This window comes from Chamaea fasciata, unplaced genomic scaffold, assembly GCF_029207755.1.
Source record: "Chamaea fasciata isolate MVZ Bird 193981 ecotype frontalis unplaced genomic scaffold, bChaFas1.0.hap1 SCAF_22, whole genome shotgun sequence".
Classification (NCBI taxonomy): domain Eukaryota; kingdom Metazoa; phylum Chordata; class Aves; order Passeriformes; family Sylviidae; genus Chamaea; species Chamaea fasciata.
This window is the reverse complement of record NW_027094107.1, coordinates 9,094,609-9,382,966: the sequence shown is the minus strand read 5'-3', so window position 1 is coordinate 9,382,966 and position 288,358 is coordinate 9,094,609. Positions and strand designations below refer to the sequence as shown.

The following is a 288,358-nucleotide window of genomic DNA, read 5'->3' as shown; positions in this document are numbered from 1 at the left end:
CTCCAGATCTACCCTCTCCTTCATTTAATGGATCCTGCCTTGCGACTCAGAAAATTGTAATACAAAACTTCATTTGGTGGTGAGTTGTTCATTCTTCGAAGTCCTGTTGATTCCTTCAGGGGTTTCTCCAGGAGTCAGTGGAGGATCTACATTATTTATACAAGCTGAGTCTCCCCATACGTATTTGCTTTGAGAGTTATGTCAGGTTTTGGGAGGTCTAATAACTATTAGTCCTTAGAACTGGAGTTCATAAATTCTTTATCATATTTTACTTCTCAACCATCGTTCTAAAAATGCAGTGTTAGGAGCTGCAGATGAAACAGCTACTGCTATTCCTTGCAATTGTTTTCATCTTGTAGATTTAGTGTCCTACATAACACTATAAACTGCTTTCAATTTCTAGAGATTCAGAAAAGCTTTAAAAACTTACTTCCAGAATTTAGGTGGATGGGCAGCACTCCAGAGCTACTACTGGTCAAATAATACATGCTAACTGTTCCTGATGTTAATAGACCAGAGCCAGAGGGACTCCATTGATTTCAGAGAAGTCATTTAGCTAAAGATGACCTATGTTCATTAAAATAACAGAAAATCACACAATAGATTTTTTTTTTCTTGCCTACAGTCACTTTGTTACTGCGGGGTGGCTCATTCCACAGAACTGGGATCCAGACCCTCAATACCTCACTGCTCAGTGGTATTGAATCCTGACTTTCAGTTCAAGCTGTTTAAAATATACTCCATGAAATCTAGCTCTTAATCGAAGTTTGCATTTCAAACATTTACAGAGTTTGTGTGCATTTCTTAATGTCTTTTAATAAATGAGTGCCAGTGCCTTCATGAATCTTGCACTTGTGCCAAGGAAGAGCAGTTGTTAGTATTCCCTAACTGCACTCAGAAAATAAGAAGGGGTGGCTTGCAGTTTGTGTGTGGAGGTTTAAATGAAGAAGGAGCTCTGTGAATATCAAAGAGAACTGGAAGGGAATAAAAGAATTTGGAGCTGGAAACAACATCTTTTCTCTTGTGTTCTTCTATTTTTATCATCAATACATGCTCACGCTGTTTTTGCAGGTACATAAAAAACAAGTGTAAAAATGTTATTTCAGGGCTGAATTTCTGCATTTGCAGATTTTGAATGATCCTCTTCACTGCAGTGGATACATAAAAAGAGAATTTGGTACAGATGCAATGTGGAGATCGATGTGAATGAGTCTTCTTATCTGGATTTTTTATTTGTATGTGGAGAATGCAGAGCTATTCCTTGAGTTAGTTTTCACAGGAAATGAGGTTTTCCCCAATATGGGAGCAGCTCCAGACGAGGCACACATTTCTGTCTCTTATTCAAGGCTGGCAGAAGCAGCAAAGCTCTCAACGCCCAATCCTTTTGGTCCTGTGCTCCCTAACAACCTGGAAATCTTTGATAGCTCAAGCGCTGGTATTTTGGTGACGCCCAGTGAAAGGTTTTTGTGCTAACATTTGGCCATTCTTGCAAATGTTTCACCTGTAAAGCCACAGGTTTGGGATGGAGCCACACGTTGTTGCAGGCTGGTCCTTACAGAGAGGCTGCTGTGCAGCAAACAGAGGTCTGCACTCATTCTTGCTTTTAATATGAACTCCTTTAGTTTGTACTGAGGTGTGAAAGCACTGAAAGAACTCTGATGAAAGGAGCCTGCTTAATTAAATTTAGTTTAATTTTATCTGTGTAGAACAGGCCCCACAAGAATGTAAACGATGCCTTCTGAAAGGGTGGGTGAAACGTTGTGGTGCTACTTGGTGCAAACAGTGAGCAGTGGGAGAACACATGAGGTAAAACAGCCCTGGCATGAAAAACTCCTGTTCTCTGGTGTGCAGGACTGGAAGCAGGTACCTATGTCTGATCCCATTTCCTGCCTGAACTGGGTGCTGGGCCAAGACTTAGGTGAAAGGACAGATTTTGGCAGCTAAAGTATCCGTGCCCCAGTGGAAACAGAGCAAGCGTTTCTACCCGAGGGTGGAATGCTGTCCTAGCTTGAACCTTTCTAAAGTGCAAGGAATCTTTGCTGGAAAATGTCAAATACTATTTTAAATCGTGCCTTGCATGGAGGAGGCAACTTTCTCTCAGGGGAGAAGAAAACCCTGTTTCACTGAGCACTTGGAAGTATCAGGAGCAGTAATATTCTGTATTTATTGTTACATCTGCCTTGATGTAAATAACCTCGATGTGTGCAACCTGTACGCGATCAATCCTGTGCTGGAGCACTGATCAGAGCAAGCTCTGTTTTCTGGGAAGCAAAGGTGGTTTGTGTTCCTCAGGGCCATGGATGCTCTGGAGGCCTAGGACTGTGTCCTGGTTCTGTCTGGGACACAGTGAATTGTGTTCTCGGTGTCTGGTGAGTGAGGAGTGGTGCCTGGTACCCCTGAGCTGCCGTCTGGGGTTCAGCCCCTGTGCCCTGCAGGTGGGGACGTGTTCTGGTATCACCCCAGCACCCTTTTCCCTGAGCCATTCACAGCGGCTTTAACTGCCCTCGGTGCTGGTGCAGCCCAAGGGGCAGCTGATGAGGCTTCCAACACCTGCTGCAGTGCAGCTCCCGCTGCTCTGTCCTGCCAGGGCAGTTCTGCTGGGGCCCTGCCGGGAGAGCTCTGCCTGCCTGGGGCTGGGAGCTGTGCCCTGCCGGCTCTGTTGCCGCCTCACCCTCCCCGAAACGGAGAATTTCCTCCTGTCTGGGGAAATCTCTATTCTTCCCACGGACGCCCCAGGCCTCTGAAATTGACTTTGGCCCTTTAGAATTTCCCCTGGACACTTTCTGGAGCAGTAATCTCCCTGCTTTTATAGCTGCCACGCAGCGGATAATTTCCCAAGGTGAGAGGCTTGTAAGTCTTGTACTGCCAGGCAGAAACACGGAGCTAATCCCTCCTTTTTAAACACGATGCACCTTGCTGCTAATTCTTCTCTTGATGTGTGGGGTGGTGGTGAACGTAAATCCCACTAGCATGAATAAAACTGAAGTGTGTAAATCCCTGCTCTGCCATTGGGAGCATTGATTTGCCAGTTTCTCTAACCTTCCTGCTTCACTGAAATCTTGAAGTTCCTCTTCAGGTTTCCCACCTGCAACCTCCCAAGCTATACCTTGTGTATTTCTGTGCTGTCCTTTCCCGTGATGTGAAAACCACTGTGAATCATTCCGCCTTCATTTTGCAGACTTTTGTCTTCTCAGGTTTTCGTACTGTTCGAGTAAACTCAGTTTAACTTTACACCTCCATTTGCACATTTAGGCATCTTTTGTGATTGTAATTTTATTAAACTGTGCTTGTAATACGATTCTAAAATACAGCGAAGACACCATCTATCCACTCAGAAATGGGTGGCCCAGTCCTGTGCCAAGCTGTTCTGGCGGGGCCAGCACTCAGCAGTGCCCTGGTTACATCCCCTTGCTCAGGGCTGCTCACCTGGGCCTGCTCCAGGTCTCTCACGTGCAGGAGTTCCTGATGGTTTCTGTTCTTCATCTGCTTGTTTGATCAGTGGTTTTCTCCCTCCCAAGTCTGTTCTCCAGCTCCCTTTTCAACGTACCCTGTCTAGGTTATACGTTAAATACCAACAAAGATGCCATACTGTAAAAATTCTTATTCTTCTTCTTGAATTAACCACACGATTTCAGAGTATATTGTTGCACTATAATTTAAACCGTCATCAGTAGCTAGAAAGAGAAAAACATAGAACTACAATGAATGGGGTTTTTGAGCATCTTGAATTTGAAAATCATCTCCTACAATGATCTTTGCTAATAGTGTTATTTTAGGTGCTAAACAAGGCCTGCAAACCGTCTTCCGAGTAGTTCAGTATCTCAAATTGCTTGAGCTCAAAAGATTTCCCTTCTCACCAGGGCCTGTTTTGCACTTTTGTTTGTTTAAGTCCTGTGTTTGCAAAAGGAGCTGGCTGCCAATTTTGCTAGTCCTGGAAGTCTCAAAATCATGTTTGCACAGTGTGTCACAGCATTTTGTAAGGCTGAGCTAACTGAAAGTTACAATTTGTCTTTTTTTCACAAATAGCGTCTCAGATATTGGAAAATCTGAACTATGCTGTCAGCTCAATATGCAGAGCCTAAAAGCAGCAACGGAAATTTTCCACAGATGCACACTGGTCCTAAAAAGAGACATTTCTGAACTGAGGGTCTGTTTCAGTGACAGGACAGAGAACATCCTGGCTGTATTTGAACTTGGAGCTTCTTTCCATAGGGAAGTACTGAGGAGAGAAAAGAAGGGGGAAACCAGTTTCAGCATTCAGATTTTTAGATCAAGTGCATTATTCTTGATGGCCAGTGTGATGTAAATGTCATAAAAGCCATTTAAGTGGCCATTGCTGAGTTCTCCAAATCTCTTAGAAAATGAGAGAGGAGGGCAGCGAATTACAGTGGTATAAAGCCTTCCTAGCTTTTCTGGTGTTTGTTTTTTGGAAGAAGAGAAACACAACGCCTGTTTTCATTCATTCTGCAGCGCAGTCTCCTTGTGCATGCAGGAACAGCATAGGTGGTGATGTGTGATGATGGCACAACTCCACACGCTGTAAAATGGTGACTAGCCTGGAGAACGGTCAAAGAAATGTGTAAACACCAAGCTCCCCTACCAAGGTGGTATGTCCAAAAGGAGACTTCAAAAAATCTTCAGAATCATATTTTACATATTTTTATAATTCGTATCTCTGTTTTTCTGTTTTGTTTACATTTTATGCCGTGTCTCCTACTTTGCTTTCAGCTTGTCATAATGTCCTTAAACACAGTTGCGTCATGGTTAGATGGAAGGCTGGGACAAGTTTCCCGTTGCAGCCTCTTGTGAGCGTCTGTAGCTGGAAGTCAGCAAAGCTTTCCTCGTTCCGGCAGCACTGACTGATTCCATTTCAGTGCCTCTCTTTCCGTGTGTGAACTGTATCACCAACGTGCAGAGGGTCAGCTCCCTAGAGCGAGGAATATTAAAGGTGCACTTCAATTCTTTCTTGTGTTTTGCATCTGAATGACAAAGTGGCTGTTGATGCATCACTTCACGGCCATATCGAATGTGTTTTCTCTGGGCTACATCTAACCTGCAGGCTCTTTGTCTCTGCTAGCAGGTGATAAACAGTCAATGAAAGATTGCTCTGCCCCCTTTCCCTCCCCAGCTGCGGGTTCACACTAAAATCACCTCATTAACCTCAGCACATAAACCCATTCTTGCTGATCAGTGATATTCACGACAAGTTTGTGACCAAGTGGCAGAAATCCAAACGGAACTTCTGTGGTACGCAAACCCCAGTCCCCTTTGAAGGAGGAAACTTCTCTGAGGAGAGGCCGTGAATTGTCGGAGAGGGAGTGCTGGATGCTCTCTGCCAGCCCAGCACAGCCCTCTTCTCAAAAAAGAATTGAGAGTAGACACACTCTGAGCCAGCTGCAAGAGGGAGTTTTCACTGCCATTCTGCAGCTCTTTGTAAATCAATTAAAAGTAGAAAGCAGTCTAATCTCTCTATTCTGAAATATCCTGAGGTATTTTTGCCACATCTTTTCCTGACTGTTCTATAGAAAACTGGATATGACTGTGCCATACTTAAAAAAAAAAGCCTACAAGTTTTCTCCAGGGGTATTTCAAAGAGCTAATCCTAATATCAGGCTGAAAAAGCTCTGGTCTGCAATTTTTATGTAGTGAAATGTAAATTGAGTTATTGAAATAATTTAACCTTATCTGATTACTAATATAATAATAAGGAATTTGAAAAAATTGACAATTAAATTTCTTTACACCTTTCTTTCAGAATAGCTGTTACTCTCAGAATGTGTTCCTTTCAATATCCTTAATTATCAACAGTAAAAAGTGGCCTGAACAACAGCTGTGAAATAATGGCAGCTGTTGCACTGCTTTGCAATGAAAAAGTGGCTCATCGTTTTATTGCAAGTAGTTCATTTAAAGCAAAACCACTTGCATTACCAAAACTCCTGTTATTTTGTCTCGGCCCTCTATAGATATTTGTATTTCTTCAATCATTTTCATTTACTTCTTTAGCAAAAATACATGTCCCAGTGGCTTAGAACATATTTTTTTGCTCTTCACTTCCCACATTGTAGCTTCTGTCCTTTTGTTTTATCAGTCCGTTGTTCCTGTATCTCACAAATTATTTTTATTGAAAAAGAACACATCTTTGTAATGAGTTATGTCTTCTTGCACTAGCAACTAATATCAGCCTGTGCTCGCTCCAACCTTCACATTTAGAGACAATTAATCTGCTTCACTTTTGTTCTATAAATAGAGAAGCTAAATCTTAATTATCTTTTCTGTCTGTATCCAGCCATGCATATGAATGTTACTGATCACCAAATATGTACTATTGAATGTATTTTTAATCCCAAATTGTGTTCTTCACAATGAATACAACATCTGAAAGAATTAAGTGATTTATGTGGACACATGCCAAGTGCTGAGACACCTGTCTTATAGATCTGGGTTTCCTTCAGTCCAGAATTTCTGATTTATGACACCACATTGGAGCTCTGCAAGTTTAAATTTTCCTTTTATGCCTTCCTTATTCAGGCTGGATTCCCAAAGATAACATGCAAGTGTCAGGCATGAAATTTTACAATCCTCCTGTATTCCTTTCTTCATGAATTTGTAACATGCTATAAAAGCCAAGCTGCTTAAAAGGATTTTATATTTTAGCCAAGCCTTCACCTCCTAAGTGTATAAGCCTTTATAAATATATCCTTAAATTTGCAGTTGAAAACAGTTCATAATAAGAAAACTATCTACATTTTTTTTCCTCCATAGCAATGTTACCACATCCTTTAAAATAAAATAAATTGCTTTGAGGGAATTTTTGAAAACAAAGTCTAGAAGAAATGGCACTACATCGAGCTAAATAATTCTGTCTAGAAATACCTAAAGCAGTCTAATATTAAAGATTCTATTTCACTCCAAACAAGAGCATCTATTGTATCAGTGGAAAGTCTTCCAGAATCCTCTGTAGCAAAGAGAGCACGAGCGCACAAGGTCCTGTGGAATATTTTGTTCACGTGGAGGGAGGAAGGTCGGGTGCGGCAGGTTTCAGCTGGGCAGAGGTGCTGCTCCGGGCGGCAGCGCGGAGTGCGCGCAGCGCAGTCCGTGCACCCTGCCACTACTGGGCTGTCACCGGCAGCTTCTTCTGTTCCTTGATAACCTGGGGAACCGTGGAACGGCCTCAGTCAAACCCTGCCTGTTTGACAGGTCAGGGAAATACACCGTCGGCGTTTCTCTGGAGGGTAAAGGGTGTGGCTGGATTTCCCCTCAGGTGTTTCAGGACGTTCCTGCCATTTCTGAGGGGGCTAAGCCAGGGCTGAGCCGCGCCGGCCTTTCGCTGTGCTGGGACAGCACTGGTGTCCTCGGGACTGCTCAGGTCACGCAGAAAACAGGATTGCGCTTGAACTGCCTACGAACAGTGGGCAGAGGTTTAAAAAGCCTCACCTGGGTGAGTCTGTGTAGTTCTACAGGTTTTCACTCCAGCAGGTTCAATGATGTGCCTGTTTGTATTAGCTATAGATAAGAACTTTCTGGAGAAATTCTGATCCTCCCTACTTAATCCTCCTCCGACTTCTGCCTTCAGAGCTTTTTTTACTATTCCCTTCTCCTGGAAAAGAAATACTTGCTACTTCATACTTCTCATTACCTCCAATAAAACATTCTTTTTTCAGTCTTCCCTGCAGAGTTTCCTTGCCAGTGGGTACTGTACTACACCCACCTTTGCCTGAACTGCTGGCACCAGCTTCTGCAGAACTTGAGGACAGATGGTATATTTTATCTGGTTTTTGTGTGTTCTCAGAAGCATTTATGGGCCTCTGTCAAGTTAATTAAATGATTATTAATACTGCACTGGTTCTACCCCCTTTACAACCACAAGAATATTGCAAAAGGTATTTTTCTTGGTTTGGTGCTATTGGAATCAGGGGATTACAGAAAAATCAAAATGATTTGATGAGAATTATTTAGGTTTTCACCTTTTTCATAATTTTCTTCATTTCTTGGCTTTTGCTCCTGCTCAGGCAGATTTCTCATTTTAATCGGATTGCTCTTCCCATCCCAATTATATTCTGTGCTTCACATTGTGTGTCTTAGCAGCTCCTCATTCCAGGAGGGGATAACTGGGAACCAGATTTCTGAAAATGGAAAAGCTGAACAATAAGCAGCTGATGTATTGGGTCTGGATGCTTCCTGGGGCCCCAGGGAAAGCGGGCACAGCTCAGGTCCAGCAGAAGTTGAATACATCATTTTGTGTCCCAGGGTAAGGTCCCCAGGAAGCTTAAGTCGTTCTTCGACTGTGTATAGCTTTTATCCTGTGGCAGAGGGGATTATTTCTGCACAGACCTCTCTTGCCTTGCGTGGAGGGAGGAAAAACTGCTCACTGTGGTCAGAACAGTATTCTGCTTTTACATGGGAAGCAAGCTATTTACCTTTTCTGGCAGGATTTCCTTTTCCCGTGAGGAGCCAGAGTGATCCGGGGGCTGTGCTGCTCCCCAGCCTGCGGCCATGGACAGAACCTGGGGCAGCAATGGTGCAGAGCCTCTGCACAGGCGGCCCCTCACTCCTGCAATCCAGGGGAGCCGTGGAAGCAGAGTCCAGCCAGTCTCCATGGAGAAGGATGGCAAGTTGTGTATTCCTGCACAGCATTTGTTTAGGGATTCCTTTTTCCTTTGTCCATCGGGGCTTTTCGTTCCATCTCCGGCCTCAAGCAGGCTGCTCCTTTGTCTCAAACACCGTTTGGCTGCATCCTCCCTGTCCTCCCTGTCCTCCCTTCAAAGCTCTGCTTTGATGTCCCTCACCAGAGCGCCAGCAGGGCTCACAGGGGCAGAGGTTTGTCTTTTCATCTGCTTGCGAGGTGGTCAGTCAGGAGCAGCGGAGAAACACTGTGCAGCCTGTCCATGCAATTTAAAACCCCGATTGTCCTGGGTGGCCGCAGAGGGCTTGTTCAGGGGAGCACACGCCCTCCAAGAGCCAGTTCTCTGAGGCTCTTCCCCTCTCGTGTCAGAGGCTTCCCCCACAAATGTGGCGGGGTATGAAGTTACCCTGCTGATCTTAGGAAAACTGCTCAAAATGAAGCAGTTATTGCCAGTTTGATGAAGTTCCACTCCATTTAACTTATCGCAAAAATATCAGTTTTCATATTTGACCATTTCTGCGAGGACGAATTCTTTACTGAGGGCCACCTCTTGCTCTTGCAGTCCAGCTCACCCCTCTCAGCACCTTCTGCCAAACTGAAGAAGGCCAAGAGTCAGCCACCTCTTCATATTAATATTCTTCAGCATAACATCTGCCCCTCTTGGTTTTCACTCTGCGATCAAAATTCCTTCAGTTCTGAGTAAAAGCTGAGTAAGGACCTTGGGGTATTGCCTGTGGGTGCCTGGAGACTGTGCTGGCATCAGGCGTGGAACGAGAGCTCCGAGATGAGCTCGTTCCCTGGTATTTCCCCCTGTCAGAGCCACAGATGTGTTTCATTTCATTAGGTGTAGCTGTGGGCATGCTGCCATCCAGCTCTGCTGCTGACTTATCCCACTGCTGCTGAAGGCCAAATAATCATCATCATTTCAAGTTGATAGCACAGTATATTTCCCTGGGGAATGCTATTCAAATTAAATCAGTCATACCAACAATAATTTTATAATTATATAAAGGGAGCCCTCTACTTCAGTAATTTTTCTGAAAAAGCTGTGCATTCTATCAAATGGTTATTGCTTCTTCCAGAGTTTTTTCTCCCCATAAATCTTGACACTCTCTGTCTTCTTTTACGTGAAAAAAAAATCATTTTTCTGATAATTAACATGCTTAAGTGCAATCAGTGTCAAAATAAAAACAAATGTAAATTTCAGAATTTATCTCTGACGTAGGCACTGGCTGCCACAAGATGATTTTCTGTTGTTGATGGCAATAAGTCATTGATTAGCCTCAGTTTGAAAGCACTGAAGGCCAGATTAATTATTCCAGTCACACTCAATGGAGAATGAAATTTCCTTATGAATCCACCATGATTGATATTTATTGGCCAGGCTCTGCAGCTCCAAGTTCAGCAAGGAGCTCCCTTTTGAATGTCCAGAGTGATTTCCAGGTGTCGCCTAAAAGCCTGTAGGAGCAGCTGGGAGAAAGCTGCAGTGAGCCGGGACACAGACCCCTGGAATCCTGGAATTGTTTGGGTTGGAGGGGACCCTGAGGCCCATCGGTTCCAGGGGTGGGGAGTGAGGAGTGACAGCTGATCTCTTTGCAAGTGGATTATTCAAATATAATGCTGCTCCTGCCTTTCTGTATTAATTCTCCCATTTTCTACAGCAGGGCGATAATTAGAGTAGAAAAATAACCCCATTTCTTCTGCTGCAAGCAGATTGCTGAACGTTTATGATGCTCTGAGTTCGATAAGGAAAGCCAGTTTAAGAGCAGGACGAGGCCTCTTTTTTAGGCTAGATCAAATTGATTGTGAAAGAAGCAGAGCTAAAAGTGCTCCACCTTTTTAGAATGGGATGATTTATATCTCCTTTATGAACAGGAGATAAAATGTTCTGCTTCTTTTACTCTCCACAGAAATAAAACAGAACTAAAAATAATCCTAATGCAGACAAGTTTAAAATAGAGCTCACAGCAGAGAAGTATTCATGAGCAAAGAGTTAATGATTTCTGACTGGTTGGGGCATATACTGAAATATTAAACATAACCTTTCCTAAGTGTGTGGGGTTTTATTCCATTACTAGCAATGAACAGCATCAAATGGCAGGAAGTGTGAAATCCTTCCCTGGCTGAGGCTGAATCAGGGTTTGAGACATGACTTCAGTAGTGTGAAGGTGAACTCTGCATGTCCCTTCATCACTCATTTCCCTGCACTCTGGACTACTTAAATTCATATGTATGCAATGAGTGATTACTTTGAGGTGGTCAGGACAGTGTTCCCAGGAGAAGTGAACTCTGAACAGTCAAAATCTAGTCATGAACCGGATTTTCAGTCACAGGAGACCTCCAGATTTTATGTTTGTCTTAGTTTATCACAAGTGCTCCTGTTACCATCAAGGTCCAGTGAAAAGCTCAAGTTCAGGAGATTTCTGGTGGGTTTCATTCTAACAATGAAAGTCTTGATCTAACTGTGGCTGTGGCTTTTGTTCTGGTAGGTGGCTCTTTTTTGTCCATTTTTAGAAAATCATTTAAAACTCAAACACTTCTGCTGTCAGAGAGAGATAAAACTGATGTAAAGTTTCTATCATAGTATCCCAGTCTCAGTTTGGCAGTTCCTGAGAAATAATAAACTAATTTATATTCCCTAATATAATCTCTCCCTGTTCAGTCTTTTCAACTCCCAGTTGCCCCACGTCTACACAATGAATTTGTTCTTTCCTTTCTTTCTCCTTTTCTTCTGGTCTTATTTTTTATCAAATAAGGGATAATAGGAGCAAAAGAAGTTATGTGATCCTGCTTCTAGTGATTCAATTAGGACTGGAATATCTGCTGCTTAGGGCAGCCTTTAACAGCTTGGTAATGTGATAAGCTGGAAACAGACAGACCAGTAAAACCTCCTTTTTTGCCTAAATTCTGTTTTCTGCGAACATTAACTACGTCATTACTATCTTCTGTGCTGGCAGCAATGCTTTGCATTAATCCAGATTAAAGAATTCATGAGACAAAGAAACAGTGACAAGTTTGGACTGGACTATGACCAACATCATATGGATTTATAGGAGAAAGAAATGCAGCTGTGAACAAACAGCCTTTCAGGAGTTAAATTCTGCCTTTAGTACCTTGACTCTGGGCGCTGTTGCCCCAACTTTACTGCTGCTCTTTGAGATCAGCCTTTGAAGTCTGTTCTTCAAGTGGCCGGATTTCTAATTGTTTAAAATGAGTTTTATTGATATTGTTGCTATGGATAAGAGACTTCACGGACAACTCACAGGTAAGAATGCAAAGGCACACGAACCACACCCTCTCTGAGTGGCTGAGGACCAGGGCCCTGGGACGATTAATGTCAGGTGACAGGAAAATGTTATCAAGTGGGAATAGTGTTTTAATTATTCCCTGAGTATTGAACAGTAACTGCAACATTGGCTGGTTCTGGCCACGTGTACTCACCGGGCTCACTGTGGTAAAGCAATGGCAGAGCCAGAATACGCCAGAGCCTGCAGAAAATGAATGAAGCATTGCGGGGTTAGTGTCTGACTGACCTGCACCTGCCTCTGGGGGCTGACATGTTCTGGTTGGAATTTCTGATTTAAGGGAGTTCTGCTTTTAGATCAAGTCTTGGAGGACATTTCCCACCTACACAGGTAATGACAGGGAAACCTTTGCAATTAAAATAGTTCTGCTGTTTTACAGAACTGGGATGTCACCCTACAGGCCTTTGTTCCTGGTCCTAATGAATAAATAAGCAACTAAAATATGTGATTGTCGTGCTCAAAATTATAGGTGAAAAAACCCACTTTGAGAACATTGGAATATGCAGCAGATATTTGAAGTACATCATCAGTGTCAATGAACACAAAAGCCCAGGAGGAAATTTGGCATTTTGTCAAAATCTAAGTTATTAAAATACCATTCTAATGCTGACCTTTTGATTTCTTCATTGGATGCATACAAAGTGAACAGCTCAGTTTCAAAAACACTAATTTGAAATTAAGAATGTCAGCAGTTTAAAATGAAGTGTTTTCACGGGAATTTAGGGAACTTGTTTTGGTATTGTTGACTGGTATTTTTGCATTTTTTTCATTACTTATTCACTCCGTTTTGGACCTCCAGAGTTCACATCCTGAAATTCCTTGCAAGCTAAAAATTTCATTGGCCAAAATCCTGCATTCTGGATATTACATCTGGCACCTCCTGCGGCACTAAAACCTGTTTAAGTATACAGAGAGGTTATTTGTCTTTGGTGTCACATAATTTGAGGTTTTCAATACTCAGACTTCCTGAGGGGCAGTTGATCAGTGCTTGCTGGGCTTTTGGAGGCCCAAACTGCGCTTATGAGCAATAAACTAAGAGAAAAACGTGAGATCTGTAAGCCTACTAAAACCACAGTCAGTTAGGCTGATGCAGAGAGTGTTCCAGAGGGCCAGAAGACAATAAATACCTTTGCCTGTAAAACACAATAGTGGCCCAAGGTCCGGCCTGGTGCTCTGTCCCTGGTTGGAGCAGTGCTCCAGTGCAATCCGTTTGTTTCAGTGCTTCAGTCACAGAGATGCTGCCTTATAGTACATTTCCCAGTACATTTCCACTGCTATCCATCCTAGCATGTTAATAGTAAAAGCATGTAGCCCATTCCAGTATCTCAAAATATTTGTGAAGTGCTGTAGATAAGTACTAGGGGACTAATTTGCAGAGTTTTGCATATATACTCTTTATTACATTTTATTTGTTCAGCTTCCAACGTCAGTCTACAGCTTTATAATAAGAGTGATTAAAATGTGTTATGCATTCCTTGTCATTATTTTTATGATTCAGTATCTTTAAATGCAACTGATATGAGTGAGGAATGAAATTGCAGAGTTGCTCTGAAAAAAAGGCTGCCTGTGTGACTAAATGGCAATTTGGTTATGTGACATCAGGGGACATTTCACATATTTTGTTCCAGCATGTCACATCAAGTCATTAACAACAATTACGATTCCTTTCTAAATCAGTAAAGCCACAATACTTCCAAGCATATGTATCCTTATTCCCCCACCCACCTCTGTTGCTTTTCCCCTGTAATCTCAGCACAAGATTTCTGATCTTTCCCCTTGTGTGCTCCCCACAGGAGCGGGGTGAGCGTCAGAACCCCAGAGTTCTCGTTCAGCTCCTCTCTGGAGCCTGGAGCAGATGGTACAAAGGAGCAAACATCCCCAAGGAGCTGCAGAAAAACTGTGGAGGCTGGGACACAGCAGAGCTGTGCTGCCTAAAACATTTGCATAAATCTTCCTGCAGCTCCATGAAACCATCTCTGTGGCTGGGAGGAAATAAAAGTTTTGGAGTGCTTCTAGCTGGGGGTTTCATTGGGGTTTATTAGAAAATTCAGTGCAATATCCTAAAGAGGTCAGAGAAATGTCCTGCAAGGCTTGCCAGGGTTGTCAGCCAGAGCCAATCAAGAAATTAAATTTGATGAACCTCTTACCTTCTAAATTAATGTTTTCCAGCTCCATTTATGTAATGTCTTTTCATCCCTAGAAAATTGACTTGTCCTGTATTGAAAATAAAATTAATTAAATTAGTTTTCCATCTATTATTTTAAGTTTATTAGAACTACAACATTTAACAGGCTATAGAAAAAACTTCTGCTGAACTACAACATTTAACAGGCTATAGAAAAAACTTCTGCTGAACTACAACATTTAACAGGCTATAGAAAAAAGTTCTGCTGAATTGTAGGCACGTTTTATGTGCTGAAATTAACAAAGCCTTACAAGACCTGTTGAGTGATGCCTAGTTTTAAACTTTGCTCTTAGCAATCCTGCTAAGTAGGAGTAAGACAGGTGCCTTACTCCTAGAGATGGGTGGATTCATGATTCTGGCATAAATAATCAGGAGATATTTGTGGAGTATTGTGTGAAATTCATTACGGACCTGCAGTTTACGATTCCGATGTGTTACCTTTAACTTCCATTGGTTTTCCTCACTAAGGAAAAAAACACTGAGATAATGGGATTAGTAATTAAGAGCATCCTTAAGGAGTTGGTTTTTAATTTCTCTTGAAAAACAAAGATGAGGTTATGTGGGAATTCAGACTTTCTTTAACAAACCACAAATAATAAAAACTTTTTTTTTTTTAATGAAGTACTGCTGTGGCCAGAATTTTTGAGTCTGTTTTGAACCACTTGATTTGTTTTAAGATGGAGATAATCAGTCAGTGAAAATGCATTCATCTGGTCTGCAAACTACTTCCAGTTCTCATTTGCTCCTACTAGATAGATCTGCCTGCCGAGCATCATTCTGGTGTTTTTGAGATGCAGGAATTCTCTGAAAATGATTTCACTGTAGTTGCCACCCAAATGATTCCAATCCATGTATGCACATGAAAGAACTCTGTGACACAATCACTCTGCCTATTCAGCTCTTCTCCAGTTCTCATTCCCCGCAGCACTGACAGTGTCAACACAACAGTGCTTTTGGTCCCAAACTCAGCTTTCTCTACCAGGAATTACTACTGCTGTGTCTGTTAAAGCTTTCTCAGTTGTAAAAAGAAAATCAATATTCATTTGATGTTTGCAGCCGGAACCTACACTAGGTGGAAATCTTAACAATATTGCTGTTGTCAGCAGAAGTCCAGAACTGAGCTGACAAACAGAAATTCAGAGGAATGACTGGAACAGCTTGTTAGTATGCCTGCTCTTAACCCAAGGAAGAAGCGAGCACTTGAACATTATCAAAAATGCTTTTGGAGCAGAAGGTTTGGTTACTCTTGATGGTTACAGCTCTTGATTCAAGGGCATTCTTTAAAGACTAAGATCTATTTGTTAAAGAATTCATTAAATGCGGTCGCTGGAAGGAGGGCCTTAAAAATGTGGAATAATGCTTTTTAACACCTTCCCCCCATTTGCTTCATTAAAGTATTCAGTTTGAGTGAGAGTGTGTTCTGCTCTGCTGTTTCTACTTTTCTCTTCCTGCTTGTCTTCCTAAAGAGAGAGAACCTGGGACTCCTTCAATTCCTGTCTTTGATCTCTTTTTCTGAGAATATCAGAATTCTGGGCCATCAAGTAAAAATTTTCCAGGCTTTGTTTCCTTTTAAATACAAATACATTTCTAACTGAAGAGTCCTGTTTGCAAAAATGCCTAACATCCTTTGAAAGGAGATTTTAGCACATTTGTAAATAGCGTTTGGTCTCTTTTCATGTTGGAAAGTTCAACTTTCCTAAATATAGATATGATATTTCTGTGTCTAATGTAAGCATGGAGTCATGGGACATTAATTCCTTGATAACTAGGAAACATCCAAAAATCATTGGGCAGAGATTGGCGTGGGAAAGGTGCTCCATTCTCAGCCCCCAGAGCCAATCTGCAGGTTCATTTTGCTGTAGAACCCAGGCTGCTCGTGCAGGTATTCCTTCAGTAACATTCGTCTGTCCTTGTATCAAACACTGCATGAAACTGCCATGGCGAAAATGAAAATGTAGTTAAAACAGATCTGCAGTGTCGAATTTGCAAGAATGGAAATCGTCCTAGCGAGGCTGTGCCCTTGAGCCTGGCAGGGACCCTGCCTGAGCCCCCGGAGCTCTTGGGGGGACACAGACACAGCAGGATGGTTTGGGATGGGCACAGACACAGCAGGATGGTTTGGGGCGGGCACAGACACAGCAGGATGGTTTGGGGTGGGCACAGACACAGCAGGATGGTTTGGGGCGGGCACAGACACAGCAGGATGGTTTGGGGCGGGCACAGACACAGCGGGATGGTTTGGGGCGGGCACAGACACAGCAGGATGGTTTGGGGCGGGCACAGACACTGCAGGATGGTTTGGGATGGGCACAGACACAGCAGGATGGTTTGGGGTGGGCACAGACACAGCGGGATGGTTTGGGGATGGGCACAGACACAGCAGGATGGTTTGGGGCGGGCACAGACACAGCAGGATGGTTTGGGGATGGGCACAGACACAGCAGGATGGTTTGGGGGTGGGCACAGACACAGCAGGATGGTTTGGGGTGGGCACAGACACAGCGGGATGGTTTGGGGATGGGCACAGACACAGCGGGATGGTTTGGGGCGGGCACAGACACAGCAGGATGGTTTGGGGATGGGCACAGACACAGCAGGATGGTTTGGGGCGGGCACAGACACAGCAGGATGGTTTGGGATGGGCACAGACACAGCAGGATGGTTTGGGATGGGCACAGACACAGCAGGATGGTTTGGGGATGGGCACAGACACAGCAGGATGGTTTGGGATGGGCACAGACACAGCAGGATGGTTTGGGGTGGGCACAGACACAGCAGGATGGTTCAGAAGAAGCAGCAGGGGCACAGTCCCTAGAGTTCGGCCCTCGAGGGATCAGCGCTGTCCTGGTCCTCAGTGGTCACTGAGCCTGGGAAAGCTGCTCCCACAGCCCGGGGGGAGATCAAAGGACACGCGTGAGAGTCGAAGCAAAGCTCCTTCCAAAATACCTGCAATGTTTCCCTGGTCCTTTGGAAACACAAGCGAGGCAAAAGTTCTTCAGTTCCATGGGTACCACCCAAAGAGCACGGGGAAGGAAGCTCTTAGTCAGGGACTTGTTAAAATCAAAGCCATGTGAATTTTGAATCACGAAGGTGAGGTGAGGGCTGCTGTGTGTGAAATCATTTGTGCTGATTGTAGACACAGTGACCTGATTAATCACACCCAGATGGCCACGTTGCTGAAGTTTTGTTTCGAACTGTAGCTCTGATTTGCAAGATAATGCTTTCATTGCAAAGGTGTGGCTTTTTTGGTCATTTCTTTAATTCTCCAGTTTTAATTTTGTTCAGATCAAGTGCTTTGGATATATTTAGCAGGAATGTTCTTGCAGAGATTTAAAAATATGAGGGTTCTTCAAACAAACTTTATGCAAAGTTGTCAGAAACCCACGCTACTGGCTAAATTGTCAGGTAACTTTATTTCCTGTGAGGAGGAAGTTGGGTATAGATTGTAGTCGTAAGATGATTCATTTATTTCTTGCTCATCTCCCAACTGCTTCCCTCCTACATAAAATACAAGATGCAGTTTCTCCTACAGATAGCTGTGCAAGTCAGTCTCACACACGTTTTATTTCTGTACATGGATAGGTGAACAATCCAGACATAAACAGATTAAAATTGTTTGACAAGGAATACAGTTCGTAGAATTTTAATTGATCAGTAAATCTTCTGCATTTCTGCTCACTTAAACCACAGGACTCAAACAAGATCCTTGAGATTATTTTATTCTAGAGTTTAAAAACATATAGTTTTGTGCCACATTTTGAGGATTAATATATGCCAGTCTCCTAAACATAAACAGAATGTCTTTCTCTTTCAAAGGAGCGTAAGCATTGAAAAAACACAGACGAGTCCTGAATTGATTTACAATGATTAGAAATGCTGTTCATCTAGCCTGCTTCTTGGCAATGTGGAGGTGTAGTATCTGATGTGTAAATACTGTATTCTGAGCACAAGGGGTCCAGCTCTGCCAGCTCTTCCATTCAAACAGTTCCATTAAGATAAATAAAAATTCTCAGGCAGGATTAAACTTCGCTACACTATACATAAATATTTTCTCATACAAAGAAGATGATGACTAGATTTTTTTTTTTAATGTATGAAAAAGAAGGGAGATTTTTGTTCTTTTTCCCATTACAACACAGGTTTTCAGTGCATATATCATTTAGTAACATGTCTGTAAAGATAGGAAGGATAACAATTCTGTAGAAACAGGCCCCCAAATAATATTTTAGTATTCAAGAATGAAATGCATGACACTGAGGTACATTTATCCTATAAATTGGCTTGCACTGAAATTGGAAATCATCTAATATAATGACAAGAAGCTCCTCCAAAGGATAAAGTGATTCAGCTGACAAACTGGCAATTACTCACACAGACTTTTCAAGTATGTCTTTAAATAAAACATTAGTTAAAACATTGTGCTCGTGTCACCCACTGCGAGATGAATGCTGCATTACCTTCTATCAGTTACTTCCAATTAAAAATATTTAAAAGCATGTTGATGTTGCTGGAAGTGCACAGGCTTTAGATCTTTTGAACAGTGAGATTTACTTTTTGGTGATGACTAGCAAAGACTGATGAAATGGGTATATTATTTCATTTGAAGGGTACAGAGTTTTATTCATTCGGAGGAAATCTGCATCCAATTTATACTTCAAAACCACCATTGATCATAACAACACCGTAATGCAGGCCCAAATAAAGCCAGACTGGATTGCCTTTCCTTGCCCCATTGTTTTCTGCCTCATGCACTGGTTAGATATTTACAGCAGTTGTTGATTCTTCGGTTGCACTTCCCAGCACACAGGCTATGGGAGAACAAGGCATCGTGGCCACTGAACATTGCCAGAAGGCGTTAATCCAGTCAGTTTAGCATGGTTTGTTAGGCAGCACACAAACTAATAATCTGTTCCTGTGTTAAATATTACGGCCCTGAAGAAGAGGAAGGTCCCATTTTTTAAGCTGAAAGAACGTTCGAGGCTGGGTTTGTTGAAAGAGGCCGTGTATTTAACTTAGTTAATTGTTATGGTTAGAGATAAGGTTGGGACACAGCTTCTTATACTTGCAACGTGTGTCCCTGCAGAGGAGAGCTGAAGAATGCCAAATGTACCTGAAAACTTAACTTTTTTCTCCCCTCGGGGTCCCACCTGGGCTGATAACAGTCCTATATCAGCCTTTGGTCCTTGCTTTGCTGGTGCCTCACACCGATACAGCAACAACCTCCCTGCCAAAGCTGCGTGTGCGCCCATGTTTTATGTCAATGTCCCCTGGATTTATGAGGTCGGGCAGAGGATTGATAGCAAGCGCCCCATCACCTGCTAAAATCAGTGGATTGCATGCCACTAGACCCTTAGAATAATTTAAAACCTGGGTGTGAATGCCTTGTTTACCAGGGACATTCTGCTAGAAACCAGCCAAAATTATATCTCAAATAAAAAGCAATTAAAGCAAGAAAAATATATCTTAGTCACCACAAATGAAATGGATATGGATTTCTAACCTCTCTAAGGAGCATTGGGCACAATTCTGTGAACAACACCAGGAGTGTGTGGTGTATTTTGAATCTTAAGGCACAGGGAGTGGAAAGTCATCATTAGGACCCAGCAGTCTATGCCATTTCTTTGTGGTACCATATACAGATATATATTTTCAACAGATATATGTTTAAAGTCCCATGTACAGTCTGTATCCTGTTCTCCGTTAGTCTGTGCATGTGGAACTACATCTCGGTCAAAGCTCTTTGCTCTGCTCTCACCCAGAGCTGCATCTCCTGCTCACCTGAACTGCAGGAGGCAGCTGAAAACCAGATGTGGAACAAAGAATTGGCGTATTAAAGACTTGGGACAAAATGAGAATGGAATAAACTCCAGCACACGGAATTTCTAAGGGAACAGAAGCTGGACTTTGGAAGTTTGAGTTTCCTCTAATCCAGAAAACCATTTTCCTGTTTTTAAAGGTCCAGTGTAAACTGAGAAAGGAGTGGTTTTTACAGAGTTATGGCAGAGTTATTGCGGAAGAGCTGAATGACAGCACAAGGAAGAGTGGCTTTAAACTGAAAGAGGGGGTTTGATTAGCTATTGAAATAAAATCCTTTGCTCTGAGCTTGGTGGGGCCCCAGCACAGGGCACCAGTGGAGCTGTGGACCTCCACGCCTGGAGAAATATTCGAGGCCAGGCTGGATGGGGCTTGTGGTGGGTGTCGCTGCCCATGGCAGGGGTTGGAGCTGGTCCCTTCCAACCCCAACCAGCCTGTGACTCTGTCACAGTGAGACAAAGTTACAGCTACACAACATAATTCTCTCTGGATATATTTTTGGGCATAAAACCATGTGCTAGTACCCGGCAAAGATGAGATAAAATTGTGACTTTAGAAACTTAGTCTGTTCTCCCAGTGTTTTATAGAAGTTTTCAAACATTTAAACTACCTGTTCAGAACCTGAGAATTTCCACTTCCTTCATGGTTATTAATTTATAGTAGCTTTAGTTCACCTACAGGGGGTAATTTAGTATTCTTTTAATTTTTAATATCTTTTCAAGATTGATATTTATTATGTGTTTATAACATTCTGTTTGAATGCCATTAAGCAGTGTGGTAACAAAATAACGTAGTATATCTCCTACAGCACGTTCAATAATGTGTCTGATTGTTTCTCTGAGAAAGAAAGAAGCTCTGGGTATTGAGAGGCTCTAAGCAGGAGGCTGTGCTGACAGAAGGGAATTTGGGATAGCAGGGTTCCTTGAAGGTCCTCCAGAACAAGACCAGAATTTATCTGTAACAAGATTACTATAATTGAAGTCAGTAGCTGCCTCGAGATACCATTGCTCCCATTAAAAAAAATTCTCAAGAATAGTTCATAGAAACCCATGAGCAAAATTGAATTGTGAGCTGAGATGGTGAAGTAAACCATCAAAGGTGATAAGAAGACATCAGAGGCATAGAAATATATACATATAAAATCTGCTCTCCCTCTCCTCCTATTTCCCACCTTTCTGTCCCTTTTTGGATGCTGACTGTCATGTCTGCACATCCATCCTAATGTCTATGGGGCTCTGTATGGGTAGTAATAAATAATTGTATCTCCAACTGATGTTCCTAGAAATGACAGCCTCTGAAATACAGTCAGTAATCTGACAAATAAATCTTCCTTTGGAGTCTGAGCAAATTCTACTTCTCTTCTAGGTTTGTCAGCTGCCTTTCAGACTTGTGGTCTCTGTGGTTTGGTTGATGTACCTTTCAAACCACATGGGAAAATCAAAGTTGCCCTTGTTGGATCCCATTAGAATCTTTTTCAGAACCCCCAGGGGCAACAGACTGCACACCCCCAGTGCCTGGTGCTCTTGAGCTGCTCAATATCCCTGCATGGGTTTCAGAAAAGTGACTTTGCAGCTCTCCCGTCTAGGAACCAGTGCTAATCCAGATGAAAATTAGAGGATTCTTGCTTACAAGGTGGCCAAAGCTTAAAAAAATTATGCAAACAATATTGACCCTTCCAACAATTTTTTATTCTTCTTTTTTTACGGGGAGTGGTGGTGGTTTGTGATGGTGTGTATTTGGGGGTTTTTCTTTGTTTCATTTTATTAAGCCACTGTGGCAGATCTGAGTGTGGTTGTTCGTTTTATACTCCTGGTTGTTACCGAAGCAGTGGTTCTGATGGCCCACCTAGCACACTGTCTTCTCTAGAGTGCTCAGGAGACTGCTGCAGCCTGTAAAAACAGACTTTTCCCCTCTGAAATGCCTGATAATTTTAGAGCTGAAAGCAAATCCTTCCAAATAAAAGGTTTTGGCCCTAGTGAATCCAGGACTGAATAGTAAAGTACTAAGAAATGAGAGCAAATAATACATGAAGCTTTGGAATATTGGGCCTGGAGCCAAAATACACAAGAGTGTCCAAGACACAAGGTGGAAGAACAGGAAGTCCTTTGTCATCTGATGTGGCACTCGGGGAAATTTGGAATCATTTTGCGTACTTCTATTGGCCAAGGGGCAAGGGATCCATGTCTTATTGCAGTTCCCTGCATGAACTGTTCCAATTCAGAGTTTTACTGATGTGATCTTGAATAATGTGGAAGGAAGGAAAATGGCTTGTGCTGATGTTCACGAGGTGGCACCAGCACCAGAGGGTGGACAGTGTGGGGACATGTATAATCCCTGGGCATTCAAAGGAGAATATCAGGCCAAAGAATAAATTCAGAAGGCTAAAAGAACTCCAAGCCTGCAAATAGCATACTCAAACAATATGGGAGATAGACTAGTCAGTCTTTTCTAGGAAAATCTGCTTCTGATAGACTGGAATAAGGGAAGAAAAGCCAGGGTTTAGGCTTCTGAGAGTGAGCTACAAATGTGCTGTATAAAATGGGATAGCTGTACGTGATTCTTTGCTGTTGTTGCTGGGCTGAACATGCATTAAATTAAGAATTCTGTGGATTTCTAACACATCACGCTGACAGCTTCTGTATACTGCAATAACCAGGTAAGAATGAAGTTACACATATAAATACATGCTAATTGCTATCAGCAGTCGTGTTTTGAAGATCATGCAATTTTTATGCATAGCAGGCTGCTAAAATATCCTCTCTAGTTATTTCTGAATCACAGCATCCTTACTGGAAAAGCACCAGCAAAAAGGTATTCCATTTTAGGATTTCCACCAAGACTTTGAAAGCTCCTGGTAAAGGTGCAAGAGGGATGTGACAGACATCGCATTAACATAAAGCTCGGAATACTGATTGCCTTCTGCTTCCCCGGGAAGCAGTCACTCAGGTTCCTGTACAGGCAGAAAGCATCAAGAGACTGGGATCTGTTATCAGCCCTCTTGGGCAGAGCTGTGATACAGAGTGCTCTGCTTAATATTGCTTATCACTAATTTTGTGTGATAACTGGTGCATGAACAATATCCAAGTGGGAAGCAAACTAGATCTATAGCTGCACAGTCAAGCCTATCAAAATACATTGCTGAGCTCCTGCAGCCAAACAGTTCTGCAGGATATCAGCTGAAACGGGATGTTCCAGCTCACTGGGCCTCCACTCACCGTGTGCCTGTGCAGCCTTACCTGCAGTAGAAATAGCTGTGCTCGAGGGCAGGATGCATTAAAAATTAGGAAGGGATGCTGGAGTGAACCTGCATGATATTTAAAAGTGATGGGCTTTGTTAGTTGCTGTGTCGTGCTGAGTTGTGAGGCTGTGGTGATGATTTAGTCAGAGTCTTGCTGCAATCACTCACACGGGTGAGGGGGGTACATCACTCTCAGAAATCTGTATTTGCAAAGGCAGGCTGTGGAGGTTACCCTGGGGAAAAGCCACTCTTGTCTGTGTCTTCATTCTGTGAGAGAAGTAAGAGAGAAAATGATGGTGTTGCTCTGTGGCTTGTCTGTTTAAACACGAGATGTTCTCTCTTCTAAGCTTACCCTGTGCAGGAGGAATCATCTGTGTATTTTGACTCATGTGCAGGCAAACATTTTCTCTGAGGACGTGGGATCCAGGGTGGGTGTCCTGGCAGTTCCTGCATCCTCCATGCCCCTGTGTCAGCTGTGGGGGAAGAGCATAAAGGTGCTGTGTGGTTTTAAAGCAGATCCTAAGGATCACTGTCATTTTTTTTCTGTTTCTAGTGTGAGGAAACACTAAGCAAAATGCCAAAAGGAAAATAGTAATGTCTTGGTTTATAATAATGTGTCCAATGCGTGATTTTTTTTTTTTACATGGTCACATGTAACTACAAACTATTTTTTGGGAATTAATGAATGATGAATCATCATTATAAATGATGAATTTGTTCACATTAATTAAACATATCACCTAAATGTTGTGTTGGATTATGAATACTCTTATATCTTCACTGTTTTTCATTTTTGTGTTATGAAAAGGCTTACAGAGCAAGAGATGTGCTGTGAAGGGGAAAGAATTAGAAAATACTTTGAAAATTTTAAAGAAAACATTCCTTATAGTTCCTTTATCCTAAGAGCAAAATTACAATGCACTTAAGAGAAAGAGAAATGTCAGTCAAAATAACAAAAACAATGTTAATAATGACCGCTACAAGATTTGCAAGCAGGCAGGTTAATCTTTTTTTTTTTCAATACACCTATCTGAACTCCAGCACAACGTAATTAATTACAGGTTCTGGTACAGAAATGCCTCACATATCATCTTTGGATGTCTGCCTTTTCATAACATACTAATTAGTCCTTTTTACACTGTGCCTTTGGTAAAACGTGGGGGGCGGTAGAACAATGTTGACATTTGAAAGGGCTGGACTTCTATTCCCTGATAATCCACCGGAGTCACACAAACTGCTTTTCTTAATTACCAGACAAAGGCAGCGCATCTTCCATGCTGCCTTGCTCCATAGAAGTGTGAATAAGGCTTAGCTTGTTCCACTGGCGTGGTTTCCATCTCTGAGCAGTTTGGGGACGTCTATTGACTGGGAAGAGCTGTGGGGTGTGCTGTGCTGACCCTGCCTGTCACAGAGGGACTGCAAAATCCTCCCTGGCTTCGCCCTGCCGCCCCATGGCCTGACTCTCCTGGGGTGGGTAGCCGAGTTTCTGTCCAGATCCTCCAGGAGCAAAATCTTCCAGAAGTAACAGAATCTGGAGACTTGGCCGGCTCGTTCCCCTCCCTTCTCTGACTCCACCTGTGCAGGAGAACATTTCCACTGACATTTTCACTGAAATAAATAAAAATAAAATATTTTTTAAAAGAGAGATCAATGTAACATTTGAAGTAGAGACGTTTCTATGAAAAGGGAAGAGGGAGAATGTGTCGTTTCCAGCTTTTGAGAACATCCACTCCTTAATGCTGGAGAATGTATGTTAACTGTGGAAACCTGATCTGAGACCTCAGTGCATTCTCCAATAGATAAATTATACAGGTGGGGGTTTATTTTTCATACTGTTTCCTGGAGGTGCTAAGATTTGTGGTTCATAAGTCCAATGACTTCCTCTGTACCCAGAGTAAAGGGTGTTTTCTAGAAAGGGTGGGACTTTGCTGAGAGTCTGGTTGATTACATTTTATCCATGCAAGCTGTAAAAAATAAACCATGTTAGATCTGGTGGTGCAGCTACGGCTACATACATCAGGCAAACACAAGATAAAGCTAAGCATGTTATCACTTCCAAAATAAAAAAGCTCAAAGAGCAATCCAGAAATGATATGAAATCTATGAAGGCATTACGTGTTTTTATAATATTAGATTTATTGTTATTAAAGTGTAAATGTTACTTTAATTCTCTAAATTTCTTTAATTTTAATTTATCTCTTAGATATATATACAACACTGAAAAATCCCTTATAAATTGGGTTTTGTTATGGCCTGAAGATGCAGCTTATCACAGGTAAGTAGAATATTGCATTGATCTCTGCTGTAGATAAGGAGGCTGCCAGGGAGCAGCTGCCTTGCCACACGAAAGAAGTGCTGAGCACAATTCAAACATACTGGGGGCTTTCCCATTTGTTTTGAACTGAGCTGTAATAAAAAGGGCAAACGCCGTGTTAGCAGGTCCACGGGCAAGAGGAGTCTGCTGGGGAGCAGGAGAGAGTCTGGAGAAAGCGCTCAGGGTGGACCCCAGGATGAGGATTTGGGTGAGGAGGGGAGGCCCCTGCTGCACTGGCCACCTCCCAAAGTCACCTCCTGGGCCCCTCACTCCGCACGGCAGGCCAGGGCAGGGCAGCCTTGTCCTGGGCCGGGCAGTGAGAGAGATCCTGTGCTCAGCACCCTCAGAGCCGGCCCTGGCCAGCGAGGGTGAGCCTGGCGCTCCTGGCGAGGGACGCTCCTTGCTAGGAATGTTATTTGAAGAGCATCAAGGGGCTGAGCCGGTACACTTGTCTCACTGTGTTAGATGAAGAGCTAGTACCAAAAATAAAGTATCTTGGCACGTTGTGAAATGGTAGCACTTAAAAGATGAGCAGGATTTGCGTTCCAGAGAGTCATCGTCAGGTACAAGTGCATGCATATGGTGTGCCCGAGTGGCTGCTAACCCATTCAGGTGGAAAGTGGAGGAGACGGAGTTACCCGCAGCCAAGGAAGGCTCTGCCCAGCCCTCCTCCCTGCCGGGAGAGGCTGCAGTTCCTGGACAGCCCCTGCTCCTGCCTGGCAGCATGTTTGGTGCTGCGCATCTCCAGCGCTGGGGGTGCTGTATGCAGCTGGGGGTAAGGCGTGGTGGTGGCACTGACCCTTTCCCCAGGAGCAGACACTGCTGGGGAGTGACTTGGGCATTCTAGGAGTTCTTTTGTGATCCATCCTTGCAGCCCACATAATAAGAACAGAATAGAATAGAATAGAATAGAATATATCCCCAATACTTGCTTCTTGCTTCTTCCTGTGTTGATTTTTCCTCTCAGTAAGCTCTCCCTGCCATGATGTTCTGCCCCATGCAGTTAAGGTGTGAGGCTTGTCCAGTGCATGCTTCTTGGCTGGCTGCATGGTACACTTTCAGCAATCTTTTCTTTAAAATGTATTAGTACAAATAGACAAATATCTGTAGGTTCTTGGTCCACAGCAATATGTGAGATTTTTCCTTTAAAACTCCCGGCTCCTCCGTGTTCCCCGCCCTGCTGTTGTTGGTGCTTTCGTCACCCACTGAGTGTGAGCCCAAATCCGGAGACTGTTATGCAAATGGTTCATGTAAAAGTGAATTGGCTGGCTTGTCGTGCTTATTTATGAAACCTCCCGTTGGTGTCTGTGCACTGTGAGCTGCAGGGCAAACAGCCACAGCTCCCACCGTGTCTGAGGAGCTCCTGTTGGCAATAGCAATGGATCCCAAATTACAGGTGTACTCTGCACCCAGGCTGTGCTGGAACAAAGGAACGTGGGTACTGCCTCTGGGAAGGACACAGCAGCTCTGGAAGGATGTACAAAAAAAGCTTTGGTTCAATAAATCCCTGTGGGTTTTTGTAGGGAATCTGGAGATGTTGGGCAAGAGAGAATTTTAGTCTGACCAAACGTGGCCAGTTTTGAGTGATAGTGCAGCCTTAGGAATATACAGTTTTACATTACAGATTTGTGCTTTGAAATTAAAACAAGATGTGTGGAAATACACATTGTCAAGATGTCAGCCAAGCCGACACCTTTCAGCTGGCTATGAATACTGATTACCTTCCCCATGGCAGACAAGTCTTCTAATATCATTTCACTGAAACACAGCTGAAATGGAACTCCATTTGGCTCTAATTTTAAAAGAATTCCTTGGGCAAATCATGCCAGAAACACATGCTTTCCTTAAAAAAAACAAAACCAAATTTTTTTAAAAAGGGAGAAAATCACAGAGGAAAATATTACACAAACTAAAGCAAGTTTTGGAAAGGAATTGTTTCCTGACTGCTGAGAAAACCATAATGCCAGCTTTTGGGGGGACCAGTCAACACCCATCCATATTTACCTCTCTCTATGTGTTTTACATTTATGCTGGGTTGCTCTAAATGTGGTGTATTTGACGCCACAGGTAGAAGTATTAGTCATAAATATTTTGTGACAATTAAAATGTTAGAGGCCTGAGTTACACCAGCAGGCTTTGAACAGATCTGTTCCAGTGAGAATTTCCATTTCACTGGAAGGTTGAGCACACTGAAATGTTTGATTTGGAAACATGACTGTTCTCCTGTTCCTAATTAAAGCAGGGCACCCAGTCCCCTGGCCCTGAGGGTCTCCTTCCCTTGCCCTCTGGGCCTCCTTGCCGAGCCCTGTGCCCACCCAGCCATGGCCAAAGACCGGGACACGTTCAGGGGCTGCGTCCGTGGGCTGTCCCCAGCAGCAGCCTGGGAAGGGCAGCTGTGCCACGGGCAGCAGATGAGCTGCCAGGACATCGGTGGGTTTCTCATGGAAGCTCCCAGGACTTCAGCAGAACTTTGCTAAACCTGAGCTATTTCTGTAAAACATCTAATTGTTCTCGCTGTTCTCATATCAACCGTTGTCATTCAGCTTGTGAAAAATTTTTCTCATCTCCCTGAAGTATTCTGCACTGTCTCTCTGAAGTTCTGTCTGTTTCTGGTACACAAGAAGTCTGATGTTTGTGATATCTGTCTTTAAACACTTACAGCTCGTGAATGAAGGCATTTAAAGCCACGTTTCATCTTCGGAGAGGGGAGTCTTTTACCACTGTGTGAAGCACATGCTTTAAATTGTCCTTATCTCTGGGAACTTTGTCTAAGCGAAGAGTCGGACCTTGAGACTTTGGTCCTTAATCTGACTTAATAAAACCCAGCCATTGTTTATTGGCTTCATTTGTCAGAGAGGTGATGGAAGGGGCATGTCCCAGACTGCTCTCTCTACCCTGACACCTCGTATATTTCCATTATCAGAGCAAAATGGGAAAGAAAATCTTTTGCAGATGCCTCTTTGAGAGCTTCAGAAATAAGATCTCTACAGTGCTGAGATTTTTATGACAACATAATTAGAGCTTCCAGCAGATTGTAAAAACTCAATTTGTTGAAAATTGTGTAAGCTGATTTAGGGTCAAATCCCACACTTCTTATTCAGGCTTTTCTCTGCATTTCCATTGATCTCAATGGCATAACTCAAGTTCTCTATTTCTAGAAAAGTATCTCCGTGCTTCTTTCCTTGCTGTTCCAATGAGCAATCTTCCTTCTTACAAAGTGCGTTTCAGAGACACATATTGAAAAGATGTTACTGATGCAGTTAACAGAGCAAATAGGATCTGCTGTGCTTGTGATGATGACTTTGACATTCACTTGATGCTACAAAGATATGAAGGTTAGCTCCCACTTTGATAATCTCTTGTAATGTAGCCTTGTGTCAACAAAGCCACAGGTGTGGACATAGAGATAAGATGATAATTTTGAGTCTATTTTGTGTTCCCTCTTATTTTTTTCTCACAGTTATGTTTAAAAGTTCAAACCTCTAGTAAATAGGATAGTGAATCTGTGTGTTCTATCTCTTTCCCTTTTTAAAATGGTGTCATGGGGTTGTTTCTCAGCAAGTCCTGATCAAATTGGCTGAATTTACGAACACAAAGATGTGTTTTTCTACCTGGCAGCTTCATCTAACCTCACACTTGCATCTGAAAGCCAGGCTGAATTTGATGTGATGTAGAGGACCACCTATAGAGGCCCACCATGACAATAATGTTATGGATTCAGTTCAGTTAACTGAATTGCTCTTGTGGGGAGGATTATTAGTGTGTGTACCAGATGGAGGAGCAGGTTCTTACTCTGCAATCTTGTTTCTAGGTCAAAAACCATGGGTAGGGCCCAGCAATGATTCCTGAATTATGTTCCCTCTCAAATCCTCTAAAGAGGAAGTAGCATGAAAACTTGCTTTTCAAACATCAGATATTGGATTCCAAACTCATGAAAGTAATGCGCCGTTGAATAAGAATGTTCTGGGCTTTCTTATAATCTTTTTTTAGTCTTGGTAGTGTGTGGGGAGACACATGCTCATTACTATATTATAGTAATCCTATCCAGACTCCACCTGCCCCCGAGTCCCTGTGGGCTGCTGCAAACATGGGTGGAGCAATATTTCCACATAATGGGGTTTGTAATCCTCCCTGCATAAGGTGATCAATCAATGGGTGGAAGAAAGTGAATGAGTCCCTTTTTACTCAGGAAGAGATCTGGAGGACAAAATCCAAACTGGGTTAAGGTCATACTGGTGGACAGAGGAAGATTAGGAAGTGATTTTCTTTGCTGTTGTACAGAGGTTGTGCTGACCAGCAGGCTTCCTGCTAAAAACTGCTAGAGAAGTCCTAGCAGTGCCAGAGCTAATGAGTGCAGTGTTACTCCAGACCTTTGGCGAGGGCATCACCCAGGAAGGGTTCCAGACTGAGGTCTAGAATCAGCCACACCTGACATTCAGGCAGCTTTGATGCAAATCCCCTTGGGAGAACATCTAGGGAGCTTTTCCAAGCTCATTCTGTCTTTTTTCAGGGTGGGCAGCAATCCCAATGTGCTTCTCTGGCAGTTCCCTTCACTGGAAAGGGAAAGGTGACTGACAGGAGTCTCCGTATCCCGTTTTATTCATATCTCACATAACAGAGAGCTCACAGACATATTTTTGAAAGAGACAGGGAGACCATAATTACCACCTTCGAGAATGGGATGCAAAGCCATAATTCTGCATACGAGATACTTTTCTTAGCACACACTGAGTTGTTTCATTACCTGGGAGTTCCCAGCTTTCCAGAACCTGACATTGTAGGGAACAGGGCACTGACATGACAAATAGCTTGTAAGCTTTTAACAGGACAAGCAATCTTTTATACCAGAATTGCTGTACTATCTTCTTAGAATGGACTTTTCCAGTAAATCGCTCTCACCAACCATTTTTAGCAGAGCTGAATTCAGCCCTCCTTCTCTAGGAGACTTCAGAGCTAAATTCTGCAGCTTATTTAAAGCGTTGAGACTTGGCCCTGTAAGATGTGTAAATCTGATGGACCCCTTCGATCTGTGTAAAGTCACTGCCTAAGTCAGTGCTCAGTGTGTCCCACCCCTGGCCCTTGTCACACTGCAGGAGTCTCAGAACTCTCCCAGCATCTCCAGGTTTCCTTTTAACAAAATCCCACTGGAAAGGGCGTAACCCTGTAGGACTAGCACAACATCTGCAGGCAAATCCTACTTTAGCCTCGTGCTCTCCAAGGGGCAAATGGCATCTCCTTATCCACGCTCAGGTGTTTCCCACCCTGCTGGGACCCTCTGACTCCCAGAAACTGCCACAAATCACTGAAATACCAAATGCCAGGGCACGCACTTCTAGAGGTCAGCTCTAGGTAAGATGAACTTTTGGCTGCTATCTCTGCAGAAGCAGGAGGCAGCCTAGGGGCATACTTCCCAATTTATTTTTGAAGAACCATTCTGTTTGAGAGCTGTCAAGAAAAAATTCAAATCCAAGTTTTCTAATTCATTAGTTAGTAATTTTTAAAATTTTTTTTTCCAGCAGACTGCACTGGCAAGGAGGAAAGAAAGCCACTTTGAGACATTTTGTAAGAGTTTTGTTGGGGTTCTTTTGGAGGTGAGGGGCACAGGAAGAAATTCTGCATGTCCATCTACGTGGTACAAGGTGACTTAGGCTGGCAGAACTGTCCGTGGTGTTTTGGTGCTGTGGGAGGTGTAATTATTTATTTCAACGGGCAGTAAGCAAGGGCCACCAGCGCCCCTCGGTGTCTCTGTGGCTCTGCTCTGCTCCCCTGCCTGCCCCGGGGCACGCAGGAGCCACTTCCCAGCAACGACAGAAATTTTAGCATTTCAGGTAAGTGATGAAAGCTTTAATAACTGTAAACCCCAGTAAATGTTTGAAGGAAAATAGTCACCGATTTCTCTCTTTGTGTGAACAGATGAGAATGACATTGTAAACTGCAGAGCCAGGCTGCAGCAATCTTGATGTAATTCCCAACACGGTTGGAAGCTTTTCATCTGATTTTTGGGCCTCTGGCTTCACATGCCCTGTGCCTCTGCTCCTGCTTTGAAATGGGGTAATGATATTCCCTTTTTCTACCTTTTGACCACTGCAATTACAGGGTTGGAGGCCAGTGGCACATTAAGTGTTTCTACGGCACTTAATAGATCTTTGGTGTTGCATAAAAAATCAAGCTGCTTTAAATAAGCACCTTACATAGAAAGAGAGTCTGTAAACCATTACATGGTTTCTGAATAGCTGGTAGAAAATATATGAAATTGTTTTGAATATTTTATAAGTCTAGTTTGTAAACTTCATTTGTAATGATAAATGGGTTTTTTATACACCGCCATTTCTGTGAAGTGAGTGTTTGCTCTGTATGGGATTTCTTTTGAAGGTTCTTCACTATATTAGCTGACGTGTTGTAACCCACGTCACAACCTCATAAAAACACCATCTGAATTTGCTCGATAAACTCAGCTTTTCTTTTTCATTTACATTGCAATCTTTCTCTTTAAGAAAACACTTTACATCATGTTGTCATGACAACAGAATATGGTCTGAGGTTGAAATGCTGACATTTTCCTCAGTGTTCGTAATGCACCCTCTGCTCACTCCTCCCTTCTTGGCCAGTTCTGAGGGTCTCTACAAATAAATGTAAATCTGCAACCGAGAGATGGATTTAGGGGCTGGAAAAAGCTGACTGCTGTGTATTTCTTTTTCTGTGTTTGTGAGTCTGTGTAAGTGGGCAATCATTTTAAAGCTTGGGGACACTATTGTACCAACATCGGTATCATAATTCAAAGACACACAAATACAAGGGCATTTTCTATATCATCAAAACACATCTAAATTGTCTCTCAACCAAAAATGTCTGTGCCAAAACTCACGTTCAAGCAGTCTTGTGTCTGTTCCAAATAACGTTTGGGGAAAAAAAGTAGCCTGTGATGAACTTGAAAATATAGAAGACCTAGAACAGGCTGTAAATAATCAGTAACTTCTCTTTTGTTTTATCCTCTGGAGATGGCCATAAAATTGAATACATGAATATATGAGTCCTGCAGTCCTCAGAGTCTCCAGATGCCATCCAGGTATTTCCTCCCTTACCAAAGAGAACAGGCAATGGTGAATTCCAGCTGAACCAATTCCTAGAGAATTGTGTCCACACTGAGTGGAGGCCGTAGAAGGGGAAACATGGCATCACTGTGAACAGTAACATTCATGAAAACATTTAATTCATGCAGCTTCCCTGATTCACCGAGGAGGGTGGGACCTGAAGATGACCTGTTAGTTCAAGTTTACAGACAGTATTCCCTCCAATAGTGAAAACAATCACACCAATTTGCCTCTCCTTTGCTTTTCCAAATAACATATTAATTTTCATTTGGGGAAATCTCTTATCTTTGAGAAAAGTTAAAGAGAACAGTTTAAAGCTTCTTAAACCTTTTTCGATGCTTGCATATTCTGAATATCTGAAAAGATGCTTTTAGGTAAAGTGAGTCCACATTGGAAAGAGCTGGGAGAAAATGTTAGAAAGAAAGAGACTCACAGGATACGGCTGGTGAGCCAACATGGGAATAAATGCTGATACTGGAAATGTGCCTTTTTTCAAACTGAGAATATAGATGAACTTATGGATAGAGTTCTGCATGTGAGGTAGGCAGAGCAGATTGTTTCACATCTGCTCCCTGTAGGGTCTTTTATCATCTTCTGAAACATCTGGTGCAAGCAACTGTTAGGATAGTGGATGATAACACACTGTGAACATGGTCCACCTTGGCCGTACCTTGTTTCTTCACACAATATTGAAACAGGAAAGTCTAACAGGGACTGCACAAGCATAAAAGAATTATTGTGGCTTGGGGCAGAAGCTGAAATAGCAAAGTAGAAGAGCAAACAATGGACTGATGCAGTCCATGGACAGTATTCTCTGATTCAGCAGCTGGTGAAGTGGTTAATTGGCATTGATCGTGTCGTTAGTTAAACAAGAATATTTGATTTTACATGCAGGATGCAGACAAGGTTAGAACTTCCTTGCTAAACTTTATGGCTTATTCAGACATTGAAGCACCACTTGAAATCTCAGAGATCTCAGAAAAGAAAAGCAGTCATAATAATAATGTATTTTATCTACTTGTTTAGTCCATGAAACTATAACTATAAAAGAAAATGGATGGATAACTCAGAACAAGACTTTGCGCTACATGAAAAAATTCATAGATTTGAAGTTTTTGCCATAGTGCTGAATGAAATCCAGAATATCTAATGAAAATGAGATCACTTGAGTACCTTGCGAGGCTGGCGTTTGTGGACTCAGGGCTGTTCTTATAATCAAATGCAGCATGCTCAGTCCCTCCTCTGTTGCAGATGAGATTTGACCTCTAGGTTGGATTTGTATTAGTTAGTGACTATTCTCTTCTTTTCACCTGAGAAAACTTCAGATTAAAATTTTATTAAACAGGATGCAGGTCTCTGAAAACTTTCAATCCCAGCTAATTGTCTTTTTTGGATAGGAAAAGCTTAAATAAAAAATCCCCAACCAACCAGCTGCAGTTATAAGCCCTCCTATTTCATGACATATGTGGGTCTTTCTTCCTCTCCGCATAAAACTTTCCAATCCAACGCTACATCAGCAGGACGACTGGTGTGCATGTGTGTGTGTGTGAGTTTAAAAGTGAAGATAGATTAGCTCAACTAATGAGTGTAGCTGAGCTTAATTAAAATTAATAGTGAATTTAAAAATGAGAAAATAATTACGGCACAAAGTAAAGGGAAGCTGCCAGAAGACCTGGCTAAATGGATTCATGGATTGTGGAATCATTTAGGTCCAAAAATACTTCCAAAATCTAAGAATAAACAAAGCAGTCAGTTAACCTGTGTCTGATGTCAAGCGTAGAAGAGTTTGTCCACTTAGGAATGGATGTAAGTGACAGGGAATGAGCTCCTGGTGTTTTACATTCTTCTCTGGCGTGGTCGGAAGATGAGCAATGGGAGCAAAGGGGCTCCTGCCCTGCAGTGACTTCCCTGGAAATTCCTGTGTAAGGTCAGAATGCAATCCAGGGGTCCAGTCACAGGAATCCGCATGCAAAGTGTAGGACAGGCAGTTTTCTCCTTGAAACGCTTTCCACAATAAAACTAAAAGAGCTCCCAGGAGGACAGCTTGGGAAACATCCCCGGAGTGTTGCACCCTGATGGAACCCTGCCATGGATTATGGATTTCTGCCTTGGTGCCTCGGGGTTCTACTTCTGCTGAGGCAGCATTCAGACCTCCCACGTATTTCCAGTTTTAGCTGATAATACACCAACAGGATGACAATGAAGAGCTCTTCTCTAAGAGTAAGTTTTATCTTTCTTTCTCTCTAATTCCGGGCCTTAGTCTGGTTGTGACAGGTCATTCCTTTGAAGCACCGTGAGTGACAAGCATTTAGCTGAGGTGCTGGTATCAAAATTCAAGCTGTTAAAAGTCTCTGTCAATCACCAAAAGTGAATCTTGCTCCTTCTGCTTATCTCTCTTTGCAACTTCCTCAGGATCATAATTCTCTCCCAGTAGTTCGTTCCACCAGATTTTCCTAAATATGGACAGTTGTGCAGATGACTCTGTGAAGCCTTTTAAAAGCTCCAACCAAGGCCCTTGAAGAGAGCAGAGCTATTTCACATGCTCTCTGTTCTGGTTTTTGGCTCAGAGAATTCTCCTTGATAATTTCTAACCTAAATCAAAATTCATCAGGAAGATGTGGCATCCCAGGCTAGGTGGGCTGTGAGGAGCCCTTGTGTCCTGAATCTTGTGCACAGCCAGGGAATCTAGGAATTCTCTGAAAACTTTTAATGTGATCTTCTTTCTCTAAACTCGAAGAAGGCTGGGATTTTTCCTGTCCACTGAAGTTCTTTAATAACAGGATTGTAGCATTTCCTGGAAGAAAGAGGAATGAAAACTTTTAATTCTCTTCCATGTGTTGCTGATTTGTTCATCTGGAGGAGATCCACATGGGCTGGTTCACTGTCTCTCCATTCAGCCAAGAGTAACCTCAATGGCATTTCTAGTGGCCAAACTTGCTCTCAGGCTCAGCTTCTCCGTCAGTCAACTCATTTATTTTAGTTTCCATCTTTTGAACAGGCCAGGTCTGAATTAAGTGAGCCAGAGTGATAACTGATAGTGCTTTATTGGAGCACATTGCATGATGGCTACAGATCTTCTTTCTTTGCAGAAAATTATGTGTTACTACAGTGTGGAGGATGTCTGCCCCTTCCAGAAATCATACCCAGGGACTTGGAACTGGTCTAATTTCCCACCAAAGGTGAATGGGACTAACTCCAAGTGAGGCATCAACTGCAGCCCATTCTAAATGACTGCCTCTGATAAAACACCTGAAATACAGCTGTGCTTCACCAGAGACATCACAAAAGTCATTCATTTTATGCTACAGCCTTCTCATTTTAATTTGATATTTAACTTCATTATCCTGTAGTTTAGATGGGCACTTTATTACACTCTCATTAGTGGTGAGCTGTAGGTTGCTGTCTCATTGTCATCTTGCACATCCCACCAAAAAACTGAGTTCTTTTTCCATGCTTTTAAGATTTTACAGAGGTATAAATTTCCTGATTATAACATTTACTCCTCATTGAAAGACAGGAATGATGATAATCTCCTGCTGTGCTATAGCATTCTTAACCAGGTAACGTGGGAGTCACTGTGCAGATTAAAAACCTCGTATCTTCATGTGTTTCAGTACTATAGCCAAGTGAATCCAATGAGGGGAAGGAAAAGAAAACCCTCAGTCACTCCAGCCTGATTTACAGAAGTCTGGACCCAGAGTCATGTTTGTCTGTGTGTTCTGCAGTGGCTGGATGTCAGTGGGCCTGGCTGGGCTTTTGGAACTCAGCAGGAAAACACCTGTGGCTTCTGCAGCCCCTCCACAGATGGGTGTGCAAGGGCAGGGTCACCTTCACATCTCTGATGCTTTTGCAGTTATCAGCCTTAGAAAAAAGCTGCTCTGATGCCAGGGAGGCGGTTACTTCTGAAGCAGTGTCTAACAGCAGAGGAGTCCACAGCCAAACCAACTCAACCTCCAAAGCCTTTGAAGTTTGCCCATCATAATTTTTAGCTGAGTTCCTCACTACTTTGAAATAAAAAGTAATACTGACTAACACAAAATTGCTGAAATTTAAATTGCTTATACACCAACAGAAATGCAGTGGGTTTGGAGTTGGATGCACAAAAAGAAGGAATTCACAGCACTTTTACATAAACATTTTAAATGCCTAAGTTAACTCAGTTTGTGATAAGAAATGAATTTAATACTATGTAACACAGGCAGGACATGATAGGAAATTTTGCTGTTTGCTAAGAGGCACATATATCTAAGGGAGAGCATAAATAAGAACCTGGAGAGCAGATTAAAGGAACCTCAAGAAAGAACTTGGCTTCTGAATCATGTCAGGGTTTTACAAAAAAAAAAAAAAAGAAAAGATACATTTTCTGGATCACAACACATTTGTAAAACTTGCTCTAGAAGAAAATGGAGGCCAGTGCAGAAAGTACAAAAATACTTATTATTGTTCTGGGCTAATGAACAGTTTGAAGATGATAAATTTCTGCTCCATTTGCTTTGCTACCGAGTGATCTTTTTTTCTTAATTGCAAGCAATATTTTAAAAAACCAGAATTGTTCTGATTTCAGTTCACTGCATGCATTTTAAAAAGCTGAAATACAGTTTGGGTTTCATATTTTTGCACATTTTTAAACAGAAGTTTATTTAACTGAAAAGGGAATTTTTGTGTTTCCAGTTAAAACGTAATGAGACTGGAAATCTTGCACCCATACCCCCATTCTCCTTCAAGTTCTATTTGAGGTTTTGTGTGGACTAAATTCTCTTTGAAATAACATATGTATGATACACCGTGAGCAAACCAGCAAAATAACATGATTGCTCTGCAATCAAAGCATGAGGGTGTGAAGCTGCCTTCCCATTGTCTGCAGGTTCTGCTCTGTGTCTTGGAAAATTGGGAACAGTTGCAACTGTAGGTAGAGCTTTTGGGCACCAGATCCAGCAGGATCATTAAATACAACGTGACTCTATATTGCACCTATTGAAATATTTATTTATTTGGACAAGAACCCAAATTATTTGTAAGAAATTGTAATCATAAGTGAATTTGGTGCTGGAACTCTCTTTTGCCTTCAAATCTAATGCAGACTGATGGTTACAGGGCTTTGCCCTGTGGTTCAGTAGTTCCAACAACCATGTGGGTTTTCTGCCGCCTTTTCTCTTTTAAACGAATTCCTGGCTGCTGCTAATGCAATGTCTTTCACAGATCCGTAAGTGAGTGAAAATGTAGTAATTTTTTCCTAATGCTGTGTTTTTCTAGTTTTCTAGTGAGGGGCCTGAGAGGCTCAGCCCATTTTATGGATCTTGCTTTGGTAGCCTGTATAGAATTCAGATATATAGGCTGTCCTACAATCTCAGTTTCTGTCTCAGTGCAGTTTGGTCTCCCTGTGAAGCCTCTGTGTGCTATACAGTTGTCAGGAAGTTATTGATCAGCTTGGAGTTATCTCACTGTTCCATACAGACTCTTCTTTCTACCTTTTTGTCACTTTGTTTGAATTGGTTAAAGCCTTCATAATAGTGGGTATAGTACAGAAATTAGTGGTATTGCCACTGAGAATATTCACATCATCACTGAGAGCGCCTGGTAAGTCAGATGGGGGAGGATGGTGAGTTTACCTGCCTATTTTCAGCAGTGACTTTTTGAAGAGCAGATGGGGTCCCTTTCTGTGACAATCACTTGTGCAGAGCAGCAATCTGGTGAGGTTACCTCTGGTTTTCTCACCTCTACCGTTATGTGCTCAATCAAATAATACATTTTAATTCTGTTCTGTGCATCTCGTTTCTAAAAATCCTGGCTATATCATGGATGTTTTCAGCTGATTGACTAGCTGGCAAAACACATGGTTGGTGGTGTGCTCCATCTGCTTTATGTTCTCCAGGATCCAGTAGCAGTTGGTAGTGAGACGTCCAAGGCAGCAGTCCAGACTTGCTTTGTGTCTGGTGGGCAGGATGGAAGGAAAGACACGGAGGGAGAGTTACATTCCCTCTCAGCCTCTGTACAAACAAGCAGGACACCTAAATACCTTTAGAAGGAATTTCTCCTTGTGAAATTCACTTGTCACTGAAAATACATGAGAGATATTTTCCCAGATAATTGTTCAAGTAGTCCTTTATTGTATGTCTCCAGTCTTGAAAACGAAATAAATCTCATGCAGTTTAGCTTTTTAACAAAATTATCTGAACAGTGAATAAAAATGCGTTTCCATCACTCCTCCCACAATGTCTCTGCCTTTTATGGACATTTAAATGCATTTATTACCCTGTGCTGGATGTGAGCCAGGACAGAAGAGGTGGGAACTGTAACTTGAACAAGCTAATCTAGATAAATTCCCGAGTGTAGGAACATGTTAGTTTTAGATTCAGATCTTGTTTCTCCTCTGAAATTCATCAGCTTCATCCCCTCTCCTTTTTGCAAACACAGTGTAGGCTTTTCTTTCATTTTTGGTTTGCTGGTCATGATGCATAAAGTGTGAGGCCCAGAGATTGAAATCTGAATGTCTCAGGCATCACCTTGGCAGCAGCAACAAAACAAACCTCCTCAAGTCCCAGCCTTGCAGTTGTAAAACGGTGAGAAAATGCTGCCTTCCCAAGAAGGTTTTTAGGCCTTCTGCTGGGTCTTCTAACAAGCGTAGTTGCATGATGGGGATATTTCTTGGACAGATATTAACCCTTGAAAATGAGCTGAAACTGTGAAGTCTCATTTCACATGAACAGTTACTGGGATGATCTTTCAGTTGCCCCCAGCTTGGGCAAAATTTGAACTGGTACCTCCTCCAAATGCAGAGGCCTCCATGTCTTACTGCCACTCCTCTGAATCATCCAGGTATTAAAATAGTAAAATCCAACAGTTTCCATAGTGACTGTTCTCATTTAATATTTTACTTCTCCTGTCCTCTATGTGCCTTTAGAGTTGCTATTGCTACACCGTTTATTTTCTTCCACCAATTACACTGTATGACTGATGGTTAAAATACCAAACTCCAGAGACCTGTTTTCCCTTCTGTATATGCCCATGGTTGCTTTAATGTTAATAGAAATCACATTTGTGGAGAAGCTCCATCAGTTTGTAGTTTACCCCCTTCACACTGGAAATCAGAATGCAGTTTATTGGCATTATAAACAAACCCTCCTACCAGCCTTGGCCCTGTCCAGTCCTTGCTTGCCTCAAAGCATCACACTTTTCCTGGGGCTTGACCTTGTTAGTACAAAACCAGGTCCTAAGACAAGACAGAATTAAACCCCTCCTTTGTGTGGCTGTTTGTACAATTGCTGCCCTGAGAGTGCTCATCTTGTGCACTTTGCTGACCTGGGGTCTGGGGAGGAGCTCCTGGTACGGCAGGAGCATTTTGCAGCAGATTTACCCCTGCTTGAGAGGGTGCACCATCCATTTGATACAACTGTGCAACTCATTTCCAAGGCCTATCTTTGATAACGGGTTCAGTACACAATTCAAATTACTTCCATTAGGATAGAGAAAAATCTTGACACTGCACTGATTCAAAGTGTTGAAAACAGCAATTCCCTTTGTTTGTTTGGAATAAAAGTCTCTTAAAAGGAGATTTCGAACAAGACCCTGGAAAAGAGGTTTGAGAGAACAAGAGGGGAGATGTTTTCCTGACTGTGTGGCATCGACTGAGCCTGAACCACCAGTCCAGAGAAGCAGCACCTTTCACACTGGAGATCAATGCATGCTCAGAACTGTTTGCTACCAGAAAGAACTGATTTGCTCCAATTAGGGAATCTGGAGCAGAAGTTAATCATCAAAATGAAACCAAACAAATTAAGAAAAACCCAAACACTCTAAAATTAAGGCACAGTCCTTGGGGTTTTGGTAAAAATAATTTTCTGTTTTTCAGCTGTCCAGGACTTGAACCCAGCTTGAATTCTGCAGGAGGAATCTGCCACCTTTGAGGTACAGCTCAGTCCCAGTGAAAGAAGAGTCAAAAATCCACTCATTTAGGCCCAGCAGAAATACAGGTAATCACAGAAAACAAGTCTGTCACATTGATCCCTTTGTCAAGTGATCAGGTGAAACCAGATACTCCTACCAACATGGTTTATGTCATACCCTTAGGACTGTGCCCCTCCAATTTTTTGGCAGTTTTCTGTGACCTTAATACAAGGAAAGAAGGATGGATGCGATTCCCAGTCCAGGTACAAATTTCTAAGCATAAATAACCCCAGAAAAAAAAGGTTTTGACTGAGGCATCCCACCCACAGCACAGAAGTGCCAGAAGCTGCTGTTCTTTCCTCGTGGCCTTTTGCTTGACAGATACATGTGTACTGCCCTTTGTGAACAGACACTTCTCCCTCTCAATCTGTTGCCTCAACCCTCTCTATCCTGTGCACCCACTTGTATGAGGCAGGAATTGATATTTTTAACTTTGCATCTGTGTGGGTGCATGTGACTGGCAGGCTGCCACTGTCTGTTGTTTCTGAACTCTTGTCTTCAATCATTTTGGAAGTAAGCCTTGTAGGGAGACACTAAGCAGGGATGAAAAAGGATTTCAGCCTACCTGCTATGTGTGGCAGTAACTAATCACTTAAAAGGAAAACATAGAGATAAAGTTCAGTGTAGAATGGAAGAGAGCAGAAAAATTCAATTTGTTCTTTTAAATCTCAGTTGTGAAACACTTCAAATAGGTGATTATGTATTCAAAAGTGAAAAACTACAGCCAGATTTTCTATGGGGCCAGATAATAGCCTGGCACCCTTCTGCTCTGGCTCCATTTCCATCACCTAGAAAGATTGTGGAAACAGAGCGGCCAACCTGTCCATGTCAAATGACAGCTCAGCCAGGAGAGTGACTTATGTTGAAGTCAAATCACGCTTTCCAGGTGTGATTTTTTAGCCCAGGCAGAGCAAATTATTTCTTTATCTTCTAAACTCGCTTCCAAACTAATAAGGTGCCTGTTTGTGAAGCAGCATTCTAACATCCAGCGTGGGCATTAATGTTATTTACAGAATATAGTGTGAAGACAGTCAATTCACAAGTCACTGAAAGATGTATCTTCTCTCCAGGCAAGTTTGCTATCTAATGGAGATGTGATATGAAGCAAACAGAAAATCCAGGCATTATGGTACGACATTTACCGTGTAGGTAGAAAGGAAAGAGTTCTGCTGTCATTAAAGGTAGAAATACATAGAAACGTGCTCTAACATGGAGGGGATAGTCAGCACGAACCACAAAATTATTCAGATTGGAAAATACCTTTAAGATTATCAAGTTCAGCAGTGAGCCCAGCTCTGACTGAAGCACTCCCTAAGCACCACACCTCCACATCTTTTAAATCCCTGCAGAAATGATGAGTGCACCACTTCCTTGGGCAGCCTTTTCCGATGTTTGATCACCCTTTCAGTGAGGGATTTTTCCTTAATGCCCAATCTAAACCTCCCCTGGCACAGTTTGAGGCCATTTCCTCTTGCCCACCACTTTGCTGGGAGAAGAGACCCACCTTGCTACAACCTGCTCTCAGGGAGGTGTGGAGAGCAATAAAATCCCTTCCCCTTCTCTTCTCCCAGCTTAGGGGGCTAAAATCTTTCCCTAGAAAACCTGTCTTTGCACACAAGCACTTTTTGATAGCAGTGGAAACCCCCCTTTCAGCAGACTTACTGTGGGGTCTGTGGCCACCTTAGGGTATGCTGGAGCTCCCCCTGTTTGCTCTAGTGAGCTTTAAATGGTCACTGTGGCCTCAGAGCATGAGGAACATGAATGGTGGAAGGTAGCTCAGACCTTACTGTGGCTGTAGCTCAGATTCCCTTGGTTATCTTCAGTAACAACTCTTTGTCGCTGTTCTTGTATCGGGAATAACAGGAATATATTGCTGTTTCATAAAACACCAATATAAAAGCACTTGAGAAACAATAATGAATTATTTCAGCTGTTTAACCATGCAGGAAGTCCAGTAGACACAGTATGGCCACTTTGGTTTTAGTCGGAGTAACGGCACAAAGGTGTTAGAAGGGTTAGCAGTGGCTGTGCAACACTCTGGAGCTGTAATATGCTAATTTTTCATACCTGTATATAATTTCTTTGTATTCTTTCACTTCCCATTCTTAATTGTGACCTATTTTTGTCTCAAATCTGTTTTGGAATATTCTATATGGAGTGAAATTTTACAGCTCCTTTGTTTTTTCTGTGCTAAGCCTTCTAGGCTGAGCATATTTCTCTGCTGTGCTCTAATGCTCTCCTTTATCTTCAGGGCATTAGTTGTATTTGTCATAAAATTGAAGAGCATCTGATAGAAGTAAAGTTTCTTTTCCTTTTAAACCATGGGGGAATGTATTGAATATAATGTGTGGTTTTGCAAGTCTTGTATCTCTCCAGTATGTGCTGCCTGCTGCCATCAGGTCTCAGGTGTGTTGTGCTGTATTTAAAAACAAGGCCTCTCTAACTTTGGTTACTTCTAATATTGGAGACATCTTGTTTTATATTGCTTAATCACACGTTTTTACTGTTCAGCTCCGTTCACTTCTCTGTGTGATAAAAGTAACAGATCTGTGTGCTTGTCTAAAATAGTAAACACAATCTTAGTAATTAAACTGGGAAAACAATACTTAATTTTGCTGGTTTACTGTAATAAACTGCCAATACAGAAGGCAAAAGCTGTTCCTTCTGCTGAACACTGTGTGTGGCCAGTAGACTGGCCCAGTAAGTCAGCTGAAATAATTTCATTGGCTTTGGATTAGGCTCAATGTTATTTGTCTGTCACGAGACCAAGATTTAGAGCAATGGCAGGTTTTGTGCTGAATCATCAGTAGGAGGTGTCCAGTTCATTACATTGGGAAGTGAAGCCTCTAGCACAGGGTGTTTGCCCTCTCCCATCACTACCTGCCTTGGCACAATTCCAAATACGCTGCAGAGATGAGGAAGCTTCAGGAAATTGTCATGGTCACTGAGGCAGGTGAGAAGGTGGCCTTTAATCACCTGCTGAAACTGAGGCAAGATGAATGCAGAATTTCACACCCTGTGTTGTATTTCTGAGTATATTATTTCATGCATCCAACTCTTTAATTTAGGTTTGTTGAAGGATCCTGGAACAGATAAAATTGCCTGTGGGAACTCTGAGGTGATGGCAGTGACCTGTGCCCTCACCACATTCCCTGCTGCTGAGAACAGTTCTTGTACATCACTGGCCACCAGAGAGGCTTTTCCCCACTGTGCTCTCTCCTGTCCTACATCCTGCTGTACTCACACAAAACACTTTTGGCTCTGAGGGCTGCTGGCTGTGAAAACTGTAATGTAGCACAGCTGATTTTATGGGGAAAAATTTAAAAGACCAGCGACCATTAAACTTATGGACCTTGAAAGACAAATAAAATAGATTCATATTGTACAAAAGATGGCGAAACTCGAACATTGTTTCCGTTCATTGGGGGTTTATGCATTACTTGTTGAACTGGTTACTGTCACAACAGAAAGCAGATTGAAAATTACAGAGAAAATAAAGGCTGAATGAGAGAGGGCCTCACCTTGGTCCTTGTAAACCAGTAAGCAGCCAGTCCTCGCCCATCTGTCACTGCTCCTGAGGCCCATGCCAGTACAGGTGTGTGAGGCACTTCTTTCTTACCTTTGACGAACTGCATTTCCACTTACAGGGAGGCTAAACTCCTTGAAGAAACACAGATAGCAAAAGATCATGTTAGATTTATCAGTGAGTAGATTTCTTCATTGACAGAGTCTAGTTTCAGGAAGTATTTAACAAAGAACAGATAAATCTAAGATAGATCATAAAAAGTAATTCCCTATTTTTTTTTTCTACGTAGCCTAATTTAGACTAGCTCAGAGGACCTTCTTTAATCGTTTGATATCATAACACAGAAATGTGTTTAGCCTTACAAAAAAAACCCCCTCAGAGATGAATCACTGAAATAATTGATCTATTTAAGTTCTGCTTCAGACACATTTCAAGGGCATAAGTTATTTCTACATGTCATTAAAAAGACTTGGTGCATTGCTACAATTAATTATTTGATTGATATTAAAGTGGAATGAGATTTTTGGCCTCTCAATTGTGTGTGGGTTTTCTTAATGTGGTGTTTAATTCTGTGAGGACTTTGCAGAAATATCTGTTAGCCCTTAGTTTGAAACTGAATCCTGAACCTCTGACTAGTAACGTACTTGAATTTGGAGGCATTACATGAAAACTAATATTTGGAGGTTTGGATGGATAAAAAAGGAAATTGAAAAAGCACACACTAGTTCAAATCGCATGACTTTACAAAAGTTAAAACACTTGTCTTTCACAGGCCAGTAGAGACTGCCATATGCAGGGGGATGAGCAGTTTTCACCATCTATCATTTCTGAAAGTGTCAGCACTGTGTCGTGTCTTGGAGACACAGAAACAACACCTTTCACATAAATCTCAGGGCACCTCTACTTAGAGCTGGGAAAACCAGAGGATGGGGAGCTGAAGTGACATTTGGGACATCACCCAGCAGCCGAGACAGAGGATCCAGACCTTTGGAACATTTCAGTGCTGGAAGGGCACGTCACAAATCCTTTGTCCAGTCCTCCCTGAAAGGTTTCCTGTAGGAGTTTCCTCCTGGCCTGGAGCAGTTTGTGGCAGCAATCAGAGACAGTGCCCTGCTGATTTAACTCACCCTGTTCAGGCGGATTTCTAACTTGTTTTGGAGCCTGATGTCTCTAAAACAGGGAGCTGAGTGTCACCCTCAGTGTGTAAATTCACCTTAGATGGAGAAAAGAACTGGGCCACATTTGTCTAATCTTTTTTGTGAATACTAAGTGCTTGGTCTCTCTGACCTACTGCAGCTCTGACTTGACAGGTTAATTATAAGTTATGTGGGAAAAAAGTATTTATTAACTTTAAACTTTATTGCACTTCAGCTTCACTTGCTTGTTCCCTTATTCTTGTTTTAGTAGAAAGTAGATAGGAGCCCCACATTTATCTTACTATTTCTTCTGTCATGTCCACTATCCCTAAATTAAGTACTGCACATTTTCTGTATTTCTGTCCTACACAACAAAATATACTGAATTCTTGTGAGGGGAAGAAAAGACCTTGCTCTCATTAGACAGATGTCATTTGAAAGGGCCAGGACCATGTTTCAGCATTGTCAATCTGCAGCTGCAGAGAGGCTCAAGTTCTCTGTCTTTCCATGATTATACCTCTGAGGCAAAGGCTGAGCAGGAAGCAGTTGTGTCGGTAGAGAAAACAGATGACACTTTGTCCTATCATCCACAGGCTGTGAAATCTCTTTAGTCCAAACTGAGAACAGAATGCCATCCTGAGAGCAAGGAGCCCATTCAGAACAACCATTTGGAAATTCTTCTAAGCCAGCCAGGTCCAGCCTTTCCCACATACAGAATCCACGTTATGTTCATATTCCCCCTGGCAGGGGCAATGGAGTTGCCATCCTTTGAGATTTCTTTCCCAAGAGGATTGGCAGGCTGGAGCTGTGCAGAGCAGGGGCTGGGGACCAGGAGCAGCCTTGTACCCACACCCTGGATGCCACCCAGGATGTTTGGGGAGCGGCCCCGTGTCCCCAGGGGGAGGGCGGGCACAGAGCTCTCCTGTGCTCAGGAAGGGGAGGTGGCAGGCTTACTGCTCCTAGGGGGTATCAGGGGTGCCCAGCCTGTTCTTCCTGAGAGAGTTAATGGTCTTCATCTTCTTTGGCACTGGCATTTCTAATATTTTCTTCAGGGAGAAGTCCTGCAGGAGAAGGGCTCCGCTACAGCTCTCTGCATGTCCTAATGCACTCTGACTATTGCAGACCAAATCTCTGCCTTTTTTCTGCTGTCAGTATATGAGTGGCCTTTCTTCCAGCACCTGTGATGCCTCCAGCTTTGTAGTTCCAGCCCTTGGTTCCTCTCAGGAATGGCTGATACTTTCATTCTCAAATGCATTCTGAATTTGGCTTGCAGTGAGCATTTAAGCCTATGGTACCTGGCATCCTTTGTTGCCAATTCTGCAAGGAACACTAAGCCTCTGGAATGCAGTGCTGCCTGTTCCATGCTGTGTGGGAGAAGCAGTTTTTGCAGTACCAAAATTCACTGCAGCACCTAAGAGCTGTCTTGGATTCTCCCAAGGCAGATAACCTGCTACAGAATCAGTTGGATCATTCACAATTGCAGCAGACGCATTATTGCAATTAACAGTGTCTCCTTAAAAAGTAATGGATTGTCATTATTAATAGAACTCATCCAGTGCTGTATGATATTTTCTGTGCCATCCTCCATGAAAATGCTTGGAAGAGAAATACTTAGGCTTAATAAAATTGCATCCTCTGGCATAAATAAACAAATGCCTTATGTTACACCAGAGCTCAGATCAATATTTATTTGCCACAGAATTTCATAACCCAGCAGGCACACATGTAGATACAGTTGACTATCCCAGCTGTAGTTGTTCTATTTCATGGGCTGGCTTTGCTGTTCTTTAAAGTCTGCCATAAGGCCAAACCTAGGAGAAATGTTGTGAGGAGGACAAAGAGAGAGAAGAGGCTGGAAGGGGAAATTATTCCGAATGCAGGGGAAAAGTGGGACCGGCACATGTCAGCTGAGTCTGCCGAGTCCTTGAGTTCTTGGAATTGCTGTTAGCTGGGAGGTGGGACTGCACAAGGCTTTGTCTTTCTGGCTACCACAGAGAACAGCAGATAATTCTTCCAGAAACTTGCACGTTTTCTTTCATTTAAAGTGGCGCATAATCAGGTACTATGAGCTTCTGAAGAGTAGTTTAGAAAAAGCTGTCTTCCATTTACTCTTATTCTTGTTTCCCAGTCTTTAATAACTGTGTTATAACAGAAAATGCTGCTTCTCCCTTCTAAAAAATACCAATTTCGAGCATACCATTATGATTTTTAAAAATGTAATTATTTTATTTGTTGTTTGTGCTGCATTTTGAAATCTTGCCAAAGCAGGAAATTATAAAAAATAAAAGGAGTGCTGCTCCCGTGCCATGATGGTTTTGCCTCTATCTACTTCTGTTTAACAGACAAATTCTCAATGTCTTAATTCACAATCATTTGCATTTAATGAAATAGCAAATCCCCAAATCTTGTGCTTGTAGAAGCAAACACTTGCACTTCCTCCATTTCTCTAATTTCTCTGGGTATCTCTGCAGACTCCTGTTCTGCGGCAGGTAGACAAAACCTTCCTTCTCAGCCTGCAATCAAACTGACAGCAATAGATAAAGTGCAGATCCCACATGTTCTTTTCAGTTAGGATGAACGGGAAAATACTGGCACAAAGCCATTCTTTCTGTTTTCACTTGCAGGTCACCTTTGGGGGTAAAAAAATTGTCTGTCTTGGGTGTGTGAAATGACAGGCTTGTCCAACATAATCCTGAGCAGCTGTGAAGATCAGCCTGCAGGCCTGGAGAAGATGGCCTGCCATATGGGATTCCCAAAGCTCTTCCTGCACCTACAGCAGCAAAAATGCACAAAATGCAGATGGGAAGAGTAGGCACTAATTGCTTCTGAACTTCACCGTTTTGTGGCCAAAAGTTTACTTTCCATTTCCAGCCAAGTCATCATTCAGTGAACCTTCACAATGCTTCTGAGCTGAATCCAGCCTTTAGAGAAGTGATAAGCACTATGGAAGAGCTAAGGAAAACAGAAGCAAAGTGATGCATTTTATTTTGCATTGGATTGAACTGTTCTGCTTTTGAAAAAAAAAAAAAAAAAAGCCTGCCTTTTTCTTTTCCTAGGGAAAAAAACCCACTGTGGTTTGCATATTCCAATTATTTTGAAGCCCTTCCATTCATGAGGAGGCAAAGATGAAACTCCACTTAGCTGATCATGGTTTCCCAAAAGTTCCGTTTAGCTCCTATCATCCTTTTTTTCTTTTACTTCTCTTCTCTAAATTTCCCCTCTGGTCTGCCCCTGTGTTGCTCTCATGCTGCCTCTTTCCCAATGCTCTTTTGAAGTAAATTTAGTGAGACAGTAAAGACATCACTAAGGACAAATGCAGAGTGAGGACACTCACTTATTTTAACAATCAGACTCAGATCTCCATCATATTGAGTGATTTCGGAAGGACTGCAAAATCTGACACGGCATGTGCACAGATAGCTCAATTTTAATGTGATGTAAAAGAAAAATCTGCCTAGTGTTCAAAGAGAAATTTGCACTCGGCTTGCAAAAAAAGAAAAAATAATCCTAATGTGGAATCTATCTTGATAGCTCAATTTCATTTTTTCCAGCTGGAGAAGCAGTTGTGTGCTTCCCTTGTTTCCAGTGCCGTGGAAGGAAAGCAGAGTCACCCTCGGTGATGTGAGCTGCAATGAACAGATCCGTGGCCACTTCCCCTCAATAAAAGCCACAGTTCTGTGCTGGGCTGATGCTTTATTCCCTTATTGTTCTCAGCACAATGGACCTCTCTTCAGTCACTGCAGGTGTGTCCTGCCAGGTACAGAGTGGTGTGGCAGAAATCGGTGTGAGCAGGGCCTGGCTGAGCTCCCTGCACAGCCCCAGCAGCCAGGTCCTCCTGCTCACTGTGCAATGGCTCACCTTGTTCCACCCCAGTGCCCTGTGTACATTCCTAATGATTCACCAGATGACTGAACAGAACAAATCTCCAGTGACATAAAATGCAAAACATACATTTTAATCAGTAACGTATTTAGATATCTGCTGAGTGTATGTTTATGAGAAAGTTATTTATTTCTAATCACTGAGAGGTGCTCTAGTGGAACTAATTGTGATAGATTATTTTCTTGGCTCGAACAATTTATCTGATGAATTTAGGCTACATTTTTTCTTTGTCAATGGAGTTTGTCCAGATTCCTCTAAGTACATGTATTATTTGTAACTGTTTGCCAAAGTGCTTTACCAATGGTTTTTGGTTTAGCAATGGTTTACCAATGGTTTTTGGTTTTCAGATCATTTGTGAGCTCTTTGCAGACTAGTAGTTGCCTATTAATAGGAGAGCTATGTAATTCAGTTTGGATTAGTCACATGGTCTTTAACTGGATGAGCAGGAATTCTAATGTGATCTTCAGCCATAATTAATTCAAATTCTGCTTCTTATGGCTACTTATTGATTCACTTGTGTTTCATGGCTGCTTCCTTTTTGTGCCAATATAATAACTAATAAATTTATTTATGGAAAGCAAGCATAAACTGGACATGAATATACAAAGCTTATTCTGAGCTTGGGGATTTTCTAGAGGAAAAAAAATCAGGGGAATTAAAAATAAATGATCAGCAAATATTTATGTTTGAAGAATCCTTCACTCCCACTGAAACACACACAACACAGACATAGGCGTCTCTAAGTAAGCGGACAATGTCCCTGGTGGTTTTACACTCAGAATTCCTCTTGGCTTCCACTGTCTGGAAATTGGCTGAAGGTTAAGTATAAAGATAAAAGGTCACCAGTAGTCACAAAATAAGTCATAACTATTACAATTTGTCATTTAACAACTTGAGAAACATTAAAGTAATGAATTCTCGATTACCCTTTCCTAGTAAATGCGTACTTGGCATGATAAGAGCATCACGTCGGAGTCAAATGTGTGAATGTAACCCAGATAAGGAAAATAGCTGACACCTGGGCACTGCAAAATGAAAAGCTAACTTTTCCTGTAATGTAATTAACTCTTGAAACAGTTAAGGTTTATTTGAATGGAGAATTGTCACAAGATAACTTTATTCTTGTCACTGCGTCATTTTTGCCGTTTGAGAGGTGTCACGCTTGCTAGAAACCAACTGGAGCTGAACTTGGTTTTGCAAATTACTCATTTAATCTTTAGGTCTCATTTATCAGTCTAGAAAATAAGGTAATTGGAATACGTAGTGAGCATGAATTAAGTGATGCATATCATAGGAATGTTTTAGATTTGTGTAGTGATTTTACATATTTCAGCCATCAGGAAGTATCCACAAGGCTGGTGTATGGATTTATGACGCTGTGTTTTTCCACTCAGGAATACTCTTTAGGAATACCTTGCTATTTCTGGGAAGCCCCAGCCAGTGTTAATTATAGCTCTATTATGTGGCAATGGCACCTGGTGGTTACTGGAAGCAGAGTTTATGCATTTCTTAAGGCATCAGGGCACCACCAATGTATTACCAGAGTAGGGGGGTAATAACCAAACTTCCCTCTGAGCCAAGCAACACTGGGACCTACGAGCTTGGTTGATTTTTTATGTCCAGCTGGGAACACTTTTAAAGCACACAGAACAGCTTTGCATTCTGAAGAGCTGTGTTGGTCCCACCAAAGTGGCCCAGGTCCTTCAGCCCCTTCAAATTTTGAAATTAAACATATACTGCATTTTATTATATGGGTATTTATTTCTCGTAGTGCTTCCTTGAATTTTGTTTTTGTATCCTGGAATATCAGTATGCATCTTCTAGTAACTCAGATGTTTTCTGTAATACAAATCATGGAGTCACATCAACAAAGAAAATTCATCTTTCCTCTTATTTGTATTCAGCCCATGAATGGTAAAAATAGGTTTGGGAGATTCACATATAATGTTCATCAGATCTTAATGAATGTGTGAAGTGATTCCATCACAAATGTGTACTTATAACTTCTGCACAAGGTCAGACTTTGTCAGTATTGATTGGGAACAGAATTAAAATGCCAGAAGTTGTCCAGTTTATCATCAAGCTGCTGAAACCATCTCCTCTCTGATATTTCAACAAAGAAGCCTCAGGCAATCACAGTAATTATTCAGAAAAGCAAATCTCAACTACTTTTAAATGCAAAATTCTCTGAGCTAGCCAAATGATTGTTAGCAAGGGATTACAGCATTATAAAACATACTTTGCCCTTCCTTATGCATGAATCAATCTTGTTTACATCTGACCAACAGAGAAAAACAAAGAAAAAAATTCAGTCAAAAAATTCTAGAGATCAGGTTTCAATGCACAGCAGATAATGTCAATAAATACAAAATAACTCAAGAGTGTTCAATACCTAGTTTTTAGCTGGCGCTTCTTGTGAGATAAATCAATACACTCCAATAAGACCAAAGTTTGTTCTATGATAACCTTCAAGTTATTTCAGTTAAAAAAACTAACAAAATATTCTCTCACCTGAAATAATCTTAAACATGGTAAGAGAAGTTTTTTTTTTCAGAGGCATAGGTTTGTAAGCACATGAGCAAACTAGAGAGTTAAATGTGTTAAATCTATTTACTGATAGATCAGTAAATGTGGGACTCTCCCTTCTTTCACTGAAGCAAGTCTTCTTACATGCTAACAGAGTCGCTGAGATAAAATAAATAAATAAAAATAGAATGTCAGGGCAAGGAAAAACCTTGTCAGCCACAGCCTGCTCCTGCTATGAAACAAGGCAAGGGAGGGACAACTACCGCAGAGTAGACCTGGAGGGGCCGGTTCCATGGCAAGCAAGGTTAGCCCCTCCTAATCCTGCTGGTTTTCTAAAGGAAGTCTTCCCTGTTTGTCTCCAAGGAAGGGCCTGGAGGAGGCAAATGGCTGGAATTGAACTGCTAACGCTGCAGTAAGAACAGGCTATGGAGATTTCAGACATATAGCTTGACCTCAGCTGAGGCTGGGCTCTCTGTTCTCATTCAGGGGCTCCTGCAGGCTCCTGTGGGTCATGTTCTGCCCAGAACAAGGTCTGGGCTCTCTGTTCTCATTCAGGGGCTCCTGCATCCTCCTGTGGGTCATGTTCTGCCCAGAACAAGGCCTGGGCTCTCTTTGGCCACACTGCAGTGCAGTACCCAAGTCCTCCATGCCAAGGACAGCCTGCTGTGGAGCATTCCCTTCTAATGAGGGCAGATCTCCTATCTGATAGCTCTGCATCACTCAACTGACTACTTCATTTAGGTCTAAATGGCCCTTCTGCCTGAAGAGAAGTGTTGGCTGCTGTCTTCATCTGTCATGGCCATCTGCTCTACTCTTTTTTTCCTCTCAGCATGACTAAAGTAACTTACATATGAGAACAGATTGCGGACACACATTAACCTCTTTAGAGACCATAAATGATCCCCCAGGAGCAGAGAGTTAACTGCCTAACTCTGATTCCCCTTCTCTTGCAAGCACACGTGCTATCTTATGCCACTGTTCCCACATCTGAGTGTTTCAGGCTTCTCAAGATAACTGTCTATCTGATTTTCTCTTTGGGGCACATTTTGCTTTCAGTTTTTACAGACTTCCCACTGACGTCAGGGAAAGATCTGTGCACATATTAAGGGCAGCATATGTCCCACAGTCAATGCTTTCTTTTTTCTCATGTCTTTTCTATTATTGTTTCTATTATTTAAGAATATCAGCTTAAATCAAAAGTGTGTCATTAAAATGTAATAACATGCTGTGACTTTTGGAACTCTGTCATTGCACTCACTGAATGAACTTATACACAAGATATTTGCTCTACCTGATTAACACATTTATTTATATATTTTTAAATACTATACTTTTTCTATATTGATAAATACCTCCAAAACAATACTTCTGGTATGCAATTTTGTTTAATAGCATAGGCCAACATTTAATTAGTGCCTCATAATCATGTCAAAATCCTGCTAACACAGTAATATAATATGTGCTGAATGTTTTGTTGTTCTTATCCTGGCCTGCTGAAAAGGAAGCCATAATAAACATCTTTTATAATTAATACACTGATGTAAGGAAATTGAACTTGGACCTCTGAATACAGCTTTTGTGGAAGCAGTAAGTGATGGTTATGTAAGTTTTCTAGGCCATCCAAATCCAGTCATCCCTAAGGATGTACTGGAGTATGTGTGTACAAGGTCAGGATTACAACGTCCTTACTGAGCCTCTCTTTAGCTCTATCACATGCAGCTGTGTCTTGAAAATACTTTGGACCAGAGACTGTATTTTTCCATTTGTTTTTGGAGAATCTGTAGGAGCACTGCAAGCAAATGATAACAATTCCCAGTGAATCTCCTGTTTTTAGAATAGTCCCATGGGATTTTCCTACCATCTCATGACAATGATGTTGGCCTATTTATTGGGACTAAGGGGGATGTGCCTTTTGGAAATGGCTGAAAGACCATCCCAGCTGAACTCTAAACAGCAACTGTATATAAACTGCATTATAGGAACTCCTGAAACCAGCATGTTCTCCCTGCACAGATAGTGCAGTGGAGCTGACAGAAACCACTCCAGGATGGGTTGGCTTCGATGTGTGCAACTTAGAGAATATGTCATGTACAGGCACCAAGTCACTTTTTGTGCAGGATCATCCACTTTTTATGGTAATTACTGAAGAAATTCTGGAAATAAGCAAAACAAGTCTAAAAAGAATTGTGTGCTCATATTGCCTTTCTCTTCTCATTTTTGTATTGAGTTTCATTGCCACAAATGATGCAGCACCATCAAGTTAATGGTCTTAATAGTGTAGCACACAGCTCTGCTGGTGAGCAACTTTTCTGGAGCTTCATTCACTGCAGAGCATGGTCAAAGTCTTCTGTGGGTACAGAGGGCACCTGTCCTGTGACAGTCCTCCGTGGGTACAGAGGGCACCTGTCCTGTGACAGTCCTCCGTGGGTACAGAGGGCACCTGTCCTGTGACAGTCCTCCGTGGGTACAGAGGGCACCTGTCCTGTGACTGGAAGGTGCACCAGTGTTTCCAGTTGCTATAATGGTTTGGCTGCAGCGAGTACCCACACGTTGGATGGAGGAGCCCAGGAGTTCCTTTGGGTCTCCTTTTATGCTCATTGTCAGGGCTTTGAAGATTCCTGACACTGCCCTGACAGACCCCACACAGCCACACTCTCCACAGGCATCTCTTAGAAGACCGCTTAAGAAGTAATTGAGCATTGACTACCAAACATCTGAAGGTTTGCAAAACAAGTTTTAAATCTGCTGATTTAGGTGAAATCACAGCCTACTGAGAGCCACCTGTAAGCCCCCTTGGTTTATACATTTGGGGAAAAGATTAAGTAGTGGCTCCATTAAGCCACATGCATATTCATGCAAGATTTGTTATTTGTATACTCATTACTTTTTCTGTCATAAGCATTTAAAAATCAACACCTTTTGTATGCAAATTTCTCCTTAATAATGCTTGCCAGCCTTCAAATTAATGAATTGCAAGCATAATTTTGCACATGACTTTGAATCACGGAACAAATTAAAATTCAGTCACAAAGATGCCATTTATCTTCAGTTTTGCAGTGGATGATTCTCAGTGCCCTGTGCGTCAGCATGTAAATATTCTGGCTGGAGATACACATGCTTGTACAAACAAATTAGTGAAAACTTCATCTACTGATAGTGCTTATTTTATGTTCTTATATGTTTTCAGTGACTGCCAAGTACCCTGAGCATTTTCACCAGCTGTATGTGTATTTATATATACACTGCATTGGTGGGGTATCAGCTTAACACCATGAATAATATATAAAAGGCCTCCTCCTCACAGATCTGTAAGGGTTAGATAGGGTTATATAAAAATTTGTGTGACTTAGCTGAGCCTACAAATGTTGTCCAAATCATAGCAAAACCTAAACCTTACACTTTCCGATATTCTAAGTAAAATATGAAATTTCATCGCAAAATTCTCCAACTGTTCTTTCTGAAACATTGCTGTCTTCAGAGTGCCCAGTAGCAGAACCGGCTGGACACTTCTACAGCATCCTGTCAAAGTTTTCTGTTGTCTAATTGCCAGTTAATGCATCCATCCCATAACCCTGGGGCTCGATGCTAACACTCCTTGAGTCAGAGGAATAAGGGAGACTGGGTATGGAATCCTCGGTGCTGAAAGAGCACAGCAGGTGTGCACACCAGCCGGGTGTGGCAGAGCAGTGTTTTGGTTGAATGAGTGATCCTTCAACCAGGAGAAACAATGTTTAAAAAATGCCATGAAATAGATGCACACTACTGAAAGTTTCTCCTGAATGAAACAACGCTGGTGTCGAGGGCTGCTCATTTCACACTTGAGGACAGGTTTGAGGCAGGCTGTTATTTTGGTTTCATCAGCTTTAGTTACTGCTTGGTTGGTAAAGGGGAAAAAAAATTAATCAACTGCACTACAATTAATCTGTGATATGATATGGCATGAGCAGTTATTACTCATAGTGAAAAGCAATTTACCAATTTATCCAAAAATAGCATAGAAAAAAATCTTATCTGTAAAAATGATCATCTTATGCATTATTTCCATTTACGCATTATCTCACTACAGCTACTTCTGATTAACTTTGGAAACTGTTAAATGTTTCCCTAATGCGCATATCTTACCAGGATTTTTCACCTCTCATGTTTCCAGTTGGTAAAATGGAATTTGTGAAGAAATGGTTCTTACTTGTATCCCATTGCTTTTTCTTGGATTTTCAGTTTTTAAAACCTGCTTCAAACGCATCTTTGATATAATTCAGATTTTCTTATATTTTGGGGGGTGGGATATTTTCACAATATTTTTTTTTCAGGAAAGGTACTCAAATCAGAAACAAGGAGGAAAAAAATTCAAAATGTTTTTCACTTAATCTGCTGGAGATTTAAGAGTTTGGTTGAATCCTCATTTCTCAGAGCTGGTTGAGAGGTGTAGACAGCACCTCGGGATATTTTACTATAAACAAAGACTTCTCTTGCACCTCTGTAGTGTTCTTGTCTTCCTCTCACTGTAATAAACTCCACTCATTTTTTTACTCCACTGCTATTTAAATAGTGAATAGCAGCACCACTGAGTGTTCCCAATAACCGACCAATGCAGCTGTCTGAGCTGTCATCAAACTGGAAGCAACTTATTTTCTATTACAGCTGTGAGTCCGATGAAACATTGTAGTAGAGAGTTAATCAGGAAAACAATCTGCTTTTGTCTATTTGCTGTTTGCCTGGCACACAACTGCCATGGGCATGGGCTGGTTCTCAGCCATTTTGACTGTATTTGGTGACAGCTGAATTGTTCTGCTGTTCAGCCTTGCTCCAGAGCAGTCTGCGGAGCACACGTGTTATGGCAAAGTGTTGTTTGAGCCCTCTGTGTTTCCTGGCACGGGCAGCATCTACACATACCTTGTCACTCCAGTTATTTGCCTTTTCTCATTCGTGCTTCGGTCAGAAAGATCTACTTAAGGTTAATGAGCCAATTGTTGTTGTAAAAAACACCAGTCACAATGACTGTTTTCCTGCTTCTTATTATGTACATAAATTGATGCTGGAGATGGAGAAGTATTGTAGCATTCAGTATTGTTCTGCATACAAGCAGACAAAAAATTGCTTGCTGGAGATAATTACCCACTCATGTACAATTCAGAAGAACAAATGGGTCTTTCATTAAATTCTTGATTCAGTACACACATTTTCTTGCTCTTCGTTCTTAAACGTAGCACATGGAATATGTTTTTTTTAGTTTTGAAACAAATTTAGAGTAAATTATACCAAGGTGAATTCTATTAAGTTCCCTAGGACTTGTTAATCTGTCATTTAGTCATATGCAGGTAAAAATTTGAGTCTCTTAATGTAGCATTCATGCTGAGGCACAGGAAGAAAATAAACATTGTGCTAGGAAATTATCCTTTTAAATGATGTAGTAGTATAGTGGAATACCTGTTTTCCAGACTTTTTCAGTCTTTTATATTGCCGATAACCACTAAATATGCAATTAGTTTTTTACTTAAATTTTGAAATTACGACTTCATTGTTGCTTAGAATACAGGGGTGGAAAATCTTCTGAAAACATCCTCTCTTGGTTAGTATGTCTCCCATCTCAGACTTGGTTTGGCAGTCTCCCATCTCCCAAAGGAGAGGATTTTCAGCACAGTCCTATCATCTGCGTCCACATTCAACCCCTGCTGAGATATGTTTGGTTGCCTGCAGAGTCCACAGTAGACTTAGGTCTAATTATCCATGCATATCCAAAATTATTGCTTTTCAGCACACCTTCTCAGCTCCTTCACTTGTTCTCTTTTATGATCACCTGACAAAGTTTTCACTAGCATAGATTCAGCTCTGCTATTTTTTAGTATCCTCCAACCTTTCGTTGTCTGCCTTGCTGTCTGCAATAGGAGTTTACTAAAAGCAGTTTTCATTTGCTTATAGCAAAATGATTTAAATGTGATAAAAATAAGGAGACTGACACTAATGAGAGGGATTTTTATAGCATTGAGAAAGCTGGGATTGCCACTTGTGATTGATCTGTGCAGAGCTTCACACCACACAGTTCTGCTTTCTTCAATCACCATTATTATACTAAAATGTTAGTGATACAGTCAGCAAGTCATATGCAGCTGCTGATTTCTTAAGTTAGCTAAGAAAATGCAGGTAATTCCAAAAGACTACAATTTTGGAAGATTAATTTTTCACTGCTTGTTGAGAAAAAAAAGAGAAACCACTCAGAGATGCAGAAATAGGCCAATTTTGTAATAGCTGCAGATGTTCATTACAATTTGTATCATGAGAATTTTGTTCAAACTCTGTTCGTATCACAGCTAAAAGACTGTTATGAAAGTGTTATAAGAATTATTCTATTTTCTGTTCTCTTTTAATCTTTGTAGCAGTAATGAGTCATCACAGAATTTCAGCCTTCAGTACATTGCCAGTTTCACAATCACATCAAAATGCTTAACAAAAAGAGAAACTATGCAAGTTCAATCCCTTTTCAAGAAAAAATTTTAAGAGATTGTTGATCTGATACGTTGTGTTTCTAGGGCTCTTCCTGATGCAAGATTTTCTAATCATAGCTATGAGGTAGATTGCTGCAGAATCCCAGACAGAAGACGTGTGAAATATCATTAGGAGTTTTTAATGTGTATAATAAGTCATATCATCCATCAAATGTATGCTTGTTAAAGTATCATGATGGATAATTTACCACCTTATTCATGGTAACTGAAATCACACCTACAGCTTCAACATCAACATTGCTCTGTTTCCATCCTGTAAGGGACAAAATCACACAGAAAATCAACAGTGCCCACCTTTGCTGGGCACAGAGCACCTGGTGATGTGTGAGGAGTCCATGTAAATCCCAGATCCTGGGAGCACCAAGCTGCCTGTTGGAAAAAACTTGGCCAGTCTTATTCCAAGTTTACAAATGAATTCCTGATCTAGCTGAGCAGGGAGGGTGTCAGATAAAGCTGTCCCTAACTGGACAAATCACATCTGCTCACCAGTACGGGGAGGCAATTGGCAGGACAGGGTGTCCATTTCCCTACCAGAGCAATGAAGATTTATTTTTATTCTTGCTAAATGATGTTGACCTCCCAGTAGTGATGTTCAATATGTGCAATTGTATTTGTCTCCTGAAGGATGGGCTAATGGAAAACATCCCTATGGTAAATACGTTCAGTCCAATTTGCCATTCACAGATGATGTGGTGACTTGTCAACTTTGCACAAGGAGCGTAAAATGATGCCCCACTCAAAGCAGCAGTGGGTAAACTCATTTTCCACAGGCGTAGGTGGTAACTCAAAATGCAAGGCAAGGTGAGCTACCATCAGTAACTTCTAGGGATTTGCACATCTTATTTCTGTTTCTCTTGGTTTCTACTTTGCATAGCCCAAAATCTGTTATTTAACTTCATAAATCACTTTATCCACTGTATCGAGTATAAAAGATCATGCAAAATTTTCAGCTTTATAATGTACTAATTTTTTCCTTAATTTTAATCCTTAATTTAACTGGACAATAGGTGCTTAAAGGTGTTTTGACATTAACTTTATTTTAAATGTACACAAATGAAGTTTAGTCATTCTCATTTGAGAATCCTCTCTTTGAATTTGGGTGTCATGAAAAATCACTTTTCTTGGAATTTTTTTAATCTCCATGTTTGAATGGGGAATGCATAACAGAAATTGGAGAACAATAATCCAGTGGATTGTTTCAGGACTGCATTTACCCTGCTCATCAGTTCCATCACATAATCACTTCCACACTTCCCTGAGTAGCTACTCAGGGAAGGCAAAATTAAAGGCAAAAATCCACGTTCCATCACTGCTAATAAGAATTGCTATCATTTTCATTTTCATTTCAAAAACTCATCTGAAGAATGGAGCCTGATGTAGCCAGGCTTAGTACAGATAGACAGACACAGACCTTACTTCATCATGCAGATGATTGTTACTCATACTAAAAAATCATTAAATTATCTGCAAAGGACAGTATTTCACAGCATAAATGAAACTGTAAGAGGATTCTCTCATCTGTCCTTTAAAATAAATTTTTAAAAAGGACAACCCAAGTGATTCTGTATCACAGTACCAGGGCTGGTTATTTCAGGGCAGTGTAGGTTAATGCATGAAGAGAACTGCAGCTTTCACGTTGTTAGTGTTAACTGTTAATGGACACATTTATTTCATTGATAACAGAGTGAAATCCAGTCCCATGCAAGATATAAGGCAGAATTTTCTATCCATATTAAAATGAATTTCAGACCATTGCTCACAGTTACTGTGGAGTATTTAAAGGAAGAGGAGATGTTTTATTCAGTGCTGGCACAGCTTATCAACAGCATGTGTCTGCACTAGCAAGGGGAGCCTGCTGTACTCCATCAAAGGCTGGGGCAGTCTATAAAAACATTCAAGGAACTGGGAGAAGCAGCAGACTCTCTTCCAGCTAAGAGAGACAGCAGCTGTGTGCCAGGATGTCATACTTCCTGCTGTAACAAGTAACAATAGTGAGCATAAATTAAGGAGGTGGAAAGGGAAGCGATGGAGAAAGAGTAACTGAACAATTTAGTGACAGTAATTTGCAAATTGTTTAACTGGTTGGCACATCCCAGAGCCAGCAGGGCTGGATCCAAACTTGAATATCCCTTCCTGAGCATTGCCATAGCTCTGCTGTTAGTTTGGATGGAGAATCTGACAGACAAATAGTCCTGGGAAGCTGAGCCTGTAAAAAAACGGACACAAAGATGCCTCATGCAGACAGTGCTGTGTTCAGGAACAGTGAATTGTTTGTGGATGGCCCTCCATTCACTTGACCCATGGCTGAGAGCAAAGATTCATTTCACACAGGTCAGTTGAGAGCCAGCAGATAGAGGTGACCTTCAGGTACTCAATTTGGTTTGTCCCTCTGGGTTGGAACTGAACAGCCTCACATCATGCTGCCAGTTCTCTGACTCACACAGCTCTCTGTTGGCCTCTTTTCTTTTTTCTTTTTTTTTGTTTGCAAACCTTGTGCTTTGGTTCTGTAAAATCTCTGCAGTGACATAAGGAAAAAAATTCTGCTTCAAGCCTTTTAGACATATATACACAGCAAAGTTCAGAAGGGGAACAATTGTTCCCTAAAGTATCTGTACCTTCCAACCAGAAGTGAGGCCCCCAAGGAACAATGGTCTTAAAAAGCAGCCAGTGATGCTGAGAAAGAAACACAGCCATGGGATGTCACCACACAGATTTACAGATCCCCCAGCAGGATCACCCTCCCAGGGTACTCTGGAGCTTCTATTTAAAGTTACCCTGCCACCTAGAAGAAAACAGGGCAAGCTGCAGCTGTCCACTGTGGAGAGAAATTGCCTTTCCAAATGTGTGGTGAATTCTTTCTTCCTGAACTTGCCAAGAATGATGTATAAAATAAATAATTCTCTCCTTGTATGGAGGAAACAAGAAGATCTCTCACTCAAGACCCAGGTATGGATACTCAAGCTAATTTCCGTGGCCTCCTGTAAAATGCCATAGAGCTTGGGGCTTCACTCCCAAAGGATCTGTGCTCTCGAGGGTCAGCATTTGTTTGCAGAATCATTTCAGGTTTGTCAGGTGACATTTCAGCTCCTTTAATTTCTCCCTCTCTTCTTCAAAGCATTTTTATTGCTGCCTTTCTAGTATAACACTCTATCAGCCTCACAGAGAATATTTTGAAGTATTTGGCCTCCCACAGTTGTACTAAATTCCCTAGCAAATCCCCTACTCTGTTAGAAGAAAGTATAATTGCACTATGTCTCTTTTTCTTTTCCAAAGCTGAGTAGGATTTACAATAATACAAGTAGAGCATCAAAGGAAATAAAACCTATTTGTCAGTTTTCAGCTAGCAAAAGAGAAGCACCCACCCACCTCATCCACGTGGGTGTTCTTGGCCTGTACCAAAAAGGTACATGCTTTAAAATAAGATTGGAACAATAAAGCTTGGGAATCATTCAGCTGAAATCACCAGCCTGCATACACTTGGCAGATTAAAACTCCGGAAAATTTCAGGCTGACATTTAGAATGAAGTGAAATTGTTTAAACTAAATTTAACAGTAACTTTTCTGTAGCCTCCTGTCTTCATCTCCTCAGCACGGAGCCGAGGGGCCGTGCTCGGCCTCTGCCCTGTCTGGTGAGATGGGGCCAGGCTGAGGGGACCATGTCCCTGCACATGCACTGTGTGCTTCAGGAGGCTGCAGAGAGACACCTGGCAGAAACTTCGCTGAGGTCAGGTTGATTAACCTTTTAAAACCGTAGCAGGAAGATATTTTGCTGTATCCTGTGCTGGAAAAGCACCTCTGGCTGCTGGCTGACCGACCTCCGTGTTAACCCCCAGCCTGTGTCAACCCTGAAGGTGTGTCAGTCCCTAGTTTAACATAATGCTGCTGCCCTGAAAACTGCAGTTATGCTGTGCTTAGTAGTACAAAGTGTGGCTAAGGCTCAAGGAGCAATTATGTAATCTTTGCTAGAACTACAAATTGCCTCTTCAGGTTTTTGGAATAGATGTATCAAGCAAATTATTGGTTGTAGCTTGGGGTTGAAAAGCAGCCATAAACACCAAAAACTTGTTTTCCGTGATTCCACAGTACTTTGTGCAGTAGCAGCAAAATTTGCCCAGCTCTGACTAAACCTTCTTTCCCTGTTTTTTGCTAATGCCAAAGTTTATTGTTTCAGTGACATATCCCCTTTGGAAAGGGTAGCAGAGGTTCATTTTCTCATCCAGGCAATTGGCTCCAATCCCCATCTTGAACTGAAGCTTCTGTGGCTGAAAGGTACGGAAATGTAATTTCCTGACATAAGGGTATTTATTTGGGGAGGTTGTGTTGGTACCCTATCAAACCCTATTGTGGGTTTGTTTGAGACCCTTAGTTTGCAGAACAATAAAGTTCAATGAAAAATGTCTTCCTAGACCGTGAAGACAATGCTGGAAGAGACCTCTGGAGATTATTTATTCCAAACTCCTATTCAAAGCAGGGTTCATTTCAAAGTCAGATCAGGGCTTTGTCCACTCAAGTTTTGATAGTTTTTAAGGACAGAGAGAGACAGAGACAGAGATCCTGTGATACTATGGTCTTCCGTCCTTCTTTCCTGTTTCTTTAAAGACAGACAATGTCTGTCTTTAGTGCATGGAGAAAGGTCTCTGTGGGAGATGTTTGTCTCTCACTCCCAGGTAGCCACCTAAGGAAGGGATTTCTGTCTGGGGAGTCTGTTCTCTCTGCCTTGATTAGATGTAGAAAGATGCTTGACTTGGAAACAAGTAATGGCGGTTGAGACAGATTGCAATGAGAGTGGGGGCAAATCTGGGTTCAGTTTACAAAGAATAGCCTTACCAATATGTGGAGAATAGTAGGATTTAGTTTCTTGCCCATTTTGCAGTATCCTACAGGCACTAACTGAGGCTGGAAGCGGCCTGGATGGAACTAGCCCAGCTGCTTTATACAGCGTTAGCTTCCACATAAGGATTCTGTGCCATGAGTGTTTTCCCTTTGGTGGCAGGCAGAACTGAGAGATGGGGTGGGAGGTGAACAGCACCTGGCATTTCAGAGCACAGTCATCACAGAGATGGTGAAACCGACTCAGATGCTAATGCTGTGGCATTAGCATCCTCCTCCCAGACACAAACAGAATTTCCAGGAGCTGAAAGCAGCTCACAGCCTGCTCCTGAATGAGTGTACTGCAGTGACATTTGGGCTGCTCATGCTCTCAGACCCCGGGCAGCTGCAGCACCAGGGACTCGCCCTGCGCTGGGGCACAGCCTGGCTCGCTGCAGAAGGCTTTTGTCATCTCTGTGGGGCACGCAGGTGGCCTTGCTGTCCTGGTAGATACTCGTGCTCTGGCAGGGCAGCTGACCTTCCAGGCCCCATAGCTGTGTTAGCTTGCCTTTAGAAAAGGGAGGCTTTTAGTTATCCAAATGAATCATTCCTGTGTCTCATCCAAAGACCCACTTCAGTGGATATTGGTTGTTTAACAATAAGTCACATGTAACTTCTGTTCACCTCATGAACAATATTGACTTGATTCCACTAAACAGAATGAAGTGAGCCCTCAGATATTAATTGTAATGTGCTGGAGCTTATTTTTAGAAGCTTAGAGTACTTAATGCAGGAGAGGTCTGTTGTTCTAGCAACTGCATGTGTACCTATCCTCAAGAGCAAATCAAACCTCAGTAGTCAAACCTCATCAACTATCAATAATTCATCCTCTTTTCCACGATGATGATATACATAAAATAGTACTTACCTACTTTTGGAAATATAACTATATAATCCCTCATTCAGTCCTTGTTCTTAACAGGCAGAATTTTAGTGAATACCTGTAACTACAGGCAATTTTGCAGCTCAGAGAAAATGTCAGATAAATAAGGGCATAGCTCACACTCCACTAAACCTGTGGAAAGACTCCTATTGACCTCAGTAGGAATTCTACAAGAGTTTGAATGTTTTTTACCCCCCCTGCTTTTACCCCCTTTTTCCTTGTACTCTTATCTGTAATCTCCTTTATTAATTACCTGTATAAGAATCTGTTAATGGATAGAAAAAAGTTGATGACAGAAGCCCATTATGGTTTCATAGGATTATGTGACAAAAAAATCTGTAGACACTCCCAGAAATGAGAATTTTGCAGGGAGATTTCCTTCCACTTTAAACCAGAACACTGTGTTCCTTAAAGATATGAGAAACATTAGGAAACCTCCTGGGCATTGCCTCACTGGGGACTCTATCAGGAGCAAGTTAAGTGAATTTGTTTCTTGAAAAGCTAGCCAAGGTTTTTTTTGTTTTTATCCCCTCTGCTTTCGTTAATATTACACAGGGAAGCATTCAGAAGGTCTTTAGAACCTTTGTTCAGATGAGATACATGAAAGCATCAAAGTAGGTATGAGCTGGAATGCATGCCTGAAATATATATGATATTCATTTGAAAGCGTATGGCAATTTTAAGACATCTGCAAATCTAGAGCTGCCTCTTTCCTAGCAGACTGTGAACAGAAAAAGCAGAAAACCTTCAACATGTCTTAACTTTATAAACAGGAGTTTGGTGCTTTACTCCAATTATCTCTGTTTTCCTTTCTTTTATTTTTCTCTCTAACCATCTGCAGCCTCAGTGAGATCTTTGCCTTCCAAAGCCTGGTGAATTCACATTTGTTACAGAAGTACATAGGCTGAGCACCAAAGCTGCAGCAGGTCTTTGCTGGGCTTTCCCTGGCAGCAAAGCCACGCTAAATGATTCCCATCCTGTCCTGTCCCCTTTTCCATTCTGCTTCTCGCTTTTCCACCTCCTCTAGGTTACTGTCCCATCAGATGTTGTGATTCATCTATTTGTAGGACATTGGCTGTAGGATTTGAAAATTAGGATTAAGAAGAAAATATTGCGGGATTTGGGTTTTTTTTCACAGTCACTGTCAGAGACCTAATTTATAGCTTGTTCCCCGAAAGCTCAAATAGTCTTGCTTAGAGGTCATCCGCACAAGTAGTTGCATCAGCCCAGCAAAGGAGGGCAGAAAGGACAGTGGTGAGCAGCAGTGGCCAAGCCAGGTCAGACACTTCCAGCACTGGCCTTCACAACCAGCAGAACCCTGGTGTTGTGGCACTATGACTAAAGCATGGGGCCCAAGACAGTTAACAGCTAAGTTATGTGTGACCTTGCAGACTGCAGGCTGTGCTGCAGGACCCACCGCATGGTACGGAGGAGTGAGTTTACCCCAGTTTTTTATATCACCTGCACTGCTCACTGCTTAGTCCTGGTTAAGGGCACATGCACCTTCCCGTGGGTAGCTCACATGCTATAAATCAAAATTTGGGCTGAGCTGTTCATCTGCCATATCCTAAGTTCTGTTTAAATCAGTGTAAACCCTGACAAGGATCCACCAACTCATTTTTAAACTTAAATTATTTTTGTCTTTTAAATTAAGTTTTTTTGTATCCTGTTTAAAATCCTCCACACGTTTTCTCCAGTCCTCCATACAGTACAGACTTATCTGCTGCACACACTCTCCAGTGATTGAAAATGCCGTGCTTTTCACTCCCAGTGCAGCCAAGTCAAGCTGATAAACATGCTTCCCTTCTCCCGTGTGTCAGTTTGCAGTGTGCTGAACTTACATTTTCATTAGCTTGACTTTAACAAAACTTTTCTCAATTCTCCGGGGATAACGACTCCCCAGTGTAACTGCTCAGAGCTCCACTGAAGTCAGACAACTTAGGACAATTGCTGCCAGCTGAGGTCTGGCCTGAGAGCACTGGGTTGTGTCTGACACATCAATTCCTCATGAAGCAAGATTCATTCTAGACTGCTGTCCTTTCACTGGGCAGCTTTCTGCATAAGGATTGCATGCTTTCACCGATGTGTTTTTCCTCAGAAGCATCTGCAGCTACTTCTGCAGAAAGTTCTTTGAAAGCAGTTTTCATTGAAAGGGAAAACGGAAAGACAAGCTCATTGTTTTGAAATGTAATTTTGCTGCTGAATTATTTATTGCCCCTTCTGCTTCTGTTGCCTCAGGTGTTCTCTCAAGTGAAATGCCCTTAAAGCTGATCACATCAATGCCACTCTGTCTCTTCCCTCTCACTTTCCCATAGTACTACATTTCCTTTTTTTTTCTTACATGTGCTAAGAGAGCTATGGCATATCAATTGCAGAGCCTACAGCTTTACAAAGTTACCATGCTAGACAGCTTTGAGTTTCAGGAATGCGTCAGAGGTTTTCTACTTCCCTTTTGTCCTTTTGCAGCACAGAATACTGGCAAAGATTCTGTGGTCGTTTCTTCCTTTTACTTACACTACACGATTCTGATTATCAGGTAAATTTCTAATCACATTACACCCCCACCACTATCTCTTTCAGTCTGGTAAATGTCGTGTTGTTTGACCCACGACTTATCAGCATGCTTGCATATCATGTTTAAAAGTCAAGTTCAGAAATCACCACTGTACTTTATACTAAATATTTAACTCATGTCCTTGGCAATAAGACAAAATCCTAACCATAAATTTAAAAACAGCCTTCAAAATCAGAAACCATTATCTACAAATCAGTTTATTCTCAGTTCAGCCATCTATAATTACTGTACAATATCAAGCATCTGTCTATCCTATTTATATTGCCAAGATTAAATTATAACCATGGTTTTATTCACTTTATTTCTATATTGAGAACTAGCATAATCCACATTATTTGCAAAAGTAATCACTCTCAGCCATTTAATGGTATTAGCTTTTCATTTTCACTGAGGCTTCAAAATCTCTTTCCATATTAAATTTATTAAAAATTCTCAAATAAAAATATTTTCTAGGCATAACAATCTGATGTTCTTTATAAATGTAGCAGCAAGAGCAGTACTACTTGATTAACATCAGTAGCATTAACTAGATTTATATACGGAATGAGAAGGGAATAAGGCTCCTGATGCAAGTCTCCTCAGCAGGGTCCTAGTGAACAGTGAGGGCTGCAGTGCCCAGCTCAGCCAGTAACTGCAAACACATTCACTGCATGCTGGCCCAGACTGTACACACAGGCATATATTCCTCATCTGAATAACTCCATTGCCATCAACGAGATAAATTGTATAAACTGAATTCACATAGAACTGCATGTTTTCAGGCTATATAAAATCACATAAGTGCGTCTGCAAAAATGAGAGGGAGTTCTGGGTTTTGGTCATAGATTAACTCTGTTGCTTTTTCCAAAGTCTCCTCTTCCACTCTGGCCATTTTCTTTTGATTGATTTGACATTTGTTCCATGCCTTACATCCATTTCCCAATGTTTTTAATTTCTGAGGCTTAGCCTTGTCCCCCTCTGTCCCATTAGTCTAAGCAGCAGCAAACTGGAAGTAAGCTCTTTGACATCATCTTCATTTTTCCAATCATGTGAAAAACACAAAAGTTGCCTGGCCACTCCTGACCTTCCTTTCCCAGAAAAATCCTTTTTTTAGTACTGAGAATCTGGGTGACAGGTATCTCATAGATTTTGCCACTCGTCAGCCACCTTGCTGAGGGTGGCTGTGGTGGCAGTGAGCTGTTTCAGAATGAGGGAGGTTTTTCCACTCTGTGTGTACAGAATGACACAACACTCCCTGCCAGCACCAGAGCAAAATACCAGTAGCTGAAATATTTCTAATAAGTTGAAGGGGTTAATTTTTCCTTCAGTATTATCAGCTGCTTTTGGTGTGATATTAAAATCCAAACCATATCCACAGCTTATAAATTGAACAGCATCAGAGGAACTGGTGGCAGGAGTTTATTGACTACTGGTATCAGCATCCTCCAAGTGCAATCCATCTAAGGCACTGTAACGTATTCCTTTCTGAGCACAAGTACTCTCAGTGCATTATCTGCTTGTGCCAACCAGCTCTTTGGAGCAGGATTTCAGATAACACAAAATGTATAAGATACACAAGGAAACTAAGCTGCACTGAGATCTACACAGACCCCCTGTAGAACAGATCATAAAGACTAGGAGTTTCCTGAGTTGTGTCTTTTCCTTTTGGTGATGGGAAATAAGGAATCAACATCCACGATTCAAAACTCTACTTTCAGAGTTAGAACTAATTTTTGGGTTAATGCCCAGACTTGAAAAACAATTATTTTTAAAATAATGTAGATGCATTAGTTTTGCTCCTCTACTGACATTTGTGGGAATTTTTTTCAGCACAGAGTAGCTAATCTTAGAATGGAAAAAGTAGAAGTGGATATGCAAAATTCAGGCTAACAATCTTAATAAATTGTTGGCAGTGTGGTTATTTAGTCTCCTCAGTTACAGTAGTCTCAGTACTGGAGACTAGTAATAGCAGCAGAATTTTACTGTGTTTTTATTAAGTTCCAGTCATTTTATCTGTTCTAGTACAAGAGTTTATGTTAAAGTTAAGGAAAATTTTGAAATATAAATATTACAGTGGAGAACAATGACGAAGTAAAGATCAAATTCTGTGTTGAAATATACAGGCCGCTTAGATTTGGGAGGGGGAGAAAGGTTATTCAGCAGCTTATTTGCTTTGGTTAATTTTAGGTTGTCATTTTTTCAGGCATTAGAAGTGAGCAGATGGTACTGATATTTTGCCCACTTTTATCATCGCTAACTTTTTCATTTTGAATATTCATGTAGCCTCATTGTCATGGAAATGCACACACAGGAAACTTTAAATCAGCCCAGCCATGTATGTGCTTTTGTAAACCTCTGTTTTCCTTATTTAGCTACGAAATCAGGCTGTTTATTCATTAATCTACATAAATTTAACATTTAGTGTTTTAAGAAAACCTGGTGAGCAAGTGTTGGCTATATTGAATTAATTTTGGAGTACAAATACAGGGGAACAGAAGCTTTGGCAATGGATGTAGCAAAAGCAATAGAGTGGTCTCAGAAAATGCCATTAGGCCATAAAACATTTACAAAGGTGCTTTTGGCTATTCCTCAGAACCATTAAATATTTATGTAGGGTCAGCATCTCCCTTCAATAAACTGATCAAAGTGAGATCAATGATGACCTTTCCTCTGATCCAAGGATCCCATGATGAAAGCTCCTCTGATCCCTTACCATATCCCAGAATATTCCTAGAGGTGTAAAATGGAGACAAGAACTATAAGGAAGATAAAGAAGGCAAACAAGGGTACCACATACCTTTGGAGACTCTGTCATTGAGGGTGCAGCTGTGTCTGGGGAGGAGCACGTGTGAGAGCTCTGCAGGGCAGGGGCCAGAGCGGGGCCTTGGCAGGGAAACCCAGAGTCCAGAAACGTCCTGAGGGGAGAGGTGCCAGGGCAGAATGCATTAACTCAGTGCCCAGAAACGTCCTGAGGGGAGAGGTGCCAGGGCAGAATGCATTAACTCAGTGCCCAGAAACGTCCTGAGGGGAGAGGTGCCAGGGCAGAATGCATTAACTCAGTGCCCAGAAACGTCCTGAGGGGAGCAGAGAACAGACCTGCATTAACTCAGTGCCCAGAAACGTCCTGAGGGGAGCAGAGAACAGAACTGCACCAATTCAGTGCCCAGAAACGTCCTGAGGGGAGCAGAGAACAGACCTGCATTAACTCAGTGCCCAGAAACGTCCTGAGGGGAGCAGAGAACAGACCTGCATTAACTCAGTGCCCAGAAACGTCCTGAGGGGAGCAGAGAACGGAACTGCACCAACTCAGTACCCAGAAACGTCCTGAGGGGAGCAGAGAACAGACCTGCATTAACTCAGTGCCCAGAAACGTCCTGAGGGGAGCAGAGAACAGACCTGCATTAACTCAGTGCCCAGAAACGTCCTGAGGGGAGCAGAGAACAGACCTGCATTAACTCAGTGCCCAGAAACGTCCTGAGGTGGGCAGAGAACGGAACTGCACCAACTCAGTGCCCAGAAACGTCCTGAGGGGAGCAGAGAACAGAACTGCACCAACTCAGTGCCCAGAAACGTCCTGAGGGGAGCAGAGAACAGAACTGCACCAACTCAGTGCCCAGAAACGTCCTGAGGTGGGCAGAGAAGAGAACTGCACCAACTCAATGCCCAGAAACGTCCTGAGGGGAGCAGAGAACGGAACTGCACCAACTCAGTGCCCAGAAACGTCCTGAGGGGAGCAGAGAACAGAACTGCATTAACTCAGTGCCCAGAAACGTCCTGAGGTGGGCAGAGAACAGACCTGCACCAACTCAGTGCCCAGAAACGTCCTGAGGGGAGCAGAGAACAGACCTGCATTAACTCAGTGCCCAGAAACGTCCTGAGGTGGGCAGAGAACAGACCTGCATTAACTCAGTGCCCAGAAACGTCCTGAGGGGAGCAGAGAACAGAACTGCACCAATTCAGTGCCCAGAAACGTCCAGAGGGGAGCAGAGAACAGAATGCATTAACTCAGTGCCCAGAAACGTCCTGAGGGGAGCAGAGAACAGACCTGCATTAACTCAGTGCCCAGAAACGTCCTGAGGGGAGCAGAGAACAGAACTGCATTAACTCAGTGCCCAGAAACGTCCTGAGGTGGGCAGAGAACAGAACTGCACCAATTCAGTGCCCACAAACGGCCTGAGATGTGGAGTGCCAGGGCAGAACTCCACTCCTGTCCCAACCCGGGCACTGCTCTCCCCTCCCAGCGCACCAGAGCTCTCATCAGCTGAATGAAAATAACACGTTTGGAGAAACCATTCTCCTGATAAAGCCAGGGCAGAAGGAGCCCCACAGAGGTGAGCAGAGATGCTGTAAAGGCCATTCGTTCATTCGGAATAGCCCTAAATTTCAATTTTAGTTGAAATCACATTTCAGGAGTTACAATACTTGAAAAAGTCTGCTTATGTTAACTGTCAAACTTTTCTGCTTCTATAGCAGATGGTAACTGTGACCTTGAAATTAGCAAGGAGATAAATAATTTGAAGGTACAGATTGAGTGACTTGTGGGCTTCCCCTTTTCATTTCAGCGCAGTCTCACTTCATACAGTCTCACTTGAGGTCACTGCTGGAACCTCGCTCAGTGTTACTAAGGTATTTGACATAGCAGAGTATTGACTGCGATTGTATCTTGCCAGTGGCTCTGGAAGAAAGTGTTACTTGCATGAAACTCTAAACCAAAACTATTGGCTGTGAAATTATAAATTAGCTGCTCAGAGCTCACCTGTAAGTAAGCTCAATAATACAAGAATCTCCTTGTTCTTATATTTCTTGTCTCTTGGTAAAATCTCTGAACAAATATCAGTTAATCGAAATGAAATTTGGGGTGTTAAGGTACAGAAGAAATGGGTATGTGTACTTAGGACCCACAGCCCAAGCTCGCTTCAGTCTATTTCCAAATGCACTATAATTTTCTAGTCTGATTATATTAACAATTACAGATTTTTAATATTTCTGGATATTCAGTCTGGCTATCTAATTTTCTTTGATTCATTTTCAAAATGTATACTCTTCTTATTGCAGCCAGAAATACTGCTTTACTTTGTACTCAAGACAGTAATTTCAGTTTTCTCTTCTATTCCTGTGTATCTACATTGTAAATTTTAAAAATATGTTCATACTGCACTTAAAATCTTCTTCTGGACACTTGGGATAGGATTTAAGCAGAAGCTAATAAAATTATTGGAAATCACTTGAGCATGAATTCATGCACACTCCAGTTAGTTCTCTTAAGATCCTCTCTGGTCTCAGCTGAAATTTCAGGCATATTACTGAGTCTGTAGGTTTGGACACATTATCTCTCTTTTGCAGAAATCTCCAATTACTGTGAATGAGCACCAGCATTGTAACATTGCATAACCTCTGTGCTTTGTCACTGGCCTTTCTTAAAAGCTGAATACCTAAGAAAAGAGAAAATTTCAGCGAAATTATCAAATATCCTCCTCAACTCTAAAACATACTTCTGAAAAAGTACTTTTGAGATATGATTTTGAGCCAATACTTTGTTTCAGTACAGTTATAACTTCCAGGTATTTAGTAGCCTAACAATGAGAGGATGAAAAGAGGTCAGCAGCTGAACCTAGGCCAGCTTCATGATAATGGAAATTTCTCCTTTTTTCTACTGCATCTACAGGACAGATTCCCAGATCTGTGGTATTTAGTTCTTTCCTTTCTGCAGCTGAAGTGTGATTACATGTTTTACATGTCTGTGGAGTCATCTTATTTCTAGTATTAAAAGTTCTTTTATACCAACCAGTGCATTGAGAAATCTCTTCTCTATCCCATGTTTTCCTCCTCTTCTCCAAACCCAACTACTTGCAGGTATAATTGGAAGACCTATCCACCTTTCTGTTCCTCTGGAGGAAATTTAGAGTAGGAATAAATCTGTCAAACCTCCCGTTGGATGAAATAATAAATTTACTCATTTACTTTTTGGTACTGTGCACAGACTATATAGAGCAGAGAGTATATTGCATAATATCTTCTTGTCTGGAGACAGGCTGTTGTAATTATATTAGCAATACTATTCCATTGTACTTGGGCTCATCCATACAAATAAAAAATAATTTAAGTAAATTTCACATCTTTTTTCTTTTTTTAAAAGAGACATTAGACTACAATCCTCTAAATGACTTTTTCTCAAACATAAATGTAAAGCTCTCAAGTCTGAATTGAGCCTTAGTCTTGCAAGGCTTCATTATCCGATGATCACTTGACACTTGTACTGCGAGTGGTGTTGTTTCGAAAAGGTTTTCTTGTCATTGTTGGATTACAATTGCAGAGCTTCCACAAGAAGGTAGTTTGGAAAGATTTTTAAAAGAAAGCAAATACACAAAGTTAGTGTGGTGCCTGTGTTTTCCTTCCTGCTTCCCTGCACAGCAAGCAGGGAGTAGGACGGCTCTCTGTAGAGTATGGAGTAGCAAACAGGGCTTGTGAGAAGGATCACAGATGTCTTTTCCTCAAGATGAGAGAGGGTGCCAGGCATCAGCTGGCATGTGTGTTGAGACCATCTGGGATGTGAACAGGGCCCCGGGTTGATCCCCACATCCTTGACACGAGGATGAAGAGGGAAGGTCAGTCACTCTGAGTTTAAGGAAGCCTGTGTCACAGAAGGAGCTGGGGAACTAAGTGCTTCCTCCTCCCCTGCTCAAAGGAGGTCCAGCATGAAGCACAGATGCCTCCCTGTGCCCCACAAAATTAATCACTAAACATGAAGATTTCCCAAAACCTGGAGAAACAGCCTGAAGAAGGAAAGAATTTTCATCTTTCACTGCAGCACAGAAAATGCCGTCTTGGTGTGTGTGAGCCATATGTATCGTGCTGGTGTATGAGGGAAATCGTTTCCCCCTACAGACTAACAAAAGCCGGAACAGCCCTGCCCGACTGGTGTGTTTGTCATGGGTGGAGAGCAAACTGCAGCTGCCTAAAGGGCTGGCAGATCTGACCAGTCAAGAGCAGAGATCCACTCTGGTTGCCCACAAGTGGAAGTGGTTACGTGGCTGCTGCTGAACCGCTGTTGGTTCTGCTCAGGTGCCTTTTGCAAAGTTAATGCAAAGTGAGCGGATCAGGTCGTGCCTGCTGCGCATCCCTGGTGCAGGTGCAGGGCTCTGGGGCTGGCTGCAAGCAGCACAGCCCCTCCTCTGGCCCAGGGCTCCAGAGGGACAGCTGACAGGGCTGGGCAGGCACTGGGGGCTCACCAGCTGGTGCAGCTCTGTCTGTTCATACGGCAAAAGGCGAACTGAAGCATGGAGTTCACCGCTTTCCAGATCCTTGCAAATACTGTTGGGCCAGTGCACGGTAACAACACAGAGGAAAATTTGACAGAAACAACAAGCTATTGTCTTTGTCAAGTGAAAAAAGGAGGATTCTCTTTAAATGTGTCCGTTTGGCTGAACTGCAGAGTTTGCCCGAAGTGCAAGCAGGGAGGAGAAGCCAGTAATGAACTGGGGCATGGTTTTACTCAGCCTGCTGACTTCAGAAGCCAGGGCTCAAAATCAATGAAATCAATAGCAGCCCTTCCTTTGACTGCAGTGTTCTTCACTGTGGAACTCCAGTGATATTTGAAGCATGTCTCGATTATTGAGACACATTTATTTTCATTTGCTGTGCACATTTACTGGACATGTGATCTCCTTGTTAGCCTAAATAAGCTTAGGATGCTCCTCTGAAAGAGAGAAAGAAAGCAAAAAGAAAGACAGAGCAAAGGCAAGGAAACTTGCAACTGCACTCTTACAGGGGATGAGCAATAAACTACACAGTGATATGCAAAGAGTTGGTCAACAAAGGCATTGAAATTTTACCATTGTAATGAAAATATTTTATTTGCAAGTAGAGAGAAGACTTATTTTACTGTAATTCCAAAGATCTTAGTAATGACCCAAAACAAATCACAGCTACACCAAACAGGGAATGTTCAATGGTATCACTGAAGAAAACAAACAGTAATTCAAATGCATTATTGCCCTTAGAGGTCTAAGTGCATTATTACCCATAATAGTTCTCCTAGTAGCCATCAAACTCTTATTTAGTGAAGGAAACAAAGAAATAAAGCAACACGTTAGATGCAGAACGGACAGAGAGGTCCCTCAGTACACAAACTGGAATTCAAAATACACCTGTTCTAATGGCAGTCATTTCAACAGTGTAAGGCATAGAGCAGTGGGGCCATTTTCAGTGAGATCCATCTCCCTCTACCAGTTCTTTATCTTCCTTTTCACATTTATCCAGCACAATAAAACATGGACTGTGAATCCTTAATTAGAGGTACATATGAGCACTGTTTTGAAGATGGTGCACTGTTTAGAGGATAGTGGACTGTATTGATTTTCCCTCCTAGTTACGTCAATGTTTAATAATAAAAAGAAACAGAAAATAATTACATCTGCTGGGATATTAAAACCACTTCACACTCTGCTGTGTTTTGGTCCCAGAATTTCCATTCTCTGCTTTAGAATGACCCCAGTTCATTATGTTGGAGCCAAGGCAAGAGGGAGCTTTTGTTAAGCTTTTTGTCTGAAACTATTCATCTAGATTTAAGAGCATCTTTTTGTAACATGAAATTCATTAGAATTTTTTTGTGTTCTGAGGCAGGTACCTTTCAGGGAGTCTGAAATATAAGTGTCTTGCTGCAATACTTCTATTTCATGTGCTCTGTATGTGCAAATGAAGTCAGACTAGTCATGAAAGAAGTAAAGAGGAAAATTAAGTGAAGTATCCATAGATTACTCCAAGAGAATATGGATATTAATCTACCCAGCGGAACATCCTGAAGGCCAGCCTGAGACAACAAAGCTGCAGCATGTATCTGAGGGGTTGTAAATAAGCTGAAGGGCATTTTCTGCAGAAGCTGCTGTTGGATGGATCAACATTTACGAATGTCATGGCTGGTGGAAGATGTCCCTCATCTTCCCCTCACTGGCCTCTCTCAGTGCTCTGAAATGCAGAAGCAATCTGATGATGGGAAGGTAAAGAGTGCTGTGCACCTGATTCAGCAGGACTTGCTTCTTTGAGGGGTAAATAAAAGCTAATCCCAGTTTGAGCAAGAGCATCAAGGAGATGTGAGCACTGCCCCCAAACAGGTGCAGACTGCACCCCTCCACAGACACCCAAGAACTAACGTGCCATCTAATGACACTACAAGGCCAAGAGAAACCTCCGTGCTATTATTATCTAGTGCGTTAAATATCTATGAACTTACTCTTCTTTGAACTGGAGTTCTAAGAAAAACATCTACTTTTGATTTTCGAATTATCATTGATAGAATTCTTCACAACCTTGATTAAACTGTTGCAAGATCTCCTGCTGTTAAAACTGTGAATCCTATTTTTAGCCTGAATGTATCAGGCATTCATATCTAACCACTGAGCCTTTGTTAAAGCTTTGTTTGCAGATGAAGATACCAGAGCAGGGTTGTGCTCTCCACAATGGTCCTTATATGCAATTGTCTCCTTTCCCCTTCTTCTTTTCCTCAGTAAATGGAACAGAATAAGCCTTCTAAGCATCCCTGCATCTCTCCATAATCAAGCAAAAGCCTTTTTAATTGTACTTTTCCATTACAGGCCTCACCAGTATCAAAGAAAGAAATAATATTTCCTCCTAATCACTATTTCCCTATCTGTATATTCAAAGACTACTAATCCATTTGGTCTCAAGCATCACACTGATGGTTATCTACCAGGATCAGACAGTTTTTTAACAGAGCTTCCATGTTAGTCCTTATCTTATAAATATGGCTAGACTGCATACACAGGTCTTGACTTCTCTTTGTACTATATTGTTTGTGTATCTTTAGATGTCCTCGGATGTGATCTAGTGCACTCAGATAAATAATATATTTAGGCTATATGTATCAGGAATTTTTTTCCACTTCATTTTTAATCACCATTACAATATGTTCAAAAACACTGCCTTAATCCCTGAAGATATTCACTGAAGATAATTGCTAAGGAGTCACAGTGTTCAGAGTTAACAATCAAGAGACAGGAAGGGAGAAGAGAAACCATGAGGAAACTGCCCTGATAATCACAGAAAGTTTATCTAATTTAAATATATCATGTTACATTGATCTTAAATCACCTTATCTCCTAGCTCGTTCTCCTCAAACCACTGTGCTGGATTCTAAAGTCCCTGAGCACCTCTAATTGCCAGACTCTGAAATCAGTAAGTGATCAGGCAAGGCGCAGGGCTGAATGCATATTTTCCACGGCACGTAAAAACCTTTTAATATATAACAAGTGATTCATGCTTTGTGATTTTGTTTTTCTTTTCATTTCAAGAAACAATTCATTATGTGTAGTGATCACCGGTGTCAGTGTGCAGCTCCTTGGTCCACTGCATAACAAAGACTGAAGAAAAGATTTTAATTATAGAGTTTTACTGTGATCCATAACAGCTCTCCTGACACATCAGCTGTTCTCCCCCTAATGTTACCTTGCTTCCTAGTTATTCTCCTGTAAAGGTTGCTTGCTGGCAAATCACCTTCATGTAGACTTTTAAACTTGTGGCTGAAAGTCATTCCTACATAAATATCTGATTTCAAGGCTTCACGTGTTTGCTAAGTTTTCCCTGGCATTGTGTAAACATCATAACATTATCCTGGATAATCTGATGAGTAACACATTTTCTAGGGGCCAAAAAACTAAGAAAAACGTTTTGTGGTGTATTTATCATTTTTAGAAGTTTTCTGGCCACAAATGCTCTTGTCTGTTAACATTTCATGAGGTTAGTTGCTAGAATAGAAGGTCAGCTGGGACAGGAACATAATGTGGAAACAGGAAATCTAAATGAGACGTAGAAGATGAGGCACTGGTCCTGTGCAGGGTCATGTTAAGTATCTTGTTACTTGGTTGACTTTAAAAGCCCTGCTTGGCACAAAGCAGTTAAATAAGCTTTATGTTTAACAGAAATGTGTGTACAGGAGGGTAGGAGCAGGCTTTTATATGGCAGCATGCAATTTAGGGATTTTTAAGGCTGCAGTGTCAGAGATTCTTAAATCATAACAGAGCTTTGTGTTAAATTTCATAGCATTGAGCTCTGTGCTTCTGGGTAGTTTTTCTTAATTGTGCTTTTTAAAATGTACTTTAGATTTACACATCTCAGACCGTGATTTATGGGTCTAGATCTTGCTCCTACTCATAAATGAGAAACTGTGCATGGTCCCTACAGCTGCCTGAGCCCGGGATACCTGCAGAGGTGCACTGTCCCAGCCAGTCCTTTAGCTCATTGCCTGGGGGCCATTACCGGCTCTTCTCAGGCTGCCTGGTTTGGGGCTTTTGTCTGATCTCCTCATTCTGATTATTCACTAAATTAGTTTTACACGAGGAGGCCTTCGGCAGTTTTTCTGGTCACCTTTGCAGGTGTTCTGCCTCGGGCCTGACCCTAACTGCAGTCAATAAAACCCGTACCAGATTGGATTTGAACCTTTTCTTCTGCCCGGATTTATATCCTCCTGAGGCTCCATTCAAAGTTCACCTTCTCCTTGTTGTTACCAAAAGAGCTCAAAATACAAGCCAGCCTTCATAAATTTGGCATATAAAGCCTCATGAACATCAGGCTTTGACACTTTTCCTTCAGCTCAGATGAAAACCAAACACTGTTCTCATTTGCTCTGGAAGAATAGGAACAGGTTGTAAAAGGGTCTATTTTGTATTTCTATCCAAAATTTCTACACAGATATCTAGTTCAGAATTCATTTTCTAGATTTTTTTAGTTTCTTTCCTGTAGAATATTACTTTAGTATGTTACTGCAAGTAGTGTCTAGTGGTTTCTTTTTTTTTCACTGTGTGGAGTGAATTTTGTCTGATACGTCATTTTTCTTAAATGCTCAGAACTCCAGCAGAAGTTTCATAACAGTAAATGTGCTCACTAGGACATTTTGTGAAACCTCTATACACGTTCTTAGTTAAATATGCTACCGATGCAAATTTTATAAGCAACATTTGGCTAGTAAATGTTATATTTTTACCAATAGAGGAGGAGAACTACACCCAGTTGTCCCTTCCTAAGCCTCTGTTTCTCAGATGTTTAACAAATTAAACAAAGAAGCTGTTGCTACTGTGACTCGTTTGTTTGTTTGTTCGTTCATTTGTTTTCTCTGAGATGTTCACGTGCTCTAGCATCTCTCGCTCCTGGTCATGCTCGCACACACCCACGGCAGGCGCTCTGAAGCGCCGCTGCTCCCAGTTTGTGTCCGGAGGGGCAGCAGGACAGGCGGACAGCGCTGAGCAGCCGGGCGCAGGCACTGCCCTGACGGTGCAGCAGTGCAGGCTCCGCTGCAGGAGGCAGGATGCAACGCTGCCCTGCACAGCCAGCAGCGCGTTCTGCAGGACGTGCTCAGTGTCATTCCTCTAAGGCTGCACAGAAGCAAATCCCTGTCTCCTGCCATAACAGTAACCACGGGACCGTCCTTTCTCACGGTTTTTATCTGCTGGGTGGGCAGATCTCGCTGCAGGGACCAAGTGCTCGGAAAGCTTTGCAAGAGTGTAGATGGCAGGGAAATGGAGATACCAACGCTGCAAAACGTGTCAGAGACAGTGGAAGAAAGGACACCACTTACACAACACTGCTGTAACCATTAGACTGTACTGTTTCAAAACGATATTATTCTTTCGTTTGTGTCTATTTATAGTTTTAGCGGCAGAATATGTAAATTCTTGACTTTTAATTTCAAAGATCCATATTCTTCAGTTCTAGTAAATGTCTTTGAAATCTTTCCCTTAAATGAAAACTTACATATAAATATTCAATGAGTTCTGCTGACCAGAATAGATATGCTCATTTATCCTTCAGGCAGACATTTTGGAGAGTCAGGAGCAGTTATGCTTGCACGGGCTTTGGCGCAGGAAGTAGCACAGCAGAGTTTAGGACAGCCTAGGACAAGGCCAGGCAGCAGTGCCCTCCAGGACCCCACAGCCCCGGGGCCTCCTGCTGGCCACTGGACCATTGAAGGACCATGAGCTAGCTGTAAATCCACCATTTGCATCTTCCAGCTTCTGATGATTTGTTGCATGCTAATTAAACCTGAGGATTTTAATCAGCAGCAGTAGCCAGCAGGTCAGGAATGGATAAGAATTCAGTGGTACCTGTTTCAGAATGTTTATTCATTTTTGTGCTTGACTTCAACTGATCACTTCACTTTGAAAGGAGCTCTGAAAATAAATGAAATTAATAAGTACCAGTATTAAGCTCCATACTTGTTTTTATGAAATCCATTGTTTTAAATCAGAATTTCAATGCTCAGACATGCTACAAAGTAGGATTGTTGTAAATTTTAACCCAGCATTCATTTATTGCAGGGTACAGCCATAAAATTTCCAGAGGTTATTAGATGTTTTTACTTGCAGTTTCTTTGTTATTGATTTAAAAGCTGTTCGTGAGAAGGCTTGGTGACATCAAGCTTTTGTTGTTTTATTTTTTTACAGTGAGGAAAGCTGGTCAGGACTGAGCCTTCACACACTGATAATATGTGCAGCCTTTTAATAATACAGCAAAAGATATGCAAATATACCAATTTCATCTAAAGAATTGAAATCTGCTTCAACAATTCTTGTGAGGTAAGAAGAGATAAACTGTATATACTCATTTGCATCAAAAGCCTATTGACAGCCAGCTTTTAAGAATAATTCTGGTGCTTCCTTCGTCCTAAAGTACAAGTTGGAATTTCTGTTTTCTCATAGAAACAGGATATTTGAGTGAAAATGGCATATTATATGGTATAGATACTTATAGATATATAGTGTATAGATCTATATATACTATGGATACTTCCTATAGGCAGCCTGCACTGGTGTCTGGCGGGACATCTATCATGCATCTTCTTCAAGAGCCTAGAGAAATATTTTCCTCACTCGCCATTATCCATGTAGTCCTTCTCCTACATCTATCGGCCAGTTTGGAAGTAGCAGTCAGTGTTATACCTGGAGATTATGACCTGTATCTTTAAAATAAGCAATTCAACTGAGTTTGCTCCGTGATGTTGATCCCAAGTAACAATGAAGTGCAATTTGTACTGAGGTGAGCTGCCCCAATCTCGTGAGATGCTCCTTCAAAATTCTTTGACTTCCTCAAGATGATCCCCTCAAAGGCACACACTTACAAAGCAGACCTGGTATGTAAATTTTCAGAAACTGCAACAAGGATATCTGGCACAAAATGGCCTATAATCAACTCTCTGATACACAAGTTAAATGGCCTCTACTGTTAGCTTTCAAAAGGCTTTTAGCAGTAAAAAGAACAGAGTATTAAGCTTTTTCTGAGTAGCTTGAGGTTGTTCAGGGACACAAGGGGTACTTTTGTTGTAAGAAAGTGATTCAGCCTAACTTTGCTGGCCTAGAGATAACCGGAAAATGTACAGGACACTTTTAGCCAATTTCCTTGAACTGATCTGGTTATTCCCCAAGGTGTGAGTGTACCACCATTCCCATGAAGAGATGTCAGCTTTGCAAGCTGGTGTAAGAGTTCCTGTATGATTAATCCGTTCAGGGTGGTTTGGGGATGTCACCACAGCAGAAATTCAGAGGGCCCACCTGCCATTCCTGTGGTGGGGGCTGAGTCCTGGGTCTCCACTGGGCTGAAGATCAAAGGACAGGCAGTGTTTGCTCCTCCTGTCTGAAACAGCCAAGGTGCATGTGCTCTCTCAGACAGACAAATCTCTCTGGGCTATAAGAAGGCTTGATTTAGTCTTGCAGAGTGTTCTTTATTAACTCTGATCTGTTATTTTTGAAAGCAAAAATCTTTCTCATGTTAAAAATCTGCTAGAAACTGCCTGAACATATTCATGATCGAGGACTAGCAGAGGCCAGGCCACCTATCATTAGTTTCTTTAGATGTCATAATGGTACAATTTGCTCAGGTAGCCAGTCATAGAATTCCTAATGTCACTGGTATTTATCATCCAGCCGCACAGCTGGGCTTTCACTGGATGATACAAATGGCTCTGGCTGTGCTCTTTGTCTGGGGAAGGATCCTGAAAGTGACATTTGCTAGATATTTCCCTGTAAATGTAAGGGAAAGAGGAGGGCAAAAACCCAGTAGATTGCAATGCCTTTGTAGATACTGTCATTTTCATTGTGAAAAAAACAGTGACTGATTTAAGGGAAGCCATGAAGTTTAGCAGATTCTGCCTAGGTTTACTGCTGAAGCTGCATAAAATATTTAAAAGTACTGTAAGAGGCCTAGAGTAAAGTACCTCTAATGCAGCTGTTCAAATCTCAGTTTATGAAGAATTAACACTTGGCAAAACTGCCAAAAGAGGGGGGGTGATTAATAGCAGATAGAAACATAAGATTTTTTCTTGACCTAGTTCTGACTGAAACCTTTAATTCCCATCCCATTAAAGACAAACAGTAGAACAACAGGAGCATAAAGAACAGTGAGTTATCGGGACTTGATCCTGTAGTTAATGTAACAAGAGGAAGATGTTCAAATTAGTGCCCCAGCTTTCTGTGTTCAGCCTGAGACAGAAATGAGCATAAAATGCAGCATTTGCTGAAGATCCTGACTGGCTGAGAGTCACAGTGAATTATCTGGTGAACTGGCTTCCTTTCTCATAGCAAGGATCCTGACTTTGAAGCCTTTAGAACGCAAGTATGCTCTGAATAATGAGAGAACCCTGACACACGTTGCTGTAACAGTTAAAATTACTATTCTTTTGTGTGCCATCACTACAAGTTACCACTTCCTTAGAAAAATCCAGAGGGAGCATTGGCCTTGCCAGTGCCTGACAAAGTGTCTTAGATCGACCTTAACACAAATGGAATGGATCAAGCTGGCCTTGAACTGAAGCAATTGAAACATGTGTCACTGGTTGACCACTGCATCAGCAAAACACCATCAGTGGGCTGCTGGGAAAAAATACTTTCCTCAACTCACTCAGAGAAATTATCCAGAGCTCACGTCATTGCCTGGTTTTAATACTTCATATCTGTCCCAGGGTTACCTAATGCTAAATGTTGAATTATCACATTGATGTTCCATCCTGTACAAAGCAGGAGTCTTTCCCAGACTCCATTAAACAGTGAACCTTCCAGGAAAACTCCAGGATGGATCAAAACGTGAGTTTTCTTTTCACTCTTCTACCCCCCAACATTGGCAGTGATCCTTCAACTGATTCCATAGAGGGACAGTTTCAAGTAAATATATTCTCTCTATATAAACATCTTATTATATGCACATTTTAAATGAATCTTCCCGGCAGGTCTTACTTAAGAATTGAAAATGCACAAATTTGGGCCATATTTAAGCAATAGTGACGGACGGAAAGGCTGTTTCTTTTCAGCTAAATGTGCCAATACTTGGCTTATCTGGTAATTAACTGCTGGGAAAGGCCTCCCTGTCAGTCACTGCTGCTTAAATAAGTATTAGATAGGGGGGAGGGGAGGAAGGCTTGTCATTAATCACCAGGAAATTTCAGACAGCTGCTATTTTGCTGTAATAGAACATGCAAGTATTAAGAAAAATCACCAACAGTTACCTTTCAAGGTATTATAATTATACGTGGGCCGGCAAGTTGTCTTAGATATGGCTCATTTATATAAAGCATTTAGACATCAGCCCAGTAACTGGTAAGAAAATAGGACTATAAAAAATTTTTAATTTGCAGTACACTCTCTGTTGCACTTGATTGCTTTCAGTGTGCTTTCAAGTGAAAAAACAACAGCATTTGCTGGGGACAGCCATGCATCAACTTTCAGAGATTGGAAAGAGCTAAAGTCATCAGCCTTAGGTGCAGGCAATAAACAGCCTGTTCTGAGTAAGGATGATCACTTGGTATTTCTGCGTGGTGTTGTGCTCCATTGCAATATATAAGAAGTATAATAAATAAGAAATGTAGTAATTACAAATTACTAAAAACAAATATACATTTCATATTTTTATATCTTTCTTAAATGTAAAGCAAAATTAAATTGATATAGATAAATGTCACTTTTATATATATGTCAGAATAAAACAAATAAATTTAGTCTACCACATAAACAAAGCATAGTGAAATATCTTCTATTTCCACAGAGGCAAAGAAAGCTCAATTCATAACTGTCTGGTGGTACTTTAGCTGCAACTTGCTCAGAAACAGTTGCATGGAATCACTCCCATGTCTACAGCCCATGCTCTCCTACTGGGCTGTAGAAACTCATCTTTCTCCAGCCCTGAGCTGCTCTGGGGAGATGCTCCTGAGAGCCAAGACCCACATGTTGTCCTGTCCCTGAATTATTTTGGTCCTTCTGTGAAACCAATATTAGCCACTGGCAACTGGCCCCAAGTGAAGCATCCCTAAGAACCCTCCTGCTCTCAGTCAAGTGTCCCTCAGTGGTATTGTGTCATTGCAGGGATTCCACATCCCTCCGCCTGAGAGTAAAAGGGACATTGGCTCCATCAGCTGCTCTGTGTACCTGTGCCTGGCTCGGGAAGGGTAAAACTGCCCCCCATCTTTCCACAAGGCAGCACACTCGGGAGGATTTGGGGCTCTGCCTGGCACACATTAGAGACTTGCATGCAGGTTCAAATACCTTCACATGAGGAACACAAAGGCTTTTCTCCATCTTAGCAAAAGGGTGGTTCATGTTCCTTCCCCTTTACAGCAGAAATATTCAGTACAAAGAGCCTTCACAGCAATACATTCCAGGATGAACAGTCACCTAGCATAGTCTCCCGTGGATGTTATAAATATTACCAGCTTTAAATGCTGGTACCCATATGGACTGAAATCCTAACCTCATCGAAATGGGTGGGAGCTCTGCCAGTCACTACACACACTATCTTAAAATGTAAAATACCACCATATGTGAGGCATGCAAACCCCCACCTATTTCCTCTACCTTTGGCAGGTATTCTAAATAAAAAAAGTTTAAATCATTTCTACACTACTTACTTTCCTGAAATTTCAGTGGACTTATATGTGTTGATGGCACTCAGCTGAGAGTAGCTGCTCTCAGATATACTGCCAAATACACTTCATTTGAATCCTAAGATTTCAGGACAAGAGTTCTAATAAGGCTTATCTGAGACTATAGTAGCATAGCAGGCTGCCCTGGGGCAAGTAACAGCTAATGAAGCCAAAGGATTGATATTTTAGCCCAGACAAAAAGCACAGCTGATAATTTGATACAGATACATTCCCCTCTGCAGTGGAGTTGATGAGCTTGCCCATTTTGCAGCATTTGTACAGAGCACATCACAGAGCTCCCTCCTGAGCAAATCAGCCCAGGTGTGTGCACACTGTAACAGCCACAGCCTGGCTGGAGGGAGCGCACAGAACAGGAACAGGAGGACTCTTCATGGAAAGCCCATGTCACATAAAGGTTCTCCTTTATGTGGGATCAGCGACTCAGAACTTTGTTTTCCAACACTAAAGACTGAACCTAAGTCAGGTAGAACAAAAGAGTACATTTGTTCCCTGCACACCTGGATTGGAAGGTGTGCATTTTTTCTGGTTACACATTGTAACTTAGGCTTAACAGGAAAGGAGGGAATGGAACATTTTCATTGAGGCATTTCATATATTACTTAGTATTTCATGTGATTTTTTAAAATAACTTTAGAAGTTTTCAGGTTTATGCATATTGATATACATAATGCTTCACCCTAGTTTTAGGCTCTGTGGGTGGAAGTGCAGAGCCACACCAGGCACTGCCAGCAGCTGCAGAGGGGATTTGCTGCACTGGCAGAGCTGCTGTCTCTGCTGCAGCTGCTCTATCACCTCTGTCACCTCTGTCACCTCTGCTCCTGTGCCCTAACATCAAAATGCTGCTTTCTCTGGGAGTTCAACCAGGGAGTCAATCAGAGAGGCAGCCACCAGCCCTCCTCCTCCTCTGTGCAGCACCTCCTGCAGCTCAAGTCTGGGTGTAACTTTTGGGCTGTTATTATTTCTGACGCAGCTTCAAATTGCCTGCGAATGTCACAAAAAGCAAATGAAAGACAAATGAACTCAATTAAAGATAAAGGGGGAAGGAGGAGCTGGATTTTCAAAACTGCTTATATGATTTAGAGCCATAACTCCTGTCATAACTCCCAATTCACTGAAAATTTACTGTCTAAATCTTTCAAGCTCTTTTGAAACCACCACCCAATAATTTTTCCCTGGGCAGATATCACTAGCTATAGCTTTTCCCCAGTGAGATAACTGTATCATAAATAACATTCAGCAAAATAACTCCATAATACACAGTTTTTATACACTTTTAATACACTTTCACAAGGGTAAAATACTCTCTGTATAAAAAGTTAAAATGGTTTAGTTCTGCCATGGATTAATACGTATTTAAACTGTAAAATATTGATTCCTTGCCAAATCTCATCTGGGGTAGTGCTTTCCAAGTCAGTCTTCCATTTCACTTTGGTTTAAAGGATCAAAGAAGTTCCACTGCCCAATAAGCCAAGCTTAGATGAAAAATGAAATGCATCGAAAGTCTAAAAAAATTGTGTTATGTCAGAGGTAGGTAAAAGCTGTAAAAATGCATTCACTTCACTGAAATGAAACCCAAGCCCCACCTGTGTGGCCTACAAAGTTAACTTTTCAGTGCACATGAACAAGAGGCTTCTTTAATTCATGCTGAAGTCTTTTGGAGCACAAGTTAGTCCTTAAGTTACCAATAGAAGCAAGAAAGTTGATATTCCCTCAGTAACAACTACATTCTGTGATCTGCCAATGGGTCAGTAATCCACCCAAGATGTCCCATTTTACGTTGCTATTATAAGCATTTTGAAATCAAAATTTGATGTGGAACTAAGTTACATGCCTTGAAGAATTCGGTACCCTACATCAAGAGAGCAGTCATTATCAACCAGGCACACACTTCTGCCAAAATAACAAGATATGCCTTCTAGGAATGCTGACTGGAATTCCTTTTGGTTTTAGGTTCAGGTGCTTTGCTGACACAGCACCTGAATGAACTGGTTAATATTTCAGTCAGTAGTATCAGACTAACCTGTTATTCTCTACATCATCTTTCTCATAGATTGAGATCATGTTTGCAATCATGAGCTGTTTGATAATATCTCAGATTGTCAAAGTGTGTTAGCATCAATATTTTTGGTTTTGAGAGACCTCAGTCAACTTTAAGGCTCCTAGGCTGGAGCTATCTGTGTAGGTTAATCTGAAAACATTTTTGGTTTGAGTATTCAAATGATGTTTCGCAACATTTTAGTTTGTTTTATTTAATCACCTCTCCTGAATACTTCTGCATTTCATGCATATTTCGTGAGCTATTGCTGTCTTACTCAATACTAGAGGATGTATCTTGAGTCCTTCCTTAAGAAATCCTGTAATCCTGTACAGTTTGCCTTTCTCACTGGGATAAATTAATTTCAGTGAAATGGAAGCAGAAATATGAGAAGCATTTGATCAAGACTTCATTGCATTTCCAGAACAAATAGTACCCAGTTAGAAAAGTTAGAAAAGGACATGTTTATCCATGAGCTGTCCCCAGATTATAGATGGATGTACACAGGGCTTTAATCTGATATCAAACACAGTGGTGAGGCCCTGGCACAGGCTGCCCAGAGAAGCTGTGGGTCCCCGCTCAGGGAAGTGCTCAAGGCCAGGCTGGATGGGCTTGGAGCAGCCTGGTCTGGTGGAAAGCAAATTGTGGAATTCCGGGGATGATCAGCAATTTTAGAAAGAGAAATGAATCAAAATTCAATTTCACATTGGGACATATTTGCAGAATAGTCCAATACCTCTGGCCGTAATGCAAAGCAGGTGTTTTGAGGGTGTCAGAATGTTCTCGTGTTCTCAGAGTGGATGCAGATTTCTCATGTGTCATCCCTATTGCTCCCCAGCCTTAGCACAAGACTAAGGGAGAAAGCAGCAGGGTCAGAAATAAGAATATCCCAGTTTGAATGTAACAGTTTCCAAATGGTATGGTAGGATTTACATGTGTACTATGACAAACCAAATAGATTCACTCAGTCATGAGAAAAGAATATTAAAAAGGTTGATATATTGGTTTTATTACAAAATACAGAGTGAAAATACATCTGAAAGTATATTTTTCCCATTTCATTATAGTTTACAATATGCACGCTCAATAGTAGCCATTAGCTCTGTAAACTATGACATAATGACTTCCTACCTGATCCTAAACAGTTCCATTATAAGCAATTTTAGCATATTTTATTGGATCAGTGAAAATTTTATTCTCTGGAAGACTGTAATAGAATGAAGTGCTTTATGAAAAATACCACGTAGTGCCATTTTCCATCTATAGTGCTCAACACAGCAAGAACTTGATTTCAGGTGACAATACTGGAACCCAACAATGAATAGCAATAATGAATGAACACAGTGATTGTCCCCTAGTGTCAGGAAGGATTCCTTCATGGAAGCCAGCAAGCCAGAGACCTGATTACTGTGAGGCAGAGGAGATGAAAGAAGTTTTACTTCCCACTACTGAATCTATCATTTACTTATTTTTGCAACTATTTTATTGATTTTGGGTGTAATGGGCATTTCTTCCTATAGCTATTGTACTAGCCAAAAAGTGCAGTTAGAGTGCTTGAAATGTTGTAACATGTTTGCTCTCTTACAAATGGCTGTCCAGACACCAACACAAATATTGTACCCATGCTGTTCATTCCAGAAAACTGACATTTCTAAAGATGAGGCCAAATGTGTTTACAGATATATTTCTGAGTTTATTCAAGCTGAAAGGTACTTCTCATCTTTGCAAATGTCAGTCTGCTGCTCCAAGAAAAATGAGTGCAAAAGATAGGGCCACTGTTGCACAGCTCCATTTTTAAACGAGCAATATCTGATTGAAGATCCCAGGATTCATACAGTTGAGTGTTTTGCTGTGATGTATTGCCTGCACTGGCAAAATCTAGTTGAGTGCACTGATTATTTGCTTCCATTGAGTGCCCAGAGCAGTCCCCAAATTCCAGTATCCTTTACCACCCTCATATCTGCTTAAACATCACCTGTTTAAACATCACCTGAGGGGCTGTACTTGCTAAATGAGATTTAATAAGCTGCAGGGCACAGGTTCATAAAGAGCTGCCCTGCAGATAGGTGAGGAGAGGCATAAGGGGAGGACAATCCAGTGAAAAGTCTCTCTGTGAATATACAGTGAGCAGGTTCCCTGTGGGTTACAGGAGCAGATGGGGAATGGCAGGGCTGAGAAGGTCAGAAGAATCCTGATGTGTGTCTCCTCTAGTGGAGAGTGTTCAACTCCCACTACCTGCACCTCTCCTAAAACTTCTCTTGACCTCCTCTCTACTTTAGAGCCCACTACTAAAATCAGTGTGTAATACCAGCCCTCATACCATACTGTTCTGCACCTTCCACAGATATGATGGCTGGAGATATTTTTGTGTAAAGCATCTCTTAAGGGTATGGAATGTGCAATTTGCTTTTTATCATAGATGAACTCAATAGTTAATTCTGAGTATTTACCTCAAAATTGATTGGATATGAAGAATGCAGCACACCAGGAAATCAAAGAGGAGAGCAGCACATTAAAAATGGTTAATAAATCATTTGACTGTAACAAAACCCTATTTTTGTTCCTCTGGTAGTATTGGAATTGTGTTAAGAGCTTGCTGCAAGATAGTAATGTGTATTTGCTGCTGAAACCTCGATTAAACCTCTGTGCCAAATTACCCAGTCTACACTTAGCAGTGGAACCACTTTGACCCAACTCTCTGCTAGAGCAAGATGACTTGTTTAGTTTAATATTGTTCAGAACAAATTAAAGGTTAGGTTATCTGTAGCAGCTGCAAGGTTTAAGTGTGGCAAAAGCACACAAAAGTGAAGGATCAGGTCGGCCAGCTTCCATTAAAGAAGTAAAAGATGGAGTGGCTTGGAAAATTTGCCTGCAATTTCTCCATGTTTATCTTTTAGGATTCCCTTTCCCCTAGTGAAGGCATCGGTTGTTGATGCTTATAACAAACCTCTCTGCTTGACACGAGCTAGTTTATTTTCACTGCCTTTTCGTACAATTTCATCACAGTCTCTTCTTTTTTCCCATATGACACCTTTCTATGAGAACAAATATTGACAGATATTTTCTGCTTGTACAGAGAACAGAGGTATAATAATAATTAAATCGTTTTTAAGTAAAACTAGTACTGTTACTTCAGAGAAGGCAAGGGTACACATGGAATGTTTCTTAAAGAATCTATTCTATGGGGAATTTTACCAAATAAGATTTGTATAAACAGTATGCAAATAATATCTGGCTTTAATAATAACAGTCCCTAAATAGCACTTAGAGAAAAAAAAATCACAAGATCAGTCCAAATCAAGGGGAGTAAGATGCATAAGAAATCCCTGGTCATTTCCAGTAGACACAGGACAAGGAACCCAACTTGCTATCACTGTTCTGTCATGGTGCATCTCAATGAAGACTGAATTTTTCCAGCATCTTCTGCATATCTGACTTCAGATGTCTTCCTTCTGGAGACCCCCATGAAAGATGCTGGAAAGTTCAGCTGTGTGGAACATGGTGCTTTAGAGGGATGCTAGAGAAAGCAAAGCCATTGTTCCCTTCTCTGCCTTGACTTTGGAAAGCCATGCAAAGAGGGAGGCTGAAGTCTGTTACAGAGGCAGGAGGTGCTGCCTCTTAGTCCAATAATTTTCTGCCCAAAGCAGCAAACAATATTCTCTTTAATGAACAACTTAAATGACCGTGTGCTGCTCAGTATTTCCAAAAAGGCTCCAGACTCTGGTGTGTGACCTACCACAAACCCAGGCAGGAAAGTTCAAGCCTTCCAGCCTCCCTCCAGGTAATACACCAAGTGTTTAACTGGTTCAGATGATGCTTATTAATGTGTACTTGTGGTCTTATATTGACATAGTTGTAACAATTACAAAATATATTTTAAAAAATTAATTAAGTACAGCATAGAAAGAAGAGGATTAAAGTGCAGAGCTGTCAGTGCAGTATCAATGTCTAGTAAGATTTTTCTAGTGCATTTTTTGTTAAGAGAAACTGTCATAGTTTCATGTAAGTTGGAATAAATTTGCTAAATGCAATAAGTCTGATATCAGATAGGACTTGGACAAACTCTTCCCTACACACAACCTCTCAGAGGAACTCAGTGTCACACATTTATGAAGCTGTGTGTGGTAGACTAAATCTGTATCTTCTGCTGCCGCAAACATTTACACCTAATCGTGACAAGTGTATCCTCTTTATGCCATAAACAATTGATTTTGAAGCAAAGATAAGAGAATTATATATTGTGTATTTCATCTGTAAAATTAATTAACTCCTTTGATTTAGCTGAGAAAGGTGATGTTTTCTGAAGTTCAGCTTTTCTGAAATTGACCTTTCCATCTACAAACATCCCATTTAATTTACAACAGAAACAAAACCTTCGGAATTGTATTTACTCAGTAACTTTAATAAAGGTCAACCCTTTTCAGAAACAATTGTAAATGTGGCATTTAGCCTTCATATTTTGGAAAGTGTTACTTGAATCTTCACATCCAAATAGAACATAGCCTTTGAATTAAAAACAGCTAAATAAATAAGAACAAAGAAATTTCACAAAATTGTCTAGATCTCAGGTGGTGTAATTAGCCTTTAGCCTTTTGTCCTGGTTTGAAGGCGGGAACCTCCCTTGGCATGGAAAATGTGATCCCCTTCCCTCCAGATTGCCACAGCTTTGAAATTTCGGGGCTTTCAGGCAAAGATCTGGGAAAAGGAACAACAGTTCCTCACTAGTGAGTATGTGTAAGACAAGGCAAACAAACAGCAGCAGTGCAGCCCCAGGAACAGAACCTGTGTCTCTTCTAAGTACCATCGCTATCATCTCTCAGACAACTAATGGGACAAAATTCCCTGAGAGAAAGAAAAAAAACCAGGAAGAATCCTATTCCCCAACACCTTTATACTTCTACAGGACTATATTCTTGAGTCTTCTGTGCCTAAGGTCAACTAATGTTCAATACCTACAGTACACATACGAAGAATGAATATAATATGCTTTAAAAGGTTCACCAAGTTCAGGACGAAATAGAACAGGCTTTTTCTTTGACATTTAAGAAGGAGATTTGAAAATTCATCGAAGAAAAGCCCATTCATCTGAGATGCAGAGGCCCCAGCAAAGCCTTTTAGTGTATGGTTGACCTCAAGTGTGAGTAGCCCCACTGCAGTCAATGGGTCAGTCCTGTGCTCGAAGGCTGCAGTAGTTATTGTTTATTGTAGTTGAGCCCTGGGGTGTCAAGCTGGAGCACAGCCCTGCTGTGTAATGAACTGAAAAACAAACAAAACAACACCACCAAAACAAACAAATGAACAAAAAACATACAAAAGCCAACCAACCAAACAAAAGCCAACACACACACACACACACACAAAAAAACCTTACAAAAAAACCTCCAACCAACTAAAAAATAAAACCCAAAAAAACCCCCAATGCAATCGATTATGCTAAAAATCTAAAATTTTCAGGGTGGGTTAATTTTTCATCAAGACCTGTCTGAAATCAAAGAATCTGATTGCCTTGTGTTCAGGTATGGAAAATACCATCCAGAGAGGATTCCCTTGTTCTTTCTGTCTCTCGTCCTTAACTGTATAGCTGGAAGGACTGGATGTTTTAATCTGACAATTCTCAAGTACAAACTAGAACAAGTGGAGGCCATCTGCATGAGAACACCTTGGAGTTTGCACAATCTAAAGAAGAAATAGCCAAATCAGAGACAAGAAAGGATTTAAATCTGGGTTTTTTCACTCCTGGTTTCTCTCTGAAAGAGCGTTTTTTCTTAAGGCTAGACCCAGGTAGAAAGCTTTTTGCCATCTCACATGATGCTCTAATAGGAAAAAGGTTTGGAAGTCTCAGACTTTCTGAAGAAAACCCCATCTCTTACAAGGAATTTGTGATGTGTTTCAATGTGTGGCTCCCATAAGCAACTGCAGAATCCTTCCAACAGCTTCAGTGAAGAAAGGATTTACATAAATCCAATAAAAAAGCTTACATTTGTCATCATATGATAACATTTCAAACTAGCATGTGGAAAATGCAGCCTAATAGAATTAACCAGAGAATTGGATGGCTCAGGACATTTCAGTCAGATTAATACTAATCTTACAATGATTTGTAGTGTGAGGGAACTTTCTCTACAAAATAAACGTACTGGAGTCAGTTCAAAAACGTCATAACTGTTGACTTCAATGCTATTACACCTGGAATGTATTAAAGTTGTCTTCACAAGAGCACTCTTCTACCATTTTGAACCACTGTTAGTCCCACTGCCTTTAAGAGCCTAAAATAGTTGTGAATGAATCCAAAATTTCTGTTTCTTTGATCTTCTTCAGAGGTGAATGCTAGTCCTGTGTTTTGTGGACTGAGCGCTGTGGGCTAAAATTTGAGAGCTGCTGAAGCAAGAAATTGTTTTGCAGTGGCAGCATAAAAAAGCCTCTAAAACAAACTCAGTGTACAACATAAACAGGGCTAAGCCAGAAATATCTTTCTAGATACAAAAACTGCTCTGGACTGTTGAAGTTCCTTGTGGGTTCAGTAATAGATAAATTCAAAAAGCTGCTTGCCTGTAAAACGTTTGACCAAAGGTGAATCAGCTTCCAGCATTATTCATTCAGGACAATCATCATAGTCTTCTACCTTGACATCAGCACCTGACCTAAACCTCTGTATCCCTGAATCTCCTGAAGCATCTCTGCTCAGAGCCAGTTTAAGCCCTGCAAGTCCAGTGCATTACCTTGTGTAAGTGACACTGAGATAACTCTTCACCCCACTACACTGAGCAATCCTGAGGAATGAAACACGTGGGCAGACATGAATCCACTTCAAAGAACTCGGCAAATAAAGCAGCTAAAATTAACACAAGTAAAAATTTTATTATATCCAGATTTAACAAAATGAAACACAGCTAGACTGGCTTCAGGACAATTTCTAGCAGCTTTTCACAGGAAGACCAATTGCATTTTGGTACAAGCATATCTCACTACCAAAAGAACCTGAATTCTTCGTGAAATGGTCCTGATAATATGGGTTAATGATACAAGTCCTCTTGATCTTTCTCATGCTCCCAGTAATGCTTGCTTCACTTTTACAAACTGACTGTATTCTCTCAAATCTTTCAGGGTCCTTTGCAGTGTTGCCACTAAAACTTCAATCTCACTCAACACAGTAATAAATCTCAAAGCTAGCTGGAGAACTCTTTGCAGTGTACTTTAAGTGACACTTCTGTCTTGTCATGTGTCATTTAGACAATAATAGAACGGCAGTGGCTGGCACAAAACTGGAAGGACCAGACTGTATACATTGGATCAGACAATATATACATATATAATATATACTGTAATGCTAGCAAAAAGGAAAACAGCCTGTTCCAGTCAAGTTCCGAAAGGCCTTTAGTATATCCTTTCCCTTTTCCAGAACAAATTCCCTTCTAGGCTCTAAAGGGGAAATGTTGGTGTTTGAAAGCCTCGTTGCTTTGGAGATGAAATACAGTTTAAACATCAGAAGAAAATAAAAAGAAATATGTGCATGTGGAATACGGGTTAATAAAAAATAAATGTTAAGTCAATATATTTGGTTATCTAAAAGAAAGACTAATAAATGCATTGCTACTGTCTTTGAGTCTGAAAACAGCTTTCACTGTTACAAATACAGTTTGGTGCAATTTACGATGTTAAGATAACACATTTAGCAATATGCACTGCCTTGAACCAAGGAGTAAAAGCAATCTGAGAGTGAATACTAAAAAGGTTCTTGTACTAATGAAGAAATCTCCTTAACACAAAATTCCAAGAGACAAATATATCCACTGTCAAGCACCAGCTGTTCTAGAATTTTGTGTTTATCTTATAGAGACTGTAGGTACTAAAAATGTGCCCATCACCTTTTCAGATTGGGCATAAATATTTCAGTAAAGAGAATTTTGAACATACTTATTCTGTATTTTGAAAGAAGAGTAAGGAAAATCCTGTTTGTGTAAATACACTCAAACACTGCAACAGTATTTGTTACTTGTAATGGTATTTTTGAATAGAATTGGTCTTTGAAAACTTAGTCATAAGGGGCTGCAGCTGCTGCACTTGCAAATGTTAACACTTGTGGCTGCAGTTCCAACGTTCCAGCAGCCTGCCAGAGGGGTGACGGGGATGCATTTGGCATGCTGCACTATCTAACTCTGTTCACATTCCCTCATATTCTCCTTCTTCCTTCTCTCCCTCCTTGGTTGACACAATTTTCCACTAGCAGTTTAGAAACTGAAGAGAAAAAATAACAAGTTTCCATTTATTTCTTAATATTCAGAAGTCCCACTGATCCTTCAGTAGGAAGTTTGCATATGAAAGGATGACAAGGTTGGGTTGTAACCAAAATTCATATTCAAAAAATGGCAAAATATGCTCTAAGCTTTAGAGATGATTAGAATGCAGCAACTCCATGTTTCTGTTCACCTGATACTGTAATCCAGGAAAACAGACAGTATAAAGTTATGCAAAATAGACCAAAACCTATTAAAACCACAGCCTTGCTTAAAAAGTATTTATTTTCACAATCCTTCAAGAGAAATAAGCAATAAAGGTACCATCCTACCTAAGAAAAGCATGCAAAAGGCAACAAAAAACTGAAGCCAGTTATTGATATCTCCGTGATGCCATATTTTAGTGCTCAAGTATTTTGTATCCCATTTGTGGTTCCTAGGCTGCCTCAAGCTCCTTGTTAACATTTGATTAAGACATCACATAGTGACTTGAAGGTGATATGGCAGCTGCCTCCAGGCAATTCAAAACAAAAAAATAGAGGTGTGATTGTGCCCACACACATATGGACTGTATTGACTTACACAGAAGTGTCCTCTGAGACTGGTGACAGAAAGCCAATGAGTCTGGGGCATCATCTGTGCCCTGAGAAATGCTGCTCTGGCTGGAGACTCTGCTGCCTTGTTTGGAGCAGTGCATTAACTCTCGCACAAACTGCCTGCACACATTTCTCTATTTTAAATGCAGGTCGTTCTTTCATGGTTTTGTGAGCCTCTGTTTGATGACAAAGTAGCTCTTCGCTTGTCAAAGGCTGAATGCCACTTCTGTACAGTGCTGGAGCTTTTTGTGCCTAGCTATCAGTGCATGCCAGTGTTCAACAGCAGAGTGATGAATTCATAAACTGTACTAGCTGCTCAGCATTAAACATTCTGCACCACCAGGATGTGATAATCATACTGACTTTTGAGAAAATATTTTGGGGTTCGGTATTTCAGAGAGTCTTTGTGTCTTGGAGTTGATGGTCTAACCCTTACTAGTAAGAGGAGACTTCTGCAGCATCCCCTCCACACCCCCCACAGCCCCCCACTAAAGAGTGCCCTTGCTGATGTGCTCAGCTTTTGTCTAGAAGGGCTAGAGAAGGATTCCTTTCCTTTTTTACAGATGCCAGCAATAGAATAAACTTTCTTTCCCTCAAGACTGTTTTTGGAAAACCAGATATCACAAGCATTTGAGCAAACAAGCATTCTCACTGAGAGTACTCACACAGCTGTTTTCTAGGTGTTTGCAAACCGTTCAGGTAGAGATCAGAAACAGTGATGTACGATGGAGGTGACCAGTAACACTTAGAAAACCTGGAGAGCTGTTACTTCATTCATTCACTGTGTAAGGAAGATGAACAGCTCTCTTGCCTTTAATTCCTCTGGAGGGTTTTTCACATGAATATGTATATCCAGGCCCTGTTGTTCTCTTTATATATTAAGCTTTGGAAAACTAGAAGAGTTTCTTATTAATGCTGAAGCTGGAAGGTGAAAGCATAGCCATTTATATGTGGTTACAAAGTATGTATTTTTCTACATGTAGGCATTAACTCGCTCATATCTCTGAATATAGCAGTAAACAGTTGCTCTCAGCAGTTTCTCACGTTTATTTGAGCACCTCATTTAAGAGATGGACTCCTGGAGGTAGAGCATTTTATGTCAGAGAAATGAGAAGAGCTGCCCTGGGTATACAGCAGACAAAATTCTCTAATCTAGACCTGCTTACATACAGGCTCCTGCATCTATATTTCACACAAAGTCACCAAGCTTCTAAGAGCTACAGAGCTTCTGCTGCTTTCACTGATTTATATTGTTTTCAGGTACCTAAATTAGAAACTTGATTTCAGGAGGTATTATTCACAGTTTAAATGTAATGCAAAACGCAGCTATTCAGTGCAGATATTCTGAGTGCTTTAAAACTGTGTTCAGGTGTAGAGTCAGTTGCTTAACCGGGGAATCAGTGTTTGTTTTTCACCTCTCTGTTTCAGTTTCTTTACATCAGTCAGTCACCCCTGGTTGTGCATACACAAAACTGCTAAGCCTTTTTTAAAAAACGTGTATCACATAATGTGCTCTTTTAGTGTTTGAGCCTGGTCCATTGAGGTCAATGACAAAGCTTCTATTGACGTCCATGATACAGAACCAGGCCCCAAGGCTCAAAGAATTGGTGCATTGTTAATCTCTTGGTGCCAGCAGGCAAAAGGGCTTGTCTATGCATACCCACTGCCAGTAAAGGGATGCCAAGCAGTCAGCATTTCTTGCACCCGAAGAATACACACACTTCATGTCCATGTAGGTTTTTAGAAGTCTGCATGAAGTGCAGCCCCTCTCTTGGCTCCCAGAGCTAATTCCTCTACCTTCAGATTAAAGCATCATTAATGAGAAACCCAAATTTTGCTGAATTAATCAGACCAAACACAAATCTAGCATATTTTTGTACGGAAGAGAGGTAGTCTGTTTGTTCTATCATCTCCTGTGCCATTGATCCTGTACAGTACATTTTACAGGGCAAAGTTTTGAAATGAGTAACTGCCCTGTTCCCCCACAGTACTTCACACATTTGATCAATTTCCAGTCATTCCATTCAGCCTTGCTGTGTTAGTCATTTCTATAGCTCCAATCCACTTAATCTGTGCTCAGTGAATTTATAGCCAAACAACCAAAATATTTAAATATTAACTAACCTTTGCTTCTTTCGGAATTCTTTTTGGCTTCCTAAATTGTTACGGTATGATCTCAGTGCTCTTCATGGGAACTGTAGGGACATATCCCGAGGCCTGTAATCCTTCCTTTGGCAAAAAATCCACTGAAGATGGAAGTACACTCCCAAAATCTGCTTAAGGCTACTTACTTCAATCTCCCATTTTTTTCAGGACACAGACTATTTAGAGAATACCTATTGATGCCTTTCAAAAATTGAAAAGCATTAGGCAAGGGGGGGGTAAGGATTGGCAAATAATAATAAAGATCTGGAACTCCACCACTTCAAGGTCACCTCATGTCCCTCCGCTCAGCTGGTGGAATCATGGGCTCTACTGGACAGAAGGAAAAGCCACGGAGCTGAAATACACACTAAGCCCTGTGTGAGCAGCACTGCCCAGAGTGGGAAATGTATTTTTTGTACATAACCGCTTAGCAGCACTGCTCACATTTTTAAGGATCAGTTTTGCTGCCTTTGGTGACAAAAATAGGCTTTCATTTCTCTCTTGCTTCTCTTTCAGAATGAGCTCTGTTTTTCAGAAAGAGCCAACACAGCTTCCACATGCACATCAGATCCTTATAAGCCACTTCAACAGGACTGAAAGTTTCAGAAGTTTCAGTGTGTTACACTTGATAAACCTCACTGGCAGGTTTCAGGCTGCAAGGATGTCACTGGGGGTGCAATTTGAAGGCAGTGGTATCACACAGAAACCATTGAAGGCCTTGTTTAGCCTTTCAAGACTGTGCTTGGTTGTGAGATTGGGAAGGGAGAGAATATGACTTGACTCTCTCAGGGCCCCAGACAAGTTGGCAGAACTAAGAGCTTGAAAGTGCATTTTTAATCTTAAAAGGAATATGTTTGGTACAAGTAATCAAGAGATACACAGGATTCTACAATTCTGTTTTCACAAAGCTGCTGTGAAGTATTTATTTCTGGGTCAGTTGGAACACTCAACCTTCTGAATTAGAAATATATTTCCAGTTGTGGGGAATGTACACATACATGTACTGCATGGGTTTTTGACATGTGAGGATCATGGCCTAATCAAAATAAAATTAGAATAGTATTTCCTCCTTTCTGCATTTCACATCTAATGACTTGGAGTCCAGTCTGATGTCAGTGACAGTTTCTAATTCACTGTACATGGGACCAGAGCTTTTTCTCAAGATTAGAATTTTATATTTCTAGACTTATCAATCAGATCTAGCCTGATGACCTTGAGACAGTCTGTGAACTTCGAAAAATGCTGTTGCTACAAAGAGCTGCCATTCAGCTTCCTGTTGCCTTGAGTAGTCTAAGTGGTCCTGTACGTTCCAAAACCTCACTAATTCAGCAAAAGCCTTTTGATGAACACCAACTAAATTGAGAGAGTAGATCTTCCCTGATGAACCAATTTTGGAAATTTTAGTTATGTTTTGTCATCAAAATGAGGGTTGCTGACGGATGTGAGAAGTGCTGTCAGCTGATGTTTGTGGTTTTAGCTTACAGCTACAGTTCTAACAGAATTATTTTCATGTATCTATTTTAGAAGATCATTACCACCTTATTTGAAATATATCATAATCACGGCATATGTGAGTGCAAAGCTATGGGGACCAATGACCAATGACCAATGTAAATATGAGAACTACAGGAATAATCTGTTATGAAAATCTGGCATCAGTATTTCACCCTGAAAATATGCAGAAATTTGTTGACTTTTGGTTCATTATTGTGCAAAGTATGGAAAATGTATTCACTGGGAACAAGCGAAACAGCTGGATTCTGGTCTGGCTTTAAGTACAAATCTCAGCACTTACTAACTTCCCAATGTCACCTCCAATGTGAAACAGCTCTTTTAGCCTGTGCAGCTCATGCTGCAGCCGAGGCCGTGGCCTGAGCCAAAACAGCAGAACGTACCTGGAGGACATGGTCACACTCACACAGCCTGTGCCTGTGTGGAGATGTCCATCATGGCCCCATGTTTCCTGGGGTTCACAGTACGTCGGCAGGGATTTTCTCAGGCTGTTAATTTTCAGTAGCTGGAGTTTCTTCAAATATTGACACATGGACTGTTCTAGAACAATTTCTGCCTTTCCTGAATTTTTTTCATCCTCTGAATTCCAGTGTCATCCCTGAGCCTCTATTTCCTAGTCAAGCAGGGTCTTCCCCCCAGAAATTGCATGTGAACTGCCCTGTTAGAGAAACATCACTTGGTTGGTAATTATTTGTCCACAGATGTGGCATTGACTGCTGGCTGAACAGGAGCTGAGACAACTCCTGGCACTCTGAGCCATATTTTACAGCTACCCATTGCTGTATTTACAACAATGCAGCTGGCTGAGGTGACACTTCTCAGCATTCTTCTGCAAAGAGGGACAGAGCATGTGGGACCAAGGGTCATCTCCTGAGCAGAGGTATAGAAACTGGCAGTGGCTCCTAGCAAGAGCCAAATGGGAGATAAATCATTCAGAAACTACAGGGCCCAGGAGATGCAAATGGTGAAAAACTGTAGCCATTATGGTCCAATTCACAAAGAATGAGAATGATGCCCTGTCTCTTCCTTACTTAGAACAGATACTTGTTTTTCATGATCTCAACACATCAGTAAATCCATAAGAGAGAATATTTATCCTGCAAGCCAAGTCCATAATCCAGTCAGATGTACACAGCAAACACATGACTTCATGTGTGCCTTAAGGCCAAACCCCTCACTGAAAACTTCTGGAGTGCTGCTCGACTTGAAAGTTGAATTCAGCTGCGAGAGCAAAGCCAGGTTCGAGGTTGATGTATATTTAGGGATAAGGGATTGTGTGATATTGTGCAATGGGGCAGACCTAAAGCTATGAATGAACTTGCACTGAAAACAGACCCTTTGGTGCTGCTGTCATTGGATCCCACCTTTGACAGCAGAATTTTTCCCTAAAGAGTAACAGAAGCAAATGTTTTCCAAAAGACTTCCAGCATGTCACTTTTCATATATGCTTAATACTTCAAAACCTTATAACAGCACTCCAGAAATTTACAGCAGCAAGGGGACCTATTTAGCAATGCCTTTCCAGTAATCTGCAGGGTTTTTTTCCTCAACTGCATAATTGTGTTAAAAATAAGGAAAGCAACTGTGTATTCATGGTCCAATTTAATAGGCCCCAATACTTGGCTAAAGCACTGCAGTGGACCAATTGGACTTAATTATCATACAAGACTACACTGCAAATAACAACAGTATGTCAAAGTAATGCATGAGGACTGCTTTGCAACACAAAAGAGAGACATTTCAAATTTAAGTCTAAAATTATGTCTTTGCATTTCTTCAACTCACTACATAATACTTAGAGTGTTATAGCCCCAAAGAAACCTTGTGTAAGACTGGTCACTTCTTAGCTAAGCCTTATGTGATGACTGCCTACAGCTGATTAAGCAGAAGGTCCTAAGGACAACCCTGAATTGTCTTGCTTTGGGGAATTTAATTAACTGGTTAATCACTGCGAAAGTAATTGTAGAGCTGGATGCTGCTCCAAGTCAGTGTCATAACTTAGGTGCAGGAGGCAGAGCTATTGTTTCTGAAAAGGAGTGATTTTTATGTAAACAGGTTTCAAGGTAGAACTACAAGGTGACCTCTCTGCCACTTTCTTCTTCCAAAAAAAAAAAAAGAAAAAAAAAGAAAAAAAAGAAAAAAACCCCATGCTCTTGTTTTTTATACTTTCCAGTGTATAATGAACAATAGTTTGTGAATTATTTTAAACATAAAAATTCTAGTCCTTACTTTCCTGCTGTTCCCTAGCCTCCCTTGTATCTCAACACTATGGATATGAAGGAACAAAATGGGCTATTAGCTTTATTCAAAGACCATTGAAGTCAATAGAATGCTGCTTAATGAATGTAATGGTTTTTAGATTAAACTCTAGGTTTCTGCATCACAAGTACCAAGGAAATAGCATCTGACTCATGGAAAGGAAGGACTTGACTTGATTTGCATTCATTGTTTTGTATTTGCTAGAAGACATAAATTATTATCTGAGATTGAGCATCCGTTATGGTTTGATGTTCTCAACAGTTCTCTGTAGCACCAGAGGGGCCTCCAGTAGCAAGGGGAGCAATCACATCTGATATCCCTAATATTTAGAATGCAATATATCAGGTAAAATAATAATTGGAAGAAAGAAAAAATGCAGTGCTTCTGTTTTTTAATTTAATTTTTTACTCTTTAAACAGGGTTCTTCATGGGGTACATATGCAAGCAAGCTAAACATTAAAAACAAATGTTGAATTAAAGATTTGGGAATCATTTTTAAATGAAAGGAACTAAAGCCTAAACTTTAGTCTCATGGAAGTTAAATCTGATATATAGATCACTCAAGGGTGTGCAGCCTTGATCAAAATCTTTGTGCCATGAAAAATATATTTACTGCATTTACACTGCAGAAAAGTTGAACAGAGACCATTTGCCCTACTCTACAGGAGAATTTATTTCATTGATCTAAGCTGCTTTACACTGGATTAGGATTTGATCCAGTATATTTTGAAAAGCAACAGAAAGAACTGTGGGGCTGTGAACACCAAATAGATGGGTGCCCCTTCCTTGACTTTGCCTGAGCCAGTCACACTGTGAAATCTGTGTTCAAACTTACTGAAAGTAATGGCTGTATAAACAACAGGGCTTCATCATCAAAAGCAGGGTGCTTTAGCAGCATCGTGAGTTAGACTGAGTTCCTAAAAATAGACATTCAGTGGTACCTTCATGTTAGTGTTCGAGTGCTTAGCTGTGGCTGAGTGTTTATGAGGACCCAGGAGAACTCAGGAGAGGATTCTAGCATTTCACAGGTTCAGGAGCAATTTTGGGTTAAGCTGCCACTAAAACAACATCTAACAGATGATAACAAATAAATATCTATTTTCCTGTCAATCTGTAGACTCCTTGGGACACTACTGGTCTAGTTCTGAAGAAGCCACAAAAGGTAATTAAGGAGACTAAATCTACTGCCAGTCAACCTCAGTTTGCTAAATAAGGGCCACTGCATATCTTCTGGAAAATGCTTCAGACTCTTCAAATAGATGTAAGGTGAGAACTGCTATTACAAAACCCTTCTGCAGTTGTGGGGGTTTTTTGCTTCTTATGCCTTCTGTTGTGCTGAAAGAGCAATCATACAGGCAGTCAGTTCTATGCTGTAATTATCAAGAGGCAGAACAATAGCTACAAGGTGTGACTTACAAAACCAAACAACTTTTAATTAGGGAAGGAAGTTTCCTAAAGCATGAGAACATTTCTGTTAACATTGGCTATAATGTTAATATCAGATCTTTTCAAATAATAAGCCACTGGGTTTCTGCAGGATTTGCTTTTCTCCCAAACACTGCAGATTGCTATTGTTCACAACAACCTAAGTGTACAGCTGTAGCCATCCTGTACTCTCAGTTCACCTCACTGAAATCAATGAAACAGATCATGTTGGATGAAATTCATCCCTGTGCAGATGGACAACGCAAGTCCCTCACAATATGACAAAGTATGACTTAAAGACACTGTATTAGACCCTTCAGTACACAGGGATCAAAATTTCCACCTATGGGTCACGAGACTTTTGATTGGCAAACAGTCATCTGAAGTGATTATTCACTACTTGGATTTAAACTAGATTCTCTTTAAGAAGAATATATTTCAGTAATTATATACAAAAATTTAAATATTCAGTGGTCAGATGTTTCACAATTGAAATGGGTATGAATTGAATATAACTTGCAAGATTTCTTGAAAACTGTATTCATAGGTATAAAATAGAGAGAGTATCCACTTTATTAATAGTATATAGGGGATACCACCACATTTTATTTGATTTACTGCTTTCTGATGTAATAAATATAGATGAGCACAGCAAAGTACAGGTTTAAGTAAGAATTGCAGGGTTATGTTATGCCAGCAGTGCCTGGTGTACAGTTAATTGGAAAGCAGAAGGTAATATAAATTGTTTCTGACATTAGGGGACTATAATAACACTACATTTCCAGCAGCTCCGTAGCTCTTAGAGTTAGAAGGATGTATCCTGAAGATACCACAAACCCAAGAAATATGAAGATATTTGTCCATACTGACTGTTTCCACATTTCTGTCTTAGTTGTGCAATTGTAATAGATATGTTATTACTGTTACAGCCCATGTACAGTTCTGATAAAAGTCGCTGGATTCATTTGCTTCCGCTACCTAAAGTTGAATTAGATTCCAGTAATGGAGTAATGACTTTTATTTATGAACAGGTTTCCTCTTTGACCCTGTTCCTATATAAATCTTGATCATCCTTCCATGTACTAGAACATACTCCTATCTGCCAGACCCAATTATTCTGCCAGGATGCATTGGGTACAATCTTAGCTCCAATGATAGGGGTAATAAACCTACTACACATCTCTGTGGTTCCAGGATTCACCTGTTAACTGTTCTTTGGAAAAATGAATAACAACAAATCAATGATTCAAGTAGTCTCTGAACCTGTCTAAAACTAACCAGCAAAAAGTAACTTTCAGAAAACTTTAGGCATACTGTAAACTCTCATCATGAATAAGAGGAGTAAGTATTTCTTGATGCAGCAGGGAACAGCTTTTTGCAATGAATTCTGAATATTAATCCCTACAGTGTTTTACTAGATAGTCTAATGCATTTACTCTGCTAATTCACATAAAACTTCCAACTTTTAAAAACAATTATTTTTGCCAAGAATATTGTGTAGAAGACAGCTTTATAGATTAGCTGTAAACCGCACAGCAGAATATTTGTTAAACTGTCTCTCGTCTGCAGCTTTCTAATTTCATTTTATGTCTCTGTTATTGCCTGGTAATGAAAGCTAAACAGGAGAGCTTCAATAGTTTGTTCTATGGCCACTTATAATCAGATCTTAACCAGATGTCCTTTTGACCTGTTTTCCAAAATGTATGAAGCTGCAATGTCTCTATTCATTTTCCCTTTTGACACTGTATTTTCCCCTTGACTCCTTCTATCTGTAGTTTCACCTTGTCCCTGAATCCCTTTTTATCTTTGCTTCTGTCTCTCCTCACTATCACTGTGCCTGTTAACTGTGTATTGTAGAATTAATCAGTTTAGCTAATCAAAATGCTGACACTGACATAAAGTTTGGTTACTTATGTGTCCTTTGCTTTTATGAAGAAATAACTGGTTTAAAACAAGCAAACAAACAAAAAAAAAGGTGTAAGACACATTTGATAATACATTTACTAGCAATTATGACATGATTTGGTTGAAACTGGGAGAAACACAATACTTGTTAGAATCTCTCTACTTGAGCTGCTCTTCCAACTAGGAACGGGAATGACAAAAGTAATGAAGTCTGCTTAGTGCAGTTAGGGTGAAGCTCCAGCAACAGAATCCTGCTGTAGATTCTGCCATGACTTTATGCTACCACTCTGGGTTTAGCCTAGTAACATTGGAAAGCACAGTGAGAATGCTGTGTCCCAAATTCCACAGCATTTTTCGAATCCACTTTTAGACGTTACAATGAGAATACATTAGCTAATTATAAATCATTGCCTTCTCCTGCTCAGGTAGTTACTCTGAATGCCCAGTGTCCCAGAACACTATAAATCATCTAAACATGAAGTTTGATTATCCTGCAAAATCTTGGTTGTATTTAGTAAGGGAAGGTTTAGGAAAGCATCTGGTATGACCTCAGTTACCATGGAACTCGTTCATTCAAGTCACTGAGCATCCTTAGCACAGTATATAAAATATTTCCTCGGTATTGATATCCACATAAAGGCAAGTAATCCACCATTTTGTCCCAGGACACACTGGGTTCACTGTAAGAAAGATAAACTGCGATGAGGTCTCTGGATTTCTCCAAAATCCATTTGGAATGGCTGTTGTGCCATTTGTACCTGCTAATCATGCCACAAGGCTAACTGCATAAGCAAAAAGGCAAACTGCATATTCTAAATGCTAATGAGAATCATAACATGTGAGGGGCTTCAGAAGGAAAGTGTGGGTGATAACGAAAATTTGTCTCTCAGTGCAGATATATTTTGGATGACCATAAGACTGTCCATTTGTAGATTAGCCTGTGAGGCACCATTTTATTGTAGGCAAGGTACCCATCCTGCTGGCAGTGTGTGAAACTGAGACTCTGACACATGCCACATTCACTCATGGCTGTTCTATCTCCTCCCTTGTTCTAACGTCTATAGTGTTATCCATAATTTCTTTCATAATTTTTCTCAGGTGACAGTCAGCCTGCAATACTTAGCTGCAGGGATGGAGACAACTTCACAAGAGCAAGTGAACAGGAAGAAAGTAGGGCCACTGCAAAGGACACCAGGAAAAAAAAGGACAGCAGGACTTTGTAGAGAATACATTAGAAATAGGCCAGAGGTGTGTAGAATAGGAAAAGCTAAGTAGTTTGGAACAAGACAGAGAATTTATTTGCTAAGAGGAATGTGCTTCTGACAACTGTCCTTAATGCCTAAACTTCCTGTACCTGTCTGTTGCTTTTAGATCCTTACCAAAAGACATTTGTGAGCAGTGCTGTACAGCAAAGACAGGTTGCTGCTCAAGATGCTAATTCTGGGTCTGAAACTTCCTGGTTAGGTGAGCTGGGCCAGTTGCTCTCCCTGATTTTTAAATTTTTACATCTGTAAAAGAAGAATATAATCATGCCTCATGGGGATGCTTACAGGAATTCATAAGTAATATGTGTTAAGGGCTTTGAGCTTGAGGAGTGCTACAACCATGGACCTTTCCACAGAGATAACCATTTCTTTAAAAAGAGAGATAAAGTGACAACTGCCATCTCCATCTAAATAGGGACATAACCATCCCCCCTGCAGGTTGATCCCTACCCCCACCTGAACTGGAACAGTCTCCATCTTCTGGGAATGATTCTCACAAAGGAACATATAGCAACCAATGCACGCACCTTGGAGTGAGCAGGTGTCACACACATGTCACTAAAAGCATGTGTTACACTCCTGCATCATGATTGTGGTGCCCTGCTCTTCACTTCTACCTCTGGCTTCCTTCAAAAGTAGTGGTTTGAATCTCCAATGTTGTTCATCAGCATTTGTGCAGTAATCTATGGCAATCTTCAATCTTACACCTTGACTACTTACATGATGCTACAAACACTGCCACTGATTGATTATTTCACAAATGCAAAGCCAACTGCATTTAATATTATCCCTAACTGAACTGAACATTGACCCAAACAATGCCACAGTCTAAGATTAAGAAGCAGAGCTGCAGCGAGGTAAAGTGACCTGCTGAAATCGGAGGAAAAGCAAATATCAAGGGAAGAACAGTCTTTGCTGGGCCTATGAGATGGACAACTCCATCTAGTATCAGTTTTCTGCCTCCATTTTGTACAGTTTTGTGAGCCCCCAAAGCAGCAAAAAGAAAAGCACTGCAGGATCCATGCAGCAGAGTGTCAAGGAGATGGGTGAAAGAGCAGCGGGAACCTGACCCAGGCAGACACAGCAGCTGGCTGTGAGCACGAAGGCCAGGGCTGTCTCAGGGCTGGTGTTCAGGACACACGGGATGGACGATGTCCACCACCACCCTCCTGCTCCCCTGCGACCGCCAGGCTGGCCCTGCTGCGTGCTCTGTGCTGGGGCGGCTCATCAGCTGACACACACCTTGCGTCTTTTTCCAGCATCAAGGATGAAACAGGGAGACTTTATTTGAGTGCCTTCCTTTAGGGGAGGTTGGGAAGGACCTAGCATTCCCTCGTGTGGGATTCAACTCTTCATGTTTTTCTTCACTTCACGGCACTGTGGGCGGATGAAGCTTCCCTGCTGAGGCGCCGGCACCGGAGGAGGGATGGGGAGAACTCGGGCGCAGGGCCGGCAGCGCCTTCGGGAGAGCGCGCGGTGCCCCGGCGCCCCGGCCGCGGCCCTGCGGGGCGCTCCCTCGGCACCCCCGCGCTCGCGTCCCCCCGCAGCCCCGTCCCCTCGGGCGGGGCCCAGCGGCACCCGCCCGCCCCGGCCATCACCGGGCCTCCCGGCCCCGAGCCGCCTCCCGGCCCACAGGTTCCGGGCGCCCGCACCGCCCACGGCCCCGGGCAGGGCCCCGGCGGGACCGACCCCGCGCAGGGCCCGGCCCGGCTGGGCTGCCGCCCCTCCTTCCCTTCCCCGCTCCCTCCCCCGCCCGCCCACAGGCGCACGCACCGCGCTCCCACTCTCGCACACGCACACACACACACACACGCAGGCACACACACCGGGCCGATGCGGCTTTAAAGGGGCAGCTGCAGCCCGGGGCCGCCGCACGTGAGGCCGGTGCGCTCCCGCAGCCCCGAGCGCGGAGCCGCGGCCGGAGGCGCCGGGGCCGGGCGGGCGGGCCGAGCGTGCCGCCAGCCCGCCTCACGCCAAGTTTGATCGATAACCCCTCCCGGCCCGGGCGGAGCAGCCTCGGCGGCTCCGCTACCCACCATCTTTGGGGGAAGTCCCTGCGTCGGGGGGGCTGTCGGAGACGGGGGAGAAAGGCAATCTCGCAGCCAATGAGCCCTGCTAGACTGGGGTGAAGACGAGAGCAGAGGGATTTGGGGAAGGAAAGAATAAAAAAAAAAAAGAGAGACGAAAGGAGGGGGACCATCCTCCCCGCCACCTCCGCCAGCATCGCCACCGCGGTTGACATCGCTCCGAGTCTCCAGTTGCGCCCATGCCTGTGCCGCCAGTTTCGCTTTAGGGGCTGAACCACAGGGGCTGAAGAAGATGGGGCAGAGCGCGCCCCGGACCCTGCTGCTGCTGCTGGCGGGGCTGCTGGGGGAGGCTCTGGCGGGGTTCCCCAACACCATCAGTATAGGTAAGCGCCCGCCGCGGCACCGCGACCCGCGCCTTCCCCGGCAGCCGGGGCAACTTGTGCGGAGGGGAGCGGGGGGCGAGCCCGGGCGCCGCGGGGACGGAGCCGGCCCGTGCGGGCGGCGAGAGGCGGCGAGAGGCGGCGAGAGGCGGCGGCGGTGCCCGGGCTGCGCCGGCGGGCGGCGGCGAGCGGCGCCGGGCTGCCCGCGCCCCTCCGGGCGGCGGGGATCGGCTCCGCGCCCCGCGGAGCCGTGCCCTGGAGCGGAGCCGTGCCCTGGAGCGGCGCATCCCGTGGAGCACAGAATGTCACGGAGCCGTGGCGTGAATCCGTAGCGACGTGCCCGCAAGCCGGGGCCGAGCGAGCCGGGAGGCTCAGGGCAGCCGGCGGAGCGGGGGCTGCTCCCTGCCGTCCCTCGGAGCATCATTTCCCTCGGCCGCGCTGGCGCTCCAGCAGACCGTGAAACCGCACGTTTGCCACGCCGCACGCCGCCGTGTCCCCGCGCATTGCTACAGCGGCGAGATTTCGGTAGTCTGCGCAGCATTTAGGAGCCGCGGTTCCCCAAGTTAGACTCGTAAATCTCTGTGTGGGCAGCCGTGTAGAAGTGGCCTGGTTTTCAAGGTGCACCTGCAGCTCCCAGCGACTCATTGCTCAGGGGGCACCTGGATGTGGTGTGTGGCTTCAAAAGCCTAACTTTGGACTTGCAATGTGTATTTCATGTAGGTGCTCTGTCAGAGTTATGTGCTCACGTTCAGGCTGCTCCTGCTCATTCTCTCCTGCAGTGTGCAGCAGGCAAATACAACTTATTGCCGTTGTTTCTCCTCAGAATTAATTCTGAAATGCCTTTTCCATTTTTTCATTTTTTTTTTCTCCTGTCCTAGGTGGACTTTTCATGAGGAACACTGTTCAGGAGCACAGCGCATTTCGATTTGCTGTGCAGCTATACAACACAAACCAAAATACCACAGAAAAGCCCTTCCATTTGAACTATCATGTAGATCACTTGGACTCTTCCAACAGTTTCTCAGTGACAAATGCTTGTAAGTAAATACCTGGTTTTAAAAAATACGTTCATTTATTATCTGTCCTTGCATTCAGTTCCTTCCTGGCAGCCGAGAGGTGGTCATCCAATATCGTGGAACAAATGTGTGCAGTGACTGGAGGTTCAGTAGATTTGCAGCATTATATGGAATACCTTAGGAAAAGTTCTCTTGCCACTTCATCCCCTGAGTTTCGTTTTTCAGGAAAACAGCCGTGTAGTTGATACAGCAGTGCTGTGTAGATGCAATCATCGCTGCTGAAGTAAGGTCCCTTTTCTGTTGAGGCTACAGCCTAGCTGTGTGAAAAGGCATAATTGGCAAAGAATACACTATGTAGGGAAAAAACAGAAACAGCTGTTTGGAAGTGACCTAGAGGGGAGAAGGCTAGAGGGGCTTATTTGCCTCATCTGCCTTGAAATACTGAGTTGTTTTCTTGCAGTGAGTGTCCTGTGAAGAGCTGAGGAGACTGTAAACTGACACATAGTGTTAGAGCTGAGGGGAGAGAAAATGGAATCAGAACGCTTGCCATTAGGAGAAAAAGCTCTGCACTAGCAGGGCACACCTAGAATTTGAGCTTTTGTTAGCAGAAGATGCAAAATAGAACGTTGAGTATTGCTAATGCAGTGTTAAAATGCAAAATCTCTTTCAGAAAGACTTGTGTGTGTTCTGCATTTTAAAAAGCATTCCTTTACCAGTAGCAGTTCCTGGGTATTTGTTTTACTGATGTATCCAAATCCGATTCTATACAAGTTTTATTGTAAATCTTTGAAAATGAAAGGAATCCTCTTCCAAGGTAACAAATGCACTTTGCAATGTGGAGAGACATGTCTGCCCATGGTCTAATGGACCTCTGAATGCCGTGTACTGACTTCACATTATGAGGTTTCCCCTCACTGTTTGCAGGTGTAGACTCACAGTATAAAATGGTCAAAGAGGAAGCATTGTACTGAAATAATGAACTACTAGAGCTCAGAAAACGAGTATTTTTTGCTTTAGAACAATTCTGTGTTTTGAATAGCTTATTTATTTTTTTGTTTGCAAGGGGTAGAATAGTTCTTACATTCCTGGTGCCACTGTATATTCTGAGAAAGTTGATAGTTAAAAAATATACAGTAAGGAAATATTTGGAAAAATTTTGGATTGCTATTCTAACATATCCCCCATGTGACTGCTTCTTGGTAGTGCAGTGGTACACTCTCCAAGGGAGTTTGAAGTAGAACCTTTAAAACTTTTGCAGGGGAGTTAATAATGTAATATACAATAAAAATATTTGGTAAAGTGGGAAAGTATGGTAAATGAAAGCGTCTCGACTTCGCATCTTATTTTACTAATCCTATCCAGCCTCAACAGCTCTTACAACAAACATCAGACTATTAATCCTTAATCAGTGTAATCCCTTCAAGAGGCTGTATCTCAAACACAGTTTCCTAGATATCAATTAGATGGATTTAAACTAAATACATTGAACCCATTGGGTGATTAATTATTAATTGTTTTTTAGAAGTTGTTACCAGCACGTCTCCCACCAACACAAGTAATCCACACACTTGTTTAGGGGCAGTCAGTATATTTAGTCAGTGTTGTACTCATCTTTGGACATCTAATGGTTTTTGCCAGTGCTTATTAAAAGCTGTGGCAATTTTAGTAAAGTGGGATGGTTTTCTGTAGTACAGGGCTGTGTGTTCCAACACCCATATTAGCAGTATAGTAAAATTGGGAAAACCTAAATCCTTGGAGAAACTGTAGGCCAAAGAATATGTACCTACAGTAACCTATTTAAAAGCAGAAGACGTGAAAAAAGAAACAGACGAAAGAAATTGAAAGGTGACCTTGTCTGTACTGTGTCAACCATCTCATAATACTGTTGATAAGAAAAGAATATGGTGAGTCCAAGTCACCAGTCATAGGCTTCAGTGGCTCAAAATATTAAAAAAACCCCATCAGAACAGTTGTTCTTTTGAATCTGGTACCAATTATCTTTGAAAGTCAGAACACTTGTGTGTATCAATGCATTAGGATGAATTAATGGCTCCTCACACTACCTGGCCAAAATTCCAGCCTTTAACCAAATGCTCGTTTCCTAGGGGCCTGGCAGATAATTTCAGTGTGCTGCCACATCCATGAGGGAACTCTTTCCATACCATTGGAGATAGGCATACGTTGTCTCCAGTGCCGTCACACAGCCGTGTGATCAGTGTTTGCAATTGGCAGGGTTCCACTGGGGAGAAACCTGCAGTGACTCTGCCTTCCCCGGGCAGTGGGGCTGGGGCTCAGTCGGTGGTGGCACAGGCACAGGAGCTAAGGAGAAATGAGCATGTGTAGCCCGAGTCTAGTGCCTGTAGCAGTCAGGATCCAGAAAATAATACTTTCCATTCTCTTTTGCGTGATTTGCACGATAGTGACTGTAGTCAGCGTTGTGTGCAGGGATTGAGGGGGGCTCTGCTCAGAAAGCCTTATGTTCTTACTGTGCAGCTGCACATCCTGCTTGATGCAATCTGGTGCATTCCAGAGGAGAAAAAAACCTCTTCTGAAGTGTTCTCATGAGCCTGAGAAAAAGAGCCCACCTCTGCTACGGCAAATTTGGCAATATCCCAACATGGGAACAAACTTGTTTAGAAGCAAAAGAAAATTCCTGCCCTAAGCCCCTCCCTCTCATTCCTTTTTCAGTTAAATGATGCATAATCTGACTTATGTACATGTATTCCCTGCCTCACTGCTAGCACCAAGCCTCTCTCTGTATATTTAATTTACACACCTTCGTACAGTATTTATCCACTCTGTATTTATCTGCCCACTTATTTATTTAGCTGTACGGTATCTTAACAGAGGACAAATGCAAACACAGATGAAAATTCCAGTATATTTAAAGGTGAATTGAAGTTTATCAGTTGGCTCTAGGGAAATTATTACATTTCTTAAAACACACATCTTTTTGCTATCAGTAGAAGCAGAAAGCAAGCTAACTTGACCTATGAAGGTACAAAACCAAAATCAGGTTATATTTTCTTTAAAAATGCTCATGTCCGGAGTGAGCTGAGTTTTTCAGAATAATATGAATATAACAACTCAAGTATTTAAATTTGTCACTGAAGCAGTCTTCCATTTCTCCTAATCTGATGAAGGGTGTTCATGTTAATGTTGAACTGTGTGTTCCGTAGATCACATTCCCTAGAAATAACCCCCGTCTGTCTGTCGTTGTGCTCTGCTCTTGTAGTGCACTATACTAACACTGCTCCAGCCTCTGCAGTGTCAGCTCATTAGCACACAGATCTCATATTCCCTCTCTGCACTGTCATTGCAAAAAATTGCTGTTGTACACCTTTACAGCCAACAAATGTGCACTTGCCTTATGCACAATTCTCAAGACATACTTAGAAAAGTAAACTAAACCTTATGTATAGTGTCCCTTGAATTTCTCAAAAGAAATCATTTTTTAATGAAAAGCATAGTTTTCATTAAAATCTGTTGATCGTGTAATGATAGTGGTGGGATGTGTGCAGATGAAAAGGGGCTGTGATTGTAGAATCTAATTAATCTACAGACAGATTCCATCTCTCAGCTAAACCTAATCTATCAGCTGCAAATTCTTGTCCCATTAATTTTTCTGTGGTTTTTTCTTATGTATCTTCTGAGTCCAGAAGGCTTTTTGTATTTTACCAAATGTAGATGTGTAGTGGGTTTTTTTATTCATGAGCATTCATTTTTCAAGAGACAAAAAAAAGAGGGAAGACGCAAAGACATGCTAACCCTAGGTTGCTAAAATCCTGTAGGTGGTTGTATCAGCATATCAGCACTTTCTTGAAGGGATCTGATTTCAGACTTATAAAAATTTGCTTTAGCATCCTTGCAGTCCTTGTGTTTAAAAATTCAGCTTGGAAGATTGTAATGGAAGAAGTGCATGCTCATTGTTGTGAGAGTGTTGCAGAAAACGACGTCTCAGGGCTAGCAGCAGGCAGTTTCTGCAGTTTACCTGAGCTCTGTTTCCCAGGGCACAGGTGTGGGGCGTGTGCTCACACCACCCCGGGCGCACGTGCACACGCGCACGTTTTCCTGAGGTGCTGCTCAGCATTTCCTTTTGCCAGTGGGCAGATAATTTGCTTCCCTTGCATCTGCGTGCTCTTTGGCCAGCTGGCAAAGACACTGATGCTGCAAGTGGTCAGCTGCCTTCTGCCAGAAGCATAAGCATGTGTTGCTGAAAGCCTTGCCAAGTTTGGGCCGCGTGCTGGTGGCTTTGCGGGGGCAGCGAGCGCAGGGGCCATGTCTGAACTCTCCCAGTACGGAATATACCCCGGTTTCTCCAGGGTTCTCTGGAAAAACACCTGGGAGTGTGCTTTCTGCACAACTCTACTCATTGCAGACCTCTGAAAATGCCTTTTGTGCTGCAAAATGTGCTCAGGTATCGTGTGTAAGTGCTCTGTGACAAGAAAAGCAGCCTGGCTTCAGTTCAGGGGTCAAAGCTTTTGCATTGTTGGGTCTACGTTGAAACACGAAAGATGTGTTCCAGCTAGCATTTGTTTCCACTTCATGGCAGAGCAGATGATTTGTCATTAAACTCAATGTGGTCTCAGTGTTAGCAGAAGGAACCATGCCACTTTCAAACTATGTTTCATTATTTGTTAAATTAATTTCAGAATAAGCTTACTCTTTCTGCTGCGTTGATGTACTGTTTAGATGCTAGGGTTCCATTTAACTCACACAGTAGAGATGGAAAAAATATCTTGCATGGGTGGACACTTTTTTGAGAAACGCTGAGTTCACCAAATGAATACAGAGTAAAGCATGGTAAAGAGTGCCATTTACTTGTTCAGTTTTGGAAAGATTTTGTGCAGATGCAGATGTGAAATTGTTCCGTTTCCCTATATAGCTCTGGGCCTGGAGGACCCATGGGGCTGTTAGGGTGGCTTGGAGAGCTGCTGATTAACTACACCTTCCCATGAAATGTGTTTCATCTCTGGGAAGAGATGGAGATGTGATGATGGGAAACTAGCCTGTGACAGAAGCTTTTCACAGAAAAAGCCCCACAGTTTTGTTGAAGGCTGATTCAGGAACTTGTCCAAGAGCTGCAGAAAACAGTGGGGTTTCTTTCCTCTGGGTTCACTGTGTTCGGTGTCTGGGAGGTGGGAGGCCATCCTACTGCCAGTGTAGGACTGTTATGCAAGAAGGTGTGAAATGAGAGAGCTGATGTATTCTCAGTGTTTCTTTATTGTCACAAACCATCAATTTAACATTTTCCATTTAAAGTACATATTTTCTCATTACCAGTTTTAGATTGCTAATTTTGATTTAGTTCGGCATCCTTAAAATGTTTTAGAATGTGTTATTTTTGAAACAGCAACAGTGTGTTTTCATAGTTCATTTCAAACCAAGCCAACCCATCCAAATGAAAACCTGTGTTCATTTATTGTGAGGAAGGTGTTACGTGGATTGGTGTTGGGCATTTACGTTACAACCTGAGAGGAATACTTGCTGTGCTGCTGGAGAGCAGAGATCACTGGGAGGCCATGGCCCCTTTTCTAAGGGAACTCTCTAGGCAGCCTAAAATCTCTGTACCTGTTGTCAGGAGGTTTGTTGTATGAAGTCTTGTACTTCCACTGGAACAACGTGGGGATCTAAAAACAAAAATTTAGAAATGATTGATCTATATTAAACCACTTTTCTGTGAAGCTGTGATGATCACTGCAGTGAAGCAATTTCCAATTTTCACCCATGGAGATTTTTTTTCTTCTAAATATGTATGTGTTATATTTCCTGTCAGAGCCAGAGGCTTCCCTCTGTTGTTTCTCCTGCTTTATATTACTGTTGATCTTCAGAATATCAGATGCCTCTGAAACATCAAATTTGAGCTCATCTTTGAGTTTTCATGTGCAGTCATCTGGTGGAGACTCCAGAGTAGACACTCCTGTTCTGCTGCTTGCAGTCATTGCGGCTGGACACTAATGCACCCTCTGGCCTGACTCTGTGGGGGAGTTTGGAGATGTGTCTGTATCACCAAATACAGAATGCAGAGATCACTTGATTGGCGCACAGCAATGTGTGAAATATTCAAAGGCGGTGAGTGCCCTTTCCGTTGGTCTCACACAGATGTGACTGTCGGTGGTGAAACTGTGGTGTACGCACAGAGCAAGGGGGAGGCGGGTGGTCGGGTTTCTGTGTAAAGAGCAAGAGTGAGTGTAGGGACGAGTCACGCCAGTGAACCCACTGAGCAGTCACTCCTGCGTGTCCTCGCCATTGTGTCTGGGGCTCTGGATCTGTTCCGTCATCCCAGCTGTTGGTAAAGTGGCGAGTGGCCACGTGCAGCCCTGACACGAACGCCCCACGGGAGGCTCAGAAGCCCTCAGTGCCTGAGGATCAATCTGCAGAGACACGGTGCTGTGCATGACTTGCCCAGGCACTTGTAGAAAGGGTGAATTGCTCTCCTGGAAGGGATAATAGCCCCGGTGAGCACTCTTCTGCTGGAATGGAGCGACCTGTCTGGTCACTTGCATGTAATTATTTGGCAGAATGTTTGGGTGTTTCAGGTACGCTGAAAGTTTTTTTGCTTTGGTTGTTTCAAGTGCAATTTACGTGCTCGCTTTCAGTCCACTTAGAACTTGGGTAATTGGCCTTGAATGCTTGGTCCTGCCCTTGCGTTGGGCTGGCATTTGCTGGAGTTTGTTCAAATGTAATGTTTGAAATTCTGGTCAAGAATTTAAAAAATATGCAGGGCTGTATGGGTGCTTCAGTAGCTTGAGACTTTTAGTGAAAGGACTGTTTTTAAAATTATGCAGCTGTCTGGGTAAGAGATGGCTGGTGTCTGATGGTGTACAGCCTGTGCAGAGTCACTCGTTTTGTTATATTTCCTTATTTTCACACGTCTTTCTTCTGGGCTGATGTGAGGAATGGTGCTTGCCGGTTTCATTATGGGTCGTAGTGTCACATCAATCATTTGGGCCTGGCCTATCTGGTACAGGGACTGAACTTGGGAAATGGAATCCTCTGGTGGCTCATAGCAGAGTTTGGAGTAAGTTGATTTGTCCTTTTGGTAGCGTGGTTTGGCTATCTCTTATGCAAGGGTAGTAAAATTTACCTCTGTCTCAGAGGTACTGCAAGGCTGTTTGCAGTAAAAAACTTGGAGAGCCTAGGCTAACAGCACCTTCTTCAATGTATTGATCACTTCTTCCACTTCCTAAAAAAGCAAACCCAAAACCAAAAAACAACCGACAAAATGAAAAAACAAAAAGAAAAAAAAATCCCCACCAAAATCTAGCCTGCTTTTGATCCTATTGAAAGATGAATTGAAATTGGCAATTACGGGTTTGCTGTCCTTGCTGTAAGAAGATGTTCATTCCCACTGATGGACCTGGGAGAAGGTGTGTCACAGCTGTACAGCAAGCCCATCTATCACTTGGCTAGGGAGGAGTTCTCAGCTCTTCACCTGAAGTGAGCAAAGCTGTTGGAGACAAAAGAAATTGAATACTGAAAAGTTTTTTGTCTCCTATGCCCTTTGGGTCTTTGTAATAGGTATGGTCCTCACCAGTGCAGCACGGCTCATGCCAGATTCTTGCCGTCGGGAGCCCACACTGTGACCGCTTGTTTGAGTGGTGGGAGAAGGAGCTGTCTTTACCAGGAGCGCTGCTGTCCGCTGTTTCTCCCAGTGAGGTGTGTACAGCGTGCTGTAATCAGTGTCTCACAGCTGCTGGCTTCCCCAGGAGATGTGCGGCAGTGCGTGCCAGGGTTGCTGCCTGCCCTGATTTCTGTGCCTCATTTCCATTGCGGAGATCTTAGGCTGATACGGGGCTGCAGCCCGCTTAGTGCGTGTGGATCAGGTCTTGTGGGTCACAGGGCTGCTGCATCCTGACGCGCATCGTGATTTGTCTTTGTACTCTGCTGCGCATGCTGAATTCCCGAAAGCTGTTTGGTGGTTGTCCTTGCTGCCGTTTGTGGTTTTCTGCTGTGGGGAGGATGGCTTGGGGAGAAGCAGTAGTGGGTAGGTTTTTTCAGGTGATGAACTTTTTGTAGCCTTTCTACAGGAGAGCATGGTGAAACACTGATTTTACCAGTCTCAGAGGTTTTGTCTTCTTAGACTTTACCACTTGTGCCACCAAGTTAGAATTCAAATGAAGTCTGCTGGTCAGAAAACTCAAGTTCATGCGTTCTTTTTTTTCCAGCAGTTAGATGAGAGCTAATTAGTGTCTATTGATTTGCAAAGGACTGACCCGAGCTCTAACCTTGGATTGAATCAGAACTGTTTGGGGGATTCTAAATTGTCTAGCAAGTTTAATGTACTCACCCATCTTTCTCTGAAGTGTTTGTGCAGTGGTCAAGTAGCATCTCCAGAGTGGCTTCACTGCTGTTGTGGAATATGTGAAAAGCACTTGGACCTAAGGAAATGCTGAGTGAGCAAACACTCTGCATAATACCTACTATCCAACTCTGCTCTGAATTCCTTTTTTAAAACATTGCTTTTTGTGCCTATTTGCTTATGACTTCTTGATGAATAGAAAATAGGGCTGAAGAGAAAAAAGGTACATGATCATAATGTGCCAGCTAATCCTATTTCTTTCCTATTTCAGCCATGTCAGCAGAGTGATTCTCATGACTAATGGTAGTTTTTATATATTTATATTGAATGCCTTGGCCAGCTCAGACCTACTTCCTCTATAGAACCATTATCCCGCTGTTCTGTGCATCCCAGAAGCTAATTGTATATCCCAGAATATCATGATGGGTAATGATGGGAGCAATGTGACTTGCTAATCTTTTGGTTCAGATGTAGGTTTTAAAGATTTAGATTGGGATCAACCAGCAAATGAGAGAATTAAAAAGAAAAGCTTTTTTTCATAGTTTCAGATCTTTTTTAAAAAAAAAAAATCACTCAGCTTGAGTTGAAGTCAAGTGTTTTGTTTTGGAAATGATGATATCTGTTTGGTGCACTTTTTTTTCCTGGTTGAAACAATTTGGTGAAGCTTGTCCAAGTTAGCAAGATGTTTCTGCAGGCATGGATCTGCCTTTTTCAGGATAAAAGCACCTGTTCTGTCCAATCTTTGTAACAACATGTAGATTACAGATGTGAATATAAAATTGTGTGTGATTTGGAAGAAATTCTGCTTTTTTCAGGGTGTATAGTTCGAACTGCTTGTGATGGATTTTATGGATAGATGACTTTTGTCAGTCAAAGCATGTATAGCGTATCTTTCCACACCATCTACAGGCAATTTACTTCATTACCTGGAGAGGCAGTGAGCTGAGCCCAAAATGGATCAAAATGAGAGAAGTTAACCCTCCTGACGTTTTGCACTGCTCCAGTTTGGCACTCCAGGTGCAGAAGCTGCTTTAAGTCATGGATCAGTGTAGCTTTACTACATGCAAAGGGCAGTGAATGTTGTGAAGGTTTCTACAGCTGCGGTGTCCTGTTTCAGAGATGTGTGTTTGTGTGCATCAGGTGTGTTCTACTGACAGTTACTTTGTTCTGTATAACCCAAAAAGGAATTGGGAGTGGTGATAGCGGGTTATGCATGTCTGCAGTGACCACTGGGACCTGATGTTTAGTGCTTCATTGTTCTGCCCTCGAAAGAAAAGGAAAAGAAAAGCCTCTGTAAATAAATAGGGGCAGTCAGGACACGTGATGGGGTCTTCCTCTGATGTGATTTACACCAGGGTAGGTTTGGAGTAGCTCTGTGGAGTCAGCCAAGGCTGAAAGCCGAGCGGCCCCTCCTGGGGTGTTCGTGGCTCTGAGTAGGGAATGTGGGTCCAGGACAGCCCATGAGTTCTCCAGGGGTGACCCTGAGCATTCATCAGTAGCACACCTTGCCTCCAGGGCTGTGCAGGTTGTCCAGACTCTTGACTTCAGCAACTAACTGAATACACCCTTGTGTTGCGCTGCACGCCGTTTCCTTCTGGAACTTTGGGAAATTTAGCAAAATGATCACGTTCAGCAGTAATAAGTGTCCCTTTATAAATGATGCTGGGTATCTCAGACGTATCTGTAATAGCCTGTGTAGAGCAGAATCTGCCAAGGAAAGATTTCGTTTTTCAATTGAAACAAAATAGTGTAAATCAAATAGTCTCCAATGGAAAGTGCTGACCCTGCTTTTAGCAGAAGTCACTTATACCATGTCTCCTTCCAGATTTCCTTTTTTTCCCCCCTTTCCCAGCTACAGGCCTATTTTTTGTAGCTGTGAAGCTTTCGCTGCTTTTCTCTGCATCAGTTTATGTTTTATTTTGCAATTCTTTTATGAATAGAGGCTGTGTGACATTAAAGGCCGTAGACTCTTCTGTGAAATTTAACTCCTTGTGTCTCTTAGGTGCTCGCATGAATAGTGATAGTCGTGACTGGAAAACGTTGCACCTTTTCCTGAGTCACTCTAGAGAGCAATCAAGAACAGGTCTCTGGTAGAGCAGGGTCTTTTACAGAAGCGTAAAGCTAACAGTTTAATTTCTTTTCGTGTGTAAAAACACGCTGTTGTTTTCATAGATAGGGAACCTATTGTGGGTAGTGGTGCTGCTGACTCCTGCATCCTGGTCAGTTTCCAGCTTGGATCAGCATCAACATAAATCAGTTGCTCTCCTGGAAGCTTTATTTAGATAAATTATCTGCACTTCCTGTCTTAAATTCTTACTGTGTTGTTCTGCAGTGCTAGCCCCTGTCTCACATAAGATGCATCTGAGATTTGAGGCAATCTCTGCAGACGCTGGAGGATACAATTTGGTATTAAAGTATATTTTCCTTGCGGGCTTTTCTGCAAAGATTCTGTGCTTCCTTGGTACTGTCTGGAGATTCTCTGTGTTAATAAGAATTGTTTTGTTAATTGATTCCAGAATCTGCTGCTCTGGAATAGTCTGCCTTAGTCAGAATCTCCACATGAATTTTAAAATGGCATCTTTCTGGACAAAATTCTACTTCCTACTATGTTGTCTCTAAAACTGATTATGTCAGCCCAGTCCATTTCTTGTATATGCTGGGTTGATTTCACCATAGGGGGATTGATTCTCTGTAGGGGGATTAAAATCAAAATTAATTGTGTTTTCAAGAAGCCTGGGTGAAGCTGTGTGTGAGATATGAGTCATTTCAGTTTCTCAGAAATTCACCTCTGTAACTCAATGTGCGTGGAGTACACGTGAAAAAGCGTCTGGAAACTCCAAAGACGGGAGACCTTCTTCTGCAAACTGGGTGTGAGCAGGGCAAAAGTAGTTTGAGTCTCCCCCCTGCCATCCTGCCTGCCTCATTCATGGATGAAAGAAGCTGTAGAAGTGTAGAGCTTTAAGATCAAACCTCCTGGATAATCAGGACTGTGACTTTGTTCTGCATGACAGAGAAGGGCCTGCGGTTCCCGCTGCTGCCTTTTCCACTGAGCCTGCCAGCAAAGGATCAATTAGTGCCAGCTGCAGGAGTGCAGCTCCCTACAAAGGCCTGTGTCCACTGAGAGCTCTTCACTTGAGCTCTCATTATGAACTTCAGGTTAATAACAGGGCGTGCTGCTAGCTCATCATTTACCTGTAACTGAGAGACTATTTTACCAGTTTAGCCATCCTCCTACCCAGTGTGGGTGGTTTTTTGTGACTGAGTCCAACTTTAAATCTCCAGGAGAAGTAGATCATATTGTGCTGTGATGATTACAGTTAGAGTGTGTAGAGATTCATTGGCAATATAGAATAAAAGTAGTAACTTTAAAATATTGATGATCAAAGCAATAAAGATGTGCAGCTTGATAAATTCACCCATTCTTAAAAGCTGGCTTTTCTTTATGAATGTCCTGCAGACAATTTTACTTTAACAATAAAATCAGCTTTCATTTTAAAACAGCCACAGCCTGCCTCATTTCTCAGAGGTGCAGAGGTTGTGAGGTTCCCCTGTTTGTCCGTGGTGAGTGTTCTCTTTTCAGAGAGGTAGGTGCCATTAATCTTTTTGCTGTTGGCAGTTTTGCTGAAAACATCCCACTGCAATGTTGGCTTAGTGTGGCTGGGTGCGCTGATTGTCGTTAAACTAGCAATGAGCTTGTAAATTGGCTAATGCTACAAGTTGAAGATGATTTTAATTGCCAGGATAGAATTTTTCTAAGCAACAGGCTTTAAGACTGGAAAGTGATTTTGGATGTGGATGGAGCAATGTGACTTTGGAAGCTCGGTGCAGCAGCAGCTCCATTACCTGGGTGCACACAGATGTTGCTTCCTGCTCCGGCTGCCTTCAGAGGGCTTGGGCCCTTCTGCAGAGCTCATGTGGTGGAGTTTCTTTGGAGCATTACAGTCCATGTGCAGGAGCTGAGGCGATGGCCTTGGCTCCCATTCATGACAAAGAACTGCTGCAGTCCCGTGGTGAATCGAGCTCTCTGCAGCGGTGGCTCATGGCACCACAAATCCTGCCTGGAAGCCAAGCAGTGCCAGCCTCTGGGAGAACTGATCGTTCCTCTTGTTTTCCCTACAGCACACACCAGGTGTCTTGTAATTCTTACAGTGAAATAGGGTAGAAAGCCTCGTAAGAATTCCCGGTGCTTAGGAGATTTTCCTGCAGGAGCAGGAGATCCGTGCCTCAGCCCAGGGCTGGTGACCCACCAACGTGCAGGGTCCCATGCTGGGCTGCAGTGGCTGCAGCACTTGCCCCAGCCCCGCAAGGCTGCCAGGGAGGGGCTCCCCACAACCACAGCAGCTGGGTCCTTTTCACTTCAGGGCTTTGGAAGCTTTCTTTGGGATCCGTACTCCGCAGGGATGTGGTTTTTCCCTTTAGTCAGCTGTCTTTATTCCTTTTCCTCCGTTCTCTGTTCCTGCTTTGCTTTTAGAGAAGGAGGATAATTTTTTAAAAAGAGCTATTTCACTTTGCAGCCAGTGAACAGGGCTGTGAATGGCGCCTTCTGTTCCCCGTCTGCCTGGGTTCACCTCGCGCCCATCAGCCTTGGCTTCAGTCTCGCTCACATGGAGCCGTTTGTGGGCAACTTTCACACTGCAGTGGGTAAAAACCCCGGGCCTGCTCGCGTTTCCTTTGAAGTGCCATCGGTGTAAGTCACTACCCGGGCTGGGTTTGCTCAGATCACCGGAGCTTTCTGTGAATCCACTTTGGCTGTTGAGGTATTTACCAGTCCTGGAGATGGTGTGAGTTCCCTGCAAAGCTGGAGCTGCTGAAGCACTGGAGGGATCCTGTATGGAAATACAGTGACTGTGTGAATGAAAACCCAGCAGTAAAATTCATCAGCATTTCTTCAGCTTCTTGAAGGCTGCCATGCCTCCTGCACTGATATGAGACTTGTGCAGCTCCCAGTGATGAACCCTCTGAAACAAATGACTGAGATTAGTATTATTTATAGATAGCCACAGAGATCATTCATCCTTCTCAAGCTGTTTATTTTTGGGCAGCCCAGTGAAACTGATGAAATTGCCAGTTGTCTGAAATGCTGCTGCCAGTTGTTTGAATGAACGGTATTGATTATAGTTACAGGACTATTCATCTCATACTGGCACGCATACAATACATGGATTATAGAAATGTTGTCTCTGTTGACAGCTGGGTTATGAAATGATACACTGAATTATATGTCCTTGCAGGCAGCGTCTGCATTGACTTTTCTTACCCTAATTCAAAAGTGTTAAAAGTTACTTGAAGGAATTCAGAATGGAGCATCAGACTCTGAAAATTAATTAAAGTACCTTTGTTAGAAACAACCAGCTGACAAATTAATATTGAAATGAGATGACACAGCAAAACTGCAGTGAGTACTAACTGGTTTAAACAATCTTCTGCTGTGGAGGTGAAGAACATTTTGTTTTATTTAAAGAGTAAAGGACTTCTTGGAAGTTACAGATAGAAAAGAGACTATTTCAGTGTACTCTATTACCACAGTTTTGTTTTAAAAGTGAAGAAAACTTTGAGACAAGCCCTGTTTGCAAGGCATACGGTAGTAATCTTCTGGCTTCAGAATAAATATCTTCATCTTTCTCTTTTTTTTTATTTAAAAAAAATGCATTGATGCAGTGATTGTGTTTGTCTGCAGTTACCCTCAGAAGTTTTCCATTCTTCATTCTGTCGCTTACTTAATGGTGTGTATCCCAGTTGCCTGGGTCATTCCATCACAATGTCTTCTGCTGTGGATTCACTGGGTACAAGGTCAGCGCATGGCCTGTGGGCTCTGGAACAATCTGTTCTTCTAACTTGAATGAGTCAGAACCCCAAAAGTTGAAATAAAGCCCCTCTCACATTTTAGGTGATGTGCTCTCCCATTGATACGTTGCGGTATATTTGAAGGATTCATATTCTGAAGAAGTGTGGTCATTAAGAGAAGATTAGATAAATTTTTAAGTACGGTGTTTGAAAATTGTCTTACTCTGTAGCCATGAGTGACTGAAAATAGATTTAAGTGCTTCGAGAATTTTTATTTTAGTTCTACTTATGCGTACTTGTTTATTTCTGAAATCACACCACTGCTGTCCTGAGAGCAGACTTTCCCTGTATTTACCCGAACTAATTGGTACAATGGACATAACTTCTGTGGTGCACAGTGGTGACAGAGTAACTGTAGAATGCTGGGGTGTGCTTTAAATTGTGTTTGCAATTGTAGCCAATTTATTAAATAATTGCACTTAAAGTTTCATTGAATACCTCAGTCCAAGTCACTCCAGCTGGACTAGATTGACTTATCATGCCTCATGGAAACAGATCTGTGGCACGATGATTCTTAAAATGATATTTAGCAGTTGTTTTTGGCAGTATAGTGTTTTCAGATTTGCTGTGAATTTGTCTGTTGTTCGGTTGCCAAAGGGTCGTATTCTTCCTCAGCTTGCATTACTTGTGATAGCTTTCAAGTGGAATACTTTTTACCATAATTCCAGGTTTTTCACAGCATGAACTACCAATTTCCTGAATAGGAAAATAATTTTTTCTCTTGTTCTTTCTTTTCCTTCACAGCCTGAGATTTATTTTTAATCTGTAAAATTTGTAGCAGAGAAGAAGCTTCATTTGAGCATCTCCTGTCAGTGGTTTTTCAGATCCTAGCAAGCCACTTTTTATCTGTCCGCATCCTCCTGCTTGCTCTTCCTTTGTCTCGGCCTCTGCAGTGAAGCTGTTCTAATACCACCACTTTAATTGACGATGTTTTATTCTGAGATCCTTTCTCCTCCTATGAGACGGGATATGCTCAGTGTCTATGTAAGTGGATGAGTTAGCAGAATAAATATCCTCGGTGTTCCTGGGAGAGCAGACACCCCCATGCCCACGCTGTCACAGAGAGATGGATTCTGTTGATAATTTGTGTGGTGCAGTGGCTGACAAGATACAGTAGCGGGGATAAAACACCAGCGACTGCACTTGGCGAAATTTAGTGGTCTCTTCAGCTGTGAATGGCTCTGCTTAATTGTTCCCCTGCTGAAACGATGCATCAGAGCAGCACAAGCTGAGCAGTTGTGGTGGCTGGACTTGCTCCTGCTGCTCATGAGCCAGACAGACTGCAAATGCGAACAGTAGGTGCTCCCCTTACCTCTAATTACAGCATGGATGGGAGTTCCACTGTTCAGCTGCAGTGTCGAGTTACTCACAAAGCCGACTTGGGAGGTGATAAGCAGGTATTTTTGCTAGGTACCTCGGCCTTTCTGGCTTCCTCGGCAGAAAGGACAGCTTGAGCGTGAAGAAATGGACAGTGATGGATCTCTCCTTCTTTTCTTTTTCTTTCTTAATTATGGAACGCTGTGGCATTTCTACAGTTCACTTCAAGGAGGAAAATTTCCTGTGAATCCTAAGGAAGGGTGTCCTTCCCTAAGCAGACTTGCCTCATTCCTCTGTGGAGGTGCAACATGACTGCTTCTGTCCTGCTTGTGTTTTAAAGCCACGAGATCAGTTGTGGTGATAGAGATTACCTGCGATGGTTATCTGGGCTCTTGACAAGAGAATGGCGGAGGAAGAAATAAGAAAGGGTGATAATGTCATTTGAGAGGTGCTTGTATAGGGCTTGTAGCTAACCCACCTTGTTTATTGTTCCTCAGTGTTCTGTGCTCTTGCCCATGAGGGCATTAACACCTTGTTGGAGAGCTTGGATGTTGAAACTGAGCACCCCGATGTCCAAACTTGCCTTTCAGCGGTCTGCTCAGCTGTATAAAATGCCGTGTGGGGATCGAAGTCAGGCTGCAGCTTTGTTCTGTGTGAGTAGCAGTGTCCCTTGCAAGAGGCAGTCTGTGTAATCCCTGTTAGATGTCGGCTGGGGTGAGTTGTGTTGTCTTTCAGGAGAATGAGAACATGCTTAGTTAACTAAGTGGTTATTTTTCAGATCTAGTTAATCACAAGCCCAAGTTTTTCACCTGAACTGTCCTTCCAGAGTCATCCATTCAGTGTTGGGGGAGAGGAAGAATGGGACCAAGAATGTGAAGGGAAGCCACAATTTGGGGAAGGATCTGGAGCCAAGAGTTAAATTGCACTTCTTTCTAAGATGTGAAATGGCTTGAAAATGCTTCTAGGGGATAACACTGCTGTGTTTGCTGGTGCTGTCTACAAAGATTTTCAGTTTCAGATTCAGTTCTATCATGGGTAGGTTTTGTGGAAGGGAAAGGTTTTTTCTAAAGAACAGAAATTCAATCATTTGGAGCTAGTGTTTAGCCCATGTATTTATGGCTACTAAATTACCTGTTTCTGTCAGTCTCTCTTTCTGTTCCTACAGTGCCTCAACAAAGTAAGAGGAAAGGTTCAGTGTAGTTTTGTTTTGATTCCTCCAGAGTGAAGAGGAGGCTCCTATCAGCTGGCTACCACTGAATCCTTCCATGACCCAATAATTTTGATGGAATGAAATATTACTGTCCAACATAGATTAAAACAATAAAATCCCAAAGGTTCTGTGCTTAAAGAGAGTGGGTAAATTTTTGAATTATATGTACTATGTGTAAAATTATTTCCTGCTGTCCTTAGTCATAGCACCAACACGACAGTCAACCAGAGGGGAAAAGACATTTCTTCTTTTTTTTCCTCTCATTTTTGTAAGTGGCAGCAATTGCTGACTTGTTACAGGATTACATTCCTGTGTTTGTTAGTCCAATCACTTTGTCTTCTTTCTGTTTATCCAAGAACAAGAAAAGGGAAAGAACTGTATATAGAAGTATACTGCTAAATCCATAAAAAATTTTGAGCAGTCTGTGATTTTTCAGTCCGTGGAGTTCATAATTTAGTTTGTTTGATATGGTTTCTGTAGGTCTCAGGACTTTTTGGAATACTGAAATATACTGACAGTGCTTAACTAAAACTGGCATAGCCTGTGTTTGCGTTTCTGGCATGTCTTCACAGACTTCTCGTGGTGTGGTGGAAAACCAGAATGGTCAGCAGCTGTATGACCACACAGTAACTTCAGGGTTCAGGACCATGATCCTCGCCAGAAAGGGCATTGCAAGTGTATTATTCTAATGAGAAAGATTAGAAACAAATCAGAATATTTTTAAATGTGTCACATTTACTTACAGCAGGTTCAACAGTGAGTTTAGCCCCAGAGGCAAAGACGAGCACAATAGAGGGGCTTGAACGCCTGCTTTTCTTTTATAGGTGATATCTGTAGAACAGGAGGTAAGAAATATTGTCTGGGCTTCTTTGGGAAGCTTGGAAGAGCTGATGAATTCATCAATCCCTTTTATGCAGCTCTTCTGGAGAATTTAAATCTTCCTGTCCTCATCTTATTAAATTATTATGAGAAAGTCATTCTATTGTTATCAAATTCATTTTTCTCATGCAAGTTTCTGTGCTATTTTTGTTATAGAAAGGTATTGTCTCACTGATAACATTGCCAGTGGGAAGGAGGGCTTGGACCGGCTCGTGCAAATGGAAAATACATGGAGAAAATCAGAGTACAAAGAAGTCTTCTGTGCCTATAGCTGACATTTCTTAGAAAATGAGGTCTCTTAAGCCTCCTAGTATAGTCTGGAGAGACACTTCACTTAGTCCATTAATCTCTCTGAAAAGCTTTACTACTTGAGTTCAACAAATCTATTCAAGACCAACAAAATTTTCAAGTCCAGAAATAGTCTGTTGGTGGGACGCTTGGAAAAGCTTGACCCTGTCAGGGAGGTGGTTTGAGAATCAGAGTGGGAAAATTCAGTAGCAGTAGTCCAACATCAGCTCCCACGGTGCATCGGTTTAATCAAACACCAGGGCACGTTATCATAGCCCTTCCTGTTGTCTGCTGCTTAGGCAGCATAGAATTACATGAGATGCATTTGTGTGAGATGCAGAGAAAGAGAGGTTTCCTGGTTTGGAACCGTTGTGATGAGCTGCTTTTTGCTGAATGATGGGAATGCTTCTCTTGACTATTACACGGGTTCCAACAAGAGACAAATATTTTGAATTTTCTTGAAATTGGCAGTGGAATTTTCAGGTTAAAATTCAGAATCATTAATCTGTAAAACCTGGAAAAGACTGTGAGTTACTTTATAAGAAATTAGTAAAGCAGAAATTTAATAAGTTTTTATTTGGTAGGACATGGGTACATTTAAATTAAAGGCATTATCTCCAATCTCTAACTGTGGTCACATATCAGTTCCTATTCTGTTGTGCATAGCAAGCTGATCTTTTAAAAGCTTTTTTTGAAAGGCAGCTGAAAAATTAATGGAGTTTGTTGAGTTCGTGCAGTGGTTCCTCCCATCCCCGTGTGTGCCTGCAGCGGCTCAGGGCTGCTCAGCCTCTGAGCCTGGCAATGTCACCCAGAGCTGGCAGTGGCTGTCCCCACTCTCACCTCTCACCGGGGTCCTTCCTGTCCTTTGCACGGCTCTGTTCCTGGCGGACCTCCCAGCGCAGGTGGTGCTGAGTCAAGGGAGGAGCAGCAGTGGGGAGAGGCCTTGGGCGCGGGATGGTCTTCTGGGAAGAGCTCGTGCTGCAGCTCTCTGCAGAGCCCGAGGGATGGCACGGCCCTGTGGGAAATTGCCTTAAGGCAGAGAAATTTGTTGCTGTCTGTCATCCCAAGTGCTGCAGTTGAGCTGTTTGGTAAATCGGATGTCAGACCTCCTGTCCTGAAGGTACGCACTGCCCTTTTGAGACTGTTTCCCCCGCCTCTGTACTGATTTGGGTGTTGCACGGTTGTGTTTCAGACAGCAGTGAGACTCATCTGCTTGTTCCTTGGCTGAAAACATGTCCCCTGGATGGGATAATTCCTAATGATTTGTCAAAGACTGATTGAGAGCTGAAGTGTCCAGCTGAGGGAAGAATCTTCTCTTTAGAAATTCCTATTTACTTTCTGCCATAAGGATTAACCTTGTTCCCAAAACCAGAAAAGGCTTGGAGAGTGTTGCAGCAACGTTGTTTTGGACTTCCCCTGCTCCTTTTTTCCTCTCCCTTCTTTACTCAGTAGTTTTGCAGGATGTTTGGAATTTATTGGTGTGTACAAGCAAGTTGTTAGCAGATTTAGTGATTCTTGTAAAAAGCCGGAGAGAGTAATTTTTTTGATACTTCTAATAAAATGTCATAATATTTTCAGAAGAAAGCTAATGTTTGCTAACCATATTTCCAGTAGGGAGGAGCTGTAAATGGGAATCACGTAATCCATATTTTTTTTTAAATATCTGTGGTTCTATATCTGTTTACATTCATGCTGATGAGACCACAAACACGTTGAGATCACAGCCGGATTTTCTGGCCTGCATGATGTTTGTGAATAAAAGAGTCTGTAACTCACAGGAATGGAAGTTACAGGAATCTTCTCATTTTCTGTTACCTCTCCTAGTGAGAGAGGGAAAGGGAAGGAAGGGCTGTACTTTGAAGACATGGATTTGCAGGTGTTGTACTGCTAGGAGAGATTTTACCAAGTGTCAGTAGAGAAGAGACCAAGGAGGTGTGGAAGTGTAATGGTGTAAATGAGACTAAGTCATCTGACAGCCCCTCACGGCGCTGGATTGTCATGCCTCAGGAAGGCGCCCTCCAGAGTGGGCCCCGGGGGCATTTGACCCTCAGCTCTGATTCAGCCTTCAGCTACACCTGCCGCAGCCCGTGTCTGTCCATCAAAACACCAAAGCATGGCAATATATGGAAAATACACGCGCATCCCAAATTTCTGCACAGAGCTTTGGGATGTGGGACACTGAGTAAAACCTGTGCACGCAGAGCAAGGTCACTAAGCTGTGGTTCTTCAGGTGTGTGTGTTCTGCAGAGTCGAGTCTGCCCACACTGCCACTGTCTCATGCCACACCCAGCGTTGCGCTGAGGACTTGTGGGCTCTCGATCCCAGAACCAAAGGCTGCGAGTCTGGCCTGGCTATGGGGCAGCTAGCTCTAGTCTGTCAAGTGGAGATGTGGGAAGAGCCCCGCTTCTCTGTCAGCATCACTCACACCCCTGCAGACCACAGTCTCATGCTGTTGCTGATGATTAATGAAATTGTTCTCTGCTTATGAACGTAGCAGCATCTCCTGGAGCACAAAAATTGCAGGTGCACCGTGTTAACATTTCACAATGCAGCTGGCTGAGAGCAGACTTTAAGCCAGTATTTAAAGCTATGACACTGTGTCCAAACCCTCTGAGATAACAAATAATTCCAGACTCGGTGAGTCTCTCTTGGCGTCCCCTTCCCCCTCTGAAAGGGCAGCAATCAGTTAAGAATTAACATGTAGCAATGTGACTTTTCCTTCACAATCAGGCTTTTCCTGCACCATTTCCATCAATTTTGGCTTCCACATTATTCAGCTGTGCACCAGACAACTCTTTTGTTATGTGCCAATTAACCCAGCTTGATAAATAGTGATTATGCATAATTTATACAGAATAATATTCTTGTTGTTCCCTGTAAATAAGGCATTGGCTTAGCTGAGGTTACTGGTCTGTGAATTACTGTCAGATGTGATCATGAAGGTCCAGGACTGGTAGCAAGAGGAACTCTGAGGGCTAAGGCAGATGGAAATAATGTCAACAAAAATAGATGGGAGGATGCTTTTGTAAGGGCAGTTGGGATGTCGATGTGGCATTTCTGTAGTCTGCACTTGCAGTGTGAATAGGTCTCTCAGTTCTAGTCCAGCTTTCACTGAATGCCATGTGAACTTCGCCAGTGGCACTGGTGGGTGCTTTACTGGACCCCTAAGGAGCATCTTCAGATAATTTCCCTGGCTCCTAGGCCAGTTTTCACAGACATCCTGCGTCTGCTTCTGCATTGACTGATCTGAAGCCTCTCAGACTGATAAGCAGTGGAACAAGGGTGAGAATTGCACAGCCCCGTGAGCTTTGAGTAGAACGGGAGGAGATACAGAAATGTGAAATCCGGTCCACTGGTCCAGGATGTACTTGCAGTGATGGTGCTTGCTGGAATACCATTGCAGGGCCTCCAGGAAGGTGTGAGGGACTGTTGCTTTGGGTAAACTGGGCTGTCTGTCAGCCAGCACCGTGCTCGGCAAACACCGAGCCAACTGGAAACCCTCCAGAGCTGGAGGCTGCCTGCACAGCTGCTGCTCCGGTGGTGACATCCCCGGTCTCCTTGGACAATCTTCATGGTGACCTTCACCTCCTGGTGAATTTTACCCAGCTCAGGGCTTCAGGTGTGTTGGCCACTCTGCCTCTTCCATCTCATCCTCTGATATATCCCCACAGGCCTATAAATGGCACCACCTCAGCAGACTCAGCTCGTCTTTCATCACACTGCCAGAGCCTTGTTTTGATTTATTGCCTCTCACCACAGCGGCCCAGAATGAAGTCAACTTCTGAAATCACTTAGGGAAGGATCTGCTGAACAAGCATACATTTAATAATATGCCTCTGCCTTTTTGCTTCCTCCACACTGAGATGTTCCAGTGATATAAGAAATCCCTTCAGAGTACTGGGCTGCTGGAGCTGGCAGCTGCTGCTTCGTGGCTCTGAGGCACAGCATTGCCTTCAGCTGCCGCTCCTTGATTCAACCCTGTGTGCTGCCTAACATCCTCAGCTACAAAATGCTGCCCTTATCTGATGGGTATGATTTACTTTTTTCTTCAGACCACAAAGCTCTGGCTTTCCCTTAGCCTGTTGTTTAAAGTATTGTTAAGAGAGATCGTCTCTGAAGAAGGTAACAATAGTGGAGTGGGTTCTCCCTGGTCTACCACATCTTGTCAAGTTCATACTAAAAACACTTTTTTGAACTTGTCTTTTTGTTCCAAGGCAGAGTGCTTAATGGCTTGTGGAATTCTTATTACTTTGGATATACTTACAGAAACATTCGTGTTACTGTGTTTATTAGAATATGCATTTTATTAGAATATATTGCCTGCTTGTAAATAATGGCTACTAAATTTTCTGGTGTGTTATAACTGGACAGTTTTTTTTAAAGAACAGGGGTTCTCATACTTTCCTCCCACCAACGTTTTTAGAAAAACTGCTTCGGAAAATAAGAGATGCAGTTACAATCCAAAGAGATCAGAGCAAGCAAGCATGACATACGATTTTAAATTATAGGCATTTCAAATGGTGCAACAGATGGAAACAAGTTATTTCACTCGAGTGAGTGTTACATATTTGTGTTGCTTGCACACTGTCCGTGCTTCTGCAGAGATTAGTCACGAAGCAGGAGTTAGATACTGGATGTGAAGAACGCAAATGATTGTTGTTTGCTGTGAATATATTTAGACTCTCCTGCAGAAAGCTTTGACAGGTCCTCTGGCTCCCTCTCAGGTGTTAGCTCATCTGCCACGGTTCATGGAGAAAGGAGCTGTGGTTATGTGTCCAGGATTGGCTGAAGCTTTCACCAAGGGCAGAGCTCAGTGAACTGCTTTACGTCCACTCATTAAGTCTCTCAGACGCTCTGAACCGGGGGGAGGCCTGTGCCATAAATCTTAAGCATCCAGGATGGTGGAGCTGCAATCAGGAGCAGAGTGCTGGCATTGCACATACTGCTGCTGTTGGCAAGGCATTGATGATCCTGGAGTAGCTGAGCAGAAACATCTCTGCAGCAGATACCAGTGCCTTGCCATTCCTCTCCAGCAGTGAGTTGAACTGTGCCTCTTGTGCTTCTCCTGCAAGCATCTACTCTGGTGTCAAGATCTCCATAGGCAGAAAGCAGAAGAGGTCACAACATAAATCCACAGCATTTAAATCTGACTTCTGCAGCAGCGTTACAAAGTCTCCTTTCTAAAAGCTCTTTGTTTAAAACTGCGTGGTATGTATTTAATGTCTTTCCTTTAAAAGCAAGGCTTCTTGTGAGCAGCTTGTGAGGATGGTGGGATCAGGATGAAAAGTGTTCTGTTAGCAGCAGCAGATCATGAATTACCAGGATGGGTTTAAGAATAGAAAGCTTGGCTGTATCTGCGGTGCCTGGTCTGAGAGCTTGAACTCCATCTTGTAAAGACAAGCAGGAAAATGTAGTGTTCTGATCAGCACATACCTAAGTATAGTCCTTAAGTCCCTAACACATTTTTAAACCGTCTTCCAAAAAAAATAAGTTGATTTTTATGACACATATATATCTTCTTTCACCTTTAATCCATTTTAAGTTGAAACCCCTATTTTATTTCTTTCAAACTCCAATGGCTTATACTTCAAAATGAGTCATGATTATCTGACTCACAGCCTTCCAAAAGGAATGTTCTAATAGTACACAGCATCAATGGTACATTTGAAAAAAATCAGTGTGTAACAGGGATCCCAGATAAACAAAATCCTTTCATAATTTGGTCCTGAGAGGAGGCTGACACTTCCTGGAAACTGGCTGGATTGACTAATGGGTTTCTTCCACCATCAGAAATGTGTCATAATTACAGAGATTCTGAATGGCAAGTGATTTTTGTTTCTTTCTTTCTTTTTTTTTTTTTTTTTAAGAAAACCATGCATTATAATTTGGTAGGCTTGTGGGACAAAAGACTCATTTTGTGCTTGAGTTTTAACAAGATTTTACAGGAAAAAAAGATACTTGGGGTTTTTTTCTAGCCAGTAACCTGAAAAGAGGTAGTTCGGACTCTACACCGTCTTAAGTTGGGGACTGGCTTGGGAGCTAAACAGAAGTGAGTAGAAAACAGCAATACAAGTAGCACTGCCTGTTCCAAGCTGCTCAGGCTACCTGCAGTGCCTGCTCAGACTACAGCAGTTTTCAGAAAGTTAAGCACAGCTTCCTCAGTAAAATCAAGGTTATGTTCAGCCTGTCTTAAATTTGGTACTCAAAATTGCCCTTTTTATTCACATTTTCAATGTATTAGCTATTTTTTTAAATACCAAAGCTTTAACTGGCATATATATCAAATTGGCAGTTTGGGCCAGAGAGGTTTTGTTCTGGTTGGTTTTATCTGACAGAAGCCGTGCTGGTGGGCAGATACCCCATGGTGATGTGCCAGGGGCTTGGTGCTCCGGTGTTCCCACCACACCGTTCCAGCCCAGCAGCCTGGTCTGGGCCTTGCAGGCTGCATTCTTCATATGCTCAGAAAATTCACACAAACCTTTCAGTGTGAGGAGGAGGTCCTGCACACAGCAAATTCATGTACGTTGCTGGGGATTTATTTGACCACAGTCGTATATATAAAAGCCAAAATGCGTGAAGTTTAATGAGTCGAGTGTGTCAGAAGTAGTTGGGCACACTGGAAGAAGCCAAGGTTGGGGTGATGGGTTTGTACAGACCCAGCCCCAAGGAACTGTAGTTGTGGTCGGGGCTCCAAAGTCATCTTGAAAAGCGGACAAGAAATAAAGAGTCCTTTAACAGTGTGTGATAGAGTTGTGAAATGGTGACCAAAGTAATCTTGGACAGGATCTTGACCAGAGAGTGTTGAAGGCTGCTTGGATATGAACCCGTGTTTTGCTTTCCAGTAAATGGGTTGTAAAATATGAATGGATTAATCCTTATGCCTTTCATTTGCAATTTAATAATATCCCCCTCCTGCTGCCTGAACATGCTGTTTTTATTTTATTTGCTCTCCTAAAAAGAAATGCAAACTGAAGTAAGTGTGTATATTTGAAGAAGACATTAGACAGAACAAAGCAAGGCGAGAAGTTCTTTATAAAAAGAACTAGATAAAACATTGCAATTTCATCATTGAGGAAACTGATGCCATAAGTGAAGTAACAAGAGTAAATTATGGTTTTGTTTTGTGCTCTGCTGTGAGGTTTAGGGTTGGTTTTTTTGTTTTCAGGGGATATTTTTTTGTTTGTGAGGGCATATCTTTTTCTAGGTAGGATGAGAATTCTTGTTAAAGCCAGTATCTGAGGAAGATTTGTATCCGTTTTCAAGTTGTGGCTTCCTTGGTTCCCTCCTGCCCCCAGGAATTTTCACTGTTAACTATTCAAGGAATAGCTGCTTTCAGAAATGCATCTTTTCTCACCTGAATTTTAAACAATATTTTCTTCATGACAGAATTCAATATCCTAATTAAAATGTAAAAGATGGCTTTATTGGCTATAGGTAAATGCAGCTCACTTCATTTTAAATTTTTAATATGATGGGCTTGTCTTTAAAGGAAGCTCTCAAGTCTGATTGCCTGGAGCCCCCTGAAAGTAGCTCATTCTGCATTCAGGGGCACTGCTGTGCTGATCTCCTCAGGGCTCAAGGTAGAGAGAGTTGTTGCTTTTCATCCTGTGTATTGAAATGAAAGCAAAAGAAAGCAGTAGAGGCATTGTCTGTCTCTCTAAGAGTAAGTCTGTATCCTTACTGTAATAGGTAATGTTAATGGTAACCCTTGCTTTATTACAACAAGGAGGTCAGGATGGAGCCCTAGAAAATGGCAACTGCTCTGAGATAGGCTGTGTATTATTCCATTAGAAAGTAGTCCCATTAGTCTGTTGGCTGAAGCTGGCAGTGAGAGTTGTCTGGAATCCAAGACAATTGGCAGAGGAGAGTGAAGGGAATAAAACGATTTCACAGCTGAGGAGAACCCAGCACACAGAACTGAGGAGGATAATGCCCGCTGAGACGGAGCTCCTGCAGCGCCTTCCTCCCAAAGAGCTGCGGGAGTGTCACTGAGCCAGGTGACAGTGCCCTGTGACACGGGGTCACGTTGTCAGACCTACTTTGTAAGGACTTGATGTGGACAAATGACTTGCCTGTAAACAGCGTAGTGAAGGAGGAAAGTGTCTGAGGTATTGTAACCTCCGACCCCTGACTCCAGAACTGCCAGGGCAGAAGTGCACTGGCTGCCACACCTGGGAGGATCCTCCTGCCTTTGACAATTCAGTCATTAATGATAGCACCCAGTGGAAAAGTAATGGATGATCTGCCAGTAACATATCTCTTTTGTTAGCCTTATACCTTTTTTCTTTAAACAAGCAAAATTCAAACCTACTTGTAAATGTTCCTAGTAACGCTTCACTTGTTTATAGTAAGAACTGGAAGCAAAAAAAAAAAAAAAAAGGTGTCAGAGGAGTTTTGACTTTAGCTTCTAGGCAATAGACAGTAGAAATGTCAGGTCTTATACAACCTTGTTGTGTCAGGAATACTCACAGTCACTAAACCGTAGGGAAACTAAATACCATTAGAAAGCAAAAATAAATTTTAAAAATACATAAAATGTCTAATAACTTGTGTGAAGTGGGGCGACTTCTGAGGTTCTGGCCTGCAGCCTTCCTGGGATCTGAGTGCAAAAAAAGACCTTATCTGGTTAATCTCAGCAAGTTTCAGTGGTGGGCCTGATTTGACTGGAGGGGGGATGGAAATGCAAGTGGAACAGACGTCTGGGTTCCTTGGGAACTCTCACGCTTAGGATGGCTCAGCTGCTATTCAGGATGGAAACTAAGATGTCTATTTATTTGGCTTCAGTAGCTGCATTTTGGTTGGTTGGTTTTGGGGTTTGGTTTTGGGTTTTTTGGTTGATTGGTTGGTTTGGTTTTGGTTTTTTTGTTTTGGGAGTTTTTTGGTTTGGTGGTGGTGGTGGCTTTTTTGTTTTTTGGGAATCTTTTGGTGTTTTTTTTTTTAAGTAAATTCTGCTTACCACTGTTATCACTCTGCCACTGAGCATTTTCCTTCCTTGGCAGGAAACACCAGTCTGTCATGGCCTGAAAGTTTCTTATCTTCTCTTGACATGCCTTAGAATTCAGGCTTCTGTCATACATCACTTCCCCTCCTGGACACGATGGCATGTGGCAGCTCACTGTGAGCACAAGTCCGGTGTTAAATCTCCATTAATAAATGGAGATTAATAACATAATGGCTAATGGCTAATCATGATCTCCCGTTGGATAGCTGCTGCTCAGGACCTCTCTCCCTCCTCTGTGGACATTGAAACTTTTTCAGATCAGGTTATAAAGGAACTTGGTTATGTGCTATCCTTGGAAACAGATGTGCATCCACGTAATTAAGAGTTTCATAGCTCAGCAAAAAACCTGCTTTTTTTTTTCTTGAGGAATGAGATTGAACTAGGACTTGTCCAAATAATCTCTTTAACATAAGTATGTGTTTGACCATCTGTATTTTTCAAATAGGAAAAAACCCCATAAATCAACTGTGATTAATTAAGGAAAAATACCAAAATTCTTACTTAAACAGCAAGATTGTTCTGATTGTCAGTAGAAAGTGGTTTATAAAAACAGCTTAAGGCTAAGGCTTAGTTTGCCTTTTAACAATTCTTCTTGTGGCTCAGTGATGTTAGAATAGTAATGTAATTAAAATGAATATAATTACACATTTGTTTTTTGGAAAACAAGTAACAGTATGACTGTGGGTTCCTGGATATTCTGTAGCTTTGTCTGATCACAGAGGAGATGAGGTCATAAACTGTGTGGAAGACCTAATGCTACAAAATTTTAACAAAACTGTGAGTTCAAAAATGCAAATGAACATTGGGGACCAAGATAATTGGCCTTTTAGCTTTTCCTTATAAATCTAAGGTTTATTTGCCTTTTAAATAGGCTGGTAAAACTCAGCTGGCATCCTACAGTGCATGCAGAATAGTCAGGAATGATAAACTACTAATAGAAGACAGTTTATCAAAGGGTTAATCTTTAAAATCTGCTGTGAACACAGACCTGAACCAGGAGAAATAAGAGTGGGCCGGTCGTTGCGTTTGTCAGAAGGCATTTTTGGTGATCCTGCAGTAGGAGAAATAGTTGCAGATGGTGGGAGGGTGAAATGAGAGCTCTGGCCTCCCTGCGAGCCGCAGCTCCGCCCGTGCTGGCTCCGAGGTGTCACTTGGAGAAGGTGCTGCTCCCTCTGGTTGTTCGCTGCGTGCCTTTGTCCCACGTTACTCCCCAGCTGAGGATGGGCTCTGTGCATAAACAAGCACAATCTGCTATGAAAATGCACTTTAATTCCGTTGAGTCGCGGTTCAGAAGTATTCCTGAGTCTTACACCTGGTAAGAAATACTGGGTGAGTCCAGGACTGCTTGAAATGTCTCGGCTTTTAGGGTCAGATCTTTGAGCATTTGTTTGTTACATTGCAAGAAGGGATGATTCCTGGAATATTTGCTTTTCTCTGCAGTACAGAATCTACATAAAAACAATGCCATTAATTTATACATAAAAGAAGCGTGATCTGTGAGGTACAGGCTCATTGTATGTGAGTGCACTCAGCTCCATTAATCCCACTTCACTGGTTATTCCCATGGAATTGGAGGGTTTACACACCATTTAAATGATATGGAGACTGCCAGCCATTCTAATGTAATTTTTGTTTTTCCCTTTTTTTCCACCTGTAAGTTAATGCTTTTTATTTGTTACTTCAGCAGATAATTTTTTATGGTAGCTTTTCTGCTTTATATCCTGCTGGTATATAGTTTAACAAAATGCCTTTTTAAATAGTGTGTTTCATTCCTCAGTCATGCCTCTGGGAATAAATTCTTACTGTATTATAATTTCTTTTAAATCTTTTCTTTTCTGTGGTTGAGAACCTCTGCAAACTTTCCTTTCAGAAATTACCGCCTCTTACTTCCTTTGTGTGTCTCACCAGCTGTTATTTGCTGCTGGTATCCACAGCTGGTCATGTCCCGTTACAGTGGCTTAAATACTTAAAGAAATTCCTGAACAGCATTTCTAGTTTTTGCATGTAGAGCTCCAGGAAGAAAATCAAATTTTCACACCTGGCTGCTGATTTTAGATGTTGTCCGTGATGCTGTGTCGGTGAGCTGATATTGTGGAGAATCCTTTTTAAAATTACTTTAACAGTTTTTAGTGTTCCTGAACGGTAGCATTTATGGTGGGAAGTGGGATGGTGTTTCAGAAGTAGCAATGCTGTACTTTTCTGTGTGGAAGCCATGTCTTCCTTACTAGTAATTACTTTGCTTTTTGCAAAGTTAAACTTGCAGTGTTTTTGCAAAAGTGTTTAATGGCTGTCTTGGTTTTGAGGCACATTTTAGGAGAAAACATCCTGGAGTTAGTGTTTCCTCTACAGAGAAGGGAGTTTGCCAGTGAGAGAAATGAATACCAGTGGGTGAAAATGAAAAAAAAAAACCCCAAAGTGTTTATTAACCAAAAAAAGGGTGCACGCCAGGCCCAGAAGAGGGTTGTGAATGAACAAATGCTCGATACCGGAATTTGAAAGGCGCCCGCAGGGCTGCGGGGCAGGGCTGGAGCTCCCGGCCTCGGGGAGGGGAGGCCGAGCGGCGGCAGGGAGCGGCGGCAGGGAGCGGCGGCAGGGAGCGGCGGCAGGGAGCGGCGGCAGGGAGCGGCGGCAGGGAGCGGCGGCAGGGAGCGGCGGCAGGGAGCGGTGCTGGCCTCGGCCCCCTCCCGGCTGCGGGCGCCGTGCCGGGGCTCCCTGGCCTTCCTCGCCTCGCTCTCCGCGGGGCCGCCCGGGGCTGTGTTAGCAGCCTGGCTGCTGTGCTGAGGGCCCGCGGGACTCCCCAGAGTGCGGGGAAGACCGGAACCAAGCCCAGACAGCCCAAGGGCGAAAACAAACGAAAGAAACAAACAAAAACCGAACGAAAACAAACAAGCCTGAAGTACCTCTGTGGAGACCAAAGAAAAAGGTGGGGAAAGAAAAAAAAAAACGAAGCTTCTTGTCCAAGCAAGCAAAAGCGAATCCAAGAGCAGGGACAGGGTGACATCGCGGTCTGCGGGGCGAGGAGCACAGCCTGAGGGGAGAATGAGGAGAGCCGGGCCCGGGGTTCCCAAATAACAGGAGATTTATAACACCGCAGTCCAGGAGGGACAGCCTGAGGGGAGAGTGAGGAGAGCCGGGCCCGGGGTTCCCAAATAACAGGAGATTTATAACACCGCAGTCCAGGAGGGACAGCCTGAGGGGAGAGTGAGGAGAGCCGGGCCCGGGGTTCCCAAATAACAGGAGATTTATAACACCCCAGTCCAGGAGGGACAGCCTGAGGGGAGAGTGAGGAGAGCCGGGCCCGGGGTTCCCAAATAACAGGAGATTTATAACACCCCAGTCCAGGAGGGACAGCCTGAGGGGAGAATGAGGAGAGCCGGGCCCGGGGTTCCCAAATAACAGGAGATTTATAACACCCCAGTCCAGGAGGGACAGCCTGAGGGGAGAGTGAGCAGGGTGCCCGGGGTTCCCAAATAACAGGAGATTTATAACACCCCAGTCCAGGAGGGACAGCCTGAGGGGAGAGTGAGGAGAGCCGGGCCCGGAGTTCCCAAATAACAGGAGATTTATAACACCGCAGTCCAGGAGGGACAGCCTGAGGGGAGAGTGAGCAGGGTGCCCGGGGTTCCCAAATAACAGGAGATTTATAACACCCCAGTCCAGGAGGGACAGCCTGAGGGGAGAGTGAGCAGGGTGCCCAGGGCTCCCAGGCTCCAGCCCTGCCTCTGCTTCATATTAAATCTACTGCAGCCATTTCTGGGCATAAAGCAGAGGATTAGGGAATATCACCATTAAATCACCCCAAGACAGTGGGGCTGGTTGCAAATTGTTGTTAAATCCACTTCTTGACAAGTGAAGTTGTTAATTGTTAATGGATGAACGTGTTTCTGGGAAACTTTTTTCCATTACAAATGGGCCTTGCTCAGCCCTGTTCAGCAGTGGTATGATCAGGAGTGCTGCTGAGCTGTATTGTGTTGCAGTTGTACAGTCTTTTTATGATCCTGAGCCCCAGCACCTCACACATCAGGCTCCCTCACTGTGTGATGCAGACTCCCTCCATGGAAAGAACCCAAGGTCACAAGAATTTTGCACTTTTCCTACAGAGTTGAACAACAAAGAGCAATTTTTTCTGCAATGCCCATGAAGCTGGCCATGTTTACTAATGGAAATACTTTCATTTTTGTTCATAAGGGTCATTGTTCAGTCTCTATAAGGGATGGGAAATAATGAAGTGTTTTCCCATATAAGTACATGTGAAAAAAATCTTTTTTTCTGGTACAAGATGGACAGCAGAATGGATAATGACTAAGAGCCTTCCATTTAAGGGATATCAGCTTTAGTCCCAAGAAGCAACAATATGTGTTCCTCATTTGTGTTGTCATATAATAAGTCACAGACTTTCCAAATTGCTTCTGAAAGATTGTAACACTCTGTTAAGAAGCCACCATCTTTTCTTACTGAAAAAGACCACACAGAGATTTCAGAGTTGTGGACTATAAAGAATAAAAAAATCCAGATTTCTTTGAATCAGATCTGAATCAAGTTTGGATACCAGGAAAAAATACACCTTAGCATTCTGACTCCTAGGCAGGCCTGACATTTGTCATGTAGCTCCTCACAGAGCTCTCGAGGTGCTACTCAAGGAAGGAAAGGAATTTTACAGGCAGGGAATGTGATCCCATGTTAATTTTTAAAGAATAAAGAGAGATTAGTGGATTATAGCAACACAGGACAAAACACAACCAAAAATAAATGTGTTCAGGCCAGTTTTAAGTGCTACGAAGTTGGTACAATTTATTGCTACACTGGAATTAGTATATATTATCTCATTAATTCACTCCATCTGCTGCATCATACAGAATAATCTCAGGAATGGTTAGAACGCTTACCTCAAATATACTTTGAAAGTTTGATTGTATTAATTGTATTTGAGATTTTAATACCCTTGTCTGTCTTTCTTAGTCTGTTCACAGTTTTCCAGGGGAGTTTATGCCATCTTTGGGTTCTATGACCAGATGTCAATGAACACGCTGACGTCGTTCTGCGGGGCCCTGCACACGTCCTTCATCACCCCCAGCTTCCCCACGGATGCAGATGTGCAGTTTGTCATCCAGATGCGGCCAGCACTGAAAGGAGCCATCCTGAGCCTCCTGACCTACTACAAGTGGGAGAAGTTTGTGTACCTCTATGACACAGAACGGGGTAAGCGCTGTCATTGTAACTGATTCTCTGTTTCATACCTTGCTCTGAGTACTGCCAGCACCAGGACGTGCAGCCCAGTTTTCTTCTGGGTTTAGGTAGAACATTCTGATGGTCCTAGAAAACCAGTTTGTTCTGAAGAAACTAAAATGAATGGATAAATGACAAGGAAGCATCTTCATGTTACTGATAATGGTTAAAGAGATGGTCTGAGAATAGTGTCAGCAGTGTAAGTGTTTAGTTTGGCATGCCTGGTTTCCACAGAACTGCAGACTCCGCACTTGCCAGGGTGTTTGAGTCCTTGCAAAATAAATAAGGTCAGCACTATGAAATAGGCTGATAAGCAGGACCTTCCACTGTGCATGACATTGTAAATCCACACCACTTTATATAATGCACATTTCTCCTTTCTGGAGAGACTGGACAAAGGCAATCCATGCTAAGATACACTCTGGAGGTGCCTCAGCATTAAGAATGGTCTAAGCAAGTAGTGTGGAGTCTCTGGAGGCCAGAGAAAAAGGTGGGGAAAGAAAAAAAAATGAAGTTTCTTGCCTAAGCAAGCAAAAACTAATCCAACAGCAGGAACGATGTAACTGGGCTGTGCTGGGCTGGCGAGCTTCACCAGTCACGTGTGATGCCTTCCTACTCAGTGGCAGCTCAGTCTGGACAGAGGTGTAGAGACATCAGGTTTTTTGTGGCATTGTAACCAAACCCCTCTGAAGTTCTTCTGTCATTTGCTTTTGATTTGATCAGTAGGTGTCTAGCAAGACCTGAAGTCAATGAAAAAAAGCCTTAATAAATAAGGTTATTGTTGGGTAATTTTTTTTTGATTGGCTAACGGTGGCTAGATGAAGGCTGAGACAGGGAAGTGTTAATCTAATGCCCCAGGTTAATTGGCTAAGGAGAGTTTAAAATGTCTGCTTTAAAAGCAATTGCATCTTTAATCCTTACTGCCACCAAAAGAGAACATTTGACCTGAGTGTATTGGATAGGTAAGGATGCAGAAGGCCTCAAAATAAAGGTTCAGAAAATATGACCAGTCCTATTTCCTTTAAATATAAACCTCCTGGTATTCTGTTGCATAAAGAAATGCCAGGTGAAAAGAGGGGGAGAAAAAAAAAGGTACAACTGGAAACTTTTCAATGATCATGTGTAAGGCATCAAATTGCCTTAAAATGGGTTCAGTACAAGGCAGTGAGGTCTGATTCCCTTGCTTCTGCTGAAGACAAAAAACAACTGTGTTAGTTCTGCTTTTACAAAATGAGGTTACTTATCTATTGCTGTCAAAGGACAAGACACTTCTGTACTGCTTTCCCTGGAGAATGAGATTGGAGCTGATAAAAGAAGTGGTGTGTAGAGTCAGGCTTATTATAGCTTCCACAAAATTAAATTGATGGATTTTTATTTTTTTCTAATTAAGTAAGAGTTACACTGAAAGTTACTCATATATGGAATTTTTTTTTCCCAAAACGTGGGGTAGGATTAATTTTAATGGAATCTAAAAGCACTGTGCTTTAGTGCTTGGTGGATTCCTAGGGATTTGAGAGTGTTGGGTTCCAGTGGACTGAATCTCTCCTGAAAACAGCAATGAGGAATGTAAACGAAGAGAGTGACTGACTCCTGAGAGGTGCAAAAGAACTCCTCCTTCCACATAGAGCATTTCTTAGACTCTGTCTTGTCTTTCTGCATGTCAGGGAGTTCTATTTTATTATAAAGATCATTCTTCAATGATGCCTTCAATGATGCCTTTTGGGCATGAGTGATTTTACCATCTGATGATGCCTAGAATTTGTAGTTATATAGGGTTGAAAGTCACAGATACTGCTAAGAGATATTTGTATAAAGTATAAGTAATTGAACCTCACAGGCAAACCTTGACACACTTATTTAGGGCACAAGGAGGCGAACCTTGACATACTTATTTAGGGCACATTGCTTCATTGCTTTCAACAGTCTAATGTATGAACCAAAGCTCTGTTCAGGAAACAAGCCAGGACCTTAACTGAAATATTTCAGGATTACTTTACTGTTTGATTTTACTGCCTAAATATGTTCAGGAATAATCTGAGTCTGAACAGTTAAATCTAGCTTTTGATGATCACTTTCCATTTATTTCTTCTGAAATCTCTGAAGTCTCATACCAGCTCCTTTTATCTTGGTCTCTGTGGTACCCAGATACAGAAGAAAGCCCTTTCACTGATCCTTGCCCAAACAAACACTGAGACCCTGCGTGGGAGAATGGATGTTGGCTGCTTTTTAGGTGGACTGAGAGCCTTAAGCGTTTTCCTCCTGATCTTTCCCATTAGCTGCTATTTGTTTAGCTTACCCCTGGTAATCACTTAAACCGTTTTTCTAGCTTATGAACAAGAGGAATGAATCAACTTTGAAAGTCATCCAGCATGAGATGTATCATGCTGGCAAGATGCAGCTTAAGACCAGGAGCCCAGAGTTCATGGGGGTGTTCTGTACGGCAGCCTTGTGCCTCTTTCCAGCAGTTGTGTACGCACAGTGGGCTCAGTTTGATGTTGAGGTGCCCGGGCCCAGTGCCTGAGCGTCCCTGGAAGCTGTTGGAACACACACCACTGTCAGCAGTGTTTTCCAACAAGAGCAGTGACTGCACATGTACAGTACATTTGTGTCTTGCTCCATGGAGCCTCGGAGAGTAAGGAAATGTGTCAGCCCATTCATTAAAAAAAGGGTATCATGGTATCCTCACACCCACATTCACACTGAGTGTGAATCCAGTTCTGGTTGAGAAAGTGTCAGAATCTGTCCTGACCTTCTGGGAAATCAGGTCATAAACCCGAGTCAGAACATTCTGGATGCAGAGTAGGAATGGGCAGGTTCAGGATAAATGATGTCTAGAAGTCTAAAGCAGGATGTGTCCATCCTTGTGGTCCTAATGAAAGCAACCAGAACCCTCAGGAACATGAGCTGAGGCCCTGAACATCTTTTGTAGTAAACAGGAAAACCAGCAGCATTGCTACTCACCAATGCCTTGCAGAGATACGTCTGCAAATTATTGTATTTATACACCGAGTTGGGTAAATGCATGCTTTAAATATTTATCTTTTCATAAATATGCATGTTTTATCAGCTTTTGGTAGAGCCATAACATTTAACTTTTTCATTGTGTGCACAAGTAATTTAAGTGGCAGATGCTTTTGTTCTCAGTTGATTTTATGTCAGCAACAGCAAGACTTCAATGGTCAGAATCTCACTTTTCTAGATTTCCTGAAACAAAGATAAAGTTTCTACAGTTTCCAAGTGAGCTGGGGTGGGGAGGGGCTGACAAGATACATGAGAAGTATTGTTGGCCCTTCTGCTCTGAGGCAAAGGCAAGGACTTGACACAAAGCCAAGCCTTAGAGGTGATGGACAGGCTTTGCTCAAAACCAGAGGAGACAAGGTGGAATTTGTGGATCCTGGGAAAGAGATAGGACTTTTTAGACGAGAAAGAAAGTCTGTAGAAAAGAAAACCTGTATGCAAAAGACTGAGGGTAATTTTTTATCAAACTTATTTATTTAGTCAATCTCACCCAAGCGATCTAGGAGTGTCTGAAAGTTATTTTTCTTGAGTTTATTATTTTGCATCTGTATAAGCAGCACAGCTTTCAAAGCTGAAAGTCTTTGGTGTCTTTGGCCTATGGATGCTCCAAGAAAGGCAGGCTGGCTTCACCTGGGAACTTGGGCTGGTTCTATCCATGGAAGTAAACTGTCTTGCCGACTTAAAGTCTGCATAAAGGAGCTGGTGCTCCCAGTGGGACTGGAGAAAGCAGTGCAAAATTCAGTGCAAAATCAAGATGAAGTTATTTTCAAGTATGTACAAAAAAGAGATGTGTAACATTGCATTAGTGTGTGAACTTGAGTGCTTCAGTGGAGTAGCATGTTCTGGTTATCACGAGTTTTCCAGAGGAAGGACATTTTAACACCTTGTTCCTTAGTGCAGTGAAGGTGGCAGTTATTTAGCCTGTTAGTATTCTTACAAGTTTGCAGATGTCATCGCCTTTCACTGGATCTGGACTGTGTGTTTGCTTTTCCTGTGCATCTTTCCTCACCTAGAAATCCTTCGTTCTTAGCCTGAGTGACAGCTGCTACTGGTGGCCCGTGGTATTTATGGAAGAAGGGCTGTTTGTTACTCACAGGGAGGGAACAGGTTCCCAGCACACACTGTGAGAGACTACACACTCCTTTGAGCTTGATGTGGTGGTGAGAAGATGGTTTTCAGCCCAGGCAAATGAACCATTCACTGGGTGAAGAACTTCTGTGGAATGAGCACAGGCTGTTGTAGCTTAATAGAATGACTGTAATAGTTGGAAGCAGTAAAAACCACCAAACACAAAGGAGATTTCTCCAGTACTTGAGAAATATATGAGTAAAATGGAGTATCTCACTGAGTTAGTGAACCAAAGCCTCTCCTTCCATAGCGTGGCCTCAGATGCTCCAAAACAGCTTCTCAGCTGAGCAATGATATGCATGTTCTTTTCTCATTACTGAAAGAGAGACTTCATATGCAGTTTGAATTTCTTTTCATACAGAACTGTATCATGCTGGGTGAACGATGTCTAAGATTTTCGCTTTGTTAAAGCCTTTGTGCTTTTGAAGTGGTTTTCATTTGATGGTCTCAAAGAGCAATGAGAGAATGTTGGTATGCAAGGGGTTCCAGTCCCATTTTCAGATGGCAGATTTGGTGTACTGAGCAGCAGGTTAACAGCCTGGTCTTCATCTGCTTACATGTATGGAAATACCTTTGTTGAGCTGAAAGCAGTGTGAGCTTTGACTTAAGGGATGTGCAGAATGTCGTGCTGGAAGTCAGTGGACATGGTTGCTAATGAAAAGCAGTTTTCATAATCCTACACGGGAATTCCCTTAAATTTTACCCTGAATTTCCCTTTCCACCTAGAAAAATACTTGTGCCTTTGAAGAAAGTCATAATGGATTACTTAGAAGCTTTGTATTTAAGGTAATTATTTAAAGATGTTTGCCTTGGAGTTTATATGAACGAATCCATTGGTTATGTCTTCAGTACTTTCCTTCATCTACAACACCTGGCCAATTTGGATGTAATTTCTTCTTTCAGGCTTCAGAGAATTTACCAAACTAGTTTGACCACATGCCTTTTTCTTTTCAGAAAATATCAGCTGTTTTAGTAGGCATAAAGATAACTTGAGTGCTTTGTAGAAGGAGAATAAATGTGAATGCATTTGTGACAAACCCACTCAGCTAGCAGGTAAAATGACCTCATATTGTATTTAGGTTAAGGAGTTTGTAAAGGATTTTTCTCTCACAGAGATGGATTTTTCTCTGGTTTCTCTTGAGACATTCAATATCACACCTTCTTTTCTGTTTCTTTTTTTTTTTTTTTAATTCTCCTTGCAATTGCACTGTGAGCCTGCATTTCAGGAGGTATATAAGATATGGTAGTACAGTGGGATGAAAAAGAGCTCCATAAAATGATTAAGTATTAATCTCTAAAGAAAAAAGTTTAAAGTTCCTGACATGAATTTTATACTCAGTAACAAGTAATTATTCATTTCTTCAGCTCTACATGCATAGCTTTTCCTGGCCACCTCTTTTGCTTTGATTCATGATGCAAGGAATCATCGGGAGGGAAAGGTGACCTGAGGTTTTATTCCTCCTCAGCCTGAGCTCATCGTGTTCACAGACTGTTGCTTTGCACTTCTAAGTATTTCTGACTTTACCTTGGTTGTCAGCAGCCCAAGGAAACAAATCAGCAGTCAATGATTTGCACAGCTTAGCAGCATTATTCAGGGCCCCTCTTCAGTTCGTTAAGCTGAACGGAGTTGCCGTCTCTTCCCACAGCAAAGTATCCCTTTAGTGCTGAAGTGTTTCTCCTCCAGCACCTGGGGCCGGGTTCCTCAGGCACCACTCCACGGTGCAGGTTAGCCCTGGAGTCTGGATTTGCAGGAAAGTCCATCTGTGCTCCTTGCAGGTGAATGGGATGGAGCCTATATAGGGTGTTTGTGCCCAGGTAGGAGCTCAGTGAGCGGTGTGACACACATCAAAGTGAAATATTTCCTAAGCCAGAGCTGTGACTGCTGGAGACGGGCTCAGGTCTGTCCTCTGCCCCAGCACAGTGACTGCTGCTGGAGCTGGGAGGGCTTGGGAAGCATCCCTGAGCTGTGCTGGCAGCAGCAGTCTGGAAAGGTTAGCACATGCAAGAAGTGGTTGGTAAGGTTTCTTAGGAGCTCCTGAGGTGTTCTTTGCTTAGGGGATATTTTTGTCAATGCTGATAGTAATAACTTCGTGTAGTGAATTGTCAGGGCTGTGCACATATCAGGTGTGAGAAGACTACTCTTATTTGCATGAAGTGCTAATATCTTTGTAAGGTTTCCTCCATTGTTTATGAAGTTACGAGTTCTTTCTCCACTCTGTATTCACGTTCAGAAGAGCAGTAATTCATTTTTGGTAACTCACATTTTGATAATCTGCCCAACTGTACTTGAGGATGGGTTATAAAGGAGCCAGGACCACTCTGCACAGTGCACTGAACCCTCCTGCCCAGGGCCTAATAAACGTCCAAACTGCTTTGTTCAGTTGTGGCACTTTTAATCAGCACCTGTGTGTTGTGAGCGTTTAACTGAGGCTTCTTTCCCCTTTGCAAAGTAAAAAGCACTTCTGGCTGTTCTGTCTCAGCCTAGTGAAAGGCTGTTCAGTGGAAAGCCCTTTTGCTCCTTTCCTGTTCTTGTGGCGTGGTGTACAAAGCAGTCTAAACACAGTGGCTCTGAGCTCTTCTTCAGTGTCCGGATCTCACAGTCATCGCTAAGAGGACTTTTCCAGGGAAGAAAATGCATGACAATGGTCATTAAAGATTTTCTGAGGGTACCTTAGAATATTTTAGACACTCAGAAGCCATTAAATAAAAATGGCAAATAATGCAGATACCTTCAGGTGTCTTTTTGAGCAAAAGTGTTTCATGTCAGTCACTCTGAGGGCATAATGCTGTAATTTTTGTAGCTATATATGGCTTTGTAAATTTATGGTATGGTCCCCTTGGTGATATAAAATAATGATGTAGTCTCAGAATTAACATGGGGAAAGCATTTGTTAAAACTCTTGGGTGCCTTCAATTAGAGTGGAGTAGTTAATACAGAAGTATGTGTGGTTCTAATGCATCAAATAAACTGAAATGTTGGATGGAGGTGCGATCTAAACAATATTGAATGTAATTTGCCGTTACATTATGTCCTGCTGAGCCATTTGAAACATTTGAAAGAATCCATAATTGTCGCTCATTTTTACGAAATGCCAGAGTCATACACTACATTGACCTCAGTCTATGTGTATTAATTCATCAAAAATTTAATTTGGTGGGTTTAAGTCAGAATTGCAGTTTGAGATCCTTTCAGTGCAATTTATTTGTTTTGGCAGCATTATATCCACATAACACCATCGTAGGCTGCATTCTGTCATGATCTGCTGTACAGAAGATTCTGTAAGTGTGTTTCTAGATCAAAGAGTGCTATTTGCTGCAATCTTCGTTCTTTCTGGCTTTTTTTCCCCCTGCTTAAAAAAGGAGATATTTTGATTTTAGGAGCCAATATTAGTCTACAGTTTGTGTAGTTTAGCACATCTTTTATTAGCAAGATAAGGCTTTATTCTTCTTCAAGGGGAATGAAAAAGAAAAAAAGAACAAAAATGCGGATATGAAAAATAAAGAAGCCAGTCTCCTGCCATTGTTTGGCTCAGCCAGATCAAGCCTTTCAGCTGACTACATCGGTGTCAGTAATTGCTCTGCAGATAGAATTGCCTTTTGCTCAGTAGTGCTGGCATTATTGATCACTTGGGTTTGTCCATGAACTCACAGTGATAATCTCAAATTAGATCAAGCTTTTATTAAAGGAATAAAATCAAATTATGCCTGACTGTAGACAAATAATAATGAGTTATATAAACACATAATTATTGCAGTACCATTTTTGCAGAGATTTCTTGTAAGTGAAGCCCCAAAGCCCTGTGGGGTTTTTTCTGCCGTTGGTTACACAGTTCTCTGGGCAAGCCCCTGGGTTTTTAATGGCTTTGTAACGTTGCCACAAAGAGGTGGAGAGGTGGGGGTGGGAGTGGAGAGCTGAACTCCTCTTGAAAGGGGAGGTGTTTGAGGGGGAATACAAGGATGCATAAGTTATTGCAGCCTCAAGGCAGCAGTAATTTATGCACTGACAGTTTGAGTTTCATGCTGTGCTATTTTAAAAAGCCTTACAATGAACTGTCTCTGTTACACAAGTTTCTGTGGTGCTTTAAGAGATATTCCGCTTCATGGAGACAGTTGGAAGAAAAACTTTTGGAACACATTCATCACAATGTTGTAGTTGTCCTGTTTCAGTAAGAAAAAAAGAATGATAAAAAAGCCGACTATTTTCCACATCTTAACATGGATTTGAGTGCCCTGAAGCATTTTGCAGGGTTGTCTCATCGCTTATTTGTCTGGTTTTAGATGTGTTGATGCAAGTGAAAATTGTGTGCATCTATATTGTTTTAGTGTAGTTATTGTAGTCATCCTCTCTGGAAGCACTCAGGTACACTTTTCAAAGCAAGCACCAAAATGGATGTGAATGGCAGACACTGAATAGTTACCCATTTGGTTTTCATGTTTTCCTTACACTCCAGATCGGAGGAGAGTGTAACTGCACACAGCATTCAGAACATACAACCCCAAACAAGGCTTCCCTTTTGATGTGACCATACAGGAACATCTCTGTATTAAAGCACCATTTCCTTACTGTTCAGCTTGGCTGTTTGATTATGAATTCTCAATTATAGAGCAGTAATTTTCATTATTTTAACAAATTATCGTGAAACAACACATCTGGAGGCATAAATAAAAACAGTGACTTCAAAATGTTGAAGTGTAGAGAACTACACTGAGCCCTCATTAATAATGTAACATACTGAGTGTAAGCAGATGTAGACCATTACAATTTAGATTTAATTGAGGTATTCTCTGGGTTGACCTTCTTCAAAAACTGGCCGCAATAGGCAATGGAAGCGCACCATTGTCTGTCTCATAGTGAATTTTAGATGCCAGCTGCATCCTCATAACATTTTATTGGGTCTCCTGTGAAAATTATGGATAAAAAGACAATGTGAGCAATGATGTTATTTGTTCTTAAGTGTTCAAGTGCTATTCATTTCACATAGATATCTTCTTGCTTTATGGGATATTAATTTGCTTTTTTCTGCAGATACTGTTTCTGTGACTTTAGTGACCTCCCTCTGACTCAAAAGCTGGGTTTTGTCAAAATGTTTTTCACATTAAAACTTTTACTGCAGGGAATTCAGACTGCTACTGGATATAACCAAGTCAGCTCAGTTGTGTAAAAATCAGCATATGCCTCAGAGCATAGCAAAAGCCATTCATTGTATTTCTTTGAAGAGAAGCTGTGCAGATTTGCACAGGTGAAGATTTGACCTAATGTGTTTAAAAATAATTTCTTTACATGTCCATTTCAAACAACAGAGTTGTAACACAGAGATAAGAACTTGTACAAAACGATTCTTATAAAAGATGAAAAAATCTGCCATTTTTTGAAATTCAAATGTGCTCTTTTTTCTAAATCCCAGATAGGTAATCTTTCGTACTCCACATGAATAATGGATGCTATTTAAAATGTTTGCTTAAGAACAATGAGTTCATTGTATCAATAATGAGAAGTTCTGCTGCGGACCACTTTGTAATATTTTGATTGTCATGATTTATACCACTCGAGGTCAGATGGTAGAACTTCACTTAATTACTGTATTTAACCTACAGTCATTAGTGAAGGTGGGGAGGGAATACTTTTTGCTCAGTTCTGCAATGTCTGTCACAATGGGGATTCCTGAGAACTACTTTAAACAAACAATTGCAGATTATTACTGAAGAGTGCAGGGAAATGGGGAGGCTTCAGTGGACATTTTGCTAGGAAATTGAGAATTAGCTTCAGTTTTTTTACTTGAGGTATGTTTATGGGAGTTACAGTAAGAAGAATCGTGGCCTCAGTTGTCACACAGAGACCGGAGTCTAGGAGCAATAAAAGAGAAATTGCTGTGTCACAAGGGAAACTGGTTTTTCTATAAAGTAATAAAAATGGTGTTCTAATGATTTCTCTGTGATCCCTCAGGGATTTTTACAGACATATTTGTTAAAGAAACCTGAGAGCTGTTGTATTTCCCTGGTTTTAGTTTTTTTAAATGGCTGTCCTGTACAGAATATTCCTTGGTGCAGTATCTTCTTCTCAAGTTACTATTCACAGTCTTTTCTCATTTCCTTTCCAGGAATTTGTACTTTATTCTGTGATAACATAGCACTAGGCTCTTCAGCATAAGTAAAAGATGTATATTTTCTTTCCTGCCTGACAGAATTAAAGCTTAGAAAGAATAACTTAAAGTCAAGTGGAACCTGAGAAGGAGTGGGAAATGTTGAGTGAAACAGAAATTGCAAAATCCATTTTGGACCAAGCTGAAAAATGTTAGTTTTTCTGCAAGAAATCTGGTCCATGCTATTTCAAGCCTAACTTATAGTTTAATCTTTGTTCAGTTTTGAAAGTAAGTGTCATTTACTTCCATGTCGGAAAATATTTTCCTTCCTTTCTTTCAGCTTGAGTTTGGCCTGCATTCATTTATCATTGTGGTCCCTTTCTCTCCTAAAGGTCTGTTCTTCCAATGGATATATTGTCCATTGAAAAAAAATTCACCAGCTTTGTTACGGAATTAAGGAAGCCATAATTGCACGTGGGAGGTTTCCATAAACACTCAGTGAAGTTATAATCACACATACAGGGTATCAAGAATTTGGGAATGGCCACTGACCACACTTTACAGAAGAAAACAAAAAAAAAGCATTATCTAATTTGAGCCTAGAACATCTGTACATAATAATTAATCAGGTTAGATGGAAATTTCTCATTGAAGTCAACTCCATTTGCTTGCAGGCGTGACCGACCTGGTTTTATCTTGTATTTCATACCTGCACAGAGAGAGCTACAGTGGCAGGAAGTGTTAAAGGAATCTTGCTTACTTTCCTTGGGGGTAAAAAATAGACAAGAAGTGTCACCCTATTGCAGGAGGGCAGTGATGGAATGAGAACCTTTTGGTTTAAAGTATTGATTTGCACAAAACACAACTTTTCCACTCTTCATACCAGGGACCTCCACTGTTCTGTGAAATCTTGCTTTGCTTTAATGGCTGCAGTTAGGGTGGACTGGGAGATCAGAGCTATCAGTGCTTGGGCCTCTAGCTGTGTAAGTCAGTTATTGTATGTTTTCTCCTTCGGGTTAGATGATGCTGAAGTGCTTGCATATTTTAGTTTGCTAACCATTGTAGTTTGTTAACCATGCAATCAGATTTGTGAGGCTTTGTATTCATGGAAGAGTAGTCATGCATCAGTGTAATATCAAAGCAAATGGAATAAGAGTTCTTTTGTTTCACCGAATATCAGATTGAATATTCAAATAACATATAAGTGTTTTAAATAATAATAAACACTTGGCAGCATAATTGTGTGTAAAACACAACATAATTGGAGTACTGAGCCTGCCTGGTCTCAAGGATGTGTTTGCTACAGCTGCCTAATTTTACAAAGCAATTCTGAGAAAACATTGAGAACAGTTTTGTTTGAACCTATGAAAACAGGGAGTATGTGGTTTACATGCAACCCCTTCCTTGTAATAGTTAATCTGCTGCTCTGCAGCCTTAGAGGGGAATTTTCTATCTTCCTTTTCTTCTTCAAGCTAACAGTTGATAGTCTGTCTCAGATAGATGTGCATCCCATTTAGTCAGACAGTCCTTATCTGTGCACTTGTTGAGCATGTTACAGTGAAATAACTAATTAACAGCATATTCTGTAGAGAATTCTGTGCCACTTTTGAAGTAGGCCACAGGGTACTATCCTGAGATGCAGATATCCTATTTTGGTAAGTGATTTCCAAAGGCACACAGGACAGGTCTTTCAGAGGTATTTAGGGTTTCAGCACATCGAGAATGACATTGTGAAAAGCAGTCAGTGAGAGCTGGATGTGGCTGTCACTGAAGGCAGTGGAATGCAGATACCTCACCTGCTGAGGCTCTTCAGCATCTGCATCTTAATTGCCTCTGAAAACCCGCTCCCACCATCCTTCCCAAGTCACTTCTGGAAATGAAAGACAGCTATCTGTGATAATGTTACCTCTGCTGTACTGCGCAGTGAGCCCGTTTCTGAGAGAATCATAGGCAAAGTTGTTTCAAATTCTCTGCTAATTGCCATTTTTAGACCATTTATCAGAATCTTCACTATTTACCACGTACACACACAAGAATAAGACTATTTTCTGCATTTATTTATAATATAAAACTAAGAAACACAGTTTAGATGTTCAGATTTTACTGTAGTGTCATAGAAAGATGTGAGTCTGTAGTTGAGCAGCAGCTCACAAAGATCATGGGGACATGAATTCATGGAGAATGCCTGACCTTTTGCTGATGCCATTCCATGTTCATGGTGATCCAGCAGTGTGCACTTCCATTATGCTAATTTTTGGACAAATTTTGAGGGCATATGCATGTCTGTCATAAGGTTCTTTATATGCAGGACCAGGTTTTGCCCAAGGTTGAGCTTCTGCTGAAGTTGCCTTTGAAGTCATGTAGGTTACCAGAGTCCAGTTTCTCTCTGGAGCCTGTCAAACTGCTATTTCTAATTGTCAGTTATCAGGGCAGTAAATTAGAAAAATTCCACCCATGCCTAAGCACCATTACCTTTTTTTTCTTATTTTTTTTGTATCATGTGCTGTAGAAAAGTCTGGATCTGAAGCCCAGACCTTGCTGATTTGTAGAACCAACTCCGAGAATGCCTCTCTGCTTCCTTCCCCAACTTCCCCTTCCCTTCCCCAATGGAAACTTGGAGAGGTGAAGCTGGAGCTGAGTGTTTGAATCACATCCCTGTCTCTGTGTAGTGAATCCTTGTGCTGAAATGTTCACACATTTCTGTACAATCCAGCCTGATGTTTCATGTGAGCTGCCGTCCTGAGCTGAGCCAGGAACAGCATGTGCCATAACTGACCAGGGATCTGACACACTCTGGGGTTTCTTCCCCCAGCTGAGCTTACTGTCTCCAACCCCTGTGCTTAGAAGGTGCAAAATAAAACACAGCAGGCAAAAAAATATTCTGTGTGTGAGGAGAGGAGGGATATCTGATGCTAAATTTCTGGGTTTTGGTGCAATGAAAAAGATTTGTAATAGCCAAATGGTGTTACAAGGTTGAATAAGAAAAGCAAGGCATTGTTTCCCCTTTAGTCTCTTTCTTGAACAGCAGGTAAAGGCAAAGGGATTTCCTGACTGACAGGCAGTGGGAAGTCTCTAATCTGCAGGTGACATGAGCCTCTTGTGTGTCACCACCCTGCAGAATAAACCAGGTTCTTTTGGAGACACAGAGCATTGTGCTGCAAGAAGGGAGGGAGGGAGGGAGGTCACTGATACAGAGCGCGGAGCTGCTCCATCCTGGTTCTGCCCCTCAGCTGCGGGAAGTGTTCGGAAAGGTCACTTGTTTCTGAAAAGTAACCCGAGCTTTCTCTGGGTCAGGGGTTGCCTGTTGATGCCCTGTGAATTCTCCAGTAACTCTGCAAATTGTCATCCTGTGGCATCACTGCAGGAGGAGTCGGGACAAAGCAGATCAGATCATACTTTCAGTGCTCTGGTCCGTGCAAATGAACTCCATTGGTGTGTTCAAGCTCAGTTCAGACCAAATCTGTATTACCAAGTAGTTAGGGAGTATACCGACCAGCTATGAGGCCTTGTAATTAACAAATACATCGTTGTTATGAAGAGAAATGTACTGAAAAAATATAGGAAATAGTTATGTATAAAAGCTCCATATTGCCAGCTATTAGCAAAAACAAGGCAGAAATAGCCAACTGAGTGACAAAAATGAAACACATATGCAGACTGTGAATATGGATCCATAAATTATCATTTCTATTACCATAAAAACTCATTTAAATTTCGGAATACTTTTAAGCTTGGTAGTCACCCTTTGATTGCTTTTTTTTTTTTCTTTTTTTTTTTTTTTTTGGTATGTGTGTGTGTTCAGGATAAATAAAAGGAAATTAACTTATGGGGTGAGATATGAAACACATTCCAGCTGCAAGGACAATTAAAATGCTGGCTACTAAAGGGTGAGGTGTTGATGAAGAGAGACTTTGAAAGGCTGATAGCATCTGTTAATGAAAATTCTCAGAGGCATAAGATCTGTTTGCTCAGGTAGTTTGAAAACCCAAAGTGCAGATAAAGGTTAGGAAGTGGAATAAATATTCTTCTAACATGATTGACTGAAGGTCAGATAGAAAGAGTAATTTCACTATGTCTGAGGACAGTTCAGCTTGCATTATGTTTTTCCAAGACATTTATCTGAGGTGAATCTGGGGTTTTTTGTGATGAATATGTATTTCAATTCATAGTCTGATTACCATAATCTCCTGTGATTGTTTCTTCAAAGGAACAATATTTATCTCTTTTTAGACTCAGCAGTTCCAAACATGTTTTTAAGAGAAGGCAGACAGCAATACTCCTGCACACTCATGCTAAACCCTCAGTGTATCAGGATGAAGAGGTAACTTGTGTTACCAATATTGTTAAGTTTCAACATACTTTGAAATGATGTTTTTCACTCTTTGAATATATGAAGCCAAGTTTGGGGTATTTTCAAGATTCTCTGCCAAGTGGTTTGTATCTCACTGCGTATGTAACAGTACCATGCTTACTGCCCAGCTTTAGGGTTTGGGCTCTGATGGACAGACAAAGCCCTGGACAGTGTCAAGCTTCTTTGGGAAGTATCTGTACTTAGGCATTTCAGTTATTGTTTTGTTATTCAGATATTCTAAAGCTTGGAAGTTAATTACTTTTAATGCTAATGTAGTTTTCCCATTTTGCCACTTGCATGTAAGAAGTTTTCCCTTTGGAAGAGCTCTCCACTACTCCTGGGCCCTGAGCACTGTGTGGTGACAGAGTGCCCTCACAGCTCTGGTGGCATCAGCATCAGTACACAGAGGGTACCCCACAGCCCCTATCACTGGGCAGCACAGTGCTCCTCACCTTCTGTCACTTCTCAAAATTCAGGGTTCCTTTTTCTGATTTTCAGTGCTAATTCTGCCTTCTCTACACAATTATTTACCTGTTATATTTTCTTCATACTCTGGTTTTGATGTGGTTCCATCTTGTCTCTTCTGTTACCAATTTGTACCAAGAAGCTGTTCACTCAATTATTATTCCTTTGAAAATTATTTGAATAAAGATTTGCATAGCAAAGCTAAAACTAGAACACAGCTCTTTTGATAAACTTTGGTTCATATCCTTGTGCTCAGGTGTCTCTATCTGTCCACATTTGCCCACAACATTGTGAAAGTCATATGAATCAGTCCCCCTGTGGAAGTGACAGCATTGCTTACGGCATCTTTTTGTCTTGTCCTTGGTTATTGAACTCTTTGATCCCTTACTACATTGCTCTCATTTTACACTGGCATAGCTTCATTCAAAAACAACATAGTTGCACTGACCTAAAACTTGAGTAAAATGAGAGGTGAGTTAGATGCAAGGTTGTTATGAAAGAATAGGTCAAGGTAAAATTGATTCAGAAAGAGCCATTTAGGAGGAAAAAAAAGGTATTTTACTTGCATTCAGCAGCTCTGAATTTCTGCAGTTTTAGCTGTATCCCATCCCTAACAAATACGAACCAGATGGTTCCTGTAAATTCTCCTTTAGAGCCAGGCAAGTTCACATTCACTCAACCAAGCTGTCATACCTATTTGTGTATATTTCTCTGTTTATGGATGACAGCTTGCAGTACTGTAGTGTATGTACAGGGGAAACTAGAGGTTTACAGAACAGAAAAAGCAGAAATTAAAAAAAAAAAAAATCATTCCACTGTGTTTGCTACTTGTTCTAGAAGGTTGTCTGCTACCTGAGTGTAACACTTTATGTGTTGGTTCCAGCTAGAAGTGATCAGGTCAAAACCATATGGATTGCACTGGTTTTGATTATTATTAAAAATAATTATGATTTATTTAAGAATTTAAGAACATAAGTGTGTTAGACTGAAAGCATTCCAGGGTCCTCATCATTTGCTGAATTGCTTCCTGGTGACTCATTTAGTATCTTGTTCCTTGCTTCTTCCCCTACTTGGGAAGTTGTTACGCAGACCTGGGTTATGTGTAGCGTACTTGCCCCACAGACGTGCTGGGATTTTGGGCGATGGGGAGTTTTGGGGTTGTTTTTTCACTCGTGCCTGACATACTCATCTGTTTGCTTTCAAGTTAGTGTTAGGTTCAGAGCCAAACACCCAGAATATCCGAGTTTATCTCAACTTAGCAGCCTCTGGTACACTTGAAGTGTAAGCTGGCATCATAGAAATTGTATTTGTCATGGGGAATCACTTGGCTGGGTGGCCTCCTTTTGGAGAGTTCACAGTGCCCTTGACAAACAGAGCTCAACACTTAAATCCCTGAAGTTCAGTCATGGGCTGAAGCGTAGATCCCTGTGTTCTGTCCCAGATACGGAGTTGAAAACACAAGTGTTCAGATCAGAGCCGATGTTCATTGAGGTGGCACAAGCGCGCTCCTGGCAGGAATACACACCCCTGGTAGCTCATTGGTACTCAGCAGGGCAGAGGAAGAGCACGTGGTCTTTCCTTTCTGCAGGAGGCTAAAGGTCCGAGGTCTTAGCAAGAGCATTCAGGGGAAGAGATTTACGTAAGTGGTAACTTTTCTCAGGGAGTGCTTTGGTGCCAGCTGCAAGGGCTGCTGTGATACTACAGCTGTTCCAGTGTGGTCGTTTAGTCATGTCACATTAATGATTGCTGTTATTTAAACAAGAGTTAGTTCAGTGATGTAGCACATAGAATTTCATATGGCTGAGCAAACTGCTGACATGAATTTTGCCTGTGTGGATGTGGGAGAAGTTCTGTGAGCTTCCAGAGATGCAAAAGAGTGAAGTGTCCTCTTCGCTTGTTTAAGTAGGGTCGGTGGAAAGATGCTTTTATCAAAGGAAAGATCAGAATTCTGCGCCTCCAGGGTGCTCAGGGGTGAGCATTTCTTGAGGAGCTGTCGCAGGTGTGTGTCCTGAGGGCAGGGTGTGGAACAGCACCCTGTGCAGGCCTGGTCACTGCCTGCACACAACAGGGGAAATCATTTCCCTGTCCATTTCCCAGGCAGTGCTCCCACGGCTTGCATTGTTATGCTAAAGAGAAAGGAGAGTTCACATTTCAAGATAAAATGGTCCTTTCAGTTAAACAATCATACTGCTTATGTAACAGCTCTTTTAATGGTAGAGTACAGCTGGAGCCTGGAACATGTTGTTTACAGAAACACCAGGTAGTGTAACGATGGAAAATGCAGTAAATGGCGCTGAAGGCGTTAGACAGGAGGAGAGACCTGAGGCAGGAGCAGTGAGGATGCAGGTGCTGCCTTCCTGAGAGCAGGCGGTTCGAACCAAGCTTTAGCAGACCAGGAAAGTGGGCTCTGTAAAGGTCATCAGAGGACTGGTCTAACAAGCTGCTGCAGGAAGGGCGAATGGGTCTTCCCAAAGCGAGGGTGGGAGAGGGCCCGGGAGAGAGGAGCTGGCACGGCACGGGCCGTGCCCATCGGGAGGATTTCAAGAACTGGCAAGGGTAGAGGGGACTGTGACTGTAAGGATTTGGTGTGACAAGGAGAAACAGGAGGCAGAGAAGACAGAAATTACGAAGCTCTGAAACTTTCCGGTCTTAGTTTACTATAATTGTATTTTCATGCATAGGAGAAAGGCTGCTGAGTAACTTTGCTCTTCTTTCTTGAAATGGTAAACACTGACTAATACACATGCATACAAAAATACGCATGTACTCACACCCACACCGACATGCAATTGCATAAAATTAGGAAATTTCCCCAACTTTCTCCTGAGATATTCAAGGTTTGACAAAGCAAATTCTGACTCAGTGTTGGCTGAAACTGGTAGCGTGGCAGTCAAGCAATGGCACCTTCCCTCCAGCATGTTCATTTTCCTTCCTTTCTCAAGATAGTTCACAAGCTTTGTATGTGTAATTAGCAAAAAACAGAGCTACAGATATGTTTGAAGTGTCAGTTTTTCATAATATTTTGAACTAATTTGTTCAATCTGGAGTAAAAAAACCTGGACATACGGACTGTTGTTGTTTACAGCAAGCTCAAGGTTCATACTTAGATGTTATATGAATGATGAAACAAAGTTGTAAATATTTATTACTGAGTGGAATCGTGTCTTTTCAAAAGTACATCTTCGTACGGAAAGCATTTGTAAATCCCCATTAGCGGTATTTATGTTTCCACATAAAGATTCCTCATTTGCAGCCAACAAAGTATCTCAGGCTTAGATCTTCCTGCTACATGTAATGCAATCACAATGCTGTCACAGACATCACAACCATTTTTGTAAAATATGATGTTAAGGAAGACTGAGTTCATTGTACTATACATATGTAAATGCCTCTCTTTCAGTAGTCTCTGAGGAAAGAAGATGCCAGAAAGAATTCTCAACCAGCGTACATATTAATTGTCACCTCCTTTCATGGGATAGTAAAGTGCATTCATACAAAGAAAAGCATTAAGAATCAAGGAGGCTGCTCAGGGAAAGGGAGGGCATTTGAGTGAGACCTGAGGAAGTCACACGGTAAATTATGATAATCTAATTGTAATCCAGAAAATCATTCTTCCCTTGTTTGTGTCTGTAATGAGGTAATGGTGCAGCTCCTCTGGCTTCAGACAGCCACTACAGATTTACAGCAGGCTCTGGAAGATCAGGCTGCAGCACAAGTTCTTTGTTATCCTTGTACCTCCGCAAGGATGAGTTCAGAGTAGCTGTTGGTGTGACTCGCAGCAGGGAGTGTTGTCCCTCTGCAGCTCAGAGCCCTGTCAGTTTCGCAGAGCTGCTGATCACAGAGCAGAGTAATTGGTTGGTGATCCTGTATGTTTATGTGGTTGTGTGTAGGATTTTCAAATCTGGCTGGATAAGAAATCCACAGTATGACTAAATAATTGGACTAAAAGTTCTGCAAATAAATCATCTGGACAGAAACAGCACTCGCCTGAATATGCTTCAGTACGGTAAAACTCTACTGAAAACTACTGGGTGTGTTTGAAGTGGATGACCTGTCTTTGATTGGCATCTGCTCAGAATTGAAACAGTTGGAACTATGCACAAAATTAAATTTCCTGGGACAGGAGCAGGTTCCCAGCTACATACTAAAATAAAGGGAGGCACATCAATATCTGATGATTCCTACATAAGCATGACTTGACAGAGATTGTGTCTTCAGCTCAACCACTTTTCACTTGGGGATTTGACTTGGGTTCTGCCTTCCGCCGAGGCACGGCTGTTGACAGGAAATTGAAGTTCTGCCTTCCCCTGTATTTCCCACTGTGTAGTCCTTGGTCGTTCTGTGCTGCTTCTCTCCTGTGTTGAGGATGCTAAATGCGTTGATACTACCTTAATGAACACACTGAAAATGCGGTTAATGCTGCTAGACTCCATATTTAAAAACATTTTCTGAAATCAGAGTGAGTATCAGTAAAGTACTCGCTTGTGGTTGTGGCTCCAGTGACCGTACAATGACTTAATTGACATTCTTGTGCAGCGCTTGGATCCCTGCCAGTTAATGACCCACTGCTGCAGTCTGCACAGGCAAATCACCCCTTTTGTCCTGCTCCACGGCCTGGTGGACTTCTGCCCAAGTAATGGCTGCAGGCTGCTATTCTCAGCTGGCACAGACCCCAGCATGACCATAAACATCCCTGAGAGGATCATAATCTGTGTATTGGACAGATTCTGATATGCCTTGCAGTAATACAGCACCAAGACATTCTGCTGAAGCCAGTGACTTTGCCAGAGGCGTAGCTGAAAGAAGAAACTGGTCCCTACGCCGTTGTTTTCTGAAGCTGTGGGGCACTTGCAGGGTCTCAGCTAGTCTGTGTCCCTTTAGATGATGCAAGTTTTTGTCAAACATGCAAAAGAGTTTTTCTTTTTGTTCTGCTTTTAAATGGTTGTATTGTCTCTTCCCTCACAGGATTTTCCATTCTTCAGGCAATTATGGAAGCAGCAGTACAGAACAACTGGCAGGTGACAGCCAGATCTGTAGGAAGCATAAAAGATGTTCAAGAGTTCAGAAGAATTATAGAGGAGATGGACAGACGGCAAGAAAAAAGATACTTAATTGACTGCGAAGTAGACAGAATCAACACCATTTTGGAACAGGTACCTGCTTTTCAGAAATTGTGATCTCTCTGTGACAGACATCATTCATATTTCCAGAACTGCTTATTTCTAGAGGTTATTAAGTATCCTTTGAGATGTGAGTCCCAACAACTGGCCAGTTACGTAGTAAAATGAAAATGCTACAGTGATGCTCATAGTTGGTGGCAGCACTTACATGTAACCTACCACGAAACGTCACTGGGATGTTTTTTCCCCAATGTTAATAATGAATTATTTTTAAGTAGGTAAGGAACCTAAAACCTCAGCTGCCAGAGTAACATTACTGGAATCAAGGCTGCTTGTAAGGATTGCAAGACAGGTGCAGTTTTTTAAGTGGAACATGAAACAAGAAATAAAAAGCCAGTGAAGTATCACAGAATCATCTTAAAGAATTCCCAGAAGGAAACCCTGCTAATGAAAAATTCAGCTGGTAGTGCAAACGATTCATTAGTGCATTTTGGTACACACAGCTAGTGCTGTTGACGGGCTCCAGTTGCGGGTGGTGGAGTCTAGGCACCTTTGAGGGGGAAGGTGCATTTGGGGTGGCTGCTTTGCTCTTGCATGGCTTCGCCCCAGAGGAATGGCCATCCCCTCTGGCCATCCCAGGGTGCTGCCCCTGTGCCCCGGGCTGTGCTGTGCAAGGTGCTGGAAGAGCTGTACTAACAGGTACAAGTTGTCAGAAGCAGGCTCGGGACAGTTCCCTGCTGCCTGGGCTCACAGGACAGCTGGTGCTGGTGTGGCACCAAGTCCACACTGCTTGGTTATTCACAGGCATGTGGGAATTCACTTGCATTAAGAGTGAAAAGCCCTGTGATTACTGACATTTTGTCAGTTTAACTGTGGGTTCATAGTGTGGGATAGATCAAGAGTTACATTTCAGTTTCATGAAGCATTAGCATATCTCTTAGAAATGTTGTGTTGTAAACTCCAGCAAACTGACCTCACTGCCATAAACCCTGGGAAACATGAAAAATACGTTCACTGTGTTCCTTCTCAAAATACTCAGCTCCTGTCAGGCCTTAAGGTGTATCACTGAGGGTGAGTCTGTGGGGACAGCCAGGTGCCACAGCTGCTTCTTACAGAGCAGGGAAAGAGGTGCTCGAGAGAACAGGGCACAAACCATGCTGGTCCCTAACTCTGACTGGTGTGGTTGTGATGCCAACACACAGCATTGCGTTTTATGCTGCATTTTTAGGCAATATGGTGAGTGCTCTCTTCAGGGAAATTCATGCTGAAAAGTGTAAGAAACTTCTCTTCTTTTTTTTCCTTTCGTTTGTTCGTGTTCTTGGAGAAGATGCAAAACACCATTCCTACCCACAGCCCACTCTTCTGAAAATGCTGCAGGGGAGCTCTCCTGAGCCAAGCTTAAAGAGCTCTCTGGGCCCACTCTCAGCTGAGAAGCAGGCCTTTTGTTCGATCTGACTTCAGTTACATTTGTTCTCATTTTTTCTTCTATTGTCCAAGTAAGAGAAAAGAAGTCAAACCATTTCAGTGCCTAAAAGGAAATCTGTGTACCAAGCCAGCCATATAGCAAAAAACCTGGTGACTCTTTTCCTTCTGCTCCTATTCTGAATTCAACTCTGGCGAAGTTTAAATTTTGTTAAATGTATGATTTGGTCTTCTGTCAACATGATTAGCATCTGTTAAGTAAAAATTTGCTACTGGGGCCTCCAGGTTTCCCCAAACTCTACAGTACGTGCTGGTGCCCCAGATGCTGAAAATATCTTCTGTCACAATTTCCAGAGGATTTTTAATTGGATACTGAAAAACAGTGACTTGAATTTCTGCAGGGAAATTCAGTAATGGTGGATGGACCCTAGGTTGATAGCTGAACAATTATTGTTTGTAGGCTTTTCCTTCCATCTCCTCTGCTTACCCTCTTATCTTCTCATAAAGTAGTTAAAAGTTTTCACAAACATGTGTCATATTTAAATCCGTCCATCCAGTTTGCTCAAGGGAATGGAGAGTTGTCTTTTTTTCTAGCCAAGTGTGTTTGCTGATAGCATATTATTGAGGGGAGAGATAAGTCTGGATTTGCATATTTCAAATCTAGCGTTTTATTGCAGTTTAAAAAGTCAATTGAGTGCTATGTGTGGAGTCTGGGAAGGCTGCTCAGCTGAGAAGCAGAAATCTCTGAGCCTGTTACTACTTCCTGATGGCACTTTGCGGATGGGTTTGTTTTTCCCAGTGAGAGCAAAAGGAAGCCAGGACACTCTACCTGTCTGATGTGCTGTGTCAGAGTTGGACGGACAGACTGTGTCCCACAGAGGGCTGCCGTGGGCTGCCTCAGCCCAGCTGCCTCTGCATCCCTCTCCCTCTTTGGGCCTCCTAGCAGCAGAACTCCAAGGGTCAGCCCTCCCATCAGCTTTTGGGAGAGCTGCCTCCCTCCAGAGGGGAATTTATGTGGTTACTGTGTGGCACCTGCTACTTCATCCTCTGAGTCAGCAGCAGCGTTTGCCAGTGACCCTGGATTTCAGGGGCTTAAATGGAACTTATTCAAGAAGAAAAGTCATAGCAGAAATAAACAGACTGTGAAGCACTAAACAGTCTACACACGCACTGAGTTTGCTATCAGACTTTTGGGCTCCTGGCCAGCCCGTTGAGCAGTGCTGTGCTCCAGGAGCTGTGTATCATGGCTTTGTGTTAGTGCTTGCATTCACCAAGAGTGACCTCTTTTCCTGGATCAGGCTGGTCAGTGTGTGCACTTCTCCTCCTTTGATCCTTTTCTCAGCCCTTTCAGACCAGGGAATGGATCTCTTCCAGAAATTCAGGCTCATCCAAAGACAATTGCACATCTGGGGATGTTCTTCTGAGACTTCAGGTCATTCTGGAATATTCTGTACCTTCCTCCAGCAGGGTACAGACATGTGAGTCAGTGACCTTAAGTGTTCCATATGCCTTTAGCATATGACCCGTGTGAATGTCCCTACATTTCCAGGACCTGTGACCTGTCACATGAAGTGTTTCTCTTCTCAGGTCTGTCTGGTACCTGATCTTCCCAGCTGTAAATACAAGGTCAGGGAAAGAGGGCACCCCAGCTCCTGCTCTGCCTGAGTAATCTGTTTTGTGCCAAATTTTGTACTGCAGGTTGATCTGTTTTCATTCCCTATTCAGAAGATTTTGTGACAGGCCTTAGGTTTTGTCCTGGAGGTAGATACCCTACTCAAACCTCTTCTGCTGTAGAATAGAGGGAAGCAGAGAAACTAGTAGTTATTCTCTAAGTTGCCATCTGTTTGTTCACTTGCCCTGTAGTTCTGTAGCCACTGAGCATCTGGCTCTGTATCCCCCTTGCACAGCAAAACTACATCCAATTCAATCATCTACTGGCCTCTCAGGCATACAGATAGCAACACTTATATCATGCAAAATTCATAAGCTCCCCACACTTCTTGTCCCTTGATGCTAAAATATTCTGTATGTCTTCACAGATAGATATGAAATTTTGTTCTCATAAACAGAACATTTTCTTCTGAGAGCTAACAGTAAGCCTTAGCCTGTTCTACCATGTATTTAGAGACACGGTTTTGAGTTAAGAGATATGTTTTTCTTTTTCCCAGGATAATAAGCTGTATTTCAGACTAGAGTGGCTTTATGTCCACTTAAAAGAAAATCTCCTGAGGGCAAATGAGGAGGAAGAAACTCCATTCAGGATCAAAATGGTGAAACTTTACAAAAGATCTGTTTATTCCAGAGACTGCATGCTTTTATCAAAAGGACTCTATCTCCAAACTTAGTCATGGTTAGGCTCCAAGGCAGTGTCAGCATTAAGTGAAGGCATCTCACAAAGCAAAAGCAGTATTACAGTAGAGAATGCAGTCCCCAAAGTTTTACAGTGACAGCCAGACTGCCAAAGACAACTCAAAGTGAAGCATCTCTAGGATTAAGAAGGGTAATCTGATTGACTGAACACTGCTCTGTGCACACACTGGCTGTGACGACCTTCGGGGCTGAAATGGGGAGATTAGGATGGAGGTGTGCAGGTTTCAGTGCAGCCCCGGCTGCCTCCCTCTGCAGAGCTGCTCACATCTCAGGGGGAACTCACTGCACAGCAGCTTTCACATTTGGGGTGGGAAGAATAAACGCAGACCTGCAGCACTGGGTTGATGGACAATCATTAAAAATAACAGTAGGGGAAAATGTAACTGAAAAGCTTCAAGACTGCTGTCATGTAAACTTCCTGGTTTATGTGTTCCATTATAAACAGATGGTCTGGTGGGGGGTTGCCTGTGTTCTCCACAGCCATTTAAAATGCAATTGCCTACAAATACAGCGGGACACTGGAAGCAGCTCGGAGTGGTTTGTTTCCTTTTGAAGGCCAGCGGTGCCGTGTCCTGTGGAGGCACTGCACTGCCCCGAGCAGCCCTGCAGAGCCCTGTGCCCGTTGTCTGCTGCAGGGCTCGGGCCACAGCCGTGTCACGGGCTGATTTTATCCTCTCTCTGGAGCTGGGGGGTTCAGCTGGGGCTCCAAGAAAGTATCTGCTTTGTAGACTGTTGTGTAACACCACTCTGAAACTGGTGCAGTTCATTTTTACATTTCCAATGAACTAGAAACTTAAAATTTAGGGCATTTCTTCATTAGACACCCGTGAGTATTGTGGAAACCAGGATGTAAAGCAGAATGAAAGGTCACTTCTGTCCCTTCACACCCAGGGAGTTTCGGCAGCTCCCAAGTCGGTATGGGCATATGGGGAGGAAAGGGGATTCTTAGGTCAGGCACCCTCAGGACATAGCCAGCAGAAGAGCAAGAATGGGCATAAGTCAAAAGTGACAGCTGTATCTGCCTTAAAGGGCCTGCTCCTGTCAGCTGGGGAGCTCACAGAGGGCAGGAGATGTAACATCTTGGGTTAATTGCCCCACACACGGTGCATTTCACACATACCTGAGGAGAGAATTTCTAGCTTGTAAAAAGGAATGTCTCTCCAAAGCCATCATCCAGATTTCATAAAACAAGCCGGGTTCTAAATGACAGGAATTTATCAGAGCATTATTAGTCATCCTGCAGAATGATTGAAGTAATGGCACACAAAGCTTAAAAGTGTTCAAAAGACATTAAAGCACGGTTTTAAATGTATCTGATCAGTAGTAATAATAATTAGTACCAGAAGCATCTCGCTGTAGATGTGGGAGCTGCTGTAGGTAGAAGATTGCTGCCAAGCAACTCTCGTTTCTTCTGCTAGGGGCTTATGAACCTGAAGTCACCATGAGAGTTTTTATTTTTCTGTGATTGTAGCGGTTACTCATTTTATGTATAATGATAATTTATGGGATATAAATGCACACACCAATGCACACACATGCATCTGGTTTTAATACTTTGCATATTTTTACCACAGTATTTGTAGTATGCAGCTGTGCTGTTACAGTCGTATTTATATGGCAACCCCTGCATTGCCATTAAATGTGCAGAGAACCTGAATCTTTGCTTAGTTATGCTGTTGCAAGTAGAGAGTCAGCCAATATCCTGGAAATGATATTTAAATCTGTATCATCGTGCAAATACAGAGATTGTATTTGCCTTGAAGTTCAGTTAATCGGGAGCTGTAAAAGCTCGATTTGCTTCACCTTTCTGTGCAGCTTTTCAGTGCACAGCAATGGGGCCTGTGCTTGCCCTGAGCCCTCTGAGGTCCCGGTCACGGTTCAGCCTGTGTCCACACGGTGTGAGCTGCTCACATCCTTACCCTTGTGGCCAGGTCTCAGGTGCAGAGGTCCTCAGGCCCCTTGGCCCTCAGCTTTTGCCGTTGATTTGCTGAGCTTTGGGAGCAGATGACTCCAGTCCAGGTATGGCGGTCCTTGTGCCACACCTGGACTGGAGGAGAGGATTTGGTCTTTCATTAGCTCTACAGGTATTTTTCAAAAACAGCGTTCACAAGAAGTGTTTTAAAGACAGCATTTGAGGGAAAGGGAGAGCTGGCTGTAGCTTGTTCAACATGTGATCCCCTGAGCTTTTGTCTTTCCCTATTTGTTCATCTCTCCATCTCTAATAGCTCTGGGAATCGTTGTCCCCTCTTCTCAGCTCCTGACTGCTTTTGGAGCCCCTCCCTTGCTCATCTCTTCCAGCATATAGAAATCAGTTTTTGTGTAAGTTGCTTTGTTTCGGTCCTGGCATTTAAATGTGGTTCTTTTTTCTTACATAGAGGATAAGCCTTTTCATCTTAGCAGACATTACCTTAATTTCTGCATCTGTCTCTCAAATAGTTTAATGCTTGAAACTCTGCTTCTAACCAAAGCCTTTCCTTAATTAGTTTCCAAGGCAACCAACCATCTTGGCGACAATTCAGATGAACCAACTGCAGGGAGAGGAAGGAAACACACTATCAAAATGAATAGCAATAGCACAGTACCACTGTGCAAACAGGCGTTGTACATCACCAGAGACAGCACGATAGTCCTGGTGTCTCATCAGTTCATTTACAAGGGAAGAAGTCCCAGCTCAGTAAGAGAAGAGCTGCACAAGAGTGTGTGTCTTCTCTTCACAGCTCACTAAGCTGGGATTAATGGCTTCAGCGTGACATGAATCACGTATGCAGGGGAGGAGAACCACGGGGGCTGTTGAGGGCCCCTCGTGGAGCAGGGTGTTCCCAAGTGCATCTCCCAGAGCACAGTCACGCCGCCGTTCACGCAGCAGGATTTCCGGAACGGGGCCGCCCTCTGCGCTGCTGGTGCAGTCTGGAGCACCCTGGGAGTTCACAGCTGCAGTCCTGTGGGGAGGCATCCCAGGTGAGAGGTGCAGGGCTGTCATCAGGGCTGTGGGCTGTTTGCTCCAGGCTCCGGGGGTTTGGGCCAGGTGCTGTGCAGGGGCCATCCCAGTCCCGTCTCTCAGGGCTGTAATTGTACTCTCAGGTGGGATTCCTGGCTCTGATCCCACGCTCTTACCTGTACCATTCCACCTGCCTCTGGGGAGCAGATTTAAGACATCAGGGGCAGCCTGAACTGAATTTATAGAGGATCAGGCCCTATCCATCAATGCAAATGCAAACTTACCTCACAGTACCCAGCCAGTGAGCTGGAAAGCAGCATAATAATTTTAGAGAAAACTAATGTTCCCTGGCTTAAAAAAGCCCATGTTACTAAATTAAATTTGTTCGTGTCACACCACAGGCATGCATGTGGAGGTATAATGGTGTATGTATTACTGGAAGCTCTTTCTTCCAAAATGTGTAAAAAATAAAATTATCAACAATGTACATAGACCCTTATAAAATCCCCTGAGTATCTTCTGTGCTGGGAAAATGCATGTAAAGAATCAGAAAAAAAAGATATTGCTGCATCTCTATTGCCTCATTGGAGTAAAACAGTCACCCCTGCTGCATAAACTACATCTAATGAAAATAAATTAACTCTTCATAATCTTTCTCAGTTCATGGTTTATGCACCAAGTTATTTGGGAATATTGCAGAGTGCTGCATATAGAGAAGCAGAACAAACCTTTCAGACTCTTTGAAAGCATTGAAAAAAGCAAATTGAGTGCAATTCCAGTCACAGTAAAATGCTATTTATAATAAAAAATTGTAGGAAAAAGTAACCTTGTCTTTCCTAGAGGAGATTGCACTGACTTTTTTTCTTAATTTTGTCGGGCATTTGAAAAGGAAAGGAAATGCTTGAAAAGAAAAAAAAAAAGAATGGCTACTATTCAGTATTTTTGGTCTGCTTGAAGGCAGTGCTCTGCAGTACAAAACCCTTCCAAAAAATTCTCGTGTGAGCCCTGGGACTGAATTACTGCGACACTTCTGGGTTATATCCAAATAATAGTTTGAAGTGATCCTGACATGCAGTAATAGTTTATATAAGCAGAATTCTTTTTCCAAGGACTCTTGTCCAGTTCCAGGGAATAACACTGGGATTTTACTCTGACATGCTCATGGAAGTGTGGAGAAAATGGGAAATTTTTGTGTTTTTGGAAGGAAAGCCGTGTGACTCAGTTTACCTCTTTTCTTCCCCCAGTAGACGTAGATCCATTTGTACTTTGAGCAGCTAAGAGTGAAGAAGTTTTGTCTGCACTGGGGGTACGGAAAGAAGAAATGAGCACTGAGCGTGTGTGTGATTGCAAGGGTGTGGATGTAGAGTTTCACAGAACTGAAATCCAAAGGGGACAGCTGGGGATGTCCTGTGTCCCAGGCCTTGGCACCCTGAAGAGCTGCCTGGTGCTGGTGTGGGGCCACCGCCAGCCTGTGCGCCGGGGCTGGAGCACTCCTGCCCTCTGCAGAAGGTTCGGACGGCTGACAGTCAATGTTTATTACTGTTGTTAGCCATCCTTGTGAAAGGGGCGTGAGCTGGTGTGGAATTCAGGCTGAGCCAGAGCCACCTTTGGCCGTGGTGGCTTTGACCTGCCGGTCTGGACGTGGAGGTCTCCGGGAGCTGCTGAGGAGGCAGAAGGGACACGGGGGGTGGGCGCTGGAAGTGAGGGTGGCCGTGTGGTGGGACCCTGTTACGGGGATTGCAGCTGCTTGCACTGTCGAGTGAAGGAAAGGGGAGTGTTGCTAGGAAAGCAACTTTTCTGTAATTTCTTTGAGATCTAAAGCCTCTATGGGAAATTTTAGGTGAAATTTAAATTTCAGGACAACCTAGGATTTTACAGAGGCTTGAAAAAGTATTGGAACTTCCTTGGATGTTAAATCATTTTTCATGATCATTTCTCGAGGGAGGATATTTCTAAAAAATATACTATAACTGGTAGACAATTTAAATATTATCTCCTTAAAATTTCCTCTGTGTGCAAACCACTGCTGCAGAGTCACATGTGCAATGTCATTTGCTTCCCATAAATGCAGCTGCAAAAACTCCTCCAGAACACAACTGGATTTGTGGTTCATTACCCTTCCTTAAGAATCTAAAGAATTCACTAATTAAAAATTCCTGTGACACATCTCTTCAGGGAAGCTGTCTGGGAACAAGTATCTTCTCTTGAAGGTATCTTGGCAGAATAAGAGGGAAAGGTCTCAGCAGTTTTGAGTATCCTTTTCATATTGTACAAAGAATTTTTGTTGTGGTTGTAACAGCCCCTTGTATCTGGTCTTGTTTTTAGTGAACTAGCTTCAAGTGATGAAAGGCAGTTTAAGTTTTGATTATTTTTGACGTGAAGGTCTTTGTACTGAAGGATGTGAGTTGTGAAGAGAGATGCAGTCCTGAGAGATATAACACTTGTTTTGTCTGTCTGAGTAAAGAAGAATTTTTGATAGAAAGTTGATTTAATGAATTCTATTCCACTTGAAGAGTAAATAATTGTGATTATGGATGGCAGTTACCAGAGACCATAAAACTCTTCCTCTCTGTGTGCTCCGGTCTGATGTTCTGATGTCGAGTATGTCCTTTAACAATAATTGTGCCAACAGATTAGTTAATCTGACAATATTGCTAAATCATAGCAAGGAAAATGAGTTCAAGAAATTTTTACAAAAGTAAGTGTCATGCCCTCAGAACCAATGTTGCTGTTTGTACTTTTTTTTTCCTGAAATAATTTCTAATGTAACCTTTTATGCACAAATTACATGTGTATTCCCCTACAATCTTCCATCAGCAAATGTCAGATTAGTTATGGGAGAAGAAGTTTCGGCCATATGGAGGGAGAACGCAGCACAACACAGCTTTCAGATGTTGCATTTAATTACCCTCCAAGGACTAACGTGTACAACCATCATCTATCTGGAGATGGCCTAAAAGCAGAATTTCACTCTTGATGTGACTGTCATGGAGGAGAGAGGCAAGGGACAGAAGGACACAGGAAGGGGGCCAGAGGGAGAAAACCTAATGAAGTGCTTCAGAGGCATCAATTCCCTGCTGCCCCCAAGCACATTTTTGTCCTCTGCTTCTGGAGATTCCGCTGCTCTAGGAGAGAATCTCCCGTGAGAGATTCGTTGCAGAGCAGCCAAAAGCTGTTTGAAGAATGTTTTATATGCCCAAACAAATGATCTTGATATTGTACAGTAGAGAAAAGTGAGGATTTGGTTATAAAGTGTAGTCACAAATGCGTGAGCTGGCAGTAGCATGGAAGTAAAATTCTTAGGCCTATATACTGCACAAAACCACAAAATACATCAATTGTGACTGTGTGTGGGTTTGTGACATTCTCTAAAGGGCATGAAGACTCTGAAATGGTGGATGAATTAATCTCAAATATATATTCAGTTATTTTTATCTGCAACAAATAATATGTTTGTGGAATCTTCATCTTAATATTTAACACATTCTTCATTTAATATTTAACTCAAATTTAATATAGTACTCATTCTTCATATAAATGAAATCATTGTTTACTGCATACTTTACAGCATCTCTCTCCCTGGTGGCCTGATTCCTGTCCTGTTAATACCAAGTGAAGAGATAAATCACCCTCCCTGGGTCTGCACTACAGTTACAGTCACGAGGTTTTGACCCTTTGTGTGAGGGAAGCAGCTCCTGCAGAATGTGGAAATGGCTTTTTCTCTGCAAGATTAAAGGCAGGACAGGCATCACTTGTTTGGCAGTGACAGAGCACCAGTAGCTGGGATGTATCTTTTGTCCCCATGAGACTGTGGTTCCTGGGGAACCTCATATATTGGCACTGGTGGTGTTGGTGTGATAGAAAGAGAAAATTGTGACACCAGAAAACCCCTTCTTTATAAATCTACTGAGAGAAGATTGAACCTTGTCCAGTGTTTATAACCCTCAAAGGGAATTTGGTCTTCTTCAGAGGCTTGTGTGTAAATTGGAAAACAGGCGAGTGGGCTCTGCAAGCTTAGAGTAAAACTGAGCTACTGAGGTTACAAGGGATCTTATTTTTACTGTGATACCTGGTTAGGTGAGGAAAGGCCTGTTCCCACAGGAGCAGTTTTATTTTCTGTTCTCTGCCTGTTTTTCCTACTCCTGCCTGGAAAATTTACGTGGCAAGGGGTGACCTGCGCAAACACAGTGAGGAATGGTTATGTCCTGGTGTCCAGTGCTCACATGTGACGCCCCGGGAGGGGACTGCAGTGCTCTTTGTAGTGCAGAGAACTGCAGTGCCGTAGCTGCAGACCCCACAGGCAGCTCCCCACCGCAGGAGTGGGCAGGGGACGCTGGAATTCGTGAATTCCTCCTTTCCCTGAGGGGTAGGGACGCAGCTGAGCTGCAGTGCTTGCAGATGGCACTCAAGAGAGGTTAAGCAGCTTGCTAACACACTGGCAGCTTTTTGGGCCTTGCCTTTGGTTTCTGTTAAACTAATTGGATGGTCACCCTGACATTCTGTTCCTCTCCTTTGTTCATTTAGTCCTGCAGACAAATCAGCCAGCACCACTGGTACCAGCACAGCCTCTCATTCCATCCAGTATAGGGAGGAGCTGCTCAGATGTGAGATGAGCTCCACGTAACTCCATCCTCAGAACAGAAATGCGTTCAATGGAGGTAGGAGCCAGAAAACACTGACCTGCTGCCCGGCTGAGAAGACACTGTGCCCCACAACAATCCAGGCTTGCCTCAGAGTTGTTGCTGTGCTTGATATCCCTCTGTTCCCGTGAAGTGCAGTCAGCACTGAGAGCTCGTCCTGACAATGCTGTTAACATTTTTTTATCCCTGAGTCCATTTATCGGTTTTGCTTGTTTGCTGTGGGAAAGGAGGAATTGTGCAATCACTTCTGACATTTGCTCACTGCTTTGAAGGCAAAGGTGTCATAATTGTATTTCTGTAGGAAGGTGTAAAGGCACATTACTGTCTAACTAGAGGTAGGTAAGTTCTCCTGTCCTCAGAAATGTGCATGTGTACTTGGAAAACAGATTCCTTTTTAAGTGTGGGCTTTTTGCAACAATGGAACCCAAATCAATGTACAAATAACCTCAAGAAAGGTAGCAAAATACTTTTTAACTCTGATCTTATGGGAAATCTCATTTTTCTTACACTGTCTTACTAAAACCTAGGAAAGAAGAGCTCTAGAGTTAATGCTGCCTCATTGTTCCCAGATATGGTCAAAATGGAAAGACACATTGCAGCAGGTCAGGTCTGTGCCTGCCATTCCATTGAAGTGGCACATTTCTGCCACTTGTCAGGTATGAAAAGCACAGTAAAAATGTTCAGACCTTCTTCGTGGCAATACTGCCTGTCAGCATCAGTATTTTACGTTATGGAAAGATCTGATAGACTCAAAAAATACTGTGGGTTTGAGCTGTGGATGAGGGAGTCTGTACTTTTGTGATCTAGTCTTTTTTCTTTCTTTCCTCATTTGTAAATAAAGGATGATAAATCCTTTAGTCTGACATCCTGGTCAGATTAAACTGACCAGATGGCAGTGGAGTCAAGTGAAGGGAGTACCTGCTCCTCACAGGTGTTAATTGGACATGGTAGTTTTCCTTTCACTGCTGCCAGAGTCAGGATAGCTCCTTCTCTCAGTACAAGTGCAAGCATTTTCTCTTAGCTTGTATTTTTCAATGACTTTTCAAATTTAAAGCCCACAGGGGCAGGAAGGTGGATTTAAGAATGGCTGAACTGCTGGGCTTAGGAGGTTGTGATCAGCAGCAGAGGCCAGCTGGAGGTTAGTGACTATTTGGGGTGCCCTGAGGGTACTGGGGCTAATCCTGTTCAACCTCTGGGTGATCTGAGGGTTGTGGGGTGGGCTGCAGTCTCAGCAAGTTTGCTGATGCCAAATTTAGAGGAGTGATACACCAAGTGGTTGTGCTGCAAGACTTTGACAAGCTGCTGAAGTGAGCAGAGTGGAGCCTCCTGAGGCTGAGCAAAGGGAAGTGCAAAGATCCGCACCTGGAGAAGAACTGCCCTGTGCACCGGTACAGAGCAGGCAGAGGTTTCCTGGCTGGAAAGCAGCTGTGCAGGGAGGGACCTTGGGGTCCTGGCAGTCCAGCTGACCCCAGGCCAGCACTGTCCTGTCACAGCAAAGAAGGCCAGCAGCATCCTGGGTGCACTGGACTGGCATGGCCAGCAGGTCACCACTGGACTGGCCAGCAGGTCACCACTGGACTGGCATGGCCAGCAGGTCACCACTGGACTGGCATGGCCAGCAGGTCACCACTGGACTGGTCAGCAGGTCACCACTGGACTGGCATGGCCAGCAGGTCACCACTGGACTGGCCAGCAGGTCACCACTGGACTGGCCAGCAGGTCACCACTGGACTGGCATGGCCAGCAGGTCACCACTGGACTGGCCAGCAGGTCACCACTGGACTGGCATGGCCAGCAGGTCACCACTGGACTGGTCAGCAGGTCACCACTGGACTGGCATGGCCAGCAGGTCACCACTGGACTGGCCAGCAGGTCACCACTGGACTGGCATGGCCAGCAGGTCACCACTGGACTGGCCAGCAGGTCACTGCAGGCGACCCTTCCTTTTTCCTCTGCGGTGGTGAGGCTGCATCTAAAATTCTGAGCCCACAAGGGTAGGAGTGTCCTCATGAGAGAATTGTCATTATTGCTCTAGAAATAGCAAAATGCTTCATTCCAACTTAGTATTAGCCAGTTAATATCTTTAATGCTATCTTCCAGAAGTTTAAGAGAAATCTAAAAGCTAAGGCAAAATTTTGTAGTTCCCTATTTATTATAATGATTACTGATGCAGTGGAAAGCAAATTGTCTTTATGTTTGCATTCAAAAAATAACTCTCCTAGGCAGAAGGAAAAGTAAAATTGCCAATGCTGACTTAATTTCTCAATCTGGCATATAGGTCTGTACTTCAAGTAAGCCTGGTGCTGACCAGCAGATTTTACTTTTATTTTGAAAGCAGATACATTTTCGTTATGTTCCCTCTAGATGTTCTCTTAATTAATTGGAAATATCCAAAGAGTTAATTAAAAATACAAACTTCGTTTGATTCTATGTCAAACCTTACGTTATGATCTTTTCATGTACAAAGCAAGAATTATGTGGGATCAGAAATCTGAATTATTCATGATGCTTTCCAGCCATTTTTTTTCTCTTCTCCTTTGTTCAGTGTAAAATCTTATAAGCTTTCCTTTCAGTCAAGGTGAAAGCAATATTAAGTCTCGGAAGTCAAACTTAGGAAAGACATGTAGCTCTGGGAAATCCTTGCCCTGTAATCCTGGCCTTCTATTCACCACCACTATTCAATATCCCACTTTCTGTATAAGCTTCACAATATATCAGCAGCTGATGAGATTTATTTGTTATACTCCTGTTACACTGTTATACTCCTGTTTTCCTTCTTCATAAAAAGGCTTTATCCATCACTTTGTTCCCCTGGGAGTAGCACGTCTGTGATTGTTTCTGCTGGGCTGGCTAATCCAGCAGCTCCCTTCAACGTGCTGGACACTTGGTACAGGGTGGAAAGTGAGGGAGGAGGAGAGTTGTACTTGTTAAGATTTAGGACAGCTGTGTAGTGTGGAGTGAATTTTAAACACATTGTTCAGATCCAGTTCAGTAGTTAGGAGCCACATGGTTGATTGTATGAATAGCAACGCTGTCAGGGCACTTCTGAAAGATGCTTTACGGATTAAAGCTTGACTGTAGTACGTTGGAGCTCTCCAAGGTTTCGTGAACTGAGCCATTTTGGTGACATGACAACACATGAGACCAAAGTTGAGTCTGATCTATGCTAATGAGTCCTACATTTCCTGTTTGCAGTATTGCTCCTGATGCCTGTAGCACTTCCATGTATGTTTTTCTTACAGCCTCTGTCTTCATCTGTGGTGATACTTTTCTCATAAATAAACACATTTCTGAACAGAAATGTAAAGGCTTTCTTATATGTTGTTAAGGTTAAAACCACAATTGTTGTTCTTAAGTAAGTTTTTCTCTCTAACCTGCCTTTAAGGTGAAATTAAAACGTAGGGAGAATTCAGTATGCAAATAGCATGCACAGCAGATGATCTGAAGGAAGTCTGCACATTTCCACAGAAAACAAATGTGAGTGTAGGAAAGCAGATGCTTTCTACCAACAGAGTGTACATACAGTTCTCAAGAGGACCTGAACAACAGTTTATTTTCAGGCTGCTAGAAGTATGCAAATTCCTACAGAATTAAATGTGAATTTAAAAGAAATGGCATCTATTAAGGACAATACTACCCAAAGAGGCAATTGGGAACTTAATAATTTAATCAAGAACTTGAGCAAGCTCAGCAGTGTGTCTAAAGCCAGTGATTCAAATGTCATCTGATTTTAGCAAAGATGTAAGTGGTTTTGCTGTCTTTTAAAGTGTTGCGATTGGAGTGTTTTTCAGTGATCATGGAGTACATTAGTATGGTTATAGGTGGATTTTCAGATGATTCTCCATCAGGCACACTGGGCAGTGTGTGCTTTCCCTCCTCATGCAGCAGCAGTGCAGGACGGGCAGTGTTTCCCCTCCTCATGCAGCAGCAGTGCAGGACGGGCAGTGTGTGCTTTCCCTCCTCGTGCAGCAGCAGTGCAGGACGGGCAGTGTGTGCTTTCCCTCCTCGTGCAGCAGCTGTGCAGGATGGGCAGTGTGTGCTTTCCCTCCTCGTTCAGCAGCGGTGCAGGACGGGCAGTGTGTGCTTTCCCTCCTTGTGCAGCAGCAGTGCAGGATGGGCAGTGTGTGCTTTCCCTCCTCATGCAGCAGCAGTGCAGGACGGGCAGTGTGTGCTTTCCCTCCTCGTGCAGCAGCAGTGCAGGATGGGCAGTGTGTGCTTTCCCTCCTCATGCAGCAGCAGTGCAGGACGGGCAGTGTGTGCTTTCCCTCCTCATGCAGCAGCAGTGCAGGATGGGCAGTGTGTGCTTTCCCTCCTCATGCAGCAGCAGTGCAGCACGGGCGGTGTGTGCTCTCCTGCGCTTTCCCTCCTCATGCAGGAGCACTCCTGCAGTGGGGGGAGCACAGGGATGGCAGAGTTCAGCCGCTGCTGCCTGTCCTGTTCCCATCACCTCCGAGGATGCAGCTGCTGGGTTCATCCTGCTGCCCTTCTGTCTCTGAGTGATTCCATTTAATGACTGTTTGTACAGAGAGATGCCCAAGTGAGGTCAGCCAGGGCAGGAGATGTGGCTGGGTGGAATGCGCCACATAACATTTAGTAGCAATTTTGACAGAACCTTGTAAGGTCAGATGTATCCATTTAGATGCACTGGAAATGACAAGTTTTCAGGCCTTCTGGAACCTGTCAGAAGGCAGTGAAGGTCACTGCTTATAACTTTGGGAATTTAACTTTAGACATTCCTACGTGAAAAGGCTTGGCCAGGGTTCCTGTAGGGAGCTCCCTGTCCAGCTTGGAGCCCCCCCAGCCCTGCTGTGCTGGTCCAGGTTAATTAACACAGCGAGTGGCTGGGCTGTGTCCTGCACCTCTCCCACCCCCCGCAGACAAGGAGCAGAGTAAACCGCAGTTTCCTGTGGGTAGATGCAGTGTTACCTCATTTCAGCACAGAAATGCTTGAACTGATAACTAAAATTACCCTGCTCAGCAGGGAGGACACTGTGACCACAGAGTGGATCTGCCAGGTAAGGTCATCTCTGCAAGAGGAGTCGTCTCAGCCTTGCGAGTTCCTCTGTTGTACTCTGCCCATGAGTCTGAGAAACACAAATAACTGCGTCTTGTCTGTAATGCCACAGGTCTGCAATACTCGTGCTGCCCGTGGATTGAACATGGCAGATCGTCACAATGCTCATTCTCTGTCTCTTTTCCCCTAGCTAGGAGTCATCTTCTTACAACCCAGTAATATGTGTTGTTTTTCTCCGCACAGGTTGTAATCCTCGGCAAACATTCTAGAGGCTATCACTACATGTTAGCTAACCTGGTAAGAGCTTTTCTTCATGGAAACTATGGCTGCATTTTAGAGGGTAAAATATTCTGTTCAGGTTGTGGAAACTTTAATCAGGAAGTGGAAATGCATGGATGAGTACTTGGATTTTGAGAAATTACTTCAGTAAATACTGGAACTGGTATGTCATCTCTACTCAGTTCTTTTGTCAGAAAATGTCATGTCCTCTGCTAATTTTAAAATAATAATTTAATTATATATTTTCCAGTAATTTCTGTGCTCATAAATTAGATACTTGTGACTGTAATTTTCTATATAACGTATTTTGAATTTAAGCACTCCAGGAAAAACAGTTGTAGCATATTTCTAGATAAGTGGTGAAAAGCTGCAAGTGAGAACAATTCTATCAAGTAAACCACCAAGGCTGTTTAGCTTTTCTTTTGTATTTCAGAGTGTAGCGTTTGGCCTGTGTATGTGCTGACCTACCAGCAATAGGCTGTATATTTCTGTCTGTATCAGAGCTTCTTCTGGAGAGTAGGGTTGACTTTCAGGGGTGTTTGTGATGCTTTTGAAACACCGTCTACTTTAGTGCCTTATAAAAAGTCTTGCCTTGTAATTAAACCTACAGGAAGGCTCATTTTTAGGTTCTGTGTCTTACTGCGAGTAGAAAAATGTGACTTTTTCCAAATCCTCACTTTCTAGATGGCAATCCTAATTACTCCAGAATTCTCTGTGTCCATGTTTTGGTGTGATTAAAGCAGAAAAGACAAATTTTTAAATATCCTTATTTAGTATAAGTACTGTATGACTTTAAGATGCATCATTTTGCATTTTAAGAAGCAGTCATGATCTCCCTGATTAGCTCGTGCATAGAAATACAGAGGTTCTTATTCTGGGTTGCCTTTTAGTATGTGTAACCATTGACATTCAGATAAACATGACTGCAATCAAGTCATACTAATCAAAAAGACTCCAATTTACTGCCTCAGGTATAAATAACAACAGAGTGGGAGAGAATCGTCCCGTTCTGCCTGCACGTGACTTGCTGAGTGATGCTGTGATGGAGAACTGCCTGGCAAGAGACCGAGTGGGTTTCTTCCCACCCCGAACCTCTGTGTTCACTTTGCTGCACAAATGGGGTTTGAGGTCCTTGACCAGTTTTCACCATGATCAGGACAAAAGAGGAAATGGTACTTCGAATTTCCCTGCTGTTTTCTTTCTGACCAGCAAATATTACCCACCACCTTGCCACAACCCAAAAGGGAAGTTCTCTATTGCAAAGAACAAGAAGGTGTTTTAAATTCTATTCTATGCCACTATCAAAATCCTAACTGTGATAGTAGTTGTCTCCCTGGTAGAGAATTTCCAGCTAGCAGGAGGGACATTACGTGGTGTCTTTGGTGCTGCACCTGCAGCAGGTAAAACTGAGTCAGAGGAAAGTGGCTTTGGATGGCGATGATTCTTTTTTTTCCTACCTGTGTCCTCCCAGGGTTTCACAGACATTGTTCTGGAGAGAGTTATGCATGGAGGTGCCAACATTACTGGATTCCAGATTGTTAATAATGAAAACCCAATGGTTCAACAGTTTCTGCAGCGCTGGATGAGGCTTGATGAAAGGGAATTCCCTGAAGCCAAAAACTCACCATTAAAGGTACTTACTTTAACCTGTCAGTGATGGACCTGATACGCTTCTAACAATGCTTTGGGAGTTTTTAACCTCAGATGTGTGCATGAGCATGGTACAATTGCTGCTGAGAATACCCCACAACACTCTCTGCCCTTGCAGGAGGAGGCAGAGGCTGTTACACACAAGTGCCCGCTGTGGTGGGAGTTCCTCAGAAGCAAAGGCTTGGTCTTGCAGATCCTGTCACTGGGCCATGGATGTAAAAAACTCCTAACCTCTGGAGATTGTCTTGGGCTGGATGTGGGGCTAGTTAGGTTTGGTTTGAGATGGTGCCATTTGGAGAGATACTTCTCCATCCCTGGGATCACGGCATTTCTGTAGGAGAGGAAAATTTCCTTAATCCCACACCATCCCACAGCTTTGCTGGCATTTCAGAGGAAGCAGAGAAAGGCAAACAGAAGCCCACAAAAACCAGATTAGTGTGTTGTTGCCTGTGGATTAGGACTTAGTCCTGCTTTCTAAAGCTTTCTAGCAGTGATGCACAAGTGAAGATAAGTATCATACTAATCTTAAAAGCTCTGAAATATACAAAGTTAACCTGAGATGATTTTATTCCACTTGAAAGCAATTTACCTTGAGGAAAAATTTTTCTCCCTCCTTAAAAAAGAATCTTAAGTATACGGTAGAAACACAAAGATTACATTACCTTTCCACAAATGTACAGCTCATTATAGAAATGTGCACACTATTTGTCAATCAGACAAAAAGCATACTTAAAAATTGATGTACAATATTTTTGATTAGGAAATAAAATTGCCTAGAGATTAAAGTCCTGATGTTTAATTTATTCAGTATTTTATCAGCCTTTCCCTTCTTTCTCTCTTTTTTCTCTTTGCATGCTCATGCATTTATAAGTAGAATTCAAATAAAGTAGAAAATTAGATAGCTCTCTTGGCATGACTTGGAAGGGACTGCGTTAAGGTTACTGACAATTGACGCAGTCTGCTGAAAAAATTATCAATGTGTAAGTTTTGTGTAGTGCTAGATTGGACAGCTATTACAAGACTTTTTTTTAATACGGGAACAAATACCTTAAAACTGCTGTCCAGTTCTGTATTACTGTGTGGATTGTGTTGTATAACCTTTGCTGAGTTTCTGAACGAGGAGAGAGTGATTACTGCGAAGCATCTCAGGGAGAGGTGAAGGTGGGCAGGATCCGTGCCTGTGCTCTGCAGTCAGGGCAGGAACCGCCACCCACTCCAGTGAGTTTGTAAGCTGCTGTCATTTAAAGCTCAGTCAAATGTCTCTAGCTCTGTAACCTTCCCCACAGCCCTGCCTTTGCACTCTTTTTTGGCAGACACAATTCTCTTGGTCTGCACATGCGGACACACCTTGTTCTGTGCAGAATTCCTGTGGCCCGTTACCAAACTGAGGAACCGCCAGTAAAATAATACTCAGATTTAAGAAATGCAGAACCTCCAACTGTGCTATCCTGCCCTACAGGATAGCATTAATTTCTGAATATCATTAATCTTACCCACAAAGAGAGTAGCTGAACAAGCAGCTGAAGCTTGGATTTCTGCCCTTCTAACTTGCGCGTGGGCAGCAGGCCTTGTGGCCTGAGCTCCAGCACCAGGTCCCTCAGCAGGCAGGATCTCAGTGGGACCACAGACAGCCAAAGGAAGGGCAGGTGCACCTGCCACTCTCCTTGGCTTCCTTCATTTTCTTACAAATGATGGGGAGCTGTTGAGCATCACTTTCAGCGGACTTGAAATCTGCTCTCACAGACGGAGCACCCTCCATTGCTCCCGGTAGGTCCGTGCTGGGGGGGTCTCCTCTACACAGAGCCTGGAGTTGCAGCAGTGCTGTCATGGCAGTGGAGCCCGGGGATGCCGTGTGCAAAGCCCAGGACACTCTGGGAAGGAAGAATTTCAGACAACAGATGCATGGGGAAAAATTACAACAAAAAACCTCTGATGACATTTGCTAGGTGATGCTAAATTTACAGCATTGGGGGGTGTCGCCAGATAACGTGTGACGAGCAGTGAATGAAGTTGACAGCAGTGGGAACACATAAGTTCAGTTTTCTGGGGGTTTTCTTCAAGAGCTGCTGCAACACGGAGCTTACCACCCTCTGCAGATTTATCATGGACTAAGGGAAGGCAGATGGGGAATTACCAAAGTTATGTAACGCCCAAAATGTATTTTGTGATTATTTGCTTGTGTAGCTGTTTTCTGAGCAAAGTAATCTTATCTATTCCTTGCCACAGATGCTACCTAATCAGGATTGTGATCCAAACAGAGATGATTTATGTTAACTTCAAGTCAAAGCTCTCTTGGCAATCTTATTAAAATCAAAACAAATACCTAAAGCAAAAACTCAAATATGAGCTTTTCTTCGGTATCAGTATGGTCCAGCATGGAATTGCAGAATTTTGTAGTAAGCCCGTCTAGATGAGCAAATTTCCAATTAAATTGAAATTTTATGCAACTATGAACCGGTATTGTTGCTTTGCTGCCGTATGCTGTACGGGGTGAAAATATTTTTAATTTGTTAATTGAAATAGATGGAATAGTTACAAAGCACCAGCTGAAAGACAGAGAGCAAGCAAAGGGTCTGCAAGCAGGGCTGTTCTGCTGCAAGGGAGGAGGACGTGGCGTGGCGTGGCCGCGGCAGGGTGGGCTTGCAGCCTGTTGCCTGTTTTGCAGTACACGTCCGCCCTGACGCACGACGCCGTGCTGGTGATCGCGGAGGCGTTCCGGTACCTGCGCCGGCAGCGCGTGGACGTGTCCCGGAGGGGCAGTGCTGGGGACTGCCTGGCCAACCCTGCTGTGCCGTGGAGCCAGGGCATTGACATAGAGAGAGCGCTGAAAATGGTAAGGGCGCAGGGAGCGCGTAAGGAGCCGCAGCGCAGTGCCGTTGTTGGCAGGAGGACCTCCAGCCCCCGTGGTGGTATTTCAGAGCAGGTTCAAATCCACTTACTGATGAGAAGAAACTCCCCATGTGTCAGCGTGGATTTGGCTCACTGGGTAATTTGGAGTCCACGGAATTTTTGTTTTATATAGCCTGACGCCTCATCTCTAAGCAGTGAACTGCAGATCAGTCACCAGCCCTGGGCTGCCTTTGGCTGCTCTAGCATCGCCTCTTCCTGTAACTTCTGCAGTTTTTGCTAAATATTAAAGCTAATTTGCCCCTGCTGAAGTTTGAGACTGTTACCTTTCCTGCCTGAAATGACAGCTTGTCGGTGTTGATAAGTGATAAAAATACCTCATCCTTTCATACAGGGAAATAAGAAAGGCTTTTTTTGAGACAAAGTACTTTATACTTCCCCTTCAGATGATTCATGTGAGTAGGTAATGATAATGATTTACCGTCTGTACACCCATCCATCCTGGCTGAGACCAAAACTCCATAAGCAGCAGAGGCAATTGTCTGTGCTCACTCAGACATTTGTTCCTTTCTCCTGCACTGGGGCTGTTCAAATAAAGCACTTCCCAGAATGAGCAGTGAGATGCCATTCTGGTCTGGGCTGCAGATCGCTCTCTGTCAGATTGTGAGGGGTTTAACTGCACTAATTGTTAACTCCACTCTGTACCAGTGACCCCCAGCATGGCAGAGTCAGTCCTTCTCACATTTAACATATATGCAGGGCTAATTTCACTTACATGCAGCTCACTCTGGCAGTGAGTCAGCAGCTGAGTGCTAACAAATACAGCTGGACCTCAGAGAATGGGGACTGGGGTTGTGTCGGGCAGTACAGCTGGCTGCGTCAGAAGCATAGATAAAAAATAAAGTGAATCTTTTATTAAAGTATTTTTCTGTTCATTCCCTCGAGGTGCAAGTTCAAGGAATGACAGGGAACATCCAATTTGACACCTATGGGCGGAGAACAAATTACACAATTGATGTGTATGAAATGAAAGCTGCTGGGTCACGGAAGGTGAGTTTCAGGACACGGATCCAGATCTCACATCTGCACAAATATTTATTCCAACAAACCAATGAAATTCAAAAATGCCCGAGATGCAGTGTAATAACAGGGTCCTGGGCAGTGCCCCCTTCATGCTGTCTTCTCTGTCCCGGGAACCTGGGACAGGTTATGTTCAGTCCCTGGGCTGAACCACTCGCCCTGCTTAACATCTTCACTGGTTTCCATGTCAGCTTCAAACAACTTTTTCCCTTCAAATCCTTCTGCAGCTTTTTCTCTGCCAAGCAGAATACCTGCATGGTCCTGTGCTTAGTCCTGTCTTCTAAATTCCTCTCCATCTTTCCCGCCCTCACCATATTGGGCTTTGGAGCCATAGTGAAGCTGGAACCAGCGCAACCTTCTGAAATCGACAGAAAATAAGTTTGGTTTTAATTAGAATTTCATATTAATTCTCTTGTCTCTGCACACATTCTGATAACCAAATACCTCTAAAGGTGGCCCAGCCCCTCAGGGAGGTGTGCAATGCAGAGAACAGTGTCATCTCTGTGTTGTGCACAATACCAAAGCTATTGCTGTAGCTGGTGATGCAGGCAAAGGTCAGCACCAGGCAGCTGATAAAGTCACCTCGTGCTCACGGAGGGTTTTGTGCTCCACGCTGCAGATAATGTGTCTGCATTGCCAACAGTGTCTGCTCTAAAGCCAGCTCAGGTCTGCAGGGGCTGTATTGGATAAAAACCACAAAGTCAGAGAATTTTACTCAGAATGCTGTGCAGTTTATTTTCTTGTCTGTAGTATGTTCTTGTGCTGTGGATATAGGGGGATTTTTTCCACAGGCACCATACTGATGTGAATTGAGATAGGGAGAATTTAATGTGTATTTTCAGTTAGATTTGGCTTGTGCTGGTTTGCTTTTGGGCTTGAGAACATTGTTTCTTTAAGGAAATGGATGTAAAGCTAATGCAGTCCCTTAATGACAAAAGCAGGGAATGAGAAGTGTTACAAAGCCACGGGTTTTGGTGTTGCTGTAACAAGTTCAAGTAGCAGAGTCCTTGTAAAGGCATGTAATGAGGTAACAATCTCCATTTTTATAGGCTGGTTATTGGAATGAATATGAAAGATATGTGCCAGCATTAGATCAGCTGCCCTCTAATGACACTTCATCTGTGGAGAACAGAACTATAGTAGTCACTACCATCCTGGTAAGTTTTATGTTCTCGGTGTGTTTGTGTTTAGGAAACAAGGCACGTGACTCCTGAGGTGTGATAGACACCTCGGCAGGAGGCAGATGTTCAATGCTGTGTGAATTCAAGTGGCTGGGAAGTTCAGTACCTTGCAGGGATATTCTGAGAGCTGGGCCCTGCTAACTTCCATACACCAGTAACTCTGCTCCCAGGAGGAGCTCACTGGGCTCAGCTTTGTGCTTTGCTGCTTCCCAGACACTTGAACTCAGTGAGGCGCCTCATGGGAGTGAAGTTATTCTGCATGTGTGTAAATGAGCACAGAGGCTGGCCTTCCTGCTCGAGAGTCAAACCTTGCACCCCTCACTCAGGTGCAGCTCCTGTAAACCCAGCCCCTGTGGACTGAGTGAGGGTGGCAGTGGAGCCTGTAGAGGACTGCAACTGCTCTAGCACTGGGTGAAAAGCAGCCTTTACCTGTGCAATCCCAAAGGAGCAAAGCTCTTCCTGTGTGTCACGAGCAGCAGCACCTGTGTCAGTGCCAACGCCTCTACAGACCTGCTCTGTACAGCGTTCCTTGTGACTTCTGTGCTTTTTACTGTTCTGCTGAGCATCAGTCAATTTTATGCTGTTTCCTGAAGCATGCTATTTTATACTCCTATGGATTTTGTGAGATATAATCGGCATTTCAACTAGAATTTTCCAAGAAGGCTAAGGGAATTCAGTGACAAAAAATGCTGCTGAGGATTTCGACCCAGCTTCCCTTAGGCTGCTTTGAAAATATCTCCATCAGAGCCCCATTCTTGGCCACTGGGGCCTTAGGAGATCGTGGTGATGGTACAGGTGTTGGATATGTCAGTCTTTAAACACTAAAACTTGAATTACTGCTACAATGATGCTACTTGACTGTCTAATCAGGCCTAATTCTGCAGACAGAAGTGTAACTGTTAAAAAGTCCTGTTGTCTTCAATGGCTTCTTACTAGGAATACAGTCAATACTGTGTGGTTGTGGGATCAGCCAAGGATTTTTATACTGCAGAAGTCTGTCATTCTAATTTCTGTACCAAAGCAGAAAATATTGTAAATACTTGCCAGTAATATAAAGGATAATAACAACTCTCATTTTGTGTGGTTTACAGCTGTATTTTACATTCATAGACTTTTGATCTTTACTTTTGTTTCAAAGGAATCACCATATGTAATGTATAAGAAAAACCATGAACAACTAGAAGGGAATGAGAGATATGAAGGATATTGTGTAGACTTAGCTTCTGAAATAGCAAAACATGTTGGAATAAAATACAAACTGTCAATTGTTGGAGATGGGAAATATGGAGCTAGGGACCCTGAGACTAAGATATGGAATGGCATGGTGGGTGAACTGGTCTATGGGGTAAGTTTCTCTTAACCTTCATTTTCATGTTCTTTATAAAAAATTATGCTCGAAGTTAATAGACTGCAAAATAAAGATCGTCTGTTTGAATACTACCTTTAAAATTCTAGATATTTCTTTGTATTGCCACTTTTATAGTCTGCTTTTCTAATTGTTTCATTGCAGGAAAGTGTCGCTTTTTTACTGCTGTTCTCCAAATCGGAGTCCCCAAAATGTTGAGAAGTAGCATTGGGCAAACTTCAAATTCTTGTTTACAGCAGAATTTCCAGTTTGCTCTTCATATGCTGCTTCTTCATTTGCCAGATCTCCTTTTCCTGTATCAGTCCCTGAAGTGCCGGGGCTGTCCCTGTCACCAAAGGTCTGATCTGGGGTGCTGAGCCTTGCTGGGTCACTGATGTTGGTTTGTGTTTGACCAGACCCATTGAACTCCATGTTGCATTTCAGGGCGAGAGGCAATGCAGGTGTGAAATCACCCACGTGGTTTTCCTCTTTAAGCCCTGGGTTTGGCTTCAAAAATCAACTGTCAGACAAAAAAAAAAAAAAATTAAAAAAAGGCTAATTCACTGCATTCCTCTTTATATTTCTATATTGGGTGTACATCACTTTGTTTAGTAAGAACAAAAACAGTCCGGAACTGCCATTTTAGAAACTTCTTTGAAAATGAGAATTTTGGAATACAGATAAACCAGATGGAAGGGGGAGAAAATTGGCTTTGCAGAAAAGACTTCTCAAGCTGATATTTCATCTTTTTTTTTCTCAAATGCTAATGAGATGATTTGTGATTCCGCCCAAATCTTTTTTGCAGTTTATTTTTAACAAGCTTTCCTTTATTAAAAATATCTGAGCAGAAGCCCATATTTCAATTGCCTCCTTTTGTTCTGTGGGTGAGTGTAATTTCTAAAAGTCACCTCAAAATTTCCTTGGGATAATGCATCATCATTCTTGCAAAATGTTTGGTGAGATAATTCTTTCCAAATGAATCAATCTTTTTTGAGTAATTGCTAGGTTTTCACAAGTTTCCTTACTCTGGAGCAGTCAATCCTGATGCCTCACTGTGTAATTGGTAGCCTGTTCAACTTGAGAATGTTTTATAGAAATAATAATGTTTTTGTTGTATTGTTTTGTGGCAGGGAGGGAAGTGTGCTGATTGCAGAAAGTAAACAGGGTTCTGGACCCTTGGATTACTTCTTTGCTTCCCCATTGCTTTGAGGTTTGCCATTATGCAAATCCTCTGAACTGCCCCTGCCTCGGTTGTGCAGTTTGGGAGACCGATGTTGGCTCTCAGAGAACACAAGTCCATTGAGAACCTCTGAAGCAAAGGTTTAGTTTAGTTCAAGCAAATTACATTGCACTGGAAACCTCTACCCTCAGTTGCTCTGTGTGTGGTTCAGGAAATATCAAGAGTATCAGCTGTAATTGGGTCCTTTTGATGTACTTGCAAGTGACAAGCTATGAAACTTGTTCATTCACTTAAGAGATGACCTTACCATGTGGGAAAGGCATGGCAGAAGAGAGCCTGAGCTGCTGGCAACAGTCAGAGCACAGGGACTGCCTGCACCCGGGGAGGAGAGGTGCCACGTGGCTCAGGGTTGAGTGTCTGGGGCCGGGGAGGTCAGTCTGCTGTGTGCAGCTGCTGTGCCACACGGGATCCACCTTCACGGAGGGCCCAGACATGCTCTGAGGGAGCGCTGGGCAGCTGCTCTGTGAGCAGAGGCTCGGAGAGCTGAGACTCGGCCTGGCGGAGTGCGGGTTCCAAGGAGACCTTAGGGCACCTTCCAGTACCTGAAGGGGCTACGAGACAGGTGGGGAGAGATGTTTTAGACGGTGATGTAGTGATAAGACAAGGGAAATGGCTTTAAAACGAAAGAAGGTAGATTCAGATTAGATCTTAGGAAGAAATGCTTCATTGTGAGGGTGCTGAGGACCTGGCCCAGGTTGCCCAGGGAAGCAGTGGATGCCCCATCCCTGGAAACACTGGAGGTCAGGCTGGCCAGGGCTCTGAACACCCTGATGTAGCGGAAGATGTCCCTGCTTTCTGCAGGGAGGCTGAGCTGGATGATCTGTCAAGGTCCTGTGTGACCCAAACCACTGTGTGATGAGCAGGTTGGCTGCAGCTGCCTTTTCCACAGCCCCTTGGGACCAGCCTAACTCAGAGAGCTCTGCTCCTTGGCGCCAGACTTCGCCCTAAGCAGGCTGGTGACCTTTCCACCCCAGCAAAACCAGCCCTGCAGGCGCCACAAGCCATTCCTCAAGGCAACCCCACAACCACCCCGCCATTCTCATTTTCTCCTGCAAAAAGGTCAGTTCCTTTGTATTCTGAGCACAGCTTTCATCTGTGTTTTCTCGTTAATGAAAGATTGAGGAACGTTTCCCTCCCTGACCCCCAGCAGTTGCTGTGCTCGTGCTGAGCTCTGTTTCTGAACCTCTCCAGTGCAATGCTCGATTATTCAAAGGTCAGATGTGTCCCGTGAGGTCTGAGCGCAGACCCCGGTTAATGCTTCCAGCCCCGTGCTGCTGAGCCAGCTCCCCAGCCTGCCCAGCCGAGCTGAGCTTCCCGGCTGCCTGGAAATCCTCCTGGCTTTGTGAGCAGGGAGAACAGCCCCTGAACTGGGAGGCCAAACCTCAGCAGCCCTCCGGACCTTTGCCCAGCTCTGTTTGCAAACATTGTGAAATACCCTTGGCCCCTTTCTCCATGCGCTGAGGGGGCTGTGTTCTGCACTCACAGGGGTGTTTGTTCACCGAGCGCTTTGCAGATGAGAAGTACTCTAGAAGTGCTAATTATTTGGAGCAAGCACCTCATTTACGTGCCGACTTTATCTCTCACGGGCTCAAAACTCTATTAGGGAGCTAAAAGTGAGTTACCGTAATGCCCCTGTGAATCTTGTCAGCAAAATGACTCAAATTTGGCTCCTCTGGATTCCATCTTGGGAAGACGAGAGGCAGATTAGATTTTAAGTACCTTTGTTAGCATCTGTGGGAGATAGGCTTGGTGGGATGAAAGGGGCCTGATGGGTTTTGGTGGCGGCTGTCCGGCAGCTGAGCTGGGCTGCGGCAGACACACAATCCTTTAGATTGCATTTGTGTCAGGTGATGACCAGGGACTGGTCATCTGTCGAATAGAGCGTATTCCTGAGCCAGCAGCCTTGGCCACCGCTGGCACTGCTGCGGCATCTCAGGCGGCTTTTTGGGTACCGAGCCCCTTCCTGCATTGCCCCTCAGTGCAGTCTTGTCTGAAACCGCTCTTAGGACAGTCGCAGGAAATGGACGGCTCGTCGTTTTAATGCCAAAAGCCGAATGAGCTGCACTGGGTGTTGGGTTGTGCCTGTTCATTGTTTCTGTGGCTTCCTACGGAGCGCAGGCGACTCGGTTAACTGTTAGTGACAGTAGTAATAGTGGTAGTAATGATAATTGTAATACTGATTAGTAGTAATAATAATGAAATTTGGCGTAAGAGGAAATGTATTTGGTTTTTCATAAATCAAAAAGTGTCAGTTCAGGCTGAAAAAACCCATTAATTTTGCTCCTTCACTCTGATGGAGTCAAAACTCCTCATCCTACCAGATGCCCATTCAAGCACAGTTAGTTTTTTAAACGAAATTTCCAAAGCATAGTGGGAACTTCTAACAGAGTAAAAATAGAAAATAGGTAATGCTTTTTTCCTGGACCTTTCAGAAGGGGAGTAGCTAAATCATTGTCAGTCCAGGAGAGCGGATCACTGTTCAAATCTCAGCAGCTGAGCAGTCCAGCAGGGCCGGCGCTGTCCTGCAGTGACCCAGGGGCTGAGCAGCAGCTCCCTGGGCTCTGTGCTCAGGGCTGCGCACCCACCAGCTGCTGAGCACTGCACAGTCGTCTTTTCTCTTCTGCGGGGTCAGCCTCTTTCTGTAGCCTTTTGTTTCTTCTCCCCCTCTTAAAGCAGGCTGCTGTTCTTCCTCCCCTGTTGGGCCAGGGAAGCCATCCCTCCCCGGGCCTGATGCTTTTCACTGCACTGAGGCTAATTGACACTAGTTTTAACACAGACCTTAATTGTAACTACAAATGCTTTGGGAATGAAAAGAGCGGCCAGACCTTCCAGCCTTTAAAACTCTGCTCAGGTTAAAACAAGGCCTTACAAAACCTCTCAGTCTGTAGAACAGCACAGAGGACAGCAGCAGGGGTGTCGGGGGCCGCGGTCCCCAGGAGCCAGCAGGCTCTGCGGTCTGTCAGGGGGCTGCACACACATCCCCCTGAGCAGCCTCCCGTGGGGCTGGCCTCTGGCCCCACCACAGCACGGGGAGAGCTCAAGGGGGCACTTCTGGCCTTGGAACCAGAGCAGAGGGGCAGACTGCTCCGGTCCCTGCTTCTCCTTGGAACCTCCCGCAGGCCTTTGTGGCAGGGCCCGGCTGTGCCATGGGTGGGTGAAGTCACCCCTTCTCCTGACTCCTGATTTCTGCCGAGGGGAGCGCAGTGCAGGTCCCCAGAGGCAGCAAGCAGTGCGCTGCTGTCCTGCAGCGCAGACAGACCCTGACACAGGGACAGGGGTGGGGTTTTGTGGGCAGGGACAGACCTGGGGTCCTGCGCACAGGGACAGACCTGGGGTCCTGCGCACAGGGACAGACCTGGGGTCCTGCGCACAGGGACAGACCTGGGGTCCTGTGCACAGGGACAGACCTGGGGTCCTGTGCACAGGGACAGACCTGGGGTCCTGTGCACAGGGACAGACCTGGGATCCTGCACACAGGGACAGACCTGGGGTCCTGCACACAGGGACAGACCTGGGGTCCTGCGCACAGGGACAGACCTGGGGTCCTGCGCACAGGGACAGACCTGGGGTCCTGCGCACAGGGACAGGGGTGGGGTCCTGTGCACAGGGACAGACCTGGGGTCCTGTACACAGGGACAGACCTGGGGTCCTGTACACAGGGACAGACCTGGGGTCCTGCACACAGGGACAGATCTGGGGTCCTGCGCACAGGGACAGATCTGGGGTCCTGCGCACAGGGACAGGGGTGGGGTCCTGTACACAGGGACAGACCTGGGGTCCTGCACACAGGGACAGACCTGGGGTCCTGTACACAGGGACAGACCTGGGGTCCTGCGCACAGGGACAGACCTGGGGTCCTGTACACAGGGACAGACCTGGGGTCCTGCGCACAGGGACAGACCTGGGGTCCTGCACACAGGGACAGATCTGGGGTCCTGCGCACAGGGACAGACCTGGGGTCCTGTACACAGGGACAGACCTGGGGTCCTGCACACAGGGACAGACCTGGGGTCCTGTACACAGGGACAGACCTGGGGTCCTGCACACAGGGACAGACCTGGGGTCCTGCGCACAGGGACAGACCTGGGGTCCTGCGCACAGGGACAGACCTGGGGTCCTGCGCACAGGGACAGACCTGGGGTCCTGTACACAGGGACAGACCTGGGGTCCTGTACACAGGGACAGACCTGGGGTCCTGCACACAGGGACAGACCTGGGGTCCTGCGCACAGGGACAGACCTGGGGTCCTGTACACAGGGACAGACCTGGGGTCCTGCGCACAGGGACAGACCTGGGGTCCTGCGCACAGGGACAGGGGTGGGGTTCTGTACACAGGGACAGACCTGGGGTCCTGCGCACAGGGACAGACCTGGGGTCCTGTACACAGGGACAGACCTGGGGTCCTGCGCACAGGGACAGACCTGGGGTCCTGCGCACAGGGACAGACCTGGGGTCCTGCGCACAGGGACAGACCTGGGGTCCCTGGCCAGGCTGAGCTGTGGGGTCAGGATCCGAGCCCTGGCACAGAGCCACGCTGCCGTGGTCCTGGGCTTTGGCTGACCTGAGCCCCAGCACAGGCAGAGGCAGCACACATATGTCCACAGCCCCAAAAGCAGATGTACCCTTTATGTGTCCATCTGCGAATGGCAGGAGTGTGTCAGAGTGAGCTGTGGGCATCCGCAGAAATCACAAATGGATTTAACTTTGACAAACTGTGGCAGACAGGGCCAACTGCTGTTTTAACACCTTAATACCTTTTTACACTGCTCAGCTAGGGCACATTAAGACCTCAGTGCAGCATGTTGCTGGTCAGATATGACCTGTTGGCTTTAAATAAGTGCGAGCTAATGTGTTAAAACCACCTTGCCCCCATGACCTGGCCTCTCAGCACACCCTGAATATCCTTGGGGATATTGGGCTGCCTTTACAAAGGTACCTCCTAGCAGCCAGAACCACAGGTGATGTGTTGCTGTGTCTGACACTCTTTTCTGGTACCTGGAAACCTCAGACTGCACTGAGGAGTGCTCAGACACGCTCACAGACAGTCAGCATTGCAGCCCAGTCTCTTGTGGTGTCCCTGTGTGCCTGCATTCAGCACTTTTGGGGTGCCCAGAGGTTTGGCTGCCAGTGGAAATCCATCGGTGTCCCTGTCCTTTTCTGCAGAGTTGGGGTGCGGCCTGGCGCACAAAGTCACTGCAGCCCAGACTTTTCACTTCTTGAGAAGTGACCCTGGAGCAAAGGAGGTGTTCAGTTCTGGGAGCAGCAGTGACCCAAAGCAGGTGCAGGCGGGAGCACAGCCCAGATCTGTCACTGTCTCCAGTGCACAGCTTTGGATTTGGGAGAGTCGTCAGTAGGTCTGTAAGCAGGAGAATCCTGTCCCTCCTTTTGGATTACAGAGGTGGAACATCTTATCATTTTTCATTCTCCATGTAGAAGGCTATTTCCGTTGGCTTTTTTTTCTCCCTCCCTGTAAGAGTCTGGAGGTTTGCAGCTCCCTGGGGTCATTTCTGAGCAGAGTGGGCAGCGCCTCTGTGCTGCCTGTCCTCTCTAAATCCATCCCTCCCACACTGGTAGGCAAAGACAGAACAAGCCTCAGAGGAATCCGTGACATTTCTCGCCCAGCTGAAATGCAGTGGAGATGATGTTTGAAACGCCATTAGTCATGAGTGATTAGCAAAGCTCAGTTGTTGAGGTTCTTAAACCCCTCTCCAGCTCTGTGCGAGGAAGGGCATGTTTGTGGTTGTGTTCTTCTTAATCGAGCTCAATTTGTGTGGGTTCTGCTTATCTGCAGCCATAACAGGGAGGAAGTTCTCAGCAGTGCTGCAGTTATTAATGATCCTTTAGGGTGCTTAGGGCTCTCCATAAGCTCTCCATTTCAAATACTGTATCTCTAAATAAATAAGCTAAGAGAGAACCATTTTTTAGCCTCCCTAGTGCAGCTAATATTCAGGGAAGTGGTGAGCAGCCAGGCTCGGGTACTGGACTGTAGCCGGTCCGCTCTCAGCGCCTTGGTTTCCCAAGAGCCTGTGTGTGAACCCATGCTTGTCCCCCCTGCACAAACCATTTGCTGCCACGTTCACTAGGGGATCAGGGTGGATTTTGGTGTTTCCAATACAGTGAATGCCTTTGCTGGGGATGGTAGGAAAGCAGGAAGGCTGAAATGTATCAGAAAATTAGTATTTGTATCCCATTTAATATTAAAGTGCAGTTAGAAATTATTTACAAAGAAATCTGAACTGTATGATACGAACATGGTAACAGTCAGGGTTTAAACAAGTGATTTGTCTGTGCTTCAGCATCAGCATCATCCCCCCACAGGAACATCCTCATGAACTCAGCTGGGCACGAAGGGGATATGGATCTTACTGCATGCTGCATCAGCACTTAGGAACAGTTCCACCATGTCTACTTTGGCAACTAAAATACTACTTTGGGAGAGTTAAAATTCTCCAAGTCCATGAAAATGCTCCAGAAGCTAGATGCTCTTAGAGCTGCAGGAGCCTTTCCCTCCCTTGGAGGGGTGTTCTACAGCTGGCAGTCCATGTGCAGGGGTGCCTGGCAGGAAGGCACTGCCTCCCACCTGGGCTTCACTTCACATGGAGCCATTGCTGAGTCTCTGCAGGGCTCCTGGTCCGCTAAGCTTGCTCTAATAAGGATTAATTTGTAAGTACCTCATTAGTTCAACAAGCAGTACGGTGGCATGGTCAAAGTGCACAGTCTTCCAGCTGGCTGTGGACTCTGACTACATTTCAAACTGATATTCTGTGTGAATCTCGCCCTGACTGCTGACATCCAGAGTATTACAGGAACTCAACAAGCAGCAGCTGTAAGAGAAATAAATACATGTTTGGGGGAATTCCTCAGTGGACAAGTTCCAACATCATGCAGAGGTGTTCCCTCGCTCTACCCGTACCTCCCCTCCAGTGTCTCCGTTACTTAGGTGATGAACACGTTCATCTGCAAAGCCAGTGAACATCCAGGCATCCAGAGGCGTTTTCAGTTTTATATTCAGGCCACGTTCAGCTCGATTTTTGCAGTAAGTGACCACGAATGAGCCGAGGCTTTCTCCTTGAGGGAAGGGCCACTCGAGAGGAAAGGCAGCGTCCCAGTGCCCGTGTCTGTCAGCAGGGGCTGTCAGAGGGGGCGCCCAGGGCCATGATTTCCTTGCATGCCCAGGCACGGCTTTATCGGATTATTCCAGCAGCGAACTCCTGCACATCCCTTGTAGCTGCACACGCCGATGAGAGCTGCTGAGAGATTTCCTTGGGTGGCTGGAGCAAACCTGGAGGTTGTGTGTGCAGAGGGGGGCCCTGCAGAGAGAGGCAGCTGTGGGGAAGGCCAGGCCTCCTCCGGCAGGGCTGTCACTGCCCTTGGCCCTGAGCAGTTCTCCGGGGTGGCTGCAGCAGCAGGCGCTGAGCCCACGGAGCTCTGATCAGCTCCATGAGAAGCCTTTGCCAGTTGTGCTTGTCAGATGTAAAACCCAAACCCAGAGCTAGGAGGAGGAGCCAACCCGATGTTAATGAGAGTTGCCTACATCACCATCAGATTTACATAAAGGCATGTTCAATTATTTTATGGCACAGATTTTAATTGTACCTTATTAACATCTCCCATTAACTTTCATTCAAACTTCCACTTAATCAGGCTTTATTTTTCCACCAGAAAGAGATGCCCAGTTACTAGTGGGGAAAAAGATCTGACTTAAAAGGTGCACAGTGGTTCAGGTACTGCTGCGTCAAGGTTTCCCTGAGAACCATTTTTGTCCCTTAGTGCAGTGCAGTTTTAAAGGAGCATACGAGTAGTAGCACCCAAGTGCAGCTGAAATTCAGTGACTGAGTACTTCTCCTGGGTTCCTTTTAAAGATCTGGACTAATCAGTAAGGCAAGAGAACCTGCTGAAAGAATGGAAAAGAGAAAATTAAAACATAGCAAACACAGAATTTGTCCAAATTCTTCAAGACAAATGGGCGGTTACAGACCATTACTACAAAATGACTTTGTGTTGTTGCCATCTCACTGTCCAGTTTGTGTAGTATTTATTCATGTGTTTTAACTTAATAGAAATATCTGCTGCTGTCATGAGCCCCTTGCACAGATTTGATTGTAGTTTTTCTTGTTAATAAGTTTCTGTTAATATCATGTAGTCCTTAACTTCAGTGACTGCAAAATAGCCTGCAAAGAATTTATTTCCACTCACTCTTGTAATTTATCATCTGATTCGTTAGCCTGAGACTCTAGAGTGTGATTCTGTTGTGTCTGACTCGTGCCTAACTTGGCTTTGTTTTCCCTTTTCAGAGAGCAGATATAGCTGTTGCCCCCCTCACCATAACATTGGTGCGAGAAGAAGTCATAGACTTTTCCAAACCCTTTATGAGCCTGGGCATCTCCATCATGATCAAGAAGCCTCAGAAATCTAAGCCGGGCGTGTTCTCTTTCCTGGACCCTTTGGCTTATGAGATCTGGATGTGTATAGTCTTTGCTTACATTGGCGTCAGCGTGGTTCTTTTCCTAGTCAGCAGATTCAGCCCCTATGAGTGGCACTTGGAAGACAACACTGAAGAACCACGTGACCCTCAGAACCCTCCTGACCCTCCAAATGAGTTTGGAATATTTAACAGCCTTTGGTTTTCCCTGGGTGCCTTTATGCAGCAAGGATGCGATATTTCTCCAAGGTTTGTTCCATATCACTCCATCACCTTTTTGCATTTTATGGTCATTTTCCGTTGCCATGGTGCATATATGTTACCTTCTCAAATCTCTTTTTAATTCCAAATTTTTTATTTTGACATTTCCATTCAATATTCAGCATCCTCATCAAGCCACCATGCTTGCTAACATTCGCCTCCGGAGTAAGTAGCATTGCTTATGATGCCGTTTATGCATTTCTGCCAAACTTATATTCACCATGTTGAGGCTGTAAAATGCATAGGGTTTTCTGTTTTCAGCAATGCTTGGAGGGCTACCGTGTTTTTGCTGCATATCTCATTTTACGGTCATCTCCTTGGTGCATATGACACATTCTGCTTTGCAAAATGAGATTTCTTTTTAAAAGCCACATGCAACAGCACTTTAAAGCATCTCCACTCCCATCAAGGCTCCTGCTAGTCTCTTCACTTTCTTCTGAGCGTAATTTCTCCAGTTCTGTTCTTCTTGAGCCATCCCCTCACCCTTCTGCGTGCCACCATTTTGCCCACGTTGGTGTGTCCAGATGTGCTGTGCTGCTGTCCTCTCCTGTCCTCTCCGTGTGTCTCAGCCCAGTCTCACCTGCTGGCCCTCTGTTCATGCTCAGTGTGCTCTAATGAGCATTGCCAGTTTCCAGAAAGATTTCTCTTATCCGTGAAGGCGTTCTTTCTGGATAAGGCTGTAGACAAGTGTGATTGATATTAGTACCAGTTTAACAGAGAGCACTGCTATTAACTATTGTAGAATTATATTTATTTTATAGAAGTATTTTAAAAACCGAATGAAAATGGTGACGCTCCCTCTAATTGAACAGTGCATACCGCAGATTTTTTTTTAATAACATCCATCATTTTCTGCGTTTACACTGGTAAAGTACTTTGGTGATGTGCTTGTTATAAGCAGTAAAATTATCTAGTTTCTTTGTGGTGGAGCAATAATTTTATTTTGTACAACAATAATTTAATAACCAGTTTCCAGCTATTTTATTTATTAAAAACATCTGCTAAGACAAACAGAATGTAGTTTTCCATTTAACAAGGCTGCTATTTAGAGGAAGAGAGAGATCTTTTTCCTAAGGGCTGGCATTCAAAATGCACCTTGTTGATGTCCAGGTTGCCTTTTCCCATACCGGAGTCATTGAAAAGGTGCCAGGCGTTGCTGGTCCATGTAGCATTAGGAGTCCTGAGTGGCCTCACTGAAGCAAGGGACAGAATTCCTATGAAGTTTCTTGGGAAGGATCATGGTTTTGTCTGCTGGAGTGCAATAACCCTCCCAGAAATGGGCGTCAGTTCCCCGTTGTGGCGTCTGGGTGCGCAGCCTCCCTGTGCCCTGGCAGCTGCTGCCCTCCTGCCCCTGTTTGCCCTCCCTGTTCCTCAGACCTGCGGTGACATTTGCCCAGTGCTTGCTGCGGAGGGACGAGTGGTGGAACGTTTAAATTGCTGTTGACCATGTGTGTGCCCAATTAAAGGACCGGGAAATAAGCACTGGGACATCACATGGAAAGCTGCAGGCATGCACTGGTTCTGCTAGGGCTGCTTATTGACAGCAGAGAGAAGTGCATTGGATTTTGGGAAGCTCTCATGTGACTCTTTGGCACGGCCAGCCATTTGCCTTATATAACAAGTGGAACACGCTGGTTTTTTCAATACACCCACAGTAAGTGCCTTGGAAATACCTACAATAAAAGGAGAGAGACAGCAGTATATCTATTTATCTGTCCATCAGAAGCTATTAGATCAGTATTAATATGTGGCCCCCATTGGAAGATGTTGCCCAGTTATTTTGTTATCTTCCATGATAACATTCCAGGCAGTTACTTGCATTGTTACAGGGAAAAAGGAGAAATTTAATTCCTTGGTTTAAATTCCAGAAACACTGTTCCTTTGACTGATATGTTGATTGAGGTTGATTAAAATGTCAAATTTCTTTTCCGTAGAAGGGACTATTCCCAAGCATTCTACTCCTAATCCGTATCTTTGTAAGGTTACACCATTCACAGTACATTGACTATATGAATGTTTCATACTATTTTATTGCCACTAAAAGGGGCTTCATTCTTCCATTGTGACTTTTGTCTGAATAAATTTCTTATATGAGAGCGTGCAGCACTCGTAGAGAGATGCCGACAAGCAGCCTGGAGAGATCACTTTTGTGCTTGCTGATAAAGGCTCTTTGAGCCGCCTTTGTGTGGAACAGCTGTGACATCTAATGACTAGTTAGATCTATCCTTGGTGAGTATGCTGTGTGGATATTCCAGAGGATATATCCCTATACTCTCCTCTCTGTATTTAATAGGAGTCGTCTCACCAGAATCCGAGAGCAGCCAGAGGTTGGGGGTTAGTGCATCCCTTGATGTAATCAACATTTATTTCAGCGGTTCTGTTCTGCTATCAAAGGCTGCTGCGTTTTCTGCATCGTGAGCTAAAGCATTGAAAATTCACTTTTGAGGGATCAAAAGTAGATTATTAAAGTTGCTTTTATGTAAGATGCGTACAGCAAATGGAATCAGGAAAAAACAGTCAAATTTGTAACACTGTTCTGAGCAAAAGTATCTTTGAAATCTCTGTGAGAGCATGCGTTTTCATTTTGCTCTTTATTCATGTAGAACAAAGAGGCTAGATTAATTAATTGCTGATGGAAAAAGACAGGGGGTTATTAAAAACTGTCTCAAGAGGTTGGTCATTTAGAGGGTGTGTTTCTAGGTCCCCGCCTTCACAGCAGAAGACTCGGGAGACTCCTGTTAAAGGCCATGGGAATGACTTTGTGGGACTTTGAGGCTGGCAGTGAGAGGGTGAGGTGACCTTGCTGGAAGTCCCAGTGCACTCCTGTGCTGGAGCACGTCCAGCCGTGCAGAGTGTGCCCGGTGTGTGCCCAGGGGCTGCCCCGGAGCTGGGGGCCCGCTGAGAGTGCAGGACGTGGAGGGGCTCCACAGCCGACAGGTGCTCAGGGTCATTTGTCAGCATTACAGCTGTGCTCTGTCCATCCAAACTGCCCAAGCAGAAATGGAGTAGCGTGAGAAGCTTATTGTGGATCTGTAATACAGGAAATCAAATAGCCTTTACGGCCTTGAGCAGAAACAAAATCCGAGCTATTCTGATAAATGAGGTTTTGTTTGAATGGATTAGATGTATTATTCTCCCGGAAACTGAATGTGAATTTGAATGTTTATTTTGTTTTTTCTCTCGTTACTAATTTGCTCTCATTTGGCTCCATGCTTCCTTTTAAATTTCCTCTCAAGGTATGCACTCTTCCTGTTTACTTGCTTTTGAAAACACCATCTGACTTTGTTTTGACAATTGAGTTATAATCCTGTTCTTCCAGATCTGTGTTGCTCCTCTCATTTGTTAGCACTCTAATTCACTTTAAAATAATGTCATACAGAGTATCTGTTTATTGAGGTGATTTGGTAAACTATATTAAGTTAAAGCATTAATTGGTTGTTTTGAATTGCATAATTAAGTTGGTGTAATGCGGTTCAGGCACTCTCTGATTACCTGTACTAACCCTTTTTCTCCTGCATCCCTCCACACCAGCCCCTGCAGTGGGTATAAGGAGTCTTCATCCGAGCAGATGGACGGGGGAACTGGGGTGCCTTGGTCAAGGAGGCTGCCAGGCCTTGTTCTTGTTCCTGAACTCTCCGTCTGTCTGTCTTCCCTTCAGTGTCGGTCTTGTGGTCTGTTTGATTTTTCTTTGGCCTCATCCTGTGACACCAAGTGACAGCAATGGCAGCCCAGGCTGCTGCTTCATCCTCCTTTCTGTGCTCATTGGAAGACTCTGGGAGAAACAACTCCAGTGACATCCAGTTTTCTGTGAAGTGACCTCAGCTCTCCTGAGAACAGCCCTGGTCTCCGTGTCTCTTGCACAAAGGACCCTCGGGGAAGTTCCTTTTTTCTCAGGGGTTCCCCTGTTCCCTTCTCCTGCCTCTCAGGTGGTCTTTGTGCTGTGTGTGTCTGACTTGGTCCATGCAGGTTGCCAGACCTCTGGGGAGAGGTGTTTTACCTTTCTCAGGGTGTAGGGTGCTGTCTGAACGTGCAGCCTGGCGCAAACCCTTCGTTGTTGCAGCAGTGGGAGCTCGAGGTTTCACTGGTTTGGAAAACACTTGTGTTCTGCACATCTCCCTCCTAGCAACCCATCTGTCCTGCCAACAGAAGGGGCAGCTACCAGTGCAAGTGAGACGTTTCCTGTGGGAAACTGTAGGGAAAATGAACACACACAGTTTTACTCCCAATGCTTCCACTGAATTTATCGGAACACCTTGATGAGTCTTTTCTTCATCCTCCTATTTGAAGAGCTTCCTTAAAGCAAGAGGGCCATGGGAACCTGGAAGCTCCAGACAGAGGTTGTCCTGCTGTAGGCACGTCGATGTTTCACCTGCTGGACCTGCCAGCCAGACCCCTCCTCAGTCTCCCTCTGGAATTGTCCACACCACCGCAGGGCGGAGAAGTTCAGCTCCAGGTCTTCCCTGCAGATGGGAGGTGTGTAGTGAAGAGAGGAGCTAAAGGAGGGTGAATTTCACCTGACTTGGCTGTCGGAAAGCAATAGACTGGTTTTTAGTGAGCATCTTGGTTCCCTGTGAAGTCATGAGGCAGATGGACAACTTTAGATTTATCCCACACTACAGCAAGTGACACAAATCTCTTTCTGAGGGTGTCAGGCTCTTTTTCTCTGCTGGCTCCAAAGGAAGCCTTACGTGACAAGTTCAGCAGGTGCTGATTGTAGCTGGAGAAAATAGTGTCAGCCCAAGTACGAGGGTATCAAGCTTTACCAAATAGCTAAAGCCAAGACCCTGCCTGTCGAGGAAGGGCCAGAAAGGCCTGCAGCCGTCTGTAAAATCCCCCTCACATGATAACTACCAAGAATTTAGAGGAAGGCAGATAGATTCCTTAACTCAAGGCTTTATTCTGTATTTATATTGCTGCAAATTCCCTTTGCAGCAACTCAGTAGCACAAGGGCTGCACTGCCCAAGCTGAAACTTGGAAGCCTTTTATCCTCCTGGGAGGCCCTCGGGAAAGGCAGGGAGGCCTCCTCCACTTTGGGTGACCTGGTGGATGTGTGCTCTGAGGAACAGCCTTCCTCTGCCCCCTCAGAGGGAGCTGCTGCTTTGTCTCCTTGGGCAAGGAGAGTGGAGAACAGTGCTGCTTCACCTTTCGCCACATTCCTCCCACGTATCTCAGACTGAGCTTTCTAGTTTTATTGTGTTGCTGATTTTATTTCTTTGTTATGATCTTTAATGTTGGATGGAGACATTTTTTTCTCTTTTTTGTTTTCTTTCTTTCTTTCTTTCTTTCTTTCTTTCTTTCTTTCTTTCTCTTTCTCTTTCTCTTTCTCTTTCTCTTTCTCTTTCTCTTTCTCTTTCTCTTTCTTTTTTTTTCCAAATAATTTAATGGCATTTTTTTCATGGCTCAGGCAATCTCAGGCTCTGGCCAAGACTGGGCAGTTCACCAGCAAACCCCCTGTGTGGGTGGGGTGGGGGCCCCTCATGGGACTTTAGTGGTTTTGCCTATCTCCATCTGTCGGTAGGACAACTTGTACCCACTGTCTGGGGATGGCACTGAGGGGCTGGAAGGAAACAAATGAACAGGTAAGAGTTTTCCGTTTCTTCTCTTCGCACAGACTGAGGATTGCAGCACCCAGGTTCCACCCAGATGTGTCTGGGATTGATTCTTCCTGCGTTGGTATCAGCAGAGCTAAGGGAAGACACGAAACAGCTCTGTCTCAGCAGCTGAGATGATTCTTGGTAAACACGCTGTATTTGAAGAAGCAATGTACATGGCACTGAAATTCCCCACCCAGCTGGGATGTGTCACTGCCATCCTTCAGCCCAGATCAAATGCTTTGAGGCTGATGTTCAGTTGCTGTAAAGCATCAAGAGCTCTTGCTGACACCAACCAGGCCTTCTGACCATTAGGCATTTTGTAATTACCTGTTTGCAAATAGGCTTTTTCTTAAGTCTTTAGGGAATTCCTTTTAAAAAAAACAAAAAACAAAGACTGCAACAAAAACTAAACACAGATTTTTTTTCCGTTTCCTTCTCTGTTGCTCTGGTGCTTATAAGGCAGGGATATGCTTGACTTGGAACAGTGCAACATGCAAATTTTAATTAACATAAAACATAAACCAAGCCAGCCTCTCTTCTCACTTCAATATGCAGATTCAGTTTATAATTCCTGCTGGGTTGTGATGAGAGAAGGACACTGGATCATTTTTGGTACATTCTTTTGCGTGGTTACTCAGATTCCTTTTAGCAGTTTCCTGGATGTTACATTCTGGGAGTGGATGCAGTAAAAAGTGCATTTGTGTCCTCCAGGCTGGGCAAAGGGACACGATGCTGGCACATCCCAGCAGGTCCAGCACAGGGGAAGGCTGGGCACACAGAGACAACAAAAATCTTGTGGCAAAAGCCTTCTCCAGCAAAGGGTTTGTGGAAGTCAGGAGAAGCTTGTTCCTCTCCTCAGATGAATTTTCTCTGAATTTACTGTTCTTGTTTCCACTGAAAGACCACAGAAAGAGTTGCACTAGGTAAGACCAGGTGTGCACTGACTTTTCACTCCTGAGGAAGGTTATCAGGAGCGGGCTCACAGTCCACCTGCTCACAGATACCTGGAAGATCTGGACAGAAGGGTTGTGCATGTGAACTTCTCTTCAGTGAAGAAAGAAAAAAAAACAACAAGGATTGTCTTCAGTTTAATGCTGTGTGTTTTTCCGTAGATCTCTCTCAGGGCGAATTGTCGGAGGAGTCTGGTGGTTCTTCACTCTCATCATTATCTCTTCCTACACGGCTAATCTCGCTGCCTTCCTCACGGTGGAAAGGATGGTTTCACCCATTGAGAGTGCAGAGGACCTGGCTAAACAAACTGAAATAGCCTATGGCACTTTGGATTCAGGCTCAACCAAAGAGTTCTTTAGAGTGAGTGTTAAATCTCCTTTAAGTGCCTAATTTATGGGTTTCAGTTGTTTGATTTTACCCAGCTGTAATAGCTCTCCTGGTGAAAGCTGCTCTGTGCAATCAGGCCAGGCCTGAGTGGAGATTTTAATATCGAAAGGCATTTGGTCAAAAATGGGCGGTTCTGCTTCACCTGGAACATCTCGAGAGGGAAAACCCGGCCTCTGCTGTCGGGGTAACAGCACTATCAGAGCCTTGGGGTGACGAGCAGCGATGCGGTCTTGGCACGGAATTCAGCAGAGAAAGCTCTTGCAAGGAGCGATGCTCTTGACCTACTTGCTGTGTGTGCCCAGCTGGCAGCTGGTGCTGCCCCCCGGCCTGGGTGCCAGCGTGCCGGGGGAGGGAGCCGGGGCCGCTGCTCCTTCCTGGGGCACCGGCCGCCGCCGCGTCCTCACGGCTCACCGGCGTCCGTGCCCGGTGCCCTGTGTCCGGGCCGGGGAAAGCTGCCCCGTGACCGGCTGCTCTGGCTCCGCGGGCAGGGAGGCGTGGGGTCTGCAGCACTGCGGGCAGGTGCGCTTCTGTGTATGGTCATCCTTGCCTTCTCCTCCTGCCAAGCCACGGCTGAACTGCACAGAGTTGGGCGAGAGGCGTTAGGGGCTCTGAAAATCCTCTCAGTCCGCTTTCGTGTCTCTGACAGCGTCGCCCTGGAAAGCTCTTCCTTCTGGTCTTTGCAAGGGTGAGCTGGAATGCGCAGGCCTTTCAGGGAGCGCTTGGTTCTCTCTCAGCAGTGCCAATCAGATGCCATTCAAACCAGGTTGTGTTGGGGTTTTTATAGAAGAGTGGTCATTGCTGCAGGACTAACTGCCTGTCACGCATACTGGCCAGCTGCAAGGGAGGGAGGGAGACAAAAAACCCTTGCTGCTGTAGGCTGATGAAATCCTGAGGGCTCCTTGGAGAAATACTCGGGGCTCCTTGAATTTGCTGAAAATTTCAGTACATGACTGCACACACACATACATGTGCACAGACATGTAATGTAAACCTGAAAAGGAAAGCACAGGTATTTTGTGAAGCTTTTGCACTCCACCTGTAATGTCTTTATATTAAAAGAGATACTCGGTGGTTCTTAATTAACTGTGGTAGCAGGTACATTACAACAGCTTCTGTTTGTGTTCAAATCCTGTGAGATAAACACTGACCTTGTAAGGGTGACATTAGTGTGTAAAAATTTTATTCTGCTTAATTACCAACTCAAGGCAATATTATCTCTACAGCAAAAATGAGTTGAGTGAACCTGTCAAAAGAGGTAGCACAACTTGTTTCAAAATACTGAATATTGAATATTTCAGTCACTATGCTGATCTGTGGGGAGAAAATGCCTTCTTTTGACTATCTTGTTACAGTTCATCTAGAAAGAGGGATTGTATGGGGGTGTTCCTTCATTTCCTTAATAGTTTGACACAACAAGGAAACCCCTTCTCAGGGAGAGATCAAAGGAATGAGTGTTTCATGTGAAAGGATACAAAGTCTGGGAAATGTACCGATGCTTTGTTGTGCTGCTAATAATCTTGAGATGAGCTGTGTGTCTGCTGCTGCTGGGAAGAGCAGGGCTGTAAGTGAGCTGATCTGTCAGGAGCTGCCAGCTCCATCAGGCCAGGACGGGAGCTGGATGGGCATGGAGCAGAGCAGAGCCCCAGCAGTGCGGAGCGGGGCTGTATGGGGAGGAAGAATGAGCCCTGTGTGCTTCTCTCTCTTTGGCATTCTCAAGGCACACGACATAATTTCTCTTGTATTAACTTCTGCAGAGTAATTAATTTGAATAGAGTGATGCGTCCATGAAAGCGTTGTAATTAGAGTCTTCTTTAGTTGATTTGAAAAGGGCAAAAGCTTTGCCTTAGAATAAATGCTTCGTTGTGCAGTCTTTATTAGTTACTTAATAAGATGGTAAAGGTGGCTGAAACTTGAAATAACTTAGAGGACTCTTGTTTTCTGAGGTCCTCGTTCTCCCTTGGCATCTCTTTTCACTCTGCTGCCAGAGGCATCAGTGGGAGTGACAGTGCTCTGAGCTGGAAAAAGCCCTGACCTCTCCCGAATATGGGGTGACGCTTATCCCCTGTGTAATGGGAATATCCTCCCCCCATTTTCCCCCAGCATTCTGCTGCTTTAAACAGCGGTTAGCTGAGTGGCTCATGGTCAGTTACTCCATGAGAGAGGAGTGACTTGGCTTTATAGCACACAGGAGCTTCAGGACGGTCTCTTCAAGATCCCATTAGGAATCTTTATGGGTGTACTCTTTCTAGAGCCGTAAGGCTGAAATGTTTCTCAAAGATACTGATCAGATACTGATCTTAATGGCTGTTGTTGGCCGGTGGGAGGTGCTAGACTGACAGTAGAGAGGAGGAATAGCCTCCTGATGCATCATAAAGGGATGCCATGTAAGCGAGCTTCAGGTCCCCACCATCCTGTCTGCATGTGCTGCAAGGAGCTCCTTTAGAGCCTCCAGGCCCTGGCTCCCTTCTGCCAGCCCCATTTCCAGACAGGATCGCTTCTGAAGGTTTTTTTACCGTGTGAATACCTGAATCTGGACTGATACCAGCCCCTCAGTTCAGATGAACAGATGGTAATGACTTTGAGCCACTTCAGACCTGGGCAGACTCCAGCTCATGACCTATTTTCCAGTCTTGGCACTTCCCCTGAACATCGCTGGGTCTCTGGTTAGACACTCTGCCAGCTCTGGGGGCTGAGCTGGACCCACCAGTGCTGCCTGAGGCTTGCACAGACACTACTGCTGGTGTGACACTGCCCTGACTGTCCCAGCCCCGCTCTCACAATTCCAGCCAGAGCTGGTACGTTGTATTAGTTTCACAGCAGACACTTTTACACTCTTCACTTTTTGGTGATTCTCTGCATTAGGGCATTTGTCCTCCCAGTATATCTAAGATTCAGAGGAACCTTCCTGTATTCTCATGGCTGTTGCCTGTTTCTGCTCAGAAATGTGTTACATTTTGCACTAATTAGCTAATAAAGGCATTTAAATGGCAATCAATAGATTGCATCAATTCCCTTTTGGCTTTCAAAGGGCACTCATCCATATTGAAAAGGAAAAGAAAGAACCTCTCCTGAGATATTTATTAACACATGGCCTCAGATTAAGGACTCCAAAATTCCTCTTTCTCTTTCTTGAAGGTTGGTGAAGGGCTGTATTAAGAAGTTTTAAATCCCTCAGCTACTTTTGAGGGTGTATCTGTTAGAATTAACATCTTCTAATACATTCAGTTAAAGTTTCAGCGTATCTGAGCAGCTTATCAAATCAAAATAATGCCATTTAATCCAAATTTAGCACTGAGCCTAAGTACAATGCCACACTCTAATACTTTTTACCTCGAATATGAATATATTCAAAAGGCATGACCTTTACAACCAATTAGTGATTCTTGTCTAAACTTGGCTGGATTTGAACTTCAGCAGAGGCAGAACATGTTGGTAGGTATTTAGAAATATAAATTGCTCTTGAATTTATGGTGGTTTCTTTTAACTGATAGCAGATATCTCTGTTAAGAAGCTTCTGCAAAATAACTTGCCAAGTATATGTTTGATCATTGACACACACAGCTGACTTGCTGTACACTTCCCTGAGAACTTATGTAGTTAATCACTGTTGACTAAATTAAGGAGAAAAGAAGATCCCACATGACCGTTATTTTATTGTAGAAATTTTTCTTTGTATATTTCTCAGCACGAGTTTAAGGATGTCCCCAGCCAAACAACTCAGCTACTGAGTGGCTCTCCCATGCCTCAGGTGGAATGACTTGCTGCCCTGAAGTCAGTTCCTGATTTTTCCTCCTGGAAATGTCATTAATTGCCAGATCTGTTAGGAATTTCAGTGGAAAGGCCAAAGATCCTTTGGGCATGAATGTTGTTCCGGCTCTTACAGTTGGTTCATCAGTTTCCTCAAAAAGTGATTCTTTGCAAGCTGAGTTCAGATGTGAGTCCTTTCTGGACTTTGTCTATACACAAAATACATATAAACCCCCAGTTTTTAAGACTCAGGAAGTCATGCTAAGGATGGCCCCTTAAGATGTTCCCCATTTTGGTCTCTTCTTGGTTTCAAATCAGAATAGTTCAGCAGGGACAGATAGACCCATAGCTGCCCTACGGTTTTATGCATTCTGTGCCATCAGATGATACTGGGATCATCATTAGAGCCTGTTCAAAACACCGTTGTGAACTCTGTGCACGCAGCACCCAGGGTTTCATCTGTAGTTAAACTCTTTGATTTCTAATTTCAAATTTTATTTTGCTAGTGAAGATGAAGGACTTGTTTCTAGCACAGGCATCATACAAATGCTTTGCTTTTGCCTTAGGATAAAACTATGATTAGCAGTTTGGAGCTTTCTGTGTGCTTGACATCGAGCAAAACAACACAGTCATCATAACAAATTCCTGACAAAAATACTGAAGTGTGATTGTATTTATGGGCTTTAAAGAATAGAACATCACAGAAAAGTGGTGGCTTCAAAGATGAGTTTTATAGATCTGAGATACGCAATGTGGCAGTGGTTAATCATAAAAAGTACTGTAGTTTAACTGTTTTCAACACAGAAAGTGTGAAAATTTTATTCAGCCATATATTTTCTCTCTCTTCCCCTGTTTGATATAGGTGGGAGCATGTACAAATATTAAAAGGTGAATGAATGTGTACAGAGAGATCAGAGCCTCTCCATTGCGTGGATGATAGATGCTCTGCTTGTGGGGTTCGTTTAATCTCTTGAACCTCCTTTCTGCCACCCGGCCAACAGGCAGTTTTAAAGGCAACAGGAAATCAAATGTGACATAATTGCAAAAGAAATGGTTTCCCATGAAGTGATCTAATGTCTTTAGGCCTATAGATTGGAGAGGAAAATGTATCCTTACAGGAAATAAAATCAACAGCTCATCCATCATCCCCTCCTTTGAAAGGAAGCATTTGAATGGTGCTGGGCTTAAGGTGGCCGAACCATTTTACTAATTTCAGCAGGCAAGCCAGGATTTAGCAGAGCTTGCAGTCAACGCTTCGTAACAAATATTTGAAGAAATCTCTCCATGATCTTCAATAACAGATGGCATTTGTCTGTCAGCTGCTGTGTTTGTGGTTCAGGCTTTCCTGCTCACCTCTGTCTCCTTTCCACCCTGCAGTCGCCCTGTGCATGGGCAGGGCTGGGGCCGGGTGGTGAGAGGGGCCGCAGCCCAGGGGAAGGTGGGCACAGCGGCAGTGGGTTAACGCCGTAACCGTGTCTGTACGGCGGAGGCCAAGCGGAGAGGGCCTGGGGGACAATCACTTGCTCTTGGAATGCTCTGCTTTCTGGAGAGCAGCTCCACGATAATGATAACGACATTGCTCAAGACAGGAGGACCCTGCTTTTTCAAGTCTCCACTACTTTATGTAATGCTGCTGTGTCACATTAGTACATGCTAATTAGAGATTCATTTAAAGTACATGGGTGCTGATAAATGACTCCCAGCGCTGCTACTGTTCCTTTTGCATGATTAGAAAATACATGAAGGTTTAGAAACTCCAATGATGTGAATATGAAACATCCCCTCTTGCAGTCCTCTGGGATTTCTCCATCATTGCCTGTATATTGGCCTTTTCTGTCTGCAGCTGAAAACTCATTAGACCTGACAGCGTTCAGATCGTGTGCTGGAAATGCCGTTCTCTGTTAATTTATTACGGGCCAAGTCCAGAGCAGGGCTGGTTGTGCTGCTCAGTTGCCAGACAAGACAACTCTGCTGAATATGTCACTGCTGGAAAGATGCCCCTGAGCCTGCAGGCTGACGTAAGGCTCCCTCTGGCCAGCTGAGTGTGTGCGGCCGCTGCACGCCGGGCAGGCAGACAGACAGACAGACAGGCAGGCAGGCAGGCAGGCAGGCAGGCAGGCTTACCCAGCACAGCTGTCCAGATCCCTGGCATGTGCCACCCAGCCCCTGTGACCCCCCTGGCACTGCTTCCTCGGGGCCAGTGCTGCCTCTGTCCCCGAGTCACAGGGGATTTACAAAGGCAGTTTGTCTCTGCTCAAGGCTTTCATTTTAATTTCCCAGTCAGCATTGCAACGAGGAGGAGTGGAGGCAGCAGTGAAGTGAGGGGATGAACATAGTCTGAAGTTCAGTGTTGTGCCAGGGAAGGACGTCTTAAAATCTTGATTTCCATTGTGCTGCTCAGATTGTTAGTGACATGTCAGCAGCGTCTGGTTGCAGCTGGAGTGACGCTGTGCTTGTCTGTCTGTGTGAGCAGAGCTTGCTGCACAAAGGGTGCCTGCTAAAGCAGCTGCAGCACATCACCCTCCTGCTGCCAAAGGTCACGCATGGTAAAGGACCAGGTAGAAAGTCTCAAAACACAACTCCTAAAATATTATTTCTGCGAGACACTTCATTTTGTAATCAGGCCCCTGTCTCTGTCAGGTGTGCAAAAACTAACGACACTGAAGCCTGGAGGGGTTTTCTTAGGCTGCTTCCCCAGCCGTTTGGGTGGGCAGCACTGCTGTGGACCGTCCACCATCAACACCTGCACCAGCCCCCTGCTGGACTCCCCATCTCTCAGCCCCGTGCAGGGGTAGTCTGCATCTTGACCCAGGGGATCCTAGAGAAAAGCAGCAGCCATGGGGTTTGCAGGCCTTGTATTTCTGCACTCTGGGCTTCATTTGCCCCAAACGGGAAAGAAAAATGCCATTTCTAAAGCCTAAGTTACCATTTGAGCAAGAAACCAACATGACAGCGGCTCCCATCACATGCTCGGCTGCAGAGTATTAGTCACCAGGTCACCCTTTCTTTTTCCTGTGTGCATACACTCCCAAAGATTTGTGTGTCACAAACACAGACTCGATTACATGTGCATGCTCGAGCCTTGCTTTTCTGTGGCATCCCACAAATTCATAAACTGTGGGTAGAGGTTGGTAGACTTGGGGTTTGGCCTTGCTAGAAGAGAAATGCCCTGACCTACTTTCTTCTGCCGAGAATGTAATAAAAGCAAGAGGTTCATGTCATGATGGGATTGATTTTTCTGTCCATATAGGTAAGTAAATTGCTGGCATCACAAGTTATCTGTGGCTAAAAGCTGTGACATTGATCTATTAGACTCTGCCCTGTGACCTTCAGTAAATGACATCTCTGCTTTCATGTCCTCGCTGGGAAAAGGGGACTAATGGTGCCCTCTGGCCTTCATGGGCCCTATTTTTACCTTCTCAGTAAAGAGCAGGCGGAGGGGTCTTAGTGATAATATTTACCATGTTCTTCTGTAGTATCATCATTAGGCCGGCCTCCTGTGCTCCAGGGCTAAGGCTGGGCTGAGGGCTCCCACCAGTGTCCCTCACTCCCCCCGGGCAGCTGTGCCAGGGCTGACTCAACGTCAGGCCTGGAGGGGAGGGGAAAGGCCTCAGAGCAAGCCAGATCCAAACAGCAAACGCAGTGGGGCCCACCCCATTGCAATTTGCCACGTTAGAGGTTCAGTCAGGCAGCTAAACCCGCTGCATCTCAGTGGGGCCCAAGCCAGGCAGCGGCTCTGGTACCAAGGCAGTCTCTTGGCGCTTTTTTCATTCCTGTTCAGTAGCTTGCTTTTAAATGGTTCATAAGCTCCTGGACTCATTAGCTGCTGCAGAAGAGCTAATTGCACACGTGGAGGAAAAGCAGTGAGTGATGATAGTGAAGCTGCAGTTCACCCTTAACTGCCCACGTTCACCCCAGTGAGGTGTGCATCTGGATAAAGGCAGCAGGTATTATTCCGATGAAATACCTGCACTGGCTTTAGTGTGGACCTTCGTGTTTTGTATCAGCAGCACCTGCCTGACTTAAGGGCTGCAGATCTCCCTTGCTAGGGAGCTAAAGTGTGTTCAGAGGGGCCGTCCCATGCAGCAGAGGACAGTGTAAGTCTGCTGCTTAAGGACCTTTACTGATGTCTCTGCCTGCCTTTATGGGTGGGCTGCAGTCAGCGTGCTCCACGTGCTTTTTTATTTTGCCACACTTGGTTTATCACTCTTAGTTTTGAAGGCAGACGTAAAAAAATAACATCAGTATAATCTAATTGGTTTTAAGTGTAAAACAGAGAATATATAACTGGATCTTTAAAATAAAAATTATTATAATTAAAATTAAATTAAAATTTATTATAATTATAACTTAAAATTTATTATAAGTTTGGCTCATGACTGGATGATCAACAACCCTCACCTACAGGAGAGCAGTTTGAGCTTGACTGCTGGGAAATCACTTCCTGGTGCCTGTCATCAGAAATTAAGGACCATTTTTGTCATTTTTAGTGAAATATCCCAACGGGTTTCACAAGGAGACATTTTGAAGAAGACCTACGGGTTGTGGAGGAGGTGGTAGGGAGAGTTGAACATTCTAAAATGGCAAAGGACATCCCTGTAACTTACTTTAACTATAAAGGAGAAATGTTGCTTCCTTCGAACACAACGGCTTCACCCCTACTCAGTAGTGGAGGAGGTGACACAGTGTCACTTTTAGCAGAAGTGTGAGACAGATGTCTGCGGAGGGGGAAGGGAATTCAGTCACTGGGAGAGGGCTTCATATTTTAGAGCTAAATGAAACCAGTGTCAAGGAATTATTGTCCAGGACGTGCTGGGGTTTGCTGGGTATCTCTTGGTGATTTGGAATGTGCAAAAGTGAAACCAAGGCACCAGGTCTAGCTCAGTGGAGCCACATTTGTGGGCGCTGGGTTGTTTGGTTGTTGGACGGATTGAAGAAATAGCTGCAACTGAGAGGCAAACTCGTCTCCTTGCCATGCCTGGATCACTCACCCAGCCCTGACTGGCCACGCTCTCCACACACTCTGGCTGATTTTCCTTTCACTGCTGGAGCCAACCACACATCAAAACTAGGAGAATTAGAATGAAAGACGGTGTTAAAATTGTGGGCTGATGGAACTGGCATCCTCTCTCCAAATGAACGCATTGCTACCCAGGAGCAACGTGTATTTAGGTGCCAATTAGTAACGGGCCAAGTGCAGTGAGTCGTCCTTGGCACGAGAGCTGCTGGCTCTGCTGACACAGAACGGAGCTGCCTGCACCCTTGGCTGTGGTGTTTGTGCCTCTTACTTCTGCATAAACATATCCAAATAAAGGGGAAAAAGAGCCAGCATTATTGACAAAGCAAAGGCCAGTTCTATTTATATCAGCAGTCAGGCTGCGATAATGAAAAGATGCTTTAATGTGTCTCAGGGCCTAGATGAAACACTGAAAATGTTGCTTTTAAGAAAAAATTATAATAATATCCCCTTGAAATCCCAAGGAAATGTGTGTGGCGGACTTCTGGAGAGCAATATCAAAGAAATAGGAGTTGCAGAGCAGAGGACGTTACTGCAGCTATGGGCTTTGAATTGGCTTAAATCTTTGCTTTTAAGTTTTTTTTTCCTAAGTATCTTTCAAAGTAACACTTTATTGACAGGGAAAATGTTTTACTGCCACTGAACTCTAGCAGCAGTGCAGATCTGTCAGACCTTGCCTTATTTTGGAGTGTAAATCCTTTCTCTATGGTTGCTTCTGCTGTCTGGCCCCTCTTATGGGTGTCAGACTCCTAGGGGGGCTGGGAGAGGCAGTGTGAATGTCTGCAGAGGGGGACAGATGGGTAAGAATCTTCTTTCAGCACAGAATTTGGAGCTTTAGTTAGGAAAGACACTTTTCTTTTCTGAAAGTCTTCTAGGAGCTTCTGGGGTGGTTGGGTTTTGTTGAGGCAATTGGAAAATTGGAAAAAAAATATTTACTAAAAAATACCATTGGTCATTTCATCCCGTGGCATCTTTGACCAGCTTTAATCAACTGGTTGTTTCATGGCATTTTAAAAGCAGGTTTAAAATACGGCTCCAGGAGCAGAAAATGCCCCGGAGCATTGCTGAGCACGTGTGCAGGTGTCACAGCTCATCTGGTGGCACTGTCCCTTTCTCCAGGAAGCCTCATCATGAGTAATTACTTCCACCTTATTACGAATTTGGGCGAATGGCTGCAGACAGCTGCCCTAGCCAAGCAGGACTCCGTGGCCAGAGCCCATCACACCCCTGGCCCTCTCTCTCAGGGCCCCTGGGATCCTCAGCCAAACCATTCCAGGCCCCCGTTACATCCCTCTTTGTGCCGATGCTGGGCAAAGCTGTACGGCCCCTCCTTAGTCAGGAGACCTCTAACTTGCTTTTCACACCCACCACCCAGCCAGCCTCTCTCGTAACTGGGCTGTACTGTTGTCTCTCTGATTTCCTGGTGTCAGTGGGCTGATTTTAATTGGTTTGCATTTTCAGTTGTTTTCCAGTTCATCAGGAAGGATAAAATAAAATCAAATCAACTTCTGCCCTCCGTGCTCCTCTCTATCCACCGTAGCAACACCAGCTGAGCATGTTAATCTGAGGAGCAGTGCAGGCAGGGCTTGCTCCCTGGGAAGTGTTTGGAGGCTGGTTGTTAAGCATTTCTTTATTCAAAATGCATTAAATTGTCCTGAATGAGGAGGAAACATGTCTCGATCATCAAGCTGATGGACATTAGCAGTCTTCCACCACAAGTCTGCTAAATTTGGACTAGATTTAGCTGCTGCCTGCTTCGTTGCTATTCTGCAAGGAAAGCTGTGGACAAGGAACTGGCAAGGAATAGAAGGCATAAATTCGAGGTACCCACAACTTGGACTGAAAGTCTTACATAAATCCTTGGGATTTCTAGACTTTGGAGAAACGCAGTTGGCATTACTGCCTTCTGTTGACCAAGCAGGAAAGTTTAACTGGTAGTCCAGGATACAAATTCTTGACAGTCTGGAGGTGGCTTTGAGATCTGAGGGTGGCTTAAATGTTACTGGTGGGGAAGAGCGAGAAGGGGAAGTAACACATTTCTTAACATTTCCAGGTTTACCAAGATTGTATGCTGAGCTAGAGAATCTTACAGTTTGCTCAGTCTCAAAACAGGGAAATCAGGAAAAAATATAGATGGGTGACAGGCAGTTAACCAGAAATTTTTTTCAGCTTATTGCTAATATTTGTGTTCATTGTCTTTTATGAAAATGAGAACCCAAATTTTAAATATTTGACAATGGATTCATAAAAGATTTTGTAATGACTGTTTATGTCCCTTGTTCGAGCATCTCTACTGGCAGCCACTAGAATGTCATGGTCTGCTGTATCGTAGACCTGCCGTGACCACTGTGAAAAACACTCTCCTGCCTTGCTGAAAACTTGTAATGAGCAAAAGCCAGCCCTCCCTAGCTGCAGTTAGTGAAAAAACCACAATGCTGAGAGTTTGTGTGAAGAGGAGAGGCTCCTTGTGCATCTGCTGGCCGTGATGGATGAGCTGGGATTTCCCATCCTCCCGCTGGCTCAGCACAGGGGCGGATAAACGCAGCACAGGACAGGAGCCAAGACTGGGATGGGCACACGCCGTCGCTTGTTCCGAGGCTGCCAGTTACTCAGCAATCACAGAATAAACGTCTGAGGTGTGCTTCCCCCTCCCCAAACATTCTGTCGTTGGGGCTTTGTTCAGGGGTTACTCAGCAATCACAGAATAAACGTCTGAGGTGTGCTTCCCCCTCCCCAAACATTCTGTCGTTGGGGCTTTGTTCAGGGGTTACTCAGCAATCACAGAATAAACGTCTGAGGTGTGCTTCCCCCTCCCCAAACATTCTGTCGTTGGGGCTTTGTTCAGGGGCCAGCGTACCTCTCTCTGAGGTGCCTCGGCTTTTTTTATCTGTTAGCCTTAATCGGGTTCAGGGTGTCGTTGTCCCTCGGAGCTGAGCCTTGCCCACATGACTCTTCATTTCCCTCCTTTGGTGTCCCCCAGAGGTCCAAGATAGCCGTGTACGAGAAGATGTGGTCGTACATGAAGTCGGCGGAGCCGTCGGTGTTCACCAAGACGACGGCGGACGGGGTGGCGCGGGTGCGCAAGTCCAAGGGCAAGTTTGCCTTCCTGCTGGAGTCCACCATGAACGAGTACATCGAGCAGCGCAAGCCCTGCGACACCATGAAAGTCGGAGGCAACCTGGATTCCAAGGGCTATGGTGTAGCAACCCCCAAAGGCTCAGCATTAAGGTGGGTGGAATAATATAACAATATCCATGTTGTTATAGTATTCCACCTACCCTGATGTATTGTGTTGTCATTTTCTTTCTTGTGGATTTTGAGGTAACTTAAAAGTTTAAAATCTTCAGTATTCCATGGAGTTAAATAAGACGGTAAATTATGGTTTCATTTATTTAATGCATCCATTTTTTTGTGTTCTCTTCGTGTTGTCCTCTCTGATTGTTTGTTGCTGTTTTAATTTTACAGTTCAATGGCTTTTTCAATTTAAATGGTAAAAGCCAAGTTAACCTGCCATATGTGACGAATGTTAACTGCATGATGTGGTGTTCTTGTTACTTTTTTTCTCAAAGACGATTTCCCCATCCCGCACACTTCAGTTTTGAGCAAATGTTATCCTCCATGCCACCTTCCAATATTTAACCCTGTATTTGCTGTACAGACATTTTGATAGCTCCACGTTCTGTGAAATTTTAGCCAATTTGTCCTCTTGTGCTCCTTTTTTTATACGTTACGATTTCCTAAGCATTTGTGCATTTTTTCTTACAAGTTATGTTTTATCGTTTCAAGAAATGCTGTTAACCTGGCAGTATTAAAACTGAATGAGCAAGGCCTCTTGGACAAATTGAAAAACAAATGGTGGTACGACAAAGGAGAGTGCGGCAGCGGGGGAGGTGACTCCAAGGTCAGCCTCAATGTCACCACAATCGGGTACCTTAGCAAAGAGTAATCGGCAAGGCTGTTATTTTGCTTCTCAAGAAAAAAAAACTCAAAAAGAAAGCAGATGAAATCTATTTCACTAATTGTGGTGGGGGAAAAAAAAGCTATTTTCTTGCTCAGTAGCTCTTTCAAAGAAACAGTCTTATTTAATATCATCAGCGGGTTTGTTCAAGCTTGGAAACCTTATTTAACTAACAGATAGACAGTCTAGTGTTGGTGGGCCGTGCGCAGAGTAAATCAGTGAGGTAACTGTACCAGAAACCAGTGATCACCTCTGGTCACCATCCCAATCCCTGAGGACAAGGGTTTGTGAGGGCTTTTTTGCCAGGACCAGCTGTGCCACCGCAGACCTGGAGGTGAAAGAGCTCCTGTTTTCCTTTGCCCTTTTGGGGAGGTTGTGGAAATTTTGCCTGGAGTGTTCAAATGTCACCTTTTGTACAGCACTGACCCGTCTTCTGCACACTCCAGTGCAGGAGCCCTGTACCTGTGTTTGACATGCCTCTGATGCAGATGTGGACTCAAATCTGGCTCCAGTGGCAGCAGTGGCAACCTTGTCACTGCCTTCTGCTGAGCTGAGCCTTCCAGACAGCCTGTACTGTACCTTCACAAAGTTGCTTCATGAGCTCGTGTATTGCAAACGTGAACTAGGGTGCTTTCCTCTAGCCAGCTTTGCCTTGGAGGACTGGCAGTTTCTGCGGTCTTTAACCCAGCTAGAGCTACAGCTAGAGTTGGCTGGGTGCTGTTGGTCACCTTGGGTGCAGGAATTACCAAGGAAATTAATTTAAATGACATTGTTATACTGAAAAGTACTGAAATTCATTTTTATAGTGACACTCTCCTACATCTAGTAAAACCAGATCTTTAGGGAGCAATAACTCCTAATCTGTGCAATAAAAATGCTTCAGATTTGGTCCAAAATCAATAATAACAGTAAACTGCAGTTTCGGACAATTACTGCAAATTACTGCTGCAATCTATTAATAAGAGTTGCATACAGTTGGCTACATAGGAAATTGCTCAGCCCGTCATGTCTGCTGTTAGCAAAAGCCACTGTGTAATATTAAAGGAAAGAAAAGCTCTCGAATTTGGATTGATTCAGTAGTTGGAGGTCTGCAGTGCTCAGCAGCAGCCTGGAGATGAGCACAAGCTTTTTTATGCTTTTCAGCTCTGCTGCTCATCCTTCACAGAACATTTTTATATGTCATATTTGCCAGTATATTAAACGTTTAATATCCTCCTGGGATCCAGCACCTCGTTGTCTAATGCTGCCTCCCTGAAAGAAAACTCTTCATACAAACCAGCTTCAATGAACTTCATTGCTTCAAGTTCATTGCATTAAACCCAGCCAATAACACTTACAGCCCCAAGGAAACTAAAGAGGGCCTTTTAAATGGCCAGAATTAGGGCAGGGCCATCCTTCTATCTTCGCTTGTGCTGCAAGATGTTTTACAAAGAATGGTGCTGTCTATTTGGCAGGCCCTGGCGTGGTCAGGCAGCGTTGAGGGAGTGAGCCTGCGGTGCTGCGGTAACATGAGTTGGTGCCCAGAGAAGAGGCAAGGGGAGCAAACACAAAAATGCGTGTTTTGCTGGTTTGCGATGTCTGTCTGCAGTCTGCTGTAACACGCTGTGGTGAGGGGCGAGCTTGAGCTACAGCCGTCAGCTCTTGGGGCACAGGTCAGCTGGCAGAAGTCCCCAAGAGGAGACCGTGGGATGTAGGAGACCTCCCACAGAAGACTAAGCCGAGGGAGGCAGGGAAGGCGCTAGTGGCTGTTCTGGAGGCCTGGTAAATCCAGGGGCTTTTTGTTCGGAGGTGGCTTTTCCTTGGAGGTATTTCTGTGTGCCCGGAGTGCCGCAGGCGGCCCAGGCGGGCAGAGCCGGCCCGGCCCGGCCGGAGCCCTCCTCCTCTGGGGAAGGATCCGCACGGCGGCTCCCCGCGCCTCGCTGGCCTCTCTCTCCTCACTGTCCTCCCACCAGGAGTTCCCTCATCATCCCATCCCATCTCTCCGGTTAATTGTTTACGTGAACCCGGCTTCATCTGTAGAGCGTTCGGAGGCGTCATTCAAAGCTGCGGTTTGCCCGTTCCCTGCCGGGGCGCTGGGGACGGGGCAGGCTGGGATGGCGGCGCCGTCCCGCGGGCGGCCATTGCGGGCGCGGGCAGCCCTCTCTAGCGGCCGGGCTGACGGCTGCTCTCAGCTCCGCCGCTAGAGACCCGCCTTGGGCACGGCTGCCCGGGCCTGCAAGCGGCCCCCGCCCCCCAGGGCGCTGTGCGGGTGTCAGCCGGGCGGTTCCTCCAGCCCGGTCCCCCTGTCACCGCTGCTAGAGCTGGAAGTGACGGCCGGAGGTAAGTGTGGGCCTCGGCCCGTGGCTGCCCTCACAGGAGCCGCTCTGGAGGGGCCGCCCTGTGCTGTGCTGCGCTGTGCTGTGCTGCGCTCGGCGAGGAATGGTTCTGAGCGGTGAGTTCAGCCCCTGCCACCCTCCGCGTCTCATCGCCTCGGCAAAATCAAACTGACTTCCCTCTGCACGAGGATTTCCAGTCTCGCAGCGGAAAAAGGTATTCAGTTGGCTTTCTGCAGGTTTTGAATCTGTTGGTGTACACAGCATGTAAGGTTAGGCCGGTGGGCATTCTGCGCTCCTGGCGTTCACTGGTAACTCAAGGCTAAAGAGATCGTGCCGTTTGACTGAGTCTGTTTATGAGGCCTCGGCTGACGTGGGTCTTGTTCTCGGTGCCGCCCGTCCGTGGCAGGGCTGGTGCGGAGCCGAGGGTGCCCGAGGTGTGCCCTGCAGTGCCCTGCCAAAGGGATTGCCCCTTTTCTGTGCTGCACCTTGTGTAACAAGTCTGAAGGGGATGTGCTCCACCCGTGTGTAATTCTCCTGGGATGCGTGTCAGTACATGTGGGCCGGCTTGGCTGATGCAGACGTTCTGGTGCATGCATCCAAACTTGTTCACTTAGCCCTCCCAAACGAGTGTGAGTTCAGTTTCATGGCAAAATTATCCTCCCTTCAAACGCTCTTATACCTGCAAGCTGAGTTCTCAATCATAAGAGAATACAAAACAGCAGTTGCTAAAAAAGCATATTGCAGGAAATACGTTGCAGTGTAATACAAGTTTGGAAACGAATTATTTTGTTTATTGTACAATCCTATAATCTTGGAGCTGAGCGATAGCTGAATAGGGATTTAACAAGAATTAGACAAAAGGGGATGCAGACGGCGGTCACAGGCTGAGCGACTTAAGTGAAACTAATTATTTAGTTGCATAGGAACAATTTTCTGCTCAGATAGATTCCTAAAGTTCTGCTGTTGATAAATCTATTGTATGCTTATACCTTCATGGTAACGTTTACTGACAACCAGCGTGGAAGGAGAATGTTTGAATGCAGCTTCTCGCCAACTTCACGTGCCAAGATTCCTTGCTAATTGTTTGACTTAATTTCTTTAATGTATTCTTTTTTAGGCTGATACATCTTTTGGAGTACATCAGAGAAATGGCATGCAATGTAATATTATTTCGTTTTCCAATTGTTTCTGTTTAATCACGGGATTACTTTTCCAGTGCGCTAGTTGAGTTCTGCCCTCAGAGCTGTGCTCCATACAATATCCCATTCCCAAGACCTTCGGAGCTGTGAGCGTGGCCATTAGCAGATGGGATCTGTTCCCCCGTGTCTGTGTGCTGTTTTCTTTGATACATTTTCAGCACAGCCGTTAGCGTTTGCAACTTAATTTTTTTAAGTGGCATATTTTTAGAAGAAATCTGTTATGCTTTATTTTAGCTGATACCTGATGCCTAAAGAGCACCATTCCCAAACACGTCGTGCATAAAAGAGAACATTTGGGGAAATGGCTATCTTGAAAAGATGCAGCACGATTTATTTGAGCAATTTGTTTGAAATTATGTTCATCAGCATGAATTTCCTTGTCATCCATTCTACAGGCCTGCCTTATGAGCTGGAAAAAGATAAAATGGCTGATCAGAGCCAGTGACAGTAACACAGAGCTAATTCATGCTCAGAGCTGGGAAAGTAATGTGAAATAACTGTATTGTGCAAATTAGTGACAAAGCAAAATAATGCTTTAAAAAGAAGACGCCAGGATTTTGGTTTAATTGACAGCTATTACTCTACAGCATATTAGGAAATAATACTGTGTATATTTTGTGCCAGTGATGAAGTCTTAATGCTCTAGGAGTTCATTGGAGCATCTCCGAGCACTGCCAAGAAGGGCAGAGAGCCTGCTCTGGTTTGCAGAAACGACAGTGCCGTTGTGCACATTGTTGAGGGTATTTTCCTGGAAATGGAACTGGGAGAAGCAGCGCCATAATTTGGGAAGAGTAGGTTACCTGCGCTGGGAAGGAGTTGGTGAAATCAGAACTGGTGGTGTCCAGGAATTGGGAACTGTTTGGTTTTGCCGGTGTAACCTCCACATCGTGGAGACTGGCTTTGCTGCCTTGCCGGGCCTGGCTGTGCGAGGAGACCTGTTTGTGCAGCGTTAATTGTGGCAGGCCTGGGGCTCAGACACCCTGTCCTGCCTTTATGGCAGTAAGAAGTCTGAAAGACCTGTTAATTGTGCGCTCCTTTTGATAATAGCTGTGGTGCTTAGCAGTTAATTTCCACAGATTGCTTCCGTGAGTCGTTTCTCCTGCACTGTAAATATCACTGTGGGAAAAGTCAAGGCGGAAGGGTCTGTACTGGAAAAGGAAAGAGGGAGAAGCAGCCGCTGGAAGTGGAGCTCCCAGCAGCGGGAACAGGGCTCGTCCTTTGAACGCCTCTCTGGGGGTCCGGCCTCGCTTGTTTCTCTTTCATAGTAACTGCTGTCATTTGGCATGCAAAGGGAAAAGTAAATGCCTTTCTTCTTCTTCAGAGTGCCTCTAATGTGTCAGCATTGTGCTCACGTGGATGCGGGCGCCGGTGCTGCTCTGTGGATTTCCCGTGGGCTGAGTGCCTCTAGCTTTTGTACACGCGACTTTGAATGTCTTGTGTAGCCTTTGGACTAAGCAGCACTGCCTGCAGCCCGCTGAGGAGCCGAGAGCGGGAGTCTCAGAAGAAGCCGCTTCAAGAGGAAAATAAAGATGGGGGGAAAATGGATGTGCCTAGAGACAAGAGAAAGAGAAGGTGAGGGGATAGCCGGCGTGCAAGGTAAGTTGAGTCTCTTGCTCGTCCCCATCCAGGTTAGAAAGGACCCAGGCAATGGCAGGAAAGGTCCACGCTGCTCTTTCAGATGGTTTGAGTGTGATGTTGGGCACCTGCCCGCCCTTGCTCTTCCTTCCACCCCCTCGCCACATCTGTACCTCGAGTGTCAGGCCGTGATGGAGCTGCAGTGACTTGTTGTGGCTTGTATTTCCTAACCCAGTGCATTATTGCATTAGCACTTGGCACTTCTCTTAAATTGTGAGCCTGTTAGTACAGAGTTTAATTTGTTTGAGCTACATTTGTGAAGCATGTCAATATTCTTCCATAGAGACAGCTGCTGCTGCCAAACACAGGCTGCAAACTCTGCAGAGAGCAGAGGAACTTGCAGCCTCAGCTGGTAACACATCTGGCACTGCAGAGGTGTGCACAGAGTGTCTGTGGATGATGCAGTGACATCCTGTGCTCATTCAGACACCCAAATTTAAAATGTACACCAGTGACCAAAGGAAGAACGCTTCAGATTCCTCAAGGATAATCTGGAGGCTCCAGCCTGTACTGGCAGGTTCCTCCTGCCCAGTAATGGAGACTGTAACACAGTTCTGTTCTGGAGAACTGTAGCAGCTCCTGAGTGCTCAGCAGGAACTAAACCCCTGCCCTGGCAGGCAGGGAGCTGCCGCCCCTGGGGGCTCCTCACCGTCACTCAGGGCCCGGGGCCTGGGCACAGGGAGCTGCTGCTGGCTCTGCTGTTGAGGGAAAACAACATCCTCTGCCAGGGGATTTATCGCTCTGCCTCCAAGCACTGCCCCAGCCATCAACATGCAATATATTTCTTAGGTGGCTGTGGGATATATACGGCTTGAGGTGCTGAGTTTTAATTTTCTAATTTTGCCAGGTCTTTGTCTTTCCAAACTAGATGGCTTTCACTTTTATCCCTTCCTCTGCCCATCCATAAAGCATTTCAATCCCTCAAATGTTAAATCTTGGGGATGTGCAACTGCTCGGAACACGGGGCAGAGAAGAAGTGGTGTGGGTCTGAAATGGTAGCAAAGAGCAATGTAGGGTTCATTACTTTAAAAAGAAATGCCTGGTGCTTTTTGCAATTTTTAATTGAATATTAAATGTTCCGTGTGGAATGCCAAAGATCACGTTTTGAGCCGGAAGGCAGGAGATAGTGAGTGACAAGAAGGAACAGGGATTGACCATATGGGTTTATGCCTGTATTCTCAGGGCTCTGCACTTCTGCTTGAGGTACCAGGCTACTGTAGTCTTCTGACAAACATCGTGGGTTTGGATAACAAGCCCATTTCCGAACAAAGTCTTCCCCTTCCCTCACGTGTGGGTGTGTCACAGAACAGAGCATGAAGTCATGGCACAGAGACATTGCTGAATTGGTAAATTGCAACAGGCAGATGGATGATCTGATCTGAGCACGAGCAGAGCCCTCGGACAATGCATTAGGTTTTGTATCTATTCAGAAGTTATTTCAGTAACAAGATCTGACAAAAAGTCCATTCAGTAGTTAAAGATCAGGCTGGGATTTATACAGCTTGGGGGAATAAAGTGCCTTATTTGATTTAGAGGGGTCTTTAACCTAAAGCAATGCCCTCCAGGAAGTAGTGCTGGATTTGGTGTATCTTCCTGGACTGTGTCTGTCTTTATATTTGAACGATACCAAGATGGTTGTCAGTGAGATTTTTTATGGTATCCTGTCGAATTAAGCAGAGAGCCTGGGCTTGGTTTCTGCCCTTGTCAGTCGCGGCAGAGCCGCGTGCCCGTGCAGGCTCAGCGCTGCAGCGGTGGCCGTTCGCCTCCCGGCCCGCCCGGCTGCAGTCAGCAGGGCTGGCGGCGCTGAGCATCACCCCCCGTGCCCTGCCCGCAGGGCGGGGAAGGCTGGCGGGTCTGTGAGCGGTGTGGCGCCGATGGATTGCTCTGCTTGGCTGATGCCGTGCCCCCGTTGAGGGTCACTGAGGGCAGCTCAGCTGCTCAGAGCAGGGGACTGGTAACACCAAGGGGGTGCCTTCAATCCCTGTACGGGCCTTTCGCTTACCAGTTGGGCTCCGTGGTCCTTGTGGGTCCCTTCCACCTCAGAATATTCTGTTTCTCTGTAGTATCTCTGCTCTTCAGGTATTTGCCTCTCCGAGTGTGGTAAATGTGACGTGCCCCACGTCTACAGCAATCTGCCTTCTGTGCTTCCCCTGAAGTTAGTGGGGATTAGCCAGTGACACCAGCAGAACAGTTAATTCAGTGTTTTCAGGAGTTTTACCCAAGAATATTTTAGGAAGCATTTTGGATTTAGAAAATGCTTGTTTGTTTGCACACTCTTCCACTTGCCTTTCTCACACTGTGAGGTGGATTTTAGAAACCCAAGTGTTTAACGTCTGAAGTCTTTGATGTTATAATGGTCTTGGTTGGGTTGTGCTGATGTCGGCAATCCCAGGGATGTTCCAGCCAGCAAGGACAGCTCTGGTCATAGGGAACAAAGGAAAGTATTTCTTGCTGTAGAAGTGAGAGTGTTCTAAATATGTCAGATTTCTAAATTAAAAGGATTAGGCAAGACCAACAGGGATTATTTAATTATAAAACCAGCCTATTATTATTTAATGATAAAACAAGTCAAAAGCCACTTTGTAATGTACTGAGCAAGACCTGGTACCACCATGGCCTCTCACCTCCTTCACATCACTGAGCTGTGGACAGGAGGGTGACGAGCCCCTTGCAAAGGCCGAGCCCTATGGTCACACCAAGATCCTGGACCAGACTGACAGTTGCTCTGTGCCATGCAGTGGGACACCGCCAGAGCCTGGGGTTGTCTTTGGCACTGTGACTTCACCTTCTCCTGTGCCCCCAAAGGGCCAGTACCAAGGTACGGGGAAGCACAGGCAGCTTTGCTCTGAGTGCTGCAGCCCAAGTGACGTGTGCCTGCGTTTCCACAACACTTCTCCAACCAGAGGAGTTTGTTGTCTGCTCTTGTACTGCTGGGAAAGAAGAACAAGGGCCTGTTGGTGACGCCCAGGATTGTGCATCGTGGGAGCTGCAGTGTTAAGTACACAGGGAAGTCTGTTAGCAAAGGACAGTTCTCCTGGTGACCAGATTTGCAGTATGTTTGGAGCCAGCATCCATCTGCTTTTGTGAGAAGGATTCCCACTGCCACTGGCCTGAAATTTCTTGGCTTCACCTCTAAGTAAACTCTGTTGGTGGGTGAGATGGCCCACATCTCTCCCCAGTGCCGCTGGGGACGTGGATGGGGACAAGGATGTCCTGGCCAAGCAGCCCTGTGGAGCTCTCCCGTGCAGGGCCACTCACTGCAGTGAAGCTGCAGTGGTTGGAGGTCTTGCCCGGTGTTTGACATCTCCTGAGCCAGCCAGGCACCCCTCCCTGCCTGAAGTGCTGCCCAGGTCTGCTGCAGCTTGTGCTCTGCTGTCCTGAGCCACAGCCCCAGGCGCGTGCTGAAGAAAGGATGTTTGCAAGAGCAGAGAGGAGCTCTTGATGCTGAATGTCATTCTGGTCTTCCTTCAAATTCATGGGTGATTTCTTTACCCTCTGCCCCCCTAAAGCTATGTTTGGACTCTCAAGATGCTGCAGGCGACACCATTTTGAAAATGCCCAACTGTTCCCTGTGCACCGGATACTCCACAGAAAATCAGGAAGCAGCTGCTGGTTGGTGAAGGAACACCTGCAGCTGTAAAATCCGGGTAGTGAGAGGTGCCAGGGCAGCCCCTGGGCAGTCCTACAGCCTGGAGGATTGATGCTCTGCCCTCCCCATCCTGTGCCGCCCTGAGGAAGCCCTTGGACTGGTGCTTTGAGGAGCCTTGCTCGTTACATCCTTACTTTACAGCCTGCTTTTCTGAAGGATTGCATCTAAAAATTCTAAATGAATTCTGAGCAATGGTTCTGGTTTGAAAGGAACAGTGTGCTGTCTGCCGAGTTCATTCATTCTCCTTGGCAGTGATTGGGTTTGGGTATAACATTTATATTACATCCATTAGAGCATGGAATGGGATGTGAATTATCCAAAGCTGTTCCAATCATCACTTAGATCTTTATAGATTGCAAGTAATAAACAGAACTACAGTGTTGCTGAGGCTTCATGCCACTCAAACACCAGTTAGACAGAGCTGAAAAAAAGTCTGCAGATTATTGGGTGAGATGTTCAAGTCCTAAAGTGACTTCTGTTCCCAGTTCTCACCTCGAGTGGTCACCGAACCCTTGTATCGCCTGCTGCGACTTGAGAGGACCAACCCAAACACTGGCTACAAAGCCCTGGCATCTTTCCTGGAAAATGGCTCTTTCCTGGCAGGATCGCAGTGTTCTTTTCATAAATTAACTGTGCTTTTCCAAGAAACTGCTCAGACTCTTCACTGCAGTCCAAGTTCCTTCAGGAAAGGGTCCTGTTTACAGCAGTAGCGCACAAACACGATGGCCAGTAACTGGGACCCAGCTGCCAGAAGGGGCAGCCTGGACAGCGTTTGCACTCGTGTGGGACTGCAGCCTGCTGGGCACGTGTCTTCGGCTGGTAGAAGTTAGTGATGGCAGCAGGTAGAACATCTGCTTTGGGGTTATCTTCTTTAAACAGGGGCAGGCAAAATCATGACAATTAACCTAAAAGGCCATTATTCACACCACTAAAAACCTGTTGTGATTTATAATTTGAGAGGGTCAGAAGTTCTACCTTCCCACTTTTAGGACTAATAAAGATCTGCTTCTTCCATGATTAATTTACTTGTCGTCTACTTCAAGCTTGTTCTGGCCAGAAAGAATGGAAAGAAATATTACAACGGCACCAGTTTTCTCAGCGGAGATAAAATTTACTGCAACTAACCTGGAACTGGGGCTTTGGTAAGAGAAGGCAAGGCAAGAAATCCCTCAGCCAGGTAAGGCTGTCTCAAAGAGAAGAGGAGAGAGCGGCTGGCCCGTGAGTCATTGTGTTCCCTCTTCTCCATAGTAATTGCATGAATGGAAGATGGGTAATAATTAAATAAGAATGTAATAAATGCTCTGCAAAGAGCACACAGCAGCTCCTTCTGAGAAGGAGCACCTGCATGGTGAAGATGCTCAGCCCGGAAACCATGCCACGTTTTGTACAGGATCAGCCTGCATGCCAAAGTGCTGCGGCACTTCCTGAATTTGAGGGAGAGCTGGCCCCGGTTTTTAAACTGAATTTGCAGCTTTGGGGACCCAGCTCAGGGGTGAGATTTTAGTGAATTTGTTTTTCAAAAATCAGTTCATTCCATCAATATCAGCCTGCTGCCTGGGGCCACCAGCAGCAAAGGGTGCGAAGGGCTTCTGGGTGTGGTGTCGTGCACCCAGACAGGCTGAAGTGCAGCAGGGAGGAGGCCCAGAGCCACTCAGCAAAAGGAAAGGGAGGCTCCCTTTGGGATGGTGTCACGTTAAATCTGGAAAAAGACTGGCACAGCTTGTTTTCTCACAGTAGCTGATGGCTGAAGAGGGGAAGGTTATGCTGCCAGCACCTGAACAGAGTCTTCTAACAGGGTGGCAGAGAAACAAAACAGCTGAAACAGCCGTAAAACCCGCTTCTGTCAAGGTATAAAATTGTGTTTGTGGCAGTCTCTGCAAAGCCTATAAAACAGGTGGGCACTGATCTTAGTCATGCCTGTCTTAAACAAAACAACTCTAGCAGATGGCTTAATTCCCCTCTAAGGGCAGAACTATTCCATATGAGGCTCCTGGTATTGTTTCTCTAAACTCAAGTCTTCAGTCATTTGTAGAAAAAAAATCTTAGCAGGGTTTGGTGGAACTGCCCAAGAGAACCAACCTCACAGTTTTAAGCCTGGATAATTCAGATATATTGGATGAAAAGCTAAAGCAAGGAAACAACAACATCCTTCAGTTTTGGGAAGGGAGAAAAACACTGCAAGTTTCTGGACAAGATTACCAGCCCGTGAAATCCAAAATGCTGCTATCCCAATCCAAATGGCCTCATCTCATTTTCTTGGCATACAGAGCACAACAAGAGAACACAAGCTCTCAAACCTCCGAACGTTTTACTTTTATCAAAGCAACCAAACTAACAGAGAGAGGTCTGGAAAACACACTGCGGAGATGAAAAAGAATCCCATGATAAATTAAAGCATGGAAAAACAGTGGAAGCTGCCTAGGAAAGATCCGAGGACTTAATGGGATACCCCACACAGCCCAACAACGGCAACGTAATTAAAAACAAAACAGACGTGGCTCTCTGCACTTCCATCAGGACCTCGGCCAAAGCCATGACTGACTCTGACTGCTACATTGAACCAGGCTAGACAGCTGCCCAGGGATGAGCAGTGGGAAAATGGATCAGAGCCAGGCTCACTTTCCAATACATCTACTTACCTTGGGAATTGGGGATTTGGGGAGTCTGTCCTGCACCAGCTCATACTGCATTCCTGGATGCTGGACCAGGGGCTGCGGAGGCATCACGCCTTCTCCCACCATAAGGTTTCTCAAATCCTGCTGCAAAGGAAGCAGCTCGTGGATTAGGTTTTGGGAATTTCCTGGAAGCAGGCAGAATTGTTCCTTAGGACTGGGATGAAACAAGCTGTCTTTTGTGCTTCACAGATGGGTGCCTTTTCCTGCACAGTGCGAGGCTGTCCTCGCAGGTACAGGATACTCGTCCCAGTGAAGTGGCTGGGAACTTGCTCGGGCAAATCCCCAGGTCATCTGTGTGCGGGGGGACAGGACAGGCCCAGGCAGGGGGGACGGGCACCAGCCGCCCTTTCCTGTCTGCCCTGCTCCCTGATCCCTCCCCGACGTGACCCTCTGGCGCCAGGCAGGATGGGGACAGCCCCACCAGAGCACGCTGGCATGGTGACAGCCCTGCCAGCAAAGCCGGGGTGGGTCTGGAGCAAGGAGCGGCTCCTTGGCACCTGTCTGCCCGTCCCACCCAGCTCCGCCCGCTAGGACACGGGGATGGACCAACTCACCTTTACCCCCCAGGCTGAGGGGATGTGCTGCCTCACCTGGCAAACAGGGCTGTGACAAATGGCAGTGAAGACCCCGGCTTAGGCAAAGTCCCGTCTGTTTAGTTAAGATAATTTTAGTTTGCTCCTTTTTTTTTTCTCGGCAGTTGTGTGTGCGCAATTAGCTGCAATCTTGGCTTAAAAAAAATAAAGCACCCTAATTAGCATATTAAGCCTCCTCATTTCCCAATACTGTATAATGTTGTGAAAGCTAATCTATAATGTATTGGATGTTATGCAAATTTTCAGTACTCCGTATGGGGTTTACAAAGGCATGCAAATTACAAATAGTGTTCGGAATAGGGCTGGGGGGAGGGGAAAATTTGCACAATAAAATATGCAGGTAGGAGGAAAGGTGTTTATAACCTTCTGCCTATTGTTTGTGTATTCTCAGCTGCACAATGCTTTTCAAAGCTGAGAGATGTATTGCATCAAATCTCTCCGAACTGGACAGTTTTTAAATGAAATTTTAAATGAGAGTACTGTTCTCTGAGCCATAATTCAGCCCGATCTCTGCTGGGGCTTCGAAGGGGAAGATAAAGGCACTGAGCTCCCCTGGCATTGCAGGCACGCACGGCTGCTCCTCGCCTGGGGTCGCCGGGGTCTCCACACGGCCCCGCTCCAGGAGGCCGCGTGCTGGGGGCCGGGACCTGGGCGCTCCGCTGGGGTCACCGAGAGGGGCCGGAGCGTTCCCTGCACGCCGGGGACTCGGCAGTGTCGGGGCGGGCGGTGGCCCCCTTAATAGTTTATAGCCCGACCTCTAGGGGGATGCAGGCGGAGCTGCGCCACAGCTGGCTGTTCAGGGTCCCACAGCTGGCTGTTCAGGGTGCCACAGCTGGCTGTTCATGGTGCCACAGCTGGCTCTTCATGGTGCCACAGCTGGCTCTTCATGGTGCCACAGCTGGCTGTTCATGGTGCCACAGCTGGCTGTTCAGGGTGCCACAGCTGGCTGTTCATGGTGCCACAGCTGGCTGTTCATGGTGCCACAGCTGGCTCTTCAGGGTCCCACAGCTGGCTCTTCAGGGTGCCACAGCTGGCTGTTCAGGGTGCCACAGCTGGCTGTTAATGGTCCCACAGCTGGCTGTTCAGGGTCCCACAGCTGGCTGTTCAGGGTCCCACAGCTGCCTGTTCGGGGTCCCACAGCTGGCTGTTCATGGTCCCACAGCTGGCTGTTCAGGGTCCCACAGCTGGCTGTTAATGGTGCCACAGCTGGCTGTTCATGGTCCCACAGCTGGCTGTTCAGGGTCCCACAGCTGGCTGTTCGGGGTCCCACAGCTGGCTGTTAATGGTGCCACAGCTGGCTGTTCATGGTCCCACAGCCAGCTGTTCGGGGTCCCACAGCTGGCTGTTCATGATGCTCCTGGCTCCTGGTGCCGGAGCTGTGCCTCCTGCCCGTGCCCGGCCAGCAAACACGGGCTGTCTCCTGTGGCTTGTCACCGCCCCCGTTGGCCGTGTCCAGCCGAGTGCGTACAGCCAGCCCTGATTGATACTTGATGAGATTACAGCTGCCGCCTAAAAGTCGCCGTTTTATAAAAATGCAGCCCTGGCTGGTGTCAGACGGAGGCCCGGGCAGGCAGCAGTGAGTGGTGCTGCCTGTGCCTGGCGGCACCGGGGAGCTCGGCCGGCCGCGCTGCCCTGCGAACAGCGAACAGCGCTTGTGCCCACCTGGACGGCTGTGGGGGCTGGCGGCTCCCCTCAGGGCTCCGGCGGGGGTTTGCCGCGCGGAGAGCCGCCAGGCGCCGGGGATCGGGGCCGTGAGCGGGCTGCCGTCTGTTAGCGCAATAGGGTCCTGCTGGATCAAACCCACCCAGATGTGTTCAGCTACTGCCGGTGCCTGTGGCGCACCAGTGGGAGATTGGCCTTGCTTGGTTTCTGCTGCCTTCATTTAACAGTGGGTGCCGATTACTCAAAGCGATATGGGCAGGACCTGGTAATGTAGAGATGCTCTAGCCTTAACTTAAGGGGATGATCCAGTTGCCTGCAGTGTAAATACTTTGTGGCCAGGAACCCTGCTTTATCGCTTTGTATAGTTTTAAAGTAGTTTAAAGATTGAATAACATAAAATAACATAATATAATGTTATTTATGTTATTTCCCACGTGAAGAACTCCTGTAAACCTTGCAGTATTGAAACTCAGTGAACAAGGCATCTTAGACAAGCTGAAAAACAAATGGTGGTACGATAAGGGTGAATGTGGAGCCAAGGACTCCGGAAGTAAGGTCAGTCGCTGAAGGTCTTTTTGTACTGATTAGCAATCACATTTTGACCCACTGTTTGTTTATACCAAGAATGACTTTCAAAAATTGCTATTTACATTTTGAAGGTTGAAAGAAAAGAATAGAAAAAATGACAGCATTTTTCTTATATGCAGTAACAGACTGTAGTTGTAAGTATGTTTCACTGTGTGAGTATTTTGCTAGAAATATGCTAAGAGAAGACCCCAAAGCCTCCCAAGCTGGTGTCATTTAAATGTGCAAGTTTCGGCACAGTCACTGTCTATTATTTAGGCCAGCATCTTTTCTTATTTTTATTAAAAAACAAAAAAATTGTTTCAAAATTATTATTTAGGTTCTCTACATGTCAGTTTGGGAAACAGTCACATGCTTGCTAAGGGCACAAATTTTCAGGACAGATAGCTGAATAGAAAAAAACGCCTTTCCTGCCCTATTTGCCAATTCAGTTTGAAATTGGTTGGATTAAAAAAAAATATCCAGAAGTACTAATGGTGAATCATTACGCAAATATTGTATATTCCCTTTTATACTGCTTTGAACCATTTTGCTGCTGTACTGTCCTGTCATCCCCCAGCCGTGCCATGGGGCTCTCCAGTCTCATGCAAGACCACTGCAGACCCCAGGGCAGGTCACACTTAAATTGTAGGGAGTGTTTATATGCACTGTGCAGTTAAAAGGAGGATATTTATTTTTTTATGCTTATAGACCCATTGGGGAGAAAAACTCTGTAAAAGTGCTGGGCTTGTCGGAGTGAAGGACACTTTGAAAGGCACCAAGAGGAGGCGGAATCCAGCTCCAGCTGAAATCGGTCGCAGTTGAGTGCCTAACTCCCCTGGTGCCTTTGGAAGTGCTCTCTGTAATCATTCAAACAGAAAACTATAATCTCAAAGCACCCTTTCAGTGTTGGAGAACAATTTCAATTTCCAGCGAGGCCAATAATAAAATTGCATTGATTTCAGTAGGAAGTTGCTTAGGGCACAACCCAGTAGCTGTTGTATCAGATAAATTTGGGATCATGGGAGATCTGAGCACACGGCAGCTGCCGGAGGGAACTGTGGTGGAAAAGAGGTACAAATGATTAGGATCTTTAGTTTAAATGGCAGGTTGTTTGCTACAGCCACCTCTATCCAAACTGCCCCTGAAATACACGGACACAAGGGGGGCCATGTTTTACTCTGCCTAGATGCAAATTTGGCTCTCCCTGGAGAGACTCGTTAACCGAGCTCTGTCAGCTGAGTCTTCTCTGGGCGCAGACAAATTTCTTTGGCACCTGCCCGTCCACCCTGGCCGGTGCGGTGTGGCAGCCCAGCCAGCCGTGCCGGCCAGGAGCCGTCCCTGCCCGCAGCCACCCGCCCATGCAGCAGCAGAAGGGTTGCAGCTCTCTTTAATGCCATTCCTGAACCCGGTTTTAAAAAATGCAAGCTTCTCTCCCATCTGACATGTATTGAAGGAGGATAAACCCTGAGCAGTGATTTTCGTGTTACCATGTCTGGTTTCATTCAGTAACTCACTCTCCAGGAGGCGCTAGTTTAGCTTAGGGCTCTGCTACTTGACCTCTAAATAACTGACCGTCTTTCCAGGCCGTTGTTTTTTGGTCTTTTCCCTGCTGAAGAAAGGTAGTTAAGTTTAGCAGCATCTCAAGAATTTCGCCTACACTGACCAACCCCGAGCGTGCAGTGGTTTGGCCTTTCCTTTTCCTAGTTTTGCCCCGGCCTTGTGCAAATGCTGCCGTAAATCCGCAGCTTGGCCGAGCCTTTGCTCCGCGGGGCGCTCGGCCTGAGGCAGCCTCGCCCTGGGACACCCCAGGCCCGGGAAGTCGGGGGCCAGACCCTCCTGCCTGGGAGGGAGGCAGGTGCAGCCAGCGCGGGGAGGAGCCCAGAGCGGGCAGTGCAGGGGCTGGGGGGCACAGCACCAGCAGGTAGCTACTGCAGCCAGGGCCAGCGCAAACAGCCTCTTGTCTGTGTGTCTGTCTGTCTGTCTGTCTGTGTGCTGCTCCCAGCAGAGCTGACGGCCTGCCTGGTTTCTCTTAGGACAAGACGAGCGCTCTGAGCCTCAGCAATGTCGCTGGCGTGTTCTACATCCTGGTGGGGGGCCTGGGGCTGGCCATGATGGTGGCTCTGATCGAGTTCTGCTACAAGTCCCGCGCCGAGTCCAAGCGAATGAAACTCACCAAGAACGCGCAGAACTTCAAACCTGCCCCCGCCACCAACACCCAGAATTACGCCACCTACAGAGAAGGCTACAACGTGTACGGCACAGAAAGTGTGAAAATCTAGGGGTAGGCTGCGGGCTGGGATCCACCCTCCGGGCTTTCTGCTTGCTTTCCCTGGGAGCTGTCTGTGCTGGTCTGTCGTGTGCGCCGGGGCGCTGCTGCCGGAGCCTTTGGAAACACCATCTTGTGGCAGCTCCTAAGTACCACTCAGTTCAATTTCTTCCCTGATCACCAGTAGCATCGGAAAGCTGCCGTTCTGTTTTACACACGGAGAAGCTTTGTGCTGAAGCAGCTGCTCTCTCCGGCATTGCACTAGTTCGAATGAAAGTATTTCGTTAATCGCTTTAAAAATCACTATGATCAGAATTCTCATCTCTCTTGTTGCTGATCTCTTTGTTTTGTAAGCTGTAATCAGGTCAGGTAAGTGCTTGTAGAAGTTTCAAAAAAACTCGCAATAGAACCAAACCTTCTGCAGTAGAATTCATGATTTCTAAAGCAGGAGAAGTGGAGCTGAATTGCTGACAAACAATTCCGAAAAGGCCTGGTTAGCCCCTTGCCCCCAGGCTGTGCCTCTCCATGGGCTGAGCTCCCCTGCCCCTGGCTGCCAGGCAGTGATGAAATCTCTCTGGTTTTATTCTAGATCTTCACCCTGACAGCATGCAAGGCAAAAAGCAGCAGAGGATGTGGCTACTTCGTGGATTTGGACCATCTGAGCCAGTTGTACTCTCTCCGAGGTGTCGGGCATGACACGCATTGATGATGGTGCAATGTACTTTTAATAGGAAAAACTGGTATTTTTCCTTCAGTGCCTTATGGAAGACTCTGAGACTCACAACAATGCAAACCATCACCGAAATATTCTTGCTTTGCTTCGAGGAAGTAAAAGAAAAAGAAGAAGAGAGGAAAAAGAAAAAAAAAAAAACCAAACAAATGAAAGGGAAAAAGAAAAGGACTGGTAACAAGATATTGGTATGTGGAAAAAAAAGAAATCCTTGTAAAAAAAGATCAGTGCAACAAAAGCCATTCTTTGATACCACTGCACAGTAACTGAACTTGTGTCCTGAGAGCAGCCGCAGCTGGTTTCATCAGCCCCCCAGTCGTATCAAATTCTGAAACTCCTGCTGACAAAAGCCCCGGAAATCTGCTGCGAGCAAACGTGGACTGCCCTGCCACTGCTTGTGTCAGCTGATGTCGAGATGTTTCAGTATTTACCTACAGTGGTGTGATTTTTTTTGTTTTCTGAGCCACTCTAACCTCTCCAGCTAATCTGAGCGATTCTGTACAGCAGCAAAAGGTGTAACACCTGAAGGAAAGAATCCGTGCATTCAAACCAATTAAGGTCAATGACTGTGAATCTGTAAATCCGAAAGAAAGTAATTTGTGGAACTGCATGTCTTGCTTCCAGATCAGTAAACTAATCTCTTGACAAGGTAGCTAAAGTGCGGGCAGAAAATACTGCATTCCTCTTTTTTTGTTCTATCATCAGGCGTACCTACAGGTGCTTTATTAATGCGACATTGGGTGGCTTTCAAAATTAAAACAAAAAAGAAAAGGCCACTCGCTGTTTCGGTTCAGACCATATATCTCTTTTCTCGCTGTGCACTTGCATTTTAATTCACAGTTCAATATCAAGCAATGAAGCCAGAGAAGGGCAGGTTAGTTTTTCCCAGGCCTGCTGCTGCCTCTCCCCGGTTCTGTCCCCCGGCACCGGCCCGGCCGACGCTTCCCAGTGGCGGTCCGTGTGGCGCGGGACGGAGGGCAGGAGCTCCAGGCGGAGCTGCCGCCGCGGGTGTCGGCACGCCGTGCACCCCCGAGCCGCCGGCTCCCGCCCCGGGCCCGCGGGACGCGCCTCTGCTGCACGGGGAGCTCGCTGCTCCCGCTCCACACCCCTCCGACAGCAGCAGCATTTCAGCCTTCAGCCCCCGCCTGGAAAATACCTAACTTCATCTCTAAAAAGAAAAAAAAAACTAAAAAAAAAAGGAAAAAAAAAAAAAGAGAAAAAAACCCACAAAACTTTAAACATATTGTCAATCACACGGGAAATGTTCAATGGAATATCTGCATACTAATTACCTCTAATCGACAATATGTATTTTCCGTAGTTTATGATAGAGTTTTATTTCATCAATAACATACAGTGAAAAAGAAGCTCATTTAAACCAGTCTGACCCTTAGGCATTTAGTTTGCTGATGATAGATTTGAACTTTTAATAGGATTTAAAGACAAAAAAAAAAAGAAAAAAAAAACCAAAAAAAAAGAGAAAAAGTCTTGTTAAAAATATGTATTTCCAACAAAATGTAATATAAAATCATTTTAAAAGCTCATAGGAGAATAATTTATTGTTCAAGTTTTTAATGAGACATTGACAAAAAAATTGTTTTGTTTTCATTTTCTTTTCATGAAACTGATTTTTTTTTCAACTTCTGAACACGATCACTTCCCCAGCAAGGGTGAGCTAAAGCTGTGCAGTTATGAGTTGTATTTAAAACAAACGTTTTTCTTAAAAGCTGTATAAAAGATGTATGTTTATCAGATCAATTTTTAAGAGTGGAGGCTTCACACCAGTGAAGGGAGTTTGGTAAATGGTTCGATATTTTTTAAACTTGCATGTAAATCTAAAATGTGTTGAGTGCTTACCAATTCTGGCTACCAACTTCAAGCTATCAGAAGTTTGGCAGTAGTCTCACGATGATTTGTTTTGGTATGTTTTTTTAAATTTCTTTTGCTTCAGGGGCTTTGGGGGTTCTTTCCTTTTTCTTTTTCTTTCTCTTTTTTTTTCTCCTCCTTTTTTGTTTTTTCTTTTGTAATTTAAGTTCCTGTTTTTGGTCGTTGAAACTGCACTTGAGTGAACAGAAAAATTGCCAAGCAAACTAATGGCTGTAAAAGCATAAACTGCATGTGTGGGCATCAATTACTGAGCCTCATTTTGATGAGGCCTTGTACAAAGAGTTTTAATACATTTTGTAAATAAAACTGTAAAGAAAAAAAAAAAAGAGCGTGCTTCTCTTTTCGTCAGGAGAGAAGGGTCCCTGGGTGCTGCTGTCCCCTTGGCCGGTCTGGGCGGTTGTCGGGCGCAGGGAGGGGAGGCCGGACGTGGTCCACGCCAGAAGCCCCGGGCCGCCTCCGGACCTCTGCCGCTGGGCAGGAACACTGCCGGGAAAGCTCAGAGTCACGCATGGAACCCCAGGAGCCGCCGGTGGCCGCAAAACCACCCCAACTGTTCGGGTTTGAGCCTGAAAATCCAAGCCGCTAGCAGCTCTTCCCCAGGGCACACCATACCTGACAACAGAACAAAATAAATACTGTACTGTTGTGGCGTAGTTTTTCCTTCCAAGGTTTGGAGCAAAGCACTGCAACATTTATTTTTTCGAAAATAATTATTCTTTACGGCTATTAATAATACCTCATGGGTATTAAAATTAAATTACAAAATGTCTTTGGTGCCCATATTCATCATTTCGGTCTGCAAAGTTGGCTCTGTTTTGCAGGCAGCAAGACATAAACAAGATCTGGATAATGATAGCGCTATTCAATTAACCTAAAGGATTTAAGCACAGAGATAACATTTGCATGGGCATTATAAATTTCACAGAAGTATTTGCTAGGAATAGAACACATGTGAACCGGGTCTCGGGAGCGTGCCCAGGAGCAGAGCACCCGCAGCCCGGCAGTGCCGCGGCCGCAGGCGGAGCGGGCCGGCATTGAACAGCGCCGGCGGGGCCGGGCAGCCACGGCCGCATCTCCCGGCCCGGGAGCCCGGCACGGCGGGACCGCTCCGGGCCGTGCCGGAGCCTGCCCATCAACGCCGCGGTCCTGCCCGGCTCTGTGCTTGCGCTCTCCCGTGCTCGTTTCATCAGCTAATGAGAGAAATTACCGACGCTGCTTTGGAACGCGGCACCAGCGCCGCACGAGCAGCAGCACGGCGCTCCCCGGCCTCCCCCGGCGCAGAGGGGCCGCAGCCCGCCGGAAACGCTCCGCCCTCCCCTCGGGCCGGGGAGCTCCGCGGCGCCGCCTGGCGGACAGCGCGGGCGGGGCCCGGCCGGGCTCAGCGGCGGCGCCGGGCTGCGGCCGGGCCGCGGGGCTTAACGGCGGCCAGGCGAGGGTGAGGCGCCCAAAGCCCGTGGGAGGGCAGCGCACGGACGGGAGCCACCGTGCTGCTAATGAGCGGTGCTTAAGAGCATGGTTAGCGCATAAATAAAGGAATTGACCGATTAATAGCATGTGGCAGACGCCTGATATGCTGTAACGAGTAGGGAAGGTGTGATGGAACCCCCGAAACTGATTAACGGAATCCAGAGGCAGAGCAGTGCCGGGGCCCCGGGACGGAGCTGTGGGCGGGCTGGGGGCCAGGGCCACGGGGCCAGCGAGAGGAGAGAGGCCGCGGTGGCCAGGGGCTGCGGGGACAGGCGACAGAGGGCAGGGACACGGGGCGGCGTGCCGGGCGCCGGGGGAAAGGGGATGACTGGGGGTGACTGTTCCCTTAGCCCAGAAAACCAGCCGCATCCCGGGCAGCATCGCAAGAAGCACGGCCGGCAGGTCCAGGCAGATGGCTGTACTCTCTGCTCTGCTCTGCCGGGATCCCACCGGCAGCAATGCCCGGCCCCGGGGCCACAACAGAAACGCTTGGAGCTGCTGCAGTGAGTCCAGAGGCGGCCACAGAGAAACTCACAGGGCTGGAGCCCCTCTCCTGAGGAAACAGCCCCGCAGAAATGGCTCTGGCGAGACCTCAGAGCACCTTCCAGGACCTAAAGGGGCTCAAGAGAGCTGGAGACGGACTTTTTACAAGTCAGGAGTGATGGGACAAGGGGAAGCGGCTTGAACCTGAAAGAGGGGAGGTTTACATTGGATTTGTGGGGGAAATTGTTCCCTGTGAGGGTGCCGAGGCCCTGGCAGAGCGGCCCCTCCCCGTGGAGAAGCCGCGGCCGGCGCAGCCCGGGAGGATTCGAGTCCCCGGGCAGCGGCGTGTGCGCGGAGGCCGGCGGCAGAGAGCGGCGCCCGCGGTGAGCCGACGCTGAGCCCGCGCTGAGCCCGCGGTGTGCCCGCGGTGTGCCCGCGCTGAGCCGGCGCTGAGCCCGCGCTGAGCCCGCGGGGCCCCGGGCCCGGAGCGCTCGGGCGGCGATCCGCGCCGTGCGGGGCACATCGCTGGCGGGCAGCGGCGGCCGCGGCGCCCTGCGCCCCGACCTCTGCTCGGCGCACCTCTGCTGCCACCCCAAGCCTCCCGAGAAATGCCGCGCTTGGTTTCCAAACACGGCCCGAGCAGGCCGATTGCCCGGAAAAGCCTCCGAAATCAACCTACGAGCCGCGGTTTGATCCGAGGGAAATAAATAGGAATGGTGTTTATTTAATATTCCCCTGCCCTTTAAACACGGGATGTTTGCCAGTTATTATGAAAAAGCCGAAGCTGTGACCTGCCAGAGATGCTGCAGGTTACAGAGAGCAATCAGAACAGCACATTGGGCTGCACTGACGGGCTCGGGGTGGCAGGCTTTCCCCCAGGACCACGGGCCAGCACCAGGGCCGGGCCGGGCTGGCGGAGCTGTCCTGGTGCCCGGCGGTCACATCAGAGCCCCGGGGACCTCTGCCCACCCTGCCCGGGGCCCCCCGAGCCGCCCCTCATCCTCTCTCCAGTAAAGCCCAAGGACCAGAGAGACTTTGACAGAAGCGCTTCATTTTACACTGCCCTAATGAGGTAATTAAAAGGACCTGAGCATTCAGCTTAGTTACTCTTCTCTTTAGTAATTCCTTCTCACCTCTAATTAGATGGATAACTCTCACCCAATGCTCTTCCCAATTTGTCTGTGTCTTTCCTCCACTGCAGGGCCGGGATTTGTAATCTATGGTTCACTCAGTAATCAGAACAAAGCTAATCAGGACAGTTTTACTGACCAAGTCTTTAAGTATCACAATTTCTTAATATTTAGTATCGAATCCATGCATGAAGACAAGCTGCTGCTGTTCCAAACCTGATTACTGAACGCTTAAAGCACCAAGGATGCTCAACTTTTGATCAAAAGTCCCTTTATTTTGTATTAAAACCCAATCTCACCAAAACCCCAACCGACCAAACCCCCAAAATATGGAAGAGACAGGTCCCTGTGTTTAATAGTGTTAATATTTGATACAAAACTGAGATTTTAATGGTGCTTGGAGAAGGGACACATGGCTCGAAGGTGTAAAGGGGACTGCAGTTGCTCCTGTCCCAGCTCCTCCATCCCTCTGGCACTGCAGGCACCACCCTGGAGCCACCCCCCCATCCCATTTCCACAACCATCCCCAGGAGCAAGAAAGTGACCACACAGAGAACGATTTACGACCCATTGAGAAAACTATCGTTTATTTAGAAAAAAGGTTACACTGGTAGAATTTAGCAGATAAAAAAATTCTTTTTTTTCCTTTTTTTTTTTAAAAATGTCATTGTGAAATTTTCAGACTAAAGTTCAGCAATACAAAGCTCCTGTAGCTGTAACTGAAACTTAATTTATTTCAGTTTTGAAGAGAGCATTTCCAATCAATCTAAAAACAACATGACAAACAAAAGGTGTGACAGGGGACAACTGAGCACAGGTTTAGATTGGGATGGGACAGGGTTCATTCCTTGTTTTTTTAAACAAGTCAACGTTATACACAATATACAAATAATCCCTAAGCATTGCATGAAAACAGTGCTCCCACTTAACTTTGTTTGTTTAGTTACTGATATTAAAAACAGGCCAAGTAATAAATAAAAACTGAGTTTAAATGAGGTAAATCCAAAAAGGTTCAATAACTGTTTATTTGTGGTTTTCAAACATCTAAAAGAATGCAATTTCAAATTGAAAGAATTACTAAACTCAGGCAGTATTTTTGACAAACTAAAGTGGAACTATGTACACATGAGACCTCATTTGCACTATGGCAACTGTTTGTTTGCAGCACATTGTGCTAAAATATGGAATAGGTAACACTTTCAGCCAGGTACTGAAAATAAATGTATAAGAAACTAAGCAACAAGTTAAAAATACAGTAATGTACAACTTAACAATTAAGTCCTTAGCATGGGGAAATAAAGCAGAGAACTGAATAATTTAAGGAGATGCAGATGGGTCCTCTTCATTCACAATTTTCTGTGCAATCTATACTCTGGAAAATACATTTCTGGTCACAGCTGGATATCTTCCCGTTTCAATGTCACCTGCAACAAAGGTGTAGTAATTAGAATTAGATGTTCAAACGAACACTGACCTCACAACTTCACACTTTATTCCATTCCCAGCTCAAAGAATGAGGGGGGAAATAAAACTATTCTTATCATTCCCCAACTCTAGCTTCTTCCATAGCAAGAACTACATTTGTATGAGCACTGCCCTGTACGTAGCGAAGAGCTGATTTAAACATCCAGATAGGAAACAAGGAGTCACTTGTGAGGGTATAAACCCCCCAGAAGAGGAGTGCAACCCCCTCAAAATCTTATTCACAAGGAGTCTAAATTAGGCAAGAGATAAATGCAGCCAGGCAGACACTGTACATCAGGAAGAACAACGTCCAAGATCTCCCCGGAGCGCAGGAGGAGACCCCACAGGCTGCTGCCACAGCAGCTTTCTTCCACCCTCCACTGTGCACACGGGGGGCTGCCAGCGCTCCAGTTCAGCCACAGCTGGCTGTGAATGCCGGACGGAGCCGACGTTTACCGGAGCGCTTGGGACTCGCGGGCAGCAGAACGCAGCTGTGCTTGGTCAGCCAATGACAATCCTCAAGCCAAGACAAAAGTTCCTATTTTATTATTAAAGAAGCTCTAAGTGCTCAGCAGTGAACTTCACTACCGAGCCTGCCTTCTTGCTTTTGTTCCAAAGCAGCGTTTAAAATCTGGGGAAAAGCTGGGATGCCTCTGCAGAGATCAGACAGTAATGGCTAAAAAGGACAGAGAGTCAAGAAAATCCAGCCAATTCCTTCCAGAGAACGCTGGTAATTTTCAGTTTGGAAACTATTTCACTGGGAATGGAAATGTCTTTCACTATTGCAAGAAGATAAAGTGAAATGGCACTAAGAAGCACCAGCACAGGCTTGGTGACCAAACACCACCCTGGTGATTTCAGGCCCTTTTGTCTGTACATCCTTTAGCAGCCAACAGCACCCGCAGGGGATACCAAATCAAACAAATTAAATAGCAAACGTTTTTACCTTGCCTGAAAGAATCTTCATTATCTATGCTTGTCTGAAGATTTATGAGTAAATTCAGCGTTAAGGAAAAAAAAAACCAAACATATTTTGCTGCATATAAAAGGGAAGTTCATTTGCAGAAATCTTCTGAAATGTCAGTGTTTAAAAGGATATTGTTTCTTTTCTTCTTTCCCCCCAGCACTGTCCCGTTTTTCTTTCTTCTCTGTTTTTTCTTTATCATGTCTTGATTCCTTGAAAAATACACATATGGGACACAGCTTATTATGGTACCATTCCTTATTTATTATGTGTGTTGTAATAATTTTATGTATTATTATATGTATTTATTTATTATGGAACCCATTGTACAGAACATTTAGGAGGCCTGGAACATTTAACAGTATAACTGGACACAGCTAAAACCCCCATCACTCAGAACGACATTCCTCAGCTTCTGTGATTTCTGAGATGATTTCACGTTTCTCTCCAGCTCTCTGGCAAGCGCTGGAGCCCGTTTGGTGGATACCAATAAAACTACAACACAGCTGCCTTCTCCAAAAGAAGCTGTGCTGACATGGAAATCTGAATTACAGACTAGCTGATTTGTAAGTTAAGCCCATTTTCATCTACCTGCTTAACAAAGCAGCCTGCAAATGTTTAGATTATTCAGGACCTAAAGTGTAAGTTGTGAATTTTCCTGGCGATTGCCAAAATGAACTCTTCCTCCAAACTATCCTCCTCCTGCAAGGGTGACTGCTGGGATAATTTAAGTCACGCGATACCAGAAGTTTCAGACGCATTTTCTTACACATTCACAGCACGTCTTTTTAATTTAGGCTATAAAGCAGCAACAAATTCTAGGAAAAAAATCATCAGCTTGTTGTGTCAGCAAGAACAAGAAGCAAACAAGAGGAGAACAGCTGATTTTACCTTTTTGCTACCAGAGGAACTCTTCTCCATCTTGTCCGCCTTGATGGAGTCGCCTTTCTCTTTTCCTGAAGACTTAGACTTGTTTTTCTCCTTCTCCTTTTCATTCAAGCGAGGGGAATCAGAGGGGCTTTCGCTCTTGCTGTGCTTTGAAGAGCCAGCTAGGGGCAGAAGGGAGAGCTGTAACTCCGGGCCGGCGCAGCCGGGCACGCACACCAACACCCGACACCTACTTGTGCCGTTCTCCTCCTTGCGCCGCTTCGTCGAGTCCTGGGGCGGCTCCCGCTCGCTGTTGGAATGATCCTGGCACCAAACACAATTGGGCACACGTTAGCAGCCTAAAACACACTGCCCAGGCGCCACCTGAGCACACTCCTGTTCTGGAGAACTGATCTGTGAATCCTGACAGCAGAAGCGAGGTGTCACACCTGGTGTGAGGTGTCTGGGGATCGGTTTGAGGGAGGTTTGAAACCATTCCTGCAAAGCGACCTTCCAAAGGGGAACAGAACAAAAATCCACCCCAGGCACAGAGAACTCCTGCTCGGGGGCGGAACAGCCAACTCTTACTGCGAGGGCGAGGGCAGAAGCTTTCCAAGCACACACCAAGAGTCTAAAGCAGTCCATGAAAAACGGCACCAACCCTTTTCCGATCCTTCCTGTCCTTCTCATCTTTCTTCTCTCTCTCTCTGGATCTTTCCCTTGACTTGTCCAAATCTTTCTTCTCCACTTCTCTCTCCTTACTCTTGGACAGTGTTGGAGTAGTGTGGTTTATGTAGTGCTGTTAAATTAAGGCAACATCACCAAATATTAATGTGTATTCCTAGACATGTAAATAAAAAGAAGTCTTATTCTAACAAATCAGCTCTAGCTCAAATATTAAACATAAATACTTTATTAGCAAAACAAAGTGATTCAAGACATGTTCAAACTCGTCATCTATAATTTAACCTACAGCTTATTTACTCCATTCACTCAATTCAAGAATATTTTCTCTTAACTGGAACACTGATATTAAACACACAGAGCACTGTTCACCAGGACTGCTGGGTGCAGGACCACAGGTCAGACACAGGGCCACAGAAACACGATGTCAAGGTTACTGGGCTCAGAATTATCTGCAAGAACAATACTGCAACCCTGCCTGGAGTGAATTAACAGAATCAGCCGCTTAAACAAGCTGTAATTTATTTGTAAAGAAGAATCTTCACCAGCAAAGTATTTAAGACTACACTTTGAATAATGTCCTTTAATCTAATTTCTAACCTTCAAATGAGAAAAACAGCTCAACATAGAAAAGAACCGTTTTTTTTTCTGTAATGTGTTCTAGGTTGTTATTCCACCATCTCTTCTAACCAACTCTGGTAAGCTCCATAAAACAGGCAGTGCATGTGTTATATAAATATGGATACATTACAGTAATTAGAGTTGTCTTTTTAAAAACAATTATATAGTTAGACCTAAGAAATATTAAGAGCACATTTTAAATTAAAACCACTTCCCTTGGTATTTAAATTACACCAGCACACAGATTTAAATCAGTATCCTTCAAGCTCTCCCAGTTCTGTAAGTTAACAATTTTATTTGGGGACTAAAATACCTTTATTAAAATGTTCTCTGTGTTTCTTTTAGAGAGACACCTGACTTAAAAGGACACCAACAAAAGAGGTACGTGGAAGATTAGTTTAAAACAATCAAGGTATCACTTGAACCAAACCAATCAGTGTTTCAAACAACTTTCAACATCCAAGCAATCCTGTCCTTCCCCAGTTTCAGTAAATGTTTCACTTACCAAAACCTGATGTTAGTGATCCTATATTAAAAGTCACACTGACAAAATTTAGGTCTCTTTCCTTTGATTATTGCACTGGAATGTTATCATCCCACAACAGAGACTGAACCTTCAGTACTTCTTGCACTGGGCATTTCCTTTTGCTCTTCTCCCTCACTCCTTTCTTACTCCATTTCCTACAAGGCCACTGCACGAGGGAATTCATCCCTGCTCCCCTGTGCGCTGACATTGACCTGCAAATGTGTTCAGTTGTCTCCTAGAGCTGCTTTCCACAGGAGAAAGCAAACTCGTGGCTGCAGGCCTGGTGCTCTCCTGGCTGCTCAGGACAGGTCCCACTGCTCCTCTGCCGTGCCAGTCCCATCCCTTCCCCAGGGAAGTACATGGGAGCAAAGAACATTGCCCTTGTCTTACACCGTGTGCAGGGAGCACGTCACCAAGTGCTCTAAGTCTGTTAGAAGGGCACTGAGGAGTGAAGATTAGTTCATTAAGTGAGAAAGATCAGACAAGAGCACTTAGAAAAGGAAGGAAGGGCTGGACACCCCCCATTCCCCAAACACTTCACGAATAAATCCATTAAAAGGTCACACAACTGCAACACACTTCCAGCTAAACACATTACAATTAATTCTAAAACATAACTTCTCAAATTAACTAGGAAAAACAAAGCTGTTTGCTGTTAATTTAATTACAAACAGTTCCACTGCCTGCTTAATTAAATCAATGTGCTAGTAAGTAAAATAAATATTTTTAAATAAAACTTTAGCTTAAGTAATAAAAATGTAAGCAAAATGTCAATGAATCAGCTGAATCTTGACTCACACAGTAAGGAGGGGGAAATAGAGATTTTACAGATTCCCATACACCACCCTTCAGGCAGAGGTAAGCTATAAGACAAGTACTATAGCTTTTGAATTAAAAAAAAAAAACTAAATAAACAAGATATGATGATGATGATGATTTATAAAAGTATCTGGATTCCATCTACAGACACTGTAGTTTCATCAATGGCAAGACCAAAGGATGTTTCCTATACACACTACCCCTCTAATCGGATACAGTTGGTATTGGAAAGGTTCAATTAAAAAAATCCACCAGCAAGTGTCCCTTACAGAATGATTTAAAACATACAAAGTGTTCTGAACACTTTGCATAAAGATAATTACAACTAAAACAACAGTGCAAACACAGAACAGAAAATGGAAATCCGTAACACGTTTTTAGGTTAAGTGAATGTAAGTAATCCTAGGTAAACCCAAAAAGAATCCCAAAAGTCCAAACGGTCAGCACTTTCCAAGTGATGAACCTCTGTGTGGGTTAGTGACACACTGGGAACGGCTGCAGTCAAAGACTTTAACAGCAGCTTTAGGAGGTTTGATCCATCCCTGCCAGTCACATCCCCTGAGCTATGGGCAGCTGCGCAGTGCCTGTGACTCAAACACTTACAGTGTGCTGGAGTTTTAAAGAAAGCAACAAGAGCGTTAGAGAATCCGGCTCAAATTCCCTACTGCCCGTGGCTGCCGGCCCCAGGCAGAGCCCTGTGGCAGTTTCAGGCTGCACACAAAGGACACAAAGAGGAGCTGCCCAGGCTGGAGAAGGGCAGAGGCTGCCCAGGGCTGGGAATCCTGGCAGCAGAGCGAGGGAGGGAGGGAGGGAACAGACCTCAGACCCCGGCCCAGCACCCAAGGGGGGCTGCCCGGGGAGATGAGAACCCTTTTACCAAGGGGTCACCTGGGGAAATAATCCCCCACGGACACGAGTTACTGCTGGGGACGTTCCAGCTGCGCACCAGAGGGAAACAAGCGCTTCACACCAAGAGCCACCAGCCGCTGGAGCATCTCCTGAGGGCAGGGAGGGATTGCCCAGCCCTGACACCTGCACCTCTGCCCAGACAGGTGCTGGGCCATCCTGCCCACACCACCTGTCTGCCACAAAGGCCGGGCAGCTCGTCCCCGAGGTCCCTTCCGGCCTGGCACTCTGTGAACTCCTGAGAGCGTTCTTCAGCATCCCTTCTCCTAAGATGAGGGAGCTCAAGTGTGTTTAGGAAGCAAATGGCTTAATCATAACGACATTTCTGTGTATTCACAAGTCTTAGAGGGGAATAGAAGAGACACTGATACATCACATCTCTTCAAAATACTGACAGAAAGGTAAATTCAGGGGATTTTTGTTATGTTGCTTCTACATTATCAACTGTTTCTCCTGTACAGAGGATTTACACACCGGGACAAAAACCCCCATCCCTCTATTGCTACACTAGGATTTACTGGAATGGAATTTGAACTTCTGATGGGAGCCTGCCACCAGCAAAAGTGAACTTCTCTCTGCAACAAGACATGAAAATAGCTTGTCTGGTTTCTAAAAGATTCAAACCTTTGCTGAAGAGTCCTTGAGTTCGTTGAGGTTGTCCTGTAGAAAATGAACGGAGATGACACGTGAGCTGGAATAGTTTTCAGAAACCAGAGGGACTTTGGGAAGCACGGCCGTGCCCTTGAAACAAAAACAGCTACTCCTTCTGGAACAAATCTCATGTTAATACCAAACTCTGAACAAAGCTAGAAACTCAAATGCTTTTTAAAAAAGAAAGGGGGGGGGGAAAGACAGTCATTATCTATTCTCTAGACTCTGCTATTAAATAAACTACAAAATAAGTCTAGATCTAATTCTTCCTAGAACAGTGAAAACACACTCTCCTGCCTAGACAAAAATATAAAGCAAATGTAATCTTAACTCTAAATACAGCTGAACAAGAGGCAAAACAGGTTTAAAATACTTTTAAACCTGTATCTTCTCCACTTGCAGTTAAATGTGGTAGAAGTCACCCTAAAATGATCTTATGCCGCCATTTATAAAAACTTTATCACTGAGTAGTTATCACTGTCACCTCAAAACTAGTAAAAGCTATTTGAGTTTTCCAGAATTAGGTTAAATCTCTAAAGTAAATGAAAGATCTTTTCTGTCTTACATAGAAAAAAGATGTACTTTGAAAAAAAAAAAAAAACAGAAAAAAAGAGAAGAGCTCGTTCTAAAGTTGGCGAGGTGGCGAAGTTTAAAGACCCACATAATCCATCACAGTGCTCTTGATGAAGGATTGGTAACTTACAGTTGTCAACGTTCAACGTACTGCAAACTCAAAGATCCCATGAACATAGATGGTTTAGAAATAATATAAATATGGAGCAAGGAATGGCTACCCTGAGTCTTCAAGTAGGCTACGCCCATGGTTTTGTGCTGCTCGAGTGCTTGGGCTCTCTCTTTGCTGGGTAGGAGGCTTGGTGGCCACATCTGGGTTTAGCGTAACGGTGGGAACCCATTGGAAATAAACAAACCTCGAAGGGAAGGTACAGCAGAAGCTGCATGCGCACTGAATATACACAACTACAGGAGAACTGATCACCAAGGAGGCTTTAAAATGGAGCTCCTTTCAAGACTCCTCCTGAGAAGGCACACATCGGTATGATGCTCATCAAGAAGCCTGATGAATTCAGAGGTATCGCACATCCCGTATCATCCAGGAATCTTCAGTGCTACAGATTCTTCAAAGAAGTGCAGAAAAATATGCTCCGCTCTGTTGCAAAGACTCGTTTGCTTGTAGCTACCATTGCACTCCAAAAAAACTGACTGCTTAAAGCAATGAGGCACTTCTGTGTGTAAAAATTCTCTTGAAATTTCCAAACACTATTTTTACAAAATTTGTGCTAGGTCCTTGAAGCATTATTTTGGTTAATTAAAAAATATTTTTATAGAAAAAAAAAGACAGTCCGCCAATAAAGAAAAGGAATGCATTTTCTAATGCAACATAAAACCTCCAGTGGCTCCAGGGTATACTTGGCACAAAACTTGAAGGAAGTCGAATAGTGGCATCCCACAGTGGTGAGCCTAACATGGGTGCTGCCTTCCTCAGGCTATACTAACCTTTACTGTTGAGGAATGTGACGGAGAAGAATGCGTATCGACTTTGCGGCGTTTTTGTTCTGAGGGGAGAGCAGAACAAGGCCACGGTTAAAACACAGCTCAGAGAGGAGAATCACACCACGTCGCTCGCTGCAGCACCAACGTAATTACACCGAGATCTCTCACCACTATGTGAGTTTTGTTTTCCTTAAGCTCTCTGGAGTTAGCAGCATTCCCTGACCACCTTTATGAAAGTTTGCGGCAGAAGTGAACTGTGAACCAACTGCTGCAAAATGATGCTCCCTCCAAGCTTCCATTTTATGGAAGTCACTATCTGAATTTCAGGACTGCTATGAAGACCCTGAACAGGTGAACCCTATGAAAAGCATTACAGCCCTCCCTTATGTGGTTTGGCTTAACCAGCACAAATATAAAAAGCAACAACAGCCTCAGATAATAACTTAAGGATTTGCTAACCCTTAATATAAGAAGAGACTGATAAAGCTCTCTGCATCCTTCCTAAGGATGCAAAGCCCTGCATCTTTCACTTTCCCTGCTTTCTTCCAATTCAAAGTTGTCATGAAGCTCTCATAGCACACACAAAGTTTTTGCATTATACTTTTGCAAAACCTGCACGGTCCAAGTTCTGCATTTTAACAAAAGACCGCTTAGTCTTACATTAAAAAATGGCAGGCTTTGTGTGAACAAGCATTCACTGGAGAAGTGTGAACTTCACACAGTTTGCCTTTTGGAGATACTCTGTCCACCTCCCTTAGATATTCACTGCATTGAAAAGCCAGTGCCAAAATCTTACTTACTGGATCCTCTCTCAACTGCTCTGGCGTTTTCTGGCATTCAGTGATTTTCAAGTGACACACTCTGTTTTTCTAGACAAGAACAGGAACTAAACATCCAACTTACCCCTTTCAGATTCTGATGTTTCTGATCGGGGAACAGGTGACTTCAAGGACCCAGCTACTGGCACCTTTTCTCCTCCTTTAGCATTTTCCTTGGATTTCATTTCCTTTGCCAGATCTCTTTCTCTGGACGGTTCCTTTTCTCGCTCCTTTTCTGCAGTTGACTTGGACTCAATGATGGTAACAACCGTCTTGGACTTTTCTTCTTTGGAAGCTTTTTCTTCTTTCTTCACTTTTTCCTTCTCTTTGTCAGACTTTGGCGTTTTCTCCTTGATCTCTCTTGCTTTCTCATCTTTGTTTGCCCGTTCTTCCTTCGGTTTATCTTTCCCGTCTTTCCCAAGTGCCTTCATCTCCGGAGTGGCAGCTGGAGTCTTGTCTTTTTTTTCTTTATCTTTTTCCTTCCCGCTTTTTTCTTTATCATCTTTCTCTTTAATAATTTTGCTGCATCGGAAATAAAATGGCCAATTAGCATGGATACAAAACACGGCTCTAGCGCAGAAGTTTTACTTCTGAATGTTCGACGGAATTTCCTCAAGCAGACACTGTAAGATTTCAGATTTGCTGTTTCTTTATCAGAACAGCAACAAGCAAAAAGCAAATGTTCTCATTTACCTTTTGTAGCTAAAATGAAATGCATTTATCAGTAAAACTGTGTACTTTGAAAGAAATAATGTCGTTTTTTAAACTTTGAAGAAATGGAAACTATTTGCACAGGACCCAGAAGTAAAAATGAAAGGCAGGTCATTTTCAAGTGGCTTGGGAGGAAGAAAATAGAGAATGTGGAAGAGCAGTTTTTCTCACCTATTAGATGCACTGTTCCCATTGCTTGTTGTCACCTTCGGTGTAGCGTTGACAGTTTTATTAATAACTTTCACCACACCCTGAGACTTCTCCTTTAGTTTATCTGCTTTATAAAAGAAAGAGAACAGCTCTATTTCAACAAGTCAATCTATATCCTATTGGTTCAAACACAACAAGGAGCTGAGCATATTCATGTCAGGTCATGTGTAGCCAACAGCTAAAACAGCCAGCAGATCACTCCCTCCCAAAATCAAATAAAAATAAAGAATGTGCACTGATCCTATTTAGCATCACATTAGTATTTTTTTCTTTTTAGCTTAATGAGGCAAATTTTGAGAGAAGCCTGCTATGTCAGAAAACTTCTACTAAACAATAGGCAGAGAATAATCATAGGTGTGTTTACCAGTCTCCTCAGCAGTGCCCTCTTCCAGTCTAACTGTATTTATTGTGAGAGACGTTGGCATCCCAGCACCACCTGGCCCATTTTGCACTGCGGCAGGTACAGCATTCCTGGCAGGTGGGTCTTTGTGGTGAAATTCATTTTCAGGTATCATGAAAGGCTTCCTACTTTTCAACTGTCCAGAATAGCTGCAAGTCGCACAGATTGTTAAATATGCACAAACATAAAGCAAAACATGGGTTGAATCTTAAATGTGGATCTAATCTAACAGTTCATCTGTTATTTATTTCACAGCTTTTCCTAACTGATACGCAGTTTCTTCCCCCTACATTGATGAGCTCAAAAGAAAGAGAAAAACAAACAAACAAACCCACTAGACACAGAAGCAGCCCTACTTCCACACCCTCTTCCTCATCACCACACACACCCGCCTGGCCAAACACACAGAGCAAACTGACTGCCGACAAAACTTCCAACTCTCAGGGCAGCCTGAGCTGCCCCCAGGCACACGAGCACGATTCCACATTCACCACAGAGGATGGAACACGTAACCAAGCATTTTAGAATCATATGCACTTCCAATATCTAACCAGTCTTGCGGCAATGGCCCTTTGCTTTCTTCCTCCTACCATCCCTCCTCTCTCCTTGCTGCCATATTATTTCCCTAAAATTAAGCTATGCTCTTGTGAGGAGAAACCTTTACTATTTTAAGTGTTTCACTAGAGTCTTGTAAAGGAACTTAGTGATCATCCAGCACAAAATGAACGGTTTCATTCACACTGCCAGCACCGAGATGCAGGATAGCGAAATCTTCTGTGATAAGGTAAAAATCAAATGTTAGGACTGTAACAGTTCCGAGTCTTTAGATGCCTTTCATGATCCACTTTTAACCACTTTCTTAAATAAGTTGTTGTTACCCCATAGCCAATGCATATAGATCAGGTCTCTTCTCTTTCTCTTCCTGACATATCTTGTGTACTCTTCTTTCCAAGGCTTGACCCAGGTTCAGCACTTTTGGGTACCATGGGAGGATTTTGGTCAGCACAATCAGGATGTTTCTGATATGTGTATATTCACCTGTTTCCAGACAGTGCACAGAAGCCTAAAACAGAAATTAAATCTAATGAAGTAGGGGGGTTTTTTTAAGGCATTCAAAAAGCGTAAGGTTTTTGGCATCTCTGTTTACCTTAGTTAATTTATAGTGCCACTTGTGTACCACGTGTCTAAAATTCTCATAATCCAATTGATCAGCCTTATTTCCACCATCAAATCCAGTTGCTCGTAATATAGTTAGGAAGCCTGGATAGTTGCCACACTCCTACATGCACAAAGAATAGGAAAAAGTTATTTACTGGGAAGCAAAACAGGCAGTTCTAAATTCTAAACTCTAAAAAATGAGACGTGATCACACTTTACAAGACTCACATAATTTTTCTGAAGCTAATTTATGCTGAAATTTTAGTTGTGGGTGAGAGAAAAGATTATTTATAATTTAACTAGCTTGTGCAAGGAGTATTAAGAGAGTTTCCATATGCTTCCTAAATTATCTTCGAGGTAAGCTATGTGAAAATCAGAAACAGAAAGGGTTTCTTTAGCAAATGTATCTTTTAACACCATACAAAATTACTTCTATCTAAACTACATGAATTATTGTAATATACAAGTCAGTTTTATGATTATGCCATCAGAAAAATCCAATTGCACTGTTTTTAAACCCAAGAGTTTCACTGAAGCCATTTTTACTGGGCTGAATTCCAGGAATGGTTAGTACGTAGTCTAATGAGCAAACCCATTTCAGTGATTTCCTGTACCTTTTCATATATGACTCTGTCACTGTGCCATCTGGTCACGGTCTCCAGCATACAGCACAAAAACCTGCCATACCTACTGGCTTCGTTTTCTGTGCAACTTGCAACTGTATATATAATATCAGAGAAAACCTGTGAACAGAGCAGGAAAACATTACTGACCTCACTGGACTACAAAAGAAAAAAACTAACAACACTTTAGATTTCTCTTATCTGAACCATCATTGAGTTGCTTTCTAAATAAAACAGGGCCTGCTCATAAAATATTGGTTTTTTCCCAACTGCTGGTCGTTCATGCTTAGCCCAGAATCCAAGCACGCAGCTGCTGCTGACACACTGATAGTTCAAGTGTCTTCATGGACAAAACTGTTTCATTTTCCAATTAGTGATGATCCGAGCTGGTAGAAGTAGACATCTGGGGCTACACGGGTTTGGGATGTCTGTGGTGGTCATGAGGACAGTACACACACAGAGTTGGAGCTACTCACTCGGTCGTAGCAGAGCAGAGTGGAGAAGTTGGGGGTTTTCTGCTGATGCACCAGTTCCACAAAGTGAGCACAGTAAACTGCATCAATTGCCGAGAAAATGCATCGAGGAAATATACACAACTGTAAGAATTTGGTGATGGTCTCATTTTTGGTAGATTCTTCAAAAAGCAGGAGTTAAGAGGGGAAAAAAGAAAAGAAAAAATAAATTAATGGTTCATGATTCAACTACTCTCTTCCCAAGAAGTTCAGTGTGGCAGATCCATACTCTGGTGTTTGCACATTTGGCCACTTGTATTTCAGACATATCTCTGGCACTGATCAGAAAAATGTAAGTGCAACTGTGTGAGGGTGGGGACAGAACAGCAGCGTGGATGCAGCAAATGTTTATTTCTTATTGGCAAAATTCTTCTTTCACACAACAGTGCTAAAAACAGGGAAAGCTTCAGCACACTCCTCCACCTGCTCAAACTGTGCACACCAGCAAGGCAAACACCACCTGCTACTGGCCCAGAACATTTTCTTTCTTTCACCTTTCTACACGGGGCTGACTTTCAGTTTGGTTTCCTTTGCAGCTGAAGAACGTGCTGTCTCTATAGAATCCATTAGTAATCATTCTTCCAATTAATCAAACACAGAGGAACTTAAAGAACAGCCTTCAGTAAACCACCACCCCAAAACACACTCATTTTGTGAAAGTTTCATTCTACCACTGAGTAAAAGACTGCACTGTATCAAGTTCTGAGGTTACCTGTTTGTGTTTGACCAAGCACAGGTTGGTAAACTCAACAGCCCAGCACACACCCAAAGGGGTCCCAGGGCAACAAGGAGCTAAAAAGCAGCTGAGAGGAATGTACAGCACGAAAGCAAGGTCAGAGGGGAGTACAGAACTAAAGCCTGCAAGTGGATGCCTTCAGAGGAAGAACAGTCACGATCCTCACAAGGGCCACTGCTGGTTTTGCACAGGCCACAGGTCACTACCCAGGGTTTAACTGCTTCAATTTTATGATGCTCATGGAATAAAGCTTGCTCAAGAAAGGACTGCCAGCTTTTAGTTAACTAAAAACTTTATGTTGACTTTGTTTTATTTTAGTATCTACCTCAAAGGTTGTAACAAACATTTGATACCTAAAAAAAAGAGAAAAAATCTATCAAGGGAATCACAGTTCATAGGAAAACCAGGAATGTGTTGCATCAGAAGTGTACAAACAAAGCAAGTGCACAGCCAGTCAGAACAGGCAGTCTCCAATTGCTATTTCTTATTTATTTTAATGGGCAAACTGCTGAAACAGTAAGCTTGCCTCTGGACAAATGCTAGGAAACCTCCTTCAGCTGAAACCCAAGCACAAGAGCCAACAATAACCAATTCCCAGTCTCCCACAAAGAGTTACTATGCAAACTATTTTCTACACACTTCTGGGTTCTTCTTTAAGTAGACAAATTTACCAAGTCACCCCTAGACCAAGTTTTAATCAGGCAGTAATTTTTCAACCACTGATTTCTTGTAGCTCATTTGCTACAGTACATGAAATGTTTATAGGGAACAGTGTTTCTCCATGAAACCAGTTGGATGGATCTCACATGAGCTGGACAACAAAACTCTTTTCCACTGGGTTATGCTAGGCTCCTTGGGACAGACGGACTACTACTTCCAGTTACAAACCCAAAGTTCATCCAGAGAAGAAAACTGACCAGAGAAAAACATTTCAGATTAACCACACCAGCAGAGTTCATGAGCAAGATTAAACATTACAGACATTCTGTAGGAGGAAAAACCTGGTTCTGCTTGCTGTGTGTCTGCCCCGTGAAACGTGTGCATGCTGTGTCACTGCACGGGGCTCTCAGGCTGGCACAACACTGATCCTGCCACTGGAACGGGGTTCAGGCCACCACCCAAACCCTGGCTAATTGCTCCTAATCACAGCACTCACACAAAGGAAGTTACACCAGTCGTTGAGGCTTTACAGGCCTGTTTTTTGTCCTGTAGCAATTACACTAACGTAGCAGCATTCCAACTACAGTGAGCAAGCACAAGGCAGCTTGCCATTACAAACTTCCACTGAATTGGTCTTATTAACTTATTTTCTAAATTAGGGCAAAACTTAAAAGGTCTTGACATGGCAAGAAACAAAAATCTTCTCTAAGAAAACCAACTACTCAGCATTTGCCAAGACACATTACATTCTAACTAAAAGTTTACCTTGCTAACAGACAACATATCTCATATGAGGAGATCAAATTTTCAAATCAAGAGTATCCGTGCAAGGAAGTCCTGGAGACAGTGAAAAGTCCAGAAACACCCACAGCATTTCCCCCAGGCACACTTACTTGCCAGAAGCCAGTTATCTTTCTCTAGTTTCAGTCTCTGTAGAACCCTCTGCACATGCTCCAACTGCTTCTTCTCCTCTTCAAGGAGCTTGTCCTGCAGAGCTGTGCAACGTTCTTTTTCTTTTTTCTTTTTATTTGGAGGCTATAAAATGTCAGTGTAACTCACTCAGTATTATACTAAAACTTGCTATAGACAGAGCAGTAAGTTCCTAGTAATACTAAAGAATACTTGAAAAAATTGTCACTTAAAAATGTTTTGCTGTAATAATCAAGTGATTTTATGAACACTGGCTGACGATAGTTAAGACAAGAGTGAGCAGACAAACCACAGACAGGTCACGACCTGCCTCCTGCCACTGATTTTGCAGTAATTTTGACTTACTGGAGTCACTAGTACCTTTAACATGGGAATTATGAAGGAAAGTCAATCCAAACCATGTTAATGTGGCGATCAGAGTGGATGAACCAGGTGACAAAACTTCCCAGATCTAAACAATCTTAATATAATACTTCCATATAATGAAAAGAAACGCTTTTAAGGCTAGAAGTTTAAACGGGACCACAAAATTGTATCAACATACCATTTCCTGATTGTCATCTATGGCTTTCATCTGGACTTTCAGTTTATTGACTTCTCTGTCATAGCTGCTGTGTGGCACAGCAAGGTCATACATGGTTAGAGACCAGAATGTGGCATAAAACTGAGGGCTGATGTCATCCCACACTTTAGGGAGGTGCAGAGAAATCACAGCTTCGTGAACAGGAGCCATCACCAGCTCACATGATGTGATGTATTTGTGAACTTTGTGCTGCTGCTTATTTCCCTTCTCAGCTTTTTTTAGTTCATCATACTTTGACTGTGGATAAAAAATAAAAGGAATAAAAAACTGTAATCCACGCGTACAAAAACTGAACTTAATAATATAATTGAACTTTTCTATACAACATCTACTTGTGAGATGTCAGTACATAAAGCACTGAAGAACCTCATACAGAACCTTTAGTCTTTAACCTTATTGGATGGATTTATCTTTCCTCAGTGATGCTGCTACCTGTTGTTATGGTAACACATTATAGTACACCAAGTAACAACTGCTCTCCATATTGACCTGTTCAGATGCAGGAACAAATTCACTGCTGACACTTCCTCGAGGCAGCTGCAATGCTGTCCTCCACAGCAAAATCCATCTACAACACCTGCAGAAGAACTGATACCTTTGAGGGAACAGGGCGGGAGAGAATTCCTACTGATAAGCCAGGACACCCAAAGAGGCGATTTCATTAGCTACGACCTCCGTCAGCTGTGTGGAAGTTGACACATGGGCCACATTTTCTAAGATTAAGGATAACCTGTCCCAGCCCACAGCTTTATTTCTAACTCTCCTCACAAAACTTTGCGAGTTTTTTTCAGCAGACAAACTTTATCTGGCAGGCAGCACACGTGCTGGTAGCAGGTATGAAGAGCTGTACTCACCGAGATGTGGTGTGCATACATGGGCCTGGAGAGGAAAAACGCAGCATCGTGAGGTGTGTGGAACTCATTACACAGAACATCAATAGAAGGCACTCGCTTTATGTAATCCTCTGTGCTGAGGTTGGATGCCAAAAACCCACCAAACTGGACCAGGGTGTCATGGCACTGCAAGGAAAAAACACAAAAGGTTACTGAACGTTATTATTTTGTTCAATGGTTAGGGAGAGCTTCAAAGCTTTCCTTTTTGTTCCTTGTTAAAAATGTTAAACACCACAGAGTAGAGCAAAGAATTTCTCAAGGGGGAAGAACAATAAAATAAAAAACCCCACCTAGAAAAGCTAGCAGAACTCAAGAGCACTCTATTCTACCAGAATGGAATGCAGCTAGTTCCTACTGCCTAAGACAGCAAAAGAATTATTTTTTTATAAAAGGAAGTTTCACTAGCAAAGTAAGATTGGAAAAACATGATGGACACTTAAAAATACGCATTTTACTGTTTATGACAAAGGATTCTTTGCTCAGAGGCCACTTGTCAATAAAATATACTTTTAATACATCCATCTATTTTAATAGAGCAACCCTGCAATTAGTTTGAAAATTCTTACGTATTTCTATTTATTGTACTGGATTCTCATATGCCATTCTGTGGATTTTCTCATTTAAGTGCCGAATACATTCCAAGTGAACAAAAAGGAGGGGTCTCATAAATACAGGTGTTTTTACTTGCCTGATCATACAGTTTTCCCACCAGCTTCAGATGTTTTTCCCCTCCTTCTTGAAAGACAACACCATTTCTCTGCTGAGCCATAAGCAGACACAGTGGGAGGGCAAGATCATGGTCCAACAATGCATCTTTTAATCTCTGAGATGATTTCTTTGTATTCCTGATCTGGCCAAAGTATCCACCCTGCACAGAACAGAAAAAGTTACCCAAGCTGGAAAAGAGTGCCTCACACATGGAATCTGTGTGTGCTGACTGCTGAAATACTGATGAATTAACAGCAGGAGAGCTCCCTGTCCATCACTAAAACTCTCTGCATCCTGGACTGCAATGTATGTGTAGAAGAATCAGGAACTAACCAGTCTTCCATGCTTTAATTAGTTTTTGCTGGTGTAAAATAAAGAAATAGATTAATTAATTAATAATTAATTGCCCTGTCAGGGCACACTGCCCTGGATATGAGACGCTGGGATGCACAAGAATGGACGCTCACACCTGCACTGCACTGGCTGCCTGTCTCTAGGCTCAGCTCCAATGAAGGACACACCTGTCCCAGCTGTGCTGCCAGAGCTCTTGACCCAGAGCCTTTAGGAGGACAAACAAAAACCAACAGTTGTTATTACATTCAACACAAACCTCAGCTTTCAGCTGTTCTCCACCAGTCATGGCTTCCAACTGCTCCATCGTCATCTCTTCAGTAATTTCTATCCCTGCCATTTTCTGCACTACCTCTTTTAGAATAAGCAAATCAAAGCTGCAAAGCAAACAGAAAAGGGGAGTGAAAAGACAATTTGTTAAAGAACTGGAAGCTGTGACATTCAGTATGTATTACACAGCAGCACCACACTGCATGGCAAACAACATTTTCCTTCTTTTCTCCAGAAGAAACTGCCCTGTCAAGCACAAGGATTTCTTTACTGCAAGTAAACAACTAGTACTTAACAGCAATGCACTGATCGAACAGCAGCATTTCAGAACCCCTTCAGAACTTAACTGTGTTTGAAGATGGTCGTGAATGTGGTGCTATGAAGTGCCAGCAAATTAATCAAAGTTTACTGCTCCCTTTTGGTGCTTTCTATGCTTCAAACTGTATCTATACAGTTGTTTCATGAATATGGAATATTTTATACTTTGTTAAGCATTTCTAGAATGGTACACAGCCTTAGAAATGTCCTGGCAAAGTTAGTCTGGAGAGGTTACTTGGAAAGATGGAAAACATCTCATTTTAACTTGAAACACAGAACATATAAAATACTCCAGTAATCATCCTGCCCAAAGATGAGCTTCTACTTCCTGCTCTGAATTCCATAAGGACAAAGACTTTTCCTCAACAGAAGTACAGTAAATTGTATCTCAGTCACATAAAGCAGCAATGTTTTCCAGTTAACTTCGGAATTTTGTGTGACTTATAAAAAGCATTGACCCATGCCTTCGAAACCAAAGTTTCATCTTTAAATAATTCATATGGCTTACATTTTTATGTGCTGTTCCAACCATAAGTAGGTTTTCTGCCTAGGAACTGTGCAATACCAGTATAAGCTCCAGTTCAAATACCTGAATACTGCAGTCCTATGAAACTGGCCCTACCAGTAAATCCATTTTATTTTTATGATCCCAGTACTGAACTGACTTTTTTTTTTCCCCAAAATACTTACAGTTGTGATTTTGGGGAAAGACAATGAATATTATTTACCCTTCCTCTGTAGCTCAATGTGATTGCCATCAGAACAAAAAGCAGGGGCAGAGGAGCATAAGACTGAATGTCTGTGTTGCAGGGAAGGGGAAAAACTACATTTCTCAACATAACTACCCTGGAGTAATATCTGTGTTATCACCATTGGTAAGCTGCCTTCCAGTAACCACATGGGGACTTCCAACAGACAAAAGTTGATACTCACCTCTGTGATAAAATTAAGTAAGTAAATGAAACAATACTACTATGTGATGACAGTGGGAAGACAAAAGGAAAAGTCAAATTGGAAACCTTGAGTTACGATTGACAATGACACATGAAGAAACAGTTCAACTACCACTAAATAAATTGGATAAAGTATTTAAATAATATTAAAATGTTAAGAGTCATCTCTGCAGAGAAGACATTATGAGAAAAGAAAAACAAACTAACAGTCACACTGCTTTATATAATGGCTACTTATTTTTTAAACAATGTACAATAACTTCTACGTGAAATTACACACTGGCAAGTTTTTTCCCCTGTCTGGTCAGCTGTTAAGAAAACTATGAAAAGAAGTTAAAGATGAAAAATCAGTGCTTCAAGACTGTCCCATCTATACAATGAGAGGAAAAGTAAAGTACTAAGGAGTGCTTCATTCTTTCTTTCCGCTATTTAACCTTCCCAGTGCTATGAACGGAGCGTACCACTGCTAGAGCCACACCTCCACCAGTGCCTGCGTGTCAGAGAAGTAACACTTTACACAACCTGAGTGTATACGGTCTGTATTGTGCAATACTTGCCTCTTGCCAGCTTTCAGCTGGTTGGCCACATACTGCAGGAGGCCTGCAAGTTCAATGGGGTATTTTCGGAAAACAGCACCACAGAAACTGGCCAGACCTAAAGCAGAGAGAAACAGCAGTGACTGCACCTCTTCACTGCACAAACGTGAACAAAGTGCACATGGCAGCTCAGCAATACATGCGTGTCTGCAATGCAAGGGGAAAAAGTCTCCTATTGACTAAACCTGCCAGCTCTCCATTTTGTTTAAACCATCAGCCAGCAGGTGCAAGGGAAATATTGATCATAATGATCAATGGTTCAACAGATCTTGGGGGTGGGGAGAGGGCTGAAGTGTTTTAAGCATTACTGTAATAAATAAAACAAGAACACTAACTCTGCAGCCAGCTTGAGATTGTAGTGTCATCATGCTTCATTCTCTCCTTCTCAGGGTTTGCCAATGCTTCAATGATACAATCTTTAGTGGAGTTAAAGAGAGTATTTCTCCTCAACTTACAAGCACAAAAGTTAGAGACATGTTTTTCTGGCTTTTGTAATATACGAACATGATATAGAAGAACAGCAACCACTAACCTAGTTATGGTTAAAAAAAATGAAATAGTAACCTAAAAGCAGTATTTACCTCACTATTTACAAGATTACTATGCCTCCAAGAGTGAAAGTAGTAAAAAAAAGAATAATTTTCATAGTGTGAAAAGATTAACAGAGAGGGTTCCATGACCCATTACAAGTGCAAAGGTATTTGCAAACTTCACTAAAGTTCCAACAAAAAGCAGCAAGAAGAGAAAACAGAGACAGTATTTAGTCAGAGGTAACAGATGTAACCTGGCTACAACTGCAGCTCTGCCAATAAGTGAAGTGGTAATTTACACCAAAGGATACAGGCCAAGACATCATAGTTCAGGGAAGTGAGGTACTTCAGCGAGTCAACCACCGGGGTTATCAGGTTATCGTATTTTTGTATTTGTGATAAAATCTGCAAGGGACAACAGACATTCAGCTGAACAGGGACAGCACTCCTCATCTTTCACATAATAAAGGCATTTAACAATACCTGTCTCCAGAGCCTACACAGCAGTAATTTCTTCAAGAAACTGGTACATCAATACCCTCAGGTCACATTTGTGAAGATGGAGGCCCATCAACACATTCTAACACCTCTCCAGCACTCTGTAGCACCAAGCCATCTTAAAAATCCTGCCCAAATTCTTGGGTGTATTTCAGACTTCACAGCTTTTTCTTCTAGATGACCCTGATCCATCCCCACCCTACTCACAGACATCTGTCAGAGCAACTTAACCTGAATTTGCCTTCTGCAGAACCCGATCAGCCATCCCTGGACCTGAGACCCACCTCTGCTATCTCAAATTACTTTTTTTTTCTGCAGTTGGTTATCCAAGAGATGTTTCCATATGTAATATCTCACTAAGCATTATTAAGTCATAGTTAGTATCTTACTATGTGCAATACAAAAAAATTTCTATATTTTAAAATTTGCATCAGAAGTAAAAAATAATGAAATTAGAACTGCAGGTCCCCTCCTGAACTTCAGTTATCTGTTGTCAGGATGAAATAGCATTCGAACACATGTAACTACATACATAATCAAATAAAATTGTAGGATTGCTGTGGCTCAGCTTCCCAATTTGTCTTCCAGAGGGTTTCACATTTTCCTTCGTTAAGCGCCTGGAAATGAGGACACATTTTATTACAAAAGACAAGCCAGAAGAATATTAAAACAGGTTAGTTTCTGTGAAGAAACATCTTTGTTAGTCTCAGAGACTAAATTCTCACTAGCAAATGTGTTTTCAAGACATCTCAGCATAGAAACACTAATCCATTGGGAACTGGAAATGGAGAAATCCTCCAAGGTGCAGACAGTCCAACCAATCCAGTCATCCCTCTGTTGCTGTGGAACATATTCCAGCTTCAACTTCCAATGTTTTCCTTCAGAAGTCATCAGTGAAACCTGTACCACATACACCAAACTGCCACGTGATGCTGTGAGTTGCTCTGGGAAATTTAACTTAGCCACAGATCAGTCAGTTTCTGTTGCATTCTGTGTACTGAAAAACAGGATTTCTGTCTTTGTGTTACAGCTCCACAGCATCTCCTGCTGAAGATCTGAGCTCAGCCCGAAAGCTGAAGCTGACAGTAAATTGCACACACAGCAGTCTTCAACAGCTGACAGCACTGTGGTTCACCTGCACAGGTGAATCCACTGGAGGTGGATGGTGTGTGCAGCAAGCCAGAAGGGAAAACAACTGTTGTAGCTTTCACAGCTCTGAGGCCCAAGGCTTTTACCCAGAAACAGCTACTGTCCTGCCTATGTGGAAAGGTTCTGATTACCCACACTAACATCACACCATCTGCTTCTGGCAAACGGAGAAACTAATTCCCTGACAGTGACATCAAACGTGGGGTAAATCTGAAATTGCTGGGAGCCCACTTGAGGAGGAGGAGAAGTCATTCAGTTCAACTTACTGCCATGCATTCAAATGTACAAAAAAAACAAGATTCCTGAGACTCTTTGGAGGAGTCCCCACACCTAGAGGAAGACACAGCACTTGTACATTTCCATAAGCAAAGCAATTGATCAAAAACCTTCCCCATGGAAAAGGTTTTACATCGTTTAATGGGACATTTTTCAGAGATTCTCTACCCATATTGGTGACAAATTTGTCTGTATCCTTGCTTATTTGATGGTTTTTAACCACACTACATTCAATGCTTTATGAACGAGGATTATTTGGGAAATCACCAAGTCATTATGTGTTTGTCAAGCTTTTTCTTCTCCATCTGGTGATGTACAATACCCTGTCCCACAGTTCATGGTTATTTATGGGAACAGACTACTCACTTCATGATGTATTTGGCTCTGTCTATGGTTTGAGCTTTGACCTTCACAAGAAGTGGGTGACTATTGTAGGTTTCATTCTTCCACTGCCCATAGAGACGGTACCTGCAGAGTCACACAGGAAAAGGGAGTTCAGAACTGTCAGTCCAACACCCACCCATGGTGGAAATAATCAGAACTGCCAGTCCAACACCCATCCATGGTGGAAACAATCAGAACTGCCAGTCCAACACCCACCCATGGTGGAAACAATCAGAACTGCCAGTCCAACACCCACCCATGGTGGAAACAATCAGAACTGCCAGTCCAACACCCACCCATGGTGGAAACAATCAGAACTGCCAGTCCAACACCCACCCATGGTGGAAACAATCAGAACTGCCAGTCCAACACCCACCCATGGTGGAAACAATCAGAACTGCCAGTCCAACACCCACCCATGGTGGAAACAATCAGAACTGCCAGTCCAACACCCATCCATGGTGGAAACAATCAGAACTGCCAGTCCAACACCCATCCATGGTGGAAACAATCAGAACTGCCAGTCCAACAGCCATCCATGGATGGAAACAATCAGAACTGCCAGTCCAACAGCCACCCATGATGGAAACAATCAGAACTGCCAGTCCAACACCCATCCATGGTGGAAACAATCAGAACTGCCAGTCCAACAGCCACCCATGATGGAAACAATCAGAACTGCCAGTCCAACATCCACCCATGGCGGAAACAATCAGAACTGCCAGTCCAACACCCATCCATGGTGGAAACAATCAGAACTGCCAGTCCAACACCCATCCATGGTGGAAACAATCAGAACTGCCAGTCCAACACCCACCCATGGTGGAAACAATCAGAACTGCCAGTCCAACAGCCATCCATGGTGGAAACAATCAGAACTGCCAGTCCAACAGCCATCCATGGTGGAAACAAATCCTTCTACTCACCGGTACTGGTAGGGAAAGGTTTTGAACATTCCCCACAGCTCCTCAGACATGCAGGCATTGCAGTCCATCAGGGAGAGAGATGGAAGCAAGACTTGATCAGTAATACTCAGCAAACAGCTGAAGAGGGTCTCCTGGGATAAAGAAAACCCCAAGGTAACCATCAGGAAGTGCCTCAGAACAGTGTTATACATGTGATGCACAAACAGAAAACTGGATAAAAAAACCACCCACAAGATTAAGACTTCCAGAACAAAATCTAAATAGGACCTAAGAGTATTTCCCATCATAAACCATTTAGTAAATCATTTACGGACTATATGTAGTGTCAATATTTTATTTGCCTATATAAGATACTACAACAAAGCTGCTGAAATCTCCAGCAGGTTGCACTCATTTTACAATCAAACATACCACTAAAAATGGGTATTGTGTGGATTGCAGGAAGTACGACACAGGAAAAAATTCATTCTCGCAACTGCTTTCAATGTATTAAGGTATTCCTCACCTTTACTGCTTTCAAAATTTCAGACAGAAAACCCAACAGCATTATACATGTTCACAAGAGATTTCCAATTTCTATGTTCTCAGTATCCTAGCCTTACCCTTTCTTAAACACTTCTCTTTTCCACTGAGATACTTTAGAATAACTGTAGCAGCAATGAAAAAAACCAAAACAAAAGGCAAAACCCAGAAGAGATTTTCTCTGCAATGATTCAGGAAATCAGGATAAGTGAGAAAGAGGAACAACAATGAGAAATGCAGAACCTTCATACCAACAACTCACTTGTTGATTAAAAAAACCCCATTTGTTTTATAAGTTAGATTTCTACTGGACACTTGGATTTCATCGTGAACAATCTTGATAATAAATTAAGAAATTATGAAGTAAATAAGCAATTTTAAAAAAAATCCTTGTACCGATCAACACCTCCCCTGTGTCCAATTTGTCTGCTCTCTCTGCTTTTCCCCAGCATAACGTGTATTTATAGAATAAATAGCTGGAGGATTTCCAGCTGATTCCAAGCACGTAAGAAGCAAAATGCACATTTGATCACCATTACAATCTTGCACAGAAACACTTTCCTCCACAATAAACTCACCATTTTCTCTTTATCTTCCTGCTTGCTTCCATCAGACTGAAACTGCAACACAGAACCATGTTAATTGTAGCACAGTTAATGCAGCAGTTACAGTTTCAGAACAGAGCAATCTCAGCAGAAGCATAAACCTGAAGGGCCAAGCATCTCTTATTAAATGTTTAATTTGCCACATCTGTCAGCACTGAAGTATTTTTAAACCGAAATTCAAATGCATGGATGAAATGCATTCCCTACATATAGAGGGGCTTCTACAATTTTGTCCAAAAAGAAGTAATAGCTAAAGCCACAAAGAAACTTGCTATTATATATGAAATACTGAATTTTCTTACTGGAGAGGAAAAAAATGCCTGAGCATTCACCTTCTACCTAAAAACTGAGGACTTCCAACACAGTTACCAACAGCCACAGATTATTTCCCCAACTTTCTCTCACAGTGACACCCTCTTGAGCTTTTAGCCTTCATTATTAAATTACTTTTTCTCTCTGCTTGCTCCACTCACCACGAAAAGCGTATTAAGCTATCACACCAGTAAGTGCACAATTATTTTAAAGGTACACTTTAGCATGAAAGCTGCAGTGCAGTGTTAGTAGTCTAACTTTTAAACAACTGTATGGGTTAACTCAGAGACAAATTACCTTCAGTTACAAGTACTTCTACTGTGTGTTAAACGTAGTTTCACAACTAGAACATGCTGAGGCCAACAATGCATTAAAAATAACTTTCCCTATGTTACCTTAACCACTCTGTCACTGACGAGTTTCTTCACAGTTCCAACCTAGAGCAAATAGCTAAAATGTTGCTCATTCTTGTCAGAAACACACTAAACTCTTATTATATAAATATATTTACACTGAACCTGCACAAGAGATTCCTACAACCAGGTAATCTCCACTCCAGTGCAGATATCCTCAGAGACAGGGCTTTCTAACAAACCTTCAATATCTCAATTACAAAGCAGTCCTAATGGTCTGCTGACAGCAGTAAAATGCATCAGTCCCTTAAAATTATGATTTTCAACTTAACTAAGCTGTCAGTGCAGAACAGCTGTCACTGAAGTGCTATCAGTCTTCTCACTGGCCATAAGAAATGAGCACGCTATGGAGTCAGTGTTTACCACTGGGAAATCTTACCATTCTGGATGAGAAAATGCCGTGAAATTACAGAGATATGGAAGTAGGGAAACAGTTGAACTTTCCATGACTTTATTACAAAGACTACATGGAACCCAAAGTCACTGTACATCTCTCACCCTATCACTGCATCTTGGAACATAACAAGAGTAAACTCTCTTGACAAAATCAATTTGGAACAAAAAGATCTTCAAACCAAGAACTATCTGTGCTCTTAGCTCGGCATCATCAGGTGCAGCTGGACACGAAAGCCCCCCTCCAGGTGGCTTATAAATTCTGAGCATTATGAGACAAGCATTTCTGGCCATCAGAATAACTGGCGTTTTTCCCGTTGTGAGCAGCCGTTGTGCCATACCAACCTCTTTCATAAACGCCTTTCCAAGGCGCACGACTTTTGCAAATAGGATGGGATCATGGGACAGGTGAGGCCCGAGGTAACAAAGCATGTTGAACACCTCCTTCCTCAACTCCTCAAAGCTCTCCGCTTGTTTTGGTGCCCTCTTGTTTGGCAAAGAGGAAATTGGTGACCCTTTAGCCCCTTTAGGCACACCAACTCTGAAAAATAAAACGGGCGGCATTTCACACAAAACGGAAGCGAGAAGGTCAGGAGTGTGTCTCTAATGAGGTTTATGGGTGAACTGAGGCAGCGAGGGAGCTGTCCGCCCCGTGCAGCAGCAGCAGCTAATGAGGTTTGTGGGTAAGCTAGGCAGAAAGGCAGCTGTCTGTCTGTCTGTCCCCAGCAGCAGCAGTAAGGCAATGAGGTTTATGGCTGAGCTGAGGCAGTCAGGCAGCTGTCTGTCTGTCCGTCTGTCTGTCTGTCCCCAGCAGCAGCAGTAAGGCAATGAGGTTAATGGGTGAGCTGAGGCAGTCAGGCAGCTGTCTGTCTGTCTGTCCGTCTGTCTGTCTGTCCCCAGCAGCAGCAGTAAGGCAATGAGGTTTATGGCTGAGCTGAGGCAGTCAGGCAGCTGTCTGTCTGTCTGTCCGTCTGTCTGTCTGTCCCCAGCAGCAGCAGTAAGGCAATGAGGTTTATGGCTGAGCTGAGGCAGTCAGGCAGCTGTCTGTCTGTCCGTCTGTCTGTCTGTCCCCAGCAGCAGCAGTAAGGCAATGAGGTTAATGGGTGAGCTGAGGCAGTCAGGCAGCTGTCTGTCTGTCTGTCCGTCTGTCTGTCTGTCCCCAGCAGCAGCAGTAAGGCAATGAGGTTTATGGCTGAGCTGAGGCAGTCAGGCAGCTGTCTGTCTGTCTGTCCGTCTGTCTGTCTGTCCCCAGCAGCAGCAGTAAGGCAATGAGGTTTATGGCTGAGCTGAGGCAGTCAGGCAGCTGTCTGTCTGTCCGTCTGTCTGTCTGTCCCCAGCAGCAGCAGTAAGGCAATGAGGTTTATGGCTGAGCTGAGGCAGTCAGGCAGCTGTCTGTCTGTCTGTCCCCAGCAACAGCAGTAAGGCAATGAGGTTAATGGGTGAGCTGAGGCAGTCAGGCAGCTGTCTGTCTGTCTGTCCCCAGCAGCAGCAGTAAGGCAATGAGGTTTATGGCTGAGCTGAGGCAGTCAGGCAGCTGTCTGTCTGTCCATCTGTCTGTCTGTCCCCAGCAGCAGCAGTAAGGCAATGAGGTTTATGGCTGAGCTGAGGCAGTCAGGCAGCTGTCTGTCTGTCCGTCTGTCTGTCTGTCCCCAGCAGCAGCAGTAAGGCAATGAGGTTTATGGCTGAGCTGAGGCAGTCAGGCAGCTGTCTGTCTGTCCGTCTGTCTGTCTGTCCCCAGCAGCAGCAGTAAGGCAATGAGGTTTATGGCTGAGCTGAGGCAGTCAGGCAGCTGTCTGTCTGTCTGTCTGTCCCCAGCAGCAGCAGTAAGGCAATGAGGTTTATGGCTGAGCTGAGGCAGTCAGGCAGCTGTCTGTCCATCTGTCTGTCTGTCCCCAGCAGCAGCAGTAAGGCAATGAGGTTTATGGCTGAGCTGAGGCAGTCAGGCAGCTGTCTGTCTGTCCGTCTGTCTGTCTGTCCCCAGCAGCAGCAGTAAGGCAATGAGGTTTATGGCTGAGCTGAGGCAGTCAGGCAGCTGTCTGTCCGTCTGTCCCCGCAGCAGCAGCCCCTGGTGTCACCTACCTGCGGTACAGAGGCTCGATGGTGACGTGCACCAGCTGGCACAGCGCCAGGGCGATGGCCTTGTGGGACGTGGAGTAGAAGGGAGGCATCTGATCCATGATGCTCTGGGCGTGGTGCCAGTCACCAATCTTTAACAAGGCTTCCAACAGGCCGAGTTTCTGATTATCAGGAGGCTGCAAGACAGTAAAGTGTGTTCATAAAGTCTCCTCAGCACTTCTCCTTAAGCAGCTGCAATCCACAGCTAGAGAAAAAAGCCTTGTATATCAACTGTGTAATACAAACACGCAAAATAAAACTTAGCTAGGCATTTAGACTATCAGCAAGCCTCAAAAGAAATTATAAACCAGTCCATGTAGAATTTAACCTCTGGATCAAAGAAAAAGTTAAAAATAAAACAAATTTGTAAAGTTGTCTGATGTGTGTCTGATCACGTATTTTCCAAACTGTCACAATCTATTGCAGCTTATTTCCTTACAGGGCATTTTAAGAACAATGCAAGCACTTTAGAATCCTTTATGCTCTGGGTTTTCTGGTTTTAAAAGCACAAACTTCTCTTGCAAAAGCAGATTAGAACATGAAAACAGCTGAGCCACACTCAAACCCTTTCTCTGTCCGAGTGTGCCTGTACAATAATTTTACATTGGCATCTACTCCAGGAGACTCTGGACTTAAGTGCAAGTCTCCACAGTTCTCCAAAGCTTCCCTTTGCAGCACAGGCCTAAGAGGAAACAGGACTCTACAGTAAAGGTCATGCCTTGAAGCACTTTTTCAGGGGCATGGCACTGATATATTTTATTGTTATAAATTGGTTTTCCCTGGCCTCCAAGGTAAAAGTCTATTCTTAAGTGACCAACAGTAAGGAAAACTGGCTGTGAGTTACTACAAGCCTAAGATGATGTTTACATCCAAGGAAGGAAGATTACAACTCTAGGACAAAATGTTTTTATTAGTTTAAAGCAAAATAGAATTTTATTTAAACAACACAAGCAGCAAAGGCCGACTGACAAGAATAATAATTAATTAATTAATAATTAATAATTAATTAACAAAACAGACAGTTTGCGTGGCTTTAGGTTTTTTTCCCTTTTAAAACTTTAACACTGGCAAATATTTTTCTGAGAGCTTGGAAAATATAAAATGGCAGAGCACGTGGTAGCATGCAGAAGAATGCTCCACAGCCAAACCAAGGGAGGTCTCTGCTCATGCTGAACTTCTGGAGCTCAGGGGCTGCTCGGCTCCTGGGTGAGCAAGCTCTGCCAGGAGCTCCCCAAAAGCCCAGCCGCGCGTGGCACCGAGGGCTCGGGCCGGAACTGCTGCCAAAGCCACCCCTGCTGCCCACACCGTCCCCGGCATGTCCTGTCCCAGGCACGGCAAAGGCATCTCAAAAGGCCAAAGTGGGCAGCACATCTGCCGAGGCTCAATGCCTCGTATTAGAGTCACGAGACAACAATGGAGTTTAACCACACCAAAGAGGCACTTTGTGCACTTGAAAGAAAAGTCAGGTCGATAATTTTTAAACACTGCTTTCCTCATGCAGGCATTTATTCCATGACACTGTATCAAAACCAGTACATTACAGTGACATGCTGGATACACCGTGCCTGAACTCAGGCTGGCAGCAGCTTTCACAGGTAGTTACTCCCCTCACTGCTGTCAAGTGCTCAGCTAAGCACATACAAAAACACTTTTACCACAGAAACAAACTTTTCAAGAAACAGCGTGCGCTGCGTAACAGCGTGTGGTCACAGAAATTGGTTTCTGTTAAGTACAGCTCTTAATTTTCCCACTGCCCAGCCTCAGACTTTGTCATTTTAATCCTTCAGAAAAATGCTGCCGTTTCTGCTAGAGCTTAAAATTCCCTGGTTCTTAATTCTAAAGCTTAGCCATGAAAGCTGTCTCAACTCCTCTGACACTACTTGCAATGCACACACTCCCCATGTCCCATCAGGAGCTTATTTTCCATCAGAACAGGGTGACAAGCACTCCTCAGAAAACCCTGGGCAGCCCCATGTGACAGCAGAGCAGGTGGCCCAAAGCAAAAGGAAATCAGAAATTTCAAGTGAGTGCAAGGAATCTGTTTAAGCAGCAGCTGTGGCTGCCGTTGAAGAAATCAATTAGCCATTGAACCAAGAATATCTTCAGAAATCCAGAACAAACCCCAAACCACACCTTTTTGCACATTCAGTATAACAGAAGAGTAGCTGGAAGACAAATCCAAGCAGTACAAAACTGTTTTTCAAATAAATACAGGTATGTTTGTATAACAATTGTTTTATGAAATTCAAACAATTTTACTGAAAAGAAAGCTACTCAGTCACACCTTTTCCGTTTTCTCCTCCTCTTTTTCCTTCTCCTTCTCCTTTTCCTCAGTCTTTTCAGATGACAAGACGACCATGGTAAGTTTCCTGACAATTTGTTTGGCCTCCACTATCTCCCGCTTGTGTTCCTCAATGATGGCATTATCCCCTGGGAGGAGCTGAAAAAACAGAACAGGAGACCTGAAAACTGAAGTGACCAACTGCTGCTGTGATCACCCGAGGTGGGGATGAACTCTGTCCCTCCGTGTCACTAATCTGACAGTCCTTCAGGGGATCAGCTTCTCTTCTTGCTGCCACCCCAAACAGGGAATTACACCCAGAGCAGACCAGTCTGAAATCAAGGACTCAGGAGAGATAACACCGCTCTATTCTTCACAACCATTTGTAGGCAGAGCCCCCCCGGCCTCAAATTTACCATTCAGCTGTAGCTTTATGGTGACAACTACACACATCCTGCATGATAACATCAACACAACTCAGTGCCTTCAATCCAAGAGAATAATCAAAATATTGCTCATCTAAAGGGAAGAAAAACCTCATCACTGAGGAAAACCAGGTAACCTACTTAGCCACACACTTTGATTGTACCTTTATTTTAAAGAAATTCCATTTAAAGCTTATCAAATCTTTTATTTATTAGCAATGTGTGTTAAACACATGTAGTATTTGTTCTTTAAAAACTATCTTAGATAAAGTACCTAGTAGGAAAAAAATCTCAGCAGAGTCTTGTACTTGAGAACATTCAGGGTGAGGAAAATAAACCTACACTCAGAAATTAAAAGGTGTGAGACAAAAGAAAAGCTCTTCTTCTGACAAAGCCAAATTTCAATTTAGCTCCTGAAACCAGGATCACACTTCCCCTGCAAGTAAGCAATCAAAACTTACTGCAAAATCATGACCTCTCTGATAGAAAATTTTTATTGGTTTTTCTTTGCCCAAACTGATCACTGAAGGAGGACAGGACTCCTCCATTTCACAGAAATTTGGGCAAGAACAAATCCCACTTGGAAAAGTAAGAGGTTTAAGGAGCTGCATTTTTCTCCTTTGAAAACACAGGGAAACCACTGAGCTTCAGCAAGAAGCACCTGGTGTGGAGCTTCAGTGGGTGAACTGTATCTCTGGGATGCCATCCATGGTGCGTGCATGTACACACACACATAACACACATGTTACATATAACACACACTAACAGAGAACAGCTCCTCCAGGCCTGGAAGGGCAGGGGGGCACAGAAGGAACCCTCAGGATGGTCTGGGGGCCACACAGCGAGCACCTCCAGCCTCAACACCTACATGCTGGTTATTTGATACTTTCAATAGCAAGGTAAATGAAACCTGAACTGAAAAGAGATTTAAAAAATTACACCATCCCAAACACGCAAAGCCAGAGACTGGCAGAGAGGCTGTGGGGCTGGCCAATCACCGTCACGCAGGTGGACAGTGCGGTGAGCCTTGAGACGGGCAGGGAACATCTCCACGCCTGCACAAGCCTGAGCTGAGATTGCACAGGCAGCCGGAACCCCAGGACCAGCATGGTTAGCAAACTTACAGGCCTGCTCTTAAAAACAAGCATTATCATCACACAGTCCTCACTCCACAGCAATTATCTCAGCCCTGCACTCCTACTCCTGCCCCACCCAACACATTTTCTGCCAAAACACTCCTGTGGGGCCAGGGACACTCACTGAAGAGTCAATATTGATGAGACTGTGACCAAGGCTATGAAATGCCACACAAATTAAGGGCAGCGCCACCTTCCAAGCATTTGAAAAAACCAATCCCACTATTAAACTGAAAGAATGTGTGGAGCTGATTGACCTACCACTTTTCTCCAAAACTGATCTTGTGAAGCAAAACTTGACAGGTCTAACTCTTAAAGGAGATTACTCGGGCATTTACCTCCAACTTCCTACTCTGCCAGAAGGTAAACACTCTGGAGGATGTTATCCAGATAATTCAAACTAAGTTTATCAGCACACGTATTTCAATGTGTGCTGACTTGAATATGTGGCATTAAGAAAGCACTGAAAGTTTTAAGAATCACTAAATATTGTACACCTACAATACCTTACAGGTATTACACAGAGTATCATGAATGTGAAATTTTAGAAATAGGGTCAAGTATCTGATTTTCTGGGTTTTTAAAAGTCCTTAGCTTTGGCATCTAGCAGAGTAGTACTGCCACTTACATGAACATAAAGATCTTCCAAATCTATGAGATTATGTTGCAAAAGGACAGCAGCAACTCTGTATAAGGAGGAAGGGGTCTCACCACTTGGATCCTAAAATGGACATCAGAAATTTAAAAAAAAGCAATCAGACCACAGCAGAAGGTTATAAAACAGGAACCATTCAATTCCTGTTCAGATGAAACATATTAACCCACAGTTCCCCTTGTTACCATGTCATTTAACTGTTATTACTGTCAAGTCACTGGAGTTAAATGCGATACAACTCCAGGATTTTCAGAAACAAAAACTTTACACCTTATGGTTCTTGTATGCAATTCTAAACTATACATTCATAAAAAACCCCTTGAGTGTATTATCAAATATCTACCATGACTCCTCACTCCTGGGGACAAGCCTTGTTTATAATGTACATCTCTCTGTTCATGCCAGTCCTTACACAACTCTACACCTTCAAGTGGAAGTTATCAAGATTGTTTTCAGCTCTTTTAAGAGAACATTAAGCATTCTCCTGTAAAATACAGTGAGAGACGCCCACTCAAATAATGAAATTATTGCTTTTAATACCAGAATTTTACAACTTAAAAACTAATTTCTATGTGTAAAAAATACCAAACAAACCAAACCAAACCTGCAGAAAATCTGATATTACTGACTGCAGTTCAACCACAAACCCCCAAAATTAAGAATGGAAATACGTTACCTGATAAAATTTGAATTTGAAGCCAAGGATATGGCATAGAGTTTGAGGTTCACACATGTACATGTAAGACTCTATCAGTGGCACAAAGAAATCATCATACTCAGGCCTGCACTCATAGACTTCTAGGATGATATCCAAAACTCTGTTAGGATCAAGATTGAAACATCCTAGTGGAGAAGGACAGAGCAGAAAAGTTTAACATTGCTGATTTTCATCTTCATTCTGTTTCTAAAACACAGTCTGTGTCATAGGATCATACAGGAAAACCAATGCCCATATTCTTCCAATAAATTCCTTACCTATTAAAGATTTGATATTTTCAAGGATTAAATCACTAGTGATATTTCCAGATAAGTCTTGACCCAGTTCTGCAATGAGCTTTGCATAACCTTCATTCTCCTCTCTTAGCAAATTAAACTTCTGTTGCTTATAACTGCAAATAAAGAGAAATTAAATTCTGTTGTGTAACATGCATCCGGTGAAGCCTATTTATGCTCTTAGCAATTTGTTATACAAAATGCTAATTTTGAACACATTTTAATGAACTTTTTATTTACCTGAGCTGTTGGAAAAACTATTAAATGCAGTATATAAATACCTGTAAGGTACCAAGCACTCTCCAAAAAGATCCAGCTCTTATTTCAAATGCAGGCAATTAAAAAGATTAGATTTATATTTAACAGGAAAGCTGGTTCTACACACTGCTCTGGAGAACTGCTCTGTGGCAGTCCGTGTTTCATAACCTGTTCTTGTTTCATGTGATGCTTCCATGACACTGAAACACTGGATGCAGAGACAGAAACCAAACATATACCAAAAAAACACAACCCATGTTGCCCAAACTAAAGTAACTACGTTTGCCTAGTTATGGAAACAAGACCTATTCTTAACTGATGCAAGAGCAATAACTAATTTTGTTACACTTTGTATATTCACATATCACAAATAAATAACAATTAATCTGCCTAAATGGAATCCCTGCAGCAAAAGCCACAGCTAACATGAGATTTTATACTTCTCAAGAGTTTGAAAACTAAGGGCTAGCAAAGTTCTTTCCTAAGGCAAGTTGAAGTGCAACAAAGCATATTTCCCAAAGGAAACTGAGGACTTGGTAGAAAACCTTGTGACCATACCAATCATCATTGCCCCTCCCCACCCACTCCCCCAACAACCCCTGCCCCAAAACTTACAATAGCTTTGTCTTTATTTTAACAGATTTTTGATTAAACTGTTGAGACTGCTTGATGAGCCCCAATGACTCCAGGGTCTCTGGATCTAAACGCTCCTTCAGGACAGTGTCAGATACAAGATACTAAAAAACACCAAAAACACACACCAAATTGTCCATTACAGACACCTAGAGACCACACAATTATTACTTCATGCTACACCTGCATTCTGGCTACAACAGAAAAAGTTACATTTGGCTTCAAACACAGGAGCAGCCAGAACTGACACACTGTGAACTGGAAGTGGAATTTCACAGAGCTACATTTGATATCCAAGAGCACTTGAAGAGACCTAGAGTCTAATTGCTGGTTACCAAGTAAACATTGCACAGCATCCAGGGACATTACTACCAAGGACTGCGTATTTACAAAGCTTACTCTTTATTTTTTAGAAAGTCTCATTTTCATATGCTGAACGTGGCTACAAATCAAGCTGATTTCCATGCATTCAGGAATGCTACTTCTAAACACAAGGGGAGGTTACATAAAGAAGTGCAACTCAAAACATACTTCAGAAGCAAAATTTCTGCTGAACCTGCAGGTGGAAAAATTTACGTTCACTCAAAACTCTTCAAAGAACTCAAGGGTGAGCTGTACTATACTCCTCTATCAGAAAACTTTGGAGATGAATTTCTAAATTATTTGGACATTTGGAAAACATTCTTATAGTCTTTTCTGGCGGAAAAAAAAACAAGCTCTCCTTTTTCTTGTCAAATTTTGACATGCAACTTTGCCAAAAGACCTCCTAGGTGTAACTTACCAAACAGGCCAACACCAGTTGTGTAAAATGATCCCTCTTATTTTTTTCTTCTAAACAACTTGTTTCAATATCTACAAAAGAAGATGGGGAGAAAGAAGCGATTTTTATTTGTGAAATGCAGAGAGTTTGTTCTTTCAGTAACTATTCTGATAAATGTTAATGATAAGATAAGGCAAAGAAAGTTATTGATAACACGGCAGCTTCCTGCCACTTCCCACCCACTCACCCCCTGGGGCTCACATAATATTTTGGTGACAATTCTCACACATCCACGAGTCTCATGAAAAGGTAAAACAGAATCCAGAGGAATGCTGCAGTAACTTTTCTTGCCATTCTCTTTGTTGCAATAACTTCACGGCAAGCATTCGAGATCAACAACAAGCACAAAACCAGAAATATGAACCACTGAAGAGAACTGCACGATCCTGGCCTTAAGATATTGTTCTCATCTTTTTCCCTGTGGCTTCAGAGAAGGACCATTTACTGTCTGTCTGCAGTCCTTTACCAGCTGTGGTTCTGTATCGCCATTGATTCCTTCTCTGCTGTCAACTACTGAGAGCAATTCCCTGCTATGGGAGGACAGGCTGTGGAACACTGGCCAGGGGAGCAAACCTCCTGAAGCACTTTTAAAAAAGCACATCACTACAGGCAGTGAGGAGCTGCAAAAGGAGCGGAAAACTCCCTACAGGAACGCAAGGCAGACATTACAATGAACAACAAAACCACCACACACAGCCGCATTAAAATCAGACCCACAGAGAAAACCATCAGCAACAAAACTGTGAGGAAGAAGACCCAGAGAGCTGAAAAGCAGGGATGGAGCGGGGCAGAAGTGGAGGCAACAGACCAGCCACATCAGCCTGGACCCCAGCAGCCAAAGAACAAGCTGCAGTAAAAATTTTTTCCAGGGTATGTGGATGAATGGACAAATCAAAGTTCTCATATATTGCAACACAACCAATTGGGGAAAAAAATCCGGATAGTAGCAAATACTGACCAGAGTAAAGAAGGGCTTAGAGGAAACAAGCAAGAAATTGTCAAATGCCCTTTGACCCAAAGTTTGAAAGCTAGCTCCTCAGCCATACTATTCTCTGCTACCAGTGAAAGCAGGGCATTTGGCTACACACGAATTTAAAGGAAAAAGGGGGAAAGAAAAATAGATACAACAAGGCAGACAGATACAATAGTTTCAGTTATTCATGTAGTTCAAGAAGCAGTTAATTCAAGTCTTCTAATGCAGATTAAAAAAGAAAAGGACATCCGTGTAACACTGCATTATGAAAACCATCATTACAAAATGATGACACAAGCACACAGAATGAAACAGTATGAATAAAACAAAGTCAAAATTTATCATTCAGATGTATAAAACCAAGGCTGCACATGCAAACTCAGTGAGGTGCCTCTCTTCTGAGGCTACCACAGCACAGATGCCTCACTCCAACACATGGAACACACAGGATCTGTGGTGACCAGACCAGCTAAAGAATTTTCTGGAATTTGTTGAAAAACACAGACTTGGAGCAAGACAGAAACTGCAGGCAGTTAAAGCTGGAAGACATGAGAGCGACAGCTTTGGATCAATATTAGAACACAAAAATCCAGAAGTTATCACCAGAGTAGGACGTGCACATCTTTAAAGGCTGCTCAGCTGGCAGACAGTGACTCAATGCCATTTGCCTTTAGATTCCTGGACAATCAGCACAAGCTCCATTTCACTCACAGTGACTGTACAGACAAAAATAGTTACAGAACGCATTCTGAGGAGAAAGGATCTACCTACCAGGAAGTCAACTTTTAGTTAAAATATTTAAGAATGATAACATCACTAAGCCACTGATTCCATTAGCTAACATCCAACATTCTTACAAGCTAGCTCCTTTAACTATCCTTGGCAGATCAACTTCCACTGCCTTTAATAAGCAAACTTCTGGAAACTATAACAGAACAAAGCAGAATGAAAAGACATTAACAAGTGAGGTACAGATACACGGAGGAAGAATCAACACGTGCTTTGTACAGGGAAATCATGCTTCACAGATTTAATGGCATTTCCTGAAGAAGTCAACGAGCAGATGCACAGAACATGAATTTCTCCAAATGTGTAGCAATGCTGGAAGGAAGGGAACCCAACTTACCTAATATGCAGAAGACATCAGCCAGGATAGAAGGCATGTCTTCTCGGAATTCCTGAGGAGAAACACCATCCCAGTTAATGAACACAGAAATTCCACCATGCACACTTAGAGGAGTTCTGCATTACATAAAAAAACACTTCACCATAAAGTTCAGACTAATTAGTAATGCAAATTTTTATATTATTAATAATGAAGACACTTAATTACTGACTAATACCTAAAGTAAGTGCTGTACTAATTACTGATACATAGTGACGCCCCATAACCTTTAAGTGTAATTCAAGTGTGTTTTGTGACCAGGACAAAACCCCTGGTCAGTCCCTCCAGCTCCTCAGCCCTGTAGGAGGAGCAGGAGCCCAGAAAGGGAGCTGCAGCTTCTCAGGCACCAAACAGACAACAATTTCCCACAAGAGCCAACATTTCCCATGCCACCCCAGCGTCAAGGTGCCCTACAGCCCAGCCTTCCCTCACCACCAGTGCTCAAGTTCAAAAAACATAAAAAGGTTACACTACATTTTTGCAACACGTTTCTCCTCAATGTTCCAGACACATCAGAACAGCAACTTACCAAAAATAAGAAATCATTTCTAAAAGATTTTAATGTATTTTTCCTTGTTTGGAAGTTGAGAGGAAATTGCTGCTTTCCCTACTTACTCAAAGCATTTTAAGAAAATCCTTTTTCAAACAGAAAATCAGTCTAATGCATTAATTTCAAGGGCCAACAGTGAAATGGCAGGCACACTGTCCCACTGTTAAAAATACCAGTAGGTGGCATTACAGACGTGCTGCATGAGCAAGTGACTTTTATTTCTCTATTAACAACTCCAGTCTCCATGTGCCCTTAAAAAGTAATTTTTAATTTATGCTGAAGCATCTATTCCTCACCATGAAACATGGAGGGAAAAAATGAAACCCTGCCAGTCTACATATATATCAAGTGCACCCAAACGAAGAACTGGACACGAATGACTTTTCAGACACGTCAAAGAAAAATCTCTTGAATATTCCCACGCTTGGATTTCACTGGGGCTTCTGTGAGAAAGATTTTGGGAAGTATGCAATGGTTACAAATATATACTTACTATGACATCACCAAGAACATTAGAAGCTTGATCATGCTTTAGGTTTCCTCTGACGACGTGGTAAGCGAGCTCATACAAAGCCTGCTGAATATCTGTTGAAAGACAAGAGATGACTAAGGATCAGCTAATCCTCTAACTGCTAAAGCAATGTCTACAGAAATGACAAGTACAGGGGATGTGCTTCCCTTACCCATAAAGGGGATTACTCTGTTATCACTGACAGATTAAAACTGCTCATCAATACCTAACACTTCACACCAGCATCAAGTGCATCTCTGCATTTGCAGTATTCGCCTTTGGCACACACCAATGGTCACCAGACACGGATGTTCCAAGCACACACATGCAAAGGTACCACAATCAACTCTTTCCAGGCTGGGTTTTTATTTACCTAAAGCAACAAACCAACCACACAACTTACCTCTGAAACCCACATCGTGGTTTTTGTTTTCACTGAGAGCACGACACAGCTGCACACTAAAAGAAAACAAATTTAAAAAACATTAGACATTAGCATACAAGTGTTTTGGGGTTCTTTTTTGGGTTGATGCTCTGGCTAAAACAGCTTTGTATCTGGGTGGTTTAAATGGATGACAACATTTTGATTTTTCCAAAGCAAACCCTAATTCAGAGAACTAACACAGCAAAGAAACACAAGATTCCCAATAGATCCCATACACATATAAATATTCTTCCCAACATTACACCTCCTTGGGAAAAGTGAGAACATGAGGCACTGTGGAAGCACTGAAGTCCCAGCAATCACCCCCTGTCATTTTCCACTCAGGAAATGCTTCTCACAGAATTACTGTGACTACAGGAGTTTCCAAACTCCTGCTTGTAAAAAACTTCTAACATTAAATTATGCGCATGATTTCCTCGTGCAATGTTTCACCAAGAGTAAGACAGAATCTTTCTTTATTCCAGCCCCTCAAAAAACCCACTCCAGGAAGCCCAAACCTGTCCTGTTGCATTGTCCCTGGCGGCTCCTGGGCTCCCTCACCAAACAGCCATATGCAAAAAGCACTCCGAGTACTGTGCAGATTTATCTGTTCCATCAGATGAATTAATAGCTCTCTGTGCTAGAAAATAACTGCCTAAAGAGCAGCCTTCTCCACTACATGCACATGCTTCCAGGAGAGAAGGATCTTCCCTCTTCTCCACCCCTACTGTCACCCCAGCAGGAGGTTTCAAAAGCAGTTTCCTATTTAAAAGTGACAGGATTTAAAAAGGGTAGAGATTTACCTTTACCATAACAGACACCAGGGAATATCTGAAGAACTTCTGTCACATTTGCACATTTTCAACCCAAAGTTCACGCATTTCTCAAAGTACCTTCCACAGACACTGAGGAGGCTCCCAGAGCCACGTCTCATTCCTACAGAAAATGGCAAGACCACAGTCTGCTGTGGGAGCCATTTTAAGCTGTCTCAAATAAGGCAGATATGTACAATTATTACAGAGGCTTATCACAAAAAATAACAGTAAAAAATAGTTCTGTAGCAATCCATTACTCATTCTATTTGCATCCTATTTAGATTACCACTTCTCTAGCAGGACTAAACAGCTGTTCCAGCAATCAAAGGATTATAATTAGCAAATATAAGGTAATACACACCCTTCAGACAACTGGAAACCAGGGAGTTTCACACATAACAATCAGCAGAAACACAGAACCTCAGCAAAAAGCAGAGGTATGGCTAAGATGTCCTAAACCCTACTGAAGAAAATGCAATCTATTTGGAAATAACCAGAATAGAGACAGCAAAACAGGGGAATAAGTATTTTAATTTTCATTAATGGTCAGTAACCTTTTTTTTGAAGAATAGATTTTTTCCCCCAGCTGTCACCAAGAAGTCTATCAATTCAATAAAAATCAATTTTCTTAAATTTTAAATTACTCCTTCATAAGGAAGGTCCCCTGTAAGCACTCACTCCTAAGTTCTGTATACAAATAACAGTAGAGTGAAACATCAGATTCCAAAAAAGAATATCTGGTACACACTTTGGCCCCTGTGTGCTAAGGTAGTGTCCTCGACCAGGTTACAAGAGCAGCAACCCTGACTGCTTGAACTGATGAGTCTTTTAAGTACATCTCAATACAAAATCAGAGTTTCAGCCCTTCCCGTTCTCCTTCCAGCAGTATGAAAACAGTGTTAACAATATAACATTACTCCAAGGCATTAATCTAATTGATCAACACAGAAAAGACTCCAAGATGAATCTGCAAAACAACATGCTTAATATTTGCAATTGTAGCCCCCTGAATTATTACACTGGAGGAAAGGAAATAAGGCAGAAATATTTCTTTGAATGACTGCATTCCTTCCAAAGGAAGAGCACCTTTCCTGTAGGTGCTGCCAGGCAGGACAGCTGCACTCGCTCAGGGGCACGTGGCTGCAGAAACGGGACACGGCCACAAACACTTCCTCCCTCCTCAGCAGCACTTCCAGCCCTGCCATCATTACCTCAGCGCCACTGACAAACCCGGCAGAAAAAGCGGGGAAAACCCAAACCAAGGCTTCAGCCACCTCTGCAAGGTGAAGCCCCTCCCGGGAGGCCACAGAGACACGCTGGGGACTGGAGACAGGCAGGAGCCCTCCCTTCCAGAAACACCAAGCCGAGACATCAGGGCATCTACTCTGAGCTAAGCGCATGAAATCAAAATCAGAACACTTGCACCTGCTGACACCATCCGCCAAGTGCTCACCTGACTTACTACTCCAGCCTGGTAGCTCACTGCTGCAAGCTCAGGATGGAGAACTTCCCTAAAACCTCCATCCCTTCATCGGAAAGCAAAACCGTGCAATGGGTGCAGAATACCATTGAAAAGTAGGATAACCCAGAAAGTAAAAATGCTCTTTAAAAACACACAGAACTCTTGAAAACCAGAGTTTCAAGATGACATTTCTTTTGGCCCAGGATGGGACAGACTTGGTGAAAACACAAATGCTGAAGCAGTGTGCACAGGTCACACGGCAGTCCCCAGAACCGAGCTCCCAACTCATACCCCACGTGGATTGAAGCACTGACTACCACACAGGCCACGGGCCTGCTGGCATTTAGTTATCTGCAGAATTCAACTGATGCAGGGAGTTCCTTAGCTGAGATAAAGGACAATCAATTGCATTTTGCAATCAGGATGGCACAACTACAACCAAACTCTGTCTCGCTGATTCTCACTTACAGTGTTGAGGTGAAGTAACAAACGAGCTGCAGGCACCCGCAAGACCCAGTCCCCAAAATTCACATTTACAGAATGTAAAGCTTCTCCAGTTTATCTTGAGGCTTAACACACTGCACAAACTGTGAGGCAGGTGCTTCATTGAAGCCCTCCAGCCACACTGGAGGCTCCTGGTGTGCTGGCCCTGTCACAGAGCAAGGCAAGGCACGGGTCACGGTGGACCAGCATCAGGCTCTGGAAAATACCCCTCTCCTACACGGACAGCACGCACCCGCGGGGCTGCAAGGAGCCCACACTGAGCTCCAGGAGTCACCCTCGCACTCCAGCCGCACACCAGCACCTGGCAGCAGCAAATAAAGGAACAGAACCTGGTGAGCTGCACCTAGGGAAGGATCTGAACAAAAAAGTGACCTGTAAGATGACCACGTCCTGACCAGGCAGGTACACACACTCGAAACTACCATATTCCTGTATTTTTATTAGATACTATTACACATCAGTAGCTAGATTAATTAAATTCAAAGCTTGTACAGTTTTGAACAATGCCTTGGAAGCAAACGGTCACCAGTGCATTACTAATTAACATTATGACACTCTGAAACACACAAAACCCTTCCCTTACCTTCTGATTTCTGGACAGTACTGTTAAATCATGACAAGCTGATCACATAATCAAAAATATCACACCATTCAAAAAAAAAATAGAATAATTATCTTAAGCATCCATTATTAATCCCAGAAGAAGCTGAGATGCCAAATTAAAACAAACCATTTACTTCTCCCAGTATAGTTTCATATTCAACCAAAACACAGAAATGTGTTTTCATTTAGGTAACTACGAACTGCCAAAATACTCAATCAACTGATCTAGCCAGATCGTGTAAGCCATTTCATGCTCCAGCAAGTAAATATTTTTTCCATAAGAACTAATCTTTTCTATTAATTATGAGGGGGTTTTATCCCCTTAAAATGCCTACAAAAAACCTTCTAAAGTTTTAAAATTCTTCTATTTGCTAGTAATGTCAGTTTTGTCTTTCTGCAGCATCCTTCCCCTTCCCACTTCTCTAACGTCATTATGTGTTGTCTTAACTTTGAGCCACAAAGATCAAGAGTGAACTTAGGCCCAGACCTAATTTTTATTCTTCAGCATACTAGTATTAGATAAATAGTCCAATAAAAACAAGTAGCATTGTTGCACTTATTCCCTTTTTACTTTAATGTTTACAAACACTCGATGTGTTTCATTCTGAAATGATAGCAACCTAGCTCCGCTTCCCTCTACCAAATCAGCAGATAGAAGTTTCGGAAAAAGAAACAAAAAGTTACTCACTGAACACTCTCCCAATAAAGTTGGTTTCTTGAAGAGCTCCTTAAATATTGTCTACAGGTATATAGTTCAGATTCTAGATGCATACTGCTCGGGTTCCTGAAGCTACCACTGCACAGCCTGACAACTGTTCTCCAGACACAATGACATGTCTTTTCAAACACGTGGCCTGCTCTGCAAACCGCTCCTTCAGTCGTGCCTGGACATCGTTCAGCAGGATTCCACACGAGGTGTGAGCACCACACACACAGGGATGCAGCTAATCCTTTTGTGTTACAGCTCCCACAGCAGAGGAAACCTCTCATGGTGTTGAAGAAGTACTGCTCAGGGGGGAGAAGAGCCCTAGGAGGTTTTACCGTGGTCAGGAGCTGAGGCAGGTGCTGAGAAGGCAGTGAGAAGAGCACGGTTGGCATTACACGATCAGCTAGGAAATGTGTGTCCTCTTACACTCCACACACCCCGTTCAGCCTGCATATGAAATGCTTCCAGCATCGCTCAAACCAAAAAGTGCACGGCCGTACAGGGGGCCCCCTTCACCACAAAATGGAGGCTCTGCAAAGAGCAGGGTTTGTGCAGGGACTCTCGGCGTTCCCTCCTCCCCAGCCCACTGCCGGCTCCTTCTGCACAAGGAAATTCACTGCCAAAGCTGCGCGACCTTGCAGAAAACGTGAACAAAATCAACAAGGGTTTCGTGAAGTGATCCCTTCGACACCCGTATTTAACACCGCGGGGTTTTTTACTTACAGCAGAAAACAAAAGCACATGGAAGAATTGAAACAAGAGAATGTAAAAAACATATAGTTAGTGCAGAGGACAGCCGTTTAAACTAACAGAGTAACGTGAAAGGAGCAAACTGGTGGTGAACCACCCCTGAAGAGCTGCACCCCAGAAACACAACATTCAGTGAACCTGTCACACTGAGATGGCTTCAGACAGACACAGGCCCAGAACGGAAAGCTCCTGGCACACCTGGATTAATCCGAGAGCTTGCAACCGGAGCCCTCGGTGCACAAAGGTTACTTTGTACGATACAGGCGTGACTACCTGATCCCATTCTGCCTGGATCAGGGAACACGGGGCCGGTCCCGCCGGAATGGGTAAGGCTGGGATCGGGGGCTGAGGCCTGTGCCACAGAGGTCAGTACTGCACGGCCAGCGACACGGGAGCGCTCCAGGGCCCGTCCGACCGCGGGGGGCGGCTGGGGACGAGCCCGAGCCCCGGCAGACCCGGCCCGGAGGCGGGAAGGGGGCGCTCGGGGCGCCGGGAGGGCCGCGCCCGGCCGCGGGGCCGAGCGGAGGCGGCAGCGCCGGCCCGGGCCCTCCTCCCCACCGCGGCCTCGGCCCCAGGGCCGGCAGCAAGGACGCGGCCCCAGCGACGCCCCGACCGCCGCCCCCCCGCCGCCTCGGACCGGCGAGGCCCGAGCGCCGCCGCCTCCCTCCCGCAGGCCGCAGCGCGCCGTCCGTGCCCGCGGCGAGGCCCCGCACTCACAACTCGCTCTTGCCGCCCTTCTCCCAGTTCTTTATCCACTCGGCCGGGAGCAGCGCCGCCATCTTCCCCGCGGAGCGCCCAGGGCCCGGATGGAGCGGCGGCGGCGCCGGGTCAGAGGGGACGGGCGGGCCGCCAGCAGCCGCGGGACGCGCCGCGCCGTGCGGGGGGCGGCGGGCCGGACTGCGCCTGCGCGGGGCCCGCGGGGCGGGGCCGGCCCGCGCCTGTGCATTACCGCCGCGGGGCGGGGCCTGTGCGCTATTACCGCGGGGCGGGCGGGGCGGGGCGGGGCTGTGCGTTATTAGCGCGGGGCGGGGCCGGGGCCTGTGCGTCAGTAATTACCGCGGGGCGGGGTCTGTGCGCTATTACCGCGGGGCGCGGCGGGCGGGGCGGGGCTGTGCGCTATTACCGCGGGGCGGGGCCGGGGCCTGCGCGTCAGTAATTACCGCGGGGCGGGGCCTGTGCGCTATTACCGCGGGGCGCGGCGGGCGGGGCGGGGCTGTGCGTTATTAGCGCGGGGCGGGGCCGGGGCCTGTGCGTCAGTAATTACCGCGGGGCGGGGCCTGTGCGCTATTACCGCAGGGCGCGGCGGGCGGGGCGGGGCCTGTGCGCTATTACCGCGGGGCGGGGCCGGGGCCCGGACCTGTGCGCTATTACCGCCGGGCCGGGCCTGCGTCTGGGAGCCCCGCGGGCGCCGGGAGCCGTGTGGCCGCGTAGGCCCGCGCGTAGGCCCGCGCGTAGGCCCGCGCGTAGGCCCGCGCGTAGGCCCGCGCGTAGGCCCGCGCGTAGGCCCGCGCGTAGGCCCGCGCGTAGGCCCGCGCGTAGGCCCGCGCGTAGGCCCGCGCGTAGGCCCGCGCGTAGGCCCGCGCGTAGGCCCGCGCGTAGGCCCGCGCGCGCTTTGCACTGCCCCAGTGGAACCAAGCGAAATACACTGCGTGCAGGGATGCGTGTAGGGATGGCTGTGTAAGGCCTGAATGTAGAAATGTGGGATTTTGCCTTCACGATGAGGACGAAGAGACAGGCAGTCGTGGAGAAGTGCAGTAGAATAAAGCCATCAAGTCTTTGCAGGACCAACAGGTTAAATCCCAAGTTTACTTAAGGTATCTAAACCTCTTCTTTCTTGAAGTATATTGGTAACAGACTGGGACAGGCTGAAAATAAACGAGAGTACGTGCAATATAGAAGTACACATGACAGAAACTGTTTTAAAATCTACTCTGAGAAGAGTCTGATTCCACAATATTTCTATGGTGCTATACAAAACGTTTATATAAACGATACTTAATTAATACGCATTATATATATGTATAAGCTCTAAAACATACACAGTTACACATTTTAATAATGTAGGCAAAGCAAAATATTTTTAAAATAAGTATGTACCAATTCCTCTTCAGAATATTTTTGACACAGAGTAGTCTTTGTTTCAGGCTATGAGGTCATATTCAGTTTTGACTTATCCTTGCTTTTGTGGTGACCTCTTTATGTAGTGAAATATCTTTCTCTCATTACTGCCTGATCTTAGCTGAATTCAGAGGAATTCCTAGGTTAAAAAAAGAAGACCTAAATTTCAGTTCTACTAAACAGCCTTTATAGTTTATTTTTCATATTTTCATGAGGCTGTTGTGTGCTAGAAAAAGCGTCCTGGGCATCCCAAGGTTTGTATAAAAGTGTCAGAGAACCTGTTAAAAGCCAGGACAGTTTTGTGTTTCCTTCTGTTATTTCTACAGGTTGACATTTACCTTTCTAAACAATGGAATAAAATAAAGTTTTGAAAAGAAGGAAGAATGATGCCTGCAGAGGCAGGATATGTCACAGCACAGTCTTAAGTCACCTACTGTGCTTCCTGCCTGCATAAAGAAGTGCTCTGCAGGCTTTGTCCCAGCTCCATTAAAGGAAATGCCTCTGTCACCACTGCGCTAACAGCTGGATAGCAGCGGGGAGTTACTGAACTCAACACTAAGTACAAGGTTTTCAAGGCTGTAGTACATTATCCAGCAAATGCATAGCTAGAAAATTATCAGTGGTAATTGGATCTTATAAAAATCTATTTATTCTTGCTTTTCTAAGTAAATACTACTGACATCCATTGGGAGAGCTGGAAATGTACAAAGGCAGAAGAAATGAAATATCCAACAGCTCATTTCCTCTGTATTAACCGGCTCCATGGAATTCATGTGACAAGGCAACCATTCCAAGTTCCCTTTTTTCTTTATCCCATGGCAGAGGTGCCTTGTGCTGGTTTATTGTGAGGGGTTAATGGTATTAGTGCATTGGTAATGAGACAATATCATAGGAGAGTATCAGTCTCTCGTTGATAATGAGAGAGTAAAACCTGAATTGGGTAAATCAGGCTCTTAGCAACACAGTCCACACCCTTGTTTGGGTTGTGTACCCCAGATACCAAGGATGTTAAAATGAAGGTGTGTCATGTCAGAGAAATTCTGAACCCCTACCTGAACCTGGAGTTTACTGACTGTTAGGAGTCAAAGCGGCTTTTTGTGGAACTCTCAGTTGGGATTCCTCATTCTTGACTCCAGCCGGGAAAGCAGTGTGGGGCACCTTGTCCATTGCTCCCCGTTCTGCTGCTGCATCTTTCTGATAGTTTGTATGAGTTCAAGGTCAGGGGATAGTTAGTTATACAAAAATACACCTGCCTGTGACACGTGAAGGATATCTTTTTTAAACTTCTACAGTAATATAAAGCATTTAATAAGCTTACTCTGCTAAGATTTGGATGGTCATGTTGAGTTGCCCACATATGTAATAACTCTCAGACACCATCAGCAGGATGTGGGGATAATTAATGCCCAAAGCGAGCAGTTAAAGGGACGTGTTTGTTAACCACAGCACTCCTCTTGGCTCCTCTCTGGCTCTTTTCTCCTGTCAGGGCATACATGTGGAAGTATGCAGGGAATAGCAAGCATTGCCTTGAACCTGCCATTTTTCTACTGATTATATCAGGCTTACATACTACCTGTGTGCCAGCACTGATACTCCAGCGTGAAGGAATTATGAATAGAAAACCATGTCTGTGGTCATCTGTCACATGCTTGAGAAGTCCAAAGTTCCGGCTCTAGATAATTATTTCTTGCATTAGTCAGTTCAAATAGAACTGAGATAAATCACTAGTTGCATTTTCCTCTTCATTTGGCATTTATCTCCGCTCCTCTGCTCAGTGGATTGTGAAAGAGTATAAACAGTGTTTCTGATTTGACGTCACCCAGAAGTGAACTTAGAAGTACTTTCAGCAGCAGCGGACTAAGTCATCGAAGGAAGGTTGGGTTTTTACATGGTTGCTTTCCCACAGGGCGTGTATAATCAAGTTCGGTACTGTTGCCACTCTTTGATGGTTTTAGTTTTAATGAGCAGGTATTTTATTGCACTGTCTGATCAGCAATGGATTTGGGAGTTACAGGGATGTTTGTCCTGCATAAGATTTCATTGCTGAAGTTGAGAAGGCTCATCAGGTTTTTCAGCTTTTCCTCTTTCTGTGCTATAATTATGCCTCTCTTTTTCTCAAACTTCCCCTCAGACTCCTCCACTGCCTTCATGAAAATGTAACAAGAATGACGTTTATCACCTGCTTGCAACAAAAAGGAAGAATGTGCTGTGATAGTAAATGCTGTGGATAAAGTGTCCTACTGCTTTGAAAGGGAGAATTAGATTTGATTCTCCATGATTTGACCAGCATACAAATGCATGGCTTTCCTATCAAATGACTGCATCTCTTCTTCCTCTGGCAGTGAAAGCACTGGATATAATTCAAGGGAAAAGACAGATTTCAGACATCTGTTACTTATTAGTTATTCAATTTTCTATTGTCATGTTCATGAGGAAAATGTTCCTTGTCAAGTCACCATTTTGTCATTTTTCCGTATTTGATTTTCTTTGCTGCGCCTCTGAAATCCCAGCTCTGGATTGCTTAGCTTTTTTCACTCCATTCATTAATCTGGTGCTAATGGTCCAATTGATAAGTCAATGAGATGAACAGGAAATAAATTACAGTAATTTCTTAGGGATTATGTCAACAAACACCATTTCCCATATGAACCTCTGTGACTCTTGACCCATGGCTGACTAAACAGTTTGTGTCAAAGAACTGTGTGCTAAGTCCAGTTTATGTTTTTCTGACTCAAGCAGGTTGTAACTGATTGAAATTTTTGACAGATTGTGTAAAGAAAATTTCAAACGTACTGTACTTTTGGTATGATCTGATTTCTTCAGTTTTATTTTATCTCTCTTTTTTTTGATGGAAAGGTTTTCAGGAGGCAATCTAATCCAACCTTCTGCAGGAGTGAGAGCTTTTTGATTTAAACTTTTACCATTGTTCTTGATTTAGACATCTAAACCTGAAAGTGGGTCTTTGCAAAACCACTTTGTGACCTCTGAAAACAATCTGCTTCATTTGGAGAAGTATCAAACCTCAACAGAGCAAGGGCCCTCGTGAAAATCACTGCTAATGAGTGTATTAATAATGTGGTATGACAAGGACATAGAAGATTAAATATTCATGTTCACATTGCAGTGTTAAGGTGCAGACCTTTTATTGTGCCAAAGATTGTTAAATAAATGATCTTGGCCTTGGGCTGATGTGGAATAAGTTTAGTTGGATGTGTGTCAGTACTGCAGTAGAGCTGTTTATTTCTTACAGGCTCAGCATCAGCATTGTGCTGCATCACTAAGTGAGACGTTGTAGATTGTGGGTCATTCTTTTCTCAGTGAAGAGCAAGTGGTATGTGGAATTGCACCCTAAGTTATTGAGCATTGTTGTTGATTACTGAATAACCATTATATGTTTTTTGTAATCAAAGTGAGTTTGTTACTATTTCATTACTTACTGTATACTGTAGTTACCTGTAATAACTAGAAGCTTTGAATCGAACTGGGGTCTTAGTAGGTGCTGGACAACAAAGTGAGAAGCAATCCTTACTCAAGAGGGTTCAGTGTGAGCCCTGGAATCTGCAAACATTCTAATACGTTGTGTAATGACACCGCTTCTCCTGAAATTGTCCACGCTCTCTGCCACAACTCTTTGGAGATACGTGGTCTGAAAAAAGTGAGTCGCTATTGTTGGCACGCACAAGGGGGAAACCAAAAACGTTTGAGAACGTTATTCCAAGGGGCTGGGTTTTGCTGAGGACAGCAGGAAGCAGGTCCCGTCGCACAAGGTAAAACCGTGTGGACAAGACGGTGTGACATGAGGGGGCTGCCGGAGGTGCTGCGGGAGGAGAGGCGAGGCCGGCGCCGAGCCGGGAGCGGTCGGACGGAGAAGCGGGGGAGCTGAGGAGCGGGGCCGAGGAAACTGAGGGGCTTGTGGCGGCTGAGCGGGCGGAGGGGAACGAGGAGCGCGGCTGAGGGGACCGAAGGGGATGAGGGACTGAGGGAGAGGAGGGGAACGAGGAGCGCGGCTGAGGGGGATGAGGGACTGAGGGGAACGAGGAGCGCGGCTGAAGGG

The 288,358-nt window shown here is 43.7% G+C and overlaps 2 protein-coding genes across 10 annotated transcripts; one reads left to right on the top strand and one right to left on the bottom strand.

Annotated features, from left to right (window-relative positions):
• The first annotated feature begins 107,477 nt into the window (after nt 1-107,477).
• Nucleotides 107,478-235,201, top strand: GRIA3 (glutamate ionotropic receptor AMPA type subunit 3). 7 transcript variants are annotated; one of them, XR_010723660.1, is made up of 16 exons: nt 107,478-108,111; nt 108,987-109,145; nt 140,925-141,164; nt 161,199-161,386; nt 177,981-178,034; nt 179,488-179,649; nt 182,332-182,499; nt 183,459-183,563; nt 184,643-184,750; nt 185,913-186,119; nt 195,654-196,030; nt 202,750-202,948; nt 214,720-214,967; nt 215,526-215,640; nt 229,866-229,980; nt 232,026-232,115. XR_010723660.1 is itself a non-coding variant. In XM_066202625.1 (16 exons), exons 1-16 carry the CDS (start codon nt 108,021-108,023, stop codon nt 232,858-232,860), a joined length of 2,652 nt encoding a protein of 883 aa, XP_066058722.1. In that variant the 5' UTR covers nt 107,479-108,020; the 3' UTR covers nt 232,861-235,201. The 7 variants fall into 7 exon arrangements, 6 of the variants coding, with proteins under 6 accessions (XP_066058724.1, XP_066058722.1, XP_066058721.1 ...); XM_066202625.1 differs by lacking the exon at nt 229,866-229,980 and adding an exon at nt 232,848-235,201 and having other exon boundaries at nt 107,479-108,111; nt 232,026-232,243; XM_066202624.1 differs by lacking the exon at nt 215,526-215,640 and adding an exon at nt 232,848-235,201 and having other exon boundaries at nt 107,480-108,111; nt 232,026-232,273.
• A 3,313-nt stretch (nt 235,202-238,514) lies between these two features.
• Nucleotides 238,515-282,980, bottom strand: THOC2 (THO complex subunit 2). Of its 3 annotated transcripts, none has more exons than XM_066202631.1 (39): nt 282,904-282,980; nt 277,326-277,381; nt 276,905-276,996; nt 275,823-275,874; nt 273,685-273,755; nt 272,886-273,007; nt 271,995-272,128; nt 271,696-271,862; nt 270,993-271,085; nt 268,807-268,962; nt 266,487-266,659; nt 264,753-264,948; nt 263,263-263,304; nt 262,163-262,293; nt 261,219-261,320; nt 259,960-260,044; nt 259,241-259,334; nt 258,735-258,815; nt 258,361-258,457; nt 256,522-256,639; nt 255,892-256,071; nt 255,165-255,329; nt 254,272-254,547; nt 253,691-253,832; nt 251,366-251,523; nt 250,881-251,009; nt 250,256-250,387; nt 249,987-250,171; nt 249,073-249,257; nt 248,670-248,775; nt 247,873-248,309; nt 246,973-247,031; nt 245,431-245,466; nt 241,912-242,049; nt 241,505-241,574; nt 241,275-241,432; nt 240,519-240,595; nt 240,366-240,413; nt 238,515-239,379 (listed from the first exon to the last, which is right to left on the bottom strand). In XM_066202631.1, the coding sequence occupies exons 1-38, from the start codon at nt 282,963-282,965 to the stop codon at nt 240,386-240,388; spliced, it is 4,785 nt and encodes a 1,594-aa protein (XP_066058728.1). In that variant the 5' UTR covers nt 282,966-282,980; the 3' UTR covers nt 238,515-239,379; nt 240,366-240,385. The 3 variants fall into 3 exon arrangements, 2 of the variants coding, with proteins under 2 accessions (XP_066058728.1, XP_066058729.1); XM_066202632.1 differs by having other exon boundaries at nt 248,670-248,772; XR_010723663.1 differs by lacking the exons at nt 238,515-239,379; nt 240,366-240,413; nt 240,519-240,595; nt 241,275-241,432; nt 241,505-241,574 and having other exon boundaries at nt 242,023-242,049; nt 246,252-247,031.
• Between the last annotated feature and the right edge of the window lie 5,378 nt (nt 282,981-288,358).

Bases quoted from the DNA above. Each gene is read 5' to 3' on its own strand.
- GRIA3 (XM_066202624.1), top strand. From the start codon at position 108,021: ATGGGGCAGAGCGCGCCCCGGACCCTGCTGCTGCTGCTGGCGGGGCTG. The intron at 183,564-184,642 runs GTGAGTTTCAGG...CCATTTTTATAG, and splicing joins AAGCTGCTGGGTCACGGAAG to GCTGGTTATTGGAATGAATA. The intron at 196,031-202,749 runs GTTTGTTCCATA...GTTTTTCCGTAG, and splicing joins GGATGCGATATTTCTCCAAG to ATCTCTCTCAGGGCGAATTG.
- THOC2 (XM_066202631.1), bottom strand. From the start codon at position 282,965: ATGGCGGCGCTGCTCCCGGCCGAGTGGATAAAGAACTGGGAGAAGGGC. The intron at 272,129-272,885 runs GTAAGTTTTGGG...CTTTATTTGCAG, and splicing joins AAAATAAAGACAAAGCTATT to TTATAAGCAACAGAAGTTTA. The intron at 240,596-241,274 runs GTAAAATCAGCT...GTATTTTTCAAG, and splicing joins GTTCCTCTGGTAGCAAAAAG to GAATCAAGACATGATAAAGA.